This window comes from Canis lupus, chromosome 34 (assembly GCF_003254725.2).
Source record: "Canis lupus dingo isolate Sandy chromosome 34, ASM325472v2, whole genome shotgun sequence".
NCBI classification, from domain to species: domain Eukaryota; kingdom Metazoa; phylum Chordata; class Mammalia; order Carnivora; family Canidae; genus Canis; species Canis lupus.
In genome coordinates, this window is record NC_064276.1 from 21,780,800 (window position 1) to 22,041,519 (window position 260,720).

Sequence of the window (260,720 nt, forward strand, 5' to 3'; positions counted from 1 at the left end):
ATTGGAGAAATCTGAATAAGGTGTATACAGAAGATTAAATTTTATAAAGTTTATTGATCTGAAATTTCCTCATTTTCGAAAACGCACACCAAGACATTCAGAATAAGATGCATCATATCTGCACCTCAATGAATAGTTCAGGGGAAAAAAAATCTGGCGAGTGCCAAATAAGGACTTCCTGTGTCTTCTTATTTATCTCTCACTCACGTGGGCATTAAGCAAAGAAGGGGTGGGAGTGAGGAGCAGCCCTCACACAGCTGTTCAGGGATGTCTGGAAAAGAAGCCCACCCACATTGCTTTGGGACACTGGGTGTGACTTAGAGAGTATCAGGTTTGTCTGTTAGGGAAACTGCCAACCTCCTCCCTCCCCAGTGGGCCTCTGTGTTTCCTCCCATGTCCTCTGAATAGAGAAGTGTCCCTTTTCTCAGAGCCCCCCACCCCCAAAGCATCTTCTTTCTTCTCAGTAGACTCTGAGACATTAGCTTACCTATGTGTTTTTTTCTATTTGATGAATTCCAGTGACCTATGAAAGGTAAAGGTCAAATCTGAGGAAGCATGTTCCTAAGGCTGCAATGCATCTACTTTCTCATTGATATAAAAAAGCATTTGACCTTAATCCAGCACACTGAAGTTCTAGGTCCAGCCTTACTCCTATGAGATGCCCAACTTCAGCAAATATCATATTCATAGAGCACAAAGTTGGAAGGGTTAGTAGGATCCTCACCAAAGCAGAACTTGGTTTCCACTAAGATAGAAATTTTGGGGTTGATCTGAAGGAATGGTCTATAGAGTATTGTAGGACTCAAAAATCACCAAACTCCTCCGTCCCTCAGTCCCTCATCAACACTTGATGAGTTTACTCTATCACCTTGTGTGCTAAAAGGTTCTCTCCTAATTCCCGCATTATAAAAGAGGCACAGCCAGGATGACTTGGAGAGGATGGGACCTGAAGTTTAGTTACCCGAAATAAAGACATTCAGCTTCTCCAATCCCACAGCCACAGACAGCCAGAGCTCTAAGGAATGTGCGAGATCATCCACTTTAAGCCCCTCATAAGGCATCTGTTGTTTTCAATTGTCCTGTACTGACCCTTTCCTTGGGTAATAGAAACTCTATTTTCTCTTTGCTCCAGTCTTGGTGGGGCTATTGATCAGTGTGTTCAGACTTCTCCTGGCCAAACATGGCATCTTCCTTCGAAGAATTTGAACCTTAAGCTAAATGACTCAAGTTCAGAAAAACCTGTTGGGTCTGCTGTATTCTTGCTGTGGCATTATGAAGTGACTCTATTCATTCCTATTACTTACACCCCTGAAGCTATCCTGATTCTAGCCCTTTCCTGAATCTCATTTTTCAACTTTCTCTTCCACTCTGAATCTTCATGTTTTTTTAAACATATTTTCACATTTTTGGTTTCATTCAGCCAGAGTAACTTTTTATTGCTTATAATAAAAGAATCCTCTTAAAGATCAAAAATCTAAGGTTTAAACAAAGTAGGCTGCTTGCCTAAGGTCAGGGAGTAAGTTGGCACAAAAGAGCAGACAAAATCCAGGTTAGCCAGTTTCTTTACATATCTGCTGTCTCCTCTAGAGCTTTAGCAACCTTGGAAGAAAACAAGCTATTTCACATGGCTAAGGTATCCACTAGGATATATTATTATTGAACTCTTTAAAAGTCTAATGGACTTTTGCTTCTAGCCATAATTGAGTATCCAAGACCAGATTTGTTCTTCACAACAAGAAGGAAAAAAAAGGGAAGAATTCACACATTCAACAGCCATAAAAAAGAACCAGTTATTCATATATGGAGAACATCTTGAAGACAAGGAAAGAACCGAGACACAAAAGAATACATAAATACTACGTGCTCTCATTTATGTGATATTCTATATTTGCACTATCCGACATAGTAGCCACTAGCCATATGTGACTACGTTTAAGTTGATTAAAATTCAATAAAAATAAAATAAAAATGTATTCCCCCAATCACAATAGTCACATGTGCCTAGTGGCTGCCTTGTTGGGCAGGGGAAATATAGAACATTCCCTTCATCAGAGAAAATTCTCTAGGATAATGCTGTTCTGGAAAATATACATCTAAAATATAATGACAAAAAGTAAAACAGTGATTGTCTAAGGTCCATGGTGAGAGAATTAACTATGAAGGGGATGTGAGGGGACCTTTGGCGTAAAGGAATAGTCTGTATTTTGGATGTGGTGGAGGCTACATGGTATATAATGTGTCCAAACTCCTCAAATTGAACACTTAGGACTAATGAATTTCATTGTACGTAAATTACACATCAATAAAGTTGATTCTAAAAAGCCAAGTGTTTTATGGAAGATCTCTTTAAATCACTTGTATTACTTATGATTAGATAATTTTTGCAGAGATATAAATATGTTATTCATCCACTGAACTGTATTTTGCTAGTCTCTGGAGATGCAGCGACAAATCAGCTAGCAGGCTCACCCTCAACCTGTTCATAGTCCAGTGCATAAGTCCAGGGCTTATGCAAAACTTTCTCAGATCCACAAAGGACGTAGCAGGTGCCCTTACACAAGTGCCGATATGATTCAGGACATTAGAGGTAGAGGAGTTTCCTTTCACTTGGAGGGATGAGAAAGGCTTCCTGTTCTCTAAAGGATTTGTGAGATGTGGATATATACAGATAGGGTTTAAAAACATTCGGAGGGCAGGGGACACAAAATATGATCCGAGGCAGGAAAGCAACCGTGAAAATATGTAATCAGTGGATGGATGCACAAAGAAGAGCTGTAGTGAAATAATGCTCATGGATGTAAGTGAGAAAACTTTGTGCTTTGAATACCTGAGTTTGGCAGAGTGCATACTCTCAGCTGCTAGGAGCTGGGAAAGAGAAAAGTGTCCCTTTCACTTATGTCCAGAATTTCAGGTCATAAATCCTGCTGTTTCCCTAAGCCCTTAGCTTTCTCTTCCTCTACATGCACATTAAAAGTCGTCACATGCAACGTCATTCAGACTTGAAAGTCTTGATCAAAGAGGCAATTTTCTTCTCCTAGGCTTCTGTGTACCTCATTCTATGATAGTCTTTTGCCTAAGAGACTTAAGTTGCTGGAAAAGCATGTAACTTGCGCACCACAGAAATAATTTATGCATTTGTAACCTGAGATTCCAGGGGGAAGACAGATGTAATATTAATATAAGTGGCAATTATGGTAATTATAGTATAATTGCTACTTATTTTCCCAGGTTATAGATGGTTGTGTGCTACGGGTTGGTGTGCTGTTGAATCTTAGAGAGTTTGCCTTTCTTCCCTTGGGCAAGGTAGCTCTCTGCATTTATTTCTGCAATGCAACAGGACCCAATATATTTCATAATTATTTATGTAAATTTTTTTGTCATTTAATATCTATCCTTCTTAGCTAAGTAAGTTTAGGATTTTTTATAACAGCTATTGATGTCAAGATATGCATTTAAATGGTCTTTTTTATAAATTAGGCCATAAACCTTTTGAAATTAAAAACACGCTAGAAATGTTTGCAAATTGATAACTTATTTGGGGGTCTGGAGCCTCTCCTGGTAATTTAAAATATTTAGATGAGTTCTGCTTATTTCCTAGAAGTAAACAAATATCACTAGGTCTTGCTATTTCAAATGTGATGCAAGCACCGGCAGCATCAGCATCACGTGGGAGCTTTTTAGAAATACAGAGTCTCAGGCCTTGCCACAGACCTACTGAACCAGCAGATGTGTTAACAAGATTTCTAGGTGACTCATAGATGCACTAACATTTGAGAAGCACTGCACTAGAGATCATTATTTCACCTCTCATTTCATAAATGGGAAAAAGAAGGCCCTGTGTGATGGTGCGGCTTGGGCATAGTCAAAGGAAATTGAGCGTTTCAATTTAAGAACTTTGTGTGGTCAGTCACCTGTATTCCAATAGCAGGAGTAAAGCCAAACACTCTGGCTCCAATTAACAAATCTATAATTAATTAGTAAAATGATCTTCCCTTCAAGTTTCACATTTTGTAGAACAAGCTGTTTGATTTGGCTGGGGCTCAGGCCCACATGTTTGTGAATTTCACAATTCACAGATGTTAGACACTCTGGTTAAGTAAGGGAAGAGAATGACAAGTTTTAAATAGCTTCTCCCTTCTATCCTGGCTGAAGCGACAAATGAAATATTTTTATGAAACACATTTTGAAAGAGGATTTCTTTTAAGGAAATGTCAAATTTCTCCGAAAGGAACCTTAGATTGTCTCACAACTTTGACTACGAATGTTACCCGTTTGCAGGTGACCTGTGATTAGCGGGGTGACTGGAGGATGTGAACTTGCCATATTAGTGACGCTTGAGCACACAAGCGTCACTTTTTTTTTTTTTTCCTGCAGGAGTCTATTTTAATTTAGCTTCTGAATCATATTTCATTCAATTTCCAAATCCACAAAACCAGGATAGGTTTACAGCCTGTCTTCAGAAAGGAAGCAACTTAGGCTGTATGTAGACTTTTCTGATATTTTACCATTTTTTGGATATATGAAGAATTTAGTGATGTGACTCTAAAGTAAGTCAAGCCAAAGCAAAACCAAAACCAGCAAAAAGGATAAGACACAATAAGAAAGCAAGACAGACTGATAGAGATGGAATAAACCAGAATGTTTTCAATAAGAGGCAATTTAAAATAATTTTGTAAGCTTCAAAATAGTCTGAAATAATATACTATTATTACTTTAAGAAAATGGTGTGTGTGTGTGTGTGTGTGTGTGTGTGTGTGTTGAGGTAAACTATTTTAAAAAAGAAACACAACTCGATGAAAGTTATTTTCTTTTATTTGGGGCAGGAAAAACTTCTCCGGGATGTGAATGGATATCTCTTTCTCTCAGTGGAGACGAAGAGTGAGTTCTAGGTTAAATATAATCAAGGAATTTCCCTGTCTTTGCTATTTGAGATTGTGACCACAACAGGCGGTTGGCTGAAAGGGAGAATGGGGGGGGCAGGGGGGAAGGAGATGAAAAAAAAAAAAAAAAGCTCCAGAAGCAGTTGCAGAAGTCCTCAAATCAAATCAGTATGCAGATACAAGGAAACATTAATTAGCTGGAGCAGGATGGACACTCATCAGCTCAGTCCTGTTATAAAAGTCCAGGCTGCTGAAATTAAACTCTGATGCCATTCATGCCAGCCTCCAATCACCAGAGACCAGAAGTTCAGAGATGCCTCCAAGTTGCCAACAAGTGTGGCCACTCTACCTCCAGGACTCTAAAGCCTTGGTAGAGGGGAAAGGACAACTTTGGAGAGGATGCCGGGCTGGTAAGAATCAACTGTTTCTGATGTTTTCGTCACTTGCTGAATCTCATTGGCTAAAATCAAGAAACGCTCCGCCTCTTTGCAAATGTGTGTGAAGGGGGAAGTGTCTAAACTTCTATGTCTGATAGCATTTGACCCTATTGCTTCTAGCCTCCTGGCTTTATATCTGGATATACACAGGTATATGTGTATGTGTTCTAGAAGTGTTCTCCATCTGTTGATTGTCAAAGAGAGTTGAAGGAAATGAATTGTGGAACTTCCCGGTGTGCCACCCTTCAGTACTGTCCTGACCCATACATCCAGCGGTGAGTTGAAACGTGACGTAACTTCTATCAAAACTTAATTGGAGTGCCTGGTGTATTATGAGTGTTTCTGCTGTCTACAAAGAGCAACCCCTCCTTGTTTATGAGCACAGTGATATTATTGCGGACTTTTTGTGAACTTAAAGTGGTCTGTGGGCATCTTTCTAATTTCCTTTTTGATTTCATGTCTGGATCTACAAAGTGACAAAGTTGGAAGACAATCTTCCTATGATTTCTTTAAAAAAAAAATCACACCATTTGAAGATATTTAAAATCTGTTATTTGCCTTGCTCAGCGGTCACCCACCCAAGAAGAAGAAATTTCATTGGACAGGGATGTAATAATCTATGGACTGTCTTCAAGTCAAAATAAACACAGAATTATGTTGATTTATACATTAAAAATAGATGAATAGCCATTGTTATCCTAACAGATGGTGGCTTGTCATTTTGGCTCTAAGAAATATTTTCTTCTTGATTTGTTTCATAACAAACATCATCTTTTGACAAGTCTGAATTTTGAAATTTGTGATTATACTGAATTTTATGTTGATAGAAGGGAACATTTGCCTAGCCCTAAGAGGGAATATTAGTGAGTGTGCACGATATGTGTGTATGTGTTTCAAATTAGAGTTTGCTATTTTTAAACTGGTAAATGAAATCTGAACAGTGTTTTTCCAGTCATAAAGTTATGGGAGATATTTAAGTCATATGTAGCAGTGTGATGTTGTTAATTTAACAGCATGTGATTTGATGTTGGAATTTCATACTTTATTTTATAAGACTAATGAGAGAGGTCCTCTGAGTGTTGAAAATGGTGGGGTTCCAAAGGGGTTAACTTGTCATTCACCACCGATGCTTATTGGAACCTCACACCAGAAGTAGAGTGGGCTCTCTAAGCAGGGCTCAGTTACTGTCACATTGCCTAGGCAATTATGGAAGATGTGTGATCTTTCTTCATTAATATGACTTGTCACCATGTAGGCCACTAATGTGCACTATGTCGACTTTGTTCCTCTTCCTGTGAGGTCTCTGGTAGGCTGAGAAAGCAGAAGCAGAAAAGTGAGGCAGAAAGGTATATGGTGGAGAAAGATAAGAGAGGGACAAAAAGGAAAAAAAGAGAGAGAGAGGGAGCAAGAGAGCTAGAGGGAGCAAGTTTGTGTTCTTCCAGGTTGAAATGAGAAATGTGAATGGTGATCTGATTCCTGCCTTGCTGTCTGCCACAAATCACAATGTTAGCAAAAAATAAAGGGCTCTGGAGTTTATGTTCTCAGGTAACTTGCAAATTAGATTTCGTTGGAGTTGGGGATTGGGTCAATAAAGAGCAAAACACCGAACATTTTCTAGTTCTCAAAATTATTTCTCCAGACTCAAAATTTTCTATTCTACTAAAAATCTTTTGGAGTGGTATTCTAAGAGCATGGTTCTGATGAAATATTAGCTATATAATGCTTCCCTTACAGACATCTTTTTTAAAGTAGGTACTTGGATCTACCTCAGATCTAGTAGAAACTTTCTTCTATTGACTAGCAACCCACACGTCAACCCTGTACACCCCTGTCTACAGGCATTTCAAGTGATTGATGAGAGAAGCGTGTAAATATAAATAAATAAGAAAACTGCTTCTCATATTGTCCCAACAACCTGTTAATTCCTGGAACAAAAATCATCTGCTTTTGACATACTGTAAAATTCAAAATATTAATTGTACTTTAAAATAGTTTAATAAACTTTGTTAGCCAAGATTGTGTACTCTCCATTTATAATGAAAACTTGCAAATAAACTAAGGAGCCAAAAAATGCTTGTTGATGAGCATCTATTCTGTGCAAGGCACTGGAAATAGCAAAATGAGTAAGATCTGGCTGTAATATTCATTATTTAACTCTATGGTGCTTAATATATTTAATAACAGATATATTCTCCTCAAATATTTTAACTGTTTTACCACATATTTAAAGACTAATTATTACTATTTTCCTGTCTATACTATTTAATGAATAAATGAGTAAGTGGATTATCACTGTAAGAAACCAACAATTCTGTGTATTGTCAAAGTAAGAATAAGTAATAGTCTCTTTAATGCCTAGTGAGTGAATGGGTTTTGAGCTGCTTTTTCTTAGCAGACAAACCTTGTAGTTCTCAGTTTACAAAATCTATTTTAAGAAAGACCAAATTTAATCATTCCATAATCATAGTCATCTACATAGTTAAATTTGTCTTTTTTCCTGACCTTGTCTTTAGAAAGAAGTCATGAAAGGGAATTTTCAAAAAGGGAAAGAACAGAATATCTTGTTATTTTTAACCCCAAGCTACCTTAATGCAGAGCTTCCTTTTATCACAGAATAGACTAAATGAGAGATGCTATTATCATTTATTACTGAATGTCAATGCCATTCCCCAAAAGCCAATGTTCTATGATAATCATTCTCTCAGCTAAAATTGAGATTTCACCCTCTGTTTTTATTTTTCCATTGCACCTAAACATATGGAAATAGTATACATTTAGTTGTGCTTTAGTGTTGATGCTAATTTACCTTAGTCTTTGCAAAAAGATTTTCTGATGATCAAAAGAGCATGAAAACTACAGAGCTAAGATTTCCCCTTTGATGATATTGACCATTACAAGGAAGAAGAAAAGGTGGGGAAAATCACAAGTTGAACCTTTTTATTGCTAACCAAATTTTAACAAAAATATCAAAGCATAGGTGAAATTACGCCAGATCAATAAATAAGAGCCAATGAGTAAGTTATCATTTCCTTAAAAATGAAAATTGTAAACAATGAATCCTGTTTATTTTTGTATTAGGTGAAAATTCAAAATGAACCTAAAATCTAGCATTTTAGAATCTAAATCTCCATTAGTTTATTGTTGGGTAATGATTCGGGCCTTCTTTCATCCCCCAGTTTTTAGAATTGTGATCTAATTTTTTAAATAGATTTTTAAACTAACTCTAAAATATTAAATCTTTTCAAAATAGAATTTTGAAAATAAACCAAAGTGATAAAAATGAATCAAGATTAAATTTTGAAATATGATAGCTGAGAGCTACAGATAAAACAAGACCTTTTACAATTTGAACCACTTGCAAGATGATTTTGTATTATTTTTGCCAGTCACCCTCTATTCAAAAAAGCTCAGAATGCTAACATGTCATATGGCTGAGTAAGAAGCATTTCCTGTGTAAATTACTGATCGATTGTGAATTTTATGCTTTGCTAGGTAAAAGGTCAACTTTATTAAGTATGTTTTCTAAATATATCTGAAAAGGAAATGTGGTGACAGAACTTATAGTGGAACATCACTTCATTTATCAGAGAAAATCACATAAGGGCAGAGGTAGCTCTGTGTTGGGTATCCTCCGCTGGCCTCTCCACATGCTTCCTCCGTTCTTCTTCTTGTTCTGCACCTCTGAAAGCTGATTTTTATTTTTATTTTTTAAAAGATTTTATTTATTTATTAAAGAGAGAGAGAGAGAGCAAGGCGGAGACACAGGCAGAGGGAGAAGCGGGCTCCATGCAGGAGTCTGATCTGGGACTCGATCCCGGGACTCCAGGATCACACCCTGGGCCAAAGGCAGGCGCTAAACCACTGAGCCACCCAGGAATCCCCCTGGAAGCTGATTTTTAAAGACTGCACTGACAGTTCCTTTCTCCTCTGGTTTCCTCTTGGGTTAGAAGTACATAGAATTAGGGTATATGTTTCCCTGGCCACTTCCCTCTTGAGTTTTCTACTAAAGGTTGCAGGTCCTATCAGATGCCCTTGCTGTAGGTCCAGATGTTCTGAGTTCAAGTAACTGGTCCCTACCCTCCCTTTCCTTCAAGCTTAGAGATGGTAACTATTCCTGGCCACTACTAACTCTAACAAGCCATGTACTGTCCCTTACGCCTTGGAAAATAGTCCCTTCATTAAGCTCTCCACAATCACTCTTTTTTTCAAGTGCTCTTACTCCTGTCAGGATCATGGCAAGTACAGAAAGTCAATATGTGCCCATAGTGTTGTTTATGCACACACAAAGCCTTCCAAAATTGATATAACATATAATGATACAACTTCTGTTGTGACATAAAGGATGTATCCATTCACTGCAGTGAGCAAACCACTTTTTAGTAAGGCTAATCCATCCATTTCAGCCATCTCCATAATCACTGTTTCTCTAGAACAAGCCAATATGCAGCAGTCTGTATATGCCATTTCTATCAGTACTTGAAGCAAGGCAGAAGGCAGGAAGAATTGGCTCATAAAGAAATATGAAGGGACAATTTATCAACAGGGACTAATGTATCCATCAGCTGTAATCAAGAGAAAATAAAAAACTACTTTAAACCCTTAAAATTTCACGAGAATAAGTTCTAAAAGACTTTTATGATCATTTGTGGTTAGTCCAAAGTATGATGTATCATAATTCTATATGCTACTCCTGGGCTGTAAGTGCATTTAAATGGCAGAGAGGTAGGGAAGTGTGTTAGCTGAATGCGCATGGAACTTGTCAAAAGATCTGAATAATAGTCTTAACTCCACCACTAACTGATTATATGACCTTCGTGAAACCATTTAAGCTATTTAAATAAAAGCTTCCTCATAAAGTAATTAGGGATTACAACCTCTGATCTACTCTGCACAGTTGGGACTTGGAGAATTATATATGAACCCAACAGAACTCTGAAAAGCATTCCCTTAGTGTACTCCTCAGACTTACTACTAAATCTGTAGCACACCAGGAAATGGGAGATTCCTTTCCAGTAATAATTGTGTCCTCACGTGGACATACCTTAAGTTCTATTTTGCTTGATATCATCTTTAAGAACAACAATTATGGGTCATAGTATGATGTTGGCTTATCTCTCTCAATGTCTATACTTCACAATTCAAATTGGGAAGTCTGAATCCCAGAGGGGTTGAGTGATTTTTTTCCCCAAATCACAAAACAAAATAGTAGCAGAACCAGATCTAGAATTTAAGTTTTATGATCCAGTTCAATGTTATTTCTACCACAGCTCATAATATCCTTTTATTAGGACTGTATAGAATTTTAACAAAGTGTTTTCCAGTACCTTATGTATCTGATCCACCCGGGAGGTGGGCAGGTGTGGTAGGCAGAATAATGGACTCTAAAGATGACCAGATCCTAATCTCCAAAATCTGTGAGTATGTTCTATTACACTGCAAAGGGGGATTAAGGTTTCAGATGGAATTAAGACTACTAATCTGCTGACTTTAAAATAGATGATTTTGGATTACCCATGTGGGTTCAGTGTAATCATGAGAGTCCTTAAAAGTGGAAGTTGGAGGGAGAAAAAAGAGTCAACGATGTGGTGTGAGAACTCAACAGATTTTGAAGTTGAAAGGGGATCATGAGCCAAGGAAGGCTGGCACCTCCAGACACTGAAAAAGGCGAGATAACAGATTTTCCTCTACAGCCTCCAGAAGGAACGTAGCCCAGCCAACACCTTGATTTCAGTCCAGTGAGACTTGTGCCAGGCTTCTGACCTAAAGAACTGTAAGACAATGCATTTGTATTGGCTTAAACCACAAATTTGTGGTAACTTGTTATATCAACAATAAGAAACAAATCCACTGGGTAAATGATTTTTATCCCAAATTGTAGATATGATAATGGAAACTATTTTTTTGTTGTTGTTATTTGTTTGGATTTGTTTGTTTAACTAAAGGATGCCAGGAACTTATTGATTTTTTTTTCAATTTTTCAATTTCTTGGTGCTGGGTAGGGATAGTAGATTATATGTTAGTATAATCCTAGACTCAAGGAATCTAAAGTAGAATTACACACATGGAAGTAATACAATGAGGTTTGAGGAAGGGTAGCAAGCATGTGCCGAGAACTGCAAATGCAAAGCGCCCACCCCAGAGGCAGCAAGTTCAAAGGATGATTTTTATTTATAGCATCTGTTAAAAATCCTCAACATGCTTTCCACAGAGGTATATTTTTATTCAAATTGTCGATGATAACTGATGCCCAAGGTTGTAATGCCCAACTTCAGATTTAGGAAAACATAGTAATAGGCATTTTCACTTCCAGTGTTGTCAGGAATCCAAAGAGATGTTACATCAGTAGCCTCAGACTATGATTTGATAAGTCTAGGTGGAGCCTTGGGATTGCACTGCAAATAAAAACAAACCATTTCATTTCATGTAATTCTCAGACCACTATTGAGAAAAACTGCTCTAGACCTTCTGATGCTGTAAGTTTCCCAGTTAATTTGAGGTTTACAATTACTTTGATACCTCTCTCTGGGAAATTGAGGGTGAGGAGAAAGAATGCACAACTAAAGCTTTTTTTGTTTTATCAAGCACCACAGATGATTCATTTGTTTGCACACTCCATTTTGAGACCACTATAGTGAGGCAAACTTGCACCTAGGGTCCCAACAGAAGCTTATAGAAAGGTACCCAATGATATGGACAACAGACATATGCCTTCCTAAAGGAGACTTCATGTTCTCACTTTTCTTTAGAGCCAAATGGATTGTGAGATTAAAGTGGCAATTTTCAATCTGTTTCAAGTCAAGAAAGCCAAGTTTCTGATTAGCTGTTTTGCAGCTCAAATTTGTCCTGACAGAGTTCCTATCTCCTCTAAATAACTCACCAAGGAACAGTCCTCAAGCAACAAGTGATGGATGGATAAAGCACTATAATTATGATCAAAGTCCAAAGACTTCAGTCTATATAATTATGCACTTGCCAACCTCTGAAAGTCACTTTGTTCCATTTAAAATAGGATGAGAAATGGACATGAGGTGATGTGAACTTATTGGTTAGTCAAGGTTTTGGAAATGACAGTTATTACCATGTCGGTTTTACCTTAAGCCACAATATTTGGGGGATAATTTAAATGGAGAGAATTGTCACTCTGTTCTTATTGTTTGCCTTCTAGTCTCCCTTTATATATAAGTCTTTATTATGAATTAGCCTCTAAGTTCAGAAAGAGTTAAGGTAAAAGAAAAAAAATGGAAGGCTCAAAATCCCCTTGCCAATTTCAAATTTCTGGTACCTTTTTCTCTTTTTCAAATGAACAAGCTTATTTTGTCAAGTTGAACAGAAAACACCCTTTCTCACTTTCCATGAATTTTGTTAACTCTCTCATAATTGAGGGGAAAACCAGCATTACTATGTTGCTAAAACTGATAAAGCATTTTGACTCAAGAAGTACAAAATTGGATACTGGTTTGATTAATTTAATTAACCACATGGTTACCTAAGGTGGATTTTTTTCTTAAAGACTTTATTTATTCATTCATGAGACAGAGAGAGAGGCAGAGACACAGGCAGAGGGAGAAGCAGGCTTCACGCAGGGAGCCTGAAGTGGGACTTGATCCTGGGTCTCCAGGATCACACCCCCAGGCCGAAGGCAGTGCTAAACTGCTGAGCCACCTGGGCTGCCCCCTAAGGTGGATTTTTAATGTCAGCTTTGTTACAAATGGTAGTGTAGTTTGAAATAAATAATAGAAAATACACAAATTCACAAGGGTGATAACACTGAAATAGACTTGTTGACAGCATTTAACCTGCTTGCCCCATCATATCCTGACATTTTATCAAGGTGGGCAATTTTTAGACCTTTAAAAATACCAAGCTCTATGGGAGTGTCTGGATGGCTCAGTTGATTAAGCACCTGGCTCTTGATTTTGGCCCAGGTCGTGATCTCAGGACATCAGGCTCTGTACTGGGCATGAAGCCTGCTCAAGATTCTCCCTGTAACCCTCTCATTCTCTCTCTTAAAATAAAAAAAATAATATGCGCTGAGTGAAATAAGTCAATCGGAGAAGGACAAACATTATATGTTCTCATTCATTTGGGGAATATAAATAATAGTGAAGGGGAATATAAGGGAAGGGAGAAGAAATGTGTGGGAGGTGTCAGAGGGGAGACAGGACATGAAGATTCCTAACTCTGGGAAATGAACTAGGGGTGGTGGAAGGGGAGGAGGGCGGGGGGTGGGGGTGAGTGGTTGACGGGCACTGAGGGGGGCACTTGACGGGATGAGCACTGGGTGTTGTTCTGTATGTTGGCAAATTGAACACCAATAAAAAATAAATTTATTATAAAAAATAATAATAAAAATAAAACAAAACAAAAACAAGCTTTATGTATTTTATCTGAAATTCATCATAGGCTTTTCTTCTTTATTTTTTTCTGTTTCAGCCAAACTTCTATTTTTATACTTGAATTTGATAAAGTCATTTATTTCTTAACTATGCAAATACAATAAACATAGTATATTTATCAAAGCTTTCACTGAGAAAAATCTCCTCCAGCTTTTCCATAATATTGATAACTTTGTCCAAAGAGAAAGTGCTAATAAGATGTGTTTCCATTTTCTTTTTCTTTTTCACACTTTTGTTATCTCAGAGAATGAATTAAAACCTTCTGCTAGACTCAGTTTTCAAACTAAATTTTGAGCAATCTAAACACTTCTAGTCAAAATGAATTTTTTTCAGCATCTTAATTGATACTATCTGATGGGATAAAGATTTGCACCTGTGTCAATGATTTTTTACTATTCTGTAGAGGCTGATGTGGATCTAATTGAGATTTCTTCACTAAAAGTTGGCATATTCATGAATCCCTTATCTTAAAGTTAGTACTGGCAAGTATAGGTCATCCTAGACGTTGCATGTGTACTGATGGGCTTTCTAACAGAATCTCATGTAGAATCAAGTCTCACGGAGCACAAGCCTTCAGGGTTGTCCTCTCTATTAATGCAATATCGGCCCTTCTATCTGCCATTCAAGGTACCACTTTATCTTCCTACATACAATCTATATTCAATTTTATCTCTAATTCTTGAATCCTTCAAAGCAATAAAGTAGAAAGCTTCTTATTTTGTTTTTTTTTTCTCTCTCTCTCTCTACTTCTCTTTCTTTCACAGAAGCTCTGGTTTTCTTTGCTTCTTGGGAAGACAGAATGTATATGAAAAAGCTAAAAATATCACAAAGCACTTTTCTTTTTAACCAGTCCAAGCTTCACTCTGCAAAAGTGAAATTGGGGCATTTTGTAAACAAAAAGTAAGAAATTGTGATTGTAACATATCCAAAATAAAAACACATAAAGCTGATGTACAATTTTGTTTTTGTTTTTTTAAAGAAACTGATTTTTTTAATATATAGTTTATCTGAATTGGTAAGCACTTTTTTTTTGGTAAGCACATTTTTAAAGAACATTTGTATTTACATTTTGTACATTAGCTCAGTAATGTATAAAAATAAATTGATAAATACTGCTGGTTTGGATAATCAGGAATAGAACGAGAAAGAATAATGTTTTAAGTCATTTAACATTGTAAACTACAAAACTATCCAATTATGTTCAGCAAATATTTAATAAATCCTGGATTTTGGATATATGATAGGAAATTTAAAAATTCAGAGATTTTTAGTACCATTTTTACTGTAACAAAACTAGTTCTAGAATCATTCCTCTGGAATCAAGGAAGATCATTGAAGCTCAGGAGGAAGCATAAATGCTAGAACACTTTCGGTATTCTCAGATGAAACATTCAGATAAAGGTACTCGTGACTTGATATTAATGATATCAAAAATGATTTACAAGACACATAACACATTCTCAATAATAATGGAAGCCAACAAGGAAAAATGTAGCAAAACCGTTGTTTTGTAGCTCCGTAATTTTTTATACGTGGAAGTCAAAATAATTAATGTTTTATTCATTATATAAATTATATAGTAATTTTTAATTTATCATATATTTTTGCATTTAACATAAACTACATAAGGATCTCATTATTAATGCAATTTAAAATATTTATTTCCTTTTTGAGCATTTAGGTTGATTATAGTTTTTATTAAAATTTTTTTTAAGATTTATTTACTTGAGATAAAGCTTAGAGAAGAAGAGGGAGAGAGAATCCAAAGCAGACTTTATGCTGACTGTGGAGCCCTACTCGGGGCTTGATCTCACAATTTCAAGATCATTACCTGAGCCAAAACCAAGAGTCAGCCAAGTTACCCTATAATTTAAATTTAAAAATTTTAAATATTATATAATCATCTTTCTTTTGAGTTATTTCCTTGGGATCATTCCATAAAACAAATATTTAAGGAAACCAAACTAATAATACATGTTCAATCCATACAAAGTGCCATGTAATTTACCTGAATCACTTTACATAATATATTTTTTAAGTAAGTAATAACCCAATTTGCCAACAAGGAAAAATTGCTCAGGGAGATAACCAATTTGACCAATGTGACTAACTAGTAACTGCCATCTAAGAAGTGAGAGGGTTGACAAATAAAAGGCAGTGTACTTTTTCAAGTTCCTGGAAAAAATTACTATTTTAAAGGACATGACAATGTATTTTGCCAGAGTCCTAGCTTTGGTTATTACTATTTTTAAATTTTGCTAATTCGATGGCTGTAAAATGATGTGGTTTTAATGAGCATTTATTTATTAACTAGGGCAGTGACAGGAACTACAATTACTAATTTTTAAAACCTCAACTTTTGATACTGTATTTTTAGAAAATGATGGTGAGACATAAGGCAGTTGAGTAGCTAATATGTATTGAATTATTACTGTGTGCCAGAAACTACTCAGCATTTTGTATATTTAATTTTACATATTTACTCCTCAAACCACCTTAAGATTTACTGGTATAATCAACTGCTAACCAATTAGGTAGTATAACATTTAAGAGACTGGATTTTGGGGCCAGTGTGCCTTGGTTCGGATTCTCTTTCTGCCAGTTGTTAGATCTCCTAACTTAATCTCTTTGTTTCCTCATGTATAGTAGCATCTACTTGACTGGAGTTGTTTGAGAATTAAGTGAATTAATTGTGTAAATGGCTTAAGATAGCATCTGGCCCATGGTAAACACTCTTTAGGTTGTAGCTCTTATTATTCAGATTCCATAGATGAAGAAATTGAGTCACAGAGTGACTTGTCCAGGTTAAAAATAGCTAGACACTGGTGGAGATGAGTAGGGTCCTGATTTCTACAACATTATCCTTTTATGATCAGTACTAAGTTAACACTCAATTTTATGGAGGAATGGTTTTGTCATGTCTTGTCTTTTTTATGCTTAGAGACCATAAAACTAAACATTTAACATTTTACAAAAACAGTCTAAAGAAAGGATATGTTACCAAGTATCTTTTGTACCATAAATACAACCCCAGAGAGCCACATTTGAGGACAAACTTTTCTACAAATGCATGGTGTGTGAGTGAATGAATGAGTGAGTGAATGAATGAAACCCTTGCTTATCACAAATAATGTGTTATGTTCCTCTGTGATATAACATAGAACTTTGTTTTTATCTGATGGCATTTATATTTGCTTAAGTAAGCTCCTAATTACTTCAACTACATTTAGTCCCATACATAGCGGGTATCAATAATTATTAAACTCCACTGAAATGTTTTTGCTGTATATTTGTATATTTGTATTCCCTCTCCTTCTGTCCTCCTTGGCCTTTCTCTATCTTGATACATGATTTTAGACCAAGTAAAAGACCATATAGAAGATATAGGTGGGTAGGAACCCAACCTATCGCAATTTTCCTCCTTGAAACAGAAGTAAATGTTGGCCAAAAAGCTGAAAAAATTAAGAAAGGCAAATGAATCTGGTTTGAGACTGGAGATGGTTCCTGGCCACACCTATCATTTACTCCCTGATAAAATGGTTTTGGTCATCATGTCAAACCACATGAGAATGTGTGTTGGGCAGATGCTGCTAGAAAGCAGAGGCAGCTTGAGTCTGAAACAGGCTTCACTAGTCACAAGGGAGGGGAGTGCCATAATTTTCATTGCTCAAGAATTCTGTTCAGTCTCCACCAATGGGAACCCCGAAATGAAACTGTCAGACTGGGTAACTAATGCTACTCTTGGTGGCAGCAGCCTATGGATCCTTTTCATTGGATGGAGACAGACTATAAATTTGTCTAGCACTTTGTCACTTCTAAGAACTCCAGAGGTCATAACAGACCCTAATGTTCCACCTCAGCCTGCAGGTGGTAGTTTTTCATGCACAAAGAGGAAGGTATTATAAACAGATACCAATCTAAATGCTAATGTGATTCTTCAGTTTCAGATTTTATTCTGGACTTTTTCTTAATTAGTAATGCCTTAAAATTAGGTCATTGCTGGGGCATAAAAATTTTCTAAAAATGGGAGTATCGGTGCTAAGACAGTGACTTGTTTTGTATGTCCATGTTCTGTGATGCGTAGTTAACCAAAGGTACTAAATATAACCTATAATTTCAACAACCTCTCTCTTAGAGGGCGCAATTCAATAGGTCCTCCTCTGGTGGCCTCTTTAGGAACACAATGCAAACCAGAGGGCTGATGGAAAGAAATGATTCATTGTGTTTACCAAGAAAGCCATACTTGGCTTGCTCTCAGGAAACTGGCCTCCCTTTAACCATCATCCTCTTATAAGGTACAGTGACCTGGGCAGCAGTGTGCATACAGCCCCCCTAGGAAGGTAGAAATCAAATTGTCTTAAAAAAAAAAAAAAAAAAAAGGTCTCTATCCTTCCTCTATTCTTTTGCTATATAAGTTTATAAGAATAAAAAAGTTAACACTAAAAATAATGAATTCCCAAATAAGTGGACTAAAGGATATGTAGAGTTTTGAAGATAATACTATTTATTTCATTTGCAATAAATATATTGCTTTTTTATTTTATAAATAGAAATAGCATATAGCATAATGTTTCAAGTGTATAGTGATCAACACTTCCATACATCACCAGATGCTCATCACACCAAGTGAGCTCCTTAATCCCCACACGTATTTCACTCATCCCCTTACCCACCATCCCTCTGGTAACCATCAGTTTGTTCTCTATAGTTAAGAGTCTGTTTCTTGGTTTGCCTCCCTCTCTTTTTTCCCTTTGCTCATTTGCTTTGCTTTTTACATTCTGCTTATGAGAGAAATTATGAGTTATTTGTTTTTCTCTGACTGACTTATTTCACTTAGCATGATACACCAGCTCCATTCTTGTCATTTCAAATGGCAAGATTTCATTCTTGTTTGTGGCTGAGTAATATTCCACATCTTCATGGCTAAAAACAACAACACAAGAAACAACAGGTATTGGTGAGGATGCAGAGAATGGGGAACCCTCTCGCACTATGGGTGGGAATGCAACTAGGGTGGCCACTCTGGAAAACAGTATGGAGGTGCGCCATGTTAAAAATAAAACTATCTAATGACCCAGTAATTGTACTACTATTTACCCAAGGAATACAAAAATATAAAAAAAAATTTTTAAAAATACGAAAATATTAATTCAAAGGAATACGTGCACACTAATGCTTCTAGCAGCATTATCTGCAATAACCAGATTATGGAAACAGCCCAAGTGTCCATTCGCAGATGAATGGATACAAAATATTACTTCTTTTTTCAAGAAATTGATAGTAAGAGACCCAATGACATCATCTGCATGTCATAATTAAGATGCTAACAGATTTCTGCATGCAAAGATTAAATAATTTCAAAGTTCTTTTATAATAGTACTTCTTCAAAGGCATATTATTATGATATGCTACTCTGAGAATAATATTCTCTGAGCAGTGAGAATACGTAATTCTATAATTTTAAGTAAAATATATTTATAGTAAAGTTTCAATTTTTTATGCACCTCTATGTTCATTGCAGCATCATTCACAATACCTACAGTTTCAAATTTTTAAGGGGAAGAAAAAGGTGAGGATGGAGAGGAGAGTATGAAGAAGAAAAGACTTTCAAAAAGAAGTGTCATGGCCTCTTATTTAATTGTAACTTGACCCCCTTCCCTACATACATCCCTTTGACAGAGTGAGTCCTTCAGTTCCTTACTATGCTGTTTGGCCCATGTAACATCTTTCAAAATACTACTTTGTTTACTTGTTATATTTACAGTTTATCTGTCCATAGTGGAAGTTAAACTCTATAAAGGTGGAATATTTGTCTTGTTTCTGCCCTGATTTATCCCAGACACCTAGAATAGGGCTAGGCACATGTGGGTGTTCAGTAGATTACTGTTGGCTAATGAGTTACAGAGAAAGAGCTAATAAAAATTCCCTAGTCACTATTACTTATATTGTTTTTTCTGATACGATATAATTTCTTTAAAATGAGTGGACACAATTGTACTGGAAAAAAAGAGTTTCTCTTTCATTAGGAAAATAAGGCTTGAAAGAGTTGGATGAGTGAGCCAATGTCACAGAACAGGTCAGTGGAGAAATCAGGACTCAGTCACCATTGCTCACAGTACAGTGTTCTTCCCGCTAAACTTGGCCACCTCTCCTGTTTATAAACTTGGACATCTTGTTTGTCCAAATCCCTTATAGTTGTTCAGGGTTTTATCATGTTAAACCCTTTCACCTATAGGATTTGAGCCATAGAGCTATTATTTCCACTTTATAGGTAAAGAACCTGAAGGAGGAGAGCTAGTGACTTGACAAACATCACACAGATGCCTACTTGAGGGCAAAGGTAGGATTAGACTCCTGGAATCTAATCAATTGCCTTTTGTTATTAGATATTTTTCTCTTGCAACTGTTAATTTTGAAAAAATGTACTAAATACCATCCATGTGCCAAGCCCTATTCCACACTCTGGTGAGCAAAAAATTGTCACTGTTATCATGGAACTTATACCTTCAGCCCACAAATAAACACATCATATGTTGAGTGGTAGAAACTTTCCGTATAAAAATGAGACAAGGTAAGGGGTATATAGAGGGAATGACAGGTTTGGAAGAAGTACTATATTAAATACATGGCCATCTTTAAATTTTCCTAGATGAAGTGACTTTGAGTGGAGATCTGAAAGGAATAAGGAGGGAATCTGGGAGAGAAAGAGAATCCCAGGCAGGGAGTGAGTGCAGAGAGATCAGAGTGACTAGAACAGTTAAGAGGTGAGACCAATTGTGAGACAGCAGGGCCACAGAAGGTGGATGTAAAGATTTTATTTTTCCTTATATGTTAAAGAATCACTCTGGCTGTGCTTGGTGGAGAAAAGACTATAGTCTTTAGAGTCTCTACAGTCTATAGAGCTCTATGGTTTCTTAGCATCTATGGAGAGTCTCTGGGCTTTTGTTCCAGATAAGGGCCGGTGGTGCTTTGTACCTAGGTGATAGTGGTGATATCAAGGACATATTTCAAAAGATGACCAATACAGTTGCTGAAGTTTATAGATGGACCCTATTTGGGACTTGGCTGTCATCTGTAAAAGGGCATCACATTTCCACAGGATGGCAATACCTGAGTGAGTGTATGTCCATTCAAAGATAGTTCTCAATCTTGAAAGCTTAGAAACCTGATGTTTCAGCATAAGATGAGTTTCTTGGTTAACCAAATACTCTGAGGTTGATAGTGAAAATGAGAAAGTCAGCGTGTTAATTCTTTTAATGAGAAATATGACCGTCTTGAATAAGCTTCTGTTGACTGATAAGCATATTCTTTTCCTATAGACATATTATAGGGGACAGTGGATTAGATTCGGAATGTTGCTAGATGAATATGGCATAGCAGAAAAAAATGGAGGAAAATGGATAATTTGTTAACTCGATCTATCCATCTCCATATAACTAACTCCATAAAAATAGACTACTTAAAGGAACATATAAACACTCATATTCTTGGGCCAGAATATACAGGTGTCAGGACGGACCTGGAGACCCAACAGAATGTACCTCTCTTCTTATTTTTCAGCCCTGAGCAAGGACTAAGAAATTCTCTACTCTACTCTGACCAGCACATTCTGCATTTAAATATGTTAATATGTCTGAACAGAGTTAACTCTAGTTTTGGCCTAAGATCATTTCTCTTTGGTGACTTTGCCAATGAAACCCACTATCTTTTTGCTTTACTAGGAAAAGACAATGAATCTTATATCTCAGTTCCTGAGTTGTCCCTAGGGTATGTAACTATTATGAACTATCTTACGTAATCATCCGGAAATTCTGCTCAATAGTGTTCTCCTAAATTTAGACTGATTGAATCAAAACAAGTACAGTTTTCTTTTTAAATCATGATATCTGCTGGTCATGCTGTTGCTGCAGTTACTTTTATAATAATAATACTCAAGTAACCTAATTTCCCAGATGTCTCAGTTGAGTCTACCTAAAACTAGACCTTTTTGGATATATGGTAGGCAAGCTTTCACGAGCTGTAATTACTAAGCAAAAATTCCTTTGGGTGTTTAATTTTCTTAAATCTTTTCCCCTAAACCATGTTTCATTTATAGCAAGATGCCTATCTAGTTGTCTATAACATTTATATTTTTTAAGGGATTAAATCTAAACGGATTCCTAGTCTTTGTTGTTTTAGCTCTGAAAGAGTGTGTTAGGGAGAAACATCTCAAGTCTTTCATGTGGTCCTTTGTGCTTAGGGGAGAAATGGTTGAATTTCAGCCCACCCTCCAGTAGGGCTGAAGAGATTAAAGAATCAAATGATGATTAGATCCTCTCTTTATGTGTGTTTATGTTATTCATAGTAAATGCTATATACCTAATCCCCCATTTATTTGTGAGACAACTCTGTGCTTATTAGCTAAAGCTGGGAAAGTATGAGACCCATTTGCCAGCAAATGTATTAAAGTATAAAACCAGTGGAAGTGGAACCTCACTAAACATATAAAATAAGTAAATATTTAAATAAAATAATGTTTTTTTATTTTAAAAATGTAATCATGCCAAAGAGACAGATGACAGGTTATCTCTTTGTGACAAAATGAAATACAGATTATTAAAACAGAAATGTATGTGAAAGGAAGATAAGTTGGATTTTCTTCTACGTGTTATATGGCAAGAAATCAGTTTGATCTTAGAATCAATTTGTGATTATTTGTTTACTGGCTTTTATACTTTTATATTAGAATCTAAAAGTATCTGAAGTTACTATTTAGGGAATTTACTAAGAAGTAAAAAGTATACAAATTTTTTATACATATATATATATATTTTTTAATTTAAGAAGTATTTTTCAGCTGATTTTTTTGGTGGGACATATATGATATTACTAATGTTTACCTTGTAAGTGACTAAAGTTCTAAGTTATTTTTTTGCTTATATTATGTTATTTCTTTTTTTAATAATAAATTTATTTTTTATTGGTGTGCAATTTGCCAACATACAGAATAACACCCAGTGCTCATCCCGTCAAGTGCCCCCCTCAGTGCCTGTCACCCATTCACCCCCACCCCCCGCCCAAAGTTCTAAGTTATGCCAATGTTATAACACCTTCTTATAATAAATACCTAAATATCAAACAAAAAAAAAAGAAAAGAAAAGAAAGAAAAGCCTAAAGGAATAACCAATAGAACAAATTGAAAGACCCAGAAATTATGAAGCCCTTCCATATTTGTGTTAATGACCTAGTTATTTAGAAATCTCTCTTGTACTGGGATACCTCACACTCAGATTTCAACATAAAATTTCTTGGCCCGACTCTTTCATGCCGTGTCCTCTTATTTTCCATTGTCACATGCCCTTAATGTAATTTTTGTTCAGCTTGATGAGCTGGAAGGGATCTTAATTGGGTTGGTGGAGAAAAGCCAAATTCTAGCTTTTGCATTCCACTGAGAACACCTGAGTGGGAAGATCATGGGACAGCTCTTGAACTGTAACTCCCTGAAATGAATTTCATAGTGATTATAACCCTTGATCATCAGTTAGGAAAGAAATACCATAGCTTATCTACCCAGGGACTCACAGAATTTGCAGAAGTGAAAGGAACACTGGTAATATTTTTAAGAGCTACCTTTAGTCTATTGGAATGTAATTAAATGGAAATTGAGACATCTGCTTATGTGAAATCTTTAAAAATTAGTGACTCTTTGTTTAACTCCAACATGTAAGAAGCTTAGAGGTTGCCATCCTTTCTCTTACAACAAAGAAAAGCTGGATGCAACAAAAGTCTATTACTTTTCTTGGACCCATCAGTGAAGTGAAATTGCAGGACAAATGGCTACCATAAAACCTAAAACGATAGGTTCATCCAGAGAGACATACTAGAGATCTGCTTCATTGCTGCTGAAGCCATAAGATGGCAGGAACCCTTTAGTTGGTAATATTGTTTAATTGCTGGAGGTTGTGTCAACTAGCTCAGCAGTGAGAGACCCCTTGGAACTGCAGACTTAGGGGAGATCCACACTTTCCCAGGCTTCTCCCAGGAACCCCACCAGGTTCTCCATATGGAGATTGAATAAAATCCTCCATTGAAGGGAAGAGAAAGAGAAACCATTGTGAAATAAATGGTTTTCTCCATAACACCACAAAAGGACTATTATTTAAAGAAAAGACTTTGTTAGAAGCTCATCATTTGGGAATCTTCTGACTCAGGCCCCAGTTGGGCTTAATGTCTTAGTAAGGAGCAAAAGTAACAAACATTGTTGATGATGTCAGCGTCTGCCTTTTCAAGGAAACAGACCAGGAATGATGCAATCTGAAAGGGAGTAGTAGTCAGGTGGAATAAAGCCACTTCAGGGAAGAAACACTTCTGAAGATTACATCCCCGTGATATAAACACAGTGAAAGACTGAGATTTAATTGTCTCTATAATGGAGCCTTTTCCTTTACAGCATCACACCACTGTATCAGCGGGACTTAAGTGTAAGAGGAGCGGATTGCAATGGAAAGACCTACAAGGCAGACTCTCGTAGAGGGAACCAGCCCTCCAAATCCCTCCCCCCGACACACAAAAGCACCAGAGGAATTTAAACCTGTGACACCTATACCTGTAGCAAACTTTAATTTAGCCTGGCTTCTAGCAGGATTGGCGTAAATTATTCCACTAAAAGCAAATTTATTTGTTTCTATCGTTGTATTACATACCAGTTTTCAAAAAAAATCCCAAGTGTGTAAAAGGTACAGTCACAGTATTAAAAACAAAACAATCATCGTAACCAGTCTCAGATATGATATAACCGTTGGAATTATCCAAAAGAAGATCAGTATGTTAAGGGCTCTCATAGAAAAAGTCAAAACATGCAAGAACTGATGAATCATATTAGAAGAGAAATAGTATATTTAAGAATCAAAAAGAAATGATAAAATCAAAAACACTGTAACAGTACAGTTTGTCCCGGGTATGCATTCAAAAATCAACTAATGTAATCTATCATATTAATAGGCTAAACAACAACAACAACAAAAATCACATGATCATATCAACAGATGTAGAGAAAGTATTTGATAGAACCTAACACCCATTCATGACACAAACTCTCAGCAAACTAGGAATGAATGGTATCTTCTCAAATTGATTTTTTTAAAAAAAATCTACAAAAACACCTAACAGTATCAAAAAGTTTAACATCCTTGTAATTAGAATACCAGGAAAAGAGAGAAGATAGAAGAAATATTTAGAGTAATAATGGTTGAGGACCTTCTCAAACTAGTGGAACAAGAACTACAGATCTCAGAACCTCAGAAAACAAGAAGCAGAATAACCACAAACACCAAACATACACATACACCCCGCCTTGTAGGAATATCATATTTGAACCATATAAAACCGAAGACAGAGGAAATCTTGAGAGCAGCTAAGGGGGAAGGGATCATCTTACCCAAAGGGAAACAAGGATAAGAATTACAGCAGGCTTCTAAAAATTATTCAGACAAACAAGAAAAAAAAATTAGAGTGAAATAATAAAAGTATTGCAGAGGGAAACCCCCCACAAATGTACAAGTCTACATCCAGTGAGATTATGCTTCAAAAGTGAAAGAGAAAAGACTTTTCAGACAAACAAAAACCAAAGGAATTTATTGTCATCAGACCTGACTTCAATAAATCTTACAAGAAGTCCTTATGGCAGAAGGAAAATAATATAGGTAAGATGCTTGAATCAAAAGATCTTTCCTATATGAGAGAAGGAAGAGGATTGAAGAAAGAATGAAATGAAAGTAAAATAAAATTTTTCTTATTTTTTTTTCCTTAGAGATGGAGAGTGGGGAAAGGGAGAGAGAGAGAGAAAGAGAATCTTAAGCCGGCTCCATGCCTATTGCAGAGCCCCCACTGGGGAGCCCAACACAGGGCTCGATCCCCTGACCCCAAGATCATGATCTGAGCTGAAATCAAAAGTCAGATGCTTAACTGACTGAACCACCCAGGTGCCTAAGATTTTTCTTATTCTTAATTGATCTAAAAGAAAACCATTTAAAGAACAATAGTAACAATGTATTAAGTGATTAAAACATATAGCTAAGTGAAATAAATGACAGCAGTGTCCCAAGAGATGAGAAAGAGGAATCAGAAGGCTTTTTGTTATAAGGTGCCTAATGTATGAAGTCGTATAGTGTTATTTGAAGGCAGACTTAGGTTACTAAAAACCATAGGGCAGATGTTTAATTGTAAATTGATACACAGAGAGGATATAAAATTATATCATATAATATGCTCAATTAAAAACAAAGCATGCGTAAAAAGGCTTGATGGTGGTGCAATCAAATAACAAACACAGCGAATAAAAAACCGTTCCAAACATGATCAATATAAATCCATCTAAACCAATAATCACCTTAATGCAAACAGTCCAAATAAAACAACTAAAAGACAGAGATAGCCTAAATATATATTGTCTGCAAAAAACTCACTTTAAGTATAAACGCTAAGTATACTCAAAGTCATAGATTTTTTTAAAAACTCATAATGACAAAATTTCAAACTAGAGGAGACCTTCAAGACGATCTTGTATTGCCTCCCAATTTTCTAACAGAAAAATCACACCCCATGATGCACTCTGCCCTGACCAAGAACACACTGGAACCAGAGCCAGGCTGAGGAAACACTGACTCAGAATTTGAGACTTCTGGCCCTGTCATTTATTCAAGATGCCATTTTTCAGTTTTCTTTCCTTTTGATCAAATATTAGTAAAATGGGATGACTTTATTATTTAGGCCTTTCCACTTACTTTATAAAACATTTTAATGTTCTCAACCTGTGCCCAATTTTCTGCCTTGGATATTAACTATAACAAAGTTCATCTACTTTTATAAAGAATAAAATAAAAATTTTTGTGTAGAGTGTTTAAGAAACACCTTAACTGGGCAGCACCGGTGGCTCAGTGGTTTAGCGCCGCCTTCAGTCCAGAGCGTGATCCTGGAGACTTGGGATCGAGTCCCACGTCGGGCTCCCTGCATGGAGCCTGCTTCTCCCTCTGCCTGTGTCTCTGCCTCTCTCTGTGTCTCTTGTGAATAAATAAATAAAGTCTTAAAAAAAAAGAAAGAAAGAAACACCTTAACCTTTTATGTGTGTGCATGGTATAAGGCTATAATTTTCATAAAGACAGAAGGGAGATGACTGGCGGGGGACAGTGGTGTGCTGAAGCTAGCTCATACCCAGCTCAGAACAGCTGGTCATCATATTTCTAGGAATTCTGCAAGCCAGTTAAATATGGCCATTATTAAAATATAAAGTATATAAGCTTATAACTAAGTAAATCATATTAAAGGTAAATGCCATAAATAACCAAAAAATCATCACTTATTAATTATATACCACATTTTACAATTGTCCATGCTCCTCAGTGTTTATACTAATTGCATTTGTGTGACAAAACTACTCATCTTTAAGAGTGTGCTGCTACCCATGTCTTCTCAACTCTCCATTCGAAGATATCATTCTCATAGCTTAATATTGGCCACAATAGGAGTAGTTTCACTATGGAAATTAACATATGCTACAACTTAGGGATATTTTTTCTCCAGAAATCCAATTGTTAAGCATGTCCCAGATACCACTGTGAATAGGGGAATATCACAAATATTGATTGACTCCTGCTAGTCACATAGTCAAGCCTAGTTTGATATTACAATCTTGCACTTATTCCTGTTAAACTGCTTTTGCACAGGATCAGGTCCCAGTTTGGTGTGTTCTGTGTAAAAATTCCAAATAGTTTGGTGCCTATGCAGCTTAACAAATTTTACTTGAACAAGTAAATGATACTTGTAGCCCTTGAACTTGCTTGAAACTGTGAGGGTGCATGTCTGAGGGCATAGCCAATCAGCTGAGGATGGCAGAGTAGGGATAAGAGGATTCAGGTCCTTGATGATGCTATTGAACCACTGAATTAATTCTGGAATCATACTTCAGGCATCTTGTTATATGAAAAAATATATTATTTTAAAGTCACTTTTAATTGGGGTGTCTATTACTTGCAGCAGAAAGTAACCTACCTAATATACCAATTACCCTTTTTATAGATAAAAGTCAGCTAATTTATACAGCCAAGGCATGAAAGTTCACTTAAGGTCTTATTAGCACTTCTATTTTAAAAGCTTGTCTTTTTTATTTTTAATTTTAAGTTCAACTTTGACTTAATAATAGCCTCCAGTATATGAAAGTGTTATTTGAACCTAGGTTCTTTATGTGAAACATCACCAGAAAGAAACTTGAAGTGTGAACACTCCAAATATATATTCATATAATTATGAGTACTAATGACTATGATGAATAACTGATATCTAACTTGAAATAAGTATAGTTTTCCTTAGCAAAGGAAATAAAAACAGAGGCCCATTATTCAAATATTTAGTAGGGCTTTCTTATTTTTGGAAGTTGTTGATAGCCATGATATACTTATCAAATATATTTTCAGTAAGTCTGCATCCAGTTATAAACTGATAAGTATTATCTAATTAAACATCGTTTGTCCAATTCCTTGAGAATTCTAATAGTTATAAAAATAACACCTAGTTGGGGGCACCTGGGTGGCTCAGCAGTTAGTTGAGCATCTGTCTTCAGCTTATGATGTGATCCTGGAGTCCTGGGACTGAGTCCCACCTTGGGCTCCCTGCATGGAGCCTGCTTCTCTCTCTCCCTGTGTCTCTTCCTCTCTGTGTGTGTCTCTCATGAATAAATAAATAAAATCTTTAAAAAAAAGACATAGTGATCTGACTTTATGCTATTAAAATTGCAACCCTTTAACAGAGAAACTCCATTTTGGTTAAATTAGAAATAAGTATACACTCTATCATAACTCAAAACCCCTAAAGAGTGTTATACAGAAGTAGCACAGGATGTAATTCCTCTATGTAGTGTAGGGACAGAGAGTAATGAAATACATTTCTATGGTAAGCATGATGTTGCACACTCTAGCAAAAACAGTATAATTGGAAGTGTTCAAAGTCAACCTACAGCCTGAATTTCAACATTCTAGAGAAATAAGAATATTAATAAATGATTCAGAATAGGTAAACAAAGTAAAATAGTAATAGATTCTACAATATTGGTTAATCTGCTAGATTTGCCTTGTAGGATTTTAGGGGTCTTGAGGGCAGCTGAAGAAATTATTTGCAGCTTTTAAGGAGAATAGAATGATGCATTTTCCTAAATTCAAGCTTATTCCATATAGTTAGTACATATTTTACTATAATCCTATAACTGGCTCAGTGTATATTAACAGGAAAATGCTTTCATATATTTTCTCAGTCACATGCATTTGTAAAAAAAAAAAAAAGCCAATTTAGTATTTTAAAGTGACAATAAAATAACTTATACTTGTGATCATATATAAACACTATAACATTAAACAAGCATATAGGAAAGCTGTTTTAAAGCATTGAACAACAAATAGTGCAAGCTTGAAATCCTTGAAAGGAAAACTCACGAAGTGTGTTCCATGATTGTCCTGGCTCTCTGCCTGGGAACAATTTTCTAAACTATGATAGCAAACTATAGCCTGGGCAAAACACAGAGGTGCTATTGAAGCCAGAGCAAAGAGCAGAATTAAAATTTGCTGAAACAGTTGGAATCTGTAGAAGAACTCGCCAGGAGGGTTGAGCTGGGTAGGGATCCTAGAAATGGCTTCTATCAAGTCTCTAGCTGAGAACTGAACTTCCCAAGTGCAGGAAGAAGACTAGGGGAAGCTCACCAGCAAACAAATGCTACAGAGATGAGAGCAGAACAGAAAGACTGAAAGGTGTGCCCTTTTGGGAGACATGGATGTTCCATACCCAGCCAGCTTGAAGAAGTCGTGTTGATATCCTGAGCTGTCAGCTGAGACATCAGAATGATCATGCATTAAGAATATGGATCACGAGGGTGCCTGGCTGGTTCAGTTGGTAGAGCACGTGACTCTTGATCTCAGGGTTGTAAATTCAAGCTCACATTGGGTGTAGAGATTACTTAAAAATAAAATATTTTTAGAAAGAATATGGATCATGTCCTACCTAGAACAAGCATCAGGACACTTTCTGTAAAGGGCCACAGAGTAAATATTTTAGGGTCCATAGGTTCTCTGTTGCTTTCATTGTACAAAGCATCTCTACACAATGCATAAATGAATGAATGTGTCTGTGGGCCAGTAAAGCTTTATTTACAAAAGATCCAAGTACTGGGCCATGCTTGACTCAGATAGTAGTTTCCTGACTCCTATCAGTCTTATATAAATTCTTTCAAAATATAGAGGAGAGAATTCTTCTCAGTTCATTTAAGAAATCACTGTATTCCTGATACTAACATGTGGTAAAGACATTACAAAAAAGAGAAAATTGCACATCAATATTTCTCATGAACACAGATGCAAACATCCTAACAAAAATATTAGCATATTGAATCTAGTGGTAGATAAACTAATAGCATATAATGACTAAGTTTTACCCTAGAAATGCAAGGTTTGTTTAATTATTTTTTTATCATTAGTTTCAGATGCACAGCTTAGAGATTTATCAGTTGCCTATAAAATCCAGTGCTCATTACATCAAGTACCCTCCTTAATGCCCATCATTTGGTTACTCCATCCTCCCACCCACCTACCCTCCCGCCAACCCTCAGTCTGTTTCCTAGAGTTAAGTCTCTTATGGTTTGTCTCCCTCTCTGATTTTGTCTTATTTGCCCCTGCCTTACCCTATATTCATCTGTTTTGTTTCTTAAATTCCACATATGAGTGAAATCATATAATTGTCTTTCTCTGACTGACTTATTTCGCTTAGCATAATACTCTACAGTTCCATCCACCCCGGGTTTGCTCAAAATTTGAAAGTAAATTTAATCCATCACATTATCAGAACAAAAGAAAAAACACATTATCTAAATAGATATAGAAAAAGTGTTTGGCAGAATTTAACATCCCTTTATAACTCTAGGAGCTAAGAAGGAAGGCATCTTCCTCAACCTGATAAAAAGCATCTACAAAAAACCATAACAAAACAAAACCCCAAAACCTACAGCTAACATTCTGCTGAATGATAAAACATTGAATCATTTCCTCCTTAAGTGAAGAATAAGGAAGGTTTGCTCTTGCCAATGAATATAATTAGTAATTTTTAAATATTACTCTGAAGGCTCTAGTCAAAGCAATAAATCTAAACAAACAAATAAGTAAAATAAATTATAAAGATTGGAAACCGGGACACCTGGGTGGCACAGCGGTTGAGCGTCTGCCGTTGGCTCAGGGCGTGATCCTGTAGTCCTGGGATTGGGTCCCACATCGGGCTTCCAGCATGGAGCCTGCTTCTCCCTCTGTGTATATCTCTGTTTCTTTCTGTGTCTCTCAGGAATAAATAAAATCTTTTAAAAAATAAATAAATAAATAAATAAAAAATAAAGATTAGAAACATATAAAGTACATCAAAGAAATCCCTAAGGGATTTACTAAAACAACTTATTAGACTTGATAATTTACCAAGGTCACATAGTGTAATTACAAAAAAATACTTATTTTATTTCTGTGCATCAATAATAAAAAGTTGGAAGACAAACAATATATTATTTATAATAGTGTAAAAATAAAACCACAAAATACTTAGTAATAAATTTGCAAAAGATGGACAAGACATCTATATTGAAACACTGATGAGAGAAATTTAATCATATGTTTTAGCATCTGACATTCCTGGGGTAAAAAGAACAGCAACAACACAATTCCATCACCCACAGTTGTTCCACTCCCACAGTTCTCTTAACTTAGCTTAAACTCAGCTTCATTACGAAGATCTACTTTGCAGGTGGGTTGTTAATGGAGTTAGAAATATAATATGTAAAATAACTGGTATAGACTCTGTATCCGATGTAAGTTCAGCAAATGGAAATAATTTTGTTATTGTGGCTATTATAAATAATAAATAAGATAGAAACTGAGATCCTTAGTGCTTGTGTTTCTTATATTAGTAGTAAAGAAGTCATAGGCAAGCCTTTGAATAAGCCAAAAAATATAATTGATGTCATGAGTGAAGATTAATTTTGCTAATGGTGAGAAAACGGTCTCTTTAGCCTTGTGTTTATTAATAAATTCTAAAGATGAGAAGCTAGAGAACAATATATGAATGGTGCATACACTAGGGTACCTATTTTATCCCAGATCTCTGCAGAAGTGCTTAGTGACCCAAGACTATGTCAATATGAGGGATTCTTTTCCTAGGAAAATGTTTCAGGACTTCTAAGCCAGACCCATTGGAACCTAGAACATGCCACTGAAAATCTGCATATATCTAAAAATCACAACTGCAATTATTGTTTGGAATGATGATCTGAAGTATCTTACGTAATTCACGCTCCTTGAAATGCAGAGACTGAGACAAGGACTTGACTGCTCATGGTTTATTTGGGTGACAATCCCATGGAACAAGAATGACTGTGCAGAGGAGAGAGGATAGGGAAAAAGTCCATATAAAGTGACTTATCAAGGTTACTACTGTGAGAACTGATGAACATCCAGAATGACTCCCAGAACTTTCTACTAAGAGAATAGAAATCAAGAATATTTATCCACAGCCTCCTTTAATTGAAGATAATTTTAGGGGCACTAAGTCCCTGACACTCTCCCGTGCCCTAACTAGGCTGAGCAGATTTTTGCAGCATCAGAGGACAATTTGAAGCAGAATAGAGACATGAAATGGGTTTGAGATGACACTCCATTAATATAATATGGATTAATATGTAATCCATTAATATGGATGACACTCCATAATATGGTAGTTCTAACTAGCATGGAAATGCTCTTTGTCACTAGGGCTGAAATCAGAAATAAGCTGAAGTGTTAATGACCTCCAAGTTGAAGCCCAATCTATGACACTGAGTTTGAAAACATAGGTTAGGTGTTGTTCACTCAACTAGGGCTGGAAAGTGGATCATATATTTTAGAAGTTTTTTCATCAAAGAAAAGTTACTCAATCAGAATATCTAATTGTTATGCTATATAGAAAAGATTGTCATGTCTATAGATTATTTTCAAAAGTTTGTCAACAATTCTTCCATTTAACCCATTTGCCAGTAAAATTTGATTCTAACATCCAGGGCAACAAGGCTGTGTCCTCCCTGGATCCCTCCCAGACCTGAGTTAGGTAGGCTGCATCAAAGGAAATGAAGCCAAATGCAGCCGTGAGATACAATGCTGCCTAAATCTGTCTTCTAATCTAAGTGTGACCTCATTTAAAAGCCTCAAGACAGAGGTTTAGTTCTTAAGTGAAAAGTTACTCTGGTTTGGTACTAGTTCTATGGTGTGGGAAGACATAGCTCTTTCTTCAATGGAGCTAGAACCCTTCCCCTGGCCATTGATACACTTACAGAGAAAAACTTCTGCACCCCTTGAAAATCATTAGTATACATTTTAAAGTTTGAAATTAGGTAAGTTAGGTTATAATACTGAAATATTAACTTATTAACATCTTCCTCATATACTAACAAAATCATGTTTAAATTTTAATGGAAAAATATTTTATTCAGAAGAATAAAGGCAAAGGCATCAATTATTTGGATTTGACTTAACAAGAAAAATGCCAGATGTATAGGAGGAAGAACACAAAATAAACTTCAATGAGATATAGAGAAGACCTGAATAAGTATAGAAAATGCATAATCTTGATGGAAATACTCCATAATGTAAAGATGTCAGTTCTCCCCCAAATAAGGTACACGTGAGATGGAATTCCAATCACAATTCTTTTTTTTTTTTTTAAAGATTTTATTTATTTATTCATGATAGTCACACAGAGAGAGACAGAGAGGCAGAGACACAGGCAGAGGGAGAAGCAGGCTCCATGCACCGGGAGCCCGACGTGGGATTCGATCCCGGGTCTCCAGGATCGCGCCCTGGGCCAAAGGCAGGCGCCAAACCGCTGCGCCACCCAGGGATCCCCTCCAGGGATCCCCTCCAATCACAATTCTAAGTGACTTTTGTTGTGTTGTTAGAAACTGACAAAACTATCTGGAGAAGTAAAGGGCAAGGGAACAGTGAAAAAAAAGTTAGATTTTTATTACAAGTTATTAAAACACGTTACAATTTCATAGTAACAAATTTGTAAGGTGAATAAAGGTGCAAGAGTAAACAAACAAGTCAATCAAACACAACAGAGATCTAAGGAGTGGATCCTGCTACTTACAGTTAAAAATCATTATTTGTGCTTATGCCAGTGAAAGAAATAGGAAAGTTTAACAGTTAAGTACCAAAACAACAAAAATGAGTCCCCAAAATTGTATATTTGTTAGAATTTGAAGAAGGCCTAAGTATAAAAGCAAAGGTAGAAACCATAAAGGAAAAGAAACAAAGGAAAACTGCCTTTGTTATAAAAATTCTAATTGTTTACATTGAAATAATACTACAACATATAAAATGAAAAGGCAAACAAGGAAAAATATTTCGATACATGGCACAGTGTTAATAGACTTAAGGTGTAGTATATTCACATATTGGGCAAAATAAAAGATCCATAGAAAATTTAAAGAGAAAGAATGCAAACGTCCAATGCATATATGAAAAATGCTCAACTTTGCCAGAAACTAAAGAAAGGCAAATTCAGGATGAGCTACCACTTTTATGCTGAATGATAAGTAGGCACATTCCTTTTCCTTTTAAAATTTAATACCCAGTGTTGTATGGGTTTCTGGGGAGTTGTACTTTCCTACATTGCTTAAAATTGTTACACCATTCTGGAAGAAAAGAAGACAATATTTTGCAAAAGCCTTAAGAATGTTTACCATTTGACCTGGCAATTTCATTTCTTGGAATTGACCATAGGGAAAAATTAGATATAGACTGTGTACAAAGTTTTTCATTGAATATTATTTATAATATATTATAATATATATTCAAAACAAATATTCAAAAACAAACTGAAGAAAATCAATATCGAAATGTCTTCTATGGCTTTACATTTTATTGATTTTGCCTAGAAAGCCTTTCACCCTTGTTCTGCATTGAAAATTTCTACTCAGAAGTAAGATGAGCATCACTTCTGCCTCTGTGACCTTATGGTCTTCTCTACATACTGCCAGGGTTCTTCTTCCCCCACTGCACCAAACCATCCATCCACTTCTTACACTAGCCTGAAATTTCTTTTTTTTTTTTTTTTTAAGATTTTATTTATTTATTCATGAGAGACATACAGAGAGAGGCAGAGACACAGGCAGAGGGATAAGCAGGCTCCCTGCAAGGAGCCCAATGCGGGACTCAATCCCGGGACCCCAGGATCACGCCCTGCGCCAAAGGCAAACGTTCAACCACTGAGCCACCCATGGCCTGGAATTCTTAAAGACAATGAATCTTTGACTCCCGGGAGCCTCAGTTACCAAATGGCACATAGAAGGTATTACAAATGATACTAATGAGCACTCAAATATGCTAGGAATCATGCTATGTGTATTGCACATGCTATTTCTTTTAATCTTCACACACATCTTATATAAATCTTAGATGATTTTATCATTTCCATCACACAGATGAGAAAACTCAGGATTAGCAGTTAATGAACTTGCATATCCATGCAGCTATTAAGTGATAAAGCTGAGATATAAGCCCAGGGTTATCTTATTCTATGGCTCAAATCCCCAGTGATTATGAAGACATTACCTAAAAATATAATAATATCTAACTGGTAGATAGCCATGTGCCAAGCATTGAATTAACTCCTTTATATCTATATATTCACTTAAGCTTAATGAAGATCGGTACTATTATTATCTCCATCTTACAGATGAGAAAATAGGCACAGAGCAATCAGATAAGTCACCCAAGGCCTTATGGCTAGTGAGTAGCAGTGCTAGAATGAAGCCACATCCATTACGCTTTGTTGCCTTGTGAAGCCCCTGCCATCTATGCTCTCATAACAATTTAGAACTCACGCTCAACCCCTTTACCTCCTCTAGGGACAAATCTTTCTGCAAAAATTCAATTGCTGACATACAAGATGCCAGAGCAACGGGAGGAATGCCATCTCTAAAATACAAAGGGCTACATTTCTTTGTCAGTATCCGGTGAATCAGTTCCATCCCCTATCACATTTAGCATATTGAATGTCCCACCATATAGTTGGACGACTTCAGTTCCTGAACACGGCCAAGATGATGACTTCATCCTCTGATCCTTCATTGGGAACGCGGGCTCCTCTTTATACTTGCACATGAAGTCATCGCAGTAGCCTGCCAGTCATACCCCCGGCTCACTACTTCTGAATTTACAGAATTTCTGTCTTGCATGACCTAGAATAACAACAGCTCAGCACCTGCTCGCAAAGTGTTAAAGCGCCCAATGTTCTCACCAGAAGGAAATCTGCAGAATTTAGACATGTCGCCTAAGATGACATGTAGGTTCAGTAAGGTTTTGTATTCAAAGTTTTGGGGACTAATGATATTTGATTACATCCTAGACATCTGCAGTTTCAACAACTGCAGAAGAGCAGTTGGTGGAATACTATTGTGACTAAATTGGGGTGTGAGTGGGTGAAAGACAACACACAGCATGATGTGGTCTTCTTGTAGAATTGTGACAATCTATCCTGAATACAGGGTCATATCACCCCAAATAAATGCTTTTCTTTCATTCTTTATTCTTCCAGCCAGTAATTCAACATTGATTCGGTACCTATCGTGTGCCAGGTACTTTGTTAGGTGCCAGTAATGTAAAGGGGAGCATGATCCATTCTTTGTCTTCAAAAACCTAACATTTTGTAAGAAAGAGAGATAGTTAATCAAACAATTGCCATATGCATTACAAATGCTGTGGTGGATAGCTGGATGGAGAGTTTGGAGAGCAATATAAACAGAGTAACATATTCCACTTTAGGAAGTGGAAAAAAAAAAGGAGTAAAGGGAATTTCGGAAAGTGGGAACTGCATATGTATGTTCCATGGAAAAAAGAGGGAAGGATAGGAAAGAGAAAAAGAAGAAAGATCTTTTTATCTTAATTGGTTTTTCCATGGAATTGGTAATTTGATAATAATAGTTATTTATCGCCCTTGTCTCTTCCCATTGATCTTAACTTTAAAGGGTTAAAGGCTGAAACAGAAGTCATATATTACTCCTTCAAAAATAACCCTGAGGCAATATGAACTAAAAACAAAAAATGAGAGTGGCTAAAAAGCAAATTAACAGAAAGATCATGGAGCCGTAAGATGAGCCCTGCTTTGGGAATTGGAAACCCCATATTCTAGAGACCTCGCACCAAATGGCCCAAAAACCTTGAATACTGTGCTTCACATTTCTGAGTCACAATGTTTCCCCTATAAAATGAGGACTTTGGCTAGAGGGTCTTTAAATTATTTAATTTTAAAGTAAAAGGACAGGAAGAAAGGGTGCAAATCTGTGGGTAGTCATTCCAGGAGAGATAAGAAAGCAGGTGGGAATGCTCTGAATGTCCAGGTCTAGGTCCATCCTAGGCACTGACTTCTGCCTTTGTCTTCTGATATATTTTAGAATCAGTCATTTCAGCTTCTTCTCCTTAATACCGAACATGAGAATGAGTAGGAAGAGATGTAAACAGAACTCTCTCCAAGGCAGAGGGTAATGCCATACAGAGAACCTGAGATACAGCACAGTAGAATGTCCTCAGTTCTCTGGGACCATAGATCCTACATCTTAAGTTTCAGAGAATGAATGGCAGGTGGCCTTGCCTGTGGCTCTCTTGGATATATGGATTCATGGACAATTCCCAAGAATTATGAAGTTCACTAACTTGTCAGGTGAGGGAAGACAGTGAAACATTTCAGTGGGAAGTTTATTTAAGGGAAAGTCGGGGGTTTTTAATGTACTAGACAGAGGAGGTCCATGGGTATTGGACTAACAAAGGACTAAAAATTTGCACTCTGGATAAGAGAGATGGAGATTATAAGGCAAAATAAGTCCCATTGTTGCCTGGTCAGAAAAGAGTCTTCAGTTAGAGACTAGGGAACTAGGATCACTGAAATCCATGGTCCTTTTTTTTTTTAATTCACTCAGTTGTGATGAAACAACTGTTCTGATATTTCCTAGGCTAGTGTTCATGCAAATGCAAAGCTTTTCTTTTACACAATCCAACCCCATCATTCCAGAGATGGGAAAACCAGCACAAGAAATGGGAAAGCTGGTTTGAATGAGCCCCTCTCTGTGTTGGAATCAGTTTGCCTGTATTTACCCCTGATGGCAGACTCATACATGACTTTGATGCCCTCTCCCAGCAATCCCTTATATTTTTATGTCCTTTGTGTAATGGGAACCTGTTTTGTGCTCTTCTTACATAATTTCAAAGGAATATGAATTAGAAATGAAAAATGAAATGGGCTGACCCATGAAAGAATGGGACGCCTGATTATCTGAGTTGGCCAAAGACTAGCAAGACAACCATGGTAGGGCCACTGTAAAGAAATGCCAAGCTTCAAATGGGTGGTTGTATTAGGAGTCCTTCAAGGAACCTTTAAATTCTAAAGCTATGGTAGAGGGACTGTGAGCATTGTGTTATTTTCCCAGTAATGTTTCCTCTACCATGAGCCTGTTCAAAGTGGAAGTGGTGTCTTATTCGTAGCATATTGGAATGTAGCAGGTGTCCAGAAAGTGCTTGCTAAAAAACCGAGTGGACACAAAATAACCGAGAGAAAGCAAAACAACTGGAGATCCCTTCCGGAAGGATGTCTATCAAGATTAGAGTGTGTTGTTGCCCTTTCTTTCCTTTTCATTTCAAAGAAACCCTCAACGCAGAGTGGTCTGAAAGGTTGCAACTTGCTTTATCTGTTATAGCTCTGCAATTGTATTAGAGGCAAAGTGAAGCAATGGTTGTATCAAGAAGTCCAGAAATAAGATTCAATGTCTGCTTCCTGAAAAAGAATTGGTGGTTGGGGGGATAGAGCGTAAAGAAAGATTTTGGTTTTGAGAAAAATATGCTAAAAATCTTCAGATGGTAAAACGCCTTCCAGTTGATCTTGTCTAACTCTCTCTTCACTCCTCACCCCAGCCCCCCAACAATTGCAAAGATGAGTAACTGGAGACCTACAAGGCGGTATGATTTAACTCAAGTCTCCAAATCTCAAAATTTTATAAATGCTGTCAGTGAATGCTAGTATAGGGTGTGATCTTCCCTAAGATAAGAAAGATTTATTCTGATCCTTTTGTGTTTGAGGAAAGCTCTTTGATTTCAAACTGATACTTGATTGCTTAAGAGGGTGCAGTTTACACACTTCTGACCCTGAGAGTATTGGCTACAACGCCCCTCTGTCCAAAAAACAGCTGTTTAGTTTCCTCTAATTCTGAAGTTACTTCCTGGCCCATTCTCTCCCCAAAACCAAATGAGTCCTTATCAACTGTGCACTTTAGCAAGTGAAGATGTGGCTGCTGATAGGGTTCAGTCCTCCAGGGGTTTATGGTCACAAAGCTTGGCAAGGGAACTGATCAGAAAACTGATAGCCACTGCTCCAGCATCCCTACTCACCTGTCACCCCAGGACCTAGCCAGGAGCAAGCATGATGTCTTTATAAATGGTAGCTTGAGAGGTCCAGTCGTGTTCTGTTATAAGCAGGTGACTCGGGCTTTAAATGCTTCTTAAGCACATAAAACTGTTTCCTGCCGCCACATTATTCTTCCTTGAATTAGGAATCTCAGACCATTAGAGCTGAAAGGTACTTGACAGGTGATCTTTTATGAACTCCTCACTTCACAACTACAGAAAATAAGCCCCAGAAAGGAGAAATAAACCTCCTTGGACCACACATCTGTGATAGCAAATGGAGTTTTCTGACTTCTGGAATACCTTCCACCATACTCTGTTGCTTTCATCAGCTACATAGAATGACAAATCTAGAGCCCAAATCTGCCTTCTTAAATTGGAAAACAGACCCTGAGTTTCATTTATTTGTTCAAAGTCATACATCTACTTGGTGGCAGAGCTTATTCTAAAACAAAAATTCAGGCAGCTTGGGTGACTCAGAGGTTTAGCACCACCTTCGGCCCAGGGTGTGACCCTGGAGACCTGGGGTGGAGTCCCATGGTAGGCTCCCTGCATGGAGCCTGCTTGTCTCTCTCTCTCTCTCTCTCTCTCTCTCTCTCTCATGAATAAATAAATAAAAATCTTTTTAAAAAAATAATAATAAAAAAAATTCTTCCCCTAAAGAATTTGAGGTCCACTGATGGGCTTCTGGTATTTCCACGAATTGTTTATATGTGAACATGCGTCTGAACTGTGTGCATTTTTTCTGAGAGAATTGGTAACTTTCATTAGATTGTCAAAAGGGTCATGACCCCCAAAAGAATAAGTATATCCTAGATTACCTGCTCCTTGAAGCAGTTGTGATTTTTTTTATGTCTTCTGGTCATACACAGAAAAATTTTCTGTCTCGAATTATTGAAAATCTCTTTCTGGTAGTTCATTGCCTTGTTACAGTAATATTTATCTGTTATGGGACAGAGAATTGATCTTATACATATTGTATCCTCATGTTGTTATCCGAAATCCTTGTGCTTTTCATCTCCAATATGATGGTAACCCTTGCCTCTTTTCCTCTACCTTGTTATTTTCCCTGGCACAGGGAGTAACCCAAACACTTCCCATATTTTGAATTTGGAATGAGATGACATTGGTTTAAATCCAGGTTCTGCCCCTTGCTAGCTTTGTGACCTTGGAAAAGTTGCTTTTTTTTCTTTTCAGACTTCCAATCTTCTGGAAAGTCTTTTCAGTAGAATGAAATATAGTGCTTCCCACTCTGTGGGCAGAAACAACCACATAAAGTTAGGACAACAAAGTTAGGACAGTTTAGGTAGAGTACATGTTTACTTAATTTGCTCTTCTATCACCCAATGAATGGGAGCCAGGCGTGGCTCTTCCGGAGAACAGGATTCTGGCTCTGACATTAAATTGTTATTTGACATGGGAGCAGTCATTCTCCTCCACCTCCCATCTCAGGACCTCTGTTTCCTGAGGTTAGGGTGATTACAGTAACCCCTCCCTTACTTCTCACTAACATTCTGTGGTCTCTTTCGCTGTCACTGCAGTGTCATGTGGATCTTGGACATTGTCATCATTCTTTGGGTTCCCCAGAGCTACACCTTGTAGAACTTCTTACGGACACATTCCTTCAAACTAATGCTGGGTGATACCTTCAGAGTCCAATAATTGAATTCCTCAGGAAGGAATCCAATCCAGGCTGAAATGAAGGGGGAGTGAGGAATAACGGCTGAGGCTTATTATTGACATGCGTAGCTGTTGTGTTATATTCTTTTTCTTTTGTCTAGGCCAACCCAATGTAGGTATTATTTACTTTTGTCAAATCCCTCTATTCATGCAGTTGCTGATAATTAACAGAACTATTTTTAGAGGCATACTTAATTCTTCTGTTTTATACCTTATGTTTTCAAAAGAGTTGGAATATGTTTCCACATCTTTGAAGTTTGTCCTGAGGATGTTTATTTGACCAGACTCTTTTTTTTAAAAGTTTTATTCATTTGAGAGAAAGAGAGAGAGATAGAGAATGCAAAAGTAGGGAGAAGGAGAAGCAGGCTCCCCACTGAGCAGGGAGCCTGACACGGGAGTCTATCCCAGGACCCTGTGATCATGACCTGAGAGCTGAAAGCAAATGCTTGCTGACTGAGCCACCCAGGTGTCCCTTGACCAGACTCTTGAATCCAGTGTATTATGTAATAGAAAGTTAACAAGAGTTGGCACTCAAGAATTTTCAGTCTCTGCTCCATCATGATGAGCAAAATGCAATGATTTCAATGATCCACAGTATATTTAGTAATATAACCTTCTCCCTTACTCCTGGACACATAGAAAGGTAACTAGCTTACTTCATTGTGTGGCAACTCAGGGCTTCTTCACCTCCATACTGTAGACATTTGGGGCTGGATCATTCTTTGTTGGAGGAAGGGAAGGCTTGTCTGTGTAGGATGTCTCACAGCATCCCTGGCCCCTTTTCACTGGATGCCAAGAGGATGCCTATTCCTCAAGTTCTCTAACAAACAAAACTGTCTCCAAGCATTTCCAAATATTCCCCGAGGGTCAAAATCACCTTTAATTGAGAAGTTCTTCTTTATATGATTCATTTGCCTGTTTAAACTTCACAGTTCTCATCTGTAAAAGGAAAGCAACTTTCCCATTCAAGGAGTCATGAGTCTATATCGCTGTCCTCTGTTGCCTACAGCACCAGATGTTCCTTTGTTTTTCTGCTCCTGTACTTTTGGAGTCTATTACGATTTACTCTATGAACAGGCCAGTTTTTTTTTTTTTAACTGAGTGACCAACAGAAATGTAGAACACAGAGCTAAAAGAATTCAAGTAGATCCTCTTGCCCAAGACAAATTCTTTACCAGTATGAAAATTCTCTTACCTTTAGATTAGCACAAATTCAAAATAATTGTCCCTACTCAAATTTCATTCAGTGACTCCTTTTTTGGCTTACGTAGTATTCCATGCTTTATAAAATAATTTGTTGGTTACTAATGCAAAGCCATATTTAGATGTAGGTATTATCATTCCCCAAATAAGCACTCATGTTTCGGGTATTTTACCAAGTTTAGTTCATACAGAAAAACTGTTATGCCTTATTGTCTACAACTACTGGTTTTAATTAATGTATATTTCCAAGAAAAGCATTTCCTTGGATAGCCACTCCTCAAAATCCAAAGTTTTTCTGAAGAAGGTAAATATATGAAAGAGTAACAAATCTATAATGGATTAGTTCAAGTAATTTGAAGAGTTAGTTGAGTACTAGAATATATATGCTTTATATAGCCCTTTGTTTCCATTTATAGCCTTTATTAAAAATAGGCCAATAATAGGATCTTTCTTATGAAGTTTAAATACACTGACACATGTAAAGTTCTTAGAACAATAGAATCTTTATATAGTAGATTACAGTATCTACACATAGTAGATGATATAAATATTTTTTATTAATTTGCTTAACACTCACATGTTCAGCAGATTACTTTGTGCATTGTAAGTAAAGGTCTATTGATTTTACTTGAACCAAATTACATTTAAATTGCTGCCAAGATAATTTTTTAAACAATATTTGAATACTTGGTATCATGTTTTATTGTAGATAGAGGATTATAGTATTCTGGATGTGATGATGATAATAAGAAAAATAGTATCTACTATACTTGTCTCACACAAATGGAAAAGAGTTAAAATGAATAACAGACATCAATACAAGCAGTTTCAATTTAATCGTTATTGAATTATTCAACTTAACTGTTATTGAACCAACTGTGGACTATGGTTAAGTCCTAGGCACAAAATAACAAAATGGCCAACAAGATTCCTACTTTTACAGAGCTTATAGTATGATAGGAAAGAAAGACCATTTTTTCTGTTGTTGTTGTGTGTTTTTCTTAACTCATAAATTCTTCCCTTCAGAAAAAAATAGTAAGCCCCTCCTTTGTCCCAGGAGTTCCACCCTCACTGCCTCATTTTAATACTCAAAGCAACTCAGGTTGCTCTTAATACCCTGGTCTTCATCATGAAGAAACTAAGGCACAGAGAGGTGAAGATCAGCCTTGGGGCCCAAAACCAATACGTGGTTTTAGCTCACTCATTTCTCTTGACTTAAAGTCATTGCTCTTTTTGTGCAAGTCTCCACATACTACATGCTACCTTGGTGTTTGGAAAATATTTTATTTTTATTAACTTCATGCATGTGGCATTTGAACAATAAAAAAATCTAAATTCAAAGTTGTGACATATTCTTCTTATTTTGTTTTAGAGTAGGAAAGGACTCTGGAGACTACATTTCAATGATTCTAAAACACCGAGTTTGGATTCAAGTACCATCAATTAATCATCCAGTTTTCCATTGTTTTCTCCGCAGAATTGATGTAAAAAAAAAAAAAATCCAGAATGACTAAATGATTGGAAAATAGGACTTAGTTACACTTCATCAACATAAATGTGATATCTTTGAGTAAAAAAAAAATGATTATATATATTAAACATTTCTAGAGTTTGTAAAACTATAAATCTGTATTCTGACATAGTTTTGGGCATACCAGCATTAGTTTGTTGAAAGCCACCTCTGTTATTATATAGAGAAGTTGAATCTTTTTTCAACCTGAAATAAAATGGGGGAAAAAAATGAATCCTCATATTTAAGATTTTAAAGTTAAGTAGTTATTACGCTTGAGTTGTGATACTTTATACCAATTTTTACCAACTAGCTACTAAAGGAATTTAAGTCATCCCAGTTTGGCAGGGCTTTTTCTAGAAAGAGAAGAGTTTTGTGTGCTGATGCTGTTTTGTGACTAGGAACCACTTGTCTGATTGCAGTACTGAGTGGATAAATCCCCTTGTACCTTTTAGAAGTCTTAGTAGCTTAATCTGCATGGACATGTGAAGTGTCTGGAGTGAGCCTTGATAAAAGGTGGATCAACAGGTTGTGCAATAACTTGAGGTTAAATGCTTGCCCAGAGGCTCCTCTTGGTTGACAATTCTTTTGGTTTTTCTAATTGAGGTTGTTAAACAACAGCAGTAGAAGCAACATTGTGGTGATCAGAAACACAAGCAGCAATAATTTTTGACAGGTCTCCATCTTAGTTAATATGGCCTTTATAAGAAAGTGGTGCCATCATTTACAGACTATTTTAACAAGCATTTATTGAACACCTCACTTTGGGTCAGGCACAGTGTATGGTGCTCCCCGTACTGTCTCTTTTGGTTATCACTAAATCACTGCTGCTTAAGCATTGTTATTATCCCAAAATTACAGATGAGAAAGGGAAGCCACATTTGGTTAAGACCAATAAATCTTCTAGTTGCAAATACAGGAACTCCAGTATAGGGCAGGTAGATAGGTATAGCAGCTTGGGTGCGGTATCACCATTGAGAATCAGATATTCATGAGAACTATTGACCAGGCAGCCAATATAATAGCTGTGACAACAACATGTCTTATGCCCCTAGATGTGATCAAAGTAAATCTTCCGTTTTCACCTCAATACTGACACATTGTAAGGAAAAGAGTTGACACACAAATAGCTAGAAACAGGGCCATCTAGTAGCACTGACTTCTCTACTTCTTGAAGTTAAGATAGTGAGCTCTCTTACGCCCTTTAAATATTCCATGGATAATTTTATGAATGAGTATGGTATGTTAATAATCACAGTATACCATTCTAGGAACGTAAAAAGCCTTGGGTCATATTAATATATTCCAAATTTTCTTGACAGTCAATATAACACACAAATGATGTTGATGAACCATGGTTAGGCAGATTATCAAAGTCTACCCAAAACAAAGGATCTATGATTTGTGATTTCTTAAAGGGTAGTTAAGATGGGTTTCCAAGCTTTCTCAAGAGAGAGAGAGGCTTTGATGAGCGCCTGGATGGCTCAGTTGGTTAAACATCTGCCTTCAGCTCAGGTCATGATCCCAGGGTCCTGGGATGGAGTTCTGCACCAGGTACCCTGCTCCACAGGGAGCCTGCTTCTCCTTCTCCCTCTGCCTGCTACTCCCCCTACTTACGCTCTCTCTGTCAGATAAGTAAAAAAAAAAAAAAAAAAAATCTTTAAAAAAAAAGAGAGACTTTGAAACTAGAGATGGACCTGTGCTTACATATAATATCAAGATAAAGCTATTATCTTTCCATAGTTTATGATAAAAGAGATTGAATAAGAAAGGCTCTAGAGATTAGTTTAAAGCTACTGTGCTCTCTCCTGCTGCCAGTTTATCAGCTCCTTGGAGTCAGTTATTACACCTCTCTAGGACTCAGTTTCCTCAATTGTAAAAAGGAGAAAATAAATTTTACCTGTCTCATGTGATTAGTATGAAGATTAAATGAGCAAATGTATATAAAAGTCTTTAAAGTCTAACACAGAGTAAGTCTCAGTAAATAATTGATTATTACCATTGCTGTGAATATTATTGTATTGGTCCTCAAGAAAGCTTTTGTTTTGTTTTGTTTTTAAGATTTTAATTATTTATTTGAGAGAGAGAGAGAGCATGAGCAGGGGAGGGGCAGAGGGAGAAGCAGAACCCCCACTGAGCAGGGAGCCCCAACTTGGCACTTGATTCCAGGACTCCAGGATTATGACCTGAGTTGAAGGCAGATGTTTAACTGACTGAGCTACCCAGACTCCCCTCAAGAAAGCCTTTGTATAGCAGATGACAACTCCAATAATTGATCCTAAAGAGTTATGTATGACAAAAAGGAATTAAGAATGTGTCTGTTTTTGTGAGGATATAAAGACTATGAAAATTCCTCTCTGAATATTTCTAAAACTCCCAGTTAAAGAAAGAGATAAAACAGAAATTTAGGGACACCTGGGTGGCTCAGCGGTTGAGCATCTGCCTTTAGCTCAGGGCATGATCCCAGAGTCCCAGGATCAAGTTCCACATCGGGCTTTGTGCATGGAGCCTGCTTCTCCCTCTGCCTATGTCTCTGCCTCTCTCTGTCTCTCTGTCTCTGTCTCTGTCTCTCTCTCTCTCTCTGTGTCTCTCATGAATAAATAAATAAATAAAATCTTAAAAAACAAACAAACAGAAATTTAAGTGAGGAATACCTGACTGAGAGATCATGGGAAAGTCCAACTGATTATGGGAAACTACTTCTCAGGACACCAGATAAAGGTGTATGAGAACTGATGTATAGTAACATGAGGATTTATGTAATGTTTAAATTGAGCAGGAAATGTGAGAAGAATACAAAACAGTATTTTTTTGGATAATATTTACTTCTAAGGAGAGTAAAAATGGGGAAAAAAAAATCACAAGTTCACAAGGCCCAGTGGAAAGAATCTTAAACTTCCCAATATGAAGCCAATCCACTTTCTGTCATTTTTTCAGGATAAGTGACCTTAGATAGTTTGCTCATTGTCTCTATACTCGTTTTTCACTTTTGCAAAGTGAGGATGATAATGCCTGACACACAGTCATGATTAATAATGTTAGTTGAATGAATTTTTTGAAACTGACCTCTCTTTTGATTTGACATGAGGCTTTTTTTTCCCCTCTGTTTTTCTTTTCCCATACAGATCAACATAAATGCACAATTTACTCTTAATAAGTTGGATGGGTGGGTAATTCTTCTACAGATTTGAAATTCCTGAGTGTGAGCATGTTTTTTTTTTTTTTTTTTTTTTTTTTTTTTTTTTTTTTTTTTTTATGGGGCCTTAGAAATCCCTAATAGTGTATGGTTGTCCCAAGAACTTTCCTCATATGAGCACTGACAGACCTGTGCTTGTAGGTTAGTCCTGCTTAATTGGCCCTGGGGGCTCCTTGGTTCTGGAGCTGCCTAAGTGGGTTGATTACTAAGCTTCCAAAGGGCCTCTTGTTGTTTTAGTAGTTTCCCTGGGGGAATTAAAGGTTTTAACTGAATGTGAAACATCAGACAGAAACTGTAGGGAAGATTTATTGACAATGAATCTCAACTTTCCAAAAGTTCATTTTGAAACCAACTTCCTTCTCAGCCAAAATGATTCAGATTTGAAACCCTCCGGGGGCCTCTTTGGGACTTTAGAGCATTAGGGAGCTTTTTCCTTGCTGTCATAGATTATCTTTCCATTGTTTCTTGACTTGTTGAAGGGGAGATGTGATTGGTAAATCGTCTCTTCCCTTAGGGCCTCAAATTCTTTACTCATTCAGAAGATAAGTAGGACTCTACAATGCATTCCTCAAAGCTTTCTCCCCTGCATGGTCCTAGGCAACCAGCATGAGCCATGCCAAGGGTATACTGAACAGGGTAGACGCCACAGGGAAAGAGCCAAAAGAGAAGGATGAGGTTGAGCCTTGCTGAGAGTTTCCATGACTGCTATTCTGTTTTTAACGAAGTAAAGAGTCAGGATTAAGTAGAGCAAAAAGCACAGACCTGAATTTGAGTTTTAACTCTGTTCTTTGAAATGTGTCTTGGGAAACTTAACAAACTTCTCTCATGTTCCTTTTCCTCTTTTGTAAAGTGTGCATTGAATAATTTTTGTCTCGGAGTGTTATTGATTGTATTGGAAATTACGTGTGTATAAAGAAGAGTAGGAAATTAATAAATCACACCATTAACAACAGGTGTTGAGACTGACTCGGGCAGTATGTGCCAAGCATTGTACTATGTACCCCATATGTATTTTCACATTAATCCTCTTGAAACCTGCACATGGGGTGCCTTGTCACTTTTATTTTGCAGATGAGAAACACCACATGGTGAGGCTAAATAACTTTCTGCCAGCCCATTGGTGAGTGGTACAGCCAGAACTGGAACCAAGGCTGACTCCAAATCCTGCCTTAGGTCCATAAACAACTTTCACTGTTCCTGCTTCCAGGGCTCCCAACTGAAGGTCTGCCTCTATGAAAAGGAAAAAATAAGGCCGGTGGCCACTGGTCTGAGTAGTTTATATATGACGGGATTGAAAGGAGAAGTAGAAGGGATGTGTACAGCTTTCATAAAAGTAAGTAGTTTTCAGAATCCAGCTCCTCAAATCCTAATGCAGAGAAGAGCCAGGAAGTATAACAAGGCTCCATATTTTGGTCACACAGTCGTCACTGATCCACAGGAGAATTTAGAGCTCTGTCACTTATATTTCTTTCTCAGAATAGAAGGAAACAGATGCTCAGAAAGTGGTTATGATTTATCTAGAGTTTCACAAGTCAGTTGTTAAGAGAGCTAAGGCCAGAACACAAGTCCCCAGCACGCTTTATGCAACCTCACCTCATCCTCTAACGGAAGGACCACAATTAATGACACAGCCTCAAGATATCTAACAAAAATTTTCTCACTGGAAAGAACCTGATAGCAACCACTCACACTTCAGTGTGAATTAAAGGTACTTTGTCGTTACCTATCTTGGAGACCATTTTTCTGGGTTCCTATTTGAACAGCCAAGCCACATGTATCTTCTGTCTTCTTACCAACCAGATTTTCCTTACACATTAGACTAGTCCTTTGCGATAGACTGGAGGAAGAAGAGCCTTTGTAGTGGCAAAATGGTCAGTATGCTGGAGTGCGTATATGTGTGGGTATGTGTTAGCCTGCACGTGTGAGGGGTTCTGTCCTGCTCTGACTTAAAAGGTTAAGTAGCGAGGTCATGTCGGCTCATGTTATTTTTCTTTCCATGGGGCTCTTTTTTTGGTTCCCTACTTGGCAATGTTGAATTAACTTTTCAAGCCTCAGTTCCCATCATTTCGCTTGTGAAGCCATCCACAGCTTATAAAGTAGTTTCTTCAGCCTTCTAGACAGCCTAATACTTAGATAACATCTACCCACTGTTCAAATCTCAGTGTAATTGTCACTCTTAGGGAAATACCTTGACATCAGGCGTGGGCCCCTCTAATGCATGCTTTCATTGTGCCCTGTCTTCTCTTCTTCATGCACTTGTCAGAGGTCTATGAGGGCAATTACTGTGTCTCACTGTTGGCTCTCTCCCTCACCATGCTCTAAGTTTAAGGAGGGACAGGTCTCTTTTGTCCCGATCTCCATTTCCTCAAGACATAGTAGAGTGCTTAGCATAGAAGAATCATTCAATCAATATGTCTAGATTGAATGAGTAGCATGTGTCACTTTGTACTATACATAAATTTTTGCACTTCTGGCACTATTATTGTGTTTTGTTTCCTTAGAATTTAGTATAATGTTGGCAATTAACAAATGCTTTTAAAAATTAGAAAAAAATAGTTTTTTAAATTCAAATTCCATTTAGTTAGCATATAGTGTAATAATAGTTTTGGGTGTACAATATAGTGATTCAACGTTTCCACACAACACCCAGTGCTCATTATTACAAGTGCACCCCTTAATCCCCATCACCTATGTCACCCATCCCCTGACCCACCTCCCCCTACCACCAGTTTGTTCTCTATAGTTAAGAGTCTGTTTCTTGGGTTGCCTGTCTCTTTCTTCCTATGCTTTTTGTTTTTGCCTTGTTTCTTAAATCCTACATATGAGTGGAATCATATGGTATTTATCTTTCTCCTACTGACTTATTTCACTTAGCATAATACTCTCTAGCTCCATTCATGTCATTGCAGACGACAAGAGTTCATTCTCTTTTATGGCTGAATAGTATTCCATCACACACACACACACACATCTTCCAGATAGATAGATAGATAGATAGATGATAGATAGATAGATATAGATATATATACACACACATATATATGGATAAACAGATATTCATACATGTATATACATATATACATACATTTATATGTATATTTTAATGGTTTCATGTCTCAAATGTAGGTCTTTCATCCATTTTGGATTTATCTTTGTGCATACCTTAAGAAAGTGGTCCTATTTCATTCTTCTGCATGTTGCTGTCCAGTTTTCCCAATACCATTTGTTAAGGAGACTGTCCTTTTCCCATTGGATATTCTTCTCTTTGTCAAAGATTAATTGACTATATAGTTGCAGGTTCATTTCTGGATTTTTCTATTCTGTTCCATCTATTTGTCTATATTTGCACCAGTATCATACTATTTTGATCACTTTAGCTTTGTAATGTAACTTGAATCCAGAATTGGGATGGCTCTAGATTTACTTTTCTTTTTCAAGTTTGCTTTGGCTATTTGGGGTCTTTTGTGGAAATTTTAGGATCCTTTGTAGAAAAAAATAATTTTGAATGAGTAAAATGAATACAAGGCAAAAACTCGTTTCTGATGGAAGTTTTATAAATTTTGATAAATCCACACAGGTTAAAAAAACATTCGTAGAAGTGACATTTTTTTTTCCTTTTAGAGGAAAAATACAAAAATTACAGAAATCTAGTGTTAAAAGTATTGTAATGTGCTATGATGTTTAGGTTTACATTTATTCAGTTGTATAACTGGGGAACTTCCCTCAAATGTTGTCCACATTGGTTTTTATATATAATATGTGGTCATTAAACATCTTCCTTAGTGATTGGCAGCCCAGGTTTTCCATGCCAAAGCTGCCTGGGAAGGAGTACATTGTAGGCTAATGAGCTTGAGCTTTGGTATCAAAGCTTTGGTTATGGTCTCAGCTCTGTCACTTTCTGGGAGTGTCCTTAGGACAAATTGCCTAACCACTCTGCATCTCAGTTTCCTCATATATAAAATAGGGATAATAATGAAACCTACTTCATAGGATTGGTATCTGGGTTCATTGGATAATAAAGATTAATTTGTAATAAGGGTTGATAAAGCACCATGTCTGGTATGTAGTAAGTGATAAAGGGGTTTGAGCTTAAAAAATAACAATATAGTTATCTCAGCTTTTCAAAAAAAAAGTTCTCATAACAGAATTTTTGCTATATAAAAGAATTTAAGTAACTAATTTTTAGGACTTTGAGACAGGAGAGAGAGGGCCAGAAAATCAAACAGATGTAAGTCACCTATCTCAGCAAGTGTTTGTTAAAGGCATTAGTTTTCATTAGTAAGTGATATATATATCTTCAAATAAGCAATATTACATCAAATAATAAGTCATTCACAAAATGATTCCATATGGTAACATTCTAATTTATAATAGGAATATTAATACCTAAGAGTGGTACTGGGATTGCTAAGTATTTGGGGGTATGAATTTCTGCTTATTTCTACTGAAGCAGAGGAGTAACATCAAGGCACTGCTGGGGAGTAGAAAAAAACCTATGCTCTGGAAATTTAAAAAGTAAAGGCTTAGCTCTTATCTAGAACATGGTATCCTTGAGAAAGGTAGAGTCCCTTATCTGGGGTCTCATGTCCTTATTGATATGAGGAGAAAGTTGTTGATTGGCCTAGGGTTTTCATCTTACTTCTGAAGTTTGTTTGTTTGTTTGTTTGTTTTTTCAAATAAAACTTTACTAAGAAACAGAGACAACTCAATGAATACAATTTGAACTGCTTTTCTCAATAAAAATGAAGAAATAAACACAGAGGGACAAGCATTGGACAAGATCATCTTCAGGACTCTTTCCCTCTAACATTCTGCAATCTGTTTACTTGAAAGGTTCCAACCCTGGCTATACCTTAGAATTGCCTGGGGAGTTTGTGAAAAAAACTAATATCCTTACCCAATCCCTCCAGATTCTGATTTAATGAATCTGGAACCTGTGCACCAGATATATATTTATCTATCTATTATATAGATAAATATTTTATAGCTTTCCAGATCATTCTAATAGGCATCCAGGGAGTTTAAAAAAAAAGTATTAATTCTCAGACACACTCCTTCTGCACAACCTCTCCATATACATTTAAAGATCAAATGTTTAAGTGCCTGGCATAATTCAGTGAAATGATTAGACACATTTCAATGTTTGTATACTTTTGAAAGACATTCCTATAGAACAAGTGATTGTCTTGATCTCATAGAAACTTCTGCCATATATACACACACACACACACACACACACACACACAGATACACACACACACACACAGATTTCAGTATTCTTTATTTTTAGCCTATGGTTGTTGCTACCTAAGAGATGTCATCACTATACTTAAGTTGCACCTTAGCACAGAGCTGCTGCCTTTCTCACCTGAAGAGGTCCCGCCTCCCAAAACCTCTAGTGGGCTGGAGAGCATGTAGAGTTTGTTTAAAAAAAAAAAATTAATTTACAACATAATTTTATATTTGGAAAACTGAAAAGGAACCTATTATTTTCAAGACTCTCACTGAGGGAAAATCCTTTTAAGGGTACAATGGATTCTCCAGGTGTGCGAAAGATTTTTTAGATGTCAAAAAGTAGAGAGAAACACTGGTATAGACCTGAAAGGAGATCATCTGCCACTTTAAATTGCTCACACAAGGGGGGGAAATATCAGTTTGCTGTGGTTTAACAACGCCATCAATCCTTTAACAGTAGACGTGGCACTTCAGAGCCTAGAACGTCTGAAAAAAAAGGCCAACATTGACCTGACTTGCGAAACTAAAGAATTTATTGAGGAACCTGGGTGGCTCAAACAGTTAAGCACTGGACTCTTGATTTTGGCTCAGGTGATGATCTCAGGGTTCTGAGATCGAGCCCTGAGTCAGACTTCACACTGGGCATGGAGCCTGCTTAAGATTTTCTCTCTCCCTCTGCCCCTCCCAAAAAGAAATCAAAACTAAAGAATTTATTAATTCCATATTACACAAACATGTCTACCAAGCCAAGGACTTCTCTCACCTTGCTCTTAAATGTGCTTTTTAAATATGGAGAAAATCTCTACAGAACATTGTAATATTTTCCAATCACTCTCTAATCTCAGCATTACCATCACCCAATCCAAACAATTTAGCACGCAGGATGACAATTATAGTAAGCTTATTTTGGCAGGAAAATAGATCAGCTTGCCGCTGTGACCTTAGTCCTTAATTCAGGTTTTTGCCCTAGAGACTCTTCCTATCTTCTGCCTGTGGGCTCTCAGCATCTTGTGACACATCAAGCTATACATCTGATGATGGTGTACTTCTTCTCCATCTAACACCGATAAATCAGACCCAGAATTACCTAGATCCTCCTATCAGCCAGGCAAAAGGTAAATTTCTCAAAGACCAAGGAACACAGGTTATCAGCAGCTGTGTTTAATAGATAAGGTAGGGCCACAAAGAAGACTTGAAATGTTGCCTAACGTACGAGCAGTTCTGACTCCAGAACCAGGCTGTTTCATGGAAAACCCAAACACGGCCCCCAAACAATGCTCTACATCTTGCATAATTTCACGCATACTTTCACACACAAGAGAAGATCCCGAAGTGTATATAACAAGTCTTGCTTCATATTACTTCATTATGTTTCCTTGAAAGCACTCTTGCTAGCCCACTTTCCTGAGATTTTAGCAATATGTAGACAGGGAATTTTAACTTTGCTGATAATTGTTGTCAATATTGATTATATTTTAGAACCATACTAAGCTATGATAATTGTTTTCAAAGATTTATTTCTTTATTTGAGAGAGAGTGCATAAGCAGGAGGGTTTGGGGAGACGGAGAGAGAATCCCAAGCTGACTTCTTGCTGGACGTGAGCCCAACATGGGCTCAAGTCCCCGACCCTGCGATCATGACCCTAGTCAAAACCAAGAATCGGATGCTCAATGAACTGTGCTACCCAAGTGCCTTATGATATGATAATCTTTAATAGCACAGGTTTATGATAACATTGGCTAAAACCAGAATTTAAAAAACTACTTTTATGGCTCCAACAGTTTAAACATTTCTTCCTTCCAATATCTAGCTTAGATTCTTGCATAATATTTGAATAGCTATAATCACAGCGCAGATAAAGTTGGATTAATTAAATATATCATATACACACTTTTCTGAATTTAACAGAGTGATCTTTTAATGACTGTACATAATATTGTACTATGTATATTTGCTGGTAGATAATAAAAAACAGTTCTTTCATGTTGACTTTTAGGTGAGTTACATATTTTTTGTTATTATTAACAATTGTCATAATCTGTACATTCATATATTTTATTTGTCTAAACATTTTCCTTCGGAAATAACCCCAGGCATAGGTTTGCTGTCTCAGAAGGTAGGATATGTTTATGATTACAGCATATTAAAATGTTTGCTCTTTTAGGTATTTCATAGTAAAACTTTATTAAGCAGAATGCCCCAAATGTAAAATTTAGATTTTCCTGAAAATTATTATTTTAAAAATAATATAAATATCAATACATTATAAGCATTATAAATTAAAAATCAGAAGTGCAAATCAAAACCACTAGGTGATATCACTCCATACCTGTTTAGAATGGCTGTTATGAAAAAGACAAGAAATAACAAGTATTGTTGAAGATGTGGAGAAAAGGGAAAACTTGTCCACTGTTGGTGAGATGTAATTGGTGCAGCCATTATGGAAAACAGTATGGCTGTCTCTCAAAAAATTAAAAATAGAAGGACCATATAATCCAGCAATTCACTTTGGAGTATTTACCTTCATTTTCATACATATTAACTCAAGAAAATTTACATCTGTATGTTTATTGCAGCCTTATTTACAATAGCCAAGATACAGAGACTACCTGTATGTGTCGTTGGATAAATGGATAAAGAAGATGTGGAATAAATATATACAATTAAGATTATTCAGCCATTAAAAAAGAGTGAAATTGACATTTGTGACAACATGGCTGGGCTTTGAGGGCATTTTGCTAAGTGAAATAAGTCAGACAAAGAAAGAAATACTGTATGATTTCATTAAAGAGTAAATCTTTAAACTTCTTATTAAGGGAAAAAATTCTAAAGCTATATATGATGATGAATGTAAAGTGGACCTATTGTGGTGATCATTTTACAATCTCTACAAGTATCAAACATTATGTTGTACACCTGAATTTAATAATATATAATATATATAATATATATATATATATATAATATATATAGTCCTATGTAAAATATACCTCAATAAAAAAAATTAAAAGTCAGTGAGACAGGGTGCTTGGATGACTCAGTTGGTTAACCTGAGCCTTTGGCTCAGGTCATGATCCCAGGGTCCTGGGATGGAGCCCAGCTTCTCCTTCTCCCTCAGCTGCTCCCCCTGCTTGTGCTCTCTCTCTCTCTCTCTCTGAAATAAATAAAATAAATAAATAAATAAAATAAAATCTTTTGTAAAAAAGTCAGTAAGACAAATTTAAAGCCCACAAATATACTTTTTTTTATAAATTTATTTTTTATTGGTGTTCAGTTTGCCAACATATAGAATAACATCCAGTGCTCATCCCATCAAGTACCCCCCTCAGTGCCCGTCACCCAGTCACCCCCACCCCCCGCCCACCTCCCTTTCTACCACCCCTAGTTCGTTTCCCAGAGTTAGGTGTCTCTCGTGTTCTGTCTCCCTTTCTGATATTTTTTCTCCTTTCCCCATTATTCCCTTTCATTATTTTTTATATTCCCCAAATGAATGAGACCATATAATGTTTGTCCTTCTCCGACTGACTTACTTCACTCAGCATAATACCCTCCAGGTCCATCCACGTTGAAGCAAATGGTGGGTATTTGTCATTTCTAATGGCTGAGGAATATTCCACTGTATACATAGACCACAGCTTCTTTACCCATTCGTCTTTCGATGGACACCAAGGCTCCTTCCACAGTTTGGCTATTGTGGACATTGCTGCTAGAAACATCGGGGTGCAGGTGTCTCGGCGTTTCACTGCATCTGTATCTTTGGGGTAAATCCCCAGCAGTGCAATTGCTGGGTCATAGGGCAGGTCTATTTTTAACTCTTTGAGGAACCTCCACACAGTTTTCCAGAGTGGCTGCACCAGTTCACATTCCCACCAACAGTGCAAGAGCGTTTCCCTTTCTCCACATCCTCCCCAACATTTGTTGTTTTCTGCCTTGTTAATTTTCCCCATTCTCACTGGTGTGAGGTGGTATCTCATTGTGGTTTTGATTTGTATTTCCCTGATGGCAAGTGATGCAGAGCATTTTCTCATGTGCTTGTTGGCCATGTCTATGTCTTCCTCTGTGAGATTTCTGTTCATGTCTTTTGCCCATTTCATGATTGGATCCACAAATATACTTTAAAAAAATTTTGCTACACTTAATTTAATTATAAACTTAATACTAATTCAAGACAGATCTTAGGGGTACCTGGCTGGCTCAGTTGGTAAAGCATGTGACTCTTCATCTTGGGGTTGTAAGTTCAAGTCCCACATAGGATGTAGAGATTACTTAAAAATAAAACCAAGAGAGAAAGAAAGAAAGAAAGAAAGAAAGAAAGAAAGAAAGAAAGAAAGAAAGAAAAGAAAGAAAGAAAGAAAGAAAGAAAGGCCATTCTATAGAATAGTCCTTCAATATTTTTGGTCACTAGTCATAATAAAAGTATGCTGTTTGTGTAGCATATGTGTACTGTGCACACACACATATATATACATAGACATGTAACTATCTATAAATTGAATCACAAAATTTCATGAAACAATACTGTATGCAATGGGATCTGATGTATTCCAATTATTCCCTTGTGATTTATCCTATTCCAGTGTCATCCCTCACATTTACATGATTGATCATTTTCTCTTTTTCTTTTCTTAAGCTAGCTATAGCTCACTAAATTGATTTTATGATCTTGACCAGTAGATTAATAAACAGTCTTTAAAAGCAGCCTTGACAATATGTACAACTTAAGAAAATGATTTACTAACATTGCACTTCAATAACTATAGGCCCTATTTTTAACTATTTTAGCCAGTTTCAGCAAATAATTTTTCTGTCAGTGTCAGTAGTTATGATAGTTTCATTTAAAGAAACCAACTTGTTTTGTGAATGAAAGTCTAAAAGAAACCACAGTCTTTCAGCTTCCTCTTTTGCTCATTAGCCAGAATCTGATTTTTGGGTCTGTCATTTGTAAATTCTGTGTCAAAATCCACACTCTAACCAATGGCATATAAAAGCATTCAGTTTGGCTGTTCAATTTCTTCTCTGGCCTGAATACATCTAACCTTTGAGGAAAAATTCAAATGGATATACTTGCTGAGATACGGTATGTACAAGTGGCTGGGAGTGCCTGACACGGAGCAGACTTCTAGAGCATGTTTGCTGATCACAAACGAACAGATTACAAAAGGGAGCACATGCAGGAGTGTGGAGAATCAACAGGCCAGGGGCTTTTTTTTTTGCGTGTAATGTTTTCCAACTTTTAATCTAAATAGCCTTTTTTTCCCCACAAAAGAGTTGATCTATGAGTTAGTTATCGCTTTATTTCACAAGCCTCTGGCTAACAGAAAGATTATATTTCTGTCTAACCTTTTCTTTGTTCCCTTGTATTTTTTTTCTTTTTTCTATTATGGGTATGAAAATCTAAAGCTGAAGTACAATGTTAAAAGATTAATTTGTCTTTGTTTTAATTCATCCACTGCATGTAGTGGAACATGTAGTAAATAGAACACTGGTTTGTTTTGGGTTTTGTTTTGTTTTGTTTTTTGTTTTTTGTTTTTTGTTTTTGTTTTGTTTTGTTTTGCTTTATTTAAGAATTACAGTTGCTTTTTTATTTATGATGTCTTTATAAACATTTCCTGGATAATTAGTCTTGTCTTTGATTTATCACTCCAAGGAGGATACTTTGAGATCATACAGGGAAAGCTATAATAAGAGATGATAGAACTCAAGGATTATAGTCCTGCTTTAAGGATTTGGTCATACAACTTAAACTTTGTCCCCATTTTCTCTATCCATAGGATGGATACTTATGACCTTATATTTTGTAAGAATACTTTGGAATTGAATAAATATATGTATTGATAAATGCTCTGAGTTATTAAAATAAAGACATCATTATCATATTATTTACTTAGCAATAGCAAGAAAAATGTGTGACACCTCAGATACCAAGTACTTCCTTGGGTCTATTATGTTTCTTTTAAAGTTTTTATTTATTTATTTGAGAAAGAGAGAGAGAGCAAAGAGCACAAGGGGTGGGGAGAGGAGCAGAGGGAGAGGGAGAACCAGACTCCCCACTGAGCAGGGAGCCATACTCAGGGTTTGATCCCAGGACCCCTAGATCACGTCCTGAGCTGAAGGCAAACACTTAACCAACTGAGCCACCCAGGTGCCCGGAATCTATTATTTTAAAAAGAAGTCTATTTTATACTGGACTTACATGACACTATTGAGTCATGGAGGTTTATGGATGTGTTGGGGGAGTAGGATAAGGGAGGAAAGGAAAAGAGAAAACACACTGAGTGTCCCTAGGTGTCAGACCTTGTAAATATACTTTCTCAGGTTAACTCTCCTAACATCCCCAGTGGATATAACCTATTATCCTAGAGGAGGAAAACATAGCTCAAAGAGGTCACGTGAACTTGTCCTTACCTCACGATATGTAAGTTACTGAGCTAGAATTTGAACCCCACTACAAAATTCAGCTTCATAGGAAACCACGAGGTTTCTCAACTTCCAAATTGCTGCTTTGGAAACGTCTGTTTGCAGCTAAAATAGGAAAGGGCAGGGCTAATTTAATTAAAAGAAATAATTTATAATATTATCCAAAGAGATTTCATTTTTAGCTTCCCTCAATGTTTCCATTACAATTTTAGCTGAAGATTTGGATCATTTCTTATTTTATCTTGCAGGTTTGGCCACTCTAGTTCCTGGACTTATAAAAATACACTTGCTAAAGATGAGTTAAAGGGCAAGACTTATACTGAAATTTCTCTGCTTGGTTATTTGTGTAAATAAAATGGTCCTTTGGGAGAGTGACTGGAGGTTGAGTTGGAAGGGGGAAAGCTTGACTGAGTTAGGGAAATTCCAGATGACAGGATTGCCAGATCTCCTGCTGACCCTGTATTGCCAAACTCCACCTCCTGCTCTTGTGCAGGTGTGTGTTCCTTAAATAGTGATGTCTACAAATCAAGCAGTGTTAAAATGCAAAGCAGGGGGAATTCCTGTGCACTGGTTGCTGCCAAGTTCCTAGAGTTTTAACAGCACACTCACCAAACTGCCTCCTTCCCCTCCAAAAAATATAAATAAGTTCAATATCAAGAATGTATTCATCAATTAGAGTGCCTCTCTGTTCTCTTGGAGGGTGTGAAATTTCTGTAAACGCATCAGTAATGGTAGCCAAGTCTAAGGCAACTAACTCTGTGTGGGTCTTGTGTTGTCAGAGATAAGGCTTTTGACCTTGATGTTGCCACCAGTCTTCTAGTTGAGACAAGGACTATTACCTCATCATCTGAAACAGATTTTCCCGTCTATGATTTGGGTGTAGTGCTTTTCAGAAACCTGCCTTGTAGAATTTAGGGCCAAGAACCCGGTTGCTACTGCTCAGGAGAAGGATGAAAGATCTGGGTTTTAATTCAAGGGTATATACAGAGTCTATATGTGTGTCCAGCACTATGCTGAAGGAGATGGAGGATGACAACATAAGAAAGAGCTATTGTATCCTAATAGGACTAGTGTGAGGTATGCTCTAACCAGGGGTAGACAAGAGCTGTTACCATGTGAACAAGGGTAAAAAGTTAAAAAAAAAAAAAAAATGCAAATTCTACCCGGAGGGCTTGGAGAAGATTCAAAGAGGGAAGTAACATTAGCTCCATGTCTTGAAGGATAGAGAAGATGGAGGCACTTCAGGTGGAGGGAAAAAAAAGCAAACAAAAGTACAGAGAATAGAGTTTAATTGGGGAGGGTGTGTTGCCTTGTGTTAAGGTGGTAGCATTATAACTGCATTATAATATACACGATATTGTCTGGCAACTAGAAAAATAATATGTGGACATACTGTCTCCATTTGGGTCCATCTCCTTATTTCATATCAGTTGGATTCTTGCACTGATGTTCTATGTCTTATGCTTATGGCCATTTGAATTTGTGACCCTGGGCTTGAATAAAGAATATGAGGGCAGGAGGTGGGTTGATGGAACTTCTATAAGAGGAGGCTCTTGATCTGGGTGTTGGTGGATGGACAGGGAAAAAATAAAATATCCTTTATTTGAAGGATAAAGTGGAGAAGGTCTGGAGGCCCCGGGATAAAAGCAGTAGCTAGCTGGTAGGCAGAACTTGAGTTTCTTTTGGAGAGTTATAGGACCCAAGCTGGACAAGGAAAATACAGGGCAATTCAAATTACTGTACATTTATTGAGGTCATACCTTGCACCAACACTGCTAATAGGCACAGTGGTGGATATTGAGATACAGTAATACATTGCCCTTGTTCTCAATCATAAGGAATGGAGACAGACACATAAGCAAACTATTGCACAAGGCAGAGGGTAGTAATAGCTAGCAGTTTGCCGTGGAAGAATGGAAGACAGATTTATTGTGACTGGAGAGGGATAAGAAACATTTCTGAAGAATTATATTTGAGGTGCCATGTAAAGATTAGCTAGGTCACTAATTTGTAAACAAATATGACTGAAAGAAAGGAAAGGATGCAAAGAAAGAGGCCATCAAATGCAAGAACTATTTCAGAAGTTAAGACTAAGTTATGAATTATATTTTATTATAAGATGATATTAGATCATCAAGCATCTTCAAAGCTGTGCCATTGAATCTGGACTTCAAACTTGATAGGGAGCCATTGAAGATATCTGCCATAATCAAGTCAATTTATGAACTCCGGGGTGCTGGTGGACTCCATTACTGCCATATCTTATAGCTCTAAGAAAGAGCTAGATTCGTGTGGAATTTCCCCAGACCACCATACCATCAAAAGATAGGTCAGGATCAGAATTCCTTCTTATTTGGCTTAAAGATTAGATATGTATTGAGATGCACAAACCTAGCTCCTTAATATGGGCTGATGGCCCCTCCATCTCCACCTCCACCCTTGGGCTCTGAGAGCATTTGATTTATTCTCTGTATTTCTGGCACTTAACACACTGCCTGGCAAGTAATAGGTACTCAGTAAATGTTTGCTGAATGAATGGACAAACTACTAACTTGTTTTAACAAGTGGGGAAGAGCCTGGTTATCAGTGCTTGAGTAAACAATCTACACATGAGCATCTGGTTTTGAGCGGGCCTGAAAGCTAGCCTTTGATATTTCCTCTTTGGTCTTTGAGTTCTTGGACAAATAGCTGGTTTTCCTGAGGTGAGTCTCCTTCATTTGAAACAAATTTATCTTATCCCAAACCACCAGAAAGCAGTCTTAAACATGCTACACCAGCCTCAGGGGACTGATCCAGTTGCAATTTCACAAAGTCAAGCTTCCCATCTCTCTGACTTACTTCCTTTTTGAATTTTGAAAGGAGCGGAGATTAAAGGCTGCCATAAGATAACAAAATATATTTCAAATCTTTCTCTTACAAATACTACAGATGAACAATTAAATTACATATGAATTGCAGTTTCATATGCAGGGTTAATTGAGCAAGTTATTAAATTTCTAATATTATATTAAATAATCTATTTCCTGGAAAAATTTTATATCCCTTTTTATAATTGCAACTGATGCTCTCTTTACAATTGCATATTATATTAATAAACATGCCAATGGTAATGAGTGCACATCAGTTTTTAAGTCTTTTAAGAGATTGTACAAATCACTAATTAGGAAATATTTGATCAAGTGAAAAGATTGCGTTCACCAGAGAAAGAGTGGTTAAGGCCTTGTCTTTCATTCTCTCTGAAGCGTATTTTTTAAAGTTTCCATTTTTTTTAAAACACATTTGAAATCTAAAAGCAATTTGGGGGAGAGTTGGTTTCCAACTCTCCAGTTTATGTGAGATACACATGGATACTCAGTGGTATGTTGTTGGTACCTGGAATTAAATTAAAGACACCACGTGGGCACCCTGGGTGGCTCAGCGGTTTAATGCTGCCTTCAGCCCAGGGCCTGATCCTGGAGACCCAGGATCGAGTCCCATGTCGGGCTCACTGCATGGAGCCTGCTTCTCTCTCTGCCTGTGTCTCTACCTCTCTCTCTCTCTCATGAATAAATAAATAAAATCTTAAAAAAAAAAAAGACACCACGTGAATGGAATTGTGTATGTGTGATCTATGGTAACACGGTATTCTTACAAGTTGGAATGCGGAAAAAGAACTATTTCTAAGTGTTTTCTCTTCAAGTTCTGGGCTCATTTCTTCCTTGTCATGACATTTTAAAAGGTGCTTCTGTTCCCAGTCTTCTCTCCTAACCCTGGTGTTCTGCTTGTCCTGAAAACCTGCTGAGACATATGCCAAGAGATTAGGTCTCAGCTTACGTCCCTGGGGTCATCCTTTCACATAGTGCAGGCCCGTTGCAGAGATATCAACATTCAAAGGACACATACAGAAAAACAAGAAAACAGAAATCTTGCTTTGGCAGTTTCATTAAGGTGTAGGCTTGTAAGTTAGGTGCTTGGAAATCTTGAGAAGTTTCCTTTATGTAAACTTTGGCACTGTGTGAGTGACTCCTTCTGTGTCTTCAAAATCTCTTTCAAGATTTCCTTATTGGTGTACATGACTGTCTTTGATAGATTTCCCTTGATTAGCAATCATCTTTGCATCTTTCCAAAGTTCTCTCAAAAATGAGAGGCCACTAGGTTCTTAAGAGGGAGTATGAAAAAAAAAAAGTGGTAAATAGATGTCAAAGCTTTCATTCAGCATGCACCTTAGAACTGAGTCAATTTTACACACACACACACACACACACACACACACACACGAAAGTCACCTTTTTGAAAAAGCGTGACCCGAAAACCAAAACCAAAGTCCAAAGAAAGATTTGTTGGTGTGTATTTAGCAAACTGTTTTTATTTCCATGATTGACTATATTTTCCATCTTCCATTAAAGTTAGATGTGGCTATGTGATTTGGTTCCTATCAACGCAATATGGACAGGAGTGCTGCTTCCTATGTCCCCACTTCCTAAGATTACCATAAGATCCTTCTCACACCTTCAACCTTCCTCTATTCTCTCCTCCCCTTCCCTCCCTTTCCCTCCCCTTCTCTCCTCTCTCTACTTATAGGCTGGATAGGGAGGACCCAGAGTAAGTTTTGGAGGCCCTAGAGGATAGTCTGGCATGGACAGAGGATTCTGGATCTTTGAGTCACTGCTAATAGGAAAGCTGCCTGAAAGGAAATGTCCTCCTAAGATTTGTGTGAATGTGAAATAAAGTCTGGCTGTGGCATTTGTTTTGAGATTATGGCATTTATTTTCCACTGTAGTTAGCTTTTACTGTAAAACAAGGATCATATAGGATATTTTCTGATCATTGAGAAGATGAAGTTTTCAGGGAGGATACATTTGGTGTCTCTACGAATGTGCCTTGATCAGCATGAATACCTAATAGGTGTATGTCTGTCAGCCAAAGATTATTTCAATTACATACTGACGCTGATGGAAAATAACTGTACCTGTAATAAGGTCACAAGTGGATTCCTGGGTGGCTCAGTTGGTTAAGTATCTGCCTTCGGCTAAGTGTCATGGGATCAAGTCCCACATTGGGAGTCTGCTTCTCCCTCTACCTCTCCACCATATCTGTGCACTCACTCACTGTCTCTCAAATAAAGAAATAAAATCTTAAAAAAAAAAAAAAAAAAGGTCACAAGTGCTGAGTCTGAGACCAGCCCTATGGTGGTTTTGGGTCCAGCCATCCTGGTATTATAAATCTGATGCTAAAAATCAAAGCAGCGAGCCGTGTATAGAATTTGGGCACTGTACATACACCACAATGAATCTTAATGTGGAATTGTGAAGATTGATCACTGTATAAATTTCTGTGCAGTGGTTTGGGTTGTTTTTCTTTTGTTTAAAAAAAATCAAGAGACCATAAAGCTGTCTGAGAAATAACTGTAAGTCTCTATGGAACCAAACTATGCTTCTCATTATAATTGCTGTGACTCATCATTCTTAGGGAATGGGAATTTCAGACCACAATTTAGGACAGTGATAGCCATTACCTACCTTTTATTGAGTAGCTACCAGGATCTGGACCAGATACTTTATTCTTACTGAAATGTACTGCATTAGATATTTGTATCTCTGTTTTCCAAATGAGGAAACTGAGGTTTAGAAAGCTTATATATAACTTGCTCAAGGTCAGGCATTTGTAGTGTGGCAAAATCAGGATTCCAAAGTTCATGTTCCCAATCAGTATGAAGGGTCACCCATCATAGACCCTTAGAATCTTTATCTTTAATTATATTAGATACTCCCCTTTCATGTATTACGCTCCCTTTGTGAAATCTATTTTTATTCTCTCTTCTTGAGTGAGGCCATACCCCAAGTGATAGCATATTTGTTCAAGACAATTTTGTTGTAATAAATTTACATCATAAGATTTTCTTAGATTCTCAGAAACTAGGCTTTAAATACATTGTGTAAATAATATGACGATTTACATATTTTTGTCAGCCTTTACTTACTTTGAATTCCAAAATATAATGGAACTCTTCCATGATCACCTCTCTATTAAAGAGATAGAACTTACCACACTTCCCCCCTCCCCAACTCTGTACCAATAGTGGATTGGTTTCATTAGAAGAAGAACTTTTCAGCTTTCATTTCACTCAACACGGTGGAGAAGCAAGAAACCTATAGCTTTTATTGCAATGGATCTTAAGGATTTTATGGTAGCCTGAATTTTATAGCCGAATATTTGAAAGTTAGCCAAAATAAAAAGTTATCTTATTGGGGTACCTGGGTGGCTCAGTCAGTTAAGCATCTGACTCTTGGATTCAGCTCAGGTCATGATCTCAGGTTGTGGGATCAAGCCCCAAGAGAGGCTCTGTGCTCAGAGTTGGCTTGTGATTCTCTCCACCACCCTCTGCCCTCTCCTCACTCCCTCTCTCAAATAAATCAATTCAATCTTAAAAAAAAAAAAAAAAAACAAACAACTTACCTTACCCACATTCCTTCCCCATAATGGCATTCATCTATTCTGAAATTTCTCTTTAGTCCATCTACAAATCATAGACCTCATCTCCTTTAAGAGTGAGTTACCAGAATCTCCAAGAATCTTTGCACCTAATTCATAATCATTTATTGCAATAACTTGCTAAAACATAGATGTACACATGTACAAAGTAAACACATGGATACACAGACACACAGTGTGTTCTGGCCTTAAACTGCTCCCATGTTCCGGCATCCCTAAAACTAAGTAGTTGTTGCTACTCCATTTAATAATCTGACGGACCCACAAACACATGCCCTTGTCTGGACCAATCACAGATCATCTCATAATAGATAATATCCTAAATATCATCTTTCCCATGGATCAAAGCACTTATTCGCTTGAGAGAGGTGTCAAGCCATACTTGCAACTTAATAACTTTGAAAAACAAACAAATGAATGAAGTTGTTTTGATAACTAAGATGCAGGAGACTTAGCTCCAGATGGCAGCCAACTGGTCCTAAGGCAAGGTGGGTAGAATGGCAAGTGAGAAGTTATACTGTTTTAAACAGCTGCACTATAGCTTTTTTTTCACACAACTAGGCTACATTTGATTTTTTCCTATGCTCAATGTAGTCTTGTGACCTCACAAGCCTGCAGGTCACAGAGAATATCTGAAATTGGGATTATAAATATCCTTTGTAAATGAGGTTAGTCTCATTAATCAAAAGTAATCATGTTTGTCCAATCCCTATGTTGTTTATTGCTTCTGTAAAACCTGGGAATGAGGCCCGAGAAGATCTGTTCTGCACTGGATAAGCCCCGTCCTCTAGTGCAGTTTACTTTGCTTCCTCTTTCCTTTTAGCCTGAAATTGGATCCACTCTCCAAAAGTTGGTCTTCACACTGAACTTAGAAAGGGAAGACAAAATTCATAGTAATGAGGAACATATATATAAGGGATAGAACAGAGAAGTACATTTCTGTGGGAAAAGGAGAAAGCTTGCACTGTGATCCATTTTCCTCAGGCTCCGAGAACTAAAATTAAAAATTGATAAAGACAGATAACAGCACGATGGGCTGCCAATTGGAAAAACAGGAAGTGCTCATCTGTAACAGAATCAGCTATGAGGATGTGTCACAAGCATCAACTAGGGGTGGACTTAACACCATTGATTACCAAGGGTCTGGAGGGAAATCCCAGAGACGACATTGCAGTGATCAGAGAACCATAAGACCATTCTGCTCCTGGTATCCATAGTTTCCTTTCCTCCCTGCTCCTAGGGCACCTGGTTTAGCAGCAGTCTGTAGTGTTACGTGGCACAGCTCAGCAACTTCTTAGCCCTAAGCTTCTGAATGTGCTTCTGCAGCAGCCACCATGTCCCATTTGTCTCCCTGTTGCAGTGCCCAGACGTCACACTTCCATAGGTGCTCTTTTGGCATCTCATTTGTTAGAAATCTTTTTATACCCCAAACCATTTTTATAAACACTCCACTTGACCAACCCTGTGCCTCCTTTGTAATGTGAAATCTTCATGATTATGCAGTTACACTTTTATTTTTAAAGTCATGGTCAGCAAACTTTTCATATAAAGGGTCGAACAGTAAGAATTCCTAGCCTGACAGGCCACACAGTCTTTGTTGGAACTACTGGACTCTGCCCCTGTGATGTGAGAGCTGCCTTGGACCGTCCTGAGATGATGCACAAAGCTGTACTCCAAAGAGCTGTCCAGAAACAGACAACAGTCATTTAGTGGGTGGTAGTTTGTAGACCTCTGTTTTACCAGAAAGTGTTACACTTTTTTTTCAGTCAGGTTTCCTTTGAGAGTCTTTCTCTATGGAATTATACCTCTCCTTTTCTCTTTGAATTCTTTGGAAATCTTCTCTGAAATGCAGATAAATGTCTTAAAGATCATGCTTCATTTATCTTTGGTCCTCTGACCAGTCTGGGTTGGCTAAGTGGTGTGGCATTTAAAAAGCATGGAGCAATCAACTACACCTTAAAAGAATTTTCATTTTTCACATGTGTTTAATTCCATCTATTTTATTTTTTTATTATTTATTTATTTTTTGCTCTTTAGATGGATGTTAAAGAAGAGTCAGTTCACAGCCTTGAGGAACACATTTGTACCTTTCTTCTTTTCTCTTCAGGTTTCACAGGTTGCTCTATTAATCTTTTTCCACCCAACCTTGCCCCAAACCCACCTTCTCTAGCAAGCTCAATCTACAGATATCTCATCCCCTCCCCCAACCTCTGATTCAAAGCACTTTATTTTGCAGATTGACAAAAATACCCTTGCTAATTTTTTTTCTTCTTTCCTTTTCTCGTTTCTCCACTCCCAGATTCAAAAGCCAAAGAGCTAGGGCAAAGAGGGAGGATCGAGGCCACTGGAGGGAGTTCAGATCAAAATCCATGAACATTCCTCATTTTAATTTTTCATCTTGTCTAAATTTTCACATTTTTATTATCATTATTAGCTTAAGGATGTTCCAACTACGTGTGAAAAAAAAAACCCCTTGTACACAGTACCTAGAAAGAATATCAGTGAAAGTGGCCTCAGAGGCCATCCTCCCCAGCACACTTAGATGGTGTGTCTCCCAACATAAAGGGGATTGCAAGCCAGAGGGAGGGGACGAGAGAGACTGGCTACTGCTTCTCTGCCACACATTTATCAGTCAGCACCTCCTCACAGACTTAGCCATTTCCCACGAAGACAAAGTAAGCAAACAGAAGAAGGCTTCCAGGGCCAAGGGCCACAGTGCAGTCACCATATAACCAGCTCCTGCACGTCGCTGGACAACTTAGAGTGCTCATCACACTGCCTTCGTACAGGAGGTGGGAAGTCCAGAAATGTGGAGTGTCACTGCTACCAGATGGGGTTGCTATCAGAGGACACTGACAGGGAGGACCTTCATGAAGACCTAGAGGCCTGAATCGAAACTTGGGCAACAGTAGCTCTTGGTATGCTGAGAAAGTTTCCAAGAGCCTTGATAGTCCTGGTCTCGGCTTGCAGCGGGCAGTCTTTACCAGGGGTTATTTATAGGTTTGCCTAGGTGTGTTGTCTGGCACCAGCTGAATGTAGAAAGAACCAGGGCTGGTTGTGTAATAGTGAAGAACAGTAGGCTTGGGATCCTAAAACAGTAGAATAATAAAATAGGAAGGAAACTTAATGGTTATCTAATAATCCAATTACCTTCTTTGACACAGAGGGGGAAAATGAAGCTTTGACAGGAAAAGGGAATCACAGAAGTTACCTCGCCAGTTAGTCCAGACAGAGAAAAAGAATATGGATTTTACTGTCAAGTGCTTTTTCCTCTGCATTACTCTTCTTGATGAGAAATAATAACTTGGTGCAGGATGCAGGGAGAAGCCTTGGGATATCCCACTGAGGTGAGCCAGAGGAAGGTGTAGTGATCCATCTTGCTTTTAGAGGATCAGCTAGGACTTTGTTTCATAAAGGGCCTTCTCCAAACCACCTGGAAGGTGGCTCCTTGTTTGCCTCACATGCCCAGGCTTCTCTCCATGGATGTAAGGAAGAGCCGGCTGCTCAGGTGATTCCGATTTGCTTACCCCCCACTGGAGAATCACCAGCATGAGATGCCAATGGCGCTTAACAATGCCACAAATTAGAATCCCCTGTGGAACTTCTCAATTTTTTAAATAATCCTCCTTCCCAATTCCATTCTTTAATGTTCTGATTTAATTGGTTTGGGGTAGCACCCAGGCAATCTGGATTTTAACCCCCCCCTCCACCGACCCCCCCCCCCCCCCAGGGATCCCAGGGATTCTAATGTGTAGTCAGACTGGAGAAAAGGGAGGCTGCAGGAAGCCTGGGAGTTGAAGCATGGAATGGGATGATAGCACAGAAGTACAGGCGTAAGGGGGACAGTCTGGAGAGAGGTGACTGAGGAGGAAATAGGTCTGAAGGCTGTGGCTCAAGAGAACAGGAAAGCAGAGACAAGGTGTCTCTTTCGGAGAGTAATGAGGTTCGAACAGGCTCAGGCGGAAGCACTTCGGAAGCCAGATTAAACAAAACAGCAAGACTGAGGAGGAAGTCTGTGGAGACCAGATCTACCTACCGGCTCTAGAGGGAAGGGCCTTTGGTTTTCTCACCGAGAAGAAAAGACTAAGGACAGGTGACTCAGAGGAAACTTCTGAACTGGCAGGTAAAGAAGAAATAATGGGACAGTTCTAGAAGAGGGATGCAGCTTGCTGTCAGCAATTCTAGAATCTTCGACCTTCAAATAACAGGGTTAAAAGTCTCTTGTAAAATGAATGATAAGATCTTTGGACCAGAAGGCCTGAGAGGTCGCTAGGGGCAGCCCCCTCACTTCCTAGCAGAGGAACTTGAATCCCAGGGAGGAGCTGGGGCTTGACTAAGAGCACCTGTTACCTGGGGTTCTGACCTCTGCCTGTCTCTGGGAGAGTCAGCACAGTGTGAGAGTCGGGATTACAGACTCTGGAGCCAGCCTATTGAGTTTACTGCCCTCATGTACTGAGTGTGTACTTTGGGGAACTTACTGATATTCTCTGTGCCTCAGTTTCCTGGTCTATAAAATGAGGATTAATATAGTCAAAGGCTATCCTGGATCGTTGGATGGATGAAGTACGTTAATATCCATAACGCATTTAGAACAATGCCTAGCATGTAGGATGTGTTATACAATATTAACTGTAATCATTACACCATACTGTTTTATTCAGGTGATAAAGAGATACTTTAGTGAGTAGGATTGTGGTAATCCCTTGCCCATGTGAGGATGGATATTTGGAGAAAATGCAGATTGGTCATAGTGCCCCATTTTTGATAAAAACTTCAAAGGGATTAGAATGTAGGTGAATCCCCAAGGCATATCTTTGCACACCCAATTTCTTTAAAGTGCAGATTTTGGAGCCTCATTCTAGATCATCACAAACAGAATCTTTGGGAGGTAGGGATAGGGAATTTGTGTTTTCCAAATGTGAGCCAGGTAGTTCTGTTGAACTTTAAAGTGTGACACTTACTGTCCCTAGCTGAGGAAGTGCAGCAGCCTTCCATGGTAAGATTCCAGGGCCTTCCCTCTTGTATGAGATAGGCACTATCCCCTTTTTCCACCATTACAGATCTGGAAATTGAGATTTACGGTGGCAGAATAACTTCCCCAGAGTCATTAGCTTTGTAATGAACAGACTAGAGACTGAAACCAAATCCTTTAGACTCCAGACTCACCATCCTCTCAGTTATCATGTGCTCTGGAGGAAGTAAATTGCCACTTGGCTTCGGTTTTCTTATCTGTAAAATGGGATAATTTTGGTATCTACATAGTAAGATGTTGTGAAAATTAATGCATATGAGGCATATTGCAGAGGACCTTGCCCATAGGAGCAATCAAATATTAACTGTTGTTTCTGCTCTAGATATTGGCATTGTTATGTGTACTCTACTTTCCAAATATTTCCTTCTACAGGCATCTGCTTGACACCCCCTTGGTGCCTGATACTGTGTCAGACTATTGAAATAAATAAATAAATGGTAATGTGAACTTTATCTCCAAGAACCAACTATTCCATGGGAAACTATAAATAAGAAACTGTACTATAAGATAAGATGCAATCCTGACCAGAAAGGAACAAAGAGTCATACTGTCTTAGTAAGAATAAAACTTATTTACCAGGAGCCCTTAGGAAATATGTCAGTCTGGGCAGTTCCATTTTCTAGATAAACATATACTCTTTAAATGGCATTTTTAAAAAAATATATTGGAAGGTAGATATTTCTGAAAATAAAGCATGCTTCTCTGTCTTTTAAACCAAGAATAGTATATACCATGTGAACTCCTCTTAATGATTCAGGATCACCATTGGGAGCCTTTTTTATTGGATTATCATCACATCAAAGTCCTCAGAAGCATCTGAGATGTATCTCTCTCATTAACCTTGTGCTTTTAAAAAAATTTTTCTTTCATTGTTGCAAAATATCCACTTCCCCACAGAAGTCATTGTGATCTGTCAGAAAGAATAGACTTGGAAAACAATTTGATCTTTATTTGTACACTAACTCTGCTAGTCTGTGTGAACAAAGGCCATTCGTCCTTCTGTTCATTCAACAAATATTTATGAATGTCCCATTATTATGTAAGGAATTCTGTTATTTACTGAGATGCAAAAATATATTCATGTAAGTTTTTGTCCTCAGGAGGCTGTAATGTGGACTTTCTTTATTCGTAGCTATAATTTCCTCACATCTTTAAGTGGAACTGAGGCAATAGCTAACATTGCAATGTTAGGAACTTGGGGTGGAGGGCAGTTGGAGAGGGAAATAGTAAATACAGATAGGATTCCAATTCATGAAATCTCCTATGCTATATCATTCTTTATTAACAAGCATTATGGAGCATTTCCAAGCACTGTCCTGGACCTCAGCGATGCAGCAGTGAACAAGGCAATCTGTTCGCATTGAGTTTACATTCCTGTGATGGGAAACTGACAATGTACAAGTAAATATATAATACAGTTTTAGATAAGTAATCTGAAAATATATATAGAAGAAGGCCATAGAGGATGAACCAGAGGTGGAAGGGTCTCTCTCTTTTTCTCCTGGTTCTTTGCACAATGATGTCCATAAGTGTATTGCTTAAGAAATAAATCCTTATGATCTGTTAATTCAATATCAGACATTATTGCTAGGTACTATCCTTTAACATGTATCATATCACATTCAAGAAAAAGATCTCTAAAATTCATTGTTTCTTATTATATACAATTTATTTCCTCCCCTTAGCCAATTTCTATGTTTAATTTTCTTAGAATAAAATTTACCAGGACAAATTATTGAAGTAGTCATGGCATAAAAATTGTTATATCATATGTGAAGGAATTAGATAAACATGGTAATGTGAACTTTATACAGAAGATAGACCCTGTAAAACCCTTTCTCCTGTTATGATAAAATAAAATACATATTAAAAATTTTAGGTTAAGCTGTTTCAGTACCAAGACTTAGAATGAATGGAGCCTGGGTGGGTGAAAATATATGGTGCTCTTACTTTGAAGGGAGCCAATAAGCTAATTTAGCAAATTGATGGGGGTGAGTACTCCAAAGAATTTGTTCTTGAGTTCTCAGCTTCCTGCCATAATTCATTTTATTTTATCTTATCTTATTTTATTTTATTTTTTTTTATTTTACTTATTCTTAATTCTTCAGCCCATCACATACAGCCAATAAAACATGTAAAAGTATTTTGCTATAATTTACAGATAATATTGAGACTAAAATATACAGATTAGGTAAATTTATCTTTTAAAAAACAGAATATCTCTTATTACTCAATACAAACATCGCTTACTATTACTCTATTGGTGAGCTGTTCATCTTATCACTCCTAAGAATGAGGCTCATGACTTGGAAGTACCACTGGCTCTTGGAATATATGACCTGAATAAGTCTTTTAATCAGTTATTCAGCTGTAGAATATTGACAGTAATATCCATTCTATGAATTTGAGCCATAAATCCCTGCTATGTCTCACCATTTTTACCTCCAAAATAATGATTTCATAGGGTTCATATGATACACATTTTAGAATATGGCTATCAAGTGAGATGTATGTGGGTATAATTTCATACTAAAGTATAATAAATGTGAATCATTATTTATGTAGTGATAAAATATTGACCACTATGTGTGTGAGCTATGCTCTATGAATTGAGTTACCATCCCATATTTAAAATACTGATATATTAATAGAGATGATTAGACAACTACATAATTATAATACAAAGTAAAGTATGCACTGGGGCAAGAAGAGAAAAGCTTTGACGGGATCTGATGATAATTTATCATCTTCCAGATGACAAATTCTAGATCTGATAGTAGTCTTTAAGCATCCAGGGTGAGGAGCATATCCTTTGGTCTTCTAGTTTTTTTTTTGTTTTGTTTTTTGTTTTTCCCTCATTGGTCCAAGATCACTTCTTATTTTTAGGTCCACCTCTGATATTCAAGTTGCTTGTCACTTCTTGAATTCTATGCTGAGCAAGTTGTTGTTTCTTCCCTTTTTATACTCCCTAATATAATTGTCCATGAGGAAATTTTTCCAATTTCACACAGTATTAATCAATTTAAACTATAATTTGTCTTAAACTCTCAGAAGATCTTTCATACAGATCAGAGCTTGGCAAACATTTTTGTAAAGGGCCAGACAATAAACATATTAGGCTTTGTGGGCCACATGGTTGCTATTCCAGTTCTGTCAATTCTGCTGCTGTTGCTCAAAAGCAGCCATATATAGCACACAAATAAATTTAGCTCTGTCCAAAAAAAATTTTTCCCCCAAAACAGCCAGTGGGGCCTGATTTGGTTCATGGGTAGGAGTTTGTCCACAGCTGGTCTAGATGAAAGATTACACTGAAAGTTCTTGGCTTCTAGATGGGGATTTTGGTTGGAAATGTGGAGGAAATTTATGGAATCTTTGAAAACCAAATACAATCATTTATGTATATGTCAGTATGTGCATTTCTTTCTTTTGTCTTTTTCTATGCATTTATTGTGTGAAGCTATTGCTATGATCAGATTCCCAAAATAGGTCTATAACTAAGAAAAGATTGAAGACCAATGTGAGTAAAGTATTTTCTGAATGAAATCAGATGAATTTCTGGAGGTTTTAGGGAAGTGAACTTTTCTTCAATTTCTAAAACAACTCACTTTGAGTTGTCTGACAACAAATGAAGAACCATCTGTGGTGGTGACATTTTCTTCAGCTGACATTGTAAAATCACTCTCACTGATAGATCTCTGTTGTTATCCACGGCTTCTATTCTCCAGAGACTAGGTAACCAGTAAGGTCCTCCAATCCTGAGATCTTCTGGTCTTCTATGTGTCTCAAAAAAAAGTTTACTTCTATTTTTCCCCATTTTCTTACAATTATTTTTTGTCTAAATTCAATTTGGCATATTCCTCAATTCTAAGAAAATCCTCTATGGATTTGTGTTTCCCCATAGTCCTTCCAGAGCTCTGTTTTCACATATCTGAGTCATGGATGCTACAGGAACTTCCTATCGGGTCTTCACATTGGTGGAAACCCTAACATATCCAAACCCTGATGCCATGGTGATTACAGCTATTCAAATGTCTCTATATTGTAACTTGGGAGCAGTTCATGGATAAGTTCCTTGTGTGTAAGCTCGTATGTATCTATATTTGCATGGTGTAATGGTAAAAATGGCATAAAAGTAAGATGGACTCAAGTCTCCCCTGTCATTATCTTCTACCAAATGCCAAATTCTAAACTGAAATGGATCAGACTGTATTAACTGATCAATCGATTTATAGAAAGTGATGTTGGATGTTAACTTTTTTTGTATGTTCATGGATTTAGAAAGACTGCTCAGTTTACAAAACAAAATTTTTTTTAATTTTGTTTATTTGGAGAGAGAGAGCATGGGGAAGGGCAGAGAGAGAGAATGAGAGAGAATCCCAAGCAGCTCTGTGCATGGGCTTGATCTCATGATCCTGAGATCATGACCCAAACCAAAATCAAGAGTCAGACGCTTAACTGAATGAGCCACCCAGGTGTCCCACAAAAAGTTTTAATTGTCTACTTTCTTCAGAGCATTTGCAGAGGAATCCAGGATGCCCTGGGTTTAGTATTAGAACCCTGCGGGCTTTCCGTGGGACTGTGAATAAAATCTCTGGGAGTACTTATATGTAGAAAGAAAGTATAGAGGATGAGAAATAAAGCCCTTTTCAGGTTTTGTTGTTGTTGTTGTTCTGTAACTCTGTGCTATAAAAAAAACTAGGAAAATGGTAATATGACTTTTGACTCCCAATTCTTCATTTGTTAGAGGGCCTGTGTAAACAAAATGGAAACATCATTTCAATATATATATATAGATTACAATAGAACTAACGAAGAACAAGAATGCTTAAAACATGCTGAGCTGAGGGAGTAAACTCAAACAATAAAAATAATAATAATAATAATAATAATAATAATAATAATAATATAGATGTCTTAGTCTATTCAGGCTGCTACAATGAAATACCATAGATTGGTGGCTTATAGACAACAGAAATTTATTTTTCATAATTCTGAAGGCTAGGAAATCCAAGATCAAGTTGCTGGCAGAGTTGTTTCTTGTGAGGTTCTGCTTCCTAGTTCATAGATGGCAGTCTTCATTCTCTGTAACCTCACTTGGTAGAAGGGGGAGAGAGCTCTTTGGGTTCCCTTTTATAGGGGCATGAATCATTTATGGGGGCTTTACCATGATGACCTAATCATCTCCCAAAGACCCCATCTCCAAATACTATCAGGTTGGGGATTAAATTTCAAACTATGAAGTCTGGAGAGGACAGAAACATCTAGTACATTGCAGTACCCTTTCTAGGGGAGCTGAGCTTTGTATTGAATGATAGCAAAAGTAAAGATTATGACGTAGGAGAAGATGGTGGAGTACAAGAGGTCATAATTTGAAAAGACTCCTGGCTGAAAAGAAACAACCTGTAGGATATATCTGGCTGAATAATTTGGAAAAGAGCATCTGCCCAAAGGAATAAAAAGGATGAGGGATGAAGTCTGATTACATTTTGTCCAGGGCACAAAGATGAGTGATTGTGAATTCTGAGTCAGAAAGGAGTAGCCGGATAAAAATGCTGTTTGGGGAAGATTGATGATCACACATCAGTTAGGAGAGACTGCTGACAAATGAAATGAGGGGCGTGGGGAGCTTCAGTGGGCTGGAGGTGTGAGAGATGGGGGCTATAATCAGAGAAATCGTTACCTTTAAGGCAGTAATTGGTTAGGATGGAGAGTGAAACAAAAAATATGGGATTTAGAGGATTTGGTACTTGAGAGAAGAAAAGATCACTCCCTCAGCGTTAACATGGGAGAATTGGGATTTTGTTATATACAATAAAGTATTATGGCAGAAGCAAGCTGTGGGCAATCTGATCTTCAGACAGGTGATAGTGGGAAGAGAAAAGTCTTCTGAATATGAAAGAGAAGTGAACTAATCATGGCAGAAAGGAAAATACAAGAGATTTTTCTTAAGAATTTAGTTTATTAGTTCAGTAATAAAATATTTTATTGGTTATGACACTTTGTTGTTCAAGTTGATTATGACACTAAATGCATTTTATCCATGTAAGTTTTTCTTTGCCAGGACTGAAGGTGTCATATGGGTGTGATGATGGGGTGAATATGGAGATAAGGAACAGAGTGGTCATTTTTCAACATGAAGTTAAAAAGGAAAGAATTCTATTTAATGAAGACAAGATGTTAATAGACTTGATTTAGATTGTGTAAGAAGCTTTCCGGAGGTGGACATATCTCAAGCATATGAATAAATTTACTCCTCCAAGGCTCTTGGGCATTGTTGCATGAGATGATGAGACAATTTATTAAAGGGAATCAAGGTGCTCTTTGGCATGCCTAGAACTAAGTATAACAATTAATAATCATAACGGTTGTCATAATAGCAGAGTAAACTGAAAAGATAGGAGCGTTTCCAAACTAAAAATAAAAATGGAATTATGTGATTTGAATGCTCCTGAAGCTAACTAGAAGACTCGTTCTGGGGAAGATTTAGAGAGGTTGGTAGTAAAAGCTTAAGTAAAAATTTGATGGATTGATAGATTAGACAGATGGATAGATGGATATACAGAAGAAGCCAGGTTCAGAGTTTTAAACCACTTTTATCTGAGAAGTGGGGACACTCCCATAGTATTTGAGTGCTCAAGTCTCCTTGGAAAACAATAGGGACCTCAGCCGCCTTTACTTACACTACATTTGAGAGTCAGCTCCCATGAATATTGAGAATTTGCAGAAAGGACAGATATTCTGTTAATACCATGCATTGATCAGTACTTCATTTCCTGCTCATCTGAAGGAAAAAGGATAATTCTTGTGATGAGATAGAATTAGTAGGAAATTTTGTTCTTTCACAAATATCCTCCTATGAAAAAAACCTTCATATTGGTCAAATTCTATAGCGAATGAAAATAAGAACCACATATGTATAATATATATAGTTTAATAAATCATGAGCTCATACAATCTTAAATTTAAAGCCTTGCTCTATCATAAATAAATAAATAATAAATAAATAAATAACAAGCCCAGCTCTCTTATTAACTAGCTGAGTGACCTTGAACAATTTCCTTATCCTCTCTGAGCCTAAAATTGTCATGTGGAAAACTGGAAAAGCAGGTCCAGTGAAGTAAAATCCTATCATAATCAATGGCAATCCTTTCCTGCCAATCACCAGGCAAATAGAACACAAACCCAAATGAATGGCCCATGCTGGCTTTTCTGCCCTTTAGAAGGTCACAGTCCAGTGGGAAATTAGGAGCACAGAAGGTTATGGCAGAAGGTAAAAATTAGACATTGAAGGTGTTCTATTTCTGGGATGGAAGTACAAAAACTTTCAAAGGAGCAACATGCATGTCTCACTTAATACTAAATCCCTCACATCGTCTTTCACATAATACTCAATATATTTATTGTCGAGCCCTTTGCACATAAACCTTTGACTAAAATACATTATTAGATGAGGGTAGCAATAAATTCACAGAGGGTTTTTTTTTTTTTTTTAAATCTGAGCAATTTCACTGCGTTTTTTTCAATGGCTTTCAAGAACACAGATAATAGTACAACAATTAGAAAGTAATCAGTTTTGGGTATTTGCTTTTAACATAATTTAATTTTAAGTTTAATATTTTTAAATTTATAATAATGGCTGTGTTTAACAACTGGCTTGGAAAATTCTAGAATATTGAACATTCTGCTTTCATTAGCCAATATCCTAGCACATCAATGGATCTAGGCTAAATTCTTCAGGTCTAGGCTAAATTCTTCAGGTAGCAAGACTAGATGGTCTTTTATTTTTAAGATTTTATTTATTTATTCTTGAGAGACACAGAGAGGGAGGCAGAGACACAGGCAGAGAGAAAAGCAGGCTTTCCCCCAGGAAGCCTGATGTGGGACTCAATCCCAGGATCCTGGGATCATGACTGGGATCACGACCTGAGCCAAAGGCAGATGCCGAACCACTGAACCACCCAGGTGCCCCAGCTAGGCAGTCTTTAAGGGCACAACCAACCTTGACATTCTATGTGGTTCACAAAGGTTTAGATTCGTGTGTGATGCCATCTTTCCAAGTGTGGGCACAATTAGAAGGGAGAACTCCAGGTATGTTTTCCTGGAATTCCTTGTGCCACATTCTCTCTCTACCAGAGGAATGATATCCTGTCAAAGGAGCCTTTGAGTCAGGAAGCCTAGGAGCAGCCAGTGAGCTTCTGGTCTGCATCACTACTAAATCTTGTTTTATTTTGTTAAGTGGATTAGAAGATGTTTAATCAAATATACTTCTATTCTCATAGTATTAAGTTTGGTTCTAAAGGGGAGTAAGGAGGCTTTAAATACCCAGAAAATGATAAGGATGGGAACTGTTATAAGAGGTCAAGGGTTGGGTAATTCATGATGGTGGTTAGTGTCTCATGCATCAATTTATTTTTCCTGGGCTGTGGTTAAAGACCGATGCTGGGGAAAAAAAAAAAAAAAAGACCGATGCTGAATACAATATAGCTAGGGTGAACTCGTTCTTTTTTAATTTTTAGCTTTTCCATCTATTAAATAAGAAAAAAGTAGGCTGAATGATCTCAGAGGTCTATTAATTCTAAAATCCATCTATAAAACTAAAGTTGTTTGGACTCTGAAATACTAGATTTGGAGATTTTTCAGGAGTGCTGAAAGAAAATGTGTGAGATTTGAGTGGTGACTTCTTGGGCAGAACAGGAATAGCAAGAGGAAATGAGACTGTTAGCAGATACCTCTTGGGGTTTTTAGGTCATTTCTACAGAGTAGGGTTTTGGGGGCGGGGTACATTTTGCTGAGTTAATGCAGAGAGTATAGGAGAGTTAATCCACAAAAAACAAGCTGAAAAGAAAAAAAATATGACTTGAGACTTCCTACTTTTGGGTGTGACTGGTTTGACAAAACCATTTGAACAGAGTGATTGTTCCATGAGTAAATTGATACTCAGATTCACCCAAAGGCAAAGCCTCTGAAGATAGGTAGGATTTACTTCACTCTTCCTGCCCTATGGCACTAGCTGATCTCCTTCCTTCCTTTCTCTCAATAATGTTTTACAACTTTATTCAGAGACTAAGAATCAATTCTGGGTTTGCTCAGGAAAGACCTTGAGGATTCTCTCACCTAGACTCCTGATTTTTAACTTTTTAACAGAACCTGTTTTTCAAATGAAATCTTGCTCAGAACACTAATATACTTAAGACAGGCAGAAGCCAAACTTCGTGGTGTTAAGGAGTGTCTGGAGTCCTACCAGTAGGGCCATTTCTTTATATCTGGTAAATACACTGAGGTACCAGAAACCCTAAAGTACCATGAAACCAATTTGAAAATCACTGATCTATTCCAAACCCCACTCCCATCTTTTGGAATAAAGTCCCCTTAAAGCTTGAGATCCTGGACTGAGGTACAGTAGGGGTAAGGGTGGGGAGGAGCTGTCGCCTAGTTCAGTGTAGCAAGCCTGAGATAAAAGTCAGCTAGGGGAAGATGAAAGGTAATGGGAGCATTGTTTTGGCCCAAGGACACAGAAAGAGAAAGAAAAATTTGAAATGGAGAGAAAGGAGGGTTAATTCAGGTTTAATAGAATTACTTTTGTGTGATACTTTTACAGCTTTAACAGGCCTTTCAAATATACTATTTAATTAATTCAATTCAGCAAGTATGTCCTGGATACAAATTATGTATTTGATCTAATCCAACCAATGTATTAACTACCAGGCACTGTATAGAAAGCGTGTAGCACATTATTTCGAGAGGGCCTTTCAACCACCCTGTGAAGCAAGCATAGTTGAAGAAAATACGGTGCAGAGGTGAAGTAACTTTACGATGTGTGAGTAGTAGACCTAAAATGTGAACCCAAGTCTGTCACACTTCAAAACCCATGTTCCTTCCACTCTACCGTCAAGGAAGTATAAAACTAAGAAATGCCAGGAGATATGGGCTTTGCCTTCAAGTTACTTAAAATCCTCTACACTTGGTTAATTGTCGAACAAACGAAATAGGATGAGTTAGCATTGATGAGATGTAACAAAAGGCCAACAAAGTTTGGAGAAAGACAACTACATTTCAAGTAAGGGACAAGGAAACGCTTTGTGGGGAGGAAATCACTGAGGACTGCGTAGGCATCTGTGAGGCAACAGAGCAGAGATGACTGTCCCTATGTCACAATCAAGGAAGCTGAAGTTCATGGAGCTGGGAGGCTTGTCCTTTGCAGCTGGTTAGTGGTGACATCAGAAATACAGGGAAGGTCTTTTAGGAGTCGGAGAGAAACTAGAGAGAAAATGTGAACATAACATAAAGTGTCTGACTTAACCTTTTTGCTGATAATTGACTTTGTCCCGGTTTTCTCTGTCCCTAATTCTGCTAGCATTTGATTGTCTTCCCTGGACTGGTATGACCACTTTGCCTATAAACTGATATACTTATAAATCTTTCCTCCACACAGCTTCCAGATTTATTAATATAAAATGTATTCTGTAAGTCTCATGCTTCAAATCCTTTAACACTGCAGAGGTGGATATGCCAACCTCCACGTGTGATCAAAAATTTGTGTAGAACTAAATACACAATATATGCATGTGTGCAAATAAGTACAAGTAAAACTGAGAATTTCTGAATAAGATAAATGGATTGTAGTGGTATCAATATCCTAGTTCTAATATTTTAAGGGTTTTGTAAGTTGTTCCTTACCATTGGGGAAGTTGCATAAAGGGTGTATGAACTCTGTGTATAATTCATTACAACTGCATGCAAATCTATACTGATCTCAAAAAGTTCATTTAAAAATCTTTTGCAAAAACTAGAAGTATCGAAATATTTAAGCTTCTTTGAACATAGCATACAATTTTCTTCTTCTCTCTCTGGCTCTATTTTCTAGCATTCTCTGCCCCAGATCTTACACTATGCTAACATAGAATTGTTTGCAATTTTCTCACATACAACCGAAGTATTTTCCATTTTAGTATTTTGTTTATGTTGTTGCCATAGACTACTCACTCATATCATTATCCTTACCTGGCATAGCTAATTTCTTTGCACTGTTTAAGGCTCTTTCTTTGATCCCTCAGATGAGATGATATACTTTATCTTTGTAGTTTCATAGTGTTATACATACTCTTACTGTATTTATTAGAGGTTTGGTTTCTTGTCTTACCTTCAATACAGTGACCTTCTAGAGAGTGAGATAGTTTTACTTGCTTTTTATTTTCAGTGGCCTTTATTTTTGCTAGTAAATAATAGATACTGTCAATGTGTTAAACTTGAGTAAATGAATGTACTTCTTCATATAGTTTGGAAATTACCAACAATAAATCCAATGCTATTATCTTCTATTATGTAACCAGACCAGAGTATTCATTTGCAAATTTAAGATGATTGACTATCTTAGTACACTATTTATTAACACTTTATGATATTAACAGTAATGATTAAGAGCTTAGTTAATTTCATCCTGGGGTAAAATTAGTCTACTGACAATCACAATGAATCATAGACTGAGATGATCTGTGTAGATAATATGCAGACTTGGAGACAGCTTCACCTGAGAAAGGTATTTTCCTTCATGTATACAGGGATCAAGGTTATTTTTTTTAAGTAAAGGCAAACTTGGGGACCCAGCAACAAAATGGGGCAAACAGAAATAGTATTCATTTGCATCTTATTGAGATGTTTACTTATCCTTTAGTTGAACACAGAATTTTACACTCCAATTAAAAACCACCCACACACACATCAAAGTAAGCTAACCGGTGATTCAAAAAAAAAAAAAAAATCTAGGTTCAGAGGTTTGAGTTTATTGTCCCTGGGCACAATGCTAAGATGGTAGTTATGAAAGGTAAACTTCTTACTGTTTTCTGACTCTCCTTTTAACCTGCTAGAGGCAGAATGGACAGATAATCAGTAGAGACATTTATACAACGGGTTTAATAATAGGTCACCCTGGCTGTCAGACTTAATGAAAGGAATGTTTGTTTTCTTTTTGAAATCTTCAGAACATAGATGCTGGGTAGTGGAAGCGTGGAGTTTAACAACATTATTAGATACAAAAGAATTTGTTCGAGGGTGTGATTATCTGACTTTATGGCAAAATGGGATCCATGACACTACCCAAAGGAACACCAATCACGCAACTTACAAACTTTGCTATGTATGCCTGGATGGTTCTGAAAATTCACATGAGTTTTTCTTGATTGAATATGCTTTGGTTTAAATATTCAATATTGTAAATATGGGAACTATAATTCTAGTTTCATTTTTATTCTCTTAAGGTTCGTAGAAACCCCAGCTCATTTCTCTTGGAAAGAAAGTTATTACCGATCCACTATGTCCCAGAGCACACAGACAAATGAATTCCTTAGTCCAGAGGTCTTCCAGCATATCTGGGATTTTCTGGAACAGTAAGTATCAAATAAGCAAAAAATGTTGTACTTGATTTATTACAAATAGGAAAATGGGGTTTGTAAAAATATTGCTTACTAGGGCATGTTTCTAGAATCAATAAAAATCAGTCAATATTGTTGGAAAAATTTATTTCCTCTAATAGTATTTCTGTGTTCAAAATTCAGCAGAGATTTACTAAGTTTATATCACCAAAAAACCAGTATTCCAAGGTGGTATAATTTTGGAGCATCAGAAGGGCTCTCCTTAAACCATAAGAGACCATAATCATAGGAAACAAACTGAGGGTTGCTGGAGGGGAGCTGGGTGGGAGGATGGGGTAACTGGGTGATGGGCATTAAGGAGGGCATGTGATATAATGAACACTGGGGTGTTGTTTGCAACTGATGAATCATTGAACAATACCTCTGAAACTAATAATACAATATATGTTAATTAATTGAATTGAAATTTTAAAAAGGAAGTAGATGGGGATCCCTGGGGCTCAGTGGTTTAGTGCCTTCCTTTAGTTCAGGGAGTGATCCTGGAGTCCCGGGACTGAGTCCCACATCGGGCTCCCTGCATGGAGCCTGCTTCTCCCTCTGCCTGTGTCTCTGCCTCTCTCTCTTTCTCTCAATCTGTCTCTCATGAATAAATAGATAAATTTTTTTTTTTAAAAAAAAGGGAGGTAGCTTTCCTTCCTAACTCCAAATAACTTCCCTAATGACTCCCTTGATACCCAAAATCTCTTCCTTTGGCTTAAAGACTCTCATCTGCTATTACAATACAAATACCCCCGAGAAGGTAAAATACTAAATTTGGTTGGTCATTTACGCCTTACTCGGAAAATGATTATTGTCTCTATTATTAATATTGAACTTGGGTAAGTGAATAAATTCAGGGAAAGATAAAAGAAGAGTACTTGGCACACTAAAGGATAGGTTATAAAATAATACTTATAAATTGAGTATAAAAATACTCAATTCCTGATATGTCCTTTCTCTCCCATGTTCCACCCAGCAATTTTCTGACAAGGGCAGGGATCACCGATTCCCATGGTACCAATAGGACATAGATTTGAACTGTCTGAGAGGATACATTTGGCATGTGGTTGAGCTACAGTCCAAACCTAGAGTTTCTGAGTCCAATCAATGAGCTTTGGCAACTTTGAAACATATAGCTCATTGTTATCAACTGGGTACTTGTGTTTTAGTCCCATTCCCTGCCTAACATACCTTTGTTTGTCCTTGATGGTAGGCCCATATGTTCAGTTCAGCCTATTGACTTGAACTTTGCGGATGAGCCATCAGAAAATGGTGCAAGAAACAAGATTGAGATTAGCATGGACTGTATCCGGATGCAAGACTCGGACCTCAGTGACCCCATGTGGGTGAGTGGCAGGAGCTTTTCCTTTCATCTGTGGGCCATGTCCATCTTGAATGGATAAGACCATTGGGCAGAGAGTCAATGTGGTCAGCAGAGAGAAAATTAGGTGTTTGTGGATTTTGTGTCTTCTTCAACTCTTCTTTACTATATATGTTTCCACTGGTGTGAGGAAGGTGGGTTGGGAATAATCCCTTACATTCTTTATCTAAATCGTTCCTTGTTTCTATTCCAACTTGGAGTGGATGATACCAGTCCACGGTTTTACAGGAGGTAGAGAGAGTCAGAACCAGAGTCTAGGTCTGAATTTTATCCAAATTCTATACTACGGCAGACCCTTCTCCCATGGAACTATCCTTCTTAAATAAAGGAGGAAGAAGTAAATTCAATGTGAACACACAGATTTAAGTACCTGGTAACAGAGTTAGAGGAAAGAAGGTAAGTAATGCATAAAATAGTATTTTTGGGGGGTGGAGCTTTGCCACTGAGTCACTCATGACTTCAGGCTTCAGTTTCTCATTATAAAGGAGACCAGGAGTGTAATGGGCTAGTAATAATAAAACACTTTTCTGAAATGTCTAGATGAAATTTTCTGTATTTATAGAATACGTAGTACTGGTGGGCTTTTTTTTTGTCTTGTCTTTTATTATTCTTTAGAAATTATTATTCATTCACCATACAAATCCTGCTGCTTTTTCTGTAAAAAAAAAATATATACACACACATACGCACACACACAATTCAAACAAATCCTTCTAGAAAAATAGAGGGAAGAAAGAGCTAGGAAAAAAAGGTGATTTCATAGATCACATGTGGACATGATTTTGAACATCGCTTTAAAAAGACCTTGCCTTTCTTGTCTGATAGAAGATTTTACTGGAATTTTCACCATCTATATATTTTTCTAATCTGGATTGTACTATTTTTTTTTAATATTGAGATAAAGTGTGTCAGGACAGGGAAGAGGAAATATCCAAAAATATAAAGTTGCAACTTTGCAAATGTACTTATGTTTTGTCACTAAATTGTTAAAAAAATATTCTTCAGTGGCCCCTTCCATTCTAATACCAATACAGTTCTCAATGATCTTTGAGCTAGTGAAAGGAAATGGATGGATAAATCCAAGGAGCAGGGCAGGTCACTTAAGGCCTTATAATGTATTACAATTAAACATAAGTAGTGGTAAATTCTGATTCGACAGTGACTTTGAAATTAGGATATTTCCAACTCACTTAATAATATCACCTTTGGATAGGTAGCACAAGCCTAGGCAAACCTATCTTTTTATATTCTCTCCAGGGATTTTCTGTTCTAATTCCTGACTTCATAAAAGCAAATTAATTTATATAAAGCTTACAATGGAGAATCAAGCCTTTTTATTTACAGTTTCTACTATAATTTCACATACTTTCACACACTGAAGCATATGGTTTCTTAATGTGCCATGCCCTGTTTTACCTTTTATATTATTAGAAATTTTCTCCTTAGGAACATCTTAGTTTTTTGTTTGTTTTTGGTTTTGTTCTCCCCCTCTAGCCAATTCCTATCTATCTCTCAACAACCAGTTTACCCTGTCTTCTCTGGGAAAATTTCCATATCACTATTCACCACCAGTTTGAGTTAGGTACCATCCTCTGAAGCAATCTAGGGTATCTTTTTAGTCCTATTACTTATTATGTTATCATAATATTATCATTGTTTATTTCTCTGTCTCTTGAGGGGACGGGGTCGTATCTTATTGTGCTTAGTATTTGTTACCACAGTGTCATACAATAGACCCTCAGGAAATTGTGCAGTCATATGAAATGAGACTTGGAAGTTATCTAAAAAAGTCAAAAAGCTCTCTTTAAAGCAGTCCTGTCCAAAAGAACTTTCTTTCAATGATGGAAATGTTCTAAATTCTGTACTGTTTAATGCAGTAGCAACTAGCCACATTTTTCCTATGGGCATTTGAAGTGTGGCAAGAGCAACTGAGAAACTTAATTTTAACTTTAGTCAATTCAAAGTTAAATGACCACATGTGGCTAGTTGGTAGAATATTGGGTAGCATGGTTCTAGAATATCTCCAGTCAGAGCACTCTTCTCTCCTTGAACATTCACAACAGCAAAGCTTCCTGTCCCATCCACCTCTTGGATTCCTTCCCTTGTGACTATGGTCTGTCAATGTAGAAAATGTTATGATTTTAGGTAATTTATTCTTTACTTTCACTGTTTTCTCAATTCTGTTAGAAAATACCCAGATTTGCTATCTGAGCAAAAGTTCAGTTATTTATTTATTTATTTATTTATTTATTTATTTATTTATTTTATTTTATTTTATTTTTAAACTTCAGTTATTTAAAGTCCATTTGGGTGTTTTTAGTCCATTTTTTAGCTTTGGAGAAATCCTAGTGGAGTATCTGAGTAAGAGTCATGGAAGCTATACAATGATGTTAGGGAAAAAGGAAGAATAAGAAGGGGAGAAAGCCAAGACAATACATTGATGAGATTGTCCTCATGGATAAGAGTCTAGCTGAGAATGCACTGCTGTATGGGTTAGAGGCTATTGTTATTTAAGAAATACTGATATTTAAGAGAATTATCCATTTGTACTCAACAATTTTTTCCTGTCAATTATTTATATATATGTACTTGATATTGGTTCTTTGAAATAGATGTTTAATAATGTTGCTAGGATGACTGACCTGATTGAAACTTAGAGTGTTCAATTTGAAATTGATCCAGATTTTCCTGTTATAATTATAAATTTTTGAAACTGCATTTTCTTAAGCATCAATGTTTGATAATTAACATATTTGATATTTCATTTAATATTTCCAATCACTTTGTGAATTTTATAAATTAATAAATCAAAGAAAAAAATAGTTCAATAACTTTCCTAGGATGACGTGTACATTCCACAGCAGTGTCAGTGTCCTATCCATGCTATCGGACTTAATCTTTTCTTTTCTCATTTTTACTACACAGTACTATATTTAAGAGGAATTTGAACTCTATTTCTATTTATGTATCTGTCTCTTCCATGAGCATTAGGATGACTGTGTGGAGAAACCACTTCTCCCCATGAGATGGTCCTATGGTAGAGTCTCCACACTTTTCCTTCTCTGAAGAGGCACAGGTCGCCATCAGTAATGATGGATAATAAAACAGTTGTCCCATTACTTGTTGGCACCTTCAAGCTTGAAATTGTTTACCAGATTAAACTGAGGGTAACACAAAATCAGGAAATAAGACCTAGGAACATTGCAAGGAATAAGGGATTGAAATAATTCAGGAAAAGCTGGAAAACAAAATGAAAATATGATTTTTCCAGTGATAGTTCATTTAGGAACTTAGGAAAGAAATATACAAGTTAAGGGAGAAGAAACTTGATTACATAAGCTTGCTTCTCAATTGCTGTTCTGTTTTTAATCTCCAAAGAAGTGAAATATTGCTAATAAGTTATAGTTTTGTATGAATCCTTTGTTTTCCCTTGTCTTAAGACCATTCCAACACCCTTATCTATGTCCACACGTGGAGGATACATAGATGGGAATATGTAACAATGACAGTGCTCAGCAACGGGAATGGCAAAATGGTAGATGTGGTCAAGATCCTGTAACTAGTGTTCTGGTTTGTAAAGTATTCTAAAAGAATCCTGGTTCTTCAAACAGACAACTGCTGCTACTTGGTAGCATATTTTCACTTTCCTTATGTATATAGGTTAATAGCTAAATAGTTCTAAAACTCTGCACATAAATTACTTTCTCTTTGCATATGGTATTTTTAAAATACGGGATTTTCGCTAAGTGTATCCTCACCTTACTATGCAAGAAATATGAATCTGTGGACACAACATGAAACAGCATGTCAGATTATTAAGGACAGAAATCTTGAAATTGAGAATGGCATCCCATTTTCATTGAGATTTAATACAACTTTCACCTTAATAATTAGTCATGAAATGGAATCATGATGTTTTGCTCTGATTATTAAAAAAAAAGGAATTTGAATTAGAATGATTTTAATATCCCTACACAATGAACTACATTGAATAGCAAATGAAGGTTGAATGAGATTTCTCAAAAATTTTTCATAATTTAGCCTATGTTTCCAAGATCCTGTTGGCTTTAGATTCTAATATATTCCTTTGTATCTCACCCTTGCCTTATTTACAAACTGTCTAAACATGCCTGCCATGTCTTCAAGAGGGAGATAGTGACATCAACATTTACATGTTTTCCTGGAATGACTGATGGAAACTATGTAACTTTTATTTTTGCATTTATTGGTCCTTTGTGCTTGAAAGGAAGCCCTATTTAGTTGAATTGGGTTTTTCCCTAGTGATTTGAGTGGCAATTACCTAAAACCATCCATTTTTGTAAATTCTTATTGTAGCATCCCATATATACATGAAGAGTCATCAGTTCTTCAGCTCTGTATCTCAAAAGAGCGGAAATTGTGTTTGTGTTTTGGAAAGGCTTAGGCCACAGCACCAAGCATTTTGCCCTACATTTTAACTGATCCGAGATTTCTATAAGATTTCAAGTATATATACTAGATCTAGCCACAAGCATTTCCTTAGTACTTTTCTGTAAGCTATGTTCTTTGTGATACAGATGAAAAAATCATGGTCTCTAGCTTTGAGAATACCATAATATATCAAATGAGCAAATGTGTACAAAATTACACATATGTATGCATTTTTTTAAAGACACACGCAAAAGGAATGATTTATTGTGCCTGAGAAAGACTAGCAATATGTACAGAGAAGGTTATTTTTATATAGGCCTTGAAATATGAGTCAAATTGATCAAAACAGAATGGAAAAGAGGTCCAAGTTTCAGTAACTTTTATGAAAATAATGTATTAAAAACTATAATATAATGCTCAGACATTTTAAAATACAAGACATAAGCGTTTGGCTAAGGAGAAATTTCTAAAGAAAAAAAGAACAAAATAAAAATTTGAAAAATCGATAGCACATGTCAAAGGTTTAATGGCCCTAATAAACTAAATGTTTAAAAATTAATAAGAGAAAGATGAAGTCCCTGCTTTCTGGCAAAGAGTCTAAGTAATTCACAAATATTTAGCAGATAAAATAGTTCAACCTCTCTAATAAAAAAAAATTGTGAATTCCAACAAGTCATAGATGGTATCATAGATTATCATCTACCTGGTCAGCAAAGATTTAAATGATTGACGATATCCAGTGCTGATGATATTGTTGAGAAACAATCTTTTCACTTTGAGCAGGAATATAAATTGATATATTTGGAGGACAATTTTGCCCATTCTAATTTATTTAATTTTAAAGGTAATTACCCTTCATCCATAAGTGCCACTTGTAGGAATTTTTTTTTGCACAACAATTTAAAATATGTAAATAAGTCTACACACAAACATACATGGGTACATATGGACATATGTACAAACACACACATATACGCAGAAATGAAGGCTTCATTGCAGCATTGTTTAAAATATCTATGAAATGGTAAGACCAGATAGAATTTTTTAGGCTTGAAAGTTTTAGATGCAGATAGGAAAGAAACTAGAGTTTAAAGCAAATGAGGGTTAAGCTCACCATTGAGAGATGGTATTAGCAATTATGATGCATGGTCATTTTCATCTTGCCAGTTTTATTGTTCATGAACCCCAGTGTGATTTCTGTGTTTGTGCTTTGTGTGGGGTATCTTTATGTTCTGGGAAAGATTATGTAGAATTGATATTATTTCTTATGAAATGTTTAGAAGAATTTGCTAATGAAATCATCTGGGCCTGAATATTTCTTTTTGGAAAGCTCTTTAATTATAAGTTCAGTTCTGGTAATTGTTACAGAACTATTGAGATGATTTATTTTGTCTTGGGTAAGTTTTCATAAATAGTGGTTTGTAGGGGCACCTGGGTGGTGCAGTTGGTGAAGCAGGAGACTCTTGATTTCAGCTTGGGTTGTAATCTCATGGCCATGATCTTATGGTTGAGAGATCGAACTCCATGTAGGTCTCTGCGCTCAGCATGGACTTTCCTTGAATTTCTCTCTCCTCCCTCTGCCTCTCCCACCCATGTGTGCTCTCTCTTTCTCTGTCTCTCTAAAGTAAAAAAAAATAAATCTTTAAAAAACAGTGGTTTATAAGGAATTGGTTGATTGCATCAACATTTTGAAATTTTGTATGAAGAATTGTTGGGAGTATTCCCTTACTACTTTTAATGTTTGTGGGAACTGTAATATCTTCCTGTTTCATTTCTGATATTGGTAACGTGTGTCCCCTCTCTTTTTCTCTAACAGTCTCACTGAGGGTTATTAATTGTATTGATCTTCCAAAAAGCCAGCTCAGTTTCTTTGGTTTCACTGTTTTTCTCTACTATCTTTCCATTTTCAGCTTTATTATTTCTAGTCTTATTTTCTTCTGCTTCTTTGGGTTTATTTTGCTCTTCTTTTTCAGGTTTCTTAAACTGAAAGTTCTCATTATTGAGTTGAGATATTTCCTGTCTTCTAATGTTAGTATTTATGTTTATAAATTTCCCATGAAACACTATATTAGTGGCATCTCCTAAATGTTGATATGTTGTATTTTTATATTGTTCAGTTTAAAATATTTTCTGATATCCCTTGAGACTTTCCCTTTGACCTGTGTGTATTTATAAGCATGTTTAATTTCCAAGAATTTGGGTATTTTCTGTTATGTATCCATTTCAGACTTCTAGTTTAATTCCATGATGATCAGAAAACCTACTTTATATGATTTCAAAATTTTGAAATTTGTTAAGTTCATTCCATATATCAGTTTATGGTTTATCTTGGCAAATGTTCTGCGGGCACTTGAAAAGACTGAATTCTTCTTTTCTTGGGCAGAGTGCTCTGGAAATGTCAATTAGGGCCTGTTGGTTTATGGTATTATGAAGTTTTTCTCCATCCTTGCTTATTTTCAGGCTACTGGTTCTATTGATTACTGAGAGAAGGATATTGAATTCTTCAACTCCAATTATGGATTTATCTCTTTCTTCTTTCACATCTGTCTGGTTTTGCTTCATGTATATTGAAGCTCTATTTTTAGGTGCATTATTTTTGAGTTTGTTACATCTTCCCGGTGAATTGATCTTTTTGTCATTATATATTTCTCTTTATTCCTGGTAACATACTTTTTTCTAAAATCTCCTTTGTTTTTATATTAATGTAGCCAATTTAACTTTTGAGTAATGTTTGCATGGTAAATGTTTTCTTCATCCTTTTACTTTTGACCCATATTTATCATTATATTTGAAGTGAGTTGCTTCTTGACAACATATAGTTGGTCACTTTTTACCCATTCTGGCCATCTCTATTAATTGGTGTACTTACATCATATATATATATATATACATACACACACATACAGTGTGTGTGTGTGTTTCTCTCCATTGCTCTTTTGTTTCCTTTTCTCTGACACTATTTAGATCAGTTGGCCTATTTTTAGTATTTCCTTTTAATTATTCTATCTTGGTTTTGGCTATATTTCTTTGCATAATTTTAATTGATTCTTTAGGGGTTGTCACACCCATAATTTCTCATAGTCTATTAAGAATCAATATTTTACCACTTCAAATGGAATGTAGAAAATTTGCCACAATATTGGTTTCATAACCCTCCCGCATGATGTTGTATTTGTCATATATCTATGTACATTGAACACTTCATCAGACAATGCTATAATTTTTTATTTTAACTATCAAGTGTATTTTTTAAAGATTTTATTTATTTATTCATGAGAGGCACAGAGAGAGAGGCAGAGACACAGGCAGAGGGAGCAGCAGGCTACCCGCAAGGAGCCTGATGTGGGACTCGATCATGGATCCCGGGATCACACCCTGAGTCAAAGGCAGAGACTCAACAACTGAGCCACCCAGGCATCCCTGTCAAATGTATTTTTAATGAACTCAAGAGAGTAAGTCTATTTTATTGAACAGGAGGCTATTTATCATTGATGTTGTTCTTTGTTCATACTAAAGTTACAATTCTCACTAAATATAAATCAGAAAGAATAGGAAATTCCATGAACAGTTTTATCAGAATGATTTTTTTCAGAGAACAATAGGTACTTATATGTTCTAAGCAGGACCATAAATCATGTCAGAACTCTAATTTGCTGAATTTTTATTGAATGTTTATAGTTTATAAACATTCCCTCCATACCTCCCTCAACCTTTTCTCTATCCCTGACTATACACACATATGCGTGTACACAGACATACACACACTGACTCACTGTAACTCAATTTGAACCTCATCTCTAGATGATTTTTAAATTGCAGAATTGTGTCAAAGTTGTTTTTGATATGCCAATTGTTTGTCCTCATTTGACAGATTTCTTTCTTTCTATCATCTATCTATCTATCTATCTATCTATCTATCATCATCATCTATCTATCTGAAGAACATACACTGTGAACAAAGTATTCTTCAGTAAGTCTCTCTAGTGAGGCTACAAGGGACTAGTTAACAACATTGCTGAATGGGTCACTCAAAAATCCTAAATTTCCCTCCCTATGTGCCTCCTCCTGACTCAAAAGGTAGAAGAATCCTTGATATGTCATATAAACAGCAATTGCTTTCTGTATGTCTTGGTATCCCAGGCATCTGAGATGCATAATGTACAGCCAACTGTAAATCTGACACCAATATCAAGAGGTCACTTGAAGGAAAGTATCTCTGTTTTCCTTCTTCTCTCTTCCTACTTGATCTCCTTCAGGCTTCCAGGGCGACCCTCACATTGCTACTACCACTCTCTTTTTGCTTCTCCTACACATTCCCTTGTTCCTTTCTGAATGTCCTACTTCTTTCCCATCTCTACTTTCTCCTTGCCGGGTCTTCTAGAAAAATACTATGGTTTAGTGTAGGGAGACTCGATTAGAGGTTGTTTTTTGTTTTTGTTTTTACTTTGATGACTGCATTCTAATAGGATTTTACAGTTTATTACTTTAGAATTATGACATAAGATTTTTAGTCAGATACACTGTGGTTGGAATTCTGTCTATACCAGTTTTAGCTGTGTGAACCTCATAATCTCTATGAGCCTCTCTTTCCTCATTTTTATGGATAGACAATAACACCTATCATTGGCCTAAGAGAATTGCAATGATTTGTTTCATTATCTGATTTGTTTTCATTCAGAGTTCCTGGCATCTAAAAATATAGTCATTTAAAAATTATTATTTTTGTTATCACTTGTCTGTCTATCATAAGAACTCTGAAATAGGTGAATATATATTACCTTTCATAATAAAATACAGATTAGTAATTGCTCTGGTTATAAAAGCAATGCATACTAATGCAAAAGAACTTTAGAAGGAAGTATCAAAAGCATATGTAATATCTATTTGGTGATAAAAGTTATAAAACTTTTAGGTTTTTTTTCCAGTTTTTTCCTTGAAGAAACAGATTCTATAAGAAGTATTTGGATCATGTCATATATAAATTTATAATCTACTTTTTTTCATTCAGTGGTGAACATATTTCTCTTATTCACTAATCTTTAAAACAACTTTAATTGCTATATTATGTCATTACATAGATGTACAATGATTTATTTAACTGTTCTCTTACTCATAGATTTTTAAGAGGAATATTTATATAGAAAATATTTTCTTGTGCTGGATCTTAGAAGTGTAATTATTAAGTAAGATTGTATGAACACCAGTGTTACTTACTTATTATCAAATTTCTTTTCATGAGTTTGTTTTCTTTTCAATTTATACTCCTACAACTGTGCAAAAGTGTCTATAAACTTTAAATTTTGGTTAAATAATCTCTTCTTTAAACAATGCAAATACTTCTAGGTAACTAAAGGAGACTCTAGGCATTTGCACATAGAAGGGAAAGAGTCCCTCTCAATATACCTTTGATTGCAATCTGTGGAAGGGATGGAGTTTTGACTGGAGATGAGTGAGACATTTTGGAGAATGGAGCATCTGTGAGTGGGGTGAGCAGGCCTCATTGGAATGGAAACAATATGAAGAAAGAGGTGGAGAAAGAAGAGTGCACAATGTATTTCCAAGCTCTCCCCTAGGATTAGCCCTGAACATGAGAATGCACATAACCTTTTCTCCTATCTGTGTAGCACTTCTTAACTCTTGCTCTTGGGATCTTTGCTACTCTTACTTCTTGGTTACCCATTAAAATAATCATTCAACCATAATTTGTACCAAATAAGCTTTTGTTTGTTAGTTCTATGAAAACAAATGAAACAAACAAAATATATTCCACATAGAAAAAGCCCTCCAATTTTTAAAAGGTGGGTTTGTAGTTACTTATTTGTTTATGAGATGGCCCAATATCCACTCAGATCAGACTGAGTTCAGGTGTCCCCAGAAGAGCAGACTGTTTTCCTGTTCTGTTCTTTGTGCAGTGTAGCCAATCAGATGGCACCACTTTGTTCAAGATTGCCAAGCCAGGGACTTTTACCTTAAACACAAGTATGCATTTCAAACCTTGAACAAACAGTCTGCTTAATAAAATAAGGGAAAGGGTTTTCTTTCTTTCTTTCTTTTTCTTCTCTAGAAATTCACAAACATCACTTGACAGGTGACAGCTCCTCCCTTACAAAAGGGGCTGTTTGCTTTTTGCTTTGGTGTTTGGGTAAACTGCAGCACGCACTGGCAGAGAATTTATTGCCTAAGGGAAGGTGTTTGCAGTCGCTGTGTTTAATCTGAAAAGAAACCCTTTTCCTTCAGTCCCCTCCCTCTTTTTTGGGGAGGGAGAGTTAGAAATGATAGCCCCAGGGAAATAGTTCCCCAACACCTGTCTTTGGTGTAACCTCAGCAATGTTACTTAAGACACTATGCTTAGTGTGTATGCATTCAAAATGACAAAGTTGAAGAGGGCAGATAAACAGAAAGGGATTTCAGCAGAAACACAGGAGCTAATTCTGACCTTGCATCCTCTTAAAAACTGATGAGTTTGAAATCTTAGCATGCTGGTTTAGAGAGAATCTGATTTATTTGAAGCAATATGCCGTGAGTCACCTGTTCTTTCTGTTAGCTACCAGTTTACTTAATATAGTTTAATCTGCAAAACTTGGAAAATTCTAGAATATTAGACATAGGAACTGTAAACATGATGTAATTCTACTCTAGCCTTCTTTAAGAGATGGGAAAAATAAGATCCAAGTTGATTAGGGTGAATTTCTCCAATGTTTCCACTAGGGTTTGTGGTTGACTCTGGATTAAACCTAACTTTCTGGATTTGTAGTTCTGCCTTTACATCTACTATTAGAGAGGGTTGCTGATGAGCTCAAGCTCTGGAGGTACCTTGCTGCCTGCATTTGAATCCAGATCTCTCATCTACTGCTTGAATGACCTTGGCTAAATTCTGGTATGTTTCTGAGCTTCCATTTATGCATTTGCAAAATGAAGATGATGGTATAGGTGACATACCAGAGAAAAGTTATTTAGAGTATTGAGATGAGACATGTAAAGCAGTTTACATAACATCTTGCATGAGGTCAGCTCTTAGTGGTGATGGTCATCACTGTTACTTCTTAGGATATGATAAATCTGGAAACAGGAAATTAGTAATCCCAAATAGAGCAATAACAGAATGCAGAAAAAAAAAGGTTATTTGCATGGATTTGTATTTTTGTATTGAAAAAGAAGAGGTAATATTTGGAGATAAACTAGTATGCTCTACAATGTGTTAAGCCCATTTTTTTTTCCCACTTGAAACTAGTTTCCTTCAAATTAAATCAAATTTTGAAGTAGATTTTTCTTAAAAGCTCATATACTGTGGTGTCCATTCAAGTCTCACTTTAATTACTAAATAGTATTTTGTTAAAAAAAATAGTATTTTATTTTAGTTAGTTGGGTATCATTCAATGTTAATATAATAACATTTTCTCTACTCCAGAGCACAAGCTTTGGGATTGGATATTGGATATCCCTGTGTTTGAATCTTATGTGATAAAGTCAGAGCTGCAAGGACTCCAAACAGTTTAGTCCAGTGGTTCTCAAAATGTGGTGCTGATGGCCAGCACCATCAGGAACTTTAAAAAATGTGAATATTTTGGGTTCCACTCCAGATCTGCTGAATCAGAAACAAGGAGAGGGAGGGCAACAATCTTTCAATAAGCCCTCTAGGTGATTCTGAGGGTGGAGAAACATTGGTGTAATCCAGTGTTTTAACCTATGTCTTTTTATAGGCCAAGAAACTCAGGCTCTGAGTGGAAAGTGACTTGTCCAAGGGTACAAAGCCATAATGACAGAGAAGAAACTTCAAGGCCAGTCTCTACTTTAAGATAGACATTTTTAGCTGTGGCTCATCTTAAAACATGTGGGAAGTTCTTCTGGGTAATGCCATTGAGAAAATAAAAAGGTAGAATGTCATAGTTTAGAAAAAGTAATAAGCATTATTTATTAAGTGGTTTGCTTTATGTCTTTATCAGTAAGATGTTGTTAAACAAATTCTCATACCTGGTTTTCTTAAATTTTAAGTTCATAAGAATCTTTTCCCTGGTAAAAAGACTAAAATTTCAAGCTTGTATTCTTGTCTATTCAACAAGAATTTGCTGATTATTTACTAAGTTCAAGGCACTCTGCTAAGGTTATAAAGTTTAAATAAAAGAGCTAAGTCTTTCACTGCCTATAACTTAAAATCAGTGGGGGAGACAGCTGTGAAGTTAATGAACTAGGTTATAACTGATCTAAGTGATCATATCAAAGAAAATATTATTGCTTACCTATTGAGAGATAAACAATAAATGGGTACCCATATTGGGTAACGGACCAGTTTAGTCATCAGCAATGACTGCTAGGCTTTGTAACTTTGGAGACAGTATTCACATCATACTCTATCAGAATCATAACTTTTAGGCATTAAGCAACTCAGTTGTCTGGCATCTAGCTAACATTTACTTCTTTCTATACATGAGACTATTTTTTAATAAATTTATTTTTTATTGGTGTTCAATTTGCCAACATATAGAATAACACCCAGTACATGAGACGTTTTCGGGAATGAATGAATAAATAGCATGTTCTACTCCCTAGGACCTCACAATTTATTATCAGACAGGAAACACATACAAACAATTCTTATCAAGATAGAAAGTGATAAGCACCAGAAGAGAATATAGACAAACTTCAACAGGAATTCTGATAATCATGTCTATATAAAAGCTCAGGAAACATACTGGCTATGTGAAAGAGGAGAAAGAGAAGTTATTTTAGACTATGAGAACTATCTAAGTTAGTTAGGGACCAGGCTTAAATGTGTGAAGCATTCTATGCAAGAGAATAAAAAATTTAGGTAAGAACTGGAGAATATTTGCCTCACTTTAGAATAACGCAAATTATTACTATTTTTTTAAGTTCTCTGGATCCACAAAACATGTATGTGGGCTACTAGGTTGAGACCCCTTGAGTTAAATGTATAAATTAATTTGGTAAATTATGTATTAGAAGGAAGGTCAGTTTGGTTTGGCTGGAACCCAACAGGCAAGAGAAGGAATAAGGAAATAGACAAAGAGTTGGGTTGGGATCAATTTAAGGAAAATAGGAATACATTCTAACCTGGTGGTCTTGCAGAATTGATTATTGGATACAGAGTATGAATAACTAAAGGATTGTGGCTGGAGATGTGGAGGTGCCTGCACATGCATATGACTCCAAACTCTACAATGTCATGGGCTTACTGTTAAGTAGAAGTAGGTGTATTGGGATTAAGATTGCATTTCTCTCTAGGACTATTCTTTTCAGAGAAGAACCTGTTCACTTTCTACTTTTTCTTCCCTAGCTCTTAAAGTAGAACAAAGATGAAAATGAGAATTCCTTTACTTTAGGGAATAGGTGAATAGGCTACTAACTAAAAAATAAGAACCATGTTGACAAAAAACTGGAATAGAAATGGAAAAAAAAAAGACACCCCCCCCCAAAACAAAACAAAACAAAACAAAAAAAAGAACCCAAGGTTGATAAAACCAATAGCCAGATTGACTATTTCTGAGTAGAAGGGTTATGGGGATTTTCATCTAGTAAAAGGTAGCATCTAAATGTAGGTGGGGGGGGGAGAGGAGAGAGGGAGAAAGCGAGACAGAGAAACAGAAAGACAGACTTCATTTGTGCAGTAAAAGCCTCTTACTTCATTTGTGGGCTATAGGTTACCTGAGTAAGGTGTCCGTCAGAACTATATTGTCTGCAGTGATTTGAACTTCATTTTTATCTCTTTTGTCTATCAAAGTTATTTTTTTAAAGATTTTATGTATTTATTTTGAGAGAGAGAGGGCACACATGAATGCATGAGTGGGAGGGGGTGGAGAAGGAGGAGCAGAGGGAGAGGGAGAGAGAAAATCTCAAGCAGACTCCCTGTTGAGCATAGAGCTCAAAGCTGGGCTCAATCTCACCACCCTGAGATCCTGACCCGAGAAGAAACCAAGAGTTGGCCACTTAACCAATTGAGACACCTAGGCGCTCCAAAGTTATTCTTTGTGTTTAGCAAAGACATACATATAATTCATCTATAGATTAATAAAAAAAAGTTCTTACTTCATTGTATTTATCATCCTCCCAAGAAGCTGAAGAGCTCTTAATGTACATTATTCAAAGCGTTTCTCACCACACCCTCTTAAAGAGATAGAAAGCAGGTGTTTTAATGTCTCAGCTGTGTACCTCCATGGCACAGAATAGTGAATCAGAAATTAGATATAAAATCCGCATGATTTGTCTTGGAATTGAGTGTGCTTTATTCCAGTGGATGTTACTACCTAATTAGAACTTAGATGGCCTTATAAAATATGGCTTTTAAAAATAGCCCTCTCCTTTAGACATCTGGGTTGGGTATCAAGATGACTTTTCTAAACCTGAACATTAGTGGAGTGTTAAGGATATAATGATGTTGGCTGCTGTGGACAAAGGGAGGCAGCACAAACTCTCTAGTGAATTCAATAGATACAGCCCATTCCCCATTTAACCAAGGTATTTATGTGCCTTCCAGCAATAGTTTATTTTGAAAAAGTAGCAACTCAGCTGCTTGGAATGGATCAGATAGAAAATGAAGAAGGATATGGAGGAGGAAAAAAATCTATTTTGTGATCATCGATAATAGGAAACTGATGTGTTCTAGTATGTCATCTCTTTTTCTTGAGATTCAAGAATTAACACATCACATATAAAATTAAGATCTTGGGAGGTCTTTTGGCATAGGAAGATAACTTTACTATCTCTTCCATTTTGATAAACACTCAAACGTTAGCAGTCGTGAGGTTTAGTGAAAAGCCACCTAGGAGTCAGAGGTCCAGGCTACCAGTCCTCGTGCTGCTGTCACTAACTGGCTTTCTTCTGATGAACAAATAACCTCCCCGTCTGAGTCCTATTTTCCTAACTTGTAAAAGCATGGAATTGGACTGGTTAATATCTCAATCCCTTCATCCATATAATGGATAAATCACCAATCTTTGTTTCTGAGTTCAGTCTTCGGCTAAAACTCCTTTTGTGTCTTAATGTGACTTTGATGGGAACATAGTGCAGGCACACATATTTTCCTAAACCATTAGTGAAAAACATATAAACTAATGTGCCCTGTTTGGAACATAAAAACCTGTTCTAAATAATAGCAATGTGGCATGGAATCTAAAGGGTTAGTGACTGTCTTTCTTTTCCTTTAATTCTCTAGGTCAAGGGGAAGGGGGACTTGCAAAAATCAGTACACGAAAGCAACATTTTCATGTTTGAGAAAATGAGTACTTCCTAATCAGTGCTGCTGGTGGAGGCGAGGTGGGCGGTGAGGGATTGTACTCCTGAAGATTAGTCATGAATATGAATACTGTCTGGAGCTGGAGAAAGGAGAATGGCCTGAGTCCTGCTACTCCCCCACTCCTCCTCCACTGTGCTACCTCCATCTGCCTCATAAGCCCGGAGGCAGTGTTCCTTCCAAACAACTACTTGCCTAACCAGTTCATTGGAATGTCTTTCTACAGACTGTGTCCTCATTCAGATTTCTTCTGAAAATGAACCTCTCTAAAAGCATAAATCACATTTAAAAAACAAAACACAGTGGTAAATGTTACACACAAAAATCTCTTCTTTGGTTTAAAAAAAATGCACAAACAAGCCTGCCCACCCTACCTTGACACTACAACAAAAATAAGAGCAATTAGGAAAACAGTTGCCTTGCACCTTTAAAGAGAAGGCTTTTTCTCTTGGTTGCATCTGTTCTTTGGGGTGACAGGTATTAAACTCACTTGATGTAATCTTTCCTGCTTACCACACAAACACACACCATGTCGATCCCTCGACTTGCAGTCTAGGAGTGATTTTATAAAAATATTAAATATATGTTCTCCTTGCTGGCATTTTAAAATAACAAATAATAAAGTGTGAAGGAAAAGATAAGAACTGTAGATGGACACAAATTTTACCCTGTAACAATCATGCCTTCAAACAAACATATGAAAGGTCTTTATCTATGAAAGAAGTTTAATAACTTGGAGTATGCACTGAGAAACCTTTCTTCATTGTATAATAGCATCTTAGACAAAAACTGAGGTGTCCATGGATTTTTTTTTTACTTTCTTTTCTTCTTTTCTGACCCCATTGCTCATCTGCATCATACTAAAAAACCTTGAGTGGCAATGACTCACATGATATTTTCTTATTCTGGCTGCATACAGTTCCTAAATAAATAGGAATCATTTGTGATTTAAATTCATTGAAAAAAAAATAAAAGTGTGCTGATCTTTTATGTAGTGGTAGTGGGATGGTGTTCACAGTGTTATAGACCTTGAATTTCTTGCTTTTTCTGGTGAAATTCTGAATGGTGAAGGATAAAAATAAGCATTTGCTTTGCTGGTTTTATTTTTGAAGGAATTCCCATAATCGTTTGAGGTTTGGCAAATTTGAAGTTTGGTTTTAATTTCAATTATCCTTCTGTAAAGACAGAATGAAACTTGCCTTATTAATCTCTCAAGAGGTTCAGCTAAAGAATAGCTCATGGTTGGAAACCCATGAATCTCAACCTTACCATGCAGAGTCTAGGACACTAAATCGTCTGATGGGTGATAGAATCAAGCCATTATCTTATGACTGAATTACCAAGAGGAAAGAAACGCTTCGTTCACACATTTCAATAGACTGTACAGTCTATACAAAAATAGGCCATTGTACAGCAAGGAGGGTGTTGCCATAGAAGTTTGGGAACCTAAATTCTGGTCATGAATTCTACACCCTTTACCTGAGTGACCTGACACATGTAACTACCACTCGCTAGTTTCAGTTTCTTTACTTACAAAATAGGTAACTGATATTCAAATCTAGACATCTTGATATCTAGATTTTGATATCCAAGTTTTCCTAGAATAACCCATAAAAATGAAAACTCATGAATATGTCAACACACAAAACAAATGAAGTAGCATTTTATTATTAGAGATTTATTCCAAGAGCTAAGTACTGTGAACTCTGTGTTTAAATATCCTGGGTGTATGAATAACTAACTCATCCTAAGCATTAGGGTTGTTGTATTTTTTCTTTTATAAAATGGGATTAATATGATTATTGTGAAAGCTAAATGAGATAGTAAATAGAAAGAAATCACAATAGCATTGCTCAATATTTTTTTAATATTAACTTTTTATTAGGCCAATCATGGAACACAATGAGTTGTTTTAAATAAACACAACTTAAGGGGTGGTTTTAATAAAAATTATGATTTAGGGCAGCCTGGGTGGCTCAGCGGCTTAGTGCCATCTTCAGCCCAGAGCACGATCCTGGAGACCCAGGATCAAGTCCCATGTCGGGCTCCCTGCATGGAGCCTGCTTCTCCCTCTGCCTGTGTCTCTGCCTCTCTCTCTCTCTCTCTCTCTCTCTCTCTCCCTCTCCCTCTCCCTCTCCTTCTCTGTTTGGATCTCATGAATAAATAAATAAAATCTTTAAAAAAAAGAAATTATGATTTATCACCTTTAAGATCCAGCCTTTTTTTGTTTGTTTTGTTAGCGGTGTTATTTTTATAATGTAATTCTTTTTCTTTTTAAAAAAAATCTTGAGTCACAAAGATTATAAGTGGTTGCAGATTATTTTTTAAACTTTCTTTACAATTTCTAGATAATTGTTCATCAAATTGTTCCAAATCTGGAAAGACCAATAGCAAATATATATATATGTATATATATTAAATTCAAAGCACTACAATCAAGCAATTATTTTCATTTTTATCATAAACAAAAAATTCTGACCCCAAATCTTGAATTTAGCATATGCATCAAAACTTGCTATGATACAATAGTACCAACTGCATAATGAGGGTTGACTTGCCATACAGTTGACTCAACTTTAGACTGTCACAAGACCATGTACTGAAAATGTATTTGGCAGTGGTGTATGGATGTCATAGTGAGAGTTCTTATAGATTCAAGTGCAGGTAATGGATAAAATACAGGCCTAAAAAACAAGCATGCACACAAACACGTACACACACACACACACCCCTTCCTAATCAGTGACATTGATGAAAAGTACAAGCAAGTGTGCAGAGATGGCCAGAGAAGCATCATGCCATGTTCAACACAAAAGCAAGTTAATGTAGCTGCAGAAAACTTGTTTAAAGCCCATAGCCCATATCTACTACTTAACCAGTTATGTGACTTACAACAAGTTATCTCACCACCCTGTGCATCTTCCCTCATTTGTAAAATGTGAATTATAATAACACCTCCCTAATAGGCCAATATGAATATAAAATCATAAATAAAAATCATGTAAATTAAAACACTAAGAATCATACCCTAGTCTTAAGAAGTGCTGAACCAATGCTTGCTCCCTACTATTGTTGTTTTCTGACAACAGATGATTTATGTATAATCATGATATAGATGATTTATATTCCATGTTAGGGATGTATCAAAAGAGAAAGTTTTTAAAATGACTGTACCCGTTTAGACATCCAAACATGCTATGCTTCACAGTGGCCATCTTGGGCAGCATGGGCAGTTCCATGCTTGACCTTCTCCTTGTCACTCACCTTCAATGACAGCTTATCAGGTATATAAGAAAATATATGTCCTTGTTTCAAAACTACTCTTTTTTTCTCAGTTAGAACTGTCTTATCCAATTGGATCCCTCACTTTATACACTAAATTTGGCAGTGCTAAATACAGTTTTGGTTTTTGTTTTTTTTAAAGGCTGAAAATTTGTCACCATTAATTTTATTCCAATAATGAGTCACAAACTGATTTATAAATTATGACAGATTGTTCTTGAAGCTTGAAGCGCCATGAAAACAGGAATCATTACTTTCTTTTCTGTAAAACATATTAGAAAGCCTGGCCTAATCAAGTGCTCAGCAAATGTTTGTTGAATGGTTTGAAGGTCCAGTTGGCTCATCTCTTTAACCAATTTCTTAGCTCCCTAAGGAAGTAACACAATGTGAGTCTTCTGAGTGCCGCACAGAACCTAATGGACACCACATAATCATTCTACTCTGCTATTGTCTTGATCTAAGTTTTGAAAAGTAGACACAATCCCTCCAAAAATTTCTTGTCCGTCCTCATTGGATTTTTTTTTATCATTTCTATATGCCATCTATTGCTTCTTTTGTTCATCTAGAATGTGTAAATATTAATTTAAAATGCTTCTTTGACATCTATTAAACAATTTGCAATAGAATCAAGGAACAGAAGTTTGGGCATTTGGGGAATTATCAAAAAGTATCGTGCCTAGAAGGCTGTTCTTTTTTCTTTGAAGAACATTTTTCTCTGAGTTTATGCAAATTTGAGGAGGCTAAACCAAATCTCTAAAGATTGTTAGGCAGGACAAAATGTTTAATGTTGCAAGTTTTCTCTTGAAATTAATCAGTCACTTCTGTATAAATCATGTTCTATGTCAGAGGTTTTCGTTTGAATGAATCAAAGCTAATTGCAGTAAGGATTTAGAAAATGATACCTATTCATCAAAAGCAAACAAATAAATAAAATAGCTTATGTTTGAATAACCTTCTGCAGTTTAAAAAAGTTATTTCATGTCCATTATCACTCTTGATCTTCACAACTACATGTAATATATATCTCATGCCATTAGAAGTACATTAACTCTTTGGATTTTTGCTGTAATTAAATGTTATTAAAAGCAATTTGACTTCATTAGTGAACAGGTTAGTATGTATGTCCAAATAAAAGGCACCCATAACATTCTATATGTTAAACAATTGAAAATATGACTCTTGTTCTGGAGTTCCAAGTTAAAGAATAGGATCTCAAAGATGCATATTCTTCTTTTTTTTTTTTTTAATTTATTCATGATAGGCACACAGGGAGAGAGAGAGAGAGAGAGGCAGAGACACAGGCAGAGGGAGAAGCAGGCTCCATGCAACAGGAGCCCGACGTGGGATTCTAACCCGGGTATCCAGGATCGCGCCCTGGCCCAAAGGCAGGCGCCAAACCGCTGCGCCACCCAGGGATCCCAAAGATGCATATTCTTTAACATTGCTTCACACCCTACTTGCAGGTCATATTTATAAAAAGCTAACCGTGAAAGATATTTTCAGCATTGATCACCTGATTGACCTTGAAGAAACCCTTACTTTCTTGAATTACTCAAGATTGCCTTCTTTTTACTACAGATTCTTTTTTTAGACTTCCTGAGTTGAGTATTTGGGCATACTCAATGGTATCAGCACCACTTGGGACTGAATAAAGGATTGTTTGGTTGATTGCTTGGTTATCGGAGAGTGAGATCTTGGCTCTCATTCAACTAAAACAGAAAATGTCTGGGCAATGTCTGCTAATGTTGATCAGTAGGGTCAGTTCTCACCAACATTCAGCAAAATCATCAATTGATTCACTTATTAGAGTGTATTTGAAACTTTTTGCCGTATAAGACCCTGTTTAATATTTGTATGCCCAACCTAACAGTGTTAGTGGGGATATTATCCTCAGTAGGATGTGATAGTGTATCAGAAACTTTGTTTGCTGAGCACTGTGAAGTGATAAATTGTCCTTTGTTTACATGGCTAATTGTAAGTATTTGGAAACACTCCTTTTATGTATTAAGAGCAGCTAATGAAGACAGTTAAATGAACCTTTATAATGAATCTAGGAGTTCAAGTCAGCTAGGAGCTCTGCACAGTCTGCTAATTTGCTTCTTATCCCTGGCCAAATTTTTATGTATCACTTCCCAAGCAGGACGCCTATTCTGAATAGAATGGCAAGCCAACTTGTTTTTCTTTATAACTTAACACAGTATGCACTCTTTTAGAACGTTGGTGCTGGAACAAATTTTAGAGATCATCTATTCAGTAAAGGAAATGAAGCTCAGAGAAGTAAAATGGCAAACCCTAGATTACATAGCCAGTTGATGAAGAAACCAGCCTAGCATCTACACGTCCTGATTGTTTGCATTATACTGTGATGCACTCTTTAGAAAAATAAGTGCTGGGGTTGCCCAGGTGGCTTGGTGGTTGAACGTCTGCCTTTGGTTCAGGGTCATGATCCTGGGGTCCTGGAATCGAGTCCCGCATCGGGCTCCCCATGGGGAGTCTGCTTCTCCTTAAAAAGGAAGGAAAGAGAAAGAAAAGAAAAGAAAAGAAAAGAAAAGAAAAGAAAAGAAAAGAAAAGAAAAGAAAAGAAAGAAAAGAAAAGAAAAGAAAAGAAAGAAAAGAAAAGAAAAGAAAAGAAAAGAAAAGAAAAGAAAAGAAAAGAAAAGAAAAGAAAAGAAAAGAAAAGAAAAGAAAAAGAAAAGGAAGGGAAAGGGAGGGAAGGAAGGGAGGGAGGGAGGGAGGGAGGGAGGGAGGGAGGGAGGGAGGGAAAGAAAAGTAAAGTGCCTGTATACTATCTCTTGGGGAAACTCTATTTCCCCAATCTATATATACCAACTTGAGACCGTCAATTTGTCTTGGATAATGTGAAATAGTTGCTCTCACATTATCATTTTGCCTAACCACAGCATATTCTTATTCGGAGAAATTATCAAGATTCTTCTAATGTGTTTTGGTGTTTACTCAATGCCAAGTTAGGTGCCTAGACTACCATGTTTGATGGAAAGGTAGATTGAATTTCTGCAGCATTTCCAAGACTTGTGCTCTAAGAACATAGCACGCCCACCCCCCACATAATCTTGTCCTGCAGCCTTGGTGGTGTAATGAATTAGTCTTGCACGAGTCTGCTGCTTCTGGAGAGCTAAGCAGGGGATCAAATCCTCCCTTTGTAGTGAGACAAGCTGCCGGAGAAGTGATTGATATTGCAGACAGAAGTAGGACTTCAAGGAAGAAATAAGCAGATAAGTGGGGTAATAAGTAGATAATACTACTACTTTGCACTTAGTGTCTTTTATCTGAGCATCTGAAGGCAGCTGTATCCTCAAACATCAAGGACTCTCAATGTAAAGAGAGAATGGGGTCTCTCCTTTTACTTGGTGGCCTACTCTACAATCCATAAATCAATGAAAAGATTTCCTAAGGAAGACCAGTGGTGAAGATTTTTTTTTCCTTCTTTTCTCTGGGAAGTTAAGCCACCAGGATATGAAGCAATCTCTCTAAAAGTTATCTTGATCTTGATGCAATGTTCTGTGTGCACTTTCCCCTACAATGTTTGAATCTGAAAAAAGAAACTTCTACTGTACCAACTAAGGCATTTACTGTGTTTTTTTAAATCCCTTCTGATCATGTCAGACTCACTCCCTTTGAGTAATTCTCATGCTTGCATTTATATTACTCCTCAAAAATTTCCCTTGTAAATCTTATTTTAGGTCAAAGTCCTTAGACAGTAAATCTTTCAGACAGCTTCAGGCCATTATGGCTCCAAGAAACCATTGTGAAGCGAAGCTGTGTTTAATAAGGTTGATGGGCTCAGTTAGAGATCTGAGTATGCCTTCATTAATTTTGTACACATCTTGTTAATTCAGACAAAGAGTGTGAGTTGCCAAGCCAAAATTGTTTCCTTTAGCAGACCATGACTCAAAATTCAGAAGCCAGTTCCTAGCAGAGTTAGAGAACAATACTGGCTGCTGTGAGTTTTTGTATGTAAATTTGTTCCCTACTTAACAGAGACTAGAATCATTTTCTAGACATTGAACAACCAAAGATAAATACTAAGTGGCATTAAAAGTACTGTTGAACACCCTCTCCATTTTTCTTGCTGGATCAACTCTGTTGTGGGCTCCCCACATTTTTATTTGTTTGTTACTCATAGAAATCTTATGGTTAGGAGAGATCTTCAGGGTCATCAGATCTCACCACACGCAAGCAGTCTGGCATTTTGCTCCCTAATTGTAATATGTAAGTAAGTGGCATAACCTTGGGAGGGAAAGAAGACACAGATTCATCCAGTCTGCGTTCCCTAAACATCAAAAAAAATTTCACTGGATATGCAAAAAAAAAAAAAAAAAACCCTCAATTCATGGCTGTTTCACATTTTATGGTTTGTCTAAAGACAAATTTGCTTTCTTTTAACAAAAACTATTTCCTTTAAAACAAATTTCATACTTGGCAGAGGATAAAAAAGAACTATGTATATTTAATAGTGCTCCACAGCCATCTTTCACTGTGACTGAATTCTTTCATGAGCTGATGGTTCTCAAGTCGAGATAGTTAAAGATAAAATGTAAAAGAGATTGTGAGTTTGTATCTGTGTGTGTTTGGGGAAGTAATATGATTAGAACACACAGATATTACATGTATCACTGTTTTGAGAATCTTAATACCTCTATTGGTAATTCTAATATCCTCTATTTTTCCCTTCCACTTTATAGATTGTAAAACACTTTCTTTTTCTTTCTTTTCTTTTTTTTTTAAATTTTTTTTAAGTAGTCTGTATACACGGTTTGGGGCTCAAACTCACAACCCCGAGGTCAAGAATTGCGTGCTCACTGACTGGGCCAACTGGGCCAACTGTCCCAACACTTTTTCTTATTTGACAATCCTCACAGGTACCTTGTAAGTAAGGTAACGTACTAGTGATGTCCTCGTGTAATAAGTATGGAAACAGAGTTTTCAGTTTTCACCGAGCCCACAGACTTGGCAAGTACCAGAACCAGGACTCTACCCTGGTTCTCTACCCTGCGCACCTTTTGACTTGGAGCCATTGCTCTCTAATCCAAGTTCAAAGTGCTTTTAGGTATAGCATCAGATCCAGAGCATTAGTCTGCTATGATGAAGTGCTGTACAAAATCAGTAAATACCGTCATCAAATATAACCTCAAAACATCATTTCCTTAATTGATCGTTTTGAGTATAAATCTTTCTACAGAGAGGGAAGAGTTAACAACTACGTATAAATAAGTCATTAGCCATGAACTGAATCCACTTGATTTAGCTTAATATGTAGGTAAAGTTTTTATGACTCCAAATTCACTCTCCCCCAAATCAGTCTTATTTCTTTTTCCTTCTTTTTTTTTTTCATCCCAAACCCAGAGGATGCTGCTCTTCCTGCTAGATTCTACTTTCCTTTCAGAGAAGAGTAGAGACTACCTTCTGCACAATTACCTAGATCCTAATGTCACTTTTGTTTGTCTCCTTCTCTCCGTTTAGTTTTGTCTACTTGAGTACGCACTTTGCTTCCAAGCTTTTGTGAGGTGACAACCAATATACTCGGGCACCTCTTCCACTTCTCTACTTGTCTGACACATTTTGTCCTCAGTTTCTACTGTTATGTGACTTTTCCTTTCTCATTTAATTCACATATTTCTTTTACCTTTTAAATGGCCTAAACTTAAATCTGAAAAAAAATGTGTTACCAGAGGGAAACAGAGATTAATATTTACTAATAGCTTAATGTATTTATTAGAAAAACTGTCCTAGTGACCAAAACTTAACTGATTTCAAAGCAGAACTTGAGGGATGCCTGGGTGGCTCAGTGGTCAAGCATTTGCCTTCGGCTCAGTTCCTGATCCCAGGGTCCTGGGATCGAGTCCCACATTGGGCTCCCCACAGGGAACCTGCTTCTCCCTCTGCCTAGGTCTCTGCCTCTTTCTCTGGGTCTCTCAGGAATAAATATATAAAATCTTAAAAAATAAAAATAAAAAAAAAACAAAGCAGAACTTGAGGCAGCCAAATGGGTACATAAGATGCAATTCTAGTACCCTTAGAATATAAACCCTGGTGGCATACATAAACATGCATTTCTCTTTGTGTGTGTGTGTGTGTGTGTGTGTGTATTTCTCTTAGTTAAAAACAGTGTGTAATGTAATTCTTTCAAATAGAAATGTAAAACTGAGAATGATGAGACAATTTCATGTTCACAAACTTGTTGCCAAGTATTGGGACACTTAAGTTCCATTTGGGGGTTTTATATCGTCAGCCTCTAAAATGAAAAAGGTTTGGTTATATGATTTCTAGAGTCTTAATCAAGTCAGGGTTTTTAGTTCTGTTTTTATCAGTGCTTAGTACTGCTCATATCATCATCACTGTAAGCCAAGCATTCTCTTTCATCCCTTATCTTTGGAATACTGCATTTCCCTCCCAGATAAAATGGCAGAGAGCTTTCTCCCTTCCCTGCTCTTCTTGCTGAGGCATGAGAGAAAGTGGCACTCATTATGGGTATGCCCACTTATAGTTCTAGGAAATAATGTGAAAAGAATTTATGAGCAAATGCCTAATTGATTGCTAACTATGGAGACTCATAGACTTATATAGAAGAGTGTGATGGAAAAAAAAATGGGTCCTTGTGGTTGAATCCCTAAATAATCATGAAAACCGAGGCTAGTCCCTGCTAGGTTAGAGTCCTCCAAGGCTAGGGATCTATTAGGAGCACTGGTTTTGCTTTACAGTTCTGAGTGTAAATGTTAGCCCCAGATGGACGGAACATTGAACTCTCTAATTAGCCTCGCAGGTCTGTCTTTAAAGAAACAAGTGTGTAGCATCTAGCAGTTTAAAAAGCCATTCTCTGCATTGTTTGCTGAAGGTCAGAGGGCAAACGCTGTTGTGACAGTTGGGTGGACTTGGCAGGCACACTTCTCTGGAGAGGGTGAGAAAGAGGAGACCAGTTGATGTTAATCTTTGGTGATGGCAATGGCAGAAGACAGTTCCCTCTAATTCTAGAATCTTTTTGATATTTTTTCAATTCACGTGAAAATTTCTGATTTTTAACCCAAGGAGTTAGAAAAATAGAGTCATACGGAATAAGAGATGATCTAGCCCATACCTTTATTTCCAGGGAAGCTAACTCTTAAACCACAAGCCAGATGGTTTAGTTACCTTAAGCATAAGAAAGACAGAAATAATTCAAGCCCACCACAGTCTTATCCCAACAAATATTTCCTACTCCACCTTCCATCTTCCAAGTCCCCCCCATGCTCACCTAACTCCATTTCATTATTCCGAATACAGAATTCCATGTCTTTGTCTTTTGTCCCATGCTGTGGTTTTAGGAATATTTGATTTCTCTTGTCTTCCTTCCAAATCCTGCCCAACTGTAAGACTAAACTCCCTATTTCTTCACAGGGAACTAATCGTTCCTTCTCTCTTGTTTCCATATAATTGTTATTGGAACTTAACACTTAGCATTTGTTTTATTTAGCATCTATTTTATATATATTTAATCCTGACTTTATTGTTTTTTGTGGTTGTTTGGTTGTGTGTTTGTGTGTATTTTCAGAGATGTCTCTTCTATCTGAGGACAGATACTGACTCATATTCTTCTCTTTGAATCTTATTTTAAGACCATGGAGGGTCTCTAATATCCCTTCTAGCACTAACATTTATGACTTAATCAGGATAAAATGAAATCAACTAATGTTTATTAAAATTAACCCTGACTTTTATTATTCTGTTTATATTGCCCAGTTAGGAAGGAGGAGGAGGTAAAACTCAAATTTGACAATTTTCCCAGTAAGTGAACCAACAAGCATTTTTGACCCATTTCCTTCTAGAGTAACAGTGGAAACAAAGGAGAGGTGGTCTGATGATTGAGGACCACGCATGAGTTTTAGTCTATCTACACAGACTTCAAGCTGTTGACCATGACTAAAGAATTCACTATGGTTGCTAAATAAAAACTGAAAGAATGTGGACCATTTGGGGAATTAATTGGGAGAAATGATGCTGAATGTATCTTTTAAAGCGATGCTCAGACTGAAGCATCAGAGTCCGGGTTTGGTCATAATCTTACAGGTTTAGGACACAACACATACTGTCATCAACTCAGCCTTTCAGTACTGTAGCTCAAACATTTTACCCTGAAGAGAATCTATCCAAATTACAAAACCCAGTGAATAAAAAAGAATACTTAAAAGAAGAGAGCATAAGGAGTTCATTAAAATGGGGGTAGTATACCTATTTCATTCATTTGGCACCTGAATTACAAATAATTCCTCACCTTTATTTTTATTTTGTTGTGACTGCTCTGTAGCTTGTGTGTGTATGTGTGTGTGTGTTCAGATTATTTATAATGGAACCTGACATTGCCACATGTCTCTCCCTTTTTTTTTTTTTAAGATTTTATTTATTTGAGAGAGTGAGACAGAGCATGAGCAGGGGGTAGAGCAGAGGGAGAGGGAGAAGCAGGTGCCCCACTGAGCAGGGAGTCCGGGGCTGGTCTCCACCCCAGAACCCGGAGAGCATGACCTGAGCCAGAGGCAGATGCTCAACCAACTGAGCCAACCAGGCACCCCACCACATGTTTTTCTGTGATTTGAACACAATAATTTGAACTGTACTGGTTTCCATCTGAAGAAAGGATTTCTGCATTGTTATTAAGAGCTGTTAATCCTTAGTTTCTCTTTACTTTCAAGCAACATCTATTTTAATCCTAAAATAAATTCCTGTCTTTGCTGGAAATTACCTATATTTTTTTAGATGCAGCACTCTTCCTGAGTCTTTTTTTTTTTTTTTTCAATCTTTCTGTAACAAGTGTTGCAGAGTTGTCTAGGTAATGATCAATGCAAGTAATGTTTTCTCACAAAATCAAACCAGTGGCCTAGGGAGGCCAGAAGATCTGGCTCAACCACCTGGGTCACAAGGGGCACACCTACTTGGTTGCACCACTTTTTAATCGACTTGTGAATCAGGCTTGGGAAGCTGCAACTCAGTTTATTGTGTCTGTGACAGTAGGAAGCTCAGGAGATAAACAATAAGGGGGAAAAGCTGTTAAGTAGGAAAGCATCTTTGGGAGTCATTTGTGACAACAGGACCTCTCCTCTTTCCTGTGGAGCATGCAAACAAATTGATTTGCTCAGAGACCAGATTCCTCCCCCTTGTTGGGGCATGCATTGTGAGAGGGCAGGCTCTTTTCTGACTGGGCAACCTGTGTGGTGCGGGAGCACATGCAGCCTTAAGCAAAGCATATGTGTGAACTTGAATATAACATTTAACCCCTCTGCTACCTGGTTTCCTTATCTGAGATTTGGAGGTAATAAGGACTGCTTCACAGGTATATCTTAGGTATCACCAGAATGGTCATCCAAGAAATAGAATTTGAATGCCTATTATGTACACTCTCCAAGCTACAGGGATTACAGAACTAAACTGGGCATCATACTTGTCCCCAAGCTCATTTTTTAGTGTGAGATTCATGAAAATAGAACCAAAAAGTAATGAGATGAGATCTACAATCACGCAATATTGCTAGGACTGGGTAATTTAGAGCTGAAAGTAACTGGCTGCCTAGACAACGTGATTCATAGATGCAAACACAATGCTGTGTACACAGCAGACACTCAAGTGTTGAATAAAACAGAGGAAACAAGGTATATGGGTGTTGAAGAACACATTTGAGTTTGCCCGTTGGAGAGAATAAAAGAACCAAGGGGCACAGAGCTGCAAAATTATGAAATATAAAATCTATATGCTCTTAAACTTCAAAGAATGCTAATACCCAATACTCTTACAGTATAGCTTCAAACTATTCCATCCTTCTTAGCCCATGAATAAGACTATTCAATAAAAGTACTCGACACTATGATAGGTAGAAATATAGACAATTTGAAAGCCAGAATTTATCATGCGGTTCTTACCACAACATTTTCAGGTACTCTTCAAGTTGGATTTGGTTTTCCAATTTGGTCATAAATCCCCAGAGTTCACCTCCAGGCCTTCTTGGCTAGGTACTGCCTTCTGATATTGTGAGTGCTTTACCTTCTTCTGTACTCAGTGTGCCTGGGACAATAATAATATCAGGAACAATTTTCAACTTTATCATTTTTACTTTTATTATTTTCATTTATTTAAATTTTTTAGAGGGGGGTGGAGAGAGAGAATCTTAAGCAGGCTCCATGCCCAGCATGGAGCCCCACACAAGGCTCAATCTCACAATCCTGAGATTATGACCAAGCTGAAATCAAGAGTCCAACACTCAACCAACCAAGCCAATCACGCACCCCTATTATTTTTATTTTTATGTCTTCCCTACTATTATTTTTGGATCAAGGCCTCCAATATCCTATACTTAGAATGAATGAAAATGGTTTTCAGAGACAGGTACTTTTGCCTGTTGTCATAGAGTGAAGATTACAGCAGCCTGGTAGCATTGCTGCCTAGGAGAGTGGCCAGGACATACTGCTTTGCCAGTTCAGAGAAACATGATGGCTTGTCAGACTTTAATAGCCTCCACCTCTCTGCTGGAAGTGACAGGCAGGGATAGTGATCTTGGGTCCAGCTAGGGCTTCAGTCTTTTTTTTTTTTCCTTCTTTTGATCATTCTGACTTCTTTTTTTAAAGTGGTGTTCTTGTTTTATTTTGTGGTAAAGAGTTGTTTTCTGCCCAAGCAGACATTATCCAAATAGTTGCACAGTAAGAGAGTAATTAGTGTCCCTTAGACACCTATGGAGAATCTGAGAATGTCAGGCCAAGAAAGGACTTTAGAAATCCCATGGGAATTGACAAACACTTTATTGTAGTTCTGAGGGACTGAGAAACAGAGAGGCTTTAAGGTCATGCAGCAATTTGTAAGGTTAATATAGTAGAACTTTAAAAATGTATTTAAGTCACCTATACATACACTATTTTTTTATACTTAGGATGTGGACACAGTGCTCATGTGAATAGTGTAACAGAGAGGATGAGTGGAAAACAGGGCTTCAGGAATGGCTTGATCCATTCATCACAGGCCCTAAAGCAAAGATGGTGTACATACTGCAGAAGGATATTCACAGATGGGATCACTGATGTTTTCCCAAAGCAACAAACCAGTGACTTCTCCATCCTCTGAACACATATCCTGTAACTAATAATGAGTGCAGACCACTGAGTTGAAGCCCTAAAAGGACATTGGAATTCTCTGAAAGTCTGAATTAAAATAGGCAAAATGTGATTTTTCCCTGGAGTTCATCCAGAATGCCAAAGTTAATGCACCTTCTTTTTATTTTGCCTAGGGTTTTTTTTTTTTTTTTTTTTTCCTGGAAAGGGTGGAGATAATTTACATAAGAAAGAAAGCTGAGTTGCCTCAAGTATGGCCTCCAAGGAGACTGAGACAGCCCCACCCCCTTCCCCTGCCACCCAACCTAATATTCTTGCTGAGGAGCAAAAAATAGAGGAACTAAAAGAAGCATAAAATCTCTAGGGATGAAAACGTCATAGAAATTAACTGGTCTATAATATTAACTGCCTCACAAGCTTTTTAGGAAGGAAATACCACAAGGAAAAGATGTGAGATATAAAGTTGATAGGGAAGGTGTCTGTCTTCAGCAGTAGTAAAATCCAGATTATGGTTACATAGGCAAACACAAACTTCAAGGTGACTAGAGTTGTAATAATATAGGCTGCCAAATATATAGGAAAATTAAATCCAATGAACAGATTGGAAAACTGCAAAATGGACAGGGAACTGTCTTGTTTTGTATAATATATAAATTTACCCTCAGAGCCAGAGCTTAAGCCAAAATCCGTGACTCTTGGGAGAATACTCTTCATGCACGATTCTTAAAGACAAGATGGATCGCCTTTCTGTGGTTTTAGGTAGGGAAAATTATTTAAAAGCTAGTATTGTATTGAAATATATCTCAGCGTGGAACCAGAATGAAAGGGGATGTGTTGTGCAATTAGCTTGAATTAATATTTGTTCATGATCTATCCATTCAAAAAAAAAAAAAAAAAGGAGACTCAGAGGTGAGACCTAAATCACAGTTTTCTGCTGGTGATACCAGAACTCTTTCCACTATTCCAAACTGACAGTTGGCGCAGACCACTTACTCTGGCAGCAGCCATTTGGAGGCTATGGCAGGAGAAGGATGAAAGTTAGTGAAACACTAAAAAATCCAGTATTTATGGAAATAAGAATTTATAAAAGGTATCTAGTAGCCATGTCCAGAACTACAGATATGAATAAGTAAGAGGATGAAAAAGTAGTAAAATCTATTCAGAACTTACTATAAGCTAATTACTGCCATGGGATTGGTTAGGAAGTTAAATGTTATAATTTGGCATGGTATTTTGATTTTATCGATGAAGGTTCAAAAAATCTAAGTAAACACATCAGTATTCAAATACAACTTAGTTTGATTTGAAGACTTGCATTTCCCAAAGCAGAGCGATCAATGGGGATGGAAATGAATATGTTCATTTTAATGAATAATGTATAATAGCAATGGAAGGACGTTAATTTTGTTTGTGCATTTTTACTCTAAACTATGAAAAATATTTTAAGTAATAGTAGCTGCTAAAGATATCGTGGTAAGGTAAGCTCTGTTTTACATTGTTAGTCTAATGATAAACAGGTATAATATCCAGAAATCATTATAGTAGTATCTTTTGGCCCTTAAAACATTGAATGTCTTTTAATTGAATAATTCAACTCCTAATAATGTGCTTTTTGCTTTAAATTTATAGTGTTAAAGAGAAATAGAAGCAAATGAATGCCCAATTAGTATGAAGTGGCTAAATTAATTCAATAACAATATGTAGCAATTTAAAAACAGTGTTTAAAAAAATACATGTAAAGAGTTGAGTATACAGTCATATTAAAAGGTTAATTTTTGAAAAGAGGCATATGCAGATATTTACACAGACCCATATACATACGTAACAAATATATCTTTAATGTATACTATCACAGTATAGAGTAGTATATATCTCTGGAAGAGAATCTACCAAAATTTTAAGTGTTTACCTCTAGATTCTGGGATAAATGACATAGAAGTAATTTTTATGTAATAAAGTGATAAGAATTCTTATTTCAATATATATAATACTAAAAAAGCAAAGAAACTTGGAAAAGGTGACAAAAATGGGTGATATCTTATTAATATGGAAAACACTACTCCAGTGGGGTAGTGATTGGAAGGGAAAACAAAGGACATTAACACATCATTTAAAGAAGAAATGCAAAGAGCTAATTAAACATATTAAAATATATTTAATCTTGTTCATAATCTGGGGGATTCATGTTAAAATAAGGAAATAGTTCTTTTTATTTGTAAAATTGGGAAAGATAATCTTCAATATTGTGGTTCTTATCCTCCTATAAATGCAACCCTTTTGGAAAACAACTTGATTCTATGCCTGTCCAGAGACTTAAGTTCATAACCTCTGACCCAGTACTTTTAGTGGTAGAAATACTTAACATGGGAAAACGCTCATAATAGTATGAAAACTAAACATATCTATATATATATAATTTTAAAACTATACCTATATCTATATCTATACCTGTATCTATATCTATATCTATATATTTGATCCTACCTTTGGCTACAGAATACATACATAAACAGAGGAGGAAGATCGTGGAAACTTAACAGTAATTCTCTTTGAGAAGTTTGCTTATAGATGGTATGCAATTTTTTTTTCACCTTTTGCCTCTAAGTATCACAATTTTTGTAATCTAAAAATTTAAATGCATATTAAAGGCAGTGCTAGGAGAGGATCTTATCTGCATGCATTTGTGTATCTCTTTACCTGGACTGCTTTGGAGTCCTTCCAAAGGAAGGCACTATCTAAATTTGGAGAAGTGGTTAACAATACCGTTATTATTATAATCATGGAGTGAGGTGTCTGGTGAAGGAGCTATGAACATGGCATTGAAGGAGGGATAAATATTGGGGTGGGAGGAGGTATGAAGACATAATCTTCTTGAGCAGACACAATCTTCTTGTGTGGATTAGAGGGCCAAAATACAGAGGTTCTACTCTTGATTTCATCATTTAGTATTTGTCTGCATTTAGGTGTCTTCATCTTCATCTGCAAGATAGCTACAGTAACAGTACCTAAATGATAATTTTGTATGAGAATTAAACAAATTTGATACATATATATAATACTTTGAAACATATATATAATACTTTGAAGAGTGCCTGCTCCATTAAAAGTACAAAGAGAGAGAGAATCTAAATCCTGTCCCCATTTTACCTTCTACTTGACAGTTTACAAAGATAAAAAATGATAGCCTGAGTACATCTGTAAGATTTAGGAGGAATTCGGCTCCTTTTGTATGCCTTATAAGACTCATTTTTCAGTCTAGCTAGTGACCCTAAGATGGATATCATCTTGTATCTTGCTTTGGAACTTAGCCTTAGAATAAAGAGAACATTGCTTTGGTGAATTAATTAAGTGGCTTTCAATAGCTTCTATGAATGCTAATTCTCACCTATCCAGAGCAGGAGGGGAGAGAAATCACTTGGGAAGGATTCGAGCTCTGAAAGTTAACTACTGAGTGTGTTCTGTGTTGGCCATCTTTTATGGTAGCTGGCATTGAAATGATATAATTGATTTTGTTCTGCAGCAGCTTGGAAAGTCCCCACATTTGTCAGCTTTTACACATGCTCTATAAAACCCCAATCCCTTTTAACTATCACGTTTTGTTATTCTGACAATTTTCCTTTTGATGGATAATTATTAAGAACTTGAGGTAACTGTACTGAGATTGAAATCATCATTTTTTCCTCTTTTCTATTTTCATTACATACTGTGCATTGATGCCCAAGAAAAGGCATCTGTGTCATGATAGATTCCTGAGGGAAAAAAAATCTTCTAATTCTTTCTTACAGAATGAACTGCTCAATAGAACTTATATTCATCACATTTTTAGACATTTACTGTGATATGACGATCAAAAATGTACTCCAACCTCAAAGTGCATAGCCCACTGGGGAGACAGACAAGTATACAAAATTTGGCATTGTAAGGTAACATTTTATTACTGTTTTTTATATACATTCATATAAAATAAAAGAAGATTTAACTTCAACTAGGGATTTGGAGAATTCCTCATGAAGATGGCATGTAAGGAATATGAAAATGTTTTGATTAATCAGGTAAAGAGAAAGAACTGAGGAACTAGACTGAACAGAAGGGCAGAAATGGTCAGCTGGGGCCAGCATGTGGCAAGCAGAGTGGAATATGGAAAGTGTAGTTGAGAGCATAGCATGAGGCCAGACTGCTTGTTTACTTTAATAAATGTCTACCTAATCCTGGGCAAATTTACCCAAGCCCTCTTTAACTTCTCTTTTCTCTCATTCAGTAGAACTGAGGTCTTCATGAGGGAACCCACTAAAACACAGATCTCCAATCTGTGGCTTCATGAAACCTAAGCATTTCCCTACCCTCTACACCTACCTCCAACCATCGGAGGCAGACATAGATCTAGGAACACAAAATTGCTTCCATTTTTTGGGGTTTTTGTTTTTTACTTTTTAAAATGCTGTAGGTACAATGGTGTTCCCTACCCACTTCACACAGCATGGATTAAGAAGTTCAAGCAAATGTTTTATGTGTACCAAGGACTTCTACACTTGCTTAGCTTTCTTACATAGAGATATAAAATGGAACTATTGATGTTTGGTATATTAAAGATAATATGGCAAGTCAGAGAGAAAAAAATGATAAAATGATAAAGGTAAATTATCTGTTTTGAGTGGAAGTGGATCTTCATTTGTTTCTCATACCAATATAAGTTCCAAAGAGTTAAAAGATTCACATGTGAAAAAAATGTTAAAAACTATAATAATATAAGGTGATATTATGGTTAAAGAATTTCATAATGGTGGGCTGGGAGAAGCCTTTCAAGCTATGTTTGAAAAATAATACATCATAAGGGGAAAAATGATAAATTTGACTATAGAAAAATTAGGATTGTTCTACACCAGAAAAGCAACCTGTAAAACCATATATAAGTTTGAAGGACCAGACACACACATGCACACAGCAGAAAAATATTTCCAGTGCTTATAATAAAGGGTTAATATCTGCAAAACATAAAGAGCTCCTGCAGGATTAACTGTTAAAGGGGATAGGCAACAAAATGTTAATAGTATTATGTCTGGAAGTCAGAGATGTTGAACCCACATTTTAGATGACTACTCTTTCCGGTGCACTAGATTTACAACAGTGGCATTTTCACCCCTGCTTCTGAGGCCATGAAGCTTTGAGGAATCTAGAAGAAAGGGCTGAGAACAGAAAGTTGTGAGCTCTTGATAGAGTTGTTCTGACTCCTATTTGGGAAACTCACTTAAAATTTTTGAGTTTATTTATTTGCAAAATGGGGATAACAATACTGACATACATCACTAAGTCATTAGGGAAATTAATGCACATTGCTAAACTTTTCATATCCCAGGATAGGCATTATTAGTACAGAGTGTGTGTGGGAAGTGGCTTCTCTAGAACTTCCTGCTTAAGTAAATGTCTGTTATTTATATAGTATTTGTGCTAAATTCAAATTTAAATGAATTGGTAACTAGTAGCTTATTTTTTTTATCATGAGAATACTAAAAGCATAAAACACAGTTTTCCCCCACAATACTGTACCTGCTTCTTTAAGTCGTTTAAGCATCTTGATATCTGTACACCTTAATGGCTTAAATTGCGCAGTTTGGAGATGAGCAGATTGTTATATAAATATCCAAGTAAAATAGGAAGGATCCTCTAAATTGCTTCCATGGATTCTAGACAGAGAGTCTTACCTTTGTAATGCTCTTTAGAATAATTTAGCTCTGCCCCTCACTTCACAAAGAAGGAACTTGAATTCAGAGTGATTCAGTGACCTGCCCCAGAGGGGCAGAGCTAAATAAAGGCAGAGCTGGGATTAGAGCCTGCATTTCCTAGTTACTGCTGTAACCCCCAGTCCTGTGCTGTATCCCCTCAGCTATCCAAAGTACCTGAATAGCAGTGGCAGGCAGGCAGGCAGGTAGATAGGTAGATAGATAGATAGATAGATAGATAGATAGATAGATAGATAGATAGATAAAGATTCATATGTCTTAGATTTTGTTCAGCATCTTAGTAGCTATGTTAGACACAGACCATCATCCTCAGACCTGACTGTGCTGAAGGCTGAGTTGCTCAATAGAATTTGGCATTTTAGTCTATTGAATCCTGCTGGGAATCTTCGACTTTGTAAAAGATGAAATTTGTTTACATTTGGATAGAACATCAACAACATTTGAGTCTGTGAACCCTAGATTTAGGATTCAAAAAGTTATGCTACCCCACTATTGTACAAAATCATCCAATATTGGCTTTCTGGGCAGTTGTCCTAATGGCATTTACTTTGCAGCATTGATTCCCATGCATTCAGATTCTGATACATTCAGAACTGCCTCATGGGCTGCACAAAAAACAACTGAGACCAGGTCTACACATCTGTTTTTAAAAAGCACCTTGGTTGATTCTCAGGGTCATACAAGTTTTTGAACCACTGGAATAGAACACAGATTAAGGAAGCAATAATCTTCACTGTTGACCTGAAAGTTGTCAGTGGGTATAGAATTTAAATACATGATACAAATGGTTATACTGCATTTTGTAAGTAATTTCTTTTCCTTTTTTATTTTTTTGCCTTGTACCCAGAGCTCATTTGGTTAATCACGTGTAGTAAGAAGTCATCCTCCTAATATTTCAGAGAAAAAAATGCACATTACGTCTGATATAAATTTGTAATGTTACAAGATATTGTCATATTCTTGGACACTTGATCAAATGATGTTATTGAAATTTTTGCAAAAACAAAAAACAAAAAACAAAAAAACATTCCTACCAGTGACTCAGGCTTTAAAATAAATATGCCAATAATCACATCGTCCTTTATGTACATGCCTTTAATGGATGCAAAAATAGAAGTAAAAAGGAGGCAAATCTAAGGTCATGAATACATTTATAAACTCTGTTTCTAAAGTTTATATACTAACCTAGCCTGGCTTCTGATTCTCTTATCTTCTTACCTTTTAAATTTTAGAAAAAAATATCTAAGGATTTATTTCTAGCTGTCTTGGCTAGTGGTACCTTGAGGCAGGACAGAGGGACTTAGCTTTCTAAGCGGGGGTGGAGGTGAGGAGTCATGTTTTGACATAGTTCTGACTGAATTACATGGAATACTCAGCAGTAACAAGAATATTTTAGTGAATCTAACAATAACCATCAGGGTACCTCTCATCTTCACTAAATTATGGTAACCAGGACCAGGTTCTATAATAATGTTCTTCTGTATCTATGTATATATATATTTAAGGCAAAGGCTAACTGATTTCTCATACTTTAAGATTTATTCTATTTATACTTTATTAACTGTTTATAGTAAAAGATATTACCTTTGAGCATTAATTAAGAAACAATAAGTAAAGAAAATATTTAAATAGATAAACTTGTATCGATTCCTAGTCCTAAGAACTAATGATAGAAAGAAGTGGTGCTTTTTTTTTTTTTAATGGGCTTAAAAAAATGGGCGCTTTTCCCAGGATTTCTATTTCCTGTACATAATGTGGATGTTTGTTTGTTTTTACAAGTTAACGGGACCAATGGTTTAAATTGTACTTTGATTATGTTCTGAAAAAAACTAAATGGCTTGTGTTGGCATAACTTTGTGTTAAACCACTGGCATTTCTCTGTGGAGAATAAATTGAAAACTTTTTAGCTATCATGCAGTGGATTTTAATTTTTATATTGAGAAAACATAACCATGGATTTGAGTATTTAGTAATGGATTTGAGTTTTTAGTAATTAGTTAGAAATTACTAACTTTATGTAGTCATTCTTAAAACTTGACATCTAGTTTAAAAAAAATAAAATAAAAGCCTTCCAAAAGCTTTCCCTGAAGTTTTACTTTTCAATTGCAAAGGGTAAAATAACCTTCTGAAATGCCTTCTCTAAGTCCTGGTGGTGGTACGGTCTGTGGTTTGTTTGGGGAGATTTTGTTTTGTTTTTAAGAGAGAGCACTTTCTTATGAAAGACAAGGGAAAGTTTTACCTGTCTCTCTCCTGCTTTTTTTTTTTTTTCTTTCTTTCTTTTTCTTTTAAAGATTGGTGATAAGGAATTCTAACTACTTAATGAGATGGGAGAGGCCTCACTCCATTGGAGTGGAGGACTCCAGGTGGAAGTTGATGGATTGGACAGGTAAAGAGAAGAGTCCCGCCCCCTCATGCCTATAGTTGGGTATATATTAGGGAACCTAAAATTATGTACAGAGAGAGAAAGAGAGAGAGGGACTTGAGTTCTGTTATCTTCTTAGTAGATTCCTATTGTCAGGGTCTCAGAGGGGGTGGGGGGGTTGGAAAATCCTGGAGCCAGAAGAGAGGACAGCGGCATTGATCAATCTTACTGCTAACATGTTGTACCTGGAAAACAATGCCCAGACTCAATTTAGTGAGGTAAGGATTTTAGATTTTAGCCCTCCATTTAGAGATGCTTATTCAGTTTTATTTTTTAAATAAAAGCTTACATATTTGTGGTTCTTGGTCACCCAATGTAATGTTTTTGCAAATTGTGTATAGGAATCTCCTTTTCTTGGTTAATGTTTTCTGTGGTGACTGTAAGATTTTTTTTCCTTTAAGTAGGAGATGAAATTAATAGGAGAAGAGGGAGAAGAAAAATTTCTGGGTGACATTATGTATTTGAAGAAACCCAATATTCAGGAGTTTGTAAAATCATTTTTTGTAAGAACAGACTGGGAGATCAGCTCACATTCTGCTAGATACATGGAAATAACTTCTCTGTTGGGTATTCACAAACCAGTAAGACAAATTAGTTGACTGTCTTAACTCAGTTAAGTTCTCAGTTCTATCTCCAGACTTCATCCTAAAAGCAAATGAAGCTTTTTCAAAATAATCCAGGTGAGATTTTTTTTTTTTTAAAGCCATCTTCATTTTGAATTCTATCAATCCAGAGACCCACCTAAATCCTCAGGGGACTTCATTCATGTCCCTATTGTCTGGTGATTGACTTAAGACTTTCACTGTGTAATGACAAAATTATTTGGGGGTGATGGATTATTAAATATTTATACATGTGTGCATGGCAATGTGTATCATAGCGTGTAAGATTTTATGTAAGGAACTGATGGTTTGCCTCTCAGATCGCTCCTCAAATTTGTCTCAGGGATTTAAATCACTGGGCAGAGGGATACGGAAACAAAACTCCTGAAGAGACTGCAAGGCTTTGAGGAAGTTTCCTAAGGTTGAGGGAGGTCTAACAACAATATTAGTTTACATTCCTCAGAATAGGGCAGCTGTGTTGACACTAATCAGATTGGGGGGGGGGGTGCGCACGGGTGGTGAACGTGAGTTCAGTGTTTCGGATGAAAATGCTTGCAGGCGAATGCTTGGAAAAGTAGACTGGAGTGCTCAACCTGAGCTCCTTAAAAATCAAAACAAAGTGCATAGGACTCGGGTGCACACGGCAAAAGGAAGAGTCGCGCGAAGGGCACCAGAGTGGGGCCTGCCCTGTCATATTGACCATGCTATTGTCTAGACACCTGAACTGTGTAAATATAGCAGGGGAAATATCGAGTTATCTGCAGAAGGAAAAGGAAGTGCCTATTTTCCTTTAAAACATTCAAGCAGGCTTGCTTGTCCTCAGTGGAGAAACTTGAGTTTCTTGTTTTGCTTTACCATGGAAAGGTAGCTTAAAATGTTACCAAACGGTTAAAAAAAAAAAAAAAAATGGAGGTGACTTTAAAGATGATCTTGTGTCTATGTGATCCCGTGTTGGCCAGTCTGAATCACTAGAGACGTGGTCTGGCAGTCCTATCATATCTGACTTTGTGTTTGTTCACGAGCTTTTTCACACCTATATTTATAAGCAGGCTGGGATCTGCTTTTGTGTCTAAGTTGGAGGGGGTACATAGGGAAGGTGGTCTAGAGATGTCTGTAAGAAAAGTATGAAGTTGCTGCAACATGGAAAGTAATGACTATTTCTCAGGAAGGGAAAAACTATGTAAATGATTTGCTTTAGGAGATACCAGTAAGAATTCTTGCCTTTTATGGGGGCAAAAGAATCATGTCGTATGTGAGCGTATAGCAGACTTATGGTGAGAGAAAACACCTTTCCGTGGGTTTGCAGTTTCAAAACTTTGGGTAAATGTGTATAGTTGGGTGTCCAAGTTGTCTCTTTTCTCTTGGAATGCTGCTAACATGTATAAGAGCGTATCTCTAAAAAATATGGCTGAATTTCTCCAACTTCCTGCATCTTTTCGTATATTGCTGTGGTGAATTTTATATCTTTCTACTAATGTGTATATTATGAGTAATTTTATAGCTTGATTTTCATCCTGTTGCTTAAAAATGGCTTTCTTTGCTATGTAGTGTTACGTTTTAATATCTTGTCCTCCGTAAAAATGCAGCTCTCTATCTGACTAGACAAAATGTCTGGGACCGCATGGCCCTGAGAATCCGGAAATTTAATACAAAAGTTGTAGTGTTTTAGGATTCATCTTGAGATAACATTCGTTAGAAACCATTAATACAGAAACAGTGATCTATTATCGCACAAAAATATTTAAAAAATGGACAGATGAAGAATAAAGAAGCATGTAACTCCCATGAGAGTGAAAATCACTTTGAAACTAGAACCCAATTCTCTAACTTCAGTAATTTTTAAGTTTAATTTGTTAGTAACGTCTTTGGGCCGATAACTCCAAAACAATCTAAGAAGACCGTTCTTTCTCTACTCCCTGTTCCACAGATTTCCAATTCTTTCCCTCTGAGCAGAGGTAGATTTTGGGAAGCTGTTCGTGAACAGGCAGGGGCCCGGAAGGGAGGAGAACATGGGCAGGATGTAACAGGCTCGGCTGAAGGAGCCACCCTTGGGTTACAATGGAGAGAGTCTTCCAGTAAGCACCTCTCCACTGTGCCATGCTTGGAATGGTGCAGCCTCTGGGACTGTCTTAGCCTGAGAGGGAGACTCAAAAGAAGGGAAATTCTTCATAGATTAAGTTTTAGTTCAATTTTCTTGCTAAACAACAACAACAACAACCACAACCACAACCCTGGTCTCTGTGTGCGTCTACATGTGTGCGTGTGCACGTGTGTGTGTGTGTGTGTGTGTGTGAGAGAGAGAGAGACAGAGAGACAGAGAGACAGAGAAACAGATTCTCATATCTTTCTTAGAAGGACATTTGGGACATTTCTTATTAAAAGTCTATCTGGGTTTCTGTGTGAAGATGGAAAGGTACTCAGGTTAATGGGCTCCTGCATTCTAAAACTAAACAGGACATCAAGGCTCATATACTGAGACACGTCATTTTACAAATCAAGGTCAAGAATCCCTCTTTCTGTAGTTCAGAGAGCTATAGGTGTCTAAATCAGCCCCATTTACTTAATTTAACCTTTTTCATGTCAAGAGAGAGAGAATTCATTCTGAAAAGGGCTATTGTAATTCCTAGTAAATGCTCCAAAAATTAAAAAAAAAAATTGTGTAAAGAACTGATGTGCAAATCTACTTGAGAGCGAGAAGAGTAATTGGAAGGCAGCAGTATAAGATCTCAGAGTTCAGGACCATGCCATTTCACTGACCTCTGGGCCTGCGTGGTCAAGGGAACCAGTCTTTTCTATCTTAATGCTGTCTCCAAGAGACATTTTTCCCATGGGAGTGATTTTTCTCTTAATAGTTAATAAATGTATTATCTCAAGCTTTCCCATCTCATCCATGTTTGAAATGTTTAGCGCCATAGGTAAAAGCATAGTAGGGAAGAAGCAGAAGCTGCAGATTTAATTTAGCTGTCAGCCAGCCTGTGTTCCTCACTCCATGCCATGGTCTTAGATTGCATTGCTTGTTTTACAATTGGTTGCTCTCAAGCCCAGAGGGGACTGGGAGAAAGAGATCTTAGATCACAGATCATAGATCATACTTTCTTTTGCTACTATTGGAAAAATGAGTGGTGATAATAAATCACTTATCCTTTACCTAGATAAGGAAAAAGCATGTTTGGTTTGTTTTGTTTTTTAGAAGAGCAGTGATCCTCGACTGGTATGGAGAGTACACTAAGAAACATGAATGAATGTCTGGTTAGCTATGGCAACCAAAAAAGAATTGGTTGGGTTTTCATCATACCTCATGCATCTCCTGAGTGCAAAGTTACTAAAAATTTTTTAGACAATGAGTATGTATGGAATTTGGATTCTATATTCTTCTTATTAAGGGAGCTAAGTCTGAGGTTAAGAGATTTTATATTTATCAAGGAAGGAGATGGGTCAAATGGATGAGAAGTATGTTGTCACAGATGTTCCTGAGCTTTCTTTGAGGTGCATAGGATTGCTTTGGGTGAGACCTGAGCTTGTAAGATAGAGGAATATAAGTAAAAGTCCTCCCTTCATAATAATATTTTGAAAGTAAACTCCCCCTCCGTTGAATACCCTAATTTATTCTTTTAAGTGGTTTATGTCAATAAACAAGGAAGAGTGAAGACAGATACCAAAAGATACCTTTGTGAAAAATAACTTGTTTATTCCATAAAAGCCTTACTATTCTGAAGATGAAGAGTTTTCCAAGTCCAGTGGACTCAGAATTTTCTTTTGAATGTATGATGAAAAAAAAAAGATGAGATGACTGATAGACCATTATTGTTCAGTGCCAATTTAGTGGACGGAGTCACCTATGCAGGATATCCAGTACAGTAATAGATTTGGGTTCTGGAAGAAAATGGATTGAAGTGTGAAGGTCAAACAGTGAATCCAAGAATGAAGCTATGGCCGTAATTCCTAATCTCTTAAGAACACAATTTGGAGGCATAAGAAAATAGTAAAATGTAGGTTATTGATGTGCTACCTCTCTATACATTTTTTAATTTTCACTGGTGCCTTTTCATTAAGTTGAATTTTGTCAATAGTCATGAATACCAAGTATTGAATGAGGAGATACTTAGAAGTCCAGAGGACCGACTTACTCTTTTTAAATAAGTGTGTACTGAGCATCCGTTATGTATAAGATGGTGTGTAGGATATGAAAATACACCAAGAAGATTAAAGTTCGCAGAGGAAATGACCATATACAGTTATAATACAGGGCAGATCTTCATTGTCATATGAGGAGTGTGAGCTAGATAATATAAAGAATCAAAGAGAAAGAGAGTACCTCGAAACAGGAGGGTCAAGAAAGTCTATATGTGTAAGTAGAATGCAGCTGCACTTGGAAGGTCAGTTAGAACTTTCTATGTCCTTGAAATATGAGAGGGAAGGAGGATTTTGGGTGAAGAAACAAGCATCAGCAGAGGCATGGAGTTGGGGTGAATGCTGGTGTACTCAGCAATGTCAAAGAGTTCAGATGGAATCGAAAGCATGAAAAAATTAGGAAATAAAATTAGAAATGTCAGATAGAGTGACTCATGGAGGGCCATGTCGCATGTAATAATGTGGCGGTGATAAATCATGGAAGGGTTTTGAACAGAGGCTTGGTATAATTGGAGCTGTGGCAGGGCACACTTGGGGAGGATACATGACTCTGCTCAAGACCACCTAGGGGTATAAAAATGGGTTTCTCCACATTGCACATTGGCTATCTGTCTTTGCAAGAATATTCACTGCTTCTCTGGAACCTTTGGAAGGGTAGAAATGGATTGCGTCTGAAGTCTTATACAAATTAGGTATTCTCCGTGTGTTGCTCTCTTTAATAGCTATGGTCTCTGCCATGGATAAGTTGGTTTTGGTCTGTCCTAATTTATGCTTGCTATTCAAATGTAATCACAAATAGAGCCACTTTCGCTTTCGAAAAGTGTTCCATTTAGAAGACAAAGCATATGATCACCCTACAAATAAAGACCTGCTCTTTCATTTCATATTTTCCCCAACCCCCACCCCAAAATGGAAAAGTTAAATAAATTTGTTTGTAAACAAACACAGTAGTGCTCCACAAACTTAGATTTATTTCGTCCACTTAGATTATTTCCCCCACAAAAGCAGCATTTCCCTACAACCCAATATTTACTGAGAGTTAATTAAGGATGGTCACAGTGCTAGGCACTGTAGGGAAAGCAGAAGTGAATAGGTTGCAGCCACTGGTATCTGAGAACTCCCAATTCTCTAGTGCACATAAGGTATTAAAAATGACTTCAGTATGAAATAGAATGTGGTAGGAGACACTAAAGGCTTTCAAAGATAGTGAAATAGGTTCAAACTATTCATGATGAAGGTAACATTTCACTTCATTTAGGGACCAGATTTTTGCCAGGGTGGGGAAGGCAGGTCATTCTGGGTAGAGTAGAAAATTATTACAAATACAAGGAAAAACTTCACAGGACCAGATGAAAGAGCATGATATATTGACTGGGAAAGAGAATGTTGATTTAAATACAGATCTGTATTTAGTATGAATGTCAAAATGAAAAGCTGTTGTAGAAACAGCAACAAAATATGGTAGGGACTTCTATCTTACTAAGAACTAGAACCTATGAATATTTTGAGAGCATGGACAATGTTCAGATTTAGAGATTCAAAACACTGTCTACATGCTGCAGGCATGACAAGTATCATTCTGCAGGGAAGGAGAAAAATTAGCCCAAATGTTGGGGCTGGGTGAAGTCGAGGGTTTCCTGATCTCCCTCCTTAGACCTATGTAGGGATAGATATGATATCTTATCCCTAAAAGGACCCAGTAATTACATTCTTAAATTATCAACACCAAGAACAAAATCCAGACTGCTTCTTTATGTTAATTAGAATTAACTTTATTAAATAGTCATCTTAGAATCAGGATGAGAAGACCATTTCTCTGGTCACTGCTCTAAATGCAAATAGTAATGCTGCAGCTAAATGTGAGAGAATACACCAAGTATGATATTTGTTGAAGATGAGAATCACAATTGGGAAATAATAGAACAGAAGCAAATATGAATGTCCCATTTAAGAAACAAACACCCCTCCCCCAAATTAAACAAAAAAACAATAAAAAAATCAAGATTTTGGTATCTCAAGTGAAAAAATCTTTACCATATTTTTTTTCAAATTTCATTTTGGATGAGGATACACATTTGCGTTTAAGATTTGAACAGAAATATGAGGGGAGGACTTGTCTTCACCCATATTAATATCCTTTCCTTCTCCACTCTCCTTCATCACTTCCATCTCACCCAGGAAGAAAATGTAGACAATTAAGGAGATAATAGAGGGGTAGGTTGTTGGGGGAGGTAACTCAGTGACTTGATTTAAATGCAAAGAGGCGGGCAGGAGGGAGAATTGGCCCTTCAGATAAGTGGGGGGAAGTCCAAGCTTGTGTCTCATTCCTGTGTCTCCTTACACACCTAATCCTCCATTAACATAAAGTGGATTTTGAAAATATCCAATATTGAAAAATGATTGTCCTGCTTTCAACTCTGTACAGACATTCAGGGAAACAGTGCAGTTCCAGAAATTACCAAATTGCTTATAACCTCCTTTGCAGAACTAAATAGTTAAATAAAGTGCCTGTAAAGTCTTTTCAGAAACAGTATTTTATAGTTCCCCATATTGGGTTTTCTTACTGGTCTCATAATCTAGCACACACCTATCCTATTCAAAAGGTATTCCTTTTTATATTCTGAAAAAAAAATTCTTGGGAAGTTCTCATTGCTAAATTTATTTCTTATTTGATAATGACTAAGTTTCTACACCCTGCTTAAGGTTGTTTTTCAAAGACAAAGTAAAATCAGGCTGTTGTGTAGATGGCAAGATGGCTTTACCAGGTGATATTTACCTGTCAATTTGAAATTCAGTAACTGGTGTTAAGGGAAAGCAGATATTGGTTCTAGGTAAGGGAATAACTGGCAACAATAAAACATTTTTGGAATATTAGTGGATGAGGGTAGAGTGTAAATTGATATCTCATGCTAACCCTGTGATCTGAATTGCATCTTGTCTGTGTTTCTTCAATGTTAAAAAAAAAAAAAAAAAAAAAAGATTTCCTTATAAAAGCCGAAAGAGGGAATTTTGAGTCAAGCCGTGGTGTGTTGCCAGAGGCGGAAATTTATGAAACACTCTCGTCAGCTCTTCTGGAAACACTACAAAAGAAATAGTTCTACTTTCTTATTGGTGCTAAAGCCACTAATAGGTGCAGTTTAGTATAATACCCCGATGAGAATTACCACCCCCAAAGTCAGCTTGCCTTGGAAAGAACTCCATACAGGCATTTTCTTTTTCCTTTCAAGCTTGCGCAAAAACACCCAAAGGGGCCATTTCCAATCCAGGCAGTGAGCTTTCTCAAGTTTATTCTTTCTCAGATCACAGAGACAATGGAGAATATGCCCTGTTTACTCAAATCAGTCTGGATTAGTGTCACTCTATTGATGGAATCAGAATTAAAAGGAAAACCATTACCCTCTCAACGGGCAACATCAGATGTTTTGGGAATGGCTTGATTACTTTTAAATAGACCATGGGAGACTGTCACCAGACTAAGGCTGAGGACTCCACAGTTAGACACAGTGAGAAAGAGAGACCCTGGGTGAAGTCCAAAGCCCTTAATAAGCCTGAGGCTGGGAAATGATTTCCATAGCCAGTCCCAAAGTGCTTGAAAGGCTGAAAATCAGAATAGTAAATTTCCAGAGAAGGTACTTTTCCTGGCTTTTTTCTATAACTCCAACACCACCCCACAGATATTTCTCTTCAGGTCAAATGGTTTCTACTTTTTAAGGCCCTGCTGGGAGGCTATTTCACCTTTAAACATTTCTCACCCTCCCTGACCACACACACACACACACACACACACACACACACACACACACACACTTCAGAATAACCCCCCTTCCCCTTGAACTCTCCTGCACATCTCTGTTCATCCCTCATTGGTCTCCCTATGGACCAGGGGCCTTCTCCCCAATTCTAGACTGAAGACTCTTGGTGCGTAGGGATGCATGCTATGTATCTCCATATCCTCTCCAAGACCACCAAAGGAGGTCCCTGAATGTGACGGAGGCATGCATCTGCTGCTATTGCATGAAGGGGTATCTTCAGATAAAAATATGGCATGTTGTATGTACTTTTACAGAAATGGCTCTTTGTAACTGACCTGTGCAAAAAGCAAACTGATTGCATACATTGTACAAAGCCTTGTCTCCACCTGTATATTCTGAATGGTGTGGTTTTCTTTGACATCTTACAAGTCTCTCTCAAGCTCTCTCTCTCTCTCTCTCTGTCTCTCTCCCTCTCTGTCTTTTTAAATGAGCCCTGGTATTTATTTCCATTATACTTCAAGTAGCAAGAAAGTTTTTAAAAGACAGGGAAGTTTCCTGAGTAAGAAATGGCTTGTATTCTAACAGAGGTAAACAGTGTAAAGTGTGTGCTGCTTTCATTTAATTGATTACCCATGAGAACAGAGAATGTGTTTGATTTAAAAAAAAAATAAAAAACGAAATAGATTTAGATTGTTATCTTGCTTTGCAGTCACTTTTTAAAAGTGTTTACTTGCTTCCACACTGATTCATTTTGTCCCCTGATTCATTTTGTCCCCTGTTTGTCTCTTGATCATCACCAGAGATCTGGGGTGGTTTGCTGTGGGTGAATAAGCTTGATGATTTGCAAACACTTTCCCGTTTCATTTTCTGTGGTGTTATTATTACTAAAGGATGTCTGAGAAATCTTTAAGTCATTTTGTTCTTAAACATGGTGTCCTAGTTTTTTGTTTGTTTGTTTTCTCGTGTTCAAATAAGACACCAAGGAGCTGTTGTAATTATTAAACTGATTGATTATTACTTTCAAAATGGGATAAAGAGGATGAAATGAATAGATGGCTGTCTTTTCAAAGTAAGGCATGTCTTCTGCATAGCTGGAAACTTTGGTTTTATTTTGTAGTTAAAAGTGACAGCTTAAAGGAATACTGCAATGTTACATAAGTCACCATGTCTAATTATAAAGCGTAGTAAATCACTGAAAATTTTAATCTCAAATACAATGGAAAATGGAGCAATCAGCAAAGAACCTGACAAGCAAAAGCAAATTAGAATGCATGAAAGTGTCTCTCATTTGAATATGTATAGAATAGTAAAACTGAGTAGTATACTCCTTGTTTCATGTTTTACTTTTCTATCTGCAAATCAAGGCTAATGTTTTAACCTCTGTGTGTGTATTATAAAGTCTGGGAAATGAAGTCATGAATTTAGACCATTTGCAGGAAAGGTTTGTAAGTCTGATAAAGTACAGTCTCAGTTCCACAAAACATACATTGTAAATCCTTAATTAGGGCATTATTCTAAACTGACTTCTAGCTAACTGGGCAGAAAATCATGGAAATTAGGGAGGGAGGGACAAATTTTGTGGCCTATCCACCAGAAACTAATGTCTTACTCCAAGCTTGTTTCTGGGTGGTTTCTTTCCCAAGAAATCTGCATTTGGCCACAAACACCATCCCTAGGAAGTGAATAATTATATAACCACAAAAATTTGGATTCTTACTGCTGACCTAGATGCATTAGAAACAAACTCTAGGCCATTAGGTAAAAAATATTGCCTTGGCACAAAAATGTGTATGTGTTTGTTTTAAGGAAGTAGAAGCTCATTAATAAACTTCCCAGCTAGGCGTGAGCTACCAAGTATTACTCATTGCCGTGTGAGTGACAGGACTGGCTATTCTGCTACTAGTTCCCATAAAAGCTGAAGCTAAAAGCCCAATTCTCACCTACCAAAACAAAGCAAAACACAGAGTAAAGGTCATAGAGATTATTTGGAGATGCACCATAACATTCATTTGACAGTAGTATGTGCAGACATGAATCGGATTTGAAGGCAGACTTCTCTCAGCATAAAAATCAACACTTAGTTGTTTTAGAATTAAAAAAGACATCTTCTGGAAGTGATTTTTATTTTGAAATGATTTGCACTTATTCCTTCAATAAATATTTCTGGAACAGCTACCGTGCCTCAGACCCTGTTCCAGGTACGAGACTCCATTATAACAAGAAATAATCTCTCAGAGGGCTGTGGTCTAGCAGAAAAGACAAATATTTAAAAAATATATATTTGTACGGATAATCCACATCAATTACGTGATGCCAGGGGAAATTTCAAGCAGGATCCCCATCGTGGGGGAAGACATGGAACTAAAACGTACAAGATGAGCTAGGATGCATATTGCCAGCATGAAGGCTGACAACTGAAAGAGTTTGCCTTTGAAAACCTGGAGGAGTGCCTATTTGCTGGTTCTTTAGTCAGCAAAGGAAAGAGTTTCAAATAGCGTGGCGTAGACCACTTTAAAGATCTGGGGCCTTTATTCTATGACAGTTGGGACCTACTCAAAATCTTCAAGCTCAAGAGGGACGATGTGATGTCACCCGCACTGAGTTTCTGGTGGCCAAGCTCTAACGGTCTCTCACTCTTTGCAATTACACGTATTCTAAGAATGGTTAGTTTTATCTCCTGTCTTTAATATGAAAAACTTTTTTTTAAAAGAAATATGTCATTTGTAGCGAAAGATTCCAGGCAGATATTTGAGCGACTCAGATTTACATGCAATCAGAATGAGAGATCCGTAACAATACGGGTTCTCAAGCCAGATTTACTGGTTTCTCACTTGGACTCTGTCACTTGCTACCTTAAGGGAGTTACTTAATCTTGTGGAGCTTCAGTTTCCTCATCTATAAAATATGCATAAAACATAGGACAATAATGCCATTTAGCTCATGAGGATTAAGTGAATAAATAGAACTTAAAGACTATAAACATAAAACACATAGTTATGGACTCAGAAAGATGATCCGTAGTGGTAGTGGTGGTAGTAGTAGTAGTAATAGCTAATACTCTTTTTTTTTTTCGTAGAGAGGATTGGATATTGATACTACTTGTGTTTCTGATTTTTTTTTTAAAATCCTGATGGTCACTATTTATTGAAATTGTTATCTTTCAATTTCGCAACGTGGTAAACAAAACTATCTTCTGTGATTCAGTGTTAATCACATTCAATCACCCCATTGATTTAGGTCATAATTTCTGATACGGCCTAGACAGATATATCCTATATATAATATAAGACAGATATATACATTATGTGGTCTGACAGATATATCTTTAAGTATTTTAAATTCACTTTGAAAACCAATGAGACATTATTGATGGGCCATGGTATGCTTTCCATACAGGTGGCCTCATCGTCACTGAAAATTTTCATTGCTATGTACTCTCTTCTTTTCACATTACCAGTTCTGCTCAAGAAAGCTATAGAAATAGTGGCTGTTACAGATTGAAAATGTCCTCCCACATATTTTTGTTTCAACTTTGAAGAAATTGAAACTCTGTGTATTTTTCCTTCATATCTGCATCTAGAGTTACTGAATATTAGAATTATACCTTCCTGCTTTCTGCTCAGCCCCATGTTTCTTTGGTATATGATGATGACAGAAATTTCTTGCAGACTTCAGATGCTCGTGATTCTAATTTTGTTCACTTGGTCATTACTTCAAGGGAATACTGGCTTAAGGCAGAATGTGAAGTTTATTTTTTCTTAATTGAGCTCTCCACAGTGTAAAGTGGGAATATTTGGGTTGAGTTTCAACTTCAACACAATTCATTTCCTGGATTTGCAAATGCTATTGTCTAGTATTTGCCAACATTGCTGACCACCTGATCGCCCAACTTGTATTTTATTTGTCTCACCTGCGGTTGTCTGGCGTTGGTTGGGGCTTTTCGGGAGCTCTTTCCTGAGTTATGGAATCTCAGACCTCAAAGGAATCTCAGCACTTTGCGTCAGAACATAAAACCGTCTAGTAAACCCTCTGCCTGCTGTCAGAAGTCCCTGTGTGCTTAGGTGCTTTATTCTCACATGTTGTTTATTGGAAGGGATGAGTGTATTTTACCTCCAAATGTTCACTTTGGGGGATCATTTGGAAGATAAAAGAAGGGAAATATTTTACAACGAAAAAAAATCTGGTCTTGAGAATAACGTGATGCTAAATAAATTCTTAAGGTTGAAGGATTGTACTTAAACTTGACATTATAACACAAATATCTTCTTGGCTGCGGATGGAGCACTTTAAATTCTAGCATAAAAGAAGCCATCATTCCTTTAGGTGAGGCAGGTGATAGAAAACTAAAACACGACAAGTATTTCTCCCTAAGGCAGTGCTTGTTGAAAAGTCACTATCCTGCTGATATTTGGGGATGAAAATGTAGTACCGCCTGCTAGCACATATTTGAAATGAATGTTTTGTCAAGCCAGGGTCAGGAGGAAAACCGTTTTCTTTTCCCAAGAGGTAGCTTTAGAATCTTCACGAAAGTCCTGAGGTGAAAGGTCCCCTCAGCTGAGGAAAGCATGTGCATGCTGCCTGGAACATTGTTGATTTTTAAGCTTGGCCTGACCAATCTGTCTTAAAAAGTAATAATAATAATAATAAAACAGGTTATCTCATTTTTTGAAAGTAGCCTCGTGGCACCCTAAAATAGCTTTGTGGATGAGTGTGGTCATTCACCGGAATGTTAGAATTGATGTGCCTTTTATGTTTGATCCTCAGAATCAATCTCCTTATAGGAAGCTAAGGACCAGGTGGTGCATGTGCCTTACACAGAGATTTTTCAGCACGTTAGTGGCACAGGGCTGGGGGTTAGACTCCACATCACCCAGTCTAAGTTTGGAGTTCTTTTGTGTTACTCAGATCTATTCAGGAATGTAAGTGCCAAAGAACATTTAATTCCTTAGCTTGGTCTTATAGTAAGTCAAAGATTATAGATATAATTTCTTGAAATAAAATTTGGGCAAGTGATTGTTTCCTGTGACAAGGGGACATTTAAATGGAAGTAAACAAGTGATTTTACCTCTCAGCAGTAACATGTCCTATTCCTGATTTGGCTCTCATTTTTTTTTATTAACTTCTTGCTATAGACTGTGGCTCTTATTGCCATGTGGTCATAAACTATCTATTACAGATAGTAGTATCTGATGAATAGAACTTACACAATTTCTCTTATACAGATAAATTGGAGGAGAAAGAGTTGCAGGAGCACAAATTACATCTAAGTCTCTCTTTGCATTTCACTGGTCAAATGACTTAATGGGGATCCTTTTTTGATGTTAAATTCTTTTATAGGAAAGTGATGACAATGCCAACTTTAAGCATAACCCAAGTATTCAATACTGAGTTTTGTTTACAGTGCTACATACTGGCACATTATTTCTGAGCAGATGAGAAGAAAATTTAGGCTCACATTACTTTCAGATTTAATGATAACTTATTAATGTAATCCAGGAAAGAAAAAGAGATGAAACTACAGGGATTGCATTTATAGGATACTCCTAAAGCAGTGCCCACTCAGGAAAAATCTAGTCTTCTATATTTTAATTCTAATCATCCAAATTGAAGTTCAGTGAAGAAATAAATCAGACCCTAGAGATGGCTATGAGAATGAAAAAGGTGGAAAAGAGGAGAAAAGCAGGAAAATACTCTTTTCTGTATTTGGAATAGTTCTTACCTATACTTACTCTTTCCTGATGGTAAAAGCAAACAGTTTGAGATTCAGCCCCTGAGTATCTCTTCACTTCATGACAGTTCCGTGTTTCAGAACACCCCCAAGGTATCCTGGGATTACCTGAAATATAAGTCTCAGGGAACAAGGTGCGTTTCATCCTTTCTGTGGTCAGATTGGCTAGTCTGTGATGAACCTGAATATATTCCAGTTATAGATGTTGCTAAAAAAAAGAACAACAACAAAAAAAAAACAAAAAAAAAACAACAAACTAGGGTCCAGGGGGTGAGTCTTCTACTTCAAAGTTATTTTATAGGAAATGAGGCATCTGTCTGAAGCCAGAGGAAATCAATTGTTATACTTTATTCGGCATATTGTGTTCATTTTGCCTTTCAGGATTTGTGGAAAGATGACTGCCTCCTCTTCCAAATGTGTTAGGGTAGATAGATAACATTTCCATTCATTCATTCATTCACTCATTGCGTATCTTGAGAGTATGTGAAGTTTATTTCAAGATCAAGATACCTTGTGGCTAGAAAGGAACAATTCTTATTTCATTTCAAAAATTCTAATATTTTTTGTTGAATAAGAAATACATGGGACATAGGAGACCCCATAGAGTTCTACTGAGGGCAGTTTTTTTTTTTTTTTGACTAGCATGAAAATGTACAGTTCTAACTTCTGAAGCTCTTCTCCTGGTCATCATAAATAGGCATTACATTAGCATCCTAGCATAACACCCCTCCATGTTCATGGAATTATAGTAAAGAAGGGGCACAGGCATTACTTCCTTTACCCCACCAGCTTCACTTTGGTGGAAAATGAATTAATCCTCATTAACCTGGTACAGAGCTAACTCCATACATACATACAAAAGTGTGTAGTTGCAATGGGTTCTGGTTCTTTTTTTTTTTTTTTTAATGTTTTGCTATCACCATTTTAAAACAATAATCTATGACCCAGAGGCCCTGCATTTTCATTTTGTAATGGGTCACACAAATTATTTTGCTGGTCCTGCCTACATAGCGCTTATCTTCTTGGCTACGTCAATCTGCCCTCAGCCTCCAATCCCACTTTGTGGACATGTCCACTCTCTTGTCAAATCAAAGAGGCAAATAAGAAACTGTTGCTGTTGTTAAGTGAATGCTCCTTAAATTAACCGCAAAAGTACTCTTTCTTATGGCAAATTTATGACACTGATTTTTAATAAAGCTCTGCAAAGTATCCAAGTAGATTCCCAATCATGCAATTCCTACTTTGTGTTCTAGGCAAATTAAAAGCAAGTAGTGTTGGTTTTATGCTTTTAAATGGTTTTGAAAGACAATTGAGGACACTACTTGACATATGTTTCCTTAAAGTAAAATTCGAGAAAAGTTTGAATTGAAATGCGTTTTCCCACTTTTGTCTTGGATAGTAAGCAGCCCTGTGTCTAAAGCTGAGAATTCCAATGCGTAAGTGGAGGCATTAGCATTGGAAGCACACTCTGTTGTTATTAAGTAAAATATTTCTCCTAAACTGTATAGAATTAAAAATGCTGGCATTTAAAAGCTTTGCCATCAGCACCTACGGTGCTATGAAATGACTGGGAATATGGTTTCTGCTTTTTTAGTACCACCTGATATGTTCAGTTCTACAGCTACACCAGGGGTCTCCTTTGTGCTTCCCAAGTAAATGCATTCTCTATTTCTCTTAAGACCTTCGAGAAGCACTGAGTGTTTGCTCACTGGCTTTTAAAACTGGACCCCAAACTTTTCTCTTTACATATATTGAAAAAAAAAAAATTCAAAGGGCTATGTTTCTTTGTTCTCATCCAAGCCCACAATTAGCCAAAGTTCCATTCTGTGTAGCTGGAAGGAGGAGGAAAGGGGTGGCTCAACAGGCATTTTACTGCCTGTGAGAAAGTGCTCGGCGGGTTTCTTTGTCCTTTCTGTCAGGGCCGACTGCTTCCCTAATTGTAGTGCTGTAGGGAAGCACGTGCCTCTATGAGCATTATCTGATTCCTACAGGACGTACAGGAGTGCTTTGCATGCTGACCCTTAACTTGAACACAAATAATATCTTTGCAATCCCATTCCTAGGCCCCTGCTGCTGGCCTGCATGCCTCCAGACTTGAGTTCAGCTGGGGTTGGGAGTGTGGCACTGGGGCAAGGGGTGGGGGCTCCTATGTTGTTCGCTTCTCCCCTAGTTGTATCACCTGCAGTTTTGGCCTCACCTGTTAGAAGAGTACAAATTGAAGCTGGACCAGAGGACAGGAGTAGGAGCTGCAGAAGTCAGAGGAGAGAGAAGGCAAGACAAACAGCTGCTCTTGTCAGCAGGGGGAGAAGTGTAAAGAGATTAATAGTTATTTGAAGAGCAAATGGGGACGTGGCATTCGGGCAGTGGAATGCGAATGTATAAATGTCCTGGGATGGGCATGCGGCCTGTAACATTTAGCCAGATGCTCTCTGGACTGAATGGAATGGCCGAGTTCGTCCTTTCGCCTCCCTGTGGGAAATACCTAAAGTTTAGTCGAATAATTCAATGTCGTTAAGATTTTTGTCCACCTTCTATTTCTTTGTGAGCTTGCTTGTTCTCCATCACTTGACTTGGTCGGGACTCTGCAAGTGCTACCTCAACCGAAGCACCTGACTCCTCATTTCCTTTATAAAATCTGTATCAACAAGACTGCTTTTTCTCTTCTTGCTTTTGCTTTGTTCCCCCTTCCTGGGCTTGAAGAGACAATGAGATTGACGTGGGTCAGAAGTGTTTACACGGGGAAAACTGGACCATACAGTGGGTGCCACTTCTGGAAACTGTCCCATTTGCGTCCACTTTAGGAATGCTTCGAATTATCTCATCGGGCTGACAGGTGTGCTGGTGTTGGGCAGGGCCCTGGACTCCATCAGAGTCAGAAGATTTGGTTTCAGAATTCCCACTCTTTGCTTATTAGCTGGTACTTGAGTAAATCACTCCTGCTCTCTGATAGTAATACATTTGTGTGTGTGTGTGTGTGTGTGTGTGTGTGTGGATTAAATGACAAGTTAACTCATTCTTTCCATACACATCGTATCTAGTGCCTACTCTGTGCTTGTTGGCACAAAAGACATAAGAGCATCTGGCAGAGGAGCTACATGAGCTAATATACTTCTGAATTGTATCAAATATAGAATGTTAATCATAACGAGATGGGATTCCTCTTCCACATGTTCTATGCTGGCAAAGAATAAACTGCTACAAAGAAAATGAAAGAATGGATAAAAAATTAGGCTGTGTTTGGATGACATACTAGCATGCTACATTTAAAGATATCTAGATGGCTTTCCCTAACCTTGCTACCTGTGTGCTTCTCCAGTCTCGAAGAAGTGGGTCCTTGTGGGGTGGGGGTGGAAGCATTCTTGTTACCCTGGGGCAGAATTTAGAGTGTAAGACTACAAGGACATTTGGAGGACATCTGATTTTGCTTCATATACAACTATTTGATGCTTCAAATCCCCTTTAGAACATACCATCCAGTGGTCTTTCTCATTCTGAATACTATGGCAGGAGGTGGAAAATACAAAGAAATAGGAGGTGGTATTTATTTATTTTAAATACCTTTTTTAAAAGATTTTATTTATTCATGAGAGACACACAGAGAGAGGCAGAGACACAGGCAGAGGGAGAAGCAGACTCCCTGCGGGGAGCCGGGTGTGGGACTCCATCCCAGGACCCTGGGATCACGATTTGAGCCAAAGGCAGATGCCCAACCGCTCAGCCACCCAGGTGCCCCTTAAAGACCTTCTATAGAGCTACTGAGCCCTGAACATTGTTGCCCAGTTTACTAATAAATGCATATTTTACTTTATCTTTAAATTTAAGTATAGTGGACATTCAATGTTACATCAGTTTCATGAGTAGTGATCCCAAGGCTCTGCCCTATGCTTTGCTCCCGTGCATGTGGCCACTGTCTGATACCATGCAACGCTTCCACAGCATCACTGTGTGCGTTCTCCTCTCAGTCGCTCCTCAGGGGACCACAGTCTCCAAAGGCCGCACAAAACCCGTGTGACCTGTGCCAGGTCCTGACGAAACACACACAGGCCTCAGACGTCCCTTGGTCCTCCTATGACGAAGCGGTCGTTTGGCTTGGGCTGTGAGGTCTCAGAGGCCCACGGTGCATTTCTGTAGAATGCACGCACCAAGCGACGCCTTTTTCGGAGCAATGGCCTGCCGCGTGCAAGAGCTAACACTGGGCTTTCTGGGCGTCCCGCAGCCACAGTACACGAACCTGGGGCTCCTGAACAGCATGGACCAGCAGATTCAGAACGGCTCCTCGTCCACCAGCCCCTACAACACAGACCACGCGCAGAACAGCGTCACGGCACCGTCGCCCTACGCGCAGCCCAGCTCCACCTTCGACGCGCTGTCCCCGTCCCCCGCCATCCCCTCCAACACCGACTACCCGGGCCCGCACAGCTTCGACGTGTCCTTCCAGCAGTCCAGCACCGCCAAGTCGGCCACCTGGACGGTAAGCGCCCCCCCCCCCAGCCCACCCCCGAGGGCTAGGGCCGGCTTGGCCGCCCTGCGCAGGGACCACCTGCCACAGCTTAGAGACCCGCGCCGCGGCCGCCAGCGACCTTTCGTGGCTGGGTCTTTAACACCGAGCAGAGCGAGGAGAAGTGCCCCTGGGTGGTTAGAGCCCCGATGCGGGAGCCGAAGCCCAGGTTCTGGCGGGTTCCTAACAATGTCAGCAGATCTGTGCCTGCCTGCTTCACCCCGGGGGGTGGGGGGGTGGGGTTGGGGTGGGAGGAGGTCCGTCCTGCATGAGGGTGGGGGGATGAGGTAGGGGTGGGAGGGGGTCCGTCCTGCAAAAGTTTTTGGGAGACTCTAAAGCATTGTGCCAACAAAAAGTATCATGAGCATGGGATGCGTAATTGCATGTCCAAGAATGCAGGATAGTGATCAGTCTCATTACGCGGAAGAAGTAAAAGTCCTTTTTTTTTTTTTTTTTAAGATTTTATTTATTTATTCATGAAGATTTTATTTATTTATTCATGAGAGACACACACACAGAGAGAGAGAGAGAGAGAGAGAAAGAGAGGCAGAGACACAGGCAGTGGAAGAAGCAGGCCCGGTGCAGGGAACCCGACGTGGGACTCCATCCGGGCCTCCAGGATCACGCCCTGGGCCTAAGGCAGGTGCTAAACCACTGAGCCACCCAGGCTGCCCATAAACGTCCTGTTAATATGCGATTAAAAAAATGAAATCACCAAAACGGAGTAATAAGAAATTAAAATCTCACTTATTACCAAAGGGCTAAGTTTGCTTATACATGTAGACTCTGTAGCACGAGTCATGACTTAACTGATACTTAGGAATTTAATACATTTAGAATTTTTTTTTCCTCAAAGAAGCCTCCAAAACTGTACATCAGAGTCATCAATTAGTCCAAAGAGACTCCGATTAAATAGTTGAAAAAAAAAAGGACTTTACGTATATAATGTTTCCAAGAAAACATAGAGATATATTCAAAAATTAGAAAGGTGTAAGAATGTTTATTCTCTTTCAGAGTTTGTTTTGTAATGTATTATAAATAAAATTCATATATAAGGGAGGAGACTTACAAGACCGGTTTTAATTACTTGATCAAAGAATGCCCAACACCAAAGTGGCATGCATGTTTTTCAAGCAACTTAAAATTTGCATGGATTATAAGTGCTTCCCAATATTATCACCTTATTGAGAAGTAGCTTTACAGTTGTTTTAACAGTTTTTTTCCCCCATCTTTGGCAAATAGGTTTCTTTGGAAAGTATTTTACTTTTTTATGTTACAGCGTCTAGCTCGCTATAGCATTAATCCAACTGTATATCCTTTATAAAACAATCTACATTTGTGACACTATGTCCCATGTAGTTTCACATGTGTTCCCTCATTTTGTCTTCACTTCTTAGTGAACTAGGTAGGACACAATTTATGATTCCCATTTTCCTAGCAAGAGAAGCTTAAGAATGTGGAGGTTAAGTGACACCCCTCAAGGGACAGAGGCTTTTGTGTAGCTGGACCTATTTCTGATTGTCCCCTCCCCAACTAGATTGTGTTCTTTTTCTCCCATTCCACATCACGATGTTCAAAATGGTCTAAAATTTTATTTTTGTGCTTTTCTTTCATGGTTTGAGAAGCGGTTCTGTCACGGCTCATATTTCAAACATAAAGTCTAAGTATGAGCCTAAAATCTGATCTTCCTCCCATGTGTTATTTATCAATTGTGTCACAGTCTTGAGTGTCTTTTATATTAATAATCCTGGAGAATGGATCCTAAAGGTGAGTAAACTTAGAGTCCATTGGCCTTAAATAAATATTGGTTGATCCATCTAAGTAATATCTTGCTGAAAACCTGCTGGAATAGCCATTTTATAAATGGAGCATGATGTGCGTTAGAATAGAGGTCGCTGCTTGGGTGTTCACAATCCCTGATCTTCCTGGCTAACAGGTTCTTGTTTGCATACTCAGGCCAACCTCCACTATGTTAGGAATAAGCACGTCGGAAGGGCTAATGGGCCTACTGAGGCCACTAATGATTGAGCATTTCCCTTCTAAAATGCTTTAAGAACCATGGTTGTGGAACTTGCTACAAGTGGAACATTAAATCCCATCTCCCCTCACCTCCCTCATCACCTCCTCATACAGAAATCTTAAGGTTTTTCTCAGATTGAACATCATTCTGAACCATCAAAGAAAGCCCCATTCTCAGAGAAGTAAATTGTGTCACAGAAAAAAAAAAAAAAAAAAAAAAAGGCTGGGGAGACATACCTAAGTGGTAGGTTAAAAAAGAAAAAAAATATCTTACGGAGCATACTGGTAAAATTTCCTTATGAGGGACAGCAGTGAGATCAGTACCCTGCGTGAAGGGGTAGGCACTGCTGCAATGGGGAGGGCCCCTGTTTGGGGGCCAGAAAACCTGGATTCTAGACATGATCATCTTTGTGACTTTAGCCAAGTCACTTCGTCTTTCTCGAGATCAGTCGGTACCTTTGTGAGGATAGGGAAGAGTCCGGTGAAACCTACTTTCTTTTATTTTATGGTGGAGTCCTATTAAATCATCATCATAGGACATTTGTAGAAGGACTTAAGTTCTTATTATGTATTTTGCCTGCCATGAATGAACAGCCTTGATTAAGCTGTGTTGCCTTTCTTGGCTTTCCTCCAGTCCACCCTACAAATTTCATGAGACAAGGTGATTGAGTTAGTTGTCCATTCTCTCCTACTAGAGTATCACATGGTGTTTAGAGTTTTAGTTTTAGTAAGTACGTTAGAAAACCATCAGTTTTCTTTTAGGCCCAAGTGCATTTCTCCTAAATTTAGGGCATCTGAGTAGCTGTTGAAATCACCTAAAAAAACCCCTAAGATCTTAGCCAAGGACACCAGAATCTTGTACACAACAGCATCTAACTCTCTGAACCAAATTATATATCTTCCCACATAGGCACAGAACCTCACTGTTTTTAAAAGTACACTCTCACCTGTTTATTTTGTTGGGCCTCACGACTATGGCTGTTAGCCCCACTTTTCTAAATGAGGAAAGTTAGAGAAGTAAAGGTGACAAGTCTGATCACCAGTCAAGGTGGGTGAGGAACCCAGGGCCCCTCACTCTCAGCTCAAGTCTCTCTGCCATCCTGTCTAGACGGCCTTTCCTCCTGATTGATAGAAGGAGACGTACAGGGACATCCAGGCCCTGTGTGGTATGGTGCTGAAGCCCAGCTGATGGAGAACTTTTTAAATATCAGATCATATAACACCTATTTATTTGACATCTGTGCATTTGAAAGCAACTTTCCAAAATAAAATACTATCATTTAAAACTGCCCACAAACAGAAAGCAGCAGAAGCAGCTGTCATTAGGAGGAGCCACACTTACTGCATCGTCTTCTGGTAATTTTTTAATAAAAATCTTTTTAGTACCATTTTATCACTTGTCATCATCCTCTCGTGTTTTCTCTTTTAATTCTCATTTTACTCAGACTTTTTGCCAAAATGTAATTAATATCTTTACAGCATGTATGCTTATTTGCTTTCTCTATTTTTTAAATAACAAATGTGTTTCCAGTTTCTTAAACACGTGATATTTATTTTAAACTTCTTCCACCGAGATAAAATGAAGTGCGGTAACCTTTTTCCATATTCTCTATCTCACAGACATGCACACACATACGTTCAAACCCAAACCCAAACCCACCCGAATTTAGGACTTAGTTTTAGATTCCTTTCTTATTTCTATAATCTGATGGCTGCTATAATCAGAGAGGCCTCCCATGTAACATCACGAGGTGCCGGTCTACTATGGTAGCAAGGAATCATTAGCCAGGAGATAGTTGACAGAATGGTGGTTTAAAGATGGCAAGAAACTTAGGTGCAGATTTTGATTCTGCAAGTTGCTAGCAGCACATGGGAGCTGGCCAAATGGGGATGTTAATACATTTTTATTATGGGGATTGTATGACCAGTGTCATGCTCTCATGGGCACCTGGCTTGTCATAGGGATGGATATAAATGTTCACTGAATCTGAATTTTGATCCCTTCGTTTCATGAGTTTCCTAGTTTTGTGAGAGTTCAGTTGTGCAAGTAATAATTTGAAAGCAAAGCAAAATGTTTCTACTTTTTTTTCATGCTTTTGGGCTATTCACATGCATGCTCTAGCCCCAAGAGACTGTGATACTATCCACTATCTAAATATATGAGTAAGATAATATGGAATGATAACAGGTTGTCCTATAGGCAGACGTCTGCAGGATGGCTGTTCTGTTTTCCTATGCCTGCCCAAGTGTTTTCCTCTTTGCCAGCACAAGGAAGGGCCCTCTCCAGATTTGAATTAAAAAACAGTTGACTTCAGCATGTATTTCTCATTTTCAGTCCACCACTTCATTTATGGGGATGCCTTTTTTTTTTTTTTTTTTTTTTTTTTTAGTCACCATGTTAAATAAAGGATAACAGTGGATTTCACTTATGGAAGAGTCGATATATTGATTTGTGGTGGCGGAGTACTGGAAAGAGCCTACGTACTCATCAGTGGGAACCATTTCAATATTTGGTGACATATCCAAATAATGCATTACTCTGTGGTCATTGAAAAGATTCATACGTACTGACCTGGAATGCTTTTGGACTGGTGGTTGAGTAAAAGATAAGCTTTCTACGGCACCTACTTGAGAATCGAGAGGTCTGGTGAGAACACCACTTTGGGCGGCAGAGTGTTCCCTCTCACTGGACTCTAGTGACCAGGCCTCTTTGTGAATATAAGTCAATCTGTCTTGATTACCAGCCTCACACACATTTGTCAGTTTGCGAACTCTTTTTCTCATAACCCATGACCCACAGTATTATCTGTGTGCAAACACTGAAAAGCCTCAAGTTAGTGTTTTTTGCTGTGCTTTGAGAAAAAGACCTGGCCTTTGGACATACAATCACTTTTTTTGGTATTATGATTTTTCCCTTCATAGATTTCAAGGTCTTGGAGGACAGGCCTCCTGACCCACTGCCCAGCACATTTTCCAGCATACAGTAGGCCCTTAATAAATATTAAGAAACTTTGTTTTCTCTTCATGGCTAAAGGAAGCAATTCTAGTTCCAAGCAGTGTTCCTCAATTCTGACTCTGATTGTTAACCATCCGTAAATTTGATGCTTTTCCCTCCACCCATGATTTATAGACAGCATTCTTCCTTTGCCTCTCCTGCTCATGCCAGCCTCGTGTCCTGCTCAGAGCTTTGAAGAATCTGACTTGAGCAAGTGGAGAGATTAGGGAGGTGGCATTTGAAAGGGGAACAGCCAGTTCCCCGGAGAGTTTCATTGATCCCAGCGTATCAGTCCTGCAAGCTCTCTTGCGTTGGCTTCACAGGCGAGCTGAGATGCATGCCTGTGGCCCACCCTCCCTGTCATCAGGTTACCTGTAATGTAAGACTTCCAGAATAAGGCTGCCAGCTTTGCAGAAATCTAATGCAAGCCAGCCCGTTGCGTGGCCCTCTGGAATCTTGGGACTCTTAAGAATAGCCCATCAAAGGACATGATGTACAGACAAACTTTTTCACGGCGAATATGATTTATCAGCTTCTTTTCACAAAGGAAACACTTTTGTCCTCAAACTTTGAGCTGTAATTGGGGCTTGAGCTGATCTCATAATCGAGTGGCTGTTAGATTTTATTGCTGAGGGACAGGAGAGAAGTCGGCAGACTTGGCTCCTGCTGGTGATACATTTGTTATCCATAATGAGGTTATTTTCACTTCCTGACATAGCTGTCCTGTAAATCTCCTGAGATACATATAGGAGTCCCTTTTTTGTGCCCCTCTCATGATAAAGAAAATAATGATACTGAATGTCATTCAGTGAATGAGCACATTCACCTGTTATCTGAGCTATTTCTTAGTTCCACAGTATTGAGGAAGAATCTCCTAAAGAAAGGACTTGAAGATTCTTGGTGATGGTTCATGTTTAAATCCAACACTTGATTGGATTTATTTACTCATTTTTTTTTTTAGTATTTTATTTATTTATTTATTTATTTATTTATTTATTTATTTATTTATTTATGAGAGACACAGAAAGAGAGGCAGAGACACAAGCAGAGGGAGAAGCAGGCTCCATTCAGGGAGCCCGATGTGGGACTCAATCTTGGGACCCCAGGATCATGCCCTGAGTCAAAGGCAGGTGCTCAACTGTTGAGCTACTCAGGCGTCCCCCTTGATTGGATTTAAAAGTGAATTTCCATTACAAGACATGCTGCAGAGGTATTGTCCCCAGGGCAGAGCAGAATAACTTCATCAGTATATTTGCCCTAATTTGTTTGGATTGACTCTAGGTCAATGTATTTGTGATAAGCCAGTTTCACCTAATGTTTATGACCCTCCCATACTGTCCTGAGTGATTCGTTGAATGCACTTTAGAGTTTTTATTTAAAGATAACTTTTTAAATATTTTATTTATTTATTCATGAGAAACCACAGAGAGAGAGAGAGAGAGAGAGAAAGAGAGAAAGGCAGAGACACAGGCAGAGGGAGAAGCAGGCTCCATGCAGGGAGCCCTAGGTGGGACTCGATCCCAGTTATCCAGGATCAGGCCCTGGGCTGAAGGCGGCACTAAACCGCTGAGCCACCCGGGCTGCCCTAAAGATAAAAATTTTGACACTGATCTCTTATATCTAATATAATGAGAACTGACCACTTATTTTTTTTTATATTTTATTTATTCATGAGAAACACACAGAGAGAGAGAGACAGAGACAGAGACAGAGACGGAGGCAGAAGGAAAAGCAGGCTCCATGCGGGGAGCCCAATGTGGGACTCCATCCTGTGACCGCGGGATCACAACCTGAGCCAAAGGCAGACACTCAACCACTGAGCCACCCAGGCATCCCAAGAACTGACCACTTATTAAAAAGAAATAAATAGCAAATTTAAATAAAGCTGGCATTTCTTTTTTCCCACTACAAAGTTTCCTTTTTTCCTCCTTGTTCTCTCTCCTGATCCTTTTTTTCCTTCCTCCTTCCCTCCCTTTTTCCCCTTCCTCCTCCTTTTATCTCCTTCACTCTGTTATTATTAGTAGTGGTCACTTTTTTTTGTTTTGATTTTAGTTTTATAAGTATTACCAGCCACTCAGTATCTTGTTTTTTTTTCACTGAAGCTTTGAGTTCTTGGAATGGTGGATTAATATTAGGAAGATCATGTTATAAATCAGTCACCATGGGCATTTTCATAAAAATAGGAATTGGATCATCAGGCCCTTTTGGTTTAACAAGGCATTTTGACTAGAAAAGGGCTACCTGAGAGGTGGCAAATCCAAATGTCAGTGGGAATCAAAGATGATAATGGGGATGGCGGCAAGATGAGATCATATACGCTGTCTGCAGGGGTATGTCTTTTGCACCCCAGCCTGTTGTCATGGGGGAAAGTAGACCTGGCATTAAAATAATATTTTTTCAGAAACAGCTAGAAATCTGGATTTGCATGTAATAGCTCTAGATCTTTAAATGACAGTAGTAATATTGCTTTTAAAAAATAAGTTATAGGGGCACGTGGGTGGTTCAGTGGTTGATCATCTGCCTTGGGCTCAGGGCATGATCTCAGGGTCCTGAGATTGAGTCCCACATCGGGCCCCCTGCAGGGAGCCTGCTTCTCCCTCTGCCTGTGTCTCTGCTTCTCTCTCTGTGTCTCTCATGAATAAATGAATAAAATCTTTTTTTTAAAGTTATAAAACTCTATAGACCAAACAAAACAATAGGCATGCTGAAAGAACAGTGACAAGGGAAGATTATGTGAAGTTTAAATACTGTAACTGGAAACTAGAACAAGCATCTAAGGGAAAGATTATCAGTAAATATATTTCATTCAGAAACAATAATTCTCCATCTCTTTAAAAACTTGTATAGATTAATCCCTTTCTTCAATAAATTGAGCTGGCATTTATTTTTTTCCCACTACGAAGTTTTCTTTTTTCTCCTTGTTCTCTTTCCTAATCCTTCTTTTCCTCCATTCTTCCCTCCTTTTTTCCCTTCCTCCTTTTCTCTCCTTCACTCTTTTGCAACACAGTTTCATTGAAGATTTTTTTTCTTGCAATAAATGACTTTCACCTTCTCATTCCTCATAAAAATTTTACTGTATAAAAAATATAATAGTGTGCATTGTTGGATCCATTGTCTAAGGAAAAGATCTCATTTATTTGTTTTTGTTTTTATCATTAGAGAATTTATAGGACTCTATAACTCACATCTCTAAAATTGGCCAAAACTGTAACCAGAAAAGGGCGGTGAGATTTAAAGAGCTTCCAAATCAGTTTTCTCCCCTCACTGATGGCTTATTTTTAATTGGCATGTACAAAGTGTGCTGGAACAAAAATCACCTGAAAATTGAGGTATAAACAGAGAATAGTGTCATAAGAAATTTTAATGACTCAAAAGAAATATAGTGTATCATTAAGCTTGACAAAGATCCCCTAAAATCAGCCCAGAATGATGTGAGCCATTTATGAGGAAATATTGCTATGAGTGCATATCTTTACCTGAGTTCTACACTTCTTCCACTTGCACTCCTGATATTAGCCATTTTCTTAGTACGACCAAGTCTTGCAGTGGTTCCTATCCCCTCTGATGGTGAAGGGCAGATGTATTTTTTTCATGAAAGGGGTTAGCAATCAGCTGTCATGTCATGAGTAAAGCAACTGTGTGTAAAATAAATCCTCATAATTTTATATCAGTAGCAATTACTATGTCTATTAGGTCACCATGACTGGAAGACGACTTGAGATAACATAGCTTTCTCCACAACCACTTCCAATTCTCTGAGATGAAAGGAGAGTTTATTGTAAGGGAAAATCTTAGACTCTTTGAAGCCCTGCAGATGTTCCATAGACGTGGAATGGCTTTTAGAACAAGGGGTCCTGTAATTAGACACATGGAGGTCTAAAGGTAATGATCTTAGCAGCAGCCTCTCCTGTGGTTTTTAATAATGATTATGGCCCCATCATCAGGTTACCCTCAGGTGAAATTTAAAAGAAAATTTGATAGTAGCCAGAGATCTCATTCATTGTAGGGTAAATTAGGGAAGGATTCTCACTTTACAAATAGACTGAAATTCTCATTTTAGTTTGAATCTAATGATGAAGCCTCATGATGTCTTAGTAGAAAAGAAAACAATATAATTTGCCACTTTGCTATTGTATTACTAAGGTCTGAAGACTCGGAATGTGACTTTTGAGTGTGTTATATGTGGAATAGAGAATTTTCAAGTTTGTCAGCCATACAGGTGTTTCTTCGTGGGTTATTAATTCAGTTTTTATTTTTTGCTTTTTATGCTGTTTAACCAGCACCATCTACTAAGTCTTGTGCAAGAGTAATGAAGATGAATACTCCATTTCAAAATATTTTTTTTTTTTTTGGCTGGAGAGGGAATCTTAAGCAGGCTCCCGGCTCAGCCAGTGAGCCTGATGGGGGGCTTGATCTCCCAAGACAATGACCTGACCCAACATCAAGAGTCTGATAATCAACTGAGCCACCAAGGTGCCCCCAAATTACTTTTCTTTCTACTGGTTGGTTCCCATATTGTATTAGACAGGAAGAACACTATCACTAACACTTAAGCTAAGAACACTTAGCTGAAGGGTCCTCATTTGAATCTGAGAAGTCACCTGACAGGCTCATGAAGGGCGTGGCCCATAAAATAGAGCAAGGACTCAGAGGGCAACTTTTGGGTGCTATCAAGCTTTTGAGCTGGGGCAGGTTGTTCTGTTTCTGCCCACCATCTGTTCAATAGGTCTTACAGTATTTACTTGGCAGGATTGTTGTGAGGCCTAATTAAAGTTTATGAAGCTCTTTGGGAGCCTGAGAGCTCAAATTCTAAAAACATGATATGTTATTATCTCATCCTGGATTTTTGCTTTTAGATTTACCTGCTTGAATGCTACATCAACCCACGCTTACAATTTAGTCAGTTTCCCGAGGTTTTCCATTTATAAGCAGAGATGAATAAAACAGTATCAATATATAAATCCCTAGAAATAAAAGTGGGATGAAAATATATGTTATGTGTGTGTATGTGTGTGTTTTTCTAATGTAAAATAATTTCTTTTTAAAGCATGTTTAATTGGATCCTGCAATTGTTAATCAGTTAACTTTTTTTCTTAGTGTATTATTGATAACATTTCAGCAGAACCAATGATAAAGTTTTAAATTGTGATCATTTTTATGAGATCAGTAAAAGAAAAATACTTTTTCTTAAAAATACAAAAATAAATATTTATACTTATTTATTTATAAAGATACACATATGTTACTCTAGTTGAGTAACAAAGGCATTAATTTACAATAATTATGATTTGGGCTTGAAAGATATTTCTTTCTTCTCTCTCTCCTGCTTACTTACTTTTCCTTCTACCCTGTGTGTTAAGATTTTCACATTTGTGAATATAGAGCCCTGATGCTAAAGAATATCCATTGCTTCTACCTTTTCTTTTTTCTTTTCTTTTCTTTCTTTTTTTTTTTTTTTTACTATTTTGTATTTTTGGAAAAGCAAATCTCGTTTTCCCATAGGAACAACATACTTATTATGGATTATATTTCTGACCAAGGACTTGTCATCAAGGAAGTCATAGATATGATTAACTTTATGTCAAAAAACAAAAATCTGCTACTGTGAGCCACTATAATAGTTTAACATAGCAAAATAATTCTCATAATCCTATAAAACTTGCTTCAATATCTTGAATGTCTCAACATTATTAAGTTTACTTATAACTTAGAATTTTAAGTTATTTTTATGAAGTTGACTTATCTAAAACTGATATGCTGTAATAATAAACATTTTAATTAATATTTTGATATGCCAGAATTTTGATGCATTTGATGTGTAATGATCTGAGATGCCTATGTTTCTCTAAATTTTCCCTAGAAAATTAGAATGAATACTTATAAAACATCTTCCTGTTGCTAAGAATTCTTTTTTTTTTTAAAGATTTTATTTATTTATGCATGAGGGACACACACACACAGAGAGAGAGAGAGAGAGAGAGAGAGAGAGGCAGAGACACAGGCAGAGGGAGAAGCAGGCTCCATGCAGGGAGCCCGATGTGGGACTTGATCCTGGGAATCCAGGATCACACCCTGAGCTAAAGGCAGACGCTCAACCACTGAGCCACCCAGGCGTCCCCTGTTGCTAAGAATTCTATTCAAAAAAGAATTCTATAGTGTTGCCCAGGCTTTATTTTAAAAATTTGAATAATTTTTAAGGTATTATTAAAGATTTTGCTTATAAGGAGAAAAAAGAAAAATCTCGATCCTATTGAATTTGAAATTCTAGTTTTTGTGTATGTCTACTACTCCTGACCGTCACTACTATTTCCAAAGCAGAACAGTCTTGAAAAGATAAAATGTTTCCAAAAGCAAGTATTTACAAGAAAGGCTGTTAGTACTCATGAAGTGAACTCTGTTCCTTTGCTTTAGTAATGGATCTTTGAGGATTCAAGTTGTATATTCGACCCAGGATTTGGTGCTTACCTTGAAATATTATCTATTCGAATTTATCACCTACCCTCACTCTTTTGACCTTCTGTACGAAAACATGGAATTTGTACATAAGGCTTTTGGGAAATGGTGTTGGATAGTTAGATGAAGTAGATTTATCAGTAAGTACATTACAAAGTATTTTCGTAATACAAATTTGGAGTAACTTTTTTTATACTTCCACAGTTAGAATAGATGTGCAGAGAATGTATCCTATTATGATCATTAATAATTTCTTCTTAAACTAACCCACATAGATAACTAACCTCTTTCTCCTTTGCTATACTTATGTAAGTATGAGTCAATGCACACTTGTTTAAAATGGCTTACCTTTATTCCCTTTGAGTTTAGAAAGGTACCTGACAAATAACCATTTTAATCAGCCTCTGAAAAATCTTATCCTCCACCTCTAAGAGTTACCATAGATAACTCATTCTTTAGGCTTATATTGTTCTTTCATAGAATGAAATACACTGAAATACCAGTGAATACACTGGTAATGGACCATATTGACGTTTATCTTCGAAGACTATAGCTTACATTTTTATATTTAGGTGTAACAAAAGCATTTTTTTTTGCAGGTATGTTTATTTTATGCCTGAAGGTCATCACGTAATTTAATAAACAGTAACTCATCTATGCATTTTTTTGGTATAAAAGCTAGAATGGGAACTATTCTAGTGAGGGGGAACTGAGAACTGAGGGGTCTAGAGAAAAGAAGATGTCTCAGCTGCAGGACCTAAAGGAAATATAGACTCCTTCCAGGCTAGTTTCCTACTCAAGAAGCATTAAAAGGATAGCTATTTGTTTAAGTTCCCATAATGTATTCATATCTCAGCAGTGATTTCTTGCCTAGTGCCCCATGGTTTCAGCTATAATGCTTCTCTTTGCACAAATGTTGGAGGTGTAGGTAGAAGAATTGTCCTGAGAAGAGTCCCTTTGTTAAGTTTTTATAGAATCTTCTTTCAGCCTCTACCCAAGTATAATCATCATCTTGGATACTTGGGGATTAGGAACAGGGAGGGGGAAGGCCAATCAAAAGGAAGAGCAGAGAGTGAAGGAGAACATGGTTTTTTGAAAACATCAAGTGGATTCTTCTGGGAAAGTATCATGTGCACTCTTGGTTAGCTGGGTGTTACCTAAGATGTCTTAATAGAATATTTTCATAATATGGACTTTTTATTATTATTTTTTTAATATGGACTTAAAAAAAGATTTTATTTATTTATTTATTTATTTATTCATTCATTCATTCATTCATTCATTCATTCATGAGAGACACAGAGAGAGAGGCAGAGACACAAGCAGAGGGAGAAGCAGGTTCCCTGTAGGGAGCCTGATTCAGGACTCTATCCCAGGACCCCAGGATCACTGCCCCAGTGAGCTGAAGGCAGACACTCAACCACTGAGCCACTGAGGCGTCCCTATAATATGGACTTCTAAAATGAGAAGAAGAGTCAAGCCAGTTGAAACTGAATGCTAAATTCCATCTCAAATCTTGACTTCCTTGATTAATGCATTCTGTAATCTACTAGATATTTTTGCTTCCAAGAGTGAGAACATGTATCTCTTATTTCCTTCAGTTTTCTTCTTAGGAGGGTTGACTAAGTTATTTCAGGAAAGGAGAAGAAAGGGGACTTCTTATTTTCTTTTACCTAGCTGGTCTTATTCTTTTTTGAGGAATCTGCATTTTATACCCAAAACTAGGTGATCTTAGTCAATACAGTATGTCATTCTATATACTTTTCTTTTAAATGCTTTGAAATTTCCAGGAAAGAGGGTCTCCATAATTGTCTGCTGGTATTGTAGTGAAATAAAGACAAGTAATACAATTTCCAGGTCTGTTTTCTGTGTGAAGTACTGATGGTTTGACTTTGGTAGGTGTGAGGCTTAGCTCTTCAGTTAGTGCCACAATGTAATTGAAGCAGTATTTTAAGATAGATGCATTTTTAAAATGTTTTATGTTCTTTTTACCCATTAGCAATATTCTCTTATTATAATTACTTGTAAATCTAAGCTTTCCTTCCCGCTGTCTCAGAATACAACCTAGCTTTACAGAATTTCATAGAGTCTGCCTTTGAGGGTCATGTTGAGTATCTTACAAGGAAATGACCAGAGCTGCTTGGACATCTTTTGTCATTGATCTCAGTAGAGGGTCAGTTGTGCTCAGAATGTGGAGATTGTCAGGACAAAAAAAATTAAAAGTGTAAGGGGATAAAAAAAAAGTGTAAGGGGATTAGAATGGATATATTTTGCCTGGGTACTGCCCACACTGTTGTATGAGCAGTGTGAGAGGTTACATCCTTCTAAACTTGCTTACAAGCATTCCCAAACTAGCAGATTTTCTTTTTAAAAATGACTTGACAATTTGTTTTGAAGTTGTCACTTGGGCATATGGTTGTGGGGCACAGATTAGCTCCTAATTTATTGCTCTCTAAATGTGTTTGACATCGGAATTTAGACTTTGGAAGCAAAAAAAAAAAAAAAAAAAAAGGAATACTTTGAAACATTTAAGCTATTAGAATAGGAGATTTATCTCTTTTCCATCAATTCCTGGTTTAAGATGGAAATGTTTTCTCGACTGCTAACTTTCAGTGAAATGTGATATTGGTACTTACAGTGTATCATTTTTAGTTATCTTACAGGGCTGACGGTTACATATACTGTGACCATCCTAATAGGTATCCAGCACATCTTTGCCTTTTCCTGAAAACAGGGACCATGGCTCTTTTCCTAAGATGAGGACAAGTAAAAGTGCCTAAGGAGGCAGGGTGATGAGTGGAAAGAATTCAGTCTTTGTGGATAGAATAGACCGGGGGTTGAATTCCTCCTCTCTCTATCTATGTGGCCTTGGGCAAAATACTCCCTAGGGCAGCTTCTTCATCCCTAAAATGGGAATAATACATCTTTAGGTAACACTTTATTGATAGGATTAAATATAATGGCTGTAAAGTGCCTAACACTGTACCTGGTCAATGGTGATTTTTAATTGGATGGGTCATAGATTTAGGATTAGAATTTAAACTAAAGCCACCACACTCATGGATTCCTTGGGAACTGTAGTAGGGAATCCTCTTTATGGGGTAACTCTAGTTTCTGGTGCCACCACTTTATGGTGGAGGTGAATACATTAGAAGAGTATTTTAAAACTTTTATCATGATTAGGAGCAGAGGAAAATGAATCTCTACCTTGGCATCCTGAGGGTATAATCTGAGTTGGTCCTGATCCTTAGAAGATATACACTTTCTAGGCTTTTGTTTTGTTCCTGTAAAACATTTCTTTTTTTTTTTTCATTTTAATATCTTTAAATGTTAACTCCTGAAAGTTAAATAGCATTTATCTTGTGGCTTTGAGCTACATACTGCCATGTATATTTCTGATGTATAAGTACCTTAAACAATTGTTGAAGAAGAACAATTTTTGAGGTAAATTAATGTACTCTGGAAGACAGCACTGAGAAGTAATTATTTTTACAGCCTCAACCCTAACATGGCTAGGACCCATGCTATGAAAAGATAATATTGTTATTCCTTTATTGTCAGCTTTTCTGAAACTAGCCACATTCTAGACTCGTTTGGATGGCCTGAGAAGGCCCAGTCTCCACAAAAGAGAGGAAGTCACAGGGCAGCAGATTTAGCTCAATGTGAAGAACGGACTGGGTTCTACAGGGACGGAATGCACTGCCTCCAGTGGTCGTGAGCTCAGCCACCACGGTGTGTGAAAGCAGGTGGGACCCTTGACTCAAATTTTAGATGAGAGAATGAATCCAGTAGCCTCTGGAAGTTCCTTTGAATTAAAAAATCTGTGCATCCAGACGGGAAGTCCTTTGTGGCTGGAAAGAAAGAGAAGGCCAGCAATGGATGACCTGCTCCGTGCCAAGCAGTTGGTGAAATGGGGAAGAGAGCAGACTTTCCAGACAGGCCATGGGGTAGGAACACGAGGGCAAGCAAGCCTGCTTCTGCCCTCCCAGGACAGCAATCCCACTCTCTGCCTGAAGCTGTGGTGGTGTATGGGAGACTGCACAAGTTAAAACTCAGAAGGTAGGATGAGGCCAGCCTATGCAGATCAAGGCACTTGGACTGTGTCCCACGCGCAGTGTGCTGACATGGAAGACTTCTCGAGCACAGGGATTATCGTGCTCAGATCCGTACACAAAGCCCACTAATCCAGCAGTGTGTGGAGGACGGGTGAAGAGAGATGGGAATAAAGGAAGCAGCTTGGAAAATGCTAGATTGTGCAGGCACTCAGTGGTGGGCCTGAGTGCTCCCCCGTGATATGGGGCATGTGAGGTGGGAAGGGCAGACGTGAGGGAGCACCGGAGTCAGCTGTGGAAGTCCCTGCTCCCGGGGGCCGCGCAGGGAGGACGGAGGAGGAACAGAGAGCCGAGGAAGGCGCTGAAATGAGGAGCTCTCTCACTGGAGGGTATCTGTTAGTAAGGGGCTGGCAGCCATTTTTCGGCTGGAGCTTTTGCAGATCACGTAGCCTCCCTGCTGCCTCCATTTCCTCATCTTTCAAAGAAGGATCATGACACCGACCCCCAGGCTTGCTGTGAGGGTCAAGTGAGATGACAAGGTGCAAACCCTCGAGTTTGTAAACCCTGAAGTCCCTCCCCGTGCAAACCATGGCTGCTGTCCTGGGGTAGAAGCAGCAGGTAGGCCTGGTAGCTTCCTGTCTTGCAAAATTAACGTTCACGTCCTTTTACTGAAGTTCAAGCTGAAGGTGCTGCTTGAATGAGATGATTATTATCCAGCCTATTTCAAAACTTCCTGCCGTGTTCTCTCTCACCCCTGGTAACAAAAGCCAGAGGCCTACTAGCCTCCAGACACTTGACCCTCCTGCTTTTCCTCTCTCCCTGAGGAGAAAGCCAAGTAGCCTTTAGAATAGAATTCACACTCCTCTCCGGGCCGATGGAGACGGCTGGCTGTGGGAGATAAGGACCTTTTCGTAACTGGGGTGTGCTGGTTGCTTATGTCGCGTTTTCTCATTAGGATGACTGCTGTCACACAGGTCGCATTGCCCCTTCTCGCGGTGCTTGAGCACAGACACATTAACATGTGTGCCTAGGTCAGAAGCCATCCCTTCCAGGGACTGATTTCCCCTTGAAGCACTGGTGAGGGGAGAGGCCCTTGTCAGAATTCTCATGACTGAATCATTGCCATGAGCTAATGTCTCCAGCTTTATGAGTCACTGCTGGCCCAGGCATCAGTTTTGTAGGTCAGAGAAATGAAGACGCAAGTGAGACTCCCCTGTTGTCCTTAGCACGCATGGGGGAAGGCAGGCAATTGTCAGGTTGGAGGCCTTTTGGAAATCAGATGTTTGGTCTTCTCCGTAAGGACATAAATTAGTGGAAGCGTTTAAGAGTTAATAATAATATTTCAAAAATCCTCTAATTTTTGTGTGTGTTTTGTTTTGCTTTAGGCAAAGTAGGTGAAATGATGTGTTTGGGAGATGAATGTTCTTGTAATAGGCAAGATATAGCTTGCAGGAGAACATCTGTAACCAACCCATTCTGCATGAGACAGGGCCAAGGCTTGTTTGTGTTTTAGTGCCTGTTCGAACATGTCTAATTTTAAAAAGATTTATAAAGTTTTAGAGGATTCTCCTTAAAATATCATTTCTTCACATAGCAGGTATATGCATTAATAGCCTACTGGCTAAAATATATACCCTCATGGAGTGTACGCAGTGCCAACATTGAGCCATATGGTATAAAAATAGCTGCTGATCTGAAGTGGATGTAGAAAATATTAGGAATATCAGGAACGGTTCATGAATCTACCTGTTAATTTAGCAATAGGCACAAAGAAATTATGCTTTCCAGATTTTTTATGTTTCTGATACAGATTTTATAGAAAACATGAGAGAAATACTTGGATATTTGCTCCCAAATATTCAGGGTTATTGCTCAAATATTGATCAAAAAGACGGTAACAGAAGGGGGTACAGAAGTTAGTAAGGGGGAATAAGCTTAAGTGCCGTCAATATCAGTTAAACAACAGGATTTTTAATTGTCTTTGCCTGTCTCTGTGCTTTGTTTTTATTGTGTGTGTGTGTGTGTGTGTATATATATATATATATATATGCAGACACATCATATACATATGATGTACATAATCATATATATACATCTATATATAATTTATGTACATATTCTTATATATGTGTATAATATATGTAGTATATATATACGTATACACATGCATATTATATATACATTATATATGTACATATGCATTCTGTATTGTATATGCATATATATGTGTATACACACACACACACACACACACACACACACACACACATATAGGTAATACCCTGTGGTGGGGAGAGAAACTGGGAAACCTACTTGCTTTTTTGTTTTTCTGTTTTTTTGTTTTAAGATTTTATTTATTTATTCATGAGGGATACACACACACAGAGAGAGAGAGAGAGAGAGGCAGAGACACAGGCAGAGGGAGAGGCAGGCTCCATGCAGGGAGCCTGACGTGGAACTCGATCCCGGGTCTCCAGGATCACACCCCGGGTTGAAGGCAGCACTAAACCACTGAGCCACCCAGGCTGCCCTGTTTTTTGTTTTTTAATAGACATTATTACATACCTTCTTAAGTCTTTGTGCTTTAAAAAGTAATAACATTTTATGGCAGTGATCTGCTTCTTGACAAACCTTTTGAGAAGAAGGTTGGGTGTCTGTGCAGTAATTTATAACAAATACTCAGGGTTTACAAGAAAGACGGTTCTTCCCCCACGACTCCTGCAGCCCATCCTATTTTCCCTCACCTTCCTCCTTCTGGTTCCTTTTTTGTTCTGTCAAGGAAATAGGCTGCATGGATAAAAGGGCAGAGAAAGCAAGGAAAGGATAGGGAGTTGTAAGAAAAATAGTCAGGAAACTTCCCAAGCTTCACATGTAGTAGTTTGTTTCAGCAAAATGAATCTTTTCAGATTCTAAAAGGGAAATTGGTATCATGAAAGTTTCCCGACCCACAAAACTGAACTTTTTCATACTTTCTGAGGCATCAGTAAGCATTTCATGCATGAAGGACAGGTGTTGCCCTCTGTATTAGAAAATTCAGAAGCGTTTTGTCACTTAAATTTTGATTATATTTGATCAGTTTCTTGGAAAAGGCATTAGTTTGCATGTGGAAGCTTTTGTTAATAGATATTTTAAAGATTTTTTTGGACACCAAAATGTTAACAATGGATCTCTCTAAGAAACAAAACTATACATGTTGTTCGTTTTAACTATTTTTCCATTTTCAATTTTTAACTTTTTTGGTATATCAAGACACAATTTTTAAATTTTTTTTTCTTTTATTTATTATTTATGATAGTCACAGAGAGAGAGAGAGAGAGGCAGAGACACAGGCAGAGGGAGAAGCAGGCTCCAAGCACCGGGAGCCCGATGTGGGATTCGATCCCGGGTCTCCAGGATCGCGCCCTGGGCCAAAGGCAGGCGCCAAACCGCTGCGCCACCCAGGGATCCCAAGACACAATTTTTTTAGGGGAATTATTCTTTTAAAAGATTTTACTTATTTATTTGAGAGAGAGAGAAAGAGAGAGAGAGAGAGCATGAGCCGGGGGCAGAGGCAAAGGGAGAGGGAGAAGCAAGGAGCTGGATGCGGGGCTGAGCAAGGAGCTGGATGCGGGGCTCATCCCAGGACCTTGGAATCCTGACCTGAACCAAAGGCAGACACTTAACTGACTGAATCACCTAGGTACCCCTTTTTGAGGGGAAATATTAATAAAATGCAGTATCAAGGAACTATATAGAGATAAGGATCTGAGTGAAATATCCCAATAAAAAGATAGAATATTTTATTTATTTTACCAGTAAGTTTTAAGAAATTTCAGCTATGTGGAGATCTCAGTAATTATGTGAAAAACAGCATTTTTTTCTTGCAATATTCCAAATTTTATCTTTGCAGAAACTTTAGAATAATTACCCACCCAAAGTGGGATGACCAAGCATACACTTATCATTGTTGTCATAGTATTTCCCATCTGATGCTTCATGTGTTTTATATGCTGTGTCTATGCACTCATATCTCCAAGTACCTTTGTTGAAGCTAAGTCGGAGGCCCCAAATCAGTAGGGTCCTGATTGTTGTTGCAGTTTGCTAAACAACACCTTAGTGTCAAAACTCATTTCTTAACATCACAAGGTACAATTTGAAGAAAAACGTGCATAATCCATAGTTTACAAGTTGGGGTGATGAAACTAGTTACCAGAGCCCTATGGGACTCAATTTCCTCCTCTTTCAGATGTAAATGACCTTGCTTGCAGGATATTCAGAGTACAGTATGTGATGCCCATAGTCCAGTGCCTGCCACCGAGCAGGCCCTTGATCAATCAGCCTTGTGATTATTAGACCTAGTTGCTGTGGGGTAATCATATTAATAGACAGGTAAGCTTGCCTTCTTCAAAGAGCTCACAGTCTATCAGGCAAACTGATAAAGCTAGCTGTAATTCAGTGTGACAGGTGCTATAATCTGTCTGGAATGTCCCCCTACCCACCACCCTCCTCGTCAGCCAGACAGACTCCTACTCATCCTCTAAAACTCACTGAAAGCTGTAATTGTAGATGAAGCTTTTCCTTGGCATATCCCTCCCCCTGACATGCGTGTGCACACGTGCACATACACACACTCAGGAGTTCCTTCTCTATGTTCACTACGCTTGGTATACGTAATCGGAATCCCAGTGTATGGCATGTATGTCTCACGATTACCATGTGAACTCACAGGCTATAGCTTTTTCATCTTTATATCTGAGTGCTGGAACATATAATGGGTCTCAACAGATATTCGTTGGAGAATATTCCTTGTCTGAACAAGGTGTGATACAGCACAGAAAGCAGACCAATTTGCCCAGCCTCCCAGAGGAGTTAACATTTAAAGCTGGCTCTCCAGAGACGAGCAAGGTCTTGCAGCGTGGGAGAAGGAGAAAGGACATTCCAGATAGAGGATCCAGGTGAGTAACAGCATGGACATGGAAACATGCTGTGTTAAGTGTCAGAGGAGGAAATAGGTATACCTGGACCAGGCAATTTGGAGAGAACCAGAAAGGAGCAGGAAATGGGGCTGGGGAGAAGTTCACAGAGCCAGCCTGAGAGCGGCTCTGAATCATCTCTTGGAGTTTGCCTTCAGTCTTGCAAGCACTGAGGAGGCATGGAAGGACCGTGAATGGGGCAGCAGCGGTGTGGAGGCAGGAAGACTGAAGGCAGAGACGATGATTGGGTGGCTGTTGTAATAATCAGATCAGAGATAAGTGCTTGGGAAATGCAGGTCAGTGTGGGGTTTGGAGCGGATTCGGAGTATACGGTGCAGAGACAGAACTCACTCTCCCTGGTTGGGGTTGTTTTGACTACTAACATAGCATTTTCTGCAGAGTTGATTTAGAGCTGCTTTTAATCACGACTACGGTAACAAAGGCGTCGATGATATATTCCTGAAACATTAGGGGAGGTTTGGGTGCAAGGCTTTACTTTTTTTTCTCTTGAATTAGTCTTTGCTATTTATCCTATTGTTTTTTTGTGTGTGAGAAAGTACCCACATGTCTGTAGTGGCCAGATTTAAAAAAACAAAACAAAACAAAACACTTCCTGTTCTCTCTGCTTCTGCCTTTCATTGGAAATGTCTGGGAGGAAGTTTTATTGATTGAGGAAGGAAGAGCTCTTGCCAGGGAGCTGGTGATTGCCTTGATGGTTTTGACCAGGCCATTCTGCTGCTTTGGGCCATGATTTTCTTATCTATGAAACAAACATTTTGAACTAAATATTTAAGCGTTATTCCTGTTTCTTATCCTAGATGTGAGAATTAACACTTCGGGCCTTTTACTGAGCAAAATAATATATTTAACAGTAGCTCAAAGAAAACAGAGGCATCTTTTACTACAGTTTGGGGCGTAATGAAAAAAATCAATGCTATTTTATAGTCAACCATTAGAAAAATGTATTTGTGCTTTAACCCATGGTTGGCCCTCAACATTCAGTGAATTGAGTTATAAAGTCTCTTCATTCCCCTTGCTGACCATTAGGGTTCATGAATTTATTACAAGGGATATTTATTGTTAACAGACTACTTTTATTTTTACTGATACACAATAAAGGATTCAAAATTCTTTACAGGTACCATATTTCTAGGCCTTGCTGTAGGAATTGGACCAAAAGAGGATATTTTGTAAATCACCTGCCTAGAAACCCAAGCATCTGAAAAGAGGGATCAGGAAATCAATTTCATGCTTCTTCCTGCTTTAGTGCCTGAAACGTGCTGTTTCTGAGAAGCATGCTACCCAGATTGCTTTAATTGATACTAAATATAATACGATTAAGAGCTTTAAGCATTTATTTAGAAAGCTAGATCCATGTAAAGAAGTTAGAATCTACTGTCAATCTTTACAGAACCTGCTTCTCTTTCTTGTCTCCCTGATTATTTGACCCACATATGAAGGGAGGGAAAGGAACAGATAGAGAAAAGTGCGTGTATTATTTTAAAGGTATAACGAGACAGTCTTCGGAGCAACTTCTTTGAAAATTAGTTCATTTCATTTCTTAACTAAATTGCGTGTCAACGATTTCTACAACCTCTGACAGTTTTCTTCAAATATTTGCCCTTTTTTCCCCTTTAATTAACAAACCAAAATGTAACCTTCACTTTTTTTCAACCAAGTAAACTCTTTCTCCGGGGTAGATTTGTATTCATTGCACAGGCATACCTCACCTGACATACAGTCTCTCTTTGTACCATTCAGGAGTTGTTAGTACTGTGTTAAGTATGAGCTAAATGGTCAACCTTCATTTTCTTGGACTCTGGAAGGAAAGGCAAGTGGCTATTTAGTGGGATTAGAATAGGATGTGGGGATAGGGGGTTGATGAGAGAGTATCAAACTATTATTGAGGCAAAGACAGTCTGGCATATCTGAAGTTCAGATTTTAGATCTGACAAAGGGAATCTGGGTGGTGAAGAAAGCTAGACCTTTATAAATTATAGTTAAGAGCTACCCTTTTAACAGTCTGCCACAGTTCTTGATACAAAGGATTGATAACTTGTGGGTTTGCAAAACAAAACAAAAAGCTATCTACTTTTCAATTTGATTTATAGTCTCTCCCATTTTCATGGCAAGGGTTAGGGACAAAGTTCATTTTATCACACTAAAGAAATATTCTGAAGCCATCTGGAAATTGGATATCAGCATTTATTATTATTATTATTATTATTTTGGAGTAAAACCTTGCAGTTTAGAAATAGAGTTGAAAAATCATTAGCGTATTTCCTTTTCATAAGAGTGAGTTTGTGTCATGGACCTCAGTGATATATTTATTCATTTCAAATATATTTTTATTTGTTTTACATGTGTCATTTCCCTTTACATAGCATGCAATTTTGTTCTTGTTTTGTTGTGCTTACCACTTGAGTGAAGGATGGACAAGGTAAGGTCTCTGTCTAGAAGTTCATAGCCTTCTGGCTGGGAAGACAAATGAACACCTATAATTATAATAAAGAAATTAATACGTTTCACAAGAAAAATAGAGATAAATACATTTTCTCTGGGCTTTGAAGGAATCAGAGAGTGTATAGACAATCGGTAAATACTGTTGGGATAAAAGAATGAGTGTGTAAAAGTAGAATGGACACCACTTACAAGGTCTGGTACAATTAAGACACAAAATGATCATATAGAACTCTGTAAGGGTAAAAATACTATATATGATTATTCTACTACACTACTAGGGAAACAGAAAAAACCCAAAAGTTTCTATACCTGCTTTTTCTGGAAGAGATGGGCCAGAAGTGCTCACTCAGAGGAGCAGGCTGTCCTTATGTTGTCTGTGTGGTTTCCTTTCTCAGTGCCAAAGCTGCCAACTCACCCTGAAATGAAAATGGATAGGGACTTCAGAGCTGAGATAGGTGAGAAGAGTCTTGTACCCTCTGTCACAACAACAACAAAAACCCTTGTGATTTCAAAGGGGGGAGGGATAGTTATTTAACTCTTCCATTTTGGGTTCCTTAGCTCCTGAATTCTTCTATGTCCATTAAATATTTCAATTTGACTTGATTAGTCACCTTTATTATTAATTTTCCACCTAGTCATTGATTTCAATATAAATCTACCGCAGAGGATAGTTTACATAGGCAGAAAGTTCCACACTTTCTAGAAAGTTCTTTTTGAGGATATTTCTTAGTTTATTTTTTTAAGTAATGGTTTTACTGATACCTTTATTATATATGGAACATTATCATTTCCATGATATCACTTGAGCCTCACAACAGCATCAAAGTTCAGTGTTGTTATCCTCATCTTAATGTTAAGGATGAGGACACAGAAGTTCACAGGTGGAATGAGGAGCCTGTGTCTCCAGACCACCAGACTTTGGTTTTGGTCATACGTTCACTGTATAGTAGCAACTTTAGGACATTCTGCCCTAATCTGTCCTGTTTAAGCCCCCTCCCCATTCCTAATCTTATTTCTGTATTACAGGAGCACTGTCATTAAAGAAGTGGGCACTTGGCCTATAAGTGATAGGTTTTAATTTATAACATACAGGGTTGGCATTTTAATTTGGGGTCTAGAACTTGCTGTGTCATGAAAGTTATCATGCTCTCATTAGGGGAAATGAATCTTTAGACAATGTGAGCATTCATATTTCTTCTTGTTGCTGGGTTTTACTAAGTGACTAGCCAATTAAATAGTTATCTTTGACTTCTCTGAAAAGGACTTGACGGGCTAAACTATTCTTCTTAGAGTCAACCCCAAGGACTGGCAGATGGACAGCCAGTAGAGCCAAAGTCCTAAATCAAAGGAGATTGCTCAGGCCCAACTTTCCTGAGTGTAGAGCTCAGGTACTGAAGCTCTGGTCCAACTCAGGTACAATAACTAGAGCTAGAGAAAGCTTAACAGCTAAAGCCAAGAGTAATGACTTAGCAAGGAAGGGTAAAATAAAAAGCTCTTTGCTCCTTTCTTCATTTCCTCATAAAACAATGTTTGACTTACATTTTTACCTCTGGCAGTAGAGTTAATTATGCTCTTCTCCTGTATATAGTATTATGGTGTCAGAATTTGGCAACTGATGAGCAAATTCAAAATTTAGATGATGGGGTAAAATTAATAGTTACCATCTATTGAGCACCAGGCCAAGAATCCATAAGGCACCTCATATTATGGTAACTGATTCATACAACAATTCTTCAAGGTAAGTAATTAATACTCACATTTTACACATGCAGACTTACTTTCCTCTCGAGGCTTAAAGTCATCTAGCAAATCAATAGCAATGCTATCCTCATAAATTCAGGAATTAATGACCCTTGAGTGAAAGGCCCTTTCTACAGGTATCTTGACTTTCACACTTTTGTGGCTGTTACATTTTTGCCTGCTCAAATTTAGGTTCTTCTAAGGAGATCAAAAAAGCAAGGACAAAGGTGATTTTCCCTTTTTACCTTAAGGACCTTCCCTTATTCACTATTGACAAATGATAAATAGGATTAGATTTGCTGGGGCCCTCCCTCATTCCTGGTACATTTAGTCCCTGCCCCTAGGGTGGGGAAATAATATGAGCTTCCACTCAGTATAAGTTCTCTATCACTCATTATTTAATTTCCTTTTCATTTTCCTGTTCTACCTAAAGCAAAGTATGGTGGGGGAAGCAGAAGTGATGATAGTGATGGCCTCAGGAAGAAAACAGGGTAAATGAGCAGGAGCAAATAGGTACTTGAGATCAGTATGTAAATAAGTTCATCTCTATTGTAAAACAAACCATCATGATGCCTTTGGCTTGAAAACTGCCTTCCCAATTTGTGAGCATGTTTAGGATTATGTAAGTGCAGTGTCTTAATAACAAGCACAACACCTCTCACCCAAAGAATGCAAAGTGCTTTGCAAACAGTAGTACTCACAATACTCCTGTGATCTAGGGAACTTTTTTTTTTTTTTTTTTTTTTTTTTATGCTCTGTTTTATAGACTGGGAAGTCAGCTCGGGAGGTGTACTGATCTGTTCATGTAAACAAAATAGATCTACGACTAAACGCAAAGTCCAGCTTCCTGTCTCCTTAGACCACGCTGAAAGGTTAATCTGATGTCAAAGATGGCAGTTTTCTCTGATTTCCTTTTTTGTGTCTTTTAAGAAGGGGAACATGAATTACACTGTTACTATAAAGTACTTATATTTGCATAGAGGGTAGATCTTAAAAACATTGTGTAATTAAGGCAGTAGTACTTGTTTCCCTGAGACAGCGAGAGAGAGAAACCAGATCTCTGCTCCAGTGCATTTTAAAACTCCAGCAATTTTATTTTAGCAATTAGAAAAGATTATTCTTTTGCATTTGACCATTGTCTGCACTTGAAGAGAATGCATGGATTCAAAGTAGAAGATATTTTATTTTGAAAGGTACACAGGAAAGAACAACTTGTTATAAGATTTGTTCCAAATGTATGTCTGTATATATTTAATTACAGGTAAAAGGAAGAAAACAAGTGGATGTGTGTGCACGTGTGTGTGTGTGTGTGTGTATGTGTGTGTGTGTGTGTATGTGTTGCAGATAAAACAGAATTTGAGGGCTAGGAGACATGACGATACTTGTAAGGTATGAGGAGACAAGACCAGAGGCGCCGGGAAGCTGGACTACTGTGGAGTGCTGGTTGAGGCTTGTCTTTGCCCCATGGCCTGCAGCGTTTATGTAGAAATTGGGGACGCTTTGACTCGTTCCAAAGCCTTACCTGATCAGACCTGCCCAGGTTCGAGTTTGGGAAAAAAAGTGTTTGAAGTAAACAGGAAAATTACTCACCTTAATGATGTGTTTTACTGGCACTGACAGTGCTTTGATAGTCTGACAGATTTTTTTTTTTTTTTTTAAGTTTTGGAGAGGAGAGACTTGGGGGAATTTATTAATATTCTATTTGGAAAACATAGATTTTTAAGCTTTGGGGTAAAGGTGTGGGAGAGGTAAGCTTTCTGCCATTCAGATTTCATGAGCTTGCTCCTCCTCCTATGTTTAAATCAGGGATATTTCCATTAGGTATTTCTACTGAAAATCAACAAGAATCTGTGACCATTTATTCCACGTACTTTCTGTACATGTGTCTCCCCAGTCATTCTGCTGTTGTTCCCACAGAATAAATTCTGTCTAACACTTGGGCTGTGGGTTCCCAAACTTGCAGTTCACTTTCATCTATGGTGGTGATTAAGACCATAATCCAACTGGTTTGATGAGAGAGTTTGGTGCACCCAACAGTAGCACACCCTCCCTTTTCTTTTTTCATTGGGAATGCAGTTCCAAAATCTCTGCACCTAAATCTCTGCCCAGGATGGGCTGTTTTTGTTTTGGGTGGTTTTTTGAAGGAAAGTGTGTATTTTGCTATTTTGTTCAGAAATAATAGTTAGATGTTGATTTCATAAATTTATTTTTCATTCCTTGGGGTTCCCCCCCCCCAAACTATTAAAGGATACACGTTTCTCAACTTTGGGGACTGAGAACTGGATCATTCATTGCCAAATATTTTTATCTTGATTGAGATAGAGTTGGGTGGTCTGGTCCCATGAAAGGAGTCTTAATATATGTCCCTGATTCCCTGTGACGTTGGTGGAATCCAGACTTGCGCCCAGGTTGGGATCCCACACATATAGGGTTCGAGAATTAAATCCCTTTGAGCTTTCCTTTTAAGATTCTCTATAGCTTGTGAAGCTATCTACAGGGCAACTTGTATAGTCAAAAAGAATACAGATGGATGGTTAAAGTTCATTAAACTTCAACTCCTAAAGCTAACAGACTAAAAGTGGGAAGAATAAATTATAGGTTATGAAAGCCTTAAAATAGGAGACCTTTGCCAGCTCTCTCCCCTTAGTTCTCTGACTGGGAATACTTTAATATCTTTTTTTCGTCTAAGTCCTAATTGGAAATGAATCAGTGGCCAGTCAGATAAATGAACGGAAATCTTGACTATGGTGTGTGTATACCACCCTGTGTCTCACCTATAATAAGCATAATGAAAGCATTGCAGTACATTCATACTGCATGCTTAATCCCTGTTCTGTTAGCAGCCATTTGTCTGTAACCAGAGCAAATCCAGGTTCAGACTATGAGGAGATGTTCTCTAGAAGTGGGTTAAGGAAGATTGGGCTTACTAGTCAGATGTTCCCATCAGCATGTCAGAATGCACATTCCTTTGGTTAAGTGGATAGTGGTTTATTTCCATGGGTATTTGCTGTTTTCAAGAGATTTTGCTCTTGCTTCTATCCATATTCTACATTTGAGAAAATGGCAATTTTGGAAGAAAAATTTTGTTTCTTTTTTTGGTTTATTTGTTTTACTTAGTTCTTCTAAGGAGTTAAATCAAATGCACATGTGCAACTTAGAATATCAAAGAATCCAGGGTGCCTGGGTGGCTCTGTCAGTTGAGTGCCCGACTCTGGATTTTGGCTCAGGTCATGATCTCAGGGTCATGGGATTGAGCCTCAAGTTGTGCTCTGCGCTCAGCTCAGAGTCTGCTTGAGATTCTCTCCCTCCCTCCCCTCTGCTCATCCCACTGCTTGCGCACTCTCCCTCTCTAAATAAGTACGTAAAATCTTAAAGAAAAAGAATGTCAAAGAATCCCTCTTTAAAGAGTAGATTTTGTTATTTCAGTTCGCAGATAATATGAAACTGAATGGTCCCAGAGTGGTGGAGATTTACAAGATCATCAACCTTTATTAGTGGCAACCTAACATAAGGACAATGAAATTCTTTAATAAAACACTTTCTAGCATTAGAACTAGTAGACAGTTGAAAAGCATACCTCTTCTAGGGCTAGATGAACCAAAAAGTTCTTGCTCTGTGACCTGCAGAAATAGACATTGATTAGTCAAATGATCTCTCATCTCATGCCCCCGAAAAACTAGAGTTGATGGCATCAAGATTATTCGGTTCTGGTAGTACCTCTCATCCCTATTTTCATTGTTCCTGTTCTAGAGTGAGCCCATATGCCTCTGGATCAACTGGTATACTTGTTTCCAACCCGGCCCCTCTCTCCCTTCCCTCTTCAGTGTCAGGCAGAGGCATCTCTCTAACACACCTCGCAGATCTAGGATCATTGATGCCCTTTGTTGATGACTGCACACTGACCTCTAAGCACATCATGCTCTGATCAAAGTATTCCTTTTTGGCCCAAACTCCCACTAATAACAATGATCTCTTTCTGTTTGTAAAATGTCTTATATTTTTCAACACACACACGTACATATTATCACATTTAATCCTTATAACCTGTCAAGTTGGCAGTTATTACCCTTACTTCTCAAATGAAGAGTTATGTAACTTTTCTGGAGATCTGACACCAATTTGATGCTAGGGAAATGAGCCTTCCGCCTCTGTGAGTATTGTGTTCCTCACAGCATGCTGTGATTCCAAAAATATACTCTGCCCCACTGCCAGCAGCGATATTTCACGGTCCTCAGAAGACGATATTTGTTTTGTTTTCCCACTCCCATGCCTCTGCTCCTGCTATCCCTTCTGTCTAAGATATTCCCCCTCTCTCCCCTCATTCCTATTTACCAGAATCTCCTCTATCCTGAAATAAGATTAGCAAAATGTTTAAAACTGTTAAAGATAGGTGATGGTTTTGGTAACTTTGAAAATGCCAAGAACAAAAATCTAAGATGTCTCTATGTCCTTCCCAGTGAGGGTTATCAGATTTAAGGGGTGGGGGGGGGGGGGATGTCCAAACATCCAGTTAAATATAAATTTCAGATAGACAACACAAATTTTAGCATAAGTACATCCCATGTGTTTATGGGATGTACTTATGCTAACAAAGGAATCATTGGTTTTAACTGGTGGATCTGGAAATGCTATTCCCTGCTCAAACAACAACTCTTTAAGCAGAAGTGAATTTTTTTATCCCTCCCACCACACTGAATTCAGCATTAGTGAGGTGACAAAAAGTCTGCACATGCATTTAAATACAAGCTGAACTAGCACACTTATCTTCCATAGTCTTTGGGACCTCCTTACCTCTCTTCCAGCCTTCTTTTTCCTTTGTGTCATATCTGTTTCCTTCCTCTTTCCCTTTCTGATACTGTTTCAGATTTGTTCACAAGGACGACTGCTCTTAACAGGTTTGTTTATTTTTCTTGTTAGTGCTAAAACATTTTAATAGATATACTCTATCTCCACAGCATAACTAAGACAGTTCTATTGCATTCTTTTCCCCGTTGGGGCTACTTAGAATATTAAGTTTATGAGGAATGCAAAAAAAAAAAAAAAAAAAAAAAAAAAGGAGCCTGCAAGATGAAGCATGTTTTCATCTTAAACAAGTGAACTATAGGGAAATAGGAAGTAACATTATGATAAGCTTTTAAGCGGTATTACAAGTAAGGAAAGGGTTTGTTTACATCTCTCCCTAACCTCCACCTCCTTCCCCCATCCCCAGTAAACACAGACACCTACATATTAGTTGGCCACACAGTCCCTAATTATCAACCATGGAAATAGACATCTTAAAATTATTTTAGTTCTTATGGATTTATTTAAAAAGAGGCAGGAGAACAAAAGTGTAAGACTTGGCTTAAAGGTATTAAGTAGCAAATCTGATCTAATTTTTGAGTTACACCATTCCTTGGCAGTATCCCATAGTTCCCCTAGGATCTCAGCGTTCCAGCACGGGGACTTCCTGTGCTTATCTGGAATTAAGAAACTCCACAATTTGCTTATATGATGATGTAGCCTTGAGAGAAATTCATCTTGTCATTGTTCCCTTGCAACCTTAGGGGCAGCTGTAGTTAAGGCATCCCGAAAGTCCCTTAAACTTTTCACACATTCATTGTAGCCCACTTACAAGCCCCTGGTACTTTAAGTGCAATTTAAAAATCCAGTAAATCAAAGGAGATCAGAGATCAGCAAGCATGGCCTCTGTTTATGTTTTGAAATCCGTTTGCTACTCATTTGCCTTCTTTTCCTTTTAAAGATTTATTTGTCATTTTAAAGGTAGAGGAAGGGGAAGAGAGAGAGGAAGAAACTGTCTTAAGCAGACTTCAAGCTGAGCGCAAAGCCTGATGCAGGGCTCGATCTCATGACTCCGAGATCAGGGCCTGAACCGAAACTCAACTGACCCTGAGTCAGATGCTTCACCAACTGTACCACCCAGGCACCCCTATTAATGAATATTTTTAAATTCCATTATATTTATACCTGGGCATCTATTCTCTGAGGTAAAAGGAAGGAAGGATATAAACTATCAGAATAATGATTATCAAAATTGTTGTTACTCTTTCGTGGACAGATTTAACCTCTTTGCTCATCTGACTTAGTTTCTGTCAGGAGGACGTGCATTAGGCTTACGGTTTAAATATCGTAGGTAGATAACACAAAGCAGAACAAGTACTGTGGCCTCCCCCCAACACACAGACGATCACAAAACATGATGTGTTATTAAGAAAGAGAATTAAGAATCCACTCGCCTAGATTTCAGTTACAGTGAGAAAACTAGATTTCCAATATATTTTTTCTTTTTTTCTGTCTCTACTCTTTCTTCTTTGTTTCCTGATTCACCCCAGAACATACCTTCCTATTCATGAGCTAGGTCTTGAGTCAAAGAGTCATCTTTAAAAGTTTGTCTTGAAACTACTTTGTGGCTCTGAAATAACTTTGCTGGTCTCTGGTCTAGCAATAAAGTTGCACAGTATAAATGACTAGTGGGACTTAACATGGTGGTACCATGAGGAGAGCTGCTGTTGGTCACACGCTCTTAGCTGGACCCATCGCTGGACTGGACACACGACCTGGCTTCCACCATTCAGCCCTCACAACAAACCCAAAGAGGGTTGTGGTATTAGCTCTTTCTTGGAGATGAGTCTGCAGCTCCAGCAGGCTATGTCACCCTGATAATGTGGCATAAGGATTTGCAGAGTCAGACCACCTCATCCCTAGTGCCCTGAGCTGTGCCCTGAAAGGCGCTGCCATCAAGGGAACCTGGAGTTGAACTTGGCCCTGCTCCTTGGTAGCTGTGAAAGATTAGGAAACTTATTTAACCTTTCTGAGTCTCAATTCACTTTTCTGGCAAATGGAGAGTCATAATATCTACTTCACAGGTTACTGTGAAGACTATATTAAGACATAAGAATTTAGCAAAGTACTAGACTAAATCATGTTCAGTAAGTATTAGCTTATGGGTTTTTTTTTTAATATGCAGCAAACCCAGGTCCTACTTAGTACATATGTATCACCAGAATATTCAGATATTTGAATATTTGAGCATGCATTAGGAAATTAGGAAATTAGGAGTATTTGAGCATGCATTAGGAAATTAGGAAATGCATTAGGAAATGGCAAAGGCTGTGGTTCATTGAAAGATGCAGATCCTAAATTTTTCTTGTTCATGCAATAATCCTCCAAACTGTAGATATCTATTCATAATTCTACTAATTGAAACCTGAACTTGGAAGTTATGCAGTTATTTTAGGAATGAATTGAGTTGTCTATTTTTCCTTCTTAAAAAAAAACTGTGAAACTCTTGATGTTGTAAAACAGAGCTTAACTGAGTGTGTGTCTCTGTGTGTGTGTGTCTGTGTATGTGTGTGTTGGAGAAAGGGAGGGAAGGAGAGAAGGAGAAGTAGGGGATGGTAAGCACATGTATTAAAGGTTTGGAGAGTATTTGTTGCAATGTTTATAAACCTACATCCTTGCAAGGTGATGACAATTTTTCAGCGTCTCAATAACTTTCTGGGACTTTACAGCCAGAAAGCACTTTGGTATTCATGTTCCATTCATTATGTTTGTCTCTTCATTTTAAATTCCATTGTTTGTTAGCAATATTTATTTATACTTATCTTTTCTAAATGGTAAGTTTCCAGAGAGTGGGGACTTGGTCCCCAGCCCTTCCCGTCCTAACATGTAGTTGGGTAACCTGAATGCAGCAATGGCCCCATAAATGCACAGGGAGACATCCTACAATGTATCATATGATGTGTCTACATGCACAGTAGGTGCCCTCAATTTGAAAACCTAGATTAGAGGCTTGGCCTTGTCCTCTACCCCTGTTTTGTTGCAAGCAAAACTAGCTTACCTACTTGAGCCTCTGATTCTTCATGGACACAAAGTAGAGACAGATGATTCACTCGTACAGTTAGCTGAGAATTAGTAGTGTATATGGAAGTACTCTATAAACCGTTAATGACAACGCAGGTGGTGAGTGCCAGTGTCATTTCTGGAAATCAATAGATACTATTATGCTCCACACTGTCTAGACATAGTCCCCTGTCTCTTCTTGTAAGACTGGCCCACCAGCTTTGCAATAAAAAAGAGTATCCTTAAGATCCGAACAAATTACCATGCTTGGAATAGAGTTTACTTTTAAGGTTAATTTGCACATGAAATGTCAAAATAAGCCATGAATCTAATGCATGAGAACTCATAGGTTTAGTAGTACCTTGCACAGGGTACCTGGGCCACTATGTAGGCTTAGGCATATACATGTGTCCAGCAGTGACAAGTTTCTGAAGATGTTTCTGCTCACTGCACAGGTGCAGCTCCAGCAGGGACCAGAGGGTTAAGAATTGTATCCTGGGAGTCATTTTGAAGGAGAGCACAAGGGTCTATGTGCAAGTAGAGACAATGGCCTTCCACTCTAGCATCCAGGGGTTGAAGAGGAATAGCCACCAGGGAGGGACTCCTGCTGGTTTGAGAGCCACAGTGTGAGGCCTTGTCCTGGACCAGGGATAGGAAACATTCTTGGTGGGCAGTGACCTGAGTTCTGAACAGGACCAGTGCCTTTTTGACCTGAGGCTGCCTTTTCCATATGCCAATGTAAGGGCTAAGGAAGAACTAGGGGTGTCAGGTTTAGAACCTGAGGTTGAGAGAAAGGATAGGGATAGGATCCTAGGGCTCTGCTGGCTGTGAGGGATAGTGAGTAACCCTGAGGGGAAGGAAGACACTTTTCCTTAAGGGGAAATGAGGGCTAAACCCCAGAGAGTGCGCTGGTTAGCCACGGATGCTGCTGCTGGCCTTGGAAGGGAAGCAGTGGTTGGCAAAGAGTGTTTCTTGTCTAGAGTGTGCATGTGCTCCTAGGAAGCTCTCCGATATGCCCGCCAACCCCCAGATGACACCTTCTCAAAGAGAAGTGGTATAGGAATGTTTTACAGTGAAAAGATCACGGGTTGGCAATTAGGAGTTACGGGTCTAATCCTGTCTTATTGCTGATGCGCGGTGTGACCTTTCCCCTGAGTTTATTCTCTTTTCTTATAAATTGGACAGTTCAACTAGATATGTCCAACGGAGTGCCTTGTCCCCTGGAGCTTCAGTTCATGCTAGAAGAATTTTTACCCCACATATAGTTGTATCTTCATGTATGGCTGGGGAGTGTCCAGGTTTGTTTTACAAGGGGACAGGGAGTATGCACGCCACTCAGGAGGTTTGTTTGCAGCTGTGTGATCCGCACTGAGAAGACACGTTGCCCAAAGTTCCATGCTCAGTCCTAACATTTAGCAGAGTGGTGGTGCTTTAAACCTTTAAGCCCCGGTCTCTGCACACATAAAAGAGGAGAGTCACCTTACTACCTGAGTCTCCACAGGTTGTTGTGACTTCAGGAAACCTCAAAGGTAAGGCAACATTTATTGAGCACCTGCTGTATACCGGCCCCTCTGACAAATACCTTCCGGTGTCCACCTTGTGAAGGCAACCGCAAATGGTATTACTGGTCAAGCAGGGTTGGCAGGGATGGCCCTGACAAGAGACATGAAATGAAAGGTCATTTTACCCTCCTGGGGAGATACAGTTGCAAAATTACCAATCAGGTCTGTCAAATCTTTTTAAACCGGCTTTCCAAACTCATACCCTCAGGCAACTAGAACCAGGCTGGCGGGCTCCACCCCCCACCCCTTTCCAAGGTCTGTGCCAACACGCTGCCCTCCAGAAAGGAAGGCTGCAGCTGCCTCCCCAGCCAGGCCAGTGCCCAGGGCTAGCCGCAGAGCTGCCTGTGGCTTCCCCAAGAGAGGTCTCAGGGCACATCCCTCCCTGCCGCGGTTTATGGGTGCAGTCTGGATGTCCCACCCCCCTCCACCTGCCAGGCCCCCGGTGGGCTCCCGCCTGGGCTTCACGGGGAGCGGGTAACAGACAGCCCACCTGCTTGATGTCAACATCTGTGGGTGCGGCCCTGGGAAGAATGTGCCGCTCCCAGCCTGGGCTCAGGTAATTAATCCCCACAACTGACAGGTGGCAACAGGCGGCCCTTTGGCTGGGGCCATCAGGAAAAGTGCTTGGAGGAAGGATTTTTTTTTTAAACTATCAAGCGCACAATTCGTACATGTCTGGCAGCTAGACGACTGTGGCAGGAAGGGAGACAGGGAGGAGAAGTTGAATGCCTTGCCAGAGGACCATGGGGCCAATTTGGGGATCTCTTCCTGCCCAATCATGATGATAGATTCAATAGGACATGGTGGCCAGGGATCTGTTTGCAAGCTCGCTTTGCAGATTTTCCCTTCCTTTGAAGTAGATGCAGTCCTAAGTGGAATGCCTTAGTTGTGAATGAAGGAGGGGAAATGATTTGCATAATGTGAGGCAGGAAGTCAGTGGGCAAGTGGATAACTAGAATCCTGTCCTCCTGCCTTCCTATTAACAATTCTTTGGGCAATATTTACAGACCCATTATGCATGTGCAGCTTAGACATGGGGGATAAAACTGCGGTGTAGTCACGGGAAGGATAACCTTTTGGTTCTTGGCCGGTATTCTGGTTTTTCACCTACCCTTTTAAAGTTGGCTTCTCAAGAGAACACCCCAACCCTCCCCCAGACCATATATATGCATTCACTTCCTGTTTCTGTTTTTGGTATTTTCATACATCATCCATCAAAACCATGACAGAACAGTAACCTGATGTCTGTTTAAAGTATATTTACTTAACTAAAACCTTTAAAGGGGTCATTTTTCATTTATTAAAAATGAAAAAAAAATCTTCCTAAAAATGACACTTACAGTGTTTCTCAAGTGAATTTATTTATAGATTTATTTATAGAATAGATTTATAGATTTATAGTTAATTGAATATGGTATATGATTAGCCTATACAATTATACAATTATATGTGAAAAGGTTGTTCAGCCTATTTCAAGCAGATCATACTGGGGCTGTATCTGGCTCTTTATAGCTAAGACTGTTTTTGTATTTTAGTGAATTAGATAGTTATAGTTAGTTGACCAAGCCTCTTGATCAAAAATTATGTTCTGACCTGAATATTTTTATTTTCAAGCATCTCATTTCTGCCCCTTAGTGATCTTTCCCTCTCCAAAGTCAATTGCCGGAACTTTATTTTGTCCTCTTTGAGTACCCCATCTGTTTTATATGATGTTTTTTCCTACCAATTTCAATTATTGCTTTTATCATCCTCTTACCCTCATAAAAGGGGCTTTTAATTTGGCAATTCCCAAGAATACAGTTTAGAAGACAAAAAATTGAAATCACTGAATGCTTTAGGATAACTCTGACTAAATTCAGATTGGCTTTGCACTTGATAATTGCTATATTTAGATGAATGGAGTTGTGACAGCTTTGGGGCTTGCCCTTTTTTCTTAATTATTTTTAGGTTATTTGAAGTAGTAAAGACCCCACTTTCACCTCTTGTATTCTTTAAATTCTCCGCAAATACGAACTATAAATTAAAAGCACACCTAGCATTCCCTGTTAGTGAATGGTGGTTGTCTTTTAGATTATTTGTAATTCTCATTATTTTTTTCTTTTATCTCCCTTTCATCAACCCAAATTCATGGAGAAGGCCAGAGAAGTTGATGTATTTAAGCCTTGGCTTAGGTTTTCCTCTATTTTTAAGACCTGGCCATCCTCACAGTCGATAATTTGCCCTAAGTGTTAATGGAGCATGGCTGCATCTGGTTTTATATGCTAAGGTTTATTCTGTGGGCTAATGTTCAGTAGATCAAAATGTACATAGTTTTAAATTAGAAAAAAAATTAAGACATTTTCTTTTAGCATGATAGCATGCCAGATGTGGATTTATCTGCAAGCTGGCACTATGCTTCAGAAAAGCTTTGACACTATCCTGTGTATCCTACTGCTGCTTTCCTTGAGGATGGATTGAGTAGTGAGGTGAATTTTGTAATTATTGATCTATTTATTCCATGGAATTTTATTCCTTCCATGTTCTTGGAGATTTGCTGGTGAAGTTAGCCTTGCAATTTGGGATTCGCATAAGGTATGGCATTACTTCTGGGAGAAGTTGAGAGACTAAAGTGTTTTGTTTTGTTTTCTTCTTGATGGAGTGGGGAGGGAGGGTCTTTGTTGCACCTTTAGGAAAGGGAGCTGTTGAAAAATTATGCAGGTGTGTGCTAGCTGGCATCTCTGTGCATTGTGATACTGAATTACCAGTCTGGCAGCCAAGAGCATGTAATATAGTATGTCTACTGAGGCAGGTGGTGATGGTGGGGTCGTAGTTACTGGAATGCTTTTTTCCCCACTTCTCTTTGCAACATATTATTAGTAAAGGAGCTGAATTTACTCTTGTTTTCCAAAATCCCCTGGAGTTATTTTATTTGAACATGATATTTGGCTTTGTGCAGTTCACTCCTCAATATGCCAAACCTCCTCCCCTCCTTCCCAAAACAAAACAAAACTTAGGCAAAGCTTGCTTTTCCATTTTGTCAGGGATATTGTATAGCAAGAAAGAAGTTAGTTCATTTGTTTTGAGGCGCCTCTGTTCCATGACACTGTAGAAATACTTTGTTCATATGGATGCTCCAGACTGTGGAAGAGGACATTTGGTTGAGGCCCTACAAAAAATGTGGCTCTTTGTTTTAGCTCATAGCCTAGTAATTCCTAGGAATAAACACACCATTGAATGTGCATACATATACATCAGTACATACATCAATTCCCACTCTTTATATATTTCTGATCAGAATGATTATTAACACTCTGCTTTCTGCTTTCAAAATTCTTTTTAAGAGTTACCTTGCCAGGATAAACCTGGTAACTGGTTTCTCTAACAGATTTGCACCAGATCATAAAATATTCAAAATGGAAGAAACATAGATCATCTAACAGAGTTCCCTTGTTTTCCTCCTATAGGTGATTATTAGCTCAGTGTTTGGGGAGATCATGTAAGTTGCCTGAAATTCCTCAGTGACTGAGTGTCTGAAGTCCATGACTTTTTTTTTTTTTTGAGAGATCAATATATTTTTTAAAGATTTTATTTATTTATTCATGAGAGATACAGAGAGAGAGAGAGAGAGAGAGAGAAAGAAGCAGAGACACAGGCAGAGGGAGAAGCAGGTTCCATGCAGGGGGCCTGATGTGGGACTCGATCCTGGGTCTCCAGGATCATGCCCTGATAGGTGCTAAACCGCTGAGCCACCCAGGGATCCCCGAAAGATCAATTATTTTATCTTTGAAAGTAAATTCTTTCATATATGCTTTCTTTTCTTTTCCCTTTTTTTTCCCTCTCACAATATTTCATTTTCTAATTTTACATTAAGATTTGCATGATTTAAAAAAAAAAAAGATTTGCATGATTTTAAGAGCCACAGTTCATGTGGTATCTTGCCTAAATATATGAAAAGGTTACTATAATCCACAGCTGATTTATCAAATCTAGGACCTGCTGAAAAAAATTGGTTCTTAAAACAGCTGGTGGACATTTCATGTTATTCTTATGTTCAAGATCATTCTGGAAATATACTACAATTTAGGGAAGAAAATCTCAATTCCTGGACAAAGTTATTTACTAAACTAAAAAGCATGTGATATTAAGGCAAATAGCATTATGGAATATCCTTGTAATATTGTAGGGAAGTGGTGGTCATATTTTATTTTTTAGATGAGCTCTGAGCTCTGTACTTGTTTTTCTAATCATATTGCACATTTATGTAAATTCACTTTGGTACAAAGTACACCAGTTCCTCCTGGGCCATGTACTCAGAGTGTTAAGACTACAAGGTGCATGAAAAGGGAAATCAGCCTGTATATCAGGATGGTCCTTGTTGCTGAGTGAGTTTGAGCAAGTCTCATCCCTTCTTTAAAGTCTGGATCCTTCCTCTGTAACTGGATGGGTTGAACCAAATGATCTCTTGGCTTTTCCTGATCTAACTTTATAAGAAGAGCTTGGCCACTGTATCTTAAACTAAAACTGCCTTGAAACAAGGGAATCCATAATAGAAACAGAGAACCAAGTTCTTTGCTTACCATGTGAGTTTGGTTTTGTATAGAAACTCAGTCATCAGAGTATAATGTAATTGTAAAAGCATTAGCTTTCCAGAAATAAGGAAATCTGAGTTCGTCCCCGCATTGCCTAGATTTCATTGTGAAACCCTTAGGAATAATTTCTTCTGCCCTCCTGACCCTCCAAACTAAATAGAGCTTCACATTTTTCCCTTGTGTTCCTCTGCTTTTTCTTCAGAACAGATATTATACTCCTAGAAATAATTTATTTAATGTCATTGCTCCCTTTACACCAACTCCTTTTGCCTAAGAGATACTGCTAGTTCCCTGGAACTCAAAACAGAGCCTGCCATGAAGCAGGGGTTCAATAAATATTTGTTGAATTAATGAGCCAATTTCATTAGGTTTTATAACTGAAAATTATGGGGAGAATAAAGTTTGGACAAGACCTACTATAATGGTCCTTCAGGGTTCTACCATCTTATTTCTATATTCTTTGTCTTCTAAAATCATGAACCTGCAACAGTTTTACAGGTAATGCCTATATTAAATCTACAGATTAAAGTTTTTAATTAGGAAATATTTCAAGCCTACAAAAACAGATAAATTTGGATACCTGAGTTATATACCAAAATGCTAAAAAAATAATATTGTTTCAAATATATTTTTAATTTTTTACTGTATATATTTAATTATTTATTTTAAGATTTACTTATTTGAGAAAAAGAGAGCATGAGGGGCCAGGGAGGGCAGAGGGAGAGGAATAGAGAATCTTAAGCAGACTCTCCACTAAGTGTGGAGCCTGATGCAGGGCTCGACCTCATGACTCTGAGAGCATGACTTGAGCTGAAACCAAAAGTTAGATGTTTAACCTACTGAGCTATCCAGGCATCCTTTAAATATATATTTTAAATAAAATATGACAGGGACACTTGGGTAGCTCAGCGGCTTAACACCTGCCCTCGGCCCAGGGCATGATCCTGGAGTCCCCGGATCAAGTCCCACATCAGGCTCCCTACATGGAACCTGCTTCTCCCTCTGCCTGTGTCTCTGCCTCCCTCTCTCTCTCTCTCTCTCTCTCTCTCTCTCTGCCTCTTATAAATAAATAAATAAAATCTTTTTAAAAATAAATAAAATATGACAGATAAAGCAAAAGGTCTCCCTCCATTCTATCTCATTACCCTCTCTCCTTCCAACTATTAAAATGAATGAATACATCTACATATAAGAACATGGATAAATGTTGAAAATATGAGAAATGAAAATAGATTGTTGAGATTAAATTTTGAGCAGTGTAGCTTAAGTAAATTTTAAGGACACACAAAATTGTATTGCATTTACTTAAGAATTTATGCATATGTATTTTAAGAATATATGAAAGCAGATAAGCAAATCCATTCATTTTTTAAACAAATGAATCTAGTAACTTCACATCATTTAGAACTTAGTGATTACTAGCAGATAGATATGAACTGTGTGATTCATTATAAATGGTAATATTCAAACTTCAGGAGATTTTTATTATCTGACAACAACTACTTCCCGACCAGGTTGAAATAGTGTTTTCGCAATGCCCCCCAAATTACTTAAGCTACATTAAACAATTTATATAGAAGATCTTAGAAATATGAGGTTTCAGTAATAATCATAATACATGCTTTTATGTTGGTCTTTGCAGTTGACTAAAGCTTCCCATATCCATCCATGATTTTTCTCCTCTACTCTAAAAGATGCATACTGTATGTTCCATATATGTTTTTTTCTATTTTCTGTTGGTGAGAAGTGAAGTGACTAATTAAAGACCCAGGCAGTGAATAGAAGACGCAGAATTTAAATCTTGTCTCTTGACCCCTAGCTCAGTAACTGTTGCTTACAATTGATGGTGTTGAGTAAGAGACCTCTAATGCTCTCAGCTTTGAGAACTAAGCCCTTTCCTCTTTCACAACAAAGTTGGCTTATTAATCCCAGTGTTACCTCATGTTATTTTATTTTCTTTGTTCAGAATTAAAACCAATTATCTTTTCTTTTTTCTATTTGTTGAAGAGTCCACTGACTAAGCCAGGTCTCATTTTATACTGACTGTTGGGAGCCCTAAACTAACTCTCATTCATCCTTTGATTTTAGAAAAGGCATAAGCAAATAACTGGTATTATTTTTGCAAGCATCTTTTGTTCCAGTGAAAAACAGTTCTCAGTCTGTTTTTATGCTTTCGTGATGAAAACGAGAGCACTGAATTTTAGTAAGTCCCCAAAATTCCCTCTATCTCTCTACCTTTTCGGTCTTTTGTATTGCCCTAGTTTGGGCCCTCCTTGTTTCTTGCCTGAACACCTCCTCCTGATCAGACTCCTTTCTCTTACTTTGTTCGAGTCTTGCTCCTACCAGCTTTGCTTTATTTAATACACAGAACTGGTTATGTCCTTCCCCTGCTTTGCAATCTTTAATGATTCTTCTTTCCCTGTTGGTAGAGTCCAGCTGTTTCTTATGACATCCAAGGCTCCTCAGAATCTGGGAGCTGCCTTCCTAGTTTAGCCTCATTGTTTTCTGCTCTGCCCCTCCCCCTCCTGCCCTGCCCCCTTCCATCCTGCCCACACTTACATTTCAGTCATAGTTAAAATCTCTCTGCTTATATTCATGATGTTCCTGTCTGTGGAAAGCCTGCTCTCTGCCTCTTGACTCTCTCATCCTTGGGTTCTTGGGTACACCATGTAGCTGGTGAATAACTTGCCTTGTAAGGCCTAGTTTAATATCACTACTTTAATATCACTATGAAACTTTTCTTCTCTTGTGGAATACATTTGCTTTTGTCATTCTCTCTCATCTCCAACCAATCCATCAGTATATCTGGTTAAATTATATCCAGAAACCAATTGCTTCTTGCCAACTCTACTGCTGGCTAAGCCACTCTCATTCTTTACTTGGATCATTTGCAGTAGCTTCTGATCTCTCCATTTCCATCTTTGATCTATAAAGTCTGTTTTTCACATAATAGCCAAAATATTATTAAAGTGGAAATCAGATCACGTCACCTTCTCAAACCTCTCCAGTGTCTTCTTAGCTCACGCCATGGTAAGCTGAAGTCTTTCCCTGGCCTGTAAAGCCTTATATGATCTGGGCTTCATATGTTGTCTGATTCAGATCTTATCCCTTGCCACACTGTAGTCTTCACTCACTGGTCTCCTTGATAGACATACTCCCCCCAGGACCTTAGCACTTGCTGTCTCTAGTAATTGAAATGTTATTTCCCTAGGTGTATGCATGGCTAACTCTAGTGATTCCTTCAGATCTTTTCTTTAAATATCAATTCATCAAAGAATCCTCCCCTGATAACCCTTGATAAGATAATAAACCCCTCACACCACATTTCCCAACTTCTGGCTCTTTTACTCTATCTCCTTTAATTTTATCCTTTGTTTTCTTTATAATGTTTATTGTTATCTGATATAGTATGTAATTGTTTATTCTAGAATATTAACACCTGTAGAGCATGGACTTTGCTTTTGTTTATTGCTGAATTTCCAAACCTAAAACAGAGCCTTGCTCTATAAATGGCAAATTAACAGTTTATTGCTCTATCTTCTGTAATACCATAATACATTATACATACCTCTGCTATACACAGTGTATTTGTGTTGTTTGTGTTTTGTTCTGCCTCTTAACTGTGAGCAATTTGAAGGTAAGACTGAGTAAGCTTTTCTTTCAATTTATTTTATGTTTTAAAGACTGTGCTACACAGTAAGAATACATAAGGTCCTGCATTCCAAAATTTTTAATCTTATTTCTCTGTTCCTCATACAGAACCAAGTACCTACATTGTATAGCACATGCTTAGTAAACATTTGATTAGTAATTATTGAATGATGTACAAGTGGGGAAATAAATAGATCCATGCCTAGTTTAGAGTGGCAGCTGATTAGCAGATTCTAATATAGAATAGAATCATAAACACTATAAATTTGAGGAAGAAAATAATATATCTAGAACAGCAGACTCAGATGAAAAAGATGACTGGATAAGGTAAAAAGGGAGATTTAATGAGTTCAGGAGCATTTGAAATGCAATAGAAGAATTATGATTATTTGTAGTAGAACAGAACTGGGACACCTGGGTAGCTCAGCGGTTGAGCATCTGTCTTCAGCTCAGGGCGTGATCCTGGAGTTCCTGGATCAAGTCTCACATTGGTCTCCCTGCATGGAGCCTGCTTCTCCCTCTGCCTGTGTCCCTGCCTCTCTCTCTGTATCTCTAATGAATAAATAAAATCTTAAAAAAAAAAAGAAAAGAATACAACGAACTCTAGAAAACCCTATATATGATTATGGAAAAGAACTTGTTGACAAGCTTTTTTAGAATGCAGACAAAAGGTAAACATGCTAACAGTTTTTGAGTATATAAAATGTATGATAGAGAATGTGGATCCAAAGTAAGACTTAGATATTTTTGAAAATTAAGAGTAGAAGAAAAAAATAAGTAAAGAAAAATTATATTGAGATGAGCTCAAACATACAAGTTGAAAGAGCTCACCAATTCCCAAATAATCCTAAGAAAAATAATAGAAACATTCTCACTTCTTTTAAAAAAAAAACAAATAAAAAATAAAAAATTAATAAGGAAACAAAATCCTGCAAGGATCTAGGGAGAAATAAGCATCTTAATATAAGGGAAGAAAATTCAAATTGACCGTGGGCTTCTCTATAACATTATAATATACATTGATTCAGTTATCCCATTTCACGGGATCCAACTAAAACTAACATATATAATAAGGATTTGTGAATTAAAATGTGCTTAATAGTGTTATTTTTAATATTAAAACTAGAGTAAAATACTCTATAAGAAAGGCGTGATTAAGTAAATCATGGTATGTTTCTTTAATATTATCATTGCAATCACTAAAATTTATATTTTTAAATTAGAACATATTCATGATATGTTAAATAAAAAAGATACCAAAATGTTTGTTATGTTCCAGCTTATATTAAGGTGTGTATGTATGTGTTTATATACATAGGAAAAAGTCTAAAATGTTTGTGGTGTGTTATCTCTGGGTAGGGGAAATACATCATATATTTCCTTTTTTTTTCAGAATTTCTATGTGCATGTTATAATTATGAAAAAACAGACTTTATGAAAAAAAAGAAATTGAGAAGAAGTTATAAGTTTTTAATCCTTCATAACTGCTTCTAATAGTGCAGCACTATAGGGAAAGAAATGTTTTACCTTCAAACACAAAGTTTGGAATGTTTAATGTCCACCCAAAAACTACTGGAAACTCAATGCAATGGACTTGCATCACCAAAGAAGTTCTTAGATATAGGAGATTCTCTTTTCAGATATAGAATCAACTGGCTTTCTTCCTTTGATACCTGTAAGTAGAAAAAAAACTAGCTGGGGATAAAAATAACCTTAGAACAGCAGTGAAAAAAAATCCATTTAGAATGATAAGAAAATGGTGCATAGAGGAAATAAGTTAAAGCCAGAAACAGAATCCATTAAATCAGTGTAAGTCTTAGAGAAAGAATTATTTTTCTCAGGAATGTTAAGTGTGGTCCCACATACTGGATATGAAGACTGAAGAAACCTCTAAAGGAAGTACTTCAGATGTTCCTCCATATTAAGAATATATTTAAAATGTTATAGATATAGCTAAAGGGGTGCCATAGAGGGATCTTTGTAGAATTAAATCTTTATATTAGAGGGACATAAAACTCTAAAATCAATGATCTAGGTTATCAAATTAAAAAATAAAAATAAAGCAATGGCAAATTGAACCATAGTTCAATTTTTGCATTTAGGCAAGAATAAAAGTTAAAAGTCATGCATATTGAAAAGGAAGGAATAAAACTTCTTTACTCACAGTTAACATAATCATCTATGTAGAAAATCAGAAGATATCTACAAAAAACTACTAGAACTAATAAGTTAAGCAAGGTCACAGGATGCATAGTCAATATACGAAGATCAATTATGTTTTTACATACGAGAAAAATAAAATTAGAAATTAAAAATTTAAAGTAGCATTTAAACATTTTTTTTTAATCATCAAGGTTGTGATGAGCACCGGGTGTTAAATGCAACTGATAAATTATTGAACACTACATCTGAAACTAATGATGTACTATATGCTGGATAACTGAACTTTAAAAAGTATTAAAGGAGCTATCTAACAAAATATGTGCAAGATTTCCAAACTAAAAACTATGAGACATTCCTGAGAAAAATTAAAAGTTCCTAATTGGAGATATATACCATGTTCATGGATTAAAATACATAATATTGCTAGTATATCAGTTCTTTTCATGATGACCTATACAAAACAATGTCATCCAAAATTCTACCAGGCATTTTTGTGGTAATTGACAAATAGCTTGTAAATTTTAAACGAAATTTCAGAGGATTGAAAATTGCCAAAACAATTTTGAAAAAGGACAAAATTGGAGGATGTATCTTCCCTGATTTTGAGACTTTCCATAAAGTTTGAGTAATCCAAACAGTGTGACACTGAGATATATGAATTAGATGTATAGATCAATAGTAGAGGGCAGTCTAGATAAAGATGTGAACACATGTGGTCAATTAATTTTCAAAAAAGATGCCAAGACAATTGAACAAAGGGAAAGATTGAGATAAACATTTCTACAAGTGTTGCTGGAACAATTGGATTACTGTTAAAAAGAGGACAAGGAGGAAAATTGACTGAATGTTGATATAGAACTAAATGCAAAAGCTAAGACTATAAATATCCTACATATAAACATACCAAATCCTTCTGACATTGGGATAGACCAGTATTTCTTAGGACACAAAAAACATAAGCCTTAAAGGCAAAATATTGATAATTCCTTAAAAGTAACTGTTTTGGAAAAGCGCACAATATAGGTTAAAAAAAAAAACAAGCTATAGACTGGGAGAAAATATATTTTAAAAATGTATATCTGCTAAAGGAATTTTATCCAAAGTATATAGAACTCTTTCAACTCAAATTAAGAACATAAGCAACCCAGTTTAAAAATTAAAATTTAAAAATTTTGAAAGATTTGAACAAACACTTCCAAAAAGAATAGTAAATAAATATATGAAATAGTATAAGTTGAATATAAATATATTTATTTTGATTTTATATTTTAATTTCTTTGTATAAAAATATAAACATTTATATTTTTCATATTTTATTATACAAAATATAATTGAAGTATATGAAAAGATACTGTGCATATGTTTAATCATCAGGAAACACTAATTTAAACCACAGTGAGAACCATTACATGCCTGCTAGAATGACATTAAAACTGACAATAGCAAGTGCTGACAAGGGTGTGAACCCTCATAAGTTGCTGGTGGCAACATAAATTGGCACAGCCCCTTTGTAGAACAATTTGACAGATGCTTATAAAGATAAGTATACACTTAGTGAGCAATCATACTTCTAGGTCCCTATCTGGGAAAATTAAAACATGTGTCCTCACTAAGATTTACATATGAATATTCATAAGAGTTTCATTCATAGTCAATACAAACTGGAAATAATCGATGAATAGATAAGTAATGGAATTCCACTAAATAATAAAATGGAATACTGAAACATGCAAAAACATGGATGAGCCTCAAAAGCATTCTGCTTAATGAAAGAACCCAGGCACATAGGATGATATACTCTATTGTTCCATTTCTATAAAATTCTAAAAGAGTGCAGTGAGAGAAAGAAGGTATATGGTTGCCTAGGAAGGGGTCAGGGAGATTAGCTGTAAAAGGGGCAAAAGATAATTTTGATGACCAGGGCTGGGGAGGTATTTATTACAACTGTGTACATTTGTCAAAAGTCATCAACTCTTAAAAACTGGTATACTTTATAGTAAATTATACCCCAAAGTTGATTAAAACAAAAAAAGAAGAATACATACCCAAAAGCAATTAGACCTGAGAATCACAGAATCTCAAGTCAATGTTGGGAGCAGTCTAGACGTAGATTTTAGAAGTCTCAGAGAGGAAGAGAGAGACATTAAAAGGAGCTAGATGTGTTCCAGTTTTCACCATGTGCCAGCTTGAATCACCAGTGTATTTTAAAATCTTGCCATAAATCAGATTGTCTTTGCGTGTGTGTGTGACCATGCAGATGACTGGGAAATTGATGAAGGAGATAGTGGCCATTAGGTAGAAGAGAAGGGAAGTGGGGAAGTCTAAAGAACTATGAATACACCATAGGCCAGGGGACCTGAATTCAGTGCTGGAAAAATATACATCAGCACAGACTGAATTTGCCACCAGGAAGGAAAAAAATAGAAGAAGCGTGACTTTGTAAAGAACTGAGCACACCAGGCCTCTTCACCTCCTCTAGTTACTGAGCAGCAGGCCTGATAGTTTAACCAGAAGCAATAAGCAAGATGGATCTTGGCCCTGGTCAGATATTTAGACTTAGTCAATATGAAACCTTCATCATTAAAACTGGAAAATGTGGTCTACCGTACTGGATGCAGTCCTCGCTGAGGGGTGCTATCTAAGTTGTCCTAGCTTGGTGTGGAGAACAGAAGAACCTGAGTCACTCCCGGCAGGGAGTGGCATGATTGAATTGAATTGTGGGTGATGCACATACAGTGTGTTTGAGGCATTAAGAGGTTTGCATGGGTAGAACATGGGGTGGGAAATGAATATGTTTGGGGGGTGAGGGGAGCAAATGAGAGATAGATGGGGTCAGAACACAAAGGACCTTAACAAACCATGTGAAAGATTAGGGCCTCATTCATGATTTGCCCTGAGCTGTAATCGGAGTACCTACAGGCCACTGGTGCTGGACTCCAAGGTTGGTTTCCTCCTTGTCCAGGATTTTTTTCAGTTCTATCACACACTGCCTCTCTCTGCAATTAAACGAGCAAACATTATTACACTGAGAAATAAATAAAGAGGAATTGTTGATGGCGACGCAGCTGCTTTTGAGCTCATTTTAATGTTAAGGAAGATTGTACGCCTTTGAAGTTGATTCAGAATATGGCCGTGCTGGGGGAAATTAGAAAAAGGTAAAAGTGTACAAAATTGGACTGCCCAGCCAAGAGAAATCGATACCAGGGACTGTTGTTCCGGGGCTGGGGCCAGGACTCTCCTATACTGGTTGCTAACCAGCTCTTCTCTGTGACCTCAGGCAAGTCCTCTCTATGCCTCAGCTTTCATATCTATAAAATGGGGATAATAATGCTGATTCATTATCTGTTATCTATAATTCTGAGATCCAAAAAGCTCTGAAAACCAAAAGTTGGTTTCGTTTGGTTTGGTTTGAATTGCATTGCTTGTGACAGACTCATTTGGTGGCAAGTAAGGCCTGAACTTTGAAGCTCTCTAGTCATTTCCCAGTTGGTGTGAATAATCAGGAATTCTGAAGAAATGGTAACATTTGATTATGGGGTGCTGAACTGTTTATGTGTCCCACCAGAGGTGTTTATAATATGTGATATATGAACTCTACTAGCTTTCTAAAATGAAAACAATTATGGATTCTAAAATATCTGGCCCCAAGAGTTTCAGATAAGAGACTGTACACCTGTAATACCTTCCTCGTAGGGTTGAGGATTCCATTTCTGACAGCAGAACTCGGGAAATGGTAGAGTCATTATTATTTGTCATTATTCAGACTCAGATATTAGATTCCCTTTCCCCATCCCTGAACATTAGTAAGGAAAACAGCTGATGATGCCTAGGTTTGTTTTTAGTACTTTTACACCTTAGTCTGTCAAATTTGATTAATAGTATATCAATTATTGAAATAGGATTTTTTTTAACTTTCCTACACTGAACACTTATCCTTCTTCTTTTCTTTTCTTTTTTTCTTTTTTGCAGTCTTTACATACTTGGGTAGATGCTTTATTTGCCTTCAGGTGACAAACTTATTTTTCAGTCATTTTTCCTGAGGTGAATCTTATGAAACTCATGCTTACGTTATGTATCTCCTAACTAAAACACAAAGGGCTATGCTTAATTTTCTGAGAGTTCTCAGTAAAAGTGAGTTCTTAATGTCTCCTAAGGAGGTGTCTTTGGAAGGTCATTGGTTAAAAACACTAGCACAAAAATACTCTTCTAGTTTTCATTCAATGTTTCCCGAGTAGAATTTTATTTTTGCGGTCGATTTTTGGCATGCTCCCTGTTTCCTCAAGCTATATAAAACCCTGTTGCTGTGTTAATCCTTGACCTGTGGGCATGGAGAGCTGATTATGCAACACACTTCTAGCATTAGGAAATTTTTAACTGAAAATTTCATCTACTAAAATGCTTGGGATGAAAGAAATATTTAATAAATAAAACATTTCCAAAGAAGATATAAAGCAATTATTTCTAAATGCCTGTTTTTTTGTTTGTTTGTTTGTTTGTTTGTCTTTTTAAGTCAGACATTTACCTTCAGTCAAAGTTGGGTTGAAACATATCAATAATAAATATTTTTACCACTCTGGCACCTAGTCCCCAGTGTCTTTCCCCTGGAAGAATGTTGCTGCCAATTTAGGATTGCAACCTGTGTGTGTGTGTGTGTGTGTGTGTGTGTGTGTTTACCTTTGTTTTGTAAGTGTTACTAGGTGCCCCACTCTTGGCTGGCAATTCTGGTGCCTAGTGGTTTCACTGCAGCAGCAGAATGAGGAGGAATGCAGTAATGGGGTATTGACCTTCAGAACAGGGATGTTAAGGTTTAATAGAATGTAAGGATTAGAATGGAGACTTTCTACATTGGTTCAGAGATCAGGAGGGGAAGAAGAACAGGCTAAGACCTTTTTCTTCGATTTGGTTCTTGGGATCATCTTTTTCCCCCTATTTTGCCAGTTCTCCAACCAACCAGCCAACCAAGCAATGACTGAATTTCCTTTCTCTGAAAAGGAAATTTGGGGAGGAAAAGTTTCAGTCATTTATGAGTGAAGAGATCTGTATCTTGATGGCTTTTGTCATCATGATTTGTGCCATTATAACAGGCCAGTCCTTTTTGTGAGAGAATAACAAATAGCCCCTTTCAGCTTTCTCATTGTCCTAAGCTATGGCATGAAAATATAAGTGCAATAGTTTGGGAGAATTTTTGCTTTGCATTTTTCTAGTTGGGTTTTACCTTGGGTAAAATCTCTTTACTCTCTGCCAGATAGTCCATCTTAATCTTTTCCCCATAAATCCTATTTCCTATGAGTCCCTCTATAGTATTATAAGGGCAGGATAAATTGTAATCTGTTTAATATCTCTCAGTACATGAGGACATTGTTTTTTTCCCACTTAACTTCTAGTACTCAATGAAGTTGTTTGTGGTATGAATTATTTAAACCCCTCCGAGACTCAATTTCTTCATCCTGAAAAGAAGATAATAGGAAATAATGACATAAGTGTGTTTTGATAAATGTGCACTCTTTTGTCAACATAGGATTTTATTTAAAGTAGGAAAAAAGATTAATTTGATTAGTGAATAGAACTCCTTCCAATAAGATTGCTAGCGGTCATCGTCAGGTGTGTAGTAGCCAGTCATGAATGTGTATCTATGGAAAATGAACCCGTTTTCCTTGTTCTGATTTGGAATGTAACAATATCCCCTGTTGGTTCTCTCCTCCCGCCACCACCGGCCTATCTCTAAGCAGTATTCCACTGAACTGAAGAAACTCTACTGCCAAATTGCAAAGACATGTCCCATCCAGATCAAGGTGATGACCCCACCTCCTCAGGGCGCTGTCATCCGTGCCATGCCTGTCTACAAGAAGGCTGAACATGTTACTGAAGTGGTGAAACGGTGCCCCAACCATGAGCTGAGCCGTGAATTCAATGAGGGTAAGAATTGGGATCTGGGGCTGTTTGGCTAAGCTTCTTGAAAATTGAGACCCTGTGGAGATTTTTCTTTGGGGGAGTCCATCGACCTGGTTCGAAACTCTGCACCCTGAAGGCAGCTCAGTCTACATCTTTGTCTAACAGAGTGTCTGAGAATAATGATATATGCATCTGTGGCTCTATAACAACTGGACTGTTTGATTTAATATTGGTGATTACTAGATGGCCTGGACTTACTTCTAAATACATGAGAAAAATAGAAGAGGAAAGTGGGGGAAAAGCAAAAGAAATGAAGATAAATAATGGATAAGAAGACTAAGGAGAAGATCTAGGACATAAACTAGGAGGGGGTACAGCAAAGTAATGGATTGGGGGTCAGGGAGCAGGTATCTTGGGGCCTCCTTTAAGTGCTGTGTCCATGGATAAGTCATGTCCCATGTTCTGAGCCTCTGATCCAAGAACAGCTTTACAGAGGAGGTCACTATTTCTGAGGGTTCTCTTACATTGGATATTCTAAGGTTCTATGAAGGGAGGCTAAGTGAGGAGCAGAGGAAAGTAGAAAGGAAGGACAAGAGAACATCTAAGTATTCATCAAAGAGTGATCTGGGTACAGGAGGCTTAGAAGTGAGGATACCTTATATAGAAAATATATTAAAAATAGAAATATTGGTAGGTAGCTAGTGTGAAAGTAGAAATAAATGGTAAGGAAAAATTAACAGAGGAAGAAAGAGAGTGGATAGAAATTTCAAAAGATAAAGTTAAAATCATCCCACCTTAACACAACTACTTTTTTATACATTAATTTCCAATCCTAGTCTACACAGCTTCATTTTCAAAACCTTTCCATCTTACTTTTCACTTAATAATATGCCTTAAAGATTATTCCTTACAGCTAGTTTTCATTATAGGTTTCCATAACTATCCTTGATCCATCGAGATGGTATAACTCTATTTTGTTTTGCTTTCTCACTGTTTGACAAAACAGCTGTTTTTAGTTTTTGCCAAATAAATGAGTCTTCAGAGAGCATTTTCACACTTAACTTTTGACTTTTATAGAATGATAATATGTACCCAAAGGTTAAGAACATCTTTATGGCTCCTCCTCCCAATTCTTAGATTAGCTTCTTTCTTTTGTAGCTCTGTCAAGTATCCCAATTTTGCAAAATGTGGCCTGTGCTCTTTTAAAAGCATGCTTCCCTTTTCTGTTCCTCCAACCTGGAGCTCTTTCAGCACCAGAAAACCAGTAAGTTTCTCATCTTTAGGTACAAAACCAGGGGTCCCAGGCTGGTCGGTCAGTAGGATGTACAACTCTTGATCTCCATAGTTATGGGTTCAAGCCCCACGCTGGGTGTAGATCTTAAAAAAAAAATCAGGTGTAAAGATGGAGACTTTATAGCAGAGAAAGGAACAGGCAGTGGAGGTATATCCTTGCAATCTATTACATCATGTTAGTATTTTTGCTAGACAATTTTGAGGAAGCATCTTTTCACAAGCTGAGATTTGGGGGTTTTCTTGTTTGTTTGGTTTTTATGAACTTGTTCCTTTCCCTTCCATTTTCATGGAAGCTAAGAAAATCCGCTCCATAGATCAGGGCAGAGACATAATTAGAGTTGCTTGAAAGTTTGAATTGTTAACCTTCAACACCAGAAACAAAGGATTATTCCCTTAAATATAGATGAGCATTGCAGCCCTTTCTATTGCTAAAAAGGCATACCTGCATTTATTAGATGTCTGGCAATGAGATCTCTTCCTTTTCTTAAGGATGTATATTTCCTCTACTAAACAAATCACTTCTTTAGCCACCAATATATTGTATATGCAGTTTCATTTCCTTTTTTCTTTTTTTTTTTTTTTCCTTTTTGAAGGCAAGGAACTAACTGTTTTGTCTTTCTCTGTTCTGCAGGACAGATTGCCCCTCCTAGTCATTTGATTCGAGTAGAAGGGAACAGCCATGCCCAGTATGTAGAAGACCCCATCACAGGAAGACAGAGCGTGTTGGTACCTTATGAGCCACCCCAGGTAAAAATATGAGTAGTGGATTGACTTGGGAAAGCATTTGTTTTGGTGATAAAAAGTATTTGGAGGATCTCTTTCTGCCTTAGTGTTTGTCATCAAATATAAAACTTTTCGTATTTCTTCTCTCCCTCTTTACCATACTGCTTCTCTGTCCCCTTCAGAACTCCTAAATCTGTACTGGTTAATTTGGTAACATTGCTCTGTACCCATGTTCTCATTTTAAAGGCCAATAATAATTAAACTTGTGATTGGGTAAATACCTGACCTTTTCTTATCTAGAGAATTTAAATGGCAATTGAATGATAGTAGATGTGCACTGGATGCCAGTATGTTCCTAATTGGAATACAAATGAGAGACTCTAAGGGGGATCTCTTAGCTGAAGTATGGATGAACAGGTGGCAGATTAGGAAAACAGACTGGTTCTGTGGTGGGAACACTGGAGTAGTGAAACCAGAGTATTATGGTTTGCTGGCTTGCTGTGTAGACCTTTAGCTTGTGGCTCTCCCTCTCTAAGTTTCAGTTGCCTTGACCATAAATTACTACTTGGGAATAGATGATTTAATCTCGAGGACCTTTCCAGCTCCAGAGTGTTACTTATGGAAGTGTACACTTAAATCTGTGTTATCCTGTTTTGTCCACATGGGGGAATATCCCTGGGTGTTGCTGCTAGTTTGGGTAATTTTTTCATCTCTCCCCCTGCTTGAATTAGGTGATAGTTTTAGCTTGCAAATGAATAGGATCAACAGGATCAAGAAGTTTTACAATTTAGGGGCACCGGAGTGGCTCAGTTGGTTAAGAGACCAATCTTGATTTCTGCTCAAATCATGATCTCAGGGTCATGAGATGGAGCCCCAAGTCAGGCTCTACACTGAGTGGGGAGTCTGCTTCTCTCTCTCTCTCTCTCTCTCTCTCTCTGCCCCTCCCCCACTCTCCCTCTCTCTCTTTAAAATAAATAAATAAATCTTAAAAAAAAAAAAAACCAACCATTATGTTTGAAAGCCTTTTTCACCTAGCATCCAGTGCTGCAAACATGGTTTTAAGCTTCCCAAGAGACAAGGCATAGGGGAATCTACGATGGGTTGTAGAGCTTGTCTTGCTAGAGGAAAGCCTATCACCTCATCAGAAGTGAGTTGATTAACTAGAGGAGAAAACTGAGAGGAAGAACATCAGTTCAAACCATTGTTAAACCAGACTCTTTCTCCTCCTCCACCCCCCACCCCCCGTGTTCAGGTCGGCACCGAATTCACGACAGTCCTGTACAATTTCATGTGCAACAGCAGTTGTGTTGGAGGGATGAACCGCCGTCCAATTTTAATCATCGTTACTCTGGAAACCAGAGAGTAAGTGGCTTATGCAGAATTGTCATTCTGCAAAACACCGTGGGCAGAGGGCAGCGTGAAATTGTGTTTGCTCTGTCATTAACTTCCCATGTACAGCGGAGAGCTCCCCTTGAGTTTGTCCTTTGTGCTTTAAATCCTGGCGGCAAACACGGACATAAAAGATCTAAGAAGGTGGAGACAGAATAGGGTAGAGGGAAGAAAAGAACTGGGAAGGCATGCAAGTCACTTCATACCTGAATTCTTGACATTTGACTGCAGGAGTTTCTGATTAGACAGTGTTTGTTTTCATGTGGCTCCCAAGGCAGTTAACAGTTTCTTTGAGTAAGTCTGGGCTGCCTAAGGGGGTTTTATCCAGAAACATCCACTGGCTTAACTCAACTTTCCTTCAAAATCTGTAGCTAAATACAGCTGTTCAGTCAATGGCTTGGAGCTTCTTCGCAGAACAAATGGAATGTTATTTACTAATATTGTTTGTGGCGTGTGGTAAGCACTTTTGTGCTCTGCCAAGTGCTTCTGGGTCCATCCTCAAAGCCTCCATGAGTGAGCTGGTAGTGATGGTGGATGGGTGATGGCTGGCATTGGATCTGGAAAGGAGGGAATCCCAGGGACTTGTAAAGTTCTTTCCAATTTTACCCTTTGGCTCCCTCCTCTCTGCTTCCTAGTGGGCAAGTCCTGGGCCGACGCTGCTTTGAGGCCCGGATCTGTGCTTGCCCAGGGAGAGACCGGAAGGCGGATGAGGACAGCATCAGGAAGCAGCAGGTGTCGGACAGCGCAAAGAACGGTGACGGTACGAAGCGCCGTAAGTAGCTGTAGTAGCCAAACGGGGTAGGGCTACACCTGCTGCAGGTGGGGGCGCAGGAGCCATGCTGGGGAAGCCGCATAGAAAGACCTCAGGCTGTTAGGGGCAAGTCCCACCTGAGGTGCCCCAGCCAAGTGGCACTTCAGGTGTGCACGACACAGCTTTGCAAAAGCATTGAGGACTGCTTGGCCCGGCCTGCCTCATACTGCGACTCCCAGACCAGAAGTGTCAGCATCATCTTGAAAGTGGGTAGAGATGCAAATTCTTAGTTCCCAGACCTGCCGAATCAGAAACTCTGGGTATGAGCTCTTGGTATCAGTTTGACTTTCTGTAATTGTAATGAGGGCTGAAAATATGATCTGCCTACCTTGTGAATTCCTGGAAACAGGGAGATTGACAACGTATTTCAGGAAGCACGGTCTGGGGAAGATGCAGATCTGGGTCTCATTGAGTTTTGACTTGTAGGGCCCTCTGGGTGCCTCAGTTACCTCATTTATAGTGAGGCTAATGACTTAGGTCTGTTGTTTTGAGACTACTTTTGTTGAGCAGTAAAAGCTTTTTATAAAAAAAAATGAAGTATTAAAAATAAACAAACAAAAACCCCTACAATGCATGTAGACTAAATCAGAGCAGCTCTAATTGAAGGGGTCAGGAGTTGGGGGTGGTCTGGATCCCAGGTTCTGCGCACAGCCACCCATTGCCTGTGTGGTGGAGAGGCTTAGACCTCCAGGTAACCAAGGGTAAAAACCACAGATCCACATGTGCATCTAACTTGTGAGAAGGTGATTCTAGAAGGTGCTTTGCATAAGCCTGTTATCACTACAAGTATTCTAAAGTATACCACACTACGACTTATTTCATGAAAACATGTTTTAATCTTATTACTGATTAGTGTCCAGAAGAAATATAAATTGTATTGCGTTTTACAGAACAACAGAATCTTATAACAGCTGCTCATCATCAACTTCTAACTGTTCAGTATGATTTGCCCTTCCTGTTAGGCTCCTTCTCTCCTTGATTGTTCCTTAAAAAAGTATATATGGGGATCCCTGGGTGGCTCAGTGGTTTAACGCCTGCCTTTGGCCCAGGGCACGATCCTGGAGTCCCAGGATTGAGTCCCACATCGGGCTCCCGGCATGGAGCCTTCTTCTCCCTCCTCCTGTGTCTCTGCCTCTCAATCTCTCTATGTCTATCATAAATAAATTAATTAATTAATTAATTAATTAATTAAAAAGTATATATGTATGTGTATATATACACATACGTACACACACTGCGTACATATATGTATAAATCTATCTCTACCCTAATTTTGCTCTTGAGTCTGTCTGGTGGCATAGTTTCTATATGCTTCCCTGACCACCTCAGTTACCTATAAATTAATAACTTTTAATAACAATAGATTATCTGAACTTTGGCAAAACAGGATCATTTCTATCTCCTGGACCCTGGGTGTGGTTCCTAATGTTGGAAACCCTTAGGATTTATGAGCTGCATCCACTCACTTTACCAAAGGGTCCTGGAAGTTATGTGATGCATGCTCCACCATGGGAGGGCTGAACACACAAGCTGGATGCATGGGCAAGACAACTTCTACGACACACATTCACCTCCTTGGAAGATAAATGATCTGAAAAATAAAACACCAAACCAATTTATCTTCCTTTCCTTAACAGCTGTTCACAGACACACGCCAGCAAGATGCTGGATTCCTGCAGCACCACTTAGGCCAAAGGCTGTTTTCCAGCTTTCCGGATGTCTTCCTTCTACTTACTCCTCCTCCTCTCTTCCCCCCTCCCGCCTCATTATTGTTAGGCGTAATGTAAATGCAGTTATCACCAAGTAAATGGATGCTTAGGACTGGAAACTCTAATCTCATGGGTTTGCTGAGGCTACTGTCTGTTTAATAAATGTATTAGTGCTTCAGAATTGTTCCCAGGATGAAACTTGCATTTTTCCTCCACCAGCTTTTCGTCAGAACACACATGGCATCCAGATGACATCCATTAAGAAACGGAGGTCCCCAGATGATGAGCTGTTATACTTACCAGTGAGTCTCCCTTGAGTATTCACAATTGCTTCATTTTTGCCTTCTCTGAATGAGCTTCTCCTCTGTTGTCATCTTATTATCTGTGACAATGAGAAAGGGACGAGGGTGATTAGGGAGGTAAAAGAGGGAGAATGTATTGTTTGAAAAATCAGGAAATGATCCCTCTCTTCCCCTGTCTTGACGTGTGTCAGTAGCATAGGCTCCTCTACCTATTCACCCAGTCAAAGCTATTCTTCTGATATAATTTTCTTACCCAAATATTTAAAATTAATTTGCAGTTCATTATTTAAGAATGATAGGATTACCCTAGACAGTGTGGCCATACCATACTATGGCCAAGACTGAGATTTTGTCAGAAGGAGCTCACAGATTTGACAGTATGGCAATTTTAGACTTGACTGTGATTTCTTTGAGGAAATGGTATAAAGAAAGCCATGCGAGACAGACTCCTCAGTTATATGTGAATGGCCAGAAGACTCAGCCCAGTTGTTGTATAAGAGCACTGTTCATTCCTACAAGGAACGAGTCCTCTGAAGGTGACTAAGGTTCCCTTTTTAGACTATGATTGGATTCTTATCACCTTAGGTTTTGGCATCTAGAGTGGCAGCAAAGTCTTGGTAACCAGCAAAACCCTAGACACCATCTTAACTTACCTGAGACCCAGGAAAGCAGGACCAGGAGATTTGCCTGGGAGGTGCCACCTTTGTATTGAAGTTAAAGCAACTCAACAGGTTTGGGTGTGCCACACCTGCTTCCCTACCTTCCTTGGGCCCTGACCTTCAGGGCAATAGGCTGCTTGCTAGTAAAACAACAACGAGACAGTGAGTTAGCCAAGATTCTCAGTGTCCTTTTTTCTCAGGCTACATATGGAAATGGACTTGTGAACTTTGTTGGACATTATCCTAAAATACTAAGTATTCCAAAAGACTTAAATATGTTTTCAGCTGCTGAGATAGGAACCCCTGGAAAAGCTCTTTCTAACGAAATTTCAATTTGTCCTAAGGAAGGAGGTAGCTTGTGATCAGCTACATTTTATGTTTAGTGAAGAATTGCCAAACTGGAATGTATGAATTAAAAAAAAACCTTTTAATCGAGCATGATTTTAGTTGGTGTCTGTTAGGTGGCAAATATGCTAGGGCCTGAGTAGTTAGAGATCAGTGGGATATAATTTTTACCTTCAAAGAGCTTGCCTCCTAGCAAGGAGACAGAATGTAATGAAATAAATACCTCAGCAGAGCTGGGCATGATGCCATAGGAAGACATAGAAAAAGGACAGACGCTCACCCAAAGACAGAGGTCAGGGAAGCTTTGCAGAGGTGACCACAGAGCTGGGATAAGTAGGAATCAACCTGACATACAGTAGAGAAAACCTTTCCATTTCTAAATTCTGACTAATCCTGCCTCTCTGCGGGGGGCAGGGGTGAGCAAGCAAAATGCCTAGGGTGCAGAAATTAAATAGGCACTCGCTCTCGGGACCCTGCAAGTGCTCATGTGCCCTACTTGCCTCACTGCAGTCCTAGTCCTGCTCATATAAAACCTTCTATGTGAGGTTTTTAAAAACCTTCTTAAAAATCTTTAAGACTCTCTTAAAGAGAGAAACATATTTTACCTTAGCTGAAAACTTCTGTCTTTCCAGAGATAGTTAATAGCAGTTACTTCTCCTTACTTTTGGTAGTTACTTCTTATAAAATCACCGCAAATGCTGTTCTAACCAGTATAGAATCATTGCTCCTGAGGAAATCCGGGATTAAGTTTATGTGAGCCTCTGCTCACAACATCTTCAGCCACCAATCAGTACATAACCTTGCTTGATGTCTGTTTCTGTTTAGGGACACTTTATGTAATATATACTATTGATTCATTAACACTGAACTCATGACCAACAGCACTGTAACTCCTGCCCTAAGTGAGGCTATTACTATACATTTTCTCCATAAGGTACATCACAGCCTTCTAGAATCCTAGACAGCATTTCAGCACTACTGTTGGGGACCAGTTTAAAGAGCAGGTTCCCCCCCAAAAAGAGAGAGAGAGAGAGAGAGAGAAAGAGGAAAGAAAAAAAGGAAGGAAGGAAGGAAGGAAGGAAGGAAGGAAGGAAGGAAGGAAGGAAGGAAGGAAGAAAATGTGGAAAATGTGGCACTAAATAGACCATGGAAAGGACACTTATTTGCAACATGAAAGCTGGAACAAGACAGCAGAGCATGGCCTTCTTCACTGGAGCTGGGAACATGCCTGCGAGGCTGCGGCGGTCACTCCGTGGGTCTGTGAATGATCACAGAGCAATGCCAGTATTGGTTTTCACCTTAATGAATGTTAGTAAACAGGTGAATGCGTCAGCATGGAGTCCACAGATAAGGAGGACTGACTGTACTGCCGGCTGTTCTAGAGTTCTTCATTTCCCCTTTCTCTTTCCTTATGGTCTGCACGTAGGTGAGGGGCCGCGAGACCTATGAGATGCTGCTGAAGATCAAGGAGTCCCTGGAGCTCATGCAGTATCTGCCTCAGCACACGATCGAGACATACAGGCAGCAGCAGCAGCAGCAGCACCAGCATTTGCTGCAGAAACAGTGAGTGTGTCGATGTGTCCTCTTAGGAGGCGTGAGTAAGCGTGACCGTTCATTTGCATCAGAAGTGGGGTGCTGGATGGGGGATGTAGAAGGTGAGGCTGTGAGACAGCAGAACATCATAGGTTCACATGAGCTCGTTGTTCAGTTTTAACAGCCTTCTAGGTTTCTTTCCATAGCCTTGAGAAGGTCCACCCAGCTTCTGAAATTGATGCTAAACCATTTTGGATGAATTACAGAGACTTGCAAAGAGTTTGTTCTCTCAACCCCTCATCCACACACACCTATCAATAGAAGAGTTTTGAGCACCCACTCTATTCTAGCCATAATGTGTATATTTAACAACATGTGATCTTCCCTCCTCCCAATGGATTGGCCTGTACCTTGCCTGAGATACGCACAATCCACTTCTGGGAAAACCACTGTAGACTGGGAATAACACATAGGTTTTGCGATATGTGGCTTCTGTGAGAGCTCTGTGGAGGATTCTGAGACCTAACACACGCTCATTAGAAAGCTGTGTGGATGCAAAAGGTCAAAGCAGAATCTAATTGCCATGATTTAGCATCTCTGTTCTTGGTTATCTTCCAGCAATACATTTTTACATAAATTGGGCCACATTTGGCAACCATTTTAGAATATACATGCGATGTATATATTTATATGTTAATTTTTACCTTGAGTCTTGAGCATCTTTGATGATACTAATTTGTGAATAATCAGAATAGAATAGTTCTTATGGGAGAAAGGAAAGTTATCAAATTAAGTCTGTTGATACTTAACCCTTCTGTGGTTAAGAATAATCACTTGTTAGCTCAAGTAAGTGTCTATATTGGAAATATTGGCAAAGTCTCTGTAGATAATGTAAAATGTATACATTTTGGGCCCATTTAAGTATTCCAAACATTGGGGCTCTACTCCTCAGACAAGAGGGAATAAAGCTCAAATCATCTTGCCGAAGGCAAAGATTGTCTTTTATAATAGAAATGTAAATGAACAGTAAATAATGGTTATTTTCTGATATATTATTAGCTGCTATAGAGAGCCATGGAAAATGTAAGAAAGAGGGCTCCTCATTCTCTTTTTAATCAACATAAGTGCAACTGAGGAGTTGGACTGCATATGTGATAGTCAAGAAGCATCTCTGAGCACCTGTTGGCTATGGGGTACAGGGTGGGCAGCAGAGGGGCAGAAAACAAGTGTGCTCTCCCTTAAATGACTTCAGGCTCATTGAACATTTAAGACCTTTTTTGCCTGGAAGGGATCTCACCATTTACTTTGAGCATGAAAGTTTTGCAAATCATAATTAGAAGGTTTTATGGTAAGGCTGAGTGGGAAGTTTAATCAGGAGGTTTCTTGGGGAGACAGAGTATTCCAAAAGAATGAGACTCGGGGTTGCAGACAAAATTCCCATTGCCAATCCTATATATTATTTAGGATATATTCAAGTGTAAAACTGATTTAGTTCTTGAACAATCTTACAGCAGGGATCAAAGAAACAGACCTGTAACATCATTTACATTTACATTTACATTTAAAGAGAGAGGATAAGTGCCTCTCTCTTTTTTTTTTTTTTTTTTTTTAAGTGCCTCTCTCTTAAGAGGGAAATATGCAAGTGATGGTATTAAGAAACACTCCCAAATTGCCTCTAGTTCTCTCTGGAAATGTTTGGCTCACCAAAATGACCTCAGAAGCATTATATAGTAGCATATCATGCAGAACTCGTTACTCCATGATAATCTTTTTCCAACTAACAGGAACAGTACTGTCAGGTCAGGCCAAATTGATACTTATTGAGTGGTGTGGTTTAGAAAATCTGACCATTTAGCACAAGAGTTGACAAACTTTTTTTTTTTTTTTCTGTGAAACACCAGTAGTAAACATCTTCAGCTCTCTGGTCCGTATGGTCTCTTGCAACTAGCTACCTAGTTCTGCCTCAAGCACAAAAGCAACCACAATATGTTAAATCAGTGAGAGGGGCTGGTACTTTTTATGGACACTGAAACTTTAATTCCATATAACTTCATATCATGAACTAATTCTTCCTCTAAATTTTCATACATTTTAAAAATGTAAAAACCATTCTTAGCCTATGGGCCAGGTTTGGCCCATTGACTATAGTTTGCCAGTTCTTGTTCTAGGTAAATGAGTGGATCTTCCTTCATTGCCTCTGAAGGCTTAGTTTTTATTTGTTTGTTTATGAGAGAGAGACAGGGACAGAGATAGCGAGAGGGAGCATGAGCAGGGAGACTGGGGCAGAAGGGAGGGGGAGAAGCAGGCTCCTCGGTGAGCAGGAAGACTGAGGTAGACTCGATGCTAAGACCCTGAGACCATGACCTGAGCCAAAGGCAGATGGTTAACCTACTCAACCACCCAGGCCCCCTGAAAGCTTAGATTTTTTTTTTAAGATTTTATTTATTTATTCATGAGACAGAGAGAGAGAGAGGCAGAGACACAGGCAGAGGGAGGAGCAGGCTCCATGCAGGGAACCTGCTGCAGGACTTGACCCCAGGACCCCAGAATCACAACCTGAGCCAAAGGCAGATGCTCCCCCGCTGAGCCACCCAGGAGTCCCTAGGCTTAGAATTTTTTTTAAAGCTGTATTTATTTGGAATGCCTGATAAAATGTAAATAGATATATCTTATATCCCGTATCATCTACTTTTAGAGAGGTATGAAAATGTTTAAGAAAGCCTACAGTGATTTTTAAAGTGCTATTTCGGTATCTGACAAAACGACACCCTTTAACAGAGCTCTCTTTTGTCTGAGAAAATTAGGCATGCCCATCCAGACACAAAATAGGGTTAAGACTGGAATAGTTTATTCATGTAACAAACTTTTTATTAAATATCTGTTACGGGGAAGCATTAAGGATAAAGATGGGAAAGAGGAAGTTCCTACCTTCCCATAGTTTACAAATTCATGGTGAATTCCTAACCAGACCACTTTTTGAATCTTAAGAAAGCTCTGCAAATTCATTCTGAGCATTGTGTAAGTTAATAAGACAATTTGAAACAACTCCTCTAGATCACGCCATAAAAGGAATCATTTAGTGACACGCTTCTAGAGATTTTATAAGCAAGAAGATCTGCCTTAGTCAGTCGGGGGCTTGGGAAATTTGTGTTTGTTTGCATGGTGTACATGAACATACAGAACCCTATGTTCACATGTGATGAGTTATCCAGTGCTTAGTCTGGATGGCTGGCACTGCTCTGAAGGCAAATTATCTTATAATTCATATTTCATAAAGCAGTCTATTTCATCAAAGAAGAAAATGCATATTAAAATTGTGTTACTTTCAAAAGCCCAAAAGATATTAGAAACATATTGTCCCTTTTCTGCAAGTGTAGCAACAGATAAATAGTGAGGGAGCAGAGCCTCATAGTTCCCTGGGGTATCCGTTTAAAAGCATTATTGCATGTTTTTGAGTTGTTATCTCCCAGTGTACAAGAGCTAACTTCAGTGTGATGATTTGTGCATGGAAATGTGGCAGACTGCAAAATGAAATCTTTGCAAAATACAGACATTTGGTCTAATTTTGCCTTTGTTATGTCATATATACACGGCCTCCAATGATTGATACACATCTCTATAAATTCTCCAGTTGCTGTGTTCTTCTCCTGGGTTTTTTTTTTTTTTCCAGCTCTCTTTATTTTCATGCAAATCTCCAAAAAAGAGCATGAATGACTAGACAAAGAAAAATGGAAATCTAATTCCCTGGCAATCATTTGAAAAGAATAAATCAGCTTGGAAAATGCCTATAATAGCCTGTGATTTCCTTTCCAAAAATATAGACCAATTTTATGCTGGTAAGGGATCAATTTTGTGCTTTTCTTTTTAGTAGAGGAAAAATTAGTGGGAAGGAAATACACAGTTTCTACTAAGCGGCAATAAAATATTTTCAGTTGAATTACTTCTATTAGTTTCTTGCTGTGTGTTTTCTCTCTGCTTGCTTTTTATTTGTGCATGGTTTTCCTTTTGCAAAAATCCCTTCAGCTACCTTCATGATCATAGGCTTTATGGAGGATAAGTTGCACATTGAGTTTTCGTGAATCAAATTGTTATAGATATAAGGAGGCTTTATACCATTTACCAAGAAATTTGAGTTTAGTTGATTTGCTCTCATTGGAATAAACATCTGGAGTTATGTTTCTGGAGTCAGAATCTAGTGAGAGGACAAACTAGACCCACTCTTAACATTAGACTCCTTGCCTTCACATTTTCAAGGGACATTGGCTCTTAAGACAATTTTACAGAAGCTGCTTGAGACCTTTTTAGCAATCTTTTGATGTGCGCACTTTGGACCAAGAGTATTACTTTTTCATTTTCTCCTGTAGTTTATCCTCCTTCTTGGCTTCCATTCTAATCTCAGGCCAATATCCTTTTGTTAAAATTTTACTTAGTCTAACTCTTATTTTCCCCTGGAAAATTATTTTTTTAGTTTCTACCGGATGGATTTATTTGAATCGTAACACAAATATGTGACATCCTAAGAGTCCCCTAATGTTTCCTAAGGGTGTCCTTGATTATCCCTTGACGATTGTAGATGATCAGTAATGCAGGTCAGAGAATACTGGAGTAGAATGGGATCTTCAGGGTCATAGTTCTAATCTCATCATACCATAGCTAGGGAAATGGAGACCCAGTGAATAACACCTGTGATTTCATGGTCAGCTCATAATAAAGCTACGATGACAGTCAGATTTGGAAGACACAGCTCTTTGCAATGCTTTGTCTGCTTCATTAGTTAAGAAACTTATAGTAGTAAAACTAAAGCAAGCATCTGTGGTCACTTTTAGGTCTCTTGTATCAGTTGGTATTTATCCTTTCAGTATGAAGTCTTATCTCTTTAAGCTCTTTTGGCTATGACTTTCTCCAAGAATATCGATAACATTCCCTCAGATTGCATAGCTGAGGGGGAAGCTAGCAGTATTTTTGGCTTTATCAATATGGGAGAGAGAGAGAGAGAGAATACACAAATCTCTATCTCATCAATAGGTGTAGTTTAGACCATATTTCTAAGTTTGATTTAGAAATCATTCACATGTCCAGAGTATTAGTTTGAAATTGCCAGTCTCATAGATGAAAATAGGTGGATATTGACAGTTTCATTTGGTTCAACCTTATAGGTCAAGGGACCTGCACAGCTTTTATAGTTTACACAGCGTTACTTTCTGAATTTCACAGCTGTGTTAGACAGTTGTTAGGGCAGAGAGTTATTAGCTTTGAATTGGTAATGAGGAAAAAACTCAGACTAATTAAATTCAGGTAGATTAAATCACTTTTCTAGGTTGTCATATCTCATTGCACTACAAATCTCACCTCTAGGTCTCAGTGTTTGAACCCCTATGGTCCATATACTCTTATCATAACGAAAACATGATTTCTGCATGTTGTCTCATTCAGCCCCTTGCTCCAGGAGAGGCCTCAAAGTATAACATCCAAACAAGAAGTCCAAGCTATAGTTTTTTACCTGAGAATAAATTGCTTCCCTGCTAATTTGTATGCTGGCACATTCTTTAAGATGATCTCAGTCCTTGCTGGTGAGGATGGTTGACTGAATTCCAGCCCTAAGCAGGTAAAAATGGCTTTGTTCCTTTGCAAGGAATAACCAAATGTGACTCAAAAGCCATCTGGGAAATAATTCCCAAACAGATCATGGGGTTGTGCAATCTTTAGCAAAATAAAAGGATTTGTTCCTGGCATCCTTGTGGCATAATTGATTTCTTAATTATGTAAAAGTTGCTTTCATGAGTTTGATATGTGCATTTGTAGGCCAAGTTTGTGACTGAAAGGATTAAGGTATTTATCCATCTCATTCTGGGCACATACAAAATGCTCATTAAAGGTTCTTTACAAGTGGGTGATGATGCAGCCCCCAGATTGATAAGATCATATTTCTTCATGCTTCATAGTTAGGCTAGACAGGAACAATAATGAGGTGTCATAATTGGGCCGATGACATTTTCCCAAAGATTAAAATTAATTCTTGTCTCTGCATTATTTTTCAATTCATTGAGTCCAATGTGCCAAACACTTTACTAAGTACCATGACCTACCCTGACACAGCAGTCCTCAACTGAATCACTTGTGGAACTGGTTAAAACTATATCTGCTTGGGCCCCAGCCTGGTCTCTGAGGGATCTAGGATTTTTTCAAAGTTACACAGGTGATTCTGATTTTCTGGTTAACTACCACTGCCTTCTCTCATTTCATAAAAATCTTGAGAAGTCCTCTCTGAGAAATTTTAAAGGAGGATGATGAGGAAGAAGCAGAAACAGCTTTCTAGGCATTCTCTTCTGTCTTTCTGTGATCATGAAGGTAGGAGGGCGTTTCTGTATTCAGTTGATGTGGATATATGAAGTCCAAAGCCTTCACCTCTCCTTTTTCTCTGGTTCCTCTCTGCAGTCTCCTTTCAGCCTGCTTCAGGAATGAGCTTCTGGAGTCCCGGAGAGAAACCCCGAAACAGTCTGACGTCTTCTTTAGACATTCCAGCCCTCCAAACCGATCAGTGTACCCGTAGAGCCCCGTATCTGTATTTTGAGTGTGTGTTTCTTATGTTCCCATGTACGTATGTGTGCGCGCGTGTGCGTGTGTGTCGAGCCCTCGTAAGCAGGACTTGAAGACACTTTGGCTCAGAGACCCCACTGCTTGAAGGCACACAGCCACTAGTAAGAAAATCTTTTGAAGGGACTCAAAACTTACACGAAAGGACATTTTCTGCAGATTCTGCATCCTTAGATCTAGCACTGGGCAGTCAGGAACCCCTGTGTTTGTCCGTGAGCTTTTGTGTTTTTTCTTAGAAGGGAGGGGCTCAGGTTGGAAAGAGGGGCATTACGATGGTTAGTGGAACCCTTTTCTGTTACTTTCTGTTGTGTTTCTAAAACTCATAAAGAAGCTTTTTGAGCAGGTCTCAAACTTAAAATGTCTTTTTAAGAAAAGGAAAAAAAAGTTGTTATTGTCTGTGCATAAGAAAATTGTAGGCGATTAAGAGCCTCAGGCCATTTTAATGCTGGTCATGCAATAATATTGCAAATAGTAGCACACTAAGGTGTCAAGTATACTGCTGGGCAGAGAGACGATAATTACTGTAAGTAGCCAATGTGGGGAGATGGTTCTTTTCTTCTTTTTGAGAATTTGCATTATCAGTCTCCTCCCCTCATATGTAGATAGAAAGTTCATGAACACTGTGTCAGATCCTACCACTGCCACCTTGTTGGCATCTGATATGATGGTCTTCCTTGCTTACAGAAACCCTGGAGCCCTACCCCCAAAGCTGTTGTCTAGACCCCAAGGCAGATAAACCTATTTTGTCATTTTAATAGAAGGGTAAAACCACCCCTGTAATATTGTTCCAGGCAGTTATAGACCATTTTTCAATGGCCAAAATGGAGTTCAAAGTCCTTTCCACCAAATCTATGACTAATTTGTTTATTGGGGCCCCTATATCTCAGTCCTTACATATAACTAGCTATATTGCTGGCACTGTTCACACTCCTTTGTCCACGACACTTACATTTGATTTAAGTGGTTTCCAAGCAGACACACGTTAAAATCAACACTGCTGGTCTGAAACTTAAAGATGGAAAGAGTAGCTGATTTTTTTTTTCCTCAAAGAGTTTAGAGAATCTATTTCTTTCCATTTTAAAAATGTATTTAAAAGTCATTGTATGAAGACTTTAAAAATCTTCCCCTATGTCTCCCCACACCAGATCACCGGCCCTTTATTCTGTGTTATCACAGCAATGATTTCTTGTTTTTGAGGCTGTTGCTTTATGGATGTGTGATTTTAATTTTCAATAAACTTTTGCATCTTGGTTCATCTTGCAGTTTTTCTTTTCTGTCTCTCTTCCTTTTTTTTTTAATTCCTTAAATACTAGAATATTTACATTTGAGTGCTTGCTGTACCACGTGGAAGTCTAAAGAACAAGAATAATGAATAGTCACTGGTTCTGTCTCCACTTCTGTCAGTATTTGGTGTTTTTACTTAAGATGCTCTGAATTAAGGTCATCAGTCCTAAAAATACATTTCAGTGCCTACACCAACTTGAAATATATTTTAGCCCCATGGGTGTTTGATTTCATCATAAGGAGTCAGGCACTATGGTATCATTTGTCCACGTCTCTGAACAAGTCTCAAGCTATAACTTAGGTTGCCAAACTTAAATCAAATCCAGGTTTACTAAATTATTTGGCTTCTGTGATGTAGGCATTAGCTAATATTCATCCAGAAATATGTAATGGAACCAACTGTCCATTTTTTAAAAAATTACACTATGTTCTGATCTTTGAGTAACTGTTTTTAAATGCTTCAAAAACCATTGTTTCTGAATAAAAATAATTAATGTAATAGCTTTAAAAATACTTAATAAAAATATTTTTATATTTGAGATAAAAGCATATTAGTAAAATCAGATAAGCTCGTTATATTGGCAAGGTATTTTCAATAAGGGTAACAACTTTCTAATCGTCTTTCAAGGGGTTCACAAATCCCTAAAAGGGTTAGTGAATATGTTTAGTTTTTTTAACATTTGCCTTTTCTGTCACAAGTTTTTTTCTTTCACCCCATTTTTATGTAAGTTTTTAATAGTGACATATAAATTAATATATTTGAACTAATGGAAAATATTTTATAATTATAGTTGATCTATCTAGAGAATCAATGATGCCTTTTTATTTAAAAAGCAAGATTACCCAGCTAGAGAGTAAGGTTACAGGCAGGACAGTAGTGGACAAAATTTTGAGGAGGAACACCACCTTTTCTGAAGTTACATGGCTTCCCTTTTTTTGACCTTTCTCATATAGGTGTTTTGCTTTATCTACAGTATCACTTTCCCTCCTCAGATTCTGCACTCCAGAAATAGTTTACTGAGATAGATTTACCCTGGGGTATCACCAGTTCTACTAAAGAGTTACTTTTTAACTAGCAATGGGAGACTTAAGGAAAAAATAAAATAAAAGAAGAAGAATCCTTTTCTTGAATTATAGGTATCATCAGCAAGTCAGAGAAGATGACTTTGAATTTGTGTCTTTTCAAGCATTTGGACTCTCTGTCACATAAATAGTCACTAGGCTTGGATTCAGGAAAACTATTTTTTAATCCTGGATGATCTAAATGTCACTTATAGCTCTGAGATACTGAATTTTATTCTAAGCAATCTACACAGAAGACTGAGTCATTAGAATTAAGAATTGGGACTTGACTTTTTCAGGATTTCTCTTCAAAACTAGAAATACATGAAGTATACCTTTCTATATTTCTGTTATGTTGGATTCCTGGAAAAATCTAGTACTCCTCTAGAGAAAACAGTCTGAACTGACACCTGGTTGTTTTTCTGAGGATAGTTATATTCTCACTTTTTTCAGTTTTGGGGTGTGTGTGTGTGTTGGGGAATAGTGGGTAAAAAACTCATAGTGCTACAGGTCCTGTTGTCCTTGAACACTTTTTCCTTCTCTTCAAATTCCCCAGTAATCTTTAGGATTGTACATTCAAGAACTATAACATAACATTATATGTGTAAAGAGGGAAAAAAGGTGGTTTTTCAAGGCCTTTAAATTGGTCACAGATTTATTCAGCTTCGCTCCTTTTTCTGTGGTACATAGAGCTTATCAGAATGCTCTTTGTATTTCAGACATTGCAAGCTGAATAATAAACAGACTGGCCTGACCATGCTCCCTGTGTCTTTAACCCTCTCTTCCACATTAAATGAGAGGCATTCAGAATTTTTTACTTGTTTGCACTCTCTTGTCCCCTTTCATCCACTCAACCTAAATCCTGGATTTGTTCAAGTGAGAATCCTTGCCACTTCCTTCTGTTAATTGTTTAACTGATGCCTCTCATCCCCTTGACCAAACACTAGAGTATGAAACATTTGATCCTGCAGGGTAAAAGTTAAATGAACCATTGTTTCTTGAGCATCTATAAATTATACGACAACGTCCAGGGCTCTTACGTAATCTAATTTAATCATTTTTTTCCATAAAGAATGAAATATCATTTAAGTTTTTATTTTTAAATTATTTTTACAAATCCATTATTTTTTAAATTGAAGTATAGTTCACATACAATATTATATTATTCCAGGTGTACAATACAGTGATTTGACATTTATATACACTACAGAATGCTCACCGTGTTAAGTGTGGTCACCATCTGTCACCATACAGAGTTATTACTGTATTATTGACTCTATTCCCTATGCTGTACTTTACATCCCTGAGACATTTATTTTATAACTGGAAGCTTGTAACTTTTAATCTCCTTCACCTACTTAGCTCATCCCTTCAACCTTCCTCCCCTCTGACAGCCACCAGGTGGTTCTCTGTATTTATGGACTTATTTTTGTTTTGTTTCATTTGTTCATTAATTTTACTTTTAGGTTCCACATATAGGTAAAATCATGCAATATTTTTTTTTTCTATCTGACCTATTTCACCCTACATAATACCCTCTAGGTCCATTCATTTTGTCACAAATGGCAAGATCTCATTCTTTTTATGGCTGAGTAATATTCTATTATATAGATAAATAGATAGAGTTATCTATACATACATCACATCTTTATCCATTCACATTTCAGTGGACACTTCAGTTGTTTCTGTATCATTTCCATATTATTTCATGCTAGTCTTCATAGCACCTTTTCTAGAATAAGTATAATATCTGATCTACAGATTAAGGAAATGAGACTCCAGAGACTGTACATAACATCCGAAGTCAATTATTTTATGCCAGATCAATTAATTTGTGTAAGTTAGAACCTAAACATCTAAACCTGGATGTTTTGGTTGACTCCAGAATTCATGTTCCTTCTTTGTTCATCTGTGGTTTTTGAGCTAACTTCCTAAACTAGTTAAAGCTGCTCATAATAGTGACCTAATAAAATGGTAAAAAATAAAGACCCACAAAAACAAAACAGAGAAGGGATGTTTAGGATTTGGAAGAAGGAGGGCAGCCCCAGTGGCTCAGCGGTTTGGTGCCGCCTTCAGCCCAGGGTGGGATCCTGGAGACCTAAGATTGAGTCCCATGTCGGGCTCCCTGCATGGAGCCTGCTTCTCCCTCTACCTGTGTCTCTGCCTCTTTCTCTCACTCTATGTCTCTCATGAATGAATAAATAAAACCTTAAAAAATATTAAAAATGATTTGGAAGCAGGAATGTATTATAATAAAGAGTCCGGGAAAATGCAAAGCTTTCAAACATATTTTTATTTTCCTAATGATGGACATCAGTGGTTCAAGCAGTGCTTCCATTAGCTCTTGATTGCATTTGACTGATTTTGGGGAATGAGAGAGAAAGAGGTCCCTTTAGGTTATAGAAGACCAACCTGTCTCTGGTGTCTGAATACCCTGGCATCTTAGGTACTTTGTTGTGGGCAAAGAGAAGAAGTACCTGGCAAAGCAACTCTTGGCTGCCTTATCCCGTGCTTTTCCGTACTTCTCTAAGACCATTTGGATTTACAAATGTTCCTCAGTATATCCAAAGTGCTGACTCTTAATGCAAGGCTTCCATGCAGGGATGGAGTGGATTCGATGATAGTTGGGGAGGCTGCCTTCGCTATAGCCCTTGCCCCAACTATACATTGGTCATCTACATTCCTCTTACCACTTCACCCATTTGTTAAAAAAAAATTATTTATTTATTCACGAGAGACACAGAAAGAGAGGCAGAGACACAGGCAGAGAGGGAGGAGAAGCAGGCTCCATGCAAGGAGCCTGATGCGGGACTTGATCCCAGGAATACAGGATCATGCCCTGAGCCAAAGGCAGACGCTCAACCGCTGAACCACCCAGGTGTCCCATGTCTCGATTCTGTAACTCACTGCACACTACTGTCTTATTTCTGGGAAGTTGCCATAGAATAAAAGAAAGAAAGTCTTGGACTAGGAGCCAAGAGACCTTTCAACTCATCATTTACTAGTATGGATTTATGTACATTTGTTTTTAGGACCTTATGTTTTACACCTATGTAAAACAGACGTAATAATTGCTGTTCATCTCTGCCCGCCACACTATGTTCTCCTCCATAGGGATGTGGCAATCACTCAGAAAATGGATAAAGGAGAACTTAGTAATCTGAAGTGTCTTGAACTGGGAGGACTTACTATATAAACACCTGTTTATATGATATGGACCTATAATTTTGTGAGTTCTTAAAAAAAGTCTAAAGAGAAAAATCAATGCCCTCCTACCTTAAAATCAGTAATTGTAAAATGCAGCTGAATTGTTAATTGTACATCAACTGTCATACTTATTTATGCAAATGTGTACGCAGCATATTGTTTGAATTCCTCTAGCTGTGGCTCTCCAGTGATAAGGAATGGAGCCTTCCCTGTTTTGTGTAATTATGGAGAATGCAGAGCGGCAGCTTCAAAGCCCAAGTGTAGTCCTATTGTAGCCTTCAAATGCTAGAGCCACCTTTTATTATTCTTTCAGACATTACTATATTATGTTTGTCTGGAACCTGGGTCCATTTAAACAGCCCTCAAAATTTTGTATTTTATAGATCTGTAATAAAACTCAGAAAACTTTATTTTTCCTCTGTCCACTACTACAAATATGGCTGCAGAGAGGAAAGATACAGAAAATAATGCATTTTATTGGACGATTGTAAAAGGGGGGAATGTTTCTCACCATGAGTTAGAAACAGGCTCAAGCCCAGTCTTCATTCTGTGGTCACAGCAATTATTCACTACAAATTCCATATAGTCTATAAAGTTCTTCATCTTCTCCTTTCCAGTTCTCTCGATACCCTACAAGGTAGGTTGGATTGTTATCCCCATGTACCCACTAGTCTATGAACATCTCACAGATGGGACTGTTTCCTACCAGCTTTTCTACCTCTAACATCCAGCTCTATATGTATTTAGTTCATATGGCTTTCCTGTGAGAAAACAAATGCAAAGATGTTTCGTGGCCCACCCAGGGAACAATGGTTTCTAATATCTGCTAGAGAGAGTCTTAAACTTTGATTTTCTAATGCTCTCTCCTACTATGATTATAGTAGAAATTACTGGTTCTACAATCAGAGGAAAAGTGAGGGATAGAAGTTGAGTAGGGAATATTGTATGTAATATAATGCATCATATGACCAACCAATCCCAGTAAATTTCCAAATTGAAGTTATGCTGAACAGATTTTTTTTTTTCCCTTTGTCTCCCAGGAGACTTGTCAAAAGTCAATAGAATAGTTGTCTGGGCTCCAGGCTTCTCCTGTGTGGAGAGGCTGTTGGCCTCCCCGTGGGTTCTCTCGTGGCCTGTGAACATCTAAGCTGAGAAAGCACGTTTCTGCAATGGGGCCCTCCGTGTGACAGCTGGTTGTGCTGCCAAAATTCCTCGTGTGATTGGCTTTGCCCTTATTTTTTGCCTCTTCCAAATGGCCCAGGAGGCTGCAAATGAAAGGGCCTCAGCTGCAGTTTGAAATTGGCATCTGCATGTCTTTCATAAGCCTGTGGGTCTTCACCAAGTTCTTTTCCCTTATTGATTTTCAAGCTTGTTTGACTTGCAGGGCAAGAGAGGAGAAAGGGATGGAGGAAAAAAAATAGAGAGGCAGAAACAAGATGCAATTACACCCCCCCCTCCAAAAAAAAAAACCAACAGAGATTCTTTAGGAAAACATTCAACTTTGTACTCCATACATGCAGGAAAAAAAAAAAATATGATTTGATGATAGCCTTGCAATCCCTTCCTCATTAAAAAGAAAAAATAAATACGTTCTCAGGTGGAGACACAAATAACTTCTTGTGGTAGGGCTCTGAGGAGTATTTTTGCAAGCGTATAGAGTTCAAGGCCCAGCTTCATCTGAGGCCTGTGGAGTCTGACCAGTCCCACCTCATCAGTGTCACACGCTCACCATCCTTCCCGTGTCTGTGTTCCTAGGACCTCGATGCAGTCTCAGTCTACGTACGGCAACAGCTCCCCACCTCTGAACAAAATGAACAGCATGAACAAGCTGCCGTCCGTGAGCCAGCTGATCAACCCGCAGCAGCGCAACGCGCTCACTCCCACCACCATCCCCGACGGCATGGGAGCCAACAGTAAGAGCGCCTCCCTTTTGCTGCTCCTTGGGGGTCCTGGGGGCTGGCGCCGGGGAAGACCCTGCTCCGGGTTGGGGGACAGGCTTGCTCCTGGGCCCAGGAGGGGCGCAGTGGGACAGAGCAGATCACAGCCAAGGGGCGTGAGTTTCTCACGAGGAACATTCTGTTACTTTTGAAGTGTGCAATTCGTGACAAAGCACAGAGGTAGAGGTAGAGGAGGGAAGAGGATCCGTGTGACAGCCACGGTCCACTTTCTGTCAACCTGGACAGGGGCCCACCGGCTCCCTCCTTTGAGAAAGCAAAAAGGGGGTATACCCAGCAGGTGGGAGGCTGCATGGTGTGGTAGGCCTCAGAGTCCAGAGCCATAGACGGCAGTCTGGACTCCGTGGCAGTATGAGCTGTGCGATGGTGGGCAGTGGGCAGTGGGCAGGTCCCCTCTGTGCTCTCCTGCTCCGTTTCCCTTCACAAGATTACCGCGCTGCACGATGAACATCTTACGGTTCTGTGTCCCTGTGATCTTGGCCTTCTCAGCTTGTCTGCTCCGCCCGCATACAGTCAGTTAGGAGCTGGCCTAGAGGAGGGCATCCCCCTTTCACTTATTCACGCGCAGATTCCTCGCATCAACTAAGCATAAGAGGCTACTGTGAGAATCGGGCCTCCAGATGGATGACGATTGCTGTATAGCTTTGCTGTAAATAGAATTAGCTTATCTGCTGGAACAAAATCTAGCAGAGTGGCTGCCCAAACTAGAGAAAGACAAAAGGAGGTAAAAGTGCAGGAGGATGTCGAAAACCCTCAGGGATGCAGAACCCAAGCACTGCCCTCAGAAAACAAGGCCTCGGTCTTGTCCTTTGAAATCCTTGATTATTCTGATCAAGCCTTTTAACGTGCATTTCAGTATTGTCTCGAAGAGACTAAGGGGTCTTGTTTTTGTTTTAAGAAGTTAGGGAAGCAGGATTGTGACACTATGGTCTGATGGCAAACATTCAGATTCACATGAGATAGAGTGTATGCGGTACAGTTGCCTGGTCTGGCAACAAAGACTTGAGAGCCAGACTGCTCTCTGACTAGTGATCAATGCATCCTAAGGCTCAAATCCTCACCCTTTGACAGGCCTGTTGCTTTGATAGTAAAAGGAAAAAGCACCATGTGTGTTTTTACTTTATTTTCTTCCTTGTGACATCTTAGAGTCCTCTTGTTCCTTCACATTTGTGTAACTTACAGTTTGCCTGCTTCTCCTCATTGACACTTCACAATTTGTCTTTGATATCCGCCAGCAAAGTCAGAGGGAAAACTGATGAGATGCGATAATCCCATGCTCCCAACAGGCTGGCCTATTAGTGGCAGAGGCCTTTCCTCTTTGGCATATGAGTATTTGCTAAAATAAAAGCAAATTGCATTAACCTTTTTGTAGATATGTACCTTTGCTCTTTTGTTGACCCAAAGACAAAATTTGTTTTGTAAATATTATCAGTAGTAAGCTTTTCTTCTCGATAGGTAAATGTTTCCAGTTCGTAGTTTAGTAAAAAACCAATCCATGTTGCTGTGTCCCTGACTACAATTCAGAAATGGGCCATAAGAAAGAGCTGGAATCTTTCATTTCATCCCTCCTTATTAGGCCTATGGTTCTTGAATATTGCAAAAAATCCTCCTGTCCCCAGACAAATATTCTAGATGTCACTCTCTCATTCACAGATCTCCACGTGCGTTCACTGCACCTCAGTTTACCGAGCATATGATCTGTGCCAGGCACTGTGCTAGAGTTTGTGGGGATCGGAGAAGTGTACAAGGTTTAATCTCCGTGCTTGAGGAATTAGCCCAATGAGAGAGACAGAGATATAGCCCATGAAAGCAAATGCAAAGAGGAATATGTTAACATCAGGAGTAATGAGCAGTTAGAGCAATAGAAGCAGGGAGAGAAGCAGGGGGAGATTGTCCCAAGAGAACATGCAAAGGTCGCAAAGTGTGGAATTAGTCTGGAGTTTGGTGACTGTTCTGTTGGACGAGAGGTAGGGTGAGTGACGGGGTGCAATGAGAGAGAAGGCGGAACAGGAAGGCTGGTGAATGAGGCCCTTGGTAACGTTAAACCAGGCAAGATGGACCACTGGGAAGCTGGTGCTGATGACGGCAGTAACCCTCTCTGTTCCTCCTGCTTCTGTTCAGTTCCTATGATGGGCACCCACATGCCAATGGCTGGAGACATGAATGGACTCAGCCCCACCCAGGCCCTCCCTCCCCCACTCTCCATGCCATCCACCTCCCACTGCACTCCCCCACCTCCGTACCCCACAGATTGCAGCCTTGTCAGGTGAGTCCACGACATGTGCCCTTGGGGGCCTGGCCTAAGCAACTCTGGGTGGCGGAGGGTGGACACTGTCAGAGCTCATGATGCAGTTGGGAGAAAAGAAAACAGCCCTTCCCATGGTGGAAGTTCAGCACTGCTACCTCTGATCTGTGGAGCGGTCAGCGGTGTTTGAGGAAAACACTGTGATCCTCATGGGAAAAAAAGTGAAAATGCGAGTTGATAGGCATATCATTTTTCATGCCTGTTTCCCCCATCTTCACTTACCCCGTCCTCCTCCCTCAGAGTGTTACATGGTCAGTATGGCCTTCAAATTGGTGCTCAGGGCTGGGGTTCCCAGAAGGGCAGTAAACTTGCTATCTTGCTCCCTTTCCCGTTCTCCAGGACTCATAGCTCTCAGCCACCGTGGCCTCGTTACATGGGAAGGGGATGTGCATAAACAAGTTCTAGTGTTTGCAAAAACCACGGGGACTTTCAAGAACCTGATGGCCGCTGCTGCTTTGCCATAGGCCAAGTAGGCACGCTCCAGGCAGGGGGGTTCACACAGCCAGAAGAAAGAAATACAGGAAGCCTGGGAGATCTTTTCCCACAGAGGCAAGAGCGGGTGCCACATCTCACGCCTAGTGTGCATCGCCTGCCCCTGCTTCGTGTGCAGAATGATCCTTTCATTGGGCTGCTGGAACAATGTGTGTTGATCCCCGTGTGACTGATGCGCCGTACACGGCAGCATCAGTCAGAGAGATGGCAAAGCGCATGGCTTGTGCCGCCCAGCCTGGGGCTCTGTGATGGTGCCAGCTCCTAAAAGGAGGGGTCTGGATTCTGCGTAGGACCTAAATCAGAAAGCACTAACGACTTCATACCATAGTGGCCTCCAGTGTTTCTTAGCCATGTGGACCATTCTCAGGAACCCCCAATGCAAAGCAATTCAAGTACAGGTGCTCTTTTGGAAGTGAAGAGGCAGGAGGCAAGAGCGCTGGGAACCTGACCACTGGACTCCTTCCTTTCACCCCCTGCAATGGCTCCTAAGGCACTTACCCGTTTAAACCCCTAAAATTCCACCAATCACTATTTATTTGGAAATCGCTGCTCTGCACGAATCCTTGTAGTTGATTTTGATATCTATAGACCTCAAGTTCAAGCCACTAACCATCCCCAAACCTCCAATCCAAGGCCCACATAAGATTTATCTCATCTGCCCCTAGTCTCTCCTGTAGGGCATCCCAGGGCAAAATGTTGGGTTTTTCCTTTATCTCGCCAATGCAGTTGGGGTGAACTTTCTTTTTCTGTTTCCTCCTTCCTCTTCCCTCCTCCCTCTGCAGTTTCTTAGCGAGGTTGGGCTGTTCATCATGTCTGGACTATTTCACGACCCAGGGGCTGACCACCATCTATCAGATTGAGCATTACTCCATGGATGTAAGTAATTGTTAGACTTTTCTCTTGAGTTTTATTTCTTCCTTTTCTCCCTCTGGTGACATCCACCCAGTAGTTCAGTTCCCCCTGGTTTTAACATTTGTTTTTAATCATACCCTCAATCTTCAATTTTGGTGGAAACCATGACCAGATTAGAAAGATTCCCAGGCCTCAACCTACATACATGAGGAGCATAGCAACCAGTCCCTCTGCTCGGCAGGTCAGCCAACACTTGTCTGTTGCATGAATGCTCTATTCAGAGTGGGAAAGAGGAAATCCAGTTCCCGCCTCCATGAAATTTATAACCTCTGAAGAACTCAGAGAACTTTTTAGATGGTTCTCATTAATCTGTGTGAGACTAGAAGGAAGCAAGTGATAGTATTCTCACTTTAAAACATGGAGAGACCACAGCAGAATTATTCACATGATGAGTTGAGGACAGAACCGGAATAGAGCCCTGAAGTGGAAGCTTCTGGTCTTTAACTCTATTAACTGGCTTCTTCTACCTTTCTTTAAAGTCAGACCTTAAGGAGGATTCAGCTATTCCTCTCAGAACCATGTGTTCATTTATTTTCAATTCTATCAGAAGAGGGCCAAGTCATCCCTGACCATTGAGCAAGATCACTGGTCGTGGTTCAAGTCCCATCCATGCTTTTTAGTAATAATGAGACCTTGGGGTTATCCTTTTGCCTGACTCAGCCTCAGTTTATCAAATTGGGCTCAGTATCACTCCCTCTGGCTTTGATGTGCTTGGTCTTTTGGAGCAAGCTGGAGAGAAGGGAACTTTTTCTTCCTTCCTTCACCGCTTCTTGAACTGCTCACATGGGAGCTTGTATTGTTCTGGTTTATAGCAATCTGATTTTCCTTCCAGGCTGCTCTTCATGCTGCTCTCTTTGGGGTTTACTATCCTCTTTTCCAGCTTCCAGAGGGCCCTTTGGACTGGTGGAAGAAGATACTGTCTGCCTCTGCTGCTGCTTCTCTAGTTGGGATCTCTTCTTTCCCCTCCTTGAGCACCGATGCTAGAGATGCCCCTGCAGCATGAGAATGCCCCAGCCCCATGATGACAAGTATATGCCATACTGCCCCTATGCCCTCCTCCCCCCGCCCCCAAAATCACCCTGGCTGCTGCTCCTGATGGAATAAATTATAAGTGAAAACTATAGAGAAAACCTTAAGAGTAAGTTTCAGGAGGTTTCAGTTTACAATAATTTCCATCCATTGAATAGAACAGAGTTGCCCTGTGCTTGACAGTCCTACATGATAGAACAGGGAATTTATCCCTTCCCTATATTTTTAGAATTATGCCTTCCATTTGCTGACTGTCCCCACTGGGGGTATGTCAGGATGCTCCCTTGGCTATTAGGATCTGGAGATGTCCTCCATAAGTCCCCCTCTGCTGGTGTTGGCTAGGTCTTGTGCCAGGGTCTGGGCCACAGCTTCCTCACCTGTCAGTTATAAGTTCAGATCTATCCAGAGAATCATGCAGCTAGATGAAGGGCAGTTTACAGAGTTCTGGACTTATTGAGAGTTTCAGAAGCATAGTTATGCTTCCTTATCTATGTGGGGATTGCCTTCTTTATAGTGTATTCTTCTCCTAGCATGGAAATCGGAGGACCCAAACTACGGACATCCAAACTGGGAAATAACTGGGAGGCTGTCTTATTTCTGCATCCTTGCCTCAGCTTCTTCCCTCTCATTACTGGAAATAGAAACCTCTTTTCCAGCTTGTCTCTCAACACCTGTCTGAGTTATTTGGCATCCCTTCCTGGAAAAAAAGAATGTGGTTAAATTGGGGAGTTTTCATGAGTATCCCCTCTAGGATGCTGGGATGGGTTAATAACAATTTAATATAGTAATGCAAGTGGTTAAGCTTTTGATCATGTGCTTTATAATATGCAAAATACTTTCACATCCGTATTTACATCCAAGCCCATAATATGCGTTGACCATAGAAGAAATTCCCTTTTACCAAGGAAGAAACTGAAGCCAGAAGGGAAAAATGACAGGAAGAAAGTCTGAGCCAGTCAGTGATAGAATTAGGACCTCTGTCAAGGTTTTCTTCCTGCAAGCACAGTGTTCTTTCTGCCCACCATGCTGCTTCATAAAAGACGTGAGCCATTGCCCAAGCAAGTTCATGAAGAGAAAGCAGATAAATGTGACCAATGTCACCAAGTTAGTTAAGATCAAGCATATTTGTAATGCCTTCTACTCCCATTCCTAGAATGTGGACACATACCTGCATTTGGATGCTCTGATTTATACAAACACCAAGCGGCCTTCTGGCCGTTAGGGCAGTGGTAGGCTCAGAGGCTGTCCTGAATCCCCAAATTGTTTACTTTAATCGTGTAACTTTAGACTTGGTCGACCGCTCTGACCTTCAGCTTTTGGATCTATAAAACAGGTGCAAGGGTATCTGCCACTAATCTGAGCGTTAAATGAGATCATGAATGTCAAATAATTAGTTAAGTGCCTGGCATTTAGAAAGTGTTCATTACCTGTTAGAGATCCATTTTTTAAAGATTTTATTTATTCATGAGAGACATGGGGGGTGGGGGAGGGAGAGAGGCAGAGACACAGGCAGAGGGAGAAGCAGGCTGCATGCAGGGACCCCAATGTGGGACTCGATCCCGGGTCTCCAGGATCACGCCCTGGGCTGAAGGCGGCACTAAACCGCTGAGCCACCCGAGCTGCTCCCTGTTAGAAATCTTTCATTCTCATCTACTCATTGAGTGGTGGCAATGATCCGTTAACATCCCTTCTAGTGATTAGAGCCAGGTAGATTTTTTTAAACATTTTATTTATTTATTCATGAGAGACAGAGAGAGAGAGGGAGAGAGAGAGAGAGAGAGGCAGAGACCCAGGCAGAGGGAGAAGCAGGCTCCATGCAGGGAGCCGGACGTGGAACTCGATCCCAGGTCTCCAGGATCATGCCCTAAGCTGAAGGTGCCACTAAGCCACCAGGGTTGCCCCAGAGCCAGGTAGATTTAAGAGTCAGAAGGTACTCTTATTTTATGTTTTCGTTTTAGGATTTTTGCCCTCTGATCTAACTACTAACCCTGATTTACCAGCAAAGAACCTGAGACCAGGGGAGAGTAAGTGGAGTGTTATCCACAGACAGAGATGGCACCTGAAGGCTGTACCTTTTGCTTAGTTATATATAACGCCAAAGACTATTGAGAACCAGTTACATTTTCCAAAGTAGAATCAATAAATCCAGGTCAATTCGATCTGACACTGGGAATGACAAAATGATGTGGACTCAGTGTCCGCTTGTCCCTTTGTCCTAATCCTCCCCGATTCCCTTCCCTATTGCACAGGATTTGGCAAGCCTAAAAATCCCTGAGCAATTTCGCCACGCCATCTGGAAGGGCATCCTGGACCACAGGCAGCTCCACGACTTCTCCTCCCCTCCCCACCTCCTGCGGACCCCGAGTGGCGCCTCTACAGTCAGCGTGGGCTCCAGTGAGACCCGGGGCGAGCGCGTTATAGACGCCGTGCGCTTCACCCTGCGCCAGACCATCTCCTTCCCCCCCCGTGATGAGTGGAACGACTTCAACTTTGACATGGATGCTCGTCGCAACAAGCAACAGCGCATCAAGGAAGAGGGAGAGTGAGCACCAGGGTGTGAACTCTTCCCATCCTCTCCCCATCTGTCTGCCTCCCTACAGGGCGCTAGTACTTGACCTTCGAAGCATTTTCCCTAGCTCCTCTTCTTCCTCTTCTCAGTCTGCCTCCTTAAGGGAGGAAGAAGTAAGAGGCTCTCTTTGATCTAATGTCCAGCCTGGCATCTGATTCTGGTTCTGGCTTTAAGCCTTCAAATCTATTGCTTGCAGGACTGAAGTTGTCATGTGTAGGTGGAAGTGAGCAAAAGAGCAGTGGGTGTCTCCTTAAGCTGCAAAGATTCCTCATTGACTTTTATAAAGCATTTTCACCCTTATAGTCTAAGACTATATATATAAATATATAAATATACAGTATATATTTTTGGGTGGGGGCATTGAGTATTGTTTAAATGTAATTTAAAGGAAAGGAAATGGAGTTGCACTTATCAACTTATTTTTTTTTTAATGTACTTGTTTGGATGGCTTATCTATACCCTTTCTTTCACGGGGTATCATGTATGTAATAGGTATCTACAGCTTGATGGCACACATGACTCATAAAAATGTCCCTTCTGTTCGTTTGATGCTACACAATAGCCACATCAAACTTTTGGGTTGATCAAGTAGTTTTTACATTGCGTATTTTATGGGTGAGACTGTATACATATGTATATGGTTCTCTATGCTGGCGTTTTTTTTTTTTATTTTACTGGTATTGCTACTAGTGATGGTAGTTCACTTTGGGGTTATTAAAATACCTTTTGAAGCACAGCTAATATTATTTGATAAATGCTTCTTTTGAAAACCCTCCTATTATATAACATTCTGCAAGTAGAGGCTTGCTTATCTTTCTCTCTTCAAGGTTTAAAACAAGAGTAGTGAAATTCTAAAATTATTAGACCAGTTTTCCTGTGGCATCAGTTGGATCACTCTATCATTTTTCATTTTTGATCAATAAGAGTTTGACTTTGTTGGAAAATAACTGTGAGAATCGAGTTTCCCGTCCATCTCTCTTCTGGACTGTCATAGACATAAAAATGTCCCCACAGATCAGGGAATAAGCCTTCCAATGGAGGTGATGCTTGAACCACATAAATGGAGAGTTATCTTCAGACTTTGGGAAAATGTGTGACAATATTCCTATAGATCTTTCAGAAAGATGCTTTTTTTCCCCCAAAACTCTAAAACAAATATTTTGTACATATACCAATGAAATCTAAAATCCTTCTGTGCATTCTGGTAAAGGGCTATGATTGCACATAAGCTTCCACTTTTGTTTTAAAGTGCAAAGGGGCTAACATTGCTCAAAAGGATAATGTATGAGTTTCATCTGAAAAGTGTATATATATTTTGTGTGTGAAATTGCATACTTTGTGTTTCAGTTTTAATTTTCTTCTTGGGATAGTGGGTTTTCCAGAACCACAGCTGAAACTTTTTTTTTATTATTATTATTGTTTTTATATTTTCAGGGAAACACCATTTGGTAAGACTATGATGTCAAATAAAAAAAAGGCTATAAACTGTAAGATAGGGGGAAGGAAAGTTGTTTTTTATTATTATTTTTATTTTGTATGTTAAAGAGAGTAAGTCCTTGATTTCAAAGTTTTATTGTGCTTAAATGGTAAGGGGCACTGTTAATTTGTAGAAAAAAATATGCAACTTTGAAAACCTACTAAGAGGGGGAATGAAAACTGTGCCTTGGCAATACGTGGGGGGTCAGATGGCTTCCCCTACTGTCTTGAGGGTTTGAACAAACCTAGGACTTCTTCTGAGATATTTCAGCACTGTTCAAGTAGCACTAGGGACTCAGAAGTTCCTGTACTGTATCTTACGTGTTTGGCACTAGCCAAAGCTAAGCACAACTACTGGCCTCATGTCCTGGTGGCAACTTCTGCTCTTTGAGTATAGGAGTAGCTAGGAAAAGAAGAGTAGACAAGTGGAGAGTGAGCTTAGTAGAATTCTACAGGCAGAGGGCCTCAGCTCAGTGCACTCTGCTGACAAGTGGATGGGTTTTTGGTTTGAGGTGATTGGAAACTGGGAGAATAGAACTTTCTTCATTAAATCCATTTGCCTTTTGTTTTCTTGATATTCTCCTAAAATACAATATGTGGGATGTTGAATGTCAAAGGTTGTGTTTTTTTATTATTTTTATAATTGTACAAAAGTCAAATGTCAAATGTTTTATATGCTTTATTAATGTTTTGAAAATTTCTTTCTTATAGATGTGATACTTTTTTTTAAGCTTCTGTTGCTTGTCTTTTGGTATTTTGTGTAATGGCCTTTTGGTGAGCCAGAGGCAAATTATAAGCCATTTATGTTTGCCAGGACATGCAATAAAATTTAAAAATAAATAAAAATGCATTGAGAAAATGGTGTTGATGGTGTGTGTGTGGGGGGGGTGTGGGGGTGTGGGTGTGTATCTGCATCTGTCAGTCCATCTGTCTGTTCCTTGGTTTTGTTTTTATCATTGAGAAAGAGGAAAAGGCAGTGAAAGAAACATTACAGAGATTCAAATGTTGATGTTTCTCACTCAGACCAAATAATCATTATTTTCTTATTTTGAAAATGCCAGTCTATGAGGCAGGAAAGACTAGGAAGCAAGCTATCCTCATTTGATACATGAGATACTCCCAAATGTGATACTTTATTTCATTGGAATCAGAATCAGTTTGCTCTGGAACAGGGACTAGACTACAGATATTCCTATCATGTACTTTTAGTGACCTTCACATGGCAATGACCTCAGCAGTGTGGGGAGGGGTGCAGATTACCTGGTTGTATGTGAAAACAACACTACAGATGGTAGGCTCAGGGCACGTTCCCCTTTAAACTCAGTGTTAATATCACCTTTCAATCATATACATTCATTCAGCCAATAAAATGTCTACTATCAAAATGGTTTAATAATTTTTACTAAAGAAATGAAAAAGTTGTTCTTTTATGGGCTATAACATTAGATGGCAGGAAAACAGTTTAATACCTTAGATTTATTAAATAATATTACAGAATAGCATTGTATATAATATACAACTTAAAAATATCCATTTTTGTTTTCCTGTTTAGATGTAGAATCATATTATGAATGTATACATTCCTATAGGCAAAGCAGGTTCAGCTTAAATTAGGGGTACCAAAGGTTTCAAAATTCTTATTCCTTAAAATTTAGGTGATCCCCCAAAATGAAATGATGGATGCCATGTTTCTAGGGAAAGAAAAATAAAATGCAAAGAAAATGGTTAATTCTTGTTGTACTATTAAGGCACTTTGAACTCAATTGCAGTTTATTTTTTGAGCAGTTCTAGCCATTTATATAGATTGCCACTTCTTGGCTTTTACTGTCTCTTGAAGGTCTTCTGAAGCACAAAGAAAAAACTTTAAAAAAACATTTTAAGACTTTTTAGTGTAGTTTTTGTTTCATAGCAAAATTGAGAGGATAGTACAGAGAGATATCCCATGTGGCCTCTGACTCCACACATGCACAGCCACCCTCATTATTAGCATCCCCCACCAGAGCGGTACAATTGAGGAATCTGCATTGACCCATCATTATCACCCAAAGTCCATGGGTGACATTAGGGTTCATTCTTGGTGCTGAACACTCAATGGGTTTGGACAAATATACAGTGACATGTACCCACCCTTATAGTATCACACAGAGTGGTTTCACTGCCCTGAAATTGCCCTGTACTCCGCCTATGCATCCCTCCTACCCCAAAACTCTGGTGATCCTCTTACTATCTCCATGGTTTTGTCTCTTCCAGAGTGTTCTATAGGTAGAACCACACAGCATGGAGTTTTTTCAGATGAACTTCTTTCACTTCTTCACATGCATTTAAGCTTCCTCTATGCGTTTTCATGGCTTAATAGTTCATTTCTTTTTAGTGCTGATAAAATATTTCACTGTGTGAATATACCAGTTTTTTTTATCCTTTTACTTACTGAAAGACACCCTGGTTGCTTCCAAGTTTTGACAATTATAAATAAAGTCTCTATAAAGTCTCTACATCATCCATTTTTTCCCAATTACCTCTGATACACACCTACCTTCAGCATCTGTCCACTCGTGAAACATCTGGGGTAAATTTTGGTGCTTGGGAATGATTAAAGAATATGGTCTTGTGTCATTTTAGAAAAACAGGATGGTCAAGTTCTTGTCCCCAAAATTTACATTTAGCAAAATTCTACTTGCTGAATAATTAACTGTCACGCTAATAGTGCAAAATAAATTCTCAACTCCTTTGGGTAATTCCAAAGAGTGAGATTGGTGGATTGCATGGTAAGAATTTGCTTAGCTTTGTAAGAAACTGCCAAACTGTCTTCTAAAGTGGTTGGACCTTTTTGACTTCCCATCAGCAATGAATGAGAGTTCCTGTTGCTTCATATCCTTGCCAGCCTTTGGGTGTGTTGGTGTTCTGGATTTTGACCATTCCAATAGATATGCAGTGGTATCTCATTGTTTTAATATGCATTTTCCTGAGGATGTATGTGGAGCATTTTTTCATATGCTTTTTTTCATAAGTATATCTCTTTCAGTGAGATGTCTGTTTTGTCTTTGGCCCTATTCTTTTTCACATTTGTTCTCTTATTGTTTTAACAATTCCAAAACTAGTTAAAAAATGAAATTTATGTCTTGCAATTATCATAGGGCCTGTGAGACTCTTTATAAATCTAAAATACAATATGAAAATCTAGTGATTTTGCTTTTTCATATCTTGAGACATTTTCTCTACCATTGTAGGAATTACTCTATTATTACTTCTCAATTCCAATGAACCAAGAAACAAAAGACTAAAATTTTTAAAAAGGGAAGAATGATGGAATTGTTCAAAATTGTGCTAATACATGGTATCCACTTGCTACATATGACTCTGATCACTTGAAATGTGGCTATATAAAATTGAGATGTGCTTTAAGTGCAAAATACACATTAGATTTCAGAGACTTAGAATAAAAATAAAGAATATAAAATCGCTCACTGATAATTTTTATGTTGATTCCATGTTAAAATGTAACCCCATGGATTAAGTAAAACATATTAGTATTCATTTTATCTGTTCCCTTTTATATCTTATAAAAGATCTTATATAAGATAAGATATCTTTCCTTATATCCTTTACATTGCCCACTAGGCAATGTAAAATTATACAAATGACTTTCACTACAGCCCTATTGGACAACTGGCCTAGATCAATGATAGTAAGAAAACTAGAACAGTGGTGAGATGAATCTACTATTGCACAATTATCTAGTCGTCTTCTGTGTTGCCCAAGAGTAACACATCTTCTTTTAAGGAGGTATAGGAGTCTTTGTAATCTTCATCTTTGTAATCCACTTTTAGTTTTTCATAAGAATTCCTAATTTTTCATTTTTTCTTCTAATGGCAAAGAGATTAAAATTGACAGAGGAAGATGTTTCAAAATTGTTAATTCAGAAGATAAATATAAAGAGACTGTGCCACTTTGGACCCTGTGAAGATGGTGAAACAGATAGTCTGTGTTCAATTTCAGATTGAGTTTTCATGTGATGATCTCCTAGATGAAATTTTTCAAGCAAAAGGCTCAATGGTTGAGAAATACAGTTCTAGGGATACAAAGGATATGTGGTGCTCATATCGCTAACTATTCAGCTAGGAACATTTTGCCATGTGAATTTTGGGGACAAGAACTTGACCATCCCATCTTTCTAAAACGACATGAGATAATATTCTTTAAAAATTCCTGTGTGCCAAAATTTACCCCAGATGCTTCGCCAGTGGACAGATGCTTAAGGTAGGTGTGTATCAGAGGTAATTTGGAAAAAAAAATAGAAGATGTAGAAATAGTAACTCATCGAATTGGTCATTCCAGCTAGTGTTTATAAATGTAAAAATTAAAAAAAAATTTGCAATTCTAGAGCAAGCAACATGGTCATCCTCTCTGCCTCAAAGTCATGAGTCAGCAAATGATCCAAAAGTTTTTCAGGTATTGCATTTTGATGATGCAAATACAAGATAAATAATCAGAAGCAATAATAATAAGCTAGAACATATCAGAGCCGTATTTGAAATCAGTACTTACAAAACAGCTATGTCCCAGGTTGCATGATAGTTCATGAGTAATTAATTGCACTCAGAGGATATTTCCCATTTTGTGTATATGTACTACTAAAATCACGAAAACAAAGAACAAAATTTTAGGTTTACTATACTAAAACTCTTATGAAAATTTCTGATGATGTTTTTCACTGTCTTTATTTTTCTATATTTCATTCATAAAATTAGTAAAATGCTTTAAAAGAATTAGACAATAGTGAGCAATGACATTTTTTCCTGCTATGATATTAAATAGCTTCCCCGATATTATAGCTACAGAACACCGAAGACTTAATGTCAGCTAAACATTCTTTTTTTTTTAAACATTCTTGATTTATTTAAAAATTGCAAAAATAAATAAATAAATAAATAAATAAATAAATAAATAAATAAATAAATAAATATTGCATAGGACTTCCTTTTTTTTCTGAATTTACAGAATTGTATTTTATTATTATTTTTTAATTTATTTTTTATTGGTGTTCAATTTGCCAACATATAGAATAACACCCAGTTGCATAGGACTTCTGAGTCCCAGGGACCATCTCTCTGCTTTTGGGTTCATTGTTTGGATTATCTAAGAAGGTAATCCAGGGATCCTAGTTGGTATACAGGCAGTCTTTTGATAGCAAAATAAAAGTGGGAATAAACAACTGTACATGAGTGATAGGTACACAATGGAGCCTTCTTGACTCAGGAAAAACACCCTTAATCATGAATCAGGGCACCCACAGACTGACATTCTCCTTTCCGTGATTCTTTCTCTTTCATATCCTATAGTTCTCTTACTAGATAAACTAGAACGAAGGATACCTCTAGCCTTGAGTCTAGATTTCCCATTCTCTTAGTACCTTTAAAACCCTTAGAGTCCATTATTATTTTTTCTGAACTTGACTAACTTTGTCATTTCTCCTGGTGCTTTGGGCTTATTTCAAAAATGGTAATGTGGACATGTAGATTTTCATGGAAATACTAAAAGACAGAATGGAAAGAATGTATCACTGAAGTCTGGATTTTGGGGCCAGATGCTTAACTCCCTGTATCTCAGTTTCAGAATCTGTCATGTGAGAGATGCTGAACTCCTACTACATAAGTATTTCAGTTGTGTCCTCTAAAAGAGAGCTGAAGGATGTCATAAAACAACTCTGCCAAAGGAGATACGAGGTTATAGCTTTAAGACAAATTACAACCTTAAAGTTCAAATATATATATATATATATTAGATAAGAATGGTTCATTAGTTTAAAGTATAGTTTTTAGAGTCAATATTGGGTGTGCTCTTGCAATTTATGAGATTTGTAATTCCACACACTAATTCTGAATCCATGTGCCAAGTGGGTGGCAAGTACTGACTGGTAGATTTCTCCTTGGCAATTCTGATCAGAATTCTAGGCCTAGGACCTTGGAGGTAGAGTATTTTGTAATTCGAGTAAAAGTTACATGCTGAGGGCCAAGAGACAGGAAGAGATTTCTAGCAAAGAAGGCTTTGCATAAGGCACAGCAAGATAGTATATTAAGAATTTCGTGGCACTTTAACTCATCTGACATTTGTTCTATAATATGAGGAATACCACAATTTTGTCTGCAAAAGAAATTATAATGATTCATGATAATGGTTTTATACTTCTAAACTCTAGGTACTACCTTTTATAAGTTGATTATTCAGCCCTACTGTTTTTCAGCTAGGTCCACATCAAGCTGTCTCTAATTTTTCTTCAACTAACCAATACCTCCCTAAATGTTAGAGAAAGCACTTGAAAGCACTCACAATACCCAGTTTCAGAAAAGCCTAGATTTTAAGGGAGAGTGAAAGGAGAAAGAATACAACGATCAACCCATTGTCAGATTCCGGGCTGTGAAAAAAATAGAAATTCTGCTGTGTCATTTCACAGGGCCTCCTGCCAAATGCATTTTGGATGTGTTCAGAACGTCTGTTCTCAAGGATTTTGGAATTAGAGTGGCATCAAGGTACCAGCGTCTTTGGTATATTAGAATGAATCCTGGTATTCGTAAATATCCAATATTCTTTTAAAGGATATGCTAGGAAATTCAATTTTGTGAGAATCACCCAGGCAGGAGAAGCCCTAAGAAATATATTTCTAACATCTGCTGTTCAAAGTGATTCTTAGGCCACTGGGAAGTGTGTGTGTGTGTGCGTGTGTGTGTGTATTTTTTCTGTTACTAACTTTTGTAACAGGTGCATTTCAATGTCCCTTCCTATTGCCTTTTGCTTTCACCCTGATTTATTCATAGAACATTCCCATTTCTTTGCCTGTCTCCCTCTCTTCTCTACCAAAGACACCCACGTGGTATTTCATTCTCCACACACACGATGTTCCCGGGAGAGTGGTGATTCCCTCTACGGTGGTTGGGGTCCAGGGCTATTTGCACCTTGCCAGGAGTTTCAAGCCATTGCTTGGAGGCAGTTGCCTGCTACCTCATTCTAACTGACCGCCACCATCAGACCTGGGATAACTTCAAGAGTCACACGCAGGCCAGGAAGTTCTATCTAAGTGTAGTCTCACCAGGGCTCGGCAGAAGGCATCATGTTGTCCCACGGCTGGCTAGTGCTCAATCAGGATTCAGCAATCAATGGGAGTTCTGTCTTCCTGTAGACTGCCCTTCTTCTCTCCTCATATAATATCCTATTCATGAGAATGTAGCTTGGCTGCCTCTCCCCTCCGTCTTTCATCTCCTCAGCCTCATTACTTTTTGTCCTGGGGTACAATACCACAGTCTTTGCTCATCATCACAGCCTCTGTAACACTTTGACCTCCCTCGGTGAGGGTGGCAGGAGTGGTGAATGTCTGCCTCTCTCTCGTGGTTGTAACGCATTCTTTCCTTTCCTGAGGAAAAGAGCTCTCCTGTCTCTTGGCTGAAAGACTGTTTTCTTATGAACTCCATCCCAATTATATCCAAGGTACTCTTGTGTAACACCAGGCTCTCCTCTTGTTGAATGGGTCTTGTGCATCCGTGCAGAGGGGGTCACAGGTGGTAAACTTTGTTAAGAGAATCAGACACAACATGCTGAACTCTTCAAAGATCTCCACAGAGGGGGCACATGGGCTTTGGTGCTTCCCATCAAAAGCGTTGCTCAGTTTCCCTTGATACTTTCTGGTCTCTTGCAAAGCCCTGTGGAAAACTCAGGACTGAGAAAGGCACAGCACTGTGATTCTTAGAGGAGCTTGGGCATCATCTCGTCTAACTTTCTTGGGTTCTGGCATGGGGAACTGAGGTCCAGGCATGAAACAGGACTATCCAGCTCTCAGAGCAAAGCTGCATCCAACTAGCCAATAACAAGGAAGAACTGTTGGTCCCAACCTTCCTTCCCACCTGTAGTGCAACACAACACAACCTTCGCTGAGAAGAAGTCTCTTTTCTTTGCCCTTTTTCTTGTTCTTTTTGATTCTCTTTCTCTGCAGAACCTGGCTTTGAGCACTTTTGGGTGCTGCCTACAATCTCCTGAAGCCAGAAAATTCCTGAGCTTAACCAGCTGTATCACCACTCCCACACTACAGGCAAATCAGTGTCAGCATTGAAAGGAGTCTGGAGGAAATGAAGGAGAGCTTAGCTCTGCATTCAGACCTCTAGGTTCCCACCACCAGCTGGTGACTTTGGAAAATCTACTTAACTTCTCTTGCCTAGTAGACCTCATGTGTAAAATGGGGGAAGTGTGGCACCTTGTAACTTTTTTTGTGAGAACTAGAGGTGTTCATACCTGACAAGCATTTTTTTTTTTAAAGCAGAAAGTATAGTTAATGGTCTCTAGGTGTCAATTTTATTTATTTGTTTTTTACTTATTAATGAAAAGAATTCCACATGTCTGTCACAGATGAGTTCTGGGAACTTATCAGATTAAAGCCACTAGTCTGAGTTTCAAAGCTTTGCAGAAGGCCTTTCTATGAGGAAGATCCTCCCACACTTTGAAAGGAAAACATTAGTTTTCCTTTTCCACTTCGTGTTCAGAGGCATCAGGAATCCAAAGCTGGGATCATGAGGAGATGACAGGGATAGAAATGAGGGTTACAGAACTACACGGGTTCTAGAGTACAGAGCTCAGTTCTAGTTGTCCCTCTGCTATGAGCACATGTGAATCTTTGGACTAGACAAGTAGGTCTTGGTCTTTTCTATCCCAAAGAGAAAGAGAGCTCTGAGTTTTCTTCTAGCATGAGTATTCTAGAAGCGTGTAGTTCTACATGAGGCAGCCCACCACTTGAAGAAGACAACAGGACTGCATACTGACATTACATAGCTACAATTAAGAGGCCGCAAGAATTAATACCATGTAGGGGAAAGCTGTGGGAGTTACTGACAGGAATTGCTGGGGTAAAAGCGAAGGTTTGTGCAACAGCTATAGGTATTTTCCACAACAATATACCTCCAGCACATGCCTTTCCCAGCAGAGACACCCTTGTATAGTCTCTCAGGAAATTATATATATAATCATACATACATATATATATATAAATATATACAAATTATGTATATATATATACATATACACACACCTTTATAAAATCAAGAAAAACCTAGAGAAAATCTAGTAAAAGACCTTATGACTTTGATTGCACAAATAAGTTTTAAATTTGTTCTGTTCTTCACAAATACGGACTCAGAGTTCTCTTAGAAATTTCATATAAGCTATCTCTTTTGACTTGTACAGTCTTGTGTAATAGGCAAAGCAAATATTATCGGCTGTAGTTTCAGATAAGAAGGCTGAGGCTCCGAGAGGTCATGTGCATGCCCAAGTTCACAAAGTGAGGTAGGGGTACAATGAAGGGTCACACAAAGTCATTCATCTACTACAGGGCTCTTTTCCATGGCACTACTATCTCCAAGTTAGCAAGTAATCATTCAGGGGGCCACTCGCCGTGGGTGGAACATAAACACACACCCAGAAAGCAGATGGCTACTGTCTTGTGCTAGACAGTTCCAGAATCTGTCACCCCCAGATTATATCCAATACACCCAGACCCTTTAGTGGAGGGAGAGTCCTTCAACTGCTGGTCATTACTAAAAAAATAAAGCCCATCTACAGTCTGCCACTGGCTTACTCTTTAAGTCTCATGGCACCCAACCAATTCTGACTACTCAACATTCTCTGCTAGAATGCAATTTCACTAAGCAGGATTCTTTATGTTGTTCATCAACAAATCTCAATACGGCAGTCACTTGATGACTATAAAATGAACAGACAATCGTGAACTATCACACTTCTGCGCATTGCCACACTATTCTTTCCAACACAATGCCTTGACCTTACTCTCACCCATCTCTTTATGATTACCCATCTTTCAAAATGAACTCAAACATCACTTCCAAAACCAAGCTTCCTTGATTATCCAGCATAGGTATGACTCTACAGCACTTGCTTGTATTCCGTGTTTCTGTAACACAGTATAGATGACCTCTGCTACTCACTTTGATTTTTGGCAGGGGGCTCTTTCTCAGTGCTAAAAAGCATTTTAATTGTCGTGATGTAGAAAATAACACTTCTTTTACCCTCTGGGAGAAAAAAATAGTGAAAAAGAAAACAAAATAATTAGAATACTTCCAATTACACTATCTTTCAAAAATACCTTCTAAAATCCAGGCACTTCTTGTTATAAGAATGATCATTCTTGCCTCAGAACAGTAAATGTTAACTTTTTAGAGCAGGTACCCAATTCTCACTGGTCAGTGAGTACATCCTGAGAGGTCTGTTCCTCTTCTGTATAGGTAGTTAAATGGTTTGACTATCATCCCCACTTTTATAGAGGTCACCACAATGTGCTTTTGTTGCTGTTATTGTGTTTGGCTTTTGGTGGCTGTATAGCTCTTGGAAGTTTTTCCCACACAGTGGTCACTTACTATTCAATATTTTATCTCAACTTCCACGTAAAGTGTTCAAAACATACTTAAGTATTTAGTAGGGTTTTGAGTTTTTTTTTTACTTATAACAAACAGGAAAAACAGGCAATATGTTTTTTTTCTCTAAATAGTTTTCAGTGTAAGGAAGGAAAAAGGTGAAGAGACATGAAACTAGATGGCATATCCAAAGCTTCTCTTCATGCACCTGTACAGTCTGTTCTTGAAGACTTTCTTATATGAAGCATCAGCTGTGGTTCGGCTCCTGTCTATTATAGAAAGGAAAGAGCTGTGACGATGGGGAGCGCCCCATTCCAAGCTGCGAAATAACTTTTGGATTAGAGATCTGACCTGTTCTTTCTATCTTCCTCTGGATTCCTTCCCAGAGTCAGAAGCGCCACTGACATATACTCTGGCTTCTGCTTGATTGGCCATTGGGTTGCCAGAGATATGCATTGTATTAGGGGAAAAAGATTTAGTATCAACAGAAAATACCTTAAGCCCTGTGGTGTGAATGGAAGTGTTTTCCTAGCATACATAGCATTTGTACTTTAAAGAGTATGGACAGGTTTTTTAAATAATGTGATACATGTCACAGAAATATGCCCCAGAAATTAGGATTAACATTTTTTTCATAATTGCTACCACCCTCTGTGTGTGTGTGTGTGTGTGTGTGTGTGTGTGTTTATAAATCAGACATTCCGGCAAAGTTAAGGCCCCCTTATTTACCTCTCATCTATAAGCCTACACATCTTTCCCTATGACTTCCTCCCATTACCTTGGACGAGAAAAAAAAATCTCTCTCACAAATTTAGATCCAATCTATTTTTATGTCATTTTCCATAGTACAGATAAATACATTTCATAGAGACAAACAATAATCATAAACATAATCATAGCATCTGCTACTATTTATTGAGGTTTATTTTTACATCAGATTTTCTACCTCTTACAGTCCTGTAAGGTTAGTAATGATATTGCCACGTTTACAGATTGAATTTGGATTTGTCATGGAGCTTTGAATATTTGAAATAATTTGAACAAGGCCACATGGAGAGTAAATAGAAGGACTAGGAGGGAAACACCACTTTTTTTTTACTTTAAAATCTTCATTCTTTCCTCTGATTCTTGTTGCCTCTTCTAAAATGGTTGAAGAAAATGTGCCAATGCTACTGAACTTGAAAGCCCATACTTTCTAAAGTGTTCCAGGTGCTGGGAGGTATCTTTAGGAACAAGATAGGGTGAGTAAGACTTGGCCCTTGTCATTTAGGTGCATATAGTCTAGGGTTGGGAAGAAGGTAGTAGAAGATACAGAAACATAAATATCTGTAAGGCTTTTCAGAGAGAGATTATAGTATGAAATACATGGGAGAATCTAGAGGAAGGAGAGCTGCTTTCAATTAGAGAGATCTAAGACACTGCTGGAGAAGCAGCATTTGGACGCTCTTGTGTGGTAAGTGCCACAAGCAAAGCCGTAACAGAATGATCATAGAGTGAGCCAGTCTTTACATGGCTTTCATTAAGTTAGGGACATGAATGGGTCCCTGCAGTGTCATATTTGTATATGACCAAGAAAGAGAAGCCACTGCACCTACTTCAGGGAACTTTTGCCTCTGAAAGGATTATGGAATTTTAGAAAAAGTCTATTCTCCTGGTGCTCTACAGCTCAGCTGAATGTTTAAAAATTGCTGATGAGAGGGGCATGGGGACCTGGCTGGCTCAGTCAACAGAGCGTGGGACTCCTAATCTCAGGGTCATGAGTTCAAGCCCCACATTTAGCATAGAGCTTACTTTTTAAGAAATGCTAATGGAGCTAGACACCCTTCAGAACATTTGGACAATTGCTCAGTTACTCTTGGATCAACCAGCAGATTTTACTCTTTCCAATATATGGGGCGAGGAGCAGGAAAACTCTCATTCCCTGGGGAGAATGCCACATGAGGAATGGCTCAGTGTTCTGTGCTGAGGCTAGCTGATAAAGGAACCACCAATGTCCATAAAAACACTAGTAACCACTGAAAAAAAAATCATAGAAAACTGAAAATGGTGAGCTGATAGGCCACTTCATTTTACAGGTAGGGAGACCGAAGCCGAGGTAATTGGAGTCGGTCTCCCAAGGTCACATAATCAGTCAGTGATCAACCTAGACAACTTCCCAGGTGTCTTCTTCATGTCCACTGCAGTACTCTTCCCATCATTTCACAGTGATAGCTTTCCTAATCACTTCTCTGAGTTTCTTGGGCAAAGCATGCCCCAGTTTGACTTAAGCCAAACAATAGCACACCAGCAAAATCCTGAGAGTGAAGATGACTCCCCAGGATGTTAGGTGAGGGCAATCTGCCCTCAGTGTTTAGATCTTCTATGGTAAAGAGGCAAGTCTGTTCTTCTCTGAACCTCCCTGATGTCTGAGAACCCCACCTGAGCCTCAAGGGACAGGGCCTGGCTGAGTTATCTGATGAAGTTAGCTTCTGTCACTGCACCCATATACTGCTATTCCTAAATTTCAGTTAAATGCACAGAGACAACATGGTCCGGGGCAGGGGGAGTGATTTCCGTGGGCGCAACTGGAGAGACGGTCCCATCAGAGCTCAAAAACACCTGCATTGTCCAAAGGCTTCAAGTACTCATGCTGTTCCAAAACAGCTGAAGGCCTGCCTTGAAATGAGACCCAGAATGCGTTTTTGGGTTTTTTTTTTTTTTTTTTTTGTAGCAAAGTTAATCCTACTGAATGCTTCTTCAATTAAAGAAGCAAGCTCGAGGGGCAAAGAAATAGACAAATGAATTAAGCCTTGGTGACTCAGCTCTTCTTTCTTCCCTGCGCTTGTCGACCAGCCAGGAATGTGGGGAGGAAATGAGTTAGGCCAAATCTAGGCTTGAGCTCCAGGAAGCAAAGAACTAGGATCTATACACACCCAAGGTGATTCTCCTACAAGATGTTGTTTCTTTACAGTCACTCTTCCCTAGCACTTGGCTCCAGTGAGTGAGAATCTCACATTTACAAGTCTGGGAAGAACGTGAGTGGTGAGAAAGGTATGGGTGCCTAGGGAAAGGCACTTTAGGTGTGGCTAAAGAAGTCTCATTTCCACTAGGAGGGAACTAGGTGATTTACTCTCTTAGGTTAGATTCCTTACTATTAGACCCAGAAACAAAAATTCGTAATATACAAGTGATTTGTTGACAAAGTGCTCCAAGGGAAAACAGTAAGAGTAGGGGAAGCAGGACAGGGAAGGGAACAATGCCAACCAGGCAGGAGTTAGGTATTAGGCAAAGTCCTAGGCAGAGCAGCTTGAACTTGGAGGTGAACTCTGGAATGTCATGTTGCCTCAAAGAGGTCTCAACCTGAGGCCATGGAGTTTGAGTTTCATAACCTTGTACCTATCAGTTCTGGTAAATGGCAGTACGAGGAGTATGTAAACTCACAGGCACTGCTAGCCATCTAGGTTTTCCAAAAAGGGCCCCTGTAACCAGGAGCAGTAGTCCTCCAAAAACAGCCACGATTTCAGACTATCGGAAGTAAAATACGCCAAAGCCCAGGGCACATATTCAAGAGCAGAAGTATTCTTTTTTAAGTCTGCAAACAAATAAACAACACCTGAAACCAGTTACACTCTATGTTGACTAAAGAGAATTTAAATAAAAACTTGAAAAAAAAACTTGAAATACAAAAAATTAAAAATAAAAAAAGTACCATTGGTGATGCCAAGTATCAATACCAATAACAATAGCAACAACAAAAACCATTGTTCTGAGGGCATCTAGACCTTGAACCAATGGCAGACTTTCAGATATACTCCCTGAAGTTTTCTTTTGACTTGGGGATCCATGTTCAAGAGAATTAGTGACCTTGATTTACTAATTTGCAGGCAATGTGCACACACTCCCGTGATATGCTATCACTGATATGTACAGTGAGGTGGTTCCAACTTATACTCTATGGTAAAGCAAAACCACTGGGGCTTAGTAGTGTTTAACTCTTGACTCATCCTTTTGCTACCTGAGTAACTTTATGAAAGTTACTTTACCTCTAAGTGACTCAGAGAGCAGGGAAGTTGTCATGAAGAATAAATGAAAGAAGCAAGGGCAGCCTTTAGTGACACAGTCATGGCACATGGGTAAACTCTGAATCAATACTGATTATTACAAATGATGACACTAGTGCAGAATTATTGAATCAGTGTATTATATACCTAAAGCTAATATAACACCCTATGTTAACTCTACAGGAATTGAAATTTTAAAAAGAATGATGATGGCAGCTATAATGATATATTTTTCATTTATTTATTCATGTAAGTATTCAACAAATACTTGTCAAGCACCTGCTAGGTGTCAGAGCCTCTTCCAGGCCATGACTTACAGAAATATTAGGCAAAGGCCTCACAGAGATTCCATTCTAGTAAGAGAAATAAATAATAAGCATATAAATAAGTAACTACTACAGTGTTAGTTGCACTAAGAAGTGAAATTAAAAGTACTGAAGCTAGTAAAAAATAAAAAAGAGTGGTGGGCTTGAGGATGGAGGTGATTATTCCATACCATGGCCAAGGAACACCTCTTGGGGAAGAACAATTGAGCAGAGAGCTGGATGGGCCAATGGCCTGAGCCACAGAACGATCTGAGGAGGAGTGTTTCAGGAAGAGATCACAGTTAGAGCAAAGGCCTTGGATGGAATGTACTTGGTTGCTAAAGACATAGGAAGAATCCATTGTGACTAAAGTGGAGTGAAGCGGGCCAGGAGTATGAGGAAATCAAGTCAGGGACAGTGGTAAGGACCAAGCCAGACCGAGCGAAGTAACCTATGGTAAGAAGCATGACTTTAATTTAATGTGAATGTGATAGGAAATCAGTGCAGGGTCACAGTGACATGGAAAGTGACAAATTGGAGTTACATTTTTGAAAGTGTACAATTTTCCCCATATGTCCATGTAGGGCACAAGAGCAACTATGCAAAATCACTTCCCAGGAACACCCCTGGATCTCACATAATTCCCAAGATCAGTGAGCAAACTAAACTCTAATAGTAGACACGGGTTACTAATTCATTCACATTGCTATATTGTCTTCCAGACAGTAATAGTAATGATCTGTAATATTTGCAAAGTGAGTCTACAGAGACAACCTCTAATATCAACGTAAGGCTGCAGAGATACCATCAGAGTATCTTTAATCTTTAGTTTCTCTTATTTTGCTGGTTTCCAGTTTGGATCTTTAGTTTTTCAGTCTTTGGAGTATGGTCTGTCTCATGCAACTGCTGTAGGTTGTCTTATGTAACAAGGCTGCCTGGTTTGCTAGAAGCAAGACTGCCCACTGTGGGAAATTAATTTTTTGATGCGTTCCATGGGAGAGAAATTCCTTCTATTCAGACACCTCTGATGGCTCCTCACTGACTACAGATCGAAGTTCAATCTTCAACTGAGTGCTCCACACATCTTCTTCCCTGGACCAGACAGCCTCTTCCAATGTGCTTTAGCTAGCTATGTTCTGTTTGGTTTTTTTAAAGATTTTTTTTTTTTTTTTTAATTCACGAGAGACACAGAGAGAGAGAGAGGCAGACAAAGGGAGAAGCAGGCTCCATACAGGGAGCCCGATGATGGACTCGATCCTGCGATTCCAGGATCACTCCCTGGGCCAAAGGCGGCGCTAAACTGCTGAGCCACCCAGGTGTCCCTAGCTAGCTGTGTTCTAACACACCTGCCAAAATACAACTCTACTCCACAGCCTCTCAACCACAACACACACAGTTTTACTGCCACATCATCGTTCGTCTCTTTTATTTGTTTCAGTGTTTTATGCCTCCCTTACAGCCAAGCTGAAGCCCCACCTGTGTGGTACGGCCTTTCCTGACAACCAAACTTCCCAGGTTATTCTCTCCTCTGAACTTCTGCAGTTGTTACATTGAGCATATGACATGATCCTTTGAATTATCCTGATCTTGTAAAGGACACATTTATCTCTGCGAGCCATCTGTGATCTTCCTGAAGGTCAGGATCACATTTTACATGTCTTGGTATGCCAGGCCCTCTGGATATATATATCACTTGAGCTCCCCACCAAATTCAGCATTTCTCAGTCATGCTAATTTCACACCTCTTCCCACCAGTCAACACGTTCCTTTTGTGGAATACATATATCTCAGCCCACAACCCTACATGTGCAAGAAATTCCTTTACCTGGTGCTTAGTCTAAATTGTATTGGTAGGTGGGTGGGTGGGTAGGGTATTTAGGTACATCCAATCATCTGTCCAGCCAGCTATTCACTAAGGATTCCATGATCCTGTTTGGGCCCTACTCGACCATTCATGAGTGTTACTATGAGAGATTTCTTTCTGCCATGCCAGTGTCCCCATCCCTGGTCTGCAGCTCTCTCCATACCAGGCTTAGAAACCTGGTAATATTTCCGGCTCCACCTGCCACGACTCACACAGTATTTATACTGAATTCTTACTACCTTCTCAGGCCTCTGTTCTTAAAACAGGAGGTACGTCTTCTTCCTTCAGTACCCAATACCTATATTCTCATCTCTTTCACATCACTAGGTATAGTCAAGGAAAGCTTCTCGAAGAAGAACATTAGAATAGATCCCTGATTGAGGTGAAGTGCTGAGCCACAGAAAGACCTGAGCAGTAGTGTCCTGGGCAGAAGCCATAGTAGGAGTGAAGGGTCTGGATGGGAATATACTCTTGCTCTCTCAGTGAGGAAAACCTCTATGGTCTGAAGGAAGCCAAATCTCATTGTTTTTCAAGTATTTTGTCTCTGCCCAAATTCTCTTAGTTACCCTTAGAGATTTTACAACCAAATTCAGGAAAAACACTAGCACATCGTTATCTAATTCTACCTTGAAACTTCTCTATCTTAAGTCAACAAGATTAGAATAACTATTGTTTTGATTAGGAAGATATATGAGCATATAGAAAAACTGCCAGGCAAAAATAACAATCAGGGGCATAAAATGTCTTGTTATCGCAATTATTTTAGTAAGTAGCACAAACTCCTCTTCTCTTCCACTTAACCCACATCAATCTGGGAGATAATTTAGACTTTTTCTTCTTACCCATCAACATTGGCCTTGCTGTACATAAAACCGATACCAAAGATAGCTTTGTGGCATAAACACTAAGCCCCAGAAGAAGATTCTGCTTGAGAGAAATACATGAATGAACTAATTCAAAAAGTAAAAGTAGATGGAGATAGACCATAAACATAGAAGAGATAGTGTGATCTAGACATTCATATAAGGAGAAATAAATTGCATCATATGGTCTCTTGTCTTCCCTGAAACTGACACAACTGCCTACATATTCGAGACATTCAGCAGGCATTTGTTGTTGATGATGATAATGACCTTAGTGTCCATTTGAAGATCACCTTGTAATTTTCTGATTTTTCTTAAAGCTGGAATCTGTTGTTTCTATTACAGAGCATATTATCTTTCCAAAAGCCCACTGCATACAGTTATGCAGTTTGAGCACTGAACATACAGGCACAACATCCACAGTTGTAACCTTGACTATAAACATCATATACTCATATATACTTTTTAAGATTTTATTTATTTATTTGAGACAGAGAAAGCATGAGGAGGAGGAGTGACAGAGGGAGGCAGAGAAGCAGGCTCCTCACCTGAGCATGGAGCCCTACGCACAGGGTCCCAGGACCCTGAGATCATGATGTGAGACCAAGGTAAACGCTTACCTGACTGAGCCACCCAGTTGCCCCCACCTGTGTATTTTTGACAACAATTATAGATAGATAGAAAAAGAAAGTGCTTTGTTTTAACAAAACCCACATATAATGGCAAATTCCCAACAGGTAGAAGTAAAGGGTCTTGAGAAAAGGGCAGCATTTTATAATTTACACTGTTGCCATATGGTCTGAGGTCTAAGTATCAAAGAACTCTCTCATTTGGCCCTCAGAATTACACTTTCAAGAACCACCTGAATGCTTGATTTTATTCACACCAGCAGATATTAGGAGTACACCCCGGACCATCATTTAGTTATAAATTAAAAACAAACCAACAAAACAGACATCAGGGACCACTCAACTTTTCTCTCCTTCCACAAGCATATATTAGTCTATACAAAACATGGTATTAGTATCCACCTAAAAGAAGCCAAAGTAAAATTATAGGCCATTAGACCTTGTATTCACCCTAAGAAAGTTCACGATCTGATTTATGAAATAACCCAAAGACAAATGGTTACAGCACAATGTGAGGAGAGGAATAACTGGTACAAAGCGCTGAGGAAGCACCAAGAAGTGACTAGATCTGCCTTAGGGGGTAGGAGGAGGCTTTAGTAAGGAAATCACAGTTGCCCAGGATATTGTGGAATGAGTGGGGACTTTCCAGGCAAAAAAAAGGAGGGAATGCTTCCCAGAAAAAGAAAGCAGAGCATGCCTATCTCAGGGAAGTGAACATTGCTGCTATAAAATACTCACTGAGGCTGGACCTTGAGGTGCGTGGGTGTGGACAAGAGCGATGAAAGGCAAAGCTGGTAAAGCTGGTTGAAGGCTGCTAGGATCACAGAGGGGCCTGTCTGCCAGGACCTCGAATTTGATATGAATAGGGAGTAGAAGAATGTAACCCTGTAAAGGAGAAGCTTCTTCAGAAGCTGCTGGGGGGGAGGGAGGCACTCTGGGAGCTGAGTTTTAGAAATGTCTCCGACAGCCTTGTGGAGATGGAGTAGAGGAATAGAGAAGTGCCAGTGGAGGTGCTAGTCTAGTCTAGATGGGAGAGGGACAAATATAACTTCAGGAGCCTCCTGGGAACCTCTGGCTTTGCAGGACACAGTGGAAAAGCCCTCACTTTCTTGAGAACAAGAATCCAACTCTGACTCCTATTCTGTCCACAGCATCAAGCAGCTCAGGGTATCCATTTCTGATATACTATCTACTCCTGATGCCCACAAATAGCAGTGATATTTATTGACCATCTCTTTGTTATTGGCTTTTATAGAATTGTGCTTTCTTTCCCACAGCACTTTCCTCATATTTGGAAATTTTCTTTTATATGTGTGTTTATTTGACAATTGTCTAATGATCCTCACTAGACTCAAATCTCTGAAAGATCAGGAATTGTGCAGGTCTTTGGTCATCCCAGCCTGTGGAGGCAAGCACAGAGCCTGGCATGGAGTAGATGTTCAATAAATGTTTGTTGAAGGAATATTTACTGAAATATTGAGAAACAGAGTGACAGCATTCAGCTTGGTAAAATGCTTGGTTTTCCGTGTTTCTCAAAGTGTCAAATTATTCAGTCTGTGATTTAATTATGGTTGAATCAAGTGTCCCCTTTCAGATCTCAAATTTCCCTTCAACACTGCATGTGAGCACTAGCTCTGTGCATTAAATTTCAGACTTGAAGCTCACTTTAAATGAGAAGTAAATTTGACCAAATTATTTGATTCTCTGGACTTAAAATTCCCAAATAAAATACTACCAATGACTTAACTTGGCTTTGATTATTAGTATTTCCTTTCCTTTCTATTCTTTCTTATTTTATTTTATTTTCTTCTATAACTAAAGAGGACTTTTTTAATCTAGGGCAAGCAATTTTTCAATCATGACTTTAAATTTGATGAGGTTCCATTAAGAAACTCTGTGCATCTCCTACATCTAACAGGCATACACATAAAGAGACAGTCAAAGCACTTCATTAAAGGCAGAAAGATTAAGGCAAAAGATTACACAACAAAACCACCCACATTCAGTTTTGCAAGGCTAACAGTCAGCTTGAATCATCACCCTACAGCGGCCTGCATTCCGTTCCAACTCCTGGCTTCAGCTTAACACTCAAGACTCAAGAAAGTAAAATATTAGTATTGGTGACCAAAAAGGCAGGTGTGTTTCTCTTTCCTTGGTTACTCTTAGCCCTGGAGGCACCAATTGTTTCTTGTTTTTGATTTAGTGAACACAGCTCTTGGGAGGTAATTAAAGAACTAGCACAAATCTTAAGATCACCAAAGAATAACACTTGATCTTATTTCAAGCAATGGAATCACTGGCTTAAGAATCTCAGAAACTAGTGTTTAAATCAGTCTTACCCATCCCTGCTGACTCCCATTAACAACATCTTCCACGTTATTCACCCAATCCTTTACCAGATTCTTCTCTCAAATACCAAATTTTTCTTTTCTACCTTTACTTGTGTTGTTACCTTGGTAATGCCCCTTTCCTGGTAATCCAACTCGTTCTTCACATGCTCACTTAAATGCCACTTTCACATTCCCCATCATCATTCCAGGCAAACTGCATTATTCCTTTCCCTTCTTTCCTATAGCACATAGTTTATGTACTGTTAGCTAGTCTTTCTACCCTCAAACAGTCCACTCACCTGTTTGTTATTTTCCTGCTATTAGATTACAAGCCCCTTTAAGTCAGAAACTGTGAAATTCATATGCACGGGCCTACGTAGAGCCCAGTTTATGCCTCAGTAGTGTAGACAGGTGATACCAAATGATGAGTAAATAAAAGTATTAGAGAACCTTTACATTAATAGATAACGGTACAATAAGAGAAATAATTAAAAATACAAGAAATATTTGTTTCGGGATACCTGAGTGGCTCAGTTGGTTAAGCATCTCCCTTCAGCTCAGGTCATGATCCCAGGATCCTAGGGTTAAGCCCCGTATCAGGTTCCCTGCTCAGTGAGGAGTCTGCTTCTCACTTTCCTTCTCCTCTCAGCTGCTTGTGCGCTTGCTCTATCATAAATAAATAAATAAATAAATAAATAAATAAATAAATAAATAAATTCTTTAAAAATATTCATCTATAAGAATGAGAGATAAAATACAGAGCAAGGTCAACATAATTATTGTACTTGAGCATTAAACTGAACATGAGTTTCCTGGTAACCAATTAGAAAAGGAAAACTAAAGATTACATTACTCACATGATCTCTCTATCATCTGTCTATGAGCTAAAAGAAAGTAAATACCTGTCAGGAGAAAAAATATACAGAGTTGCAATAATTTGAATACACAATGGCAAATGATCAATTCAAAATTACTGGTTAGGCCAGGAATATGATAAATTAATGACAAGAAATGAGGGATCCCTGGGTAGCTCAGATGTTTAGTTCCTGCCTTCAGCCCAGGGCATGATCCTGGAGTTCCAGGGTTGAGTTCCACATTGGGCTCCCTGCATGAAGCCTGCTCCTCCCTCTGCCTGTGTTTTTGCCTCTCTCTCTCTCACTCTCTCTCTCTCTCTCTCTGTCTCATGAATAAATAAATAACATACTTTTTAAATGATGACAAGAGGAACAAAAACACAATAAAAATTTATCAATAGGTGAATCACATTTTTTTAAAAAGTATTTTCCAAAACTGACAAAAGAAATTAACCACAAATTCAAAAAGCTCTATGTTTCTTAATCAGGATAAGTAAAAAACAAACAAATACCCTCAAATGCATCCGAGGAAAACTACTAAAAAAAAAAACAAATAAACCAAAAACAGAAAGAAGATTTTAAGAGCATCCAGAAAAATAGACATATTTCTTTCAAAGATGTAAAGAACTGATAAGGTAGCTCTTCAAAGAAGTGACAAAAGCCAGAAGACAAAAGAATGGTATTGTAAAAGTAATAAAAACAAAACTCACAATCTAAAATTTTATACCAAACAAAAATAGCTTGCAAAAATATATTAAAATTAGAGAAAACTTCAAATAAATAGTACAAAACTTCTTTGGCAATAGAGACACACTAAAATATATACTAACAGGTGTCCTTTGGGCAAAAGCAAACAATCCGAAACTGAAATTCAGGAAGGAAATTATTCTAGACAGAAATGTAAATAGGAAAAATAATGGAATGAATACCAATAATATAAAACCATGCTGGCAATATTTTTTTTTTCCATGCTGGCAATATAAGGCAGGGTTTGAAATACATCAAAATATTTGACAATAATATTTTAAAAGGCTATGTGAGGAAAATAGAATTTAAGTGCTCCCAATTTCTCACATTTTCTGGAAATGGACAAAACACAAATTTTGATTATGCACTAATAATTCAAAAAAATTCATGTTGTAATTCCTAATGCAACATGAATTCATGTTGTATTCATGTTGTAAAAGAATAGAAAAATAATTTATAACTCATAAGTTAATAGCTGGGAAAATGGAATGATAACTTTAAAAATGATTACTCAAAAAGAAGACAACTAAAGAGAAGAAAAGAACAGATGGGGCAAACAAAAAAAAAAAACAAATAGCAAGATGGTAGATTTAAACTTAAAAATATCAGTGATAAATTGTCTGTAAACAAACTACATATTTCAGATCTGATAAAAATAAAAATGCACATTCAATTTATGAGTCACACCTTAAACATAAATATGTAGAGAGGTTAAAAATAAAAAGAGTGGAAAAAGATATAGTATGCAAATAGTAACCAATATTTACCTGCTCTTATTCTATTACTATCAGAAAAAGCAGGCTTTAAGGTAAAAAGCCTTAAAGTCTTTGTTAGAAATAATAAGAAATAAAATTTGTAACAATTATACATCTCTCTGTACCCAGTAAGACTATAAACTACAAACTACCAAACTATAGTCAATGTGAAAGATTTAAAACTTTCCCTCAATAACTGATAAAATAAGCAGAGAAAAGTCAGTGCAAATGGAGCAGTTTTGAACCATATTTAACAAACTTGATCTTAGTACATCAAAGTATTAAAAATTATAAAGTATGTTCACTAGAAAAATATACTACATAGTATCCTAACCAAAAAAAAGTAAAAATCCCAAATATCTTCATATTAATTGATATTCTCAAGAACTAAATATATAAATCACGATGTAAAGTACAAAATACTTTAATGGCATGCAAAAATGTGGTATATTAAAATTTGTAGTATTCAGCTAAAAGTGACATAAAAGAAAGACTTTTGGCTTTACAGGCATGTACTAGAAAAGAAAGAAAGCTGTACATCATGATTTAATTTTCATCTTAGGACACTAGGAAAATAACAATGAAAGGGATTTTCCCAGGAAAGCAAGATTAAACGTTTAGTCAATGCGATTCATATTATACAGAGAATAAATGAGAAAAGATAATCATTTAAACAGATGCAAAGATAGCATTCGATAAATCCTACACCTATTCATGATTTTAAAAAACCCTCCTACAGGGCAGCCTGGGTGGCTCAGTGGTTTAGCACCGCCTTCAGCCCAGGGCCTGATCCTGGAGACCCAGGATTGAGTCCCACGTCAGGCTCCCTGCATGGAGCCTGCTTCTCCCTCTGCCTGTGTCTCTGCCTCTCTCTCTCTCTCTCTCTCTCTCTCTCTCTGTCTCTCTCTCTCTCTCTGTCTCTCATGAATAAGTAAATAAATTTTAAAAAGCTCTCCTCATATTAGCAATAGAAGACAATTTCCTTAATTTGATGAAGGGCATCCAATGGAAATAGAAGATAACTTTATGGTAAGGGAGAAACTGACAAAACTGTACTGATTATAAAAGATTTGAAGAAAACTGTTGTGCATATGTGCATGAGTGCATGTGTGCTGTGTGTGTGTGTGTGTGTGTGTGTGTGTTTAAGGCCAACTGCGTACTTTATTCACTTCAATAGGAATATAAACTGGTGTAATCTTTCAGGAAATCAGCAGAGCAACATGTTCAAGGAGATTTAAAATGATCATACCCTTTGACCGAGAATTTTCACATCCTAGAATCTACTAGAGAATCTTATCATAGATATAGGTAAATATTTATGTGTAAGAAAGTTCACTGAATAATTTGTTTTTATTCATAGAACCATATATTGAACTTTAAAACCATGGTAATTAATGTTCCTTACCTTTTCTTTTAGAGAACACAATTTACCGCCAAAATTATTTAAAGATTCAATTATTTCCTCCTCTTCCTACAAAGAGAAAGGAAAAGTGTACAACAATTCTTTTACCTGTCTTTAAACTGTCAAAGTTCCATACAGGTGGCAAGACTGGTTGAGGGAGGTTCACAGCTCACAGGCAGATGGAAATCTACAGCAAAAATATCTATGCTTCCAAAGAGTTTCAAAGAAGACCATCTTCTATGACAGTAGAAGTAGCTTGGAGTAATTAGATCAAAGTTTTTGTCTATTCAGTTCAGTAAAGCATTGATGTGACATGTGCTAACCAGAAGCTAAGCTCTAGATTTTACCAGTTGGACTTTCTCTGTTAACGTTAGGGTCCTTTTCTCTCTACATGCTCTTATGATCACTTTGTCCCTCTACTTTAGATTCTAGGCACTATCTCAACATAGTGACTTACATTTCAACTAATGCTTTTTTTTTCCATCACCTTAGGTTGCTTACAGATATGGATAGTCCATTAACTAAAATAACATTATGATTTCATAATATCAAATTTGTGACATGTCACACACACACACACACACACACACAAACACACAAATCTTTTATAGCATTGTTAATTGCTTAATGTTAGGTGTTGGCACAAAGGACCCAGAGAAGATCCTCTGAAGTGTGAGGATTTTTCTTGAGATCTTACTCAAAAATAATAGCAACAACAAATGCTACCAATCAAAATAATCATTAAAGAGAGATTGGTCAAATTCAGTATTACTATGTAATAGAATATTTTTTGTCCAATAGTTGTTTTTACAAGAAAAGACCAGGGGAAATTTCACTATTATGTATAGTAGATGCTCAAAAAAATTTGTCGATTTGTATTTCATGTAGCTTATAATATCACATAGCTTATAATAGCAATAATATTGATATAATATATATCAATATAATACTATATATACAACTTATATGCTACTTCTCCCCCTTCGCCCATTAATCACCTTAAGCGTATCTGTAAACATTTTTTGAAAACACGACTGTTGGGGCCCCTGGGTGGCTCAGGGGTTGAGCGGCTGCCTTCAGCTCAGGGAGTGATCCCGGGATCCTGGGTTTAAGTCTCGCATCGGGCTCCTTGCAGGGAGCCTGCTTCTCTTTCTGCCTGTGTCTCTGCCTCTTTCTGTCTCTCATGAACAAATAAGTAAAATCTTTTAAAAAAAAAACATGCTATTAAGTGATTACATGATATTTCATTATATGTTAGTAAATAAATTAGGACTATTATAAAATATATCATTCTGGATCCAGGATAAAAGTATAGGTAACATTTTTCCGGATTCTATCATACTGAGAAATATTTTTTTAAAGATTTTATTTATTTATTCAGGAAATACACAGAAAGAGAAGAGGGGCAGAGACACAGGCAGAGGGAGAAGCAGGCTCCATGCAGGGAGCCCGACGTGGACTCGATTCCGGGTCTCCAGGATCATGCCCTGAGCTGAAGGCGGCGCTAAACCGCTGAGCCACCCGGGCTGCCCCATACTGAGAAATATTATCAAAGGAATTTTCTCTCAAGACTCACACATCCACCTCTCTAGAAAAATAGAACAGGAGAAGAAGAAGAAGAAGAAGAAGAAGAAGAAGAAGAAGAAGAAGAAGAAGAAGAAGAAGAAGAAGAAGAAGAAGAAGAAGAAGAAGAAGAAGAAGAGAGAAGGAGAAGAAGGGAGAAGGAGAAAGAGAAGGAGAAGAAAGAAGAAGAAGAAAATGAAGGAGGAGGGGGAAGGAGGAGGAGGAGGAATTGGATGAAGAGAGAAAGAAGGGACGAAGGAGGCAGGGAGGAAGGAAGGAAGGAAGGAAGGAAGGAAGGAAGGAAGGAAGGAAGGAAGGAAGGAAGCAAATCTCTAATTCTCCAAAGCCACCAAAGAAGACTCTACTATGCTTACTATAAAATAATCATATTTGCACAGAATTAATTGTACAGAGTTAATTAGTTCACAGCCCCCTTTTCTACTGAGTGTATCATTTGAGATTTACTGTAACCTTCTTACATTGGTAGGGCAGGAATCAATCCCATTTTAGAAATGCAAATACTGAGATCAAAGAAGTTAAGTGACCTACCCCAAAATCATAGGGATGGTTAGTGGTAAACATGGAAACATGGCTCAATTCCTCTGAAAACAAATTCAAACAGTGTTCTTTTCACTTTGTCTTGTGATGTGCCATGGCATTGTTCAGCAATAAATAAACATCAATAATGGTTTTGCATAAGAAGCATAGAGTGTATTTTGACAATATATAACCAGTACTTGTGTATCAATAGGAAGACTTATTTTGGTTTTGCTGCAGTTCTGATTTTTACCAGGTTTCTCTATCTGATCCTTAGACATACTGAAATTCTAGGGGGAATATTTCTAATGCCTCAACTGCCAGATTTTGAGGAGTGTTCTAGGTTCTTGCTTTCCAACAGAATGGGTAGAAAAGCCTTAACAGATTGCTAAAACTTATTCTAAATCCCACTGCAAGGAGTCACTAGATTGCCATTGGGACAATGGGCAGCTCTGCTTGAAAATGACACTGTGCAAAGTTTCTCTAGTTTCCATGGGTGTAAGAATCACTGTAAAGAGATTTACAAGGCAGATTCAAATGTACCATCTCTGATTGATCATATCAGATTCTCTTGGGTTTGGGTTTAGAATCTATATTTTTAACAAGATCTCCAGATGGATATAACACAGGTAATCATTAGAAACAGTTCTCTGCTAGATTTTTTTTTTAAATATGAGATGTTTGACAAACAGTAAAAAGGCTTCAGAGTTTAAGTATTCCCCCACAAAGAATAATTTCCATACAATTATGTCCTTTTAAGTATGAACACCTCTGTCTAACTGTTGTCCATCATTCTTACCCAGGAGAGCATTAGCTATTAAATAGAAGAGGGTGTTGGCTGCTGACTAGCTGTGTGACCTTGATACCCTCGGTAAAATGAAAGGAATAACCTCCCTGGACCAGTGCACACAGTCGTTATAACAATGAAATTGAATAATGGAAGTGAGAAAGCTTTGAAAACCAATTCCCACAATGAAAGGGTATTCATTAGATGAGTTCTCTTAATCTACTTCATATTAGAACCTGGGGAATCTTTCAGTTTCTGATGCCCAGGCATTAGCAATTTTTTAAAACTCCGCAGTTGATTTCAAAGTGCAGCCAAATTCAAGGAGAGTGGATTAGCCCAATCTACGCATTTTCACTTTCTTGAATGGTTCAAATTCATTAGAAATTACCAAGCATTCATAAATTACTGCTATAAAACCAACTCATTGGATTCTTGGGATCAACTCTGCTCTCACCACAAATCAGCAATGTATAAAACACTGGGCATGAGCACAACTGCCTAACAGGCCATTTTCTTATTGTCCTTTATCATAATTTTAGGTACTGACTGAAGTTGGATTAAGGAAATTGGCAACCAAGTCAGTAGAATCTGAGGATAACAGCTGCCATACTGTATCTTGCCACAGGGGAAAAGATCAACCCTTCATTTCTGGGAATGCTTAGTCACAAGCCACATGTCATCAGCCTTACCAACTGCTCCGTTCCATTTCCCTTCAGGTGAGACTGAGTCACTTTTCTAGAACGATGACAGCAGAAGATGGCGGAAAGAAGAAATGTGTTACCAACACGGGGATAAGGATAGCTTATCTCACTTAATTTATTCAATGTTCATGCCTCTGGGTACAATTAGTTCAGAAAACCATTAAATTATTCAGGCACCAGCCTAGATAAGGTCCTTTACCTCATAAAATATTCGTTTAAGTTTAAAGGAGGCAATGGTTTGTTTCTGATAGAGATCAACACATAATCCCCAACCCTATCTCAAAATTAAGAAGAAGTGCCATGTGACTGAGGAAGCATGTCGAACCAGAATGACCTGGCAAGAGAAGTGATCACTCTCAGCCTCCTGATAGTTTCAAAGAATTAAGATTTACAGCATTGCTCCAAACTTTCTCCATATTTACCGGCACCAGGCCCTCAACTTCAAAATCCACTTCCCTCATTGGAAGCTTGGAACCATCCCCAAATCCTTCCTCCTCCTCCTCCTCCTCCTCCACCACCACTACCACTACCACCACCACCACCACCATTAACTCTCATTGCAACATCACAAAATGGCTGTTTTCTTTTCCATATTCTCTTAAAATTTCATTCCAACTAGAAATGTGAAAAACTACAGTGGAATGCCCTCTTAATCCAGCCATACAACTGTTAGTAGTTTATATATTGTTTCTGAGTCTCATTTTCCCCATCTGTAAAATGGAGCTAGTAATTCTGATTCAATAAGGAGTTGGGAGCCTTCAATGACACATTAAAGTGAAAGGGCCACTTTCTACACTATAAACCTGTTACAAATGAGATGATTATTCACTAAGACACCCAGATGGATGCCCAAGGAGTTTCTCTCTTCATTTGGAATATGATCCTTTCATCCTGTTTCCTGAAGAGGTCCCAGTGTGTCAGGATATGAAACAGAGTGCCTCCAATGTTTGAAAGTCTATGGCCCCTTTCATGCAAAGGGAAGTTAGTATGACGTAGAACAAGAACACTGGATAATGTCAGAAGATCTGTGGTTTAGTCTTGGTTGTTATTAGTAATTTAGGTTTTCTGGCTTTCTGTTTTCTCACCTGTGAAAATGGAGAATAAAAGATCTATCTGGAAGACTTGGGAAAATGTACATGAGAGTGTACAAATATACAAATAATTTTTGAAAACTATGTGAATATCAGATATTGATACAGGGTCATGGTTCTTTTTTTCTTTCCTTTTTTTTTTTTTTTCAGGGTCATGGTTCTTTTTTTTTTTTTTTTTTTTTAAAGATTTTATTTATTTATTCATGAGAGAGAGGCAGAGGGAGAAGCAGGCTCCATGCAGGGAGCCCAATGTGGGACTCGATCCTGAAACTCCAGGATCACGCCCTGGGCCAAAGGCAGGCACTAAACCACTGAGCCACCCAGGGATCCCAGGGTCATGGTTCTTAAACATTCTGATGCTGGTTGAGAATGCCCAGACAAATCTCTGAGATAATCATTTCAACTATTTGGGTTTGGGTGATTATAATATTGAAGTTTAGGACCCAAATATGGAGTGGTGTACAGTCAGAGTGAATGATCCTTGAATAGTCCCAAACCCACCTTCACAGATTCACACTCATGCATTTTACTTCACCAAGAATCTGGTTTTCTGCTTCCCCCGCTTCCAAGACACACTCATCATTCTCCAACATAATCCCTGCTTCCCTGACATTACTTCTTTTTTGCTCCCTGAGAGTACGTTTTAGCACAGCTTTTGCCTTTAACCCTTTTTTCTTCTCTTTCCACATTTTTTTTTTATTAGAGATGCTTGCTTAGTGTCATAGTTTTGACTAACATGCATTTATTTGGAATATACCAGCTACCCCTTGTGCTTTACACAGGCAACTTCTACATCTCTATCCTTAGTATTTTAATTTCTCCTCATTTATATCATCACTACCTTCTCCCCAGATTACTGCCATAGGTTCAGTTAGATCTCCCTGGTTTCAGAATCTTTTGATCTTATTCAGCCTACTCAGATGCTGTCAGAGCACTGTCCTCAGCAAACTAGGGGTTTAAGGGCAATGATTTGATTTGCTGATATATTCTTGAAAATTTTTGCACCTGTGTTCGTGAATGTTAATTGCCTTTTGATATCTAGATTCAAAACTGCAGGTGTAACTATATCATGAAATTATTTCAAGTAGTTTGCAACTCATTGTGGATGTATTTATTCATTAGCCTATGAACAATTCAGGAGCACTAACTCGCATGTTCATTTTTGTATTATTCCAGAATGCAGGTAAACTATGTGACAGATAAATACATTAATAAATGTTCATTTAGTCAGTTGACCAACTGAATGATTAATAGTATTATAAGTAAGTACATTTAGACCTCATGTACTTTATGCCTGGAACTGGGTTAGCTAATGGAGACTAAAGGTAAATAAACATGGACTCTGTCCTAATGGGCATCACCTGATATTATATGAGTTACAATAATTTAGAATTGTTATAAATATAAGTACCCTAATTTCAGAGTATTAGTAAATGTAAAAAGGAGCCGATCAGTGAAATTCTTGTTTGAAAGCTGGTTGTCTATAATGAAAAACAGATTTTCCAGTAGACATTGAGGGTATTCAAATAGCACAAATTATAAGTGTAATATTTATCTAGCACACAAATAAGAGAGTTAAAAAGAACAGCTGGTGGGGGCATTGATTGTGGGATTTTTCTTTACTTCCATAATCACTCATTTTAATTTATATCTTTCCCAACTCAGGCACCCTGGTGTCTCAGTGGTTGACCATCTGCTTTTGGCTCAGGTCATGATCCCAGGATCCTGGGATTGAGTGCCGCATCAGGCTCCAGGAGGAGAGCCTGCTTCCCTCTCTCTCTATGTGTCTGCCTCTTACTCTGTGTCTCTCATGAGTAAATAAGTAAAATCTTTAAAAAAAATATATTTCCCAATCTTCCCATTTCGCCACTGACATTCATCTATACTCCCTAGCAAACAATGACATGGATGTTCACAATATGACTAAAGGTCTGGTAAGAAGTGTTTGTGGTAACAAAGGTACAACAAATGTTTGTTGTGGCTTCTCTGTTCAAGGGAAAAAAAAAAACACCTTATCACAAGAATCTGAAGCATAGAGGCAGAAAGAAAGTAGTTATTTAAGAATTAAAAAGATATTGGGTGGGGTTAGTTGTTTATAAAGATATTCCTTCATTCAGGATGTCATTTACTGAACAAATGTTTACCAACTTCTTGATATGTGCTAGGCCCAATGCTAAGTACATCAGAGATGAATAAACCATGGTTTTAATGAGTTCAAGGAGCACACAATCAATGGAAAAAGGCAGGTATGCACATAGATAACTAGCAGTGTCTAGCATAACATACGTGCTCTTTTGGGCACCTTATTTATTGAGCATCCATCACTTGCCAGACACTGTTCTAGGTGCTTGGGATATAGCATTGAACCAAAGAGTAAAAAATCCCTGCTTGCAAATTACTGCTATTCTAATAGGAGAAAACTTTAACCTGTGCTGAGAGAGAAATTCTAATACAAATAAAATGAGAAATACAGATAAATGTTACTAGCATCCTAGGAATGAGAGAACCATTACAGGATTCGGGAGAGTCAAGGAATGTGAACCATAAGTTACAGTCTCAATTCGTGTATTCCTCTCTTCTTTTTTGGAGGTTCAAAAGAAATGCAATTCAAGCAGAAAAGAACAGGTGAGTCAGTCTCCAGTGAGGAAGGCGGGTGCATGTGTACTGCACCGTCAAGCCCTTATTGTGGCTAGATGGGTTGGGTATGTGGCTGGAAATATGGAGACATGAAGTTGGAGAGTTACATGAAAGTCTAGGGACTTTAAGTGCATGACTGTGTGCCATGGATTTTGTCTTAAAGTCAGAAGAAAGCTAGTGGAGACTTTAAGACAGAGGGATGCTGTTATCAGGGTGTTGTTTTCAGAAAGATGGATATGGTAATGTCACTGAGGACAAGAGAAAGGAATCAGAAGCCAAGACATATTTCTGTGAATTTAAAATAGTGACTAAATGTTCATGTGGACCTATTTTAGTCTAAGAACTGAAGCTGATGCTTGTCTCCATGGGCTATGCATCAAAGTCTGTGATCTCGGAGAAGGCACCAGAAACTGGAGAATATTCTGGAAAGGCATCACTGCCTCCTGTGACATTTGTTAAGCTCCTAAGGAGGCTCTACTTTCTCTAGGGAATGAAATAACAGTCATTTAGTAGGATGACTTCAAAGTCCCCACCATCTGCTGAGTCATGGGTGGCAATGGGTCCATGCTCAGAACAGTGTATGAAAATGATGACTGTAGGTTTCTGCTACTATCTGCCTCCACAAAAAGGGAGGGCATTTTGGTCTCCCAAGAATCTAGCTCCTTTTCATCTCAGCAGTTATTCCTGTCCCTTGTTTGTTTTTTTTTTTTTTTTTTTTTTTTTCTCTTAAAGCTGACAAAAAATAAGAAGCATGGGGAATGAGTAGAAGATAACCACGGCTTTGCTGGTGATGGTTATGGTCAGGAGAGGAAGAGAAAGGGAATGGAAGCAGTACAGACAAGATAGTGACAGGCATATAACTGTCTCCCAAAGGTGCCAGACAGGAAAGTTGACACCTCCTTACATACCCAAGCCAGGGTAAGTTGGGAAATTAGAAAAATAAAAACAAAACAAAAGATAAAACACAAGGAATAAAAACATTAAAAAATACACAAACACACAGATGGCTGTTGAGTTGTTCCCAGCCAGCCTACTGCAAAACTCTATCAAATAATTGAGTTGGCAGATGGAGTGGAAAAATCACCCCAAGCCAGCTTAGGCTAGACCTCTGACAACGTTGAAGATAGAGCATTCGGGAGCCTTGAGTGAAAGTTCATGGACTTTTTTTTTTTTTTAGAGTGACTTACATTGTTCAACTCTTATCCCCCCCCCCCTTCTCTCTCTCAATTCACTGGGCCACTTTGGGAGTATCAATCTTCCTGTGGATTTTAGGTACAGAGAAACTTTTGTGACAGTTTTAGAGGATGACATAGCTATAGAGAGCTATGGAGTATTTAGGAAATGATATTAATTTTCAAAAGCTGGATCATTTACTCTGCCTTCTTTGTTCCTATTTGCTTATGTACATTTGTCTCTCTGGAATACTTTTCACTGTGTGGTGAACTCCTAATCATTCTTCAAGACCCAGTGGAGATTTAACTCCCATGTGAAGTTTTCATTTTCCTTCTCAGCCTAAAGCTATTCCTGCTTTTGTAATTCCATGGCTTTTGTATATATTTTCATTTCTAGAAATTGTAAAGCACTTAATATTCAATATCTATTTTTCCCTCTAACTAGACCAGAGGGCGAGGGCTATCGGATTCATCTTTGTTTACCCCATAGCAAATAACACAGTGCTTGATACACTGGGGCAGACAATATGCACTAATAAAATAAACAAATGCGTAAATGAGTCGTTGATCTCTTCCCTTCTCTTTCTGTCATTCTACGTGTAACCAGTACTTTCTTGAGTACTTTGAGGACCTGCCACTCCCGTGCACCATCTTTGTGGCTCGTCCCGTGGGAATTTGCCTGGCCTTTGCCATGTAGGTCTCCCCCCCCCAACCTACTTTTTTTAAGCTGGAGAGTGATCAGACCCGGGTGTTGGAAGTCAGCTTTACCACTGAGTCACAGTGCCTCTGGGCACTGTGGTTCTACTCCGTGTGAAAGATCTTTCTGCAGCATTCTTGCGAGGTGAGCTTTCTAATTAGCTTTCCCTTATAAGGTGCCAGAGGGGACGATTGGTCAGCATTGGGGCCCACAGATGGAGAAACAGTGGCCAAGAGACTTTGCCTAAGGCTCTTGGGTGGGCTGAAGCCTCACAGTTAACATGTGGTAAGAATGCAATGACTCAGTGCCCTATTTCCCACCCTGGGTGTCCTCACCCATCAGCTCTCTTCATTCCGCCAGGCCTCAACCTCAAGAACATGGAACAGAGTGACCTGAGTCTCTTACTGAGCTACTGGCTACATTCTGCATTGGTACAGGGTTGCACAGGTTAAATGACTTTGTCTTTAAGTGGCTAGAAGAGTATAGGATGCTTCACAGAATCCCCTAGATTCTTTGCTTGGGACTCCTCCCCCAGACAAAGGGCACCACGAGGCCTAAGAATGCATAAACAATAGAGAAATGGAGTAATAACTGAATAGCAATAACACTCTTGTGCATTATGCCTTTTGACTATTTAAAAGACTTGTATTCCACTGTATACAGCCTTATGAAATGTGAAGTTGAAATATCTCTTTAGGATAAAAGTAATAAGTACTTTTGTGTTAAAAATAGGAAAATATGAAAAGAAAAAAGTTTACTCATAATCCCACCATTTAAAAAAAATAACTACTGTTGGTTTTAGGGATTTCTACTTTACATATTTTTAGCCTAGTTCTTCATAGCAGAAGAAAAGGATAATTATATCCTCAACTTATGGGTGAGGAACTAAGGCTGTAAGGTGCCTGGAAGAGTAGTTTAAGAATGGAAAGATTAAGTCATCTGATTCACAATGCGATACCAGCTACATCTTTAAAGTTTTCTATTGATCCTCAGTTGTTCCCCCCAAAGAAGGTAAAATAATTCAAAGCTGAAGTCAGCACTAGCTCAAAGCTCTGAGATGAAAGCTGATCTTTAAATTCCAAGTACTAGTGTGATGGAAAATTCAAGTACATTTAATGGTCAAAGATACCAGCTAAATTAACCTTTAACGTCAGACATGCTGCCAGGATTCCTATGAATTAAGGCACTGTTTTATGAATTATTTACCAATCCATATTCTTTTCCATTTGGCCCCAGATTTCGAGATCTAAGAAGGGAAACAGTGTGTGTGTGTGCGTGTGTGTGGGGGGGGGTAGGTAGCTCAAAAGACAGTGAAACGAGGGGGTCAGTTATAATTTCTGATCCAGGAAATAGCCAATGAATGGATGATGGTGACATAACCAGCCATGCAGTGATAGCTAGCTATAGTGGAAAAGGTAGCTTTCTGCTTTCCAATGACCTCACATCTCATGATTTGACCACCCATATTCTGTGGGGCTCACACCCTCTCCTCTGATGCCCAGACGTCATGACAAGGGACAGAGCTTGTAAGGATGGGAAGGTGTCCACTCTTGGTCAGAGGAACGGCACCCACCTCAGCATGTGCACCCCCAGTGGCTGAGGCAGGAAAAGGAAAGGATTCTGGGTTCTCATCTTTTCATTGCTGGTCTGTGATCTCTTGAGATTTCTTCTCCTCCCTCCTCTTCCTCCTCCTCCTCCTCCTTCTTTATTCCATGCACTCTATTATGGTTAGAAGTTTCCTCGGGTTTAGAAAGGATCTTTCATTCTACCCAGGGCAGAGGAACCAAGGTAGGATTTGGGAAGAAAAGATCCAGGGCATTGGCTTAGTCCTGGGCTCTGGGCTCAGGGAAAGACAAAACCTTTTTACCTATTGCTTGGTGCATAACCGATTTTAAGGGGGAAAACAACAGGCTCCCAGGGCAGAAGTTCCATCCAGGGATAAAGATGGGGCGTTGGCTGGGGCATTCTTCATATTGTATCATATTGTGGATTGGCAGCAAGTGGCAGAGAACACGTCAGGTCTAAATCTACAAAAAAACCCAAACACTGTTATTTAAACTGAACTCTGTGGAGGAACGGTGATGACGATGATGGGGGTGAGTGATCATAATTACTACCATCCCGTGTGTTCTGTGTGCCACCTGCCATGCACTAGCCTCTCTGCAACCCCGTAAGACCAGTCTTACATATTCAGTTGCCCAGATGGGAAAGATGATGTTCGTATAGAAGATGAGCAGCAACTCTTCTGAGATCACCGAGCTCATTTAGGAAACTGGGCCTGAAAATGGGGTTATTACAGCCTGTGAACTTTCTTTCATTACTTGCTGTTCTGGTTTTGTGGGAGGGCCTTGCATCTGGTCCGTTGTCACTGCTGCAGCCCCTTAGCAGAGAGTGTGGGGTGCAAAACCTGGGGTCCCTGGAGATTTCTGCATCTAAAGTGTCGGGGCTACGGGCCTGCCAAGCCCTCAGGAACGGATCCAGCTTCATGGGGTGGTGGCTGGCAAGGTGCCGCACGGCCTGAAGGAGAGCGTGTGCCCTCATCAGTGGCCAATTACTTCCTGAGGAGTCCTGGGAGGGGGGTGTCAGACTGGCAGGCCTGCAGGAGCGGGGGCTCCAGAGTGGGTGGGGGGAGGCAGGAGGCCTGCAGCTATTTCCTGTATGTGTCAGGGCAGATCAGAGCTCACTTATCTTCCTTCAGCCCAAAACAAGTACTTGTTTTATTATTATTTAGAAAAGAGATTATCTTTAGACAAAAGTGGCACCAATATCCTGCCACCCTGATTAAAAGCAGGATGAAGATGAAATGATTTCTCGATCCCTCCTGTCCCGCGAAGCCGCCACCCCCAGGGGAATGGCCCTGTCCCAGCCTCAGTCCAGCTCCAGCTCGCCACTTTTGAAGCTGCCTCTCAACCTGTTTGCTTTCAGAGCTGCAGCAAGAGGCGTGCATGTGCCTGTGCGTGTGCCTGTGTGCCTGTGTGCCTGTGTGCGTGTGCGTGTGCGTGTGCGTGTGTGTGTGTGTGTGTGTGCATGTGTGCTGGCTCCAGCTGAAAGCGTGGCGGGCCTCTGGGGCGAGTGGGAGGCACAACCACAACAGTTAATTACATCAACCCAATTAGCGGCAGCACCCACCTTGTGCAAGCTGGGCGCACCTGCCATCGTGCCCCTGTCTGGCGAATGCCCCCCGGCCCGGGGCCCTGGTGGGGAAGCTGGTGGTTTGAGAGGTAAATGTTCAGCAGGGACCTGCTCTCCAAGCCCTCTTGTGTTGGAGATAAGCAGGGAGTTGGAGACAGACCAGTCTCTGACAGCACAGCCTGCCCAGCCTAATGGTTTTCAGGTCATTCCACCGGGTAGGAACACAACCTTCCCTGAGCACCTAGTGGATGATCAGAGGTGGGGCTTTATCAGATCCTGTCTTGGGTAATGAGGCTGTGTGTGCCCTGCCTCCGTGGAAGCCGGACCAGGACAAGGTGGAGGTGGGAGGTGGGCCAGGGAACCGAACACCTGTTTTCCTTGGCTTCACACTCTCACTTTCTACCATCACAGGGAATCTGATGTCTGGGCTCAAAGGCAAAATCTGATGGCCCACTAGCCATTTACCTTGAGCGAGTTACTTAAATTCTCTGAGCTTTGGCTTTGTATTTGTCTAAAAAAAAAATGTGCTTATGCAAACTATAGTGATGGAGAACACCCCGTGCTTGGCAGGGCGCTGGTGGGGAGCGGGGCATGCATGGCTCCATGGGGCAGCCCGTGGAGGGCGGTGGATCCCTCTGTGTTGCAATGGCAGTGGAAGCTGCACGACCTGACACATTTGCCAAAACCCACAGAACTGTACACGGAAAAGGGGTATGTACATTTACAACATAAATTTTAAAATAATAAATAAATAAATAAATAAGATAAATTTTATCATAATAAGAGTAACTTTTCACAGGTCAGCCACGAGGATAAAGAGGATAAAAGTTTTGAGAGTACTTGCAACAATGAATAACCCGTGTGTGTCTGAAATGTATAGCCTGGGTGGTTTCTTTTCCCCTTTCTTTGAGAGGCTTTTTTCTTCATCCATAAAGTGGGGATTAAAACATTACTTCTTATAAACCTAAGAAGTCTCTTCTTCTTCATAAGCCTGGTGCAATGAGATTATGAAGACAAATACCAGATCAGGGCTCAAGAGGTAGCAATTCATTCATTCATCCATTCATTCATTCCATTTTTTAGTGCCTCTGTTGTCAGGTCCTGGTGGAGGCCCTGCTGGATCAGCATGATACAGCCTGTCGCTGCCCTAATACAGCTCACAGTCCAGGGAGGGGGACAGGGATGAAAGCCGCATAGTACATGCTGCATAGGTGAAGTCCCAGCAGCTGTAGGAACATTTCTCAGGACATCTACTGTAGCCCTTTACCTAAATATTTTCTGAAATGAGATTTGGAAGACAAGAAGGAGACGGGCCCAAGAAGCAGCAGAGGAAGAGGAAAGGAATTGTAGGCTGAGGAAACTATAAGTGGAAAGATCTGGAAGTGAGGGGGCCCAAGGCTCATTTGGAAACAGAGCCTCTTTCAGTCTGGTTGGGGTCAGAGATGGTTCATTTTGAAGATTCAAGCCTTGGCTGCGGGTGGACTAACTGACGACTATAAAGACGCACGCCTTCTAATCCCATGAGCATGTATTTCCATGACCACCCTGACTCCCTCTCTGCACCCACTTGTAGGCAACTGGGGCCCTGGTCCTCTTT

The 260,720-nt window shown here is 38.2% G+C and overlaps 1 protein-coding gene across 11 annotated transcripts; it reads left to right on the forward strand.

Annotated features, from left to right (window-relative positions):
• Positions 1–5,042: 5,042 nt before the first annotated feature.
• TP63 (tumor protein p63) lies at positions 5,043–223,470 on the forward strand. Of its 11 annotated transcripts, XM_025425341.3 has the most exons (15): positions 5,043–5,290; positions 5,489–5,592; positions 82,188–82,316; positions 83,554–83,686; positions 140,329–140,583; positions 190,800–190,986; positions 192,887–193,002; positions 194,231–194,340; positions 195,003–195,139; positions 197,107–197,189; positions 199,620–199,756; positions 213,629–213,786; positions 215,950–216,094; positions 217,408–217,501; positions 220,816–223,470. In XM_025425341.3, the coding sequence occupies exons 2-15, from the start codon at positions 5,531–5,533 to the stop codon at positions 221,110–221,112; spliced, it is 2,043 nt and encodes a 680-aa protein (XP_025281126.1). In that variant the 5' UTR covers positions 5,043–5,290; positions 5,489–5,530; the 3' UTR covers positions 221,113–223,470. The 11 variants fall into 11 exon arrangements, with proteins under 11 accessions (XP_025281126.1, XP_035566229.1, XP_025281127.1 ...); XM_035710336.2 differs by having other exon boundaries at positions 5,043–5,592; XM_025425342.3 differs by having other exon boundaries at positions 5,043–5,592; positions 195,003–195,127.
• The last annotated feature ends 37,250 nt before the right edge of the window (positions 223,471–260,720 follow it).

Bases quoted from the DNA above. Each gene is read 5' to 3' on its own strand.
- TP63 (XM_035710336.2), top strand. From the start codon at position 5,531: ATGAATTGTGGAACTTCCCGGTGTGCCACCCTTCAGTACTGTCCTGAC. The intron at 140,584-190,799 runs GTAAGCGCCCCC...ATCTCTAAGCAG, and splicing joins CCAAGTCGGCCACCTGGACG to TATTCCACTGAACTGAAGAA. The intron at 195,140-197,106 runs GTAAGTAGCTGT...TTCCTCCACCAG, and splicing joins CGGTGACGGTACGAAGCGCC to CTTTTCGTCAGAACACACAT.